This window comes from Podarcis erhardii (assembly GCF_964252035.2).
Source record: "Podarcis erhardii genome assembly, chromosome: 2".
NCBI lineage: Eukaryota > Metazoa > Chordata > Lepidosauria > Squamata > Lacertidae > Podarcis > Podarcis erhardii.
In genome coordinates this window covers 6,312,684-6,599,068 of record NC_138498.1, presented here as the reverse complement: position 1 = coordinate 6,599,068, position 286,385 = coordinate 6,312,684, and the positions used below count along the sequence as shown (strand labels likewise).

Here is a 286,385-nt window from a genome sequence, read left to right as displayed (position 1 = left end):
CATATTCCTGTTTAGTTTTTGTAGAAATTAACACGTCATCTACATAGAGACATATTTTTGTTACAGAGTTTGCCCTTTCCTTTATAAACACACAATTGTCTGCCTTTCCTTGTGAAAAACCAATATCCAGCAATTCTTTTGCTAAAGTTTGGTGCCAATTCTACTATACTGGTCTATCAGGGTAGGCCAGTACAGAGGTGCCTCGCAAGACGAAATTAATCCGTTCCGCGATTCTCTTCGTCTAGCGGTTTTTTCGTCTTGCGAAGCAAGCCCATTGACAGCTTAGCGGATTAGCGCTATTAGCGGTCTAGCGGCTTTTAGCGATCAGCTGAGAAGCGGCTTATCAGCGGATCAGCTGTTAAGCGGCTTAGCAGCTTAGGAACAGGGCGAAAAAAGCGGGGGGAAACCCGCGGGAACTCGCAAGATTTTTTCGTCTTGCGAAGCAACCCCATAGAGAAATTCGTTTAGCGAAGCGCCTCCAAAACGGAAAACCCTTTCGTCTAGCGGGTTTTCCGTCTTGCGAGGCGTTCGTCTTGCGGGGCACCACTGTACTTAGAATCTCCTAATGATGGTGGGAGTGGCCCAACTAAATCACAATGTACACACTCAAATGGCTCAGTTACTTTCCTATCTGAGCACCTACCCTTGCATGCAACCTTAATCTTGCAGCAGGATAGACATTGCATAAAGAATTTACATGGTTTTAAGTTGAGGCCATTAACAATATTCTTTGTCTTAATTACATCAGCAAGATTCAGATGTCCTAGAACTCTGTGCGCCTCATGGACACATACAGAATGTGGCCTAACATTCCTCAACCCCTGGCTTGACTGTACTGCTCTGCAATTTATAGGCGATTGGGAGTAGGTGCGAAAATACAGTCTATATAAACCATCAGAGTCCCAGGCATACAATAGACGCTTGTTCCCATCGAAAAACTCACACATTGACTTTAAGAAACGCACAGTTATGCCTTGATGAGCAAAACACCTTACTGACAATAAATTGTCCACTGACGGGCAGTAAATGCAGTTCACTATTGTGATGTTTAAAGAGTCAAGTTTAACAGTACCCCTGCCAAGCGACTGCAAGACTTGTGTATTGGCTAAATGTACATTACCAATTTCCTCTTCGAAAGAAATAAACTTCGATGGTTGCAAATATGGTGAGATGCTCCTGAGTCCACAATAAAAGACTTCCACTTGGCACCTTTAATTCTTTTAGGATCTGTAGTCCGAGCATGAAAAGCTCGCAGCTCGTTTCTGTCTTTATGATACGATGTCGGCTGCTGGGCTGACGACCGTGACTGACGAACAGAAACAGGCTTGGGAGTACTTTGCTTTCTTTTGGATCTGCAGTCCTTTGCAAAATGTCCTTGCTTATTGCAGAACCAACAACACTTTGCAGCTTTAAATGCAGTTGTATCACCACAAGTTTGCATATGGTGTTCCTCATTCTTTCTGGAAATAGGAGTGCTTATGGCACAAGCCTCCCTTCTATCCAACTCGCCCATTAATCTTGCCATCACCCCTTCCACAGTTAATTGTGCTGGTGGAACAGCAGATATCTGGCTAGCTACACCATCAAAGTCCTCATTAAGGGAACATAGAATGATAAAAACATACTGAATATCAGGTATCTCCATGTCCCTTTGAATTAATTCGCAGCGTATCACCTCCAGACCTCTCAAGTGTGCTGCCAAATCACCACCAGGCTGCAACTTGGTCTGGTACAGCTGCTTAAAAAACGTCAATGCAGACGCTGACTCTTTTCTAACATACACTGCTGCAAGACTGTCCCACATTACTTTGGCAGTTTTCTTATTTCTTATATAGACTACTTGCTGGTCGCTGACTGCCAAATTAATTATTGCCCTGGCTTTTGCATCTCCTTTTTACCAAGCATTAGTTACAGGGTCAGGAGGGTCATCAGTTACATAGGTCCATACTTCTCTAGAGGTCAAAAGTGTCTCCACCCGAAAAGACCATAAACTATAGTTCTCATCTGTCAGCTGTGGGAAGACCAGAGCCTTCTCGGCTTCTGGAACCCGGTCAATCATTCTGGAACTCTTCAAGACCCATTGCACTATGCCAACAGGAGAAGGAGTTTTCAAACCTTTCTCAGAGTCCAAAAATATGCAGTCATCCACTCAGCAGCTGGGCCCATAACCAGAGATGTTGGCTATTTGCAGTATGGTAGTGCTGCAGAGAGCTTGCTGGGGAGACCATGCATTAAAAAGGGACTCAAAAATAACTTAAACAAGGTTTTAATAACAAAACCCAAAACTCCTTATACACTAACTACATCAACAAACCAGACCCAACCACCAACCCATCCCCCAGGGTAATGGGAGAGCTAGGTGATGCTCCTTATATACTCTACCCAATTGCTGACACAGCTTAATCAACACAACTCAGCAGCACCTGCTATGCTCCACAGCTGCAAAGCTGGGTCTCGTTATTTTGCTCTGGCCCCTTAAAGAGATACACATCGGGTGGAACAATGATGAACCTTTACATTTAAAGAAACCATTCAACAGTGATTTGAAAAGTTTGGTTCAAGGCCAGATGTGGACATGGCCTATGCCTAGATACATTCATCTCAAGTTGTGCAAGTCTTGGGCAAAGCCCTGGGCAGCTGCCATATTTCCCAGCTCTTTCTTCCCTGCAGCCCACTTTCCCCAGACTTGGCAACTAAACCAGGAGGACTCGCATCAGCCACTTCCAGCCTGGCAAGTGGTTAGGGAGTGTGGCAGATGTTGCACTAAAGCAAGCAGAAGAGAAACATTAAAGAGCTGCTCTGTTTACCTCAGGCTGTCAGAGAAGGCTTCCGCACCAAACTTGGCTGGGCAGTAACCACCTCCAAAACAGGCCAGTCGTCCCATCGTACTGCACACATTGACCACCCTCCCTCTGGCTCTCCTCACCAGAGGCACCATCTGTAGTGTCACATCAATCATCCCAAGAAGGTTGACATTGATCACCTTTGCAAAGTCATCTTTGGTCAGCCATTCATTGGGACCTGATGGTAGAGCTGTGCCTGCGTTGTTCACCAAGCCCCAAAGCCCTGTGAGAAAGAACAGATGTTTTCCTATTAGCAACCCTAACAAATAAGGCCGTCACATGAATAGATTGTTTGTGCTTAGGAGGGCTGGCCCTTGCATGAGGCCTGGTAAGGTGGTTGCTTCACAGCAGCAAGCTGCAGGGCATAGGAGCCAACTCCCACAAATTTTGGTGTCAGGACCATGTATGTTGCATGGTATCAACCCTTGGCTCCCATGGTTGTCACTGCTGGTGGTGCGATGCAAGCAGTGTTGAGGCCACAGGCTAGCACAGCACAACTGAAGTGACATTTTTAAACAGCTGAAGCTATCCCCACACACTAGGGTTGCCACCATTGGTCGAACAGAATAAGGGACAGGTCAGGCAAAATATGGGACATTGGGGAGAATTGGGAGGCTAAAAATTACCTGGTGCAGAAATGACTTCAAAGCTATCCTTTACAATGGGTTGTTTCCAGTGCTGGCCATACCCATAGAGTAGACCCAATGAAATTTATGGATCTCAGTTAGCAATGCACATTAATTTCTATGACTCACATCCTCCCCACGTGCTGAATTTCTGCTTATCAGAAGAATTGTAAATATAGAAACCGAGCCCCAAAATGAAAGAGGGGTGAAGATAGCAACAAATTCTGTTTCTCTTCCTCACAGAACTTTGCCTCCAACGTCCCTTTCCATGTAGCTGTATCACACACATGCATCAGAGACCGACAACTTCATCCAACCACTAGGGTGACATGTGTGCTTCATTTTTCAACCTGTTCTTAACAGTACATAGCATTGGGCATCAATTTATTGAAATAACTAAAACAACAACCATTTTAAGGCTTCAATTAGCTGCGTACCTATTTGAAAGTAAATTAAACAGAACTAATTGGGACTTATTTCTATTTTCAAAGGATCAGGCTGAAAGTGAATTTAGGATTGTGACAGTTTCTTGAATTTTCGTGGGTTTTCTGGGGGAGGGGTTTTCTTTGGTACCTAAAGAATAGGTTTGAAATATCCATCCCACTCCTCTGTAAAGGAACAGGGTCAGGGAAGCATGTAAAAAGAATGAGGATCCACATTCCATTCCATCCCCAAACACTCGCCATCCTCTGCTGCCTTCCATTGGGCCACAGCTGTGTCTCTGACTGGATTTAGTGTAACAGGAGAGGGTAAGTGAAATATACTCAGAGTTGCAAAGTGATTTCATGCTCTTTATTCAGCTCATAGTGGTGAGGAGGAATGAATGAAAGTCCCCTCAAAGTATCTGCTTTATATACATTCTTTACACAATGGGCTGCACATGATTGGCTAATTCCGGAATTCTACTGTAAGCCAATCAGGTTGTGGATTCACTTCTATGTGGAGCATGATTGGGTGGTTCCTGGCAACCAATCATACTGCTGCATTCTTCTAGGACCAATCAGACTGCTGCATTCTGATTCCTATTGTTCTAGGACCAATCAGACTGCTGCAGTTTGGATCCTATTCAACTCGGTACATAACAGTAAGGTAGGGAAAAGGGGAGACGAAGAGAGAGAAATGGAAAGTGGACAGGCAGGAGAGAGGTAACAGCTCTGGTAGAGATGGGAGGGAGCAGCTGAGCTCAGCAGAGGAGGTGAGGGTACAGGGAGAAAGCAAGGCAGACATAAGGGACAAACTACATCCCTTAACAGGCTAAAAAACACTTTCTATCTGTGGACTGTTAGGCTGCTGAACGGAAAATAATATAGTGCAATTGATTTTGGGGGTTGGTGTGTTCTGCGAGAAGCACACAGAGTGCAATGAGATTGAGTGTTTGGGGGGAGGGGAGGCTCGGTTAATTTGATTGTACACAGGTTGTACATTGACAATAAATTTATTATTATTATTATTATTATTATTATTATTATTATTATTATTCAGCATTTTCCCTTGAAATAAGGGGCAATCCCCTATTACAAGGGACAAGTGGAAACCCCACCAAGACACACACGTCACCTGGCCAAGCTGCTGCTGCAAACCCTCCTTGTGGGTGGGCAGAGGTGAGGGCAGAAAAGAAGTGAGAGGCAATTTCTCCAGCCAAGCCAGCAATGCCTTCCTTGTAACAGCGGAGCAGACATTTGTGTATGCTTGGCAGCGGTGAAAGCAAGACTTGCAAAGGATGAGATCCGGGAAAGGACTTTGCTAATTTACCCAGCAGCTACAGTGGTGGCAGGCTGCTGATTTGCATGCAAGTCCCCCCCAAAAAAAAAAATCATTGTCAATCACAATGAAAAAGCTTGCTTGCTTTTCTCTCCCTTTCTTTCCTGCCCAGCAGTAGCATGGGGGGGGCATAGGGCAGCATGGGGGTCTATAGTGTGGCACAGTGGCTGCTGTGTGTTGTGGGTTGGGATTTTGGGGTTGCCACGCTGCTGCTGGCCAGAGTTTTGCTGCATTCAGATACTCCTCACGCAGCAAAATCCCCAAAGTAACCAAAAGAACAAAAAAATGCCCGTGCCCTTCTCTGTTAAATTTGCCTTCTATTTTCACATCATTCTTCTTCTTTCCCCTTTGCAGTTAAAACAATCAATTCTCTTTCCCCACCCCAAGAGTTTGACTGAGCTTAGGAACCCCAAAGACTAGAGAAAATATCTGTCAAACTGGAATGTTGTTTCAACTTTTCAACTCAGCATCCTTGAGAAACGACAATTCCCGGGATTCCCAGAGGGGGTGTCCCATGCTCTCAGGTGCCAAATGTCTGGAGCTGGCTCTGATATCTATTATTGAATGCTCATAATGATTATTTCTAAGGTATTTTCTGAATTCTTATCCCTATTCTTCATTTCACATGTTTTGAGTCACTTTGGGCACAATTATGTGGGGAAAGTGGCCTACAAATGAATACAGAGGCAATTCTAATCCCCCGTCCCACCAATAGCACAGAGGCACCACAAGGAAGGTAGAGATTCACCTTTGCTTCCAATGCACCCTTTCACCCACTCCGTTGCTGCCGCCACACTCTCTGTGCTGCTCACATCCAGAATGGTGGTTTTCAAGCGCTCTGAGGTGGCCTTGCCCAGCTGCTCTGCCCCCTTCTGCGTGAGACAGGCTGCCAGCACCCGCAGGCCCCGGGCATCCAGCTGCCTGGCAAGTAGGTTTCCAAAGCCAAAGTCACACCCTGTGATGAAGACATATTTCTCCGTCAGGTTTTCCACCGTCTGTCTCTCCTGGTACCATCGGTGAAGGAAGTAAAGCCCCAGCAGGGCAGCCAGGTAGACCCACATGGCTGAAACCTGCAGGGAAAAAGAATTCAAGCATTAGGAAGCATACACACCCCTGGCAGGACTTGGAGGAAGATATTTCTAATTCCTGCTCCACCAAGAAGTTCACTGGAAGACCCTTACTTCCCTGACTGAGGTGATGCCGCAATCTGTTCCGACTGTATATTTTATCTTTATGAACGCTGTTTTTATTGTGTTACGTGAGCTGGTCTTTGACCGTAATTGCCTCCGCTCAGTTTTGCCTTCCTCGCAGTGTTGTGGAGGGGAAGGAGAATTTTTGCATGAAGCAAAGAGCTGCTTGGAGCAGAGGCAAGCTAAAAGAAGAATAAATAATAGCTCCAGCTAGCTGCTTATTAACTAAACAACTAAATAGGATCCTATCTACATCTATAGACATAAGCAGAACTGAGCTCAAATATTGTGCAAGCTCAGCATTAGCAGCCAACAGTTCATATGCCTTCTTTTTCCATTATTGCACCACATGTTGCACTTGCTCAAGGTCCGATGCCTGATGGACTCCAATCTTTTTGATGCTGGATTTTTATTAAGTTTTCAAAGGAGATCAGAGATTTATGGTTAGGATGGGAACGAGGACCCAGAGATGAAATAGACTAGAGTATCAAGTGCACATGTTGCCAACACGTCCTAGGAAGCTGATCGGAGCTTACATCCCTAATGATTTGCATGTAGGGATGTAAGAAGGCATAACTTTATTTCCTGTTCTGTACTTTTCGCATTCAGTACTGTTTCTGTTCAGGTGCAAGGTCATATTCCATCAAATATTATGTTATTTGTCTAACTTTCTGCTGTTGTAAAATGACGTAGTTACTTAACTATTATTGTTGGCATCCATCTGTGTGGAATGTGTCTCCAGGGATAAAGTCAAACTGCTGTGTTAGCAGCACTGTGACCTCTCCATGGCACTAGCCTAGGCAGTGTGACTTCGAAACACAAGTCCTGAAACCATTTTGTCTCTCCCAAATTGACCTCAAATGTTTCTCTGCAAGGAGAGAGGAAATGGGAAAAACCTCCCCATTGTCTCTTTGCTCACAAATCCTGCCTTAAGGGCACATTTAAGATATGAATAGGGTGAGCCTGTGACCTGCACTCCGGAATTAAGTATTTATCATCACAAAAGGATGGCCTGGCTCTTCAGGTAAACAGCCAGTTAAACCCATCAACAGGTTTCCTGCCAGACAGGATTCTGTTGTAGACCGCCCCTTCTGTGATGTATGTATGATGTATTGAGGGGTGGTATTGGGCTGCAGGGTGGCAATTTTAAAAAGTCTATATAAGGCCTTGTTCAAGGGACGCGGGTGGTGCTGTGCGTTAAACCACAGAGCCTAGGACTTGCCGATCAGAAGGTCAGTGGTTCGAAGCCCCGCGACGGGGTGAGCTCCTGTTGCTCGGTCCCTGCTCCTGCCAACCTAGCAGTTCGAAAGCACATCAAAGTGCAAGTAGATTAATAGGTACCGCTCCAGCGGGAAGGTAAACGGCGTTTCTGTGCACTGCTCTGGTTCATCAGAAGTGGCTTAGTCATGCTGGCCACATGACCCGGAAGCTGTACGCCAGCTCCCTCAGTCAATAAAGCAAGATGAGTGCCGCAGCCCCAGAAATATGGAGCAGAATGAATCTCTCATTGTTAGGAAAAATATCAGCGATCAAAATGAATGTGTTGCCAAAAATTCTATTTCTTTTTCAATCAATACCAGTCATCCTGAAAGATGAATGTTTTTTAAAAATGAGAGAGAGATTTCAAAATTTATCTGGGCAGGGAGGAGGCCAAGGATAAAACATAAAATACTTACAGATATTAAAGATAGAGGCGGGTTTGCCCTCCCAGACCTTAAATTGTATTATGAATCTGCTTGTTTGGTATGGATCAGGGACTGGATGAGATTGGATACGCAAGAGGCATTAGAATTAGAAGGACATGACAACAGATTTGGCTGGCATGCATATCTATGGTACGGGAAAGGAAAGGTTCATAGATGTTTTTATAACCATATAATTAGAAAATCATTAATGAGAGTATGGGAGAGATACAAAGATTTATTGGGACAAAAGACCCCATGGTGGCTTTCACCACATGAAGCATTACTGCTCAAACCACTAGGAAAGGAAGGAAAATGGCTCACATGTGTTGATTTATTAAAGGACCATGTTGGAAAATGGAAATTAAGAGATTACGATGAGATCAGAGATCACTTTCAGAGTTGGTTGCACTATCAACAATTATATGAAACATATAAAGACAGTAAGAAAGGATTTAGCTACACAAGATCTAGGTTTCAAATGGAAGTGATTGAAGGGAAAGTGAAATCACTGAAGGCTGCATACAGCATACTATTAGAATGGGAGACGAAAGATGAAGAGGTAAAAATCAGTCATGATCAAATGGGCACAAGATGTAGGTCACAACATTATGATGGAAGATTGGGAAAACTTATGGAAAACTGATTTAAAATTTACAGACTGTTCCCTGTTGAAGGAGAACTGTATGAAGATAATGTACAGATAGTATGTGACACCAGTGCAGTTAGGGAAAATGTACAAAACTAGTTCAAATATATGTTGGAAGTGTAAGGAAAAGGAGGAGACATTTTATCATATGTGGTGGGATTGTAATGTAATTTAAAAAATTTGGGAAATGATCTGTAACGAATTGAAGAAAATGTTCCATCTAACATTTGTCAAAAAACCTGAAGCATTTTTGTTAGGGATTGTAGGGAAAGACCTGCCAAAAAAGCTGAAAAACAACTTCATGTATGTGACAATGCCCGCGAGAGTCCTAATAGCACAAGGATGGAAGACTGAAGAAATTCCAACTAAAGAATCATGGCAAGAAAAACTGATGGACTGGCAAAATTAACACATAAGCTACGGGACAAGGATAACTGTGACTTTAAAGATGAATGGGAACCCTTTACAAAGTATTTGAAGAGGCAACAAAGTGAATTGGACTCCTTGACAGGTTTTGAATAAACAAACTTTTTATTGGCAATAATCAGTTAAACAATTTAAGGATCTACACAACTTTGTAACATGCAGAGAACAGCATTTACAGAGAAACCAAAGACTGGAACAGAGGGAAGTCGGGGGTGGGTGGGGGTTGTGTGGGAGGGTGGGGGAAGGGAGGAAAAATGGGGGGGAAATTAAGGATGATATGTTTTTTGGATAATACGTTTTGTTTAATATATATATATATATATATATATATATATATATATATATATATATGAATGAAGGGTGAGGCTGGACCTGCCAACTTGCATGAATTTTAGTGCGTAAATAGAGACAGACTCCACACATGACTTGTTGGAATGATTTGCAACCTGTGTGAGAGAAACACACAAATGAAAATGTGGATCTGCAGCAACACGGGAGGCAAATTTAATCTTCTGGGCATTTCTCTCTATGATAGCTAAATCAAAGGAGGGACATCTGGAACTATTTTGGATGCCAAAGAAAATAACTTTCTGGTGCTTCCAGACTGCATTGCGAAATTTTGGCGAGTGCAAATTCAGAGGGATAGCTGTGTGTCAGTTCGCTTATGGTTTACATAGTGTGGGTGTCAATAAATTGGAGTGCTGAAACGATTCAGAACTGAAAGGAGTGGTGAGGATCGCTGTTCTTTTTGCTTAGCACAGATCTAGGTATGTTTCAAGGAAGGGGGAAGGATAACCAGAAGATTCATGTTGAAGGGAAAAGTGAGGAGGGATGATGTATAGGCCCCACGAAAAGACTACCAGGTTGATAAACTGATGACACCAGTGCTCATGCAACACCCATGCGCTGCTCCTTCAAGTTTTATAAACTCACATTTTGCTGCTTAGCCCTGTGGCTTTAGCTCTAAAGTTGCCGGAGTTTGTGTACTGCAGACATGTCCCGGCAATTGCTGAAACAGAGGAATGTTGGGACTGCCTGTTGGCCTCCAGATGACCTACTTTACCTGCACAGAGCTTACACATAGCTTAGATTATAACGAGCTTTACTTGAGCAATCATTCCAGTTGGTTTGTGGGGAGCACCTCTTTCCCCCACTCCAAGGAACTATAGGTTATTCCTAGAACGCGGGTGGCGCTGTGGGTTAAACCACAGAGCCTAGGACTTGCTGAACAGAAGATCGGCAGTTCGAATCCCCGCGACGGGGTGAGCTCAGTCCCTGCTCCTGCCAACCTTGCAGTTCAAAAGCACATCAATGTGCAAGTAGATAAGTAGGTACCACTCCGGTGGGAAGGTAAACGGCGTTTCCGTGCGCTGCTCTGGTTTGCCAGAAGTGGCTTAGTCATGCTGGCCACATGACCCAGAAGCTGTACGCCGGCTCCCTCGGCCAATAAAGCGAGATGAGCGCTGCAACCCCAGAGTCGGTCACGACTGGACCTAGTGGTCAGGGGTCCCCTTTACCTTTACCTAGAATCCTTATACTCCAATTCCCAGGATTTTTGTGGGGAGAGGGGACTAAATTGATTTCCTGTTTGGTTCTTTACAGCTGGTTCTAAGTCAATTCCAAACTTTGCAAGAATGATTCCAAATAAACCTCCTTAGAAACAGATAAGTGGGGAATGAAAGAAGATGTTTTATCTTTTTACACCACTTATAACTCCTTCAAGACCCCTTGGCTGGAGAATAAGGTAAAGGTGTGGCAGAAAGTGTCTGGCCACTCAGTCTTACAGTAGGTGGCATTGAGTTCAATGGGGCTTATTCCTAGATAAATGAGTAGCAAAGTACTGAGCCTAAGCTGCATCAGCCAATCATCAGTAAAAAAATAAAACTATTTCTTTTTACAGCTCCTGATTACTAAGCCTGCATCTCAATAAGATCCTAAAAGATTCAATGTTCCATCCATAGATTGTTTGGCCACCTGTCATGTTGTTCTTCACAATCATCTACACAGCTTGTGCTGGTTTGGGCCCAGAGCGGGTCAACACATTGTCTGCAATGGTGGTTGGCAAGTAAGAGACAGGAAGGTAGAAGAGCTTTGCATCCCAGCCTGGAGAGTAGCGAGTGCGAGGGGAGCAGGATGTCAGGGCATGTTCTATGCAGTCGGTGACCAGGTGAAACTTGTCACTGCAACCATCAATGAGTTCTTGGAACGATTTGCAAGCTGTGTGAGAAAAACAAACAAATGAACAGTTGGATCTGCAGCAACACAGGAGGCAAATTTAATCTTCTTCGGAAAGATTGCTGTCTGGGCATTTCTCCCTATGATAGCTAAATCAAAGGAGGAACTATTTTGGATGCCAAAGAAAAGAACCTTCAGGTGCTTGCAGACTGCATCGCCAAATTTGGTGAGTGCAAATTCAGAGGGAAAGCTGTATGTCAGTTTTCTTATCTTTCTTTCTTCTTCTTCTTTTTATTGTTTTTTTTTTCTATATTACATCACAATGCAAATATACCAAATCCATCACCACATCTTCCCCATCTCCACATATATTTATCATTTAAATCATCAATCAAGCATAATATTCTCTTGTCCCTCCCCCTGCTTCCCTCTTCCCTGACTCGATTTCCTCTACATTCTGAGATTACATTTATCTTTGCGTTCTAAAATCTGCTCAAAACTTCTCTGTATTCTTATTATCCTTCTTTACTAATTTGCCTTCCCTCAGATACTTTACATTTTAATCAAGGAATTTTAGCATATCTTTTTTTGAGCAATATTTTCCCATATATTCATCAAAACATTTCCACTCCTTTTTAAATTTTTGATTTGATTGATTTCTTATAATAGCCGTTAGTTTTGCCAAAGGTAAGTATTCATTTAGTTTTCAAATCCATTCCTCCCTTAAGGGTAGAGTTTGTGACTTCTATTTAGCAGCAATCACTACTCTAGCTGTACTTGCACATAAGAAGATTCTCTCCCCCCCCCCCAATGGTATCTCTTCCCCTATCAATTCCAGGAGATACATCTCTGGTTGTGTTTTTATTGATATTTTCAACATCTTCTTTAATTCTTCATGTATTACTGTCCAGAATTTCTTAATTTCCTCTCACCTCCACCATATATGTATTGTTGTTCCTATTTTTTCCCCACAACTCCAACAAATGTTGGATTTCAATTTATATATCTTTGCCAACTTAGCTGGTATTAAATACCACCTGTAGAACATCTTAACAAAATTTTCTTTGATTGTGTATGAGGCGGTAAATCGTATATCTTCTCGCCAGAGTTTCTCTCATTGCTCTAGATAAATAGTATGTCCAACATCCTGGGCCCATTTAATCATCGTTTCTTTCACTTCTTCATCCATCAATTCCCAGTCCAATAAAAGATTATATGTTTTAGATAACAATTTCTTATTGTTCTGAATTATTGTAGTATTAAATTTTGAATCCTCTTTTGCAAAGCCTTTCTTTGGATCAGAATTAAATATACTTCTTGTTGTATATAATGCCATCTCTCAATTTCATATTGCCGTATTTCTTCAAAGGGTTTTAATCTGAATTTCCCTTGTTCCTCTTCCAATAGTTGTCTATATGTTGGCCAATTTGTTCTCATATTCAGTTTTTTTACAGCATATGCCTCCAGCAGCAGTATCCACCAAGGTGTCTTTGGTTCCAACTGTAGTCTATATTTGTTCCAAACCTTATATAGTGCACTTCTAAGTATATGATTTTACCTTCTCATAATTGTCCATATCTATTCTTGAAGCTTTCAAGGTCTAATGTATAATTTTTTTCTGATCTAATCCAATCTCTTACTCATATTTAACATTCTGCTTCATAATATAATTTTAAATTTGGCAATGCCAATCCTCCCCTTTCTTTTCTTTCCGTCAATAATTTATATTTTATCCGCGGTTTTTTCCCTTGCCATACGAATCTCATTATATTTTTCCTCCATTCTTCGAAGCAATTTTCTTTGTTTATAATTGCTATCATTTGGAACAAATATAACATTTTTGGAAAACCATTCATCTTTATTATGGAGATTCTTCCCCATAGTGATAACTTTAGTCTGCTCTAGGTTTCAAAATCTTTCCTTATTCCTTTCCAAACTTTTTCATAGTTATTTTTAAACAGATTAATATTCTTCATAGTTAGATCTATATCCAAATATTTTGCTTTCTTGACAATCTGTAGTCTGCATTTAAATGCAAATCAAACTGATTTTCTCCCCCATCTCTACTCACATTGCTCAAAGTACTGCTGCCCATAACAGTGTCTGATGTCAGAAGGTACCCTGCTCCATACAGTCTGAAAATTTTCTAGTGCATTTGAGGCAATAGGTGTTTTGAAACCACCAGGTTCAATTATGCTGACTTGGACTCCAAAAGGATGGAGCTCTCTCCTGAATTGGAGAAGAAAAGTAAAAATTTGTTACTGAGCCACAGTAATATTACAGGTCATGTGTAATGGTTGTGAGGGGTTACTTGTGCGTAAATTGCCTTCAGTTTAGTTAGATTGTTTGCTCAACCATGTTTAGGGTTAGAGCTCGCCCTCCGTGACCTGTTAGTCACTTGCAGAATCCGTCAATGGGCGTTTCTTGAATCTCTTCCAGCATAAAAGCTGTTTGACCCCAAGTCTCCTCCTATGTTCCCTGCGCGGAACGCATCTGCGCAAGTAAGGGGAAGGCAGGGACGTGCCAGAGCTCTCTCCGCTAGTTTCGGTTGAAGGGTCTTGGAGCTCTGACACCTCTTCCTCCATCTCCCTCTCCTCTCTATTGGTGTCACGCTGAATTCCTTCCCCCCTGCTGGTTCCCTCTCCGGCATCGCTCTGAAGCCCTGCCTTCGCTTCTCGCCCTGATGTCAGTTCCCTGACATCATGCATGGAAAGGAACATCTTTCTTTTTGAAAAGAAGAAAGAAAGAGAGAGAAAAGGGAAATACAACCCCCTATCTTTTGCCATCTTGCATGAGCCTGGCCCTGCAATGGGTTCTATATAACACAACATCAGTTTTATTAAGAGGCAGCCATCAGAATGCTGGTGCTTCAAACTCCTGCTGGTACTCTAAAGTTGACACTTTGATAATTAAGTGGTATATAAATAGCTGAAAATTTTAAACACCATAATCAACTTTTCTACACATCACGTTGAGCTATTCTATTCTCAAAGGCCTTTGCTATTCTCCTAAGTGACACCAGCAATACAGCCAGGCAGGTTGGCCTAAGAGCTAGACAAAACCATCTAGAGCATGGGCAGCAAAAGTGGACTAAGAGCCACACATCCCATCTCAGGCTTGCAAATTCAAAAAACGTGTATTTTTCATAATTTTGTTTGATATGTATTTTGTTGTAATGTTCATGAGATGAAGTACTAACAAGAATTATTTCAATGCATTAATTCTGTCATGCAATAGCAATCTATCACTCAGCTTTGTAACATAGTTTTAAAAGAAAAGCCTGATTAGCTTTTCAGACACCTTTTAATTGAATGACTTTCTAAAGAAATGCCTGAAGTAAGTGATAATATAGTTTGGAATTTTGTTTATTCTGTTATATTTTTCAGAATATAACAGAAGACCCATTTATCCTAATTAGAACCCAATAAGGCAGACATGTATGTACAAATATTATTTTTAAATGTGATCCCATTGAGATCCCAAGAAAAGAAATTGGAAAAATTTTAAAATCATTTTTTTAAAAAATAAATTTTATAACTTAATTTTTAATTCTAAACTAAGTACATCATATGACATATAATATTAAATCCCATGCAGTTCTGAAGAGATTAGTGTTTTCGCTTTTGACGTTTCTTAGTTCCGGTCTGAGTATTTTAATATTTTGTTGGAAGCCGCCCAGAGTGGCTGGGAAAACCCAGCCAGATGGGCGGGGTATAAATAATAAATTATTATTATTATTATAATGATGATGATGATGATGTCTGGCAAGGCCAAAATTAACAATTTTTGAAATGTCAAACCCTCATAACTCAAAAATGGGATGAGATAAAAAATTCAGATATAAACTTAGTTTTGTTCAATCAACAAGTGTACAAAATATGAAGAAAATTGGGTGACATGGGACAAAGAAGTTGGATCACTTTATATGGAATGACCCATCTGGAGGTTGCATGTTGCAAAAGAAGAAACTACAGAGCTGCTCTGTTTACCTCAGGCTGTCAGAGAAGGCTTCCGCACCAAACTTGGATGGGCAGTAACCACCTCCAAAACAGGCCAGTCGTCCCATCGTACTGCACACATTGACCACCCTCCCTCTGGCTCTTCTCACCAGGGGCAGCATGTGTAGCGTCACATCAATCATCCCAAGAAGGTTGACATTGATCACCTTTGCAAAGTCATCTTTGGTCAGCCATTCGTTGGGACCTGTTGGGATCCCTGTGCCTGCATTGTTCACCAAGCCCCAGAGCCCTGTGTGAAGAACGAAGGCATGTTCATCCTCTTAGGCAACCTTAGCAGAGCTCAATAAAGTTGGAAATAAGCTAATCACATGCATAGATTGTTTGTGTTTACTTATACTAATACTCTTCTGAATTGTTATCCCTATTCTTCATTTCACATGTTTTGAGCCACTCTGGGCACAATTATGTGGGGGAAGTGGCCTACAAATGAATACAGAGAGGCAATTCTAATCCCCCGTCCCACCAATAGCACAGAGGCAGTACAAGGAAGGTAGAGAGTCACCTTTGCTTCCAATGCACCCTTTCACCCACTCCGTCGCTGCCGCCACACTCTCTGTGCTGCTCACATCCAGAATGGTGGTTTTCAACCGCTCTGAGGTGACCTTGCCCAGCTGCTCTGCCCCCTTCTGCGTGAGACAGGCTGCCAGCACCCGCAGGCCCCGGGCATCCAGCTGCCTGGCAAGTAGGTTTCCAAAGCCAGAGTCACACCCCGTGATGAAGACATATTTCTCCATCAGGTTCTCCACCGTCTGTCTCTCCTTGTACCATCGGCGAAGGAAGTAAAGCCCCAGCAGGGCAGCCAGGTAGAGCCACATGGCTGAAACCTGCAGGGAAAGAGAATTCAAGCGTTAGGAAGCATACACACCCTGGCAGGACTTGGAGGAGGATATTTCTAATTCCTGCTCCACCAAGAAGTTCACTGGAAGAGCTTTTATGTTGCCACCGCTCAATTTAGCCTCCCTCACAGTGCTGTGGAGGGTGAGGAGAATTTTTGCATGAAGCAAAGAGCTGCTTGGAGCAGAGGCAGTCTAAAAGAAGTATAAATAATAGCTCTAGCTAGCTGCTTATTAACTAAACAACTAAATAAAGTGGAACAGTATGATCCTATTTACATTTATAGACATTAGAAGCAGCTCAAATATTGTGCAATCTCAGCATTAGCCACCAACAGGTCATTATTGCACTTGCTCAAAGTCCGATCCCCGATTTGTTTTGTGTGCTCTAACTCTCCCCAGGGGTGGAGGAAGGGGAGTGGGGTGGTTCACTCCAGGTGTCACCACCGAGGGGGGGGGTGAGAAAATGTAATGTGCTTCGTGCTGACCGTTAAAGTGTTGGTGCTGACCTTTAAAGCCCTAAAAGGTCTCCACCCCCATCTTTCAGCCCAAACACCGAGGTCCAGCTCCAAGGGCTTTCTGGTAGTTCCCTCCCTGTGAGAAGTGAGGTTACAGGGAACCAGGCAGACGGCCTTCTTGGTAGTGGCACCTGCCCTGTGGAACGCCCTCCCATCAGATGTCAAAGAAATAAACAACTATCAGACATTTAGAAGACATCTGAAGGCAGCTCTGTTTAGGGAAGTTTTTAATGACTGATGTTCTAATGTATTTTTAATCTTTTATTGGAAGCCACCCACAGTGGCTGGGGAAATCCAGCCCGATGGGTGGGGTATAAATAATAAATTGTTGTTGTTGTTGTTGTTGTTGTTGTTGTTGTTGTTGTCTTCTGTCTTCCACTGCCTCCCGCAGTTTGGTCAGACTCATGTTTGTAGCTTCGAAGACACTATCCAACCATCTCGTCCTCTGTCGTCCCCTTCTCCTTGTGCCCTCCATCTTTCCCAACATCAGGGTCTTTTCCAGGGAGTCTTCTCTTCTCATGAGGTGGCCAAAGTATTGGAGCCTCAGCTTCATGATCTGTCCTTCCAGTGTCCTGGAATAATAATAATAATTATTATTATTATTATTATTATTATTATTATTATTATTATTAGAGACTGGGGTAGATCTTGTACCTTTTAAAGTTCTGAACTTTTTCTGGAAATGTTTCTTGGCCTTTAAAGGGTGCCCAGGAAGAAGAAATTCAGGAAGTGAAGTTTCCTCTCTCCCCCACCCTGAAGCTTGAGAAAAGTGTCACCTACTGAATATTAGCTTAAAATAAAGTTGTTATAAGCACATGTTAGTGGGGACAGGAAGTTACTGACTATCATGTATGATTGAAAAGGGATGATTTCAGCTTGAAATAAAATTGTTATAAGCACATGTTAGTGGAGACAGGAAGTTACTATCATGTATAATTGAAAAGGGAAGATTGTGGGACTGACGCAGTCAAAAATAAATAAATTAGTAGCTCCTTATAGACCAGCTAAGACTGTTCTTGTGTAAACTTCCGTGTGTATGCACACTTCTTCAGATACACATGCACACGAAAGCTTATACCAAAACAAACTTAGTTGGTCTATAAGGTGCTACTGGACAATTTTGATTTGATTTGATTTGATTTGATTTGATTTGATTTGATTTGATTTGATTTGATTTGATTTGATTTGATTTGATTTTGAAAAGGGAAGAGACAGACCTGCAACTGGTTAGAGGAAAGGCTCTCAGCTTCAGTTGTGCGGCAGGTAAAGCAATGCTTCCTTCTCCGGTTTACAGTTGCTCCTTATCTGCCTGCTGCTGTTTTTCATACTCCACTGGCTGCAAAGGGAGCTCCTCCCTTCTGGCAAACATTGGTTCAACCCAGTTAGGTGCTGAGATTTACTGCCTTCTTTAAACTAACTGTGGAATCTGTTGGTGAGGGAAACACATGGAATCCCTCCCACTGCAGAGCTCCGTGCCACACATTCAGCCACTTTCCCCTGTGTTCTGTTCATGTATACATAGAGCAAATAACTCAAATCATTTGTCTACAGCAGGAAGAAAGCCTGGGGTTGAGCATATCTTTCTTACGGAAGCACATCCCTCCTGCTGATAGAAAGATGGGCAGAATGCTTGCAAAATTACATTTCACCTAGAGTAGGAAGAGTGAGGCTCAACCCAGCCAGCTTGCTTTGGTGCATGAATTCTAGTACAGTGGTACCCCGGTTCGCGAACAAAATCTGTTCTACTAATAAAGAAGGCTGATCGCCGAAGAATTGATGCTTTTGAATTCTGGTGCTGGAGGAGACTCTTGAGAGTCCCATGGACTGCAAGAAGATCAAACGCATCCATTCTTAAGGAAATTAGCCCTGAGTGCTCACTGGAAGGACAGATCGTGAAGCTGAGGCTCCAATACTTTGGCCACCTCATGAGAAGAGAAGACTCCCTGGAAAAGACCCTGATGTTGGGAAAGATGGAGGGCACAAGGAGAAGGGGACGACAGGGGACGAGATGGTTGGACAGCGTTCTCGAAGCTACCAGCATGAGTTTGACCAAACTGCGGGAGGCAGTGGAAGACAGAAGTGCCTGGTGTGCTCTGGTCCATGTGGTCACAAAGAGTCGGACACGACTAAACGACTAAACAACAACAACAATAAATTTGTGGATGTTTATTCAAAACCTGCCACAGAGTCCAAATCCTTTTGTTGTCTTTTTAAATAGTTTGCAAATAATTCCCATTCTTCCTCAAAGTCGCGCTTGTCCTCACACAATTTATGTGTTAACTTTGCCAACTCGCATAGCTCATCAGTTTTTCTTGCCATTGTTCTTTCGTTGGGATTTCCTCATTCTTCCATCCTTGTACTAAGAAGACTCTTGCCGCTGTTGTAGCATACATGAATAAGTTCTTTGTTTTTCTTGGCAGGTCTTGTCCTAAAATCCCTAACAAAAATGCTTCCGTTTCTTTTACAAGTGTCATTTTGAACTTTTTTTTTCAATTCGTTGTGTATCATCTCCCAAAATTTTTAAATTTCTCTACATTCCCACCACATATGATACAAAGTACCTTCTTTTTATTTACATTTCCAACATGTATTTAACCGAGTTTTATACATTTTTGCCATTTTTACTGGTGTAATATACAATCTATACATCATTTTCATATAATTTTCTTTCAAAAGAGAACAGTCTGTAAATTTCAAATCTACCTTCCACAGCTTTTCCCAATCCTCAAATTGTATATTATGTCCTATATCTTGTGCCCATTTAATCATGACTGATTTGACCTCCTCAGCTTTTGTTTCCCATTCTAGCAGAATACTATATGCTTTCTTCAACAACTTCACTTCTTCTATAACCTCATTTGGGAATCTAGAGATTGTACAGTGGTACCTCGAGTTAAGTACTTAATTTGTTCCAGAGGTCCGTACTTAACCTGAAACTGTTCTTAACCTGAAGCACCACTTTAGCTAATGGAGCCTCCCGCTACTGCTGTGCCTGAAGCATCCTGAAGCAAAGTTCTTAACCTGAAGCACTATTTCTGGGTTAGCGGAGTCTGTAGCCTGAAGTGTATGTAACCTGAAGCGTATTTAACCTGAGGTACCACTGTATAGCTAAACCCTTTTTTGTTATCTTCCTTATACATTTCGTATAATTGTCTATAATGCAACCAACTCTGGACATAATCTTTGATTTCCTTATAATCTTTTAATTTCCGTTTTACTTCTTGATCTCTCAGTAAGTCTCTATATGTAGGCCACTTTCCCTTTTTGCCAAGCAGTTTGAGTAATGAAGCTTCAATTGGTGATAACCACCAAGGTGTTTTTTGTTCTATTAAATCTTTGTACCTCTCCCATACTCTCATTAATGATCTTCTGATTATATGATTGTAATATCCTTTACGTACTTTCCCTTTCCCATACCATATGTATGCACGCCATCCGTATCTGTTATCATAACCTTCCAAATCTAACGCTTCTTCCTTTTCCAGTTTTATCCAGTCCCTAATCCAAACCAAACATGCAGCCTCATAATACAGTTTAAGATCTGAGAGGGCGAAGCCCCATCTTTCTTTTGTATCTGTCTCTTATGTTTTATCCTTGGCCTTTTGCCCCACCCCCACCCTGATAAACTTAGAAATATCTTTTTGCCATATTTTGAGGCAATCATCCTCATTACTGGGGATTGTCCCATTACTGGGACTGTCTGGAAGAGAAAGAGCACTTTCGGCAACACATTCATTTTTACCGCTGCAATTCTTCCTAGTAGGGAAAGGTTCATTCTACTCCATATTTCTAAATTCCTTTTTATCTCAGACCATACTTTTTCCTAATTGTCTTTATACACATTTATATTTCTTGTTGTTAACCACATCCCTAAATATTTTACTTTTTTTATGGATTTCTATCTCAATTCTTTGGGCCAAATCTTTTTTCTCTTCCTCTTTTAAATTTTTAACTAATAATTTAGTTTTATTTCTATTTAATTTAAATCCTGCCACTTCCCCAAACTATTGAATTTTCTCTATTACTCTAAGGAAAGATTTTTTTGAATCTTCTACTGTAATTACTAGATCATCAGCTATGGCTTTCAGCTTAAATTCATTTTTTCCAGTTTTTATCCCTTTAATGTCTTTATCCGCTCTTATATTTCTTGAAAGTACTTCCAGGACCAGAATGAACAATATCGGTGCTAACGGACATCCTTACCTAGTTCCTTTTTGTATTTTACATTCATTCATTATCACCTGATTTACAATTAATTTCGCAATTTGTTCCCAGTATATTGCTTGTATTCCTTTTTAAAATTTATATACACAATTAATTTCTTCAAGTAATTTTTTCATGAAATCCCAGGAAACATTACCAAAAGCTTTTTCGGCTTTTTCTACCTGGAAGAAACCCTGCCTGATCTTGATGTATATATTCATCTTGATGTATATATTCACCTAAGATTTTTTCATCCTGTGGGAAGGGAAGAAACCTAGGATTAAACACCTGATCTTAATAGACATAAAAGAGAGAGGAGGCTTTTCCCTACCCGAGCTAAAACTTTACTACGAGGCAGCCTGTTTCACCTGGCTAAAAGATTGGTGCACGTTGCAGGATCCGGACCTCCTGGACGGTTTTGACAACGGTTGGGGATGGCACGCCTACCTAATATATGGAAAAGCGAAAATTCATATCAGAGGAGGATAAAGAGTTTTTTGAAAGACCACGAGGAACATTTACGAAAAGAGTCAGAGGAAGGAGAACTGAAGATACCAAAGAGAGTGAAACCACCAACAGACCAAGAGCAGTTGCTGGGAGCAGTTGGAGGAATAGAATAACTACACAATGTCTCTGCAGGTATTAAGCTGGAACATTAGAGGGCTGAACTCCCCTGATAAGAGGAAGAGGATTTTTCATTTGCTAAAAAATGATAAATTGGACTTGATTTGCTTGCAAGAAACTCATGTGACCAGATTGCATAGAAAAATATTAATTAACAAAAGATTAGGTCAAGAATTTATTTCATCAGACAAAGTTAAAAAGAGAGGAGTTGTGATTTATGTGAAAGAAACTTTACAACCTAAATTTGTTTTCAAAGATGACCAAGGAAGAATCATTGCAATTGAGATACAATTTCAAGGAGAGAACTTTTTGATCGTAGGGATATATGCCCCAAATGAGGGGAAATCAGAATTTTTCAAGAAACTGCATGAGACACTATTGGACTTTATGGACCGTAACATCATTATGCTCGGAGATATGAATGGAGTGGTTTCGACAAACATGGATAAATCAGAAAGACAAGTGGTAACTAAAGATGGAAGACTACCGAAAACTTTTTTCAAATTGACAGACAATATGGATTTGATTGACACATGGAGAACTAAGAACCCCCTAGGCAGAGAGGGAACTTTCTTTTCTGAAGCCCAAAAAACTTGGACAAGAATTGACCAAATCTGTATTACTAGAAGTTTGGCTCCTAAGATTCGAAGGGTGGAAATCTGCCCAAAAACTTGCTCCGACCATAACCCTGTGAAAATGGAAATGAAAGTAACATCAGTTGGCTCCTTTAGATGGAGAATGAATGACACTTTGATTAGAGATCAGGAAATTACAAAGAAGGCCCAAAAAATTGTGAAAGACTATTTCGAGATAAATCTGAAGACTTCAGTGGAAAAAAGAGTAATCTGGGACGCTAGCAAAGCCGTAGTGAGAGGTTTTCTGATTCAGCAAAATGCAATCAAAAAGAGAACCCAAGAGGAGAAAAAAGAAAAGATTCTGGGGAAAATAAGAGAAGGAGAGAAGAAACTTAGATCCAAACCGAAGTCACAAGAGATTCTAAGAGAAATTAAGTTGTACCAAGTACAATATATGAAAATGATAAACCAAGAGATAGAATGGAAAATTAAACAGACGAGACAAAAGACTTTTGAATCAGCGAATAAATGTGGAAAGTTGCTAGCGTGGCAACTGAAGAAGAGGCAAAAATTAAACACTGTCACTAACCTTGAAGTTGATGGAAAGAGTATCCAGAATCCACAGGAGATCAGAAATTGTTTTCAAAGATACTTTAAACAACTTTACACACAGGGGCCACAGAATGAAATTGAAATTGACCAATTTTTGAAAGTTAATGGACTGGGAAAAATCTCAAGAAAACAAACTGCTTTTGAACTACAAAATAACAGAACAAGAAATTGAAGGTGCCATTCAGAGTTTGAAACCAGGCAAGTCCCCAGGACCTGATGGGCTAACCTCCAAATATTACAGAACTTTGAAAGACTATTTAATTCAACCATTAAAGGAGGTTTGCAATGAAATTATGGAGGGAAAAAAGGCGCCAGAGTCGTGGCAAGAAGCATTCATCACACTTATACCAAAAGATGGGACTGAGAAGACGCAACTTAAGAACTATCGTCCCATATCCCTTTTAAACGTGGATTACAAAATTTTTGCAGATATTTTGGCTAAAAGATTGAAAAAAGTTTCAGCTGAAACGATACACAAGGACCAGGCTGGCTTTCTCCCTGGTAGACACCTATCTGATAATATGAGGAATATAATTAATATCTTAGAAAAGTTACAGGTGGAAATTAATACAGAAGCGGTTTTGATATTCGTGGTAGCCCTCCACTCATATTCCTCCTTATCTCTGCAGCTGGTTCAGAGCAAGGACACTCCCTTCTTTCCCATGCCGGCAGCTGCATCCCTTATCTCATCCACCATATATAGAAATACAGTATAAGCTAAACTGAAAACAAGAACACCATCTACTGGCTTCCCCCCTGGAAATATAACTGTAAAGCTTTTTCTTCAAAGCAATTCATACTACTTGCAAAAGTTTGTTTGTTTGTTTGTTGCCTTTTCTATTTTGCATAAACAAGCAAAATGAAAACGTAAACATCAAGATGCACTTAGACTTGTGTTCCATCCACAGATTGTTGGCTCATTTGGACAACTGTAAAGGGTTTCTTCAAAGCAATCTATATAGCTTGAGCAGGTTTGGGCTGAATGCAGCTCGCCACGAAGTCAACGATGGACGTTGGAAAGTAAGAGGCAGGAATGTACAAGAACTTTGCATCCCAGCCTGCAGAGTAGCGAGTGCGAGGGGAGCAGGATGTCAGGGCATGTTCCATACAGTCAGTGACCAGGTGAAGCTTTCTGCTGGCAATGTTAACAGTATATTGGGCAATTTTGCAATCTGTGTGTGAGAAATATGAAGCAAAACATAAGTTAGTGCTGTAAATGTAGGGGGTAACCTAAATCTTTTGGGAGCTGAATGGACTGGTTGGCGTCTAGATACCTCTCCCTAGAAGAACTACATATTTTTCGCTCTAAAAGACGCACCAGACCACAAGACGCACCTAGTTTTTGGCGGAGGAAAACAGGGGGGGGGGATTCTGAATCCCAGAAGCCAGAACAGCAAGAGGGGTCGCTGTGCAGTGAAAGCAGCAATGCCTCTTGCTGTTCTGGCTTCTGGGATAGCTGCGCAGCCTGCATTCGCTCCAAAAGGCGAACACACATTTCCCTTTACTTTTTAGGAGGGGAAAAGTGAGTCTTGTAGAGCAAAAAATACGGTAAATCATAGCAGATGCATCTGGAACTATTTTGGAGGCTTCAAAAATTTAAATCTACAATGGACGAACTTGTCCACTTTGGTTTCTCTCAGTTTCAATATCTCCAAAATCATTGAGTTTGGTTCGCCTCATTTCAGTTTATGGTTTTTGAAAGTCATCAGCATTTTAGTTTTCACAATACAGTGGTACCTCGGTTTAAAAACTTAATCCGTTCTGGAAGTCTGTTCTTAAACCCAAACCGTTCTTAAACCGAGGTGTGCTTTCCCTAATGAGGCTTCCCACCGCCGGTGCCCTTCCACCGTTCGGATTCCGTTCTTAGACCGAGGTAAAGTTCTCAAACCAAGACACTATTTTTGGTTTTGTGGAACTTGTAAACCAAATCATTCTTAAACCGGTCTGTACTTAAACTGAGGTACCGCTGTATACACATTTTGACAAACATTATTTCCTTACATAGTGAATTTTTTTTATCGTGATCAATTTGCTTAGTGCATTTTGGTATATTATGTTCAGTACATAGCAGAGCTATGTATTGGTTAATGTATTGCTTCTTGAAGTGTGAATTGGGTAAGTTTGCAGGAAAATGCAAACCATGCTGAAATCCCCTCCACGTCTACTCACAGTTCTCCAAGTACTGTTCCCCATAGACTTCTTTGATGTCAGATGGCACTTGGTTCCATACTGTCTTTAAATTCTCTACTGCTCTTGCGCCAATGGCTGTTCGGAAAGTACCAGGTTCAATAATGCTGACTTGGACTCCAAAAGGATGGAGCTCTCGCCTGAAATGCAGAGGAATAAAAGAAGAAACATCATTGCCTACTGAGTCATAGGAATGCAGGAATGCAGGTCAGGAACTTGGGTCCATGGATAGGAACATCTTTCTTTAAAAAAAAAGAAATCCAAAAATTGAGGAGAAAGAAAAGATGGGAAATGCAGCTCCCCTGCCTTCTGCCCTCTTGCAGGAGCCAGGATACGCCCTACCCAGGAGAGGATTGTGTATGACACAGCACCAGTTGTATTACAAGACAGTCATGAGGACATGATTCATAGTCTCACTGATACATCAAATGCCTTTCTGAAGGGAGACCTTAACCTAGTAGGGGAAAGTTGCTGCAGAGAGCAAGGAGCCTTTTCTGCCAGGGCTGCTTCCCACCCTCCTCCCTGCAGCCTCTGCCATCTCTGCCCAGTCTTCTTGTTAAGAGCGAAAAGGTCACTTGCATCAAAGGAACAAGACCCTGTTTTTTGGATACTGGGACCCCTTGTTTTTTTAAAAAAAGCAATTAAGGGTTTTACCAAACCTCCTTTGTGCAGAAGAAGATTACAGTGCAAACAACCCTGAGAAGATGCCACACAGAATTTCTCTCCAAATGCTACACATTCATGGCTTAGTTGTCAGCTTCCATGTATCCCTCCCTTCCCCTCTCTCTCTCTCTCTCTCTCTCTCTCTTTCTCTCTCGTTTATTAATTTTATGATGACAAAAAAACAACAACACTCATCACAATCAAAAATTTAAACCATAAAACTTGATTGACTTCCCTCCACTCCCCCTCCTGGTTCCATTATTTTATACAGATTCATGCATATCCATGCATATCCGTGGGCCACCCTTACTTTCCCTTGCATTTTCCTCGAACCTCCCACCTCAGCCCTTCCCACCTCGGTGGTTTGTACATTCACCACTTTAAATTGTCTCACGGCCTCTGAGAGTAAATTAGTATTTTTCCAAATTTGTCAAGCTGCCTTATCAACACTTTCCACTGTCCGTCTGCCATATCACAGAAACCTGGACATTGGCATCCATGTATCTCAAAAGAGAGTGGAGTGTGTTGGCTATTTGCAGTTTAGTAGCGCTGCAGAGAGCTTGCTGGGGAGACCATGCATAACAAGGAACTCAAAAATAACAAAACAAAAACTCCTTTTACACTAAAGATAACAACAACAAACATGACCCAACCACCAACCCATCCCCCAGGGTAATGGGAGAGCTAGGTGCTGCTCCTTATATACTATACCCAATTGCTGACACAGCTTAATTAACACGACTTAGCAGCACCTGCTATGTTTCACAGCTGTAAAGCTGGGTCTCATTATTTTGCTGTGGCCCTTGCTCTGGCCCCTTAAAGACATACACATCGGGGGGAACAATGATGAACCTGCACGTTTAAAGAAACCATTCAACAGAGTGTGCCTCTGCGGGTGAAGTCAAACCGCAGTGTTAGCAGTGACCTCCCAGCTACGTGAGCCTGGGCAGTGCATATGTGCAGATAACTGCTCAGTCCCACATCTTGATAATTAAGTGGTACGTAAATAGTTGAAAAAAGCACACACTTTTCAACATGGTGATCAACATTTCTATAAAGCATGTTGGGCCCAAACTATTCTGAGGAAAACGGGGGGACATCCATAGCATGTTCACCATTAATGAGAAGGTCCTGGACTGAGAGCCACACATCCAATTGCGGGCTTGTGATTTGAAAAGTTTGGTTCAAGGCCAGATGTGGGCATGACCTGTGCCTGGATACCTTCTTTTTTCTTTTTCTTTTGTTTTAAAAAAGTTTTTATTATTAAAATAATTCAGCATTAATATACACATATTGCGAATATACAAGCATACAAACATACATTTCATACAATTTTTAAAAATGTTCAAACATACCTACACTCAATCCCACAGATAATTCCTTTTCCCATCACCATCCACCACCCCTCACCCCACCTTAGTGTTAGACTTCCAATCTACTCAATTGCAATTTCTATCCACTTCTATTACTTTCTTTCACACACCTTTAACCTAATTTCATGCTTCTTTTTCTATTACACATTGTTATCCATCTTATTTAGTATTTCAGTATTTAAAACGGAACTTGTTTATTCTAACAGGAGTTCTGATTTTTCAATATGGTTTTGCAAGTATCCTTTAGACACCTTCCAGTCCCTGTCCATCTTCTCTTTTGAGATCCTTCCTGGATACATTCATCTCAAGTTGTGTGAGTCTTGGGCAAAGCCCTGGGCAGCTGCCATATTTCCCAGCTCTTTCTTCCCTGCAGCCCACTTTCCCCAGACTTGGCAACTAAACCAGGAGGACTCGCATCAGCCACTTCCAGCCTGGCAAGTGGTTAGGGAGTGTGGCAGATGTTGCACTAAAGTAAGCAAAAGAAGACATTAAAGAGCTGCTGTTTTTACCTCAGGCTGTCAGAGAAGGCTTCCACACCAAACTTGGCTGGGCAGTAACCACCTCCAAAGACTGCCAGTCGTCCATTCGTACTGGAGATGTTGACCACCCTCCCTCTGGCTCTCCTCACCAGGGGCACCATGTGTAGCGTCACATCAATCATCCCAAGAAGGTTGACATTGATCACCTTTGCAAAGTCATCTTTGGTCAGCCATTCGTTGGGACCTGATGGTAGAGCTGTGCCTGCGTTGTTCACCAAGCCCCAAAGCCCTGTGAGAAAAAACGTATGTTTGTGATTCGAGGACCCGATGCCTGCACAGAGGCAGCACAAGGAAGGTAGAGATTCACCTTTACTTCCAATGCACCCTTTCACCCACTCCGTCGCTGCCGCCACACTCTCTGTGCTGCTCACATCCAGAATGGTGGTTTTCAAGCGCTCTGAAGTGGCCTTGCCCTGCTGCTCTGCCCCCTTCTGCGTGAGACAGGCTGCCAGCACCCGCAGGCCCCGGGCATCCAGCTGCCTGGCAAGTAGGTTGCTGCTGCGAACCCTCCTTGTGGGTGGGCAGAGGTGAGGGCAGAAAAGAAGTGAGAGGCAATTTCTCCAGCCAAGCCAGCAATACCTTCCTTGTAACAGCGGAGCAGACATTTGTGTATGCTTGGCAGCGGTGAAAGCAAGACTTGCAAAGGATGAGATCCGGGAAAGGACTTTGCTAATTTGCCCAGCAGCTACAGTGGTGGCAGGCTGCTGATTTGCATGCAAGTCCCCCCCCCCCAATTCATTGTCAATCACAATGAAAAAGCTTGCTTGCTTTTCTCTCCCTTTCTTTCCTGCCCAGCAGTAGCATGGGGGGGGCATAGGGCAGCATGGGGGGGGCATAGGGCAGCATGGGGGGGCATAGGGCAGCACGGGGGTCTATAGTGTGGCACAGTGGCTGCTGTGTGTTGTGGGTTGGGATTCTGGGGTTGCCACGCTGCTGCTGCCCAGAGTTTTGCTGCATTCAGAAACTCCTCACGCAGCAAAACCCCCAAAATGATACAGTACAGTGGTACCTCGGGTTCAGGTTACAACTCCGCTAACCCAGAAATAGTACCTTGGGTTAAAAACTTTGCTTCAGGATGAGAACAAAAATCGTGCAGTGGCGCAGCAGCAGTGGGAGGCCCCAATAGCTAAAGTGGTGCTTCAGGTTAAGAACAGACGTCTGGAACAAATTAAGCACGTAACTAGAGGTATCTCTGTATTTAAAAAGTAACCAAAAGAACAAAAAAATGCCTATGTTAAATTTACCTTCTATTTTCATATCATTATTCTTCTTTTCCCTTTGCAGTTAAAACAATCAATTCTCTTTCCCCACACCAAGAGTTTGACTTAGCGTGGGAACCCCAAAGACTAGAGAAAATATCTGTCAAGCATGTTGTTTCAACTTTTCAACTCAGCATCCTTGACAAACGACAATTCCCGGGATTCCCAGAGGGGGTGTCCCATGCTCTCAGGCGCCAAATGTCTGGAGCTGGCTCTGATATCTATTATTGAATGCTCATAATGATTATTTCTAAGATATTTCCTGAATTGTTATGCTTATTCCTTTCACACATTGTCAGCCACTTTGGGCACAATTATGTGGGGAGAGAAGAAGAGTTTGGATTTGATATCCCGCTTTATCACTACCCGAAGGAGTCTCCAAGTGGCTAACAATCTCCTTTCCCTTCCTCCCCCACAACAAACACTCTGTGATGTGAGTGGGGCTGAGAGACTTCAGAGAAGTGTGACTGGCCCAAGGTCACCCAGCAGCTGCATGTGGAGGAGCGGAGATGCGAACCCGGTTCCCCAGATTACGAGTCCACCGCTCTTAACCACTACACCACACTGGCCAGCCTACAAGTGAATAAAGAGAGGCAATTCTAATCCCCCGTCCCACCAACAGCACAGAGGCAGCACAAGGAAGGTAGAGAGTCACCTTTGCTTCCAATGCACCCTTTCACCCACTCCGTCGCTGCCGCCACACTCTCTGTGCTGCTCACATCCAGAATGGTGGTTTTCAACCGCCCTGAGGTGGCCTTGCCCAGCTGCTCTGCCCCCTTCTGCGTGAGACAGGCTGCCAGCACCCGCAGGCCCTGGGCATCCAGCTGTTTGGCAAGTAGGTTTCCAAAGCCAGAGTCACACCCCGTGATGAAGACATATTTCTCCGTCAGGTTCTCCACCGTCTGTCTCTCCTGGTACCATCGGCGAAGGAAGTAAAGCCCCAGCAGGGCAGCCAGGTAGAGCCACATGGCTGAAACCTGCAGGGAAAGAGAATTCAAGCATTAGGAAGCACACACACCCCTGGCAGGACTTGGAGGGGCCAAAGTCGAATCCCTACTCCACCACAGAGCTCACCACTGCTGAATTTCGCCTCCCTTGCAGTGTTGTTGAGGGAAAGGAGAATTTTTGCATGGTGCAATGAGCTGCTTGGAGCAGAGGCAGGTTAAAGAAAAACAGGTCAGATAACCTAATGACTTGCATGGACCTTTTAAAGTGCTGAACTTTTTCTGGAAATGTTTCTCGGCCTTTAAACGGTGCCCAGGAAGAAGAACTTCAGGAAGTGAAGTTTCCTCTCTCCCCCAGCCTGAAGCTTGAGAAAAGTGTCGCCTACTGAATATTAGCTTGAAAGAAAGTTGTTATAAGGACATGTTAGTGGGGACAGGAAGTTACTATCATGTATAACTGAAAAGGGAAGATTCAGGTAGGTAGCCGTGTGGGTCTCACACAGTCAAAATAAAAAATAAAAAATTGTTCAGTAGCTCCTTATAGACCAACTAGGTTTGTTCTGGTATAAACTTCCATGTGTCTGCACACTTCTTCAGATACACATCCACACAAAAGCTTATACCAAAACAAACTTAGTTTGTCTATAAGGTGCTGCTGGCCAATTTTTATTTTACTTTATTTTGAAAAGGGAAGAGACAGACCTGCAGCTGGTTAGAGGAAAGGCTCTCAGCTTCAGTTGTGTGGCAGGAAAAGCAATGCTTCCTTCTCCAGTTTGCAGTTGCTCCTTATCTGCATGCTGCTGTTTTTCATACTCCACTGGCTGCAAAGGGAGCTCCTCCCTTCTGGCAAGGATTGGCGAAACTTAACTGCCTTCTTTAAACTAATTGTGAAATCTGTTGGAGAGGGAATGTATGGATAGAGCAGATAAATCATTTGTCTAGAGCAGGAAGAAAGACTGGGGTTGAGCGTATTTTTCTTGCAGAAGCACATCCCTCCTGCTGATAGAAAGATGGGCAGAGTGCTTGCAAAATTACATTTCACCTACAGTAGGAAGGGTGAGGTTTGACCCAGCCAGCTTGCTTTGGTACATGAATTCTAGTACATATATAGAGAAAGACTCCACAAATGACTTTTAAAGATTTCTTTATATATATATATATATACTCTCCACCCTCCCCGGCCAAGACCGGGCTCAAGGCGGCTAACATCAGGTATAAAAACAATTGATTAAAATACAACTTAAAAATAGGATTCAAGTACAACTTAAAATGCAGCCTCATTTCAGTGGAAGCCCAGATCAAAAACTGTTTGGGGGGAGAAAACATCAAATCTTCACCTCGGCCAACTATCCAGATTGCTCCTACGTGGGCCAGAAAAAAGTCAAGGAAGTCCCCAAATAGGAGTTCCATCACAGAAGGAAAAGGAAAGAAGGGGAGGGGTCAGGCTGATTCCAAGCCAAAGGCCAGGCAGAACAACTCTGTCTTACAGGCCCTGCAGAAAGAAATCAGATCCCGCAGAGCCCTGGTCTCATGAGACACAGAGTGCCACCAGGCCGGAGCCAGAGTTGAAAAGGCCCTGGCCCTGGCTGAGGCCAATCTGACTTCCTTAGGGCCCGGGACCTCTAGAGTGTTGCTATTTATGGACCTTAAGGTCCTCCGCGGGGCATACCAGGAGAGGTGGTCCCGTAGGTTTCCTTTCTGCTGCTGGTGTGCAGAAAGAGGGGTTGGAATGATTTGCAACCTCTATATTAGAAATAAGAGAATGAAATATTATTTTGTCAGTTCGCTTATTGTTTACATAGTGTGGATGTCAATAACTTGGAGTGCTGAAACCATTCAGAACTGAAAGGAGTGAAAAAGATCACTGTTCTTTCTTGCTTAGTACAGATCTAGGTACATTTCAAGGATGGGGGAAGGATAACCAGAAGATTCATGTTGAAGGGAGCAGCGGGAGTGTGGGTGTGAAAAGGAAAGACCACCAGGTTGATACTGCTGGTTCTCTAAATGCCTCACTGAAGAGAGGGACAAAAGGCTGGAAGGAGCCCCACTTCATTTTCATCTGTAACCTCTGGTACCTCTGCCCATTCCACTTGTTAGCGGGGACAAGGCAGGTCATTTTTAGGAAAGGAAAAGAACCATTTTGCTGGGCTCCGAGAATCTGTAGCCTTATTAGACTTTACCGACTGGTGGGATCTGCGTTGCTCCTGGGAGGGAGAAAGGAAGTCAAATGACACCGAGGTTGATTCAGAGAAAGAGTTTCTTCTGCTCTCCGGATAGGAGAAGGTACTGCATGAATCGGTTCACCGCAAGCACAAAAGCAAGAGAATTTGCATACAGTATATATATCCTCCAGGCACCCTCTCTCCCCTTCCCCAGGAATCCAGCCATGTCAGCTTATACACTTAAGTTGACATCCATGACCATAAACAGATGTTCCTGTTCCTGTTCCTATACTCTTATCTTGGGGCAAGAAGGTCACCAACTCTAAGAACACTCCTGGCGCTCTTCCCTGGTCTTTTGTCAGACCTGACAAGGTCTGTGCGTCAGTGTGGTCAGGATGTAACATAAGACCCAGATGTGCCATCCCCACTCCACTTTGGAACTGACAAGGCCATTCATTAGGCGTCAAAGAGAGCTTTGTTTGTACAGCTGGGTGTTGGTTTGCAAGCCCCCTCCATAGGGGCTGGCCCCTCTCACTGTCCTCGGAGCTTGCTTACCGGTAACCTCCTCTGGCTGATATCTTGGACAGACCAGGGAGATTTTGATAGGCGACATTTTCCCAAGAGTGGGTAAAATGCACACCCCCTCCCTCCTGCTTCTGCAGGGGAAAGAAAACAAGTCAGAAATCTATTTACATGATGTTTATTTCTGACATTACAGCACTAGAGAAAAACACGTCCTTTCAGTTCAGTTCTTCCAGCATGTCTGACAAACTTCCTGAACATGCGCAAATGGAAGGTTTCAAATTACACTCTTCACAAAGACTTATCCAGCCTGTGAAGGTCCTGGGAAATTCTTCTTTCCCATAGATAAGCGCATCATGTGGTGTCAACAATCTGGCTGTCTGCAGCGGTGATGTTTCCATATACTGACACTGGGTTCCTGTTATACATTTGCTCAAGGGCTCAAGTTAATGGTTTTTACCCTTGGAGAAGGAAAAATGGGGATTTTGCGGCCCGTTTCAGATTGACTGCACAGTCATATTTTATATTTGGGAAACACATTCCTTCAAATTGGAAGCCAAAGACACAAAGTGAGATAGTTGCAACTGCGTTCCTCCTACCAAAGAGAAAGGAAGAAGCCTGCCTACAAGTGACTGGTTGGGTTACATACGGGTACATGTGTAAGGGGTGCAAACAGAAGAGACACAGGTGCAAACGATGTGACACTTGACAGTCAAGGTAGGTGTAAAGGAGTCCTGGGCAAAAAAAAAAACCCAGGAGACCACAGCCAAAGCATCGGGGGCAAAGGAGGGAAATTTTGCACCCCTTAGGAGCACTGCTTTTTTTACCCCCCCCCCCCACACACACACACTGCCTCAATATGGCACCCTCCTGGGACTCTTTTTTTTTAACGTGGTGTTCCTTCTGCTCTTTGACAAAGGAGGAGCCAGGAGTTGGAAGACAACCATCACCCCACCACCAGCAGCACTTTTGGAGTGTAGGAATACCGAGGACGACGGGAGGTTGAATGCAGGTGAGCTGGGCAGGAGCAAGCTGGCAAGCAAGCTCCAAAACAGCTGCTGGCTAGTTCCGCAGAGGCTCCTTTTATTAGCAGAAGTCAACAACTGGAAACAGTAGTGAAACCACTTTGAACATGACGTATTTCCATCTAAGCACATTTCCAGCGTTATCAAATACACGTGTTAGCAGGTGTTTCCCTGAAATGTTTTCCCTGATACTTGATTACATCTGTGGCCGCGGTCATGCTCCAGCCAAGCGTTATGTCTAGTAACCAAATCTGTGAGAGGACAAACGGTCAGGGGGGAACCCTGTTTTCTAGCCAAGAGGCAAGAGTTCAGGGAGCGTGAGCGCAAGGCTCCTTGGCACACTGTTGCATGCCGGGTGCAAGGTGTGCCTCAGCATAAGCCGAGTGTTAGACCCCACGGAGCAAGTGCCCGCTTTGCAGGAGGAACCCACTGATCTGTTTAGTTCGCCTTCCTAGTGCAACAAGCCTCGTTCCGCTTCTCTCTCCCTTTTGATCCAGCTCCTCTCACCCCGCCCTCCCACTGCCATCGCTCCTGAGATCCCAGGATACACAAGGCTCACTTTGGCACCGCCACGCGTTGGGTCGGAGAGGAGCACTTCTCCTCCTGGAAAGAAGTTTCCCTGCTGCGGTTCCTCCCAGGGAGCTCGGAGCCGCAGCAGGAGGGGAACTTCGGGCGCCTCGGCCACTTTCCTTGCAAACTTTATTCCCTGGGGGAAGACACCCCGAGCCCCCCCCCCCCGCCCCCAGCAGCTTGACTCCATCAGGTCAAAGGGAGCACCAGCAACAGCCTCTGGAGACCCGGCCCAGGAACGTAGCTAGGGGGGTGCAGCGCACCTGGGCTTTGGCATCACTTGGGGCTCAGGCATGCTGCCGGTAAAAGCAAGCGCCACCTGGGCTGGGCACACCTGTAGACCACACCTGGAGTATGGTATTGACAAGCTGGAACTGTAAACATTCTGTGATGATTCATATTTTTGAGATGGAGGCTTTTGAGATGTCTTCCCCACTTTACTTGGGAAGTGTATGTAGCTCAGGTTTGTGTGATTTTAGCACCCACCCCCAAGTTCACAGTGGAAGAGTCTCCCTTGGGAGGTTGTGGACTCTCCTTCCTTGGAGATTGTTAAGCAGAGGTTGGATGGACATCTGTCATGGATGCTTTAGCTGAGATTCCTGCATTGCAGAGGGTTGGACTCCATGGCCCCTGGGGTACCAGCAGTGGAAGACAGGAGTGCCTGGCATGCTCTGGTCTATGGGGTCACGAAGAGTCGGACATGACTAAATGACTAAACAACAACAATTTAGTCTGAAGTCCCATGTATTTTTTTCCTGGGTAAATGAGTGGTAAAGCATTGCAGTTTCAGCTGCATCAGAGAATAGTTCAGAATAATAATAATAAATCACTTCTCCGTAAGGTACTGATGACCAAATCTGCCTCTCATTAGGATCCTAAAAGATGCAATTAGACTTGTTTTCCATCCACAGCTTGTTGGCTCATTTGGCAACTGTGTAATGCCCAATGGTTATGCCTCCCCAACAATCACCAAGCCCTGGTAATCCTGAGGCAGCAGCGAGTTCTTTGGATCTCAAACTTTTAGGCGGTAGAAGCAAGCTTTATTAACTACTATCATAATAAGCAAAGAAACAGCAACAGGTGCTAATATGCAATTTAAGTACAGTCGTACCTTGGTTGCCAAACGCTTTGGAACTTGTACATTTCAGCTCCTGAACAATCAAAAACTGGAATGATTTTCAAACGTCCGGTGCGGCTTCCGATTGGTTTCTGAACGTTTTGGAAGTCGAACGGACTTCCTGAACGGATTCCGTTCGACTTCCAATGTACAACTGTATATGAAAGAATACTCAAAGATAAAGTTGTGAAGCTGGCTCAGCTATCCATCATTTTTGACGGAGACATTCCAGAAACCGGTGACGGCACCCCTCTTTCTCAGGCCAAAATATGCTTGGCACTTTACCCGGTCAGTCCAAACTGGAATCTCGTTGGATTGCTGCAATTGGGGCCTTTTATAGCGTCCTGGAGCAGCTTTCCACCGTTTCTGTAGCAAGTGCTTTATGCTGTCGTCCTTTTTCCCATCCACTTCTAAGGGCACCTCCTTCGATTTCACACTTTGAAGTCAGAGCATGAGTTCAAGGTAGCCCTCCACTCATATTCCTCCTTATCTCGGCAGCTGGTTCAGAGCAAGGACCCTCCCTTCTTTCCCATGCCGGCAGCTGCATTCCTTATCTCATCCACCATATATTGAAATACAGTATAAGCTAAACTGAAAACAGGAACACCATCTACTGGCTTCCCCCCTGGAAATATAACTGTAAAGCTTTTTCTTCAAAGCAATTCATACTGCTTGCAAAAGTTTGTTTGTTGCATTTTCTATTTTGCATAAACAAGCATCCACAGATTGTTGGCTCATTTGGACAACTGTAAAGGGTTTCTTCAAAGCAATCTATACAGCTTGAGCAGGTTTGGGCTGAATACAGCTCGCCACGAAGTCAACGATGGACGTTGGAAAGTAAGAGGCAGGAATGTACAAGAACTTTGCATCCCAGCCTGCAGAGTAGCGAGTGCGAGGGGAGCAGGATGTCAGGGCATGTTCCATACAGTCAGTGACCAGGTGAAGCTTTCTGCTGGCAATGTTAACGGCACATTGGGCAATTTTGCAATCTGTGTGTGATAAATATGAAACAAAACAGAAGTTAGTGCTGTAAATGTAGGAGGTAACCTAAATCTTTTGGGAGCTGAATGGACTGGTTGGCGTCTAGATACCTCTCCCTAGAAGAACTAAATCAAAGCAGATGCATCTGGAACTATTTTGGAGGCTTCAAAACAGAACACATTCTCAAAAGATTTAAATCTACAATGGATGAACCTGTCCATTTCTCTCAGTTTCAATATCTCCAAAATCTTTCAGTTTGGTTCTCCTCATTTCAGTTTATGACTTTTGAAAGCCATCAGCATTTCAGTTTTTGCAATACAGTGGTACCTCGGTTTAAAAACTTAATCCGTTCCGGAAGCCTGTTCTTAAACCCAAACTGTTCTTAAACTGAGGCGTGCTTTCCCTAATGAGGCTTCCCACCGCCGGTGCCCTTCCACTGTTCGGATTCTGTTCTTAGACCAAGGTAAAGTTCTCAAACCAAGACACTATTTCCGGTTTTGTGAAATTTGTAAACCAAATGATTCTTAAACCAGTCTGTGCTTAAACTGAGGTACCACTGTATACAAATTTTGGCAAACATTATTTCCTTGCATAGTGAATTTTTTTTATTGTGATCAATTTGCTTAGTGCATTTTGGTATATTATGTACACATAGTTGTTCTGTACACATAGTTGTTCATAGTTGTCTTTGTACACATAGTTGGTCTGGAGAACTTGTTGCTAAATTTAGAGGAGTTTGAATTCCTAAGCAGAGCTATGTATTGGTTAATATATTGCTTCTTGAAGTGTGAATTGGGTATGTTTGCAGGAAAATGCAAACCATGCTGAAATCCCCTCCGCGTCTACTCACAGTTCTCCAAGTACTGTTCCCCATAGACTTCTTTGATGTCAGATGGCACTCGGTTCCATACATTCTTTAAATTATCTACTGCTTGTTTGAACATGTTTGTTTGGAAACCACCAGGTTCAATAATGCTGACTTGGACTCCAAAAGGATGGAGCTCTCGCCTGAAATGCAGAGGAATAAAAGAAGAAACATCATTGCCTACTGAGTCATAGGTCAGGAATGCAGGTCAGGAACTTGGGTCCATGGATAGGAACATCTTTCTTTTAAAAAAAAGAAAATTGAGGAGAAAGAAAAGATGGGAAATGCAGCTCCCCTGCCTTCTGCCCTCTTGCAGGAGCCAGGATACGCCCTACCCAGGAGAGGATTGTGTATGACACAGCACCAGTTGTATTAAGAGACAGCCATGAGGACATGCTTCAAAGTCTAGCTCAGGGGTTATCAACCTGGTCCCTACCGCCCACTAGTGGGTGTTTCAGGATTCTAGGTGGGCGGCAGGGGATTCTACGGCACAAGCTGAATCCTCCTTCCATCCAGCACTGGTGGGCGGTAAGGAAATTTTACCATCAAGAAAGATGCATTGGTGGGCGGGAGGTATGAAAAGGTTGACTACCCCAGTCTAGCTGATACATCAAATGCCTTTCTGAAGGGAGACCTTAACCTAGTGGGGGAAAGTTGCTGCAGAGAGCAAGGAGCCTTTTCTGCCAGGGCTGCTTCCACCCTCCTCCCTGCAGCCTCTGCCATCTCTGCCCAGTCTTCTTGTTAAGAGGGAAAAGGTCACTTGCATCAAAGGAACAAGACCCTGTTCTTTGGGTTCTGGGACCCCTTGTTTTAAAAAAGGAGCAATTAAGGGTTTTACCAAACCTCCTTTGTGCAGAAGAAGATTACAGTGCAAACAACCCTGAGAAGATGCCACACAGAATTTCTCTCCAAATGCTACACATTCATGGCTTAGTTGTCGGCAACCATGTATTAATTTTACGATAACAAAAAAACAACAACAATCATCACAAACAAAAATTTAAACCATAAAACTTGATTGACTTCCCTCCACTCCCCCTCCTGGTTCCATTATTTTATACAGATTCATGCATATCCATAAAATCTTATATTCTTAATCCCATTTTAAAACCTTATTCATCTTATTACAAGTGACTTTTAGAAGTTCAACTAATGTAGAAACCTATACACAAAGCTTACAAAGTATGCAATAAACATTACCCCCTTTCTTTCTTGGGTTTCAAATTATCTAATATGTCCTGCATAGTTCATTAATTTTGCCAATATTCTTTATTTTCTATGGCAGTGGCTTCTTCCTCCTTCAGTGGTACCTCGAGTTACAAATGCCTCAGGTTACAAACGCTTCAGGTTACAAAGTCCGCTAACCTGGAAGAGTTACCTCGAGTTGAGAACTTTGCCCCAGGATGAGAATGGAAATCGTGTGCTGGCGGCGCAGAGGCCCCATTAGCGAAAGCACGCCTCTAGTTAAGAACAGTTTCAGGTTAAGAACAGACCTCTGGAACAAATTAAGTTTGTAACTAGAGGAACTGGCGTCCACTCTCCAGTGCAGGAACAGAGTCCTCTGCTCAATAAATCCATTAAGTCCTGTGCCTTCCAAAATCATAGCGTCTGTGGAACAGGAGGGTGACAAACTGAAATTGCAGAGTTTTGAGAAATTAAAGGATAAAGTGCGAGATTGGCTTCACTACTTTCAAATAAGGGAGGCCTATAACTTGGACAAAAAAAATGGTTTCCAGGTGGAAAAATCAAAATTAGAAACAGAATTGTTAGAACCCAAAGCTAAGACACTATCAAGAATGTATAACCTGCTGTTGAAATGGAATACTGAGGACGAATTGGTAAAATCTGCTATGATAAAATGGGCACAAGATATCGGACATGACATTATGTTTGCTGATTGGGAACAGTTGTGGACCACAGGTATGAAATTTACAACATGTAGTGCCTTAAGGGAGAATATTATGAAAATGATATACAGGTGGTACATGACCCCAGTCAAGCTTGCAAAAATCTATCATTTGCCCGATAATAAATGTTGGAAATGTAAAGAGACCGAAGGTACATTTTTTCACCTTTGGTGGACGTGCCCAAGGATTAAGGCTTTCTGGGAGATGATATATAATGAAATGAAAAAGGTATTTAAATATACCTTCTTGAAGAAACCAGAGGCCTTCTCCTGGGCATGGTCGGCCAATTGGTACCAAAGAAGGATAGAACTTTCTTTATGTACGCTACAGCAGCAGCAAGAATACTCATTGCAAAGCATTGGAAGACACAAGACCTACCCACCTTGGAAGAATGGCAGATGCAAGTAATGGACTACATGGAATTGGCTGAAATGACCGGCAGAATCCGAGACCAGGGAGAAGAGTTGGTGGAAGAAGATTCGAAGAAATTTAAAATCTATCTACAGAAATACTGTAAAATTATTGAATGTTAATGACGTTGGAATGAAACGAAGTGGTTCTAGCAATAAGGAAATATAAGAATATGCATGAAGGGATCGATATAAGATGAAAATCTGAAGTTAGAATATGTGAAGATAAATAATTAAGGTTAAATTAAGAGGGTATGAATTTGCTGAACAAATTTTAAATGGAATACAAAAAAGGGAGGTGTGAGGAAGTCAGGAAAATAAGTAAATGATTGTAAGATACCAGAAAGAGGGATTTTTTTTTCCCCTTTTATGTTAAATCTTGGTTTTTGTATTGTATTTGGATTTTCTTTATGTGTTTTTTGTTAATTGTTTATTCTTTTTCTTCTTTTTGTTAAAAACTTAATAAATATTATTTTTTAAAAAATCATAGCGTCTGTTTTTTTAACGAAAAACATTTTCCACATTCTCTTCAAATCTTTCTATGTCACTTCCCAGGCCTTCTTAATAACTTTACATTGCCAGCACATATAGTAGCCTCCCATATTTTTGCCCTCCCTTCCTGTTTTGTCTCCATCACAGTCAAATCCTCCCAAATCCATTCACACAAGGTGCCATTTTTGTTGTGGACCACCCTTACTTTCCCTTGCATTTTCCTCCAACCTCCCACCTCAGCCCTTCCCACCTCGGTGGTTTGTACATTCACCACTTTAAATTGTCTCACAGCCTCTGAGAGTAAATTAGTATTTTCCACGGTCTGTCCGCCATATCACAGAAACCTGGATGTTGGCATCCATGCATCTCAAGAGAGAATGGAGTGTTAGCAGTGACCTCCCTGCTACGTGAGCCTGGGCAGTGCATATGTGCAGATAACTGCCCAGTCCCACACCTTGATAATTAAGTGGTATGTAAATAGTTGGAAAAAGCACACACTTTTCAACATGGTAATCAACATTTCTATAAAGCATGTTGGGCCCGAACTCAAGATTTATTGCTTTTCCGTCCAGCTTATGCTTCCATTGCACCTGCTTTTCAAGCGCAGCCCTGGGAGAAAGCAATTAGCAGATGCACAGCTTTGGTCCATGTGAGAAAGACATTAAATCAAGTCCAGACAGCTTCTCTATTCTAGAAGGATTTGAAGCCTCCCTGCTGAGCAGATTGACAGCAAATGCTATATCTGGTCTGTTCCACTGGGACAAATACAGCAAACTTCCTAGAGCTGACTGAAAGACTTCAGCATTTTCGAACGTAGCGCATTCTACTTGATGACTGTCCTTTACAAAACTAGTCTCCATAGGACTTCTTACTCCTGCGCAATCATTCATCCTGAATTTCTGATGCAGTTGCTCAATTTTGCCTTTCTGGCTGAGCAAGAAACTTCCATCTTGTGCCCTGACAATATCTACACCTAGATACGTCTTGACAGCTCCAAGCTGCTTGAGCTTGAACCGTTTACTAAGCTCCCTAGCAAACTTTTCTGCCTGTTTACCTGTCTCTGAGAAGTACAGCAAATCATCTACAAAAATCTGCACAAATTCCTGTGTTGCACCTGATCCTTTCAGATAAAGGCAACTGTCAGCAACACTTCTTCTGAAACAGCGCAATGAGACTTTGCTTCCGGGACTTCCACCCAACTAGTGATTTCCCAAACTTTACCACCAACCCAGACACAGACTTGCGGTCCTGCGAATTCACCCAGTCACTGTCCGCATAGCATGTGAGCTTTGCCTCACCTTCAGCTGGCAGCTTAAGACAGAAGTCTTTGGTATGCTGCAGGTAGCGCAGTACCCGCTTGATACCGTGCCAAGCACTCACACTGGGCTTTGACGCTTCCCTACTTAGCAGATTGGTAGCAAAGGCAATGTCTGGTCTGCTCCATTGGGACAGATACAACAGACTACCTAGAGCTGACTGAAAGAGCTCAGCATTCTCAAACTCGGCACTTTCTGCTTGCTGGCTATCTTTCACAAAGTTCGTCTCCATGGGTGTCCGAACTCCTGCACAATTGGACATTCTGAACTTCTCAAGCAACTGTTCAATCTTGCCTTTCTGACTGAGCAAGAAGCTACCATCCTCAGTTCTCGCTATCTGCACGCCCAGGTAGATCTTTACTGCACCCAGGTTCTTGAGCTGAAACCGTTTCCCAAGCTCTTTGGCAAACTTCTGCACCTGTTTGTCTGCCTTTCCAATATGGATGATGTCATCAACATAAAATAACACCAGTACCTGTGAGTCTCCTGATCCTCTGAGGAACAGGCAACTTTCAGCAAGACTCTTCTTGAAACCTAGCTTCTCCAAAGCTTCATTCAGGCACAAGTTCCAATTCCTGGCCGACTGCTTCAGGCCGTAAATTGACTTGTGAAGTTTCCACACAGTACCTTGCTCATTGCCCTCAAACCCTGGAGGAGGAAGCATGTACAAATCTCCTGGAGGTCTGAGTTCAAGTAAGCAACGTCCACATCAAAATGATGCACCAGCAACCCTCTTTGTGCGGCAATGGCCAAGAGCAAACGTAGAGATTCACTCCTACAGGTGGGAGCATAAACTTCCATATAATGCAACCCCCTGCGCTGCGTGAATCCTCTCGCCACTAATCTGGCCTTATACTGTGGTTCTCCTGTCGCTGTGGGCTTAAGACGGTAAACCCAGCGGCTACCCACGGCCTGTCTTCCCACCGGCAACTTCGTGAGGGAGAACACACCTAGAGACTCCACTGAGTTCATCTCCTTCTGCATCGCCTCATGCCATTTCCTGGCTTCTTCCTGAGGCAGTTTCTGAACATCTTCAAAACTCTCAGGTTCACACTGTGCCATTCCGACCCACATGCTAGTGACAGCAAACCTTTCAGGAGGTTTCCCCTTGGTCGTCCGAGCTGAACGGTGCAGCACTACTTCAGGAACCCCCTCTGACCCACTGGGGCCAGCCAGAACGTCCTTGGCATCAGAGAGCTCCCACTCTGACTTACTGCACCTTCTGGACTTCTCAGCCGAACCTGTGAGGGAAGATGGAGCACTGCGTTGCTCAGTCTTCACAGCCTTGGGAGAAGTTCTCCCCTCTGCCTGCACTGGGTCTGAACTCTGAGCCTCAGTAGCAGGTTCAACCTCTTCCTCTCCTTCATCGGCAGAGTCAAACAGACTCTCTGACAGGATGTCAGGGTTCCCATGTATCCTAGCCCAACCATTCTGCTCACAGAATTCAGCACTGTTGCTGAGCAGAATCCTGGACTGATCCCCTGACGGATAAGCAAACCTCCACCGCTTGGTCCCTGGCTCATACACACAGAAAATCATCTTTTGGGACTTGGGTTCACCTTTCTCGCATTTGGCCTTTGGTATGAGGACCCAAGCCTCACAGCCAAAAACGCGGAAGTAGTGCACTTTCGGCTTCTTTCCGTGCAGCAAGAAGTACGGTGTGTCACCTACCACTGAATTGAACGACCTGTTCAGAATAAAGTTGGCCGTTCGCCAAGCCTCCCCCAAAAAACGCTGTGGGAGTCCGGCATCAAACAAAAGAGCTGCGGACATCTCCCCTAGAGTCCTGTTCCGTCTTTCCGCAATCCCATTCTGTTGGGGACTGTGTGGCGAGGACAATCGGTGTTGAATCCCCTTTTTGTGGAAGAAACTTTGTAGTGCAGACCCGGTGAACTCCCCACCACAATCGCTCTGAAAGTTTTGCACCCATGTGGAAAACTGCAGTTCCACAGCCGCAATCCAGTCTTTGATTAGCGGTGCAGCCTCATTTTTGTGTTTCAGCGAGAAAACCCAGCCGTTCCTCGAAAAATCATCTGTCAGCGTGAGCGCATACCTGGCCCCGCCCAGACTGGTCACAGACATCGGACCACACAAATCTGCATGAATTAACTGAAAAGCCCTAGTGGTCACCCTCTCAGACCTTGGGTATGTGCACGTTTTTACCTTTGCAGACTTGCACGCTCTGCAATCTAGAAACTTAGCACATGATTTCATTTTGCACCCTTGCATACACTCTGGGATCTTCTTCACTGACCCCCAGGACACGTGAGCCATGCGTCGGTGCCATAAGTGAGCACACGCATCATGAACTGGAACGTTGGCACACTGTGCTTGAGCCAACTCCGTGTCACCTGTACCTGCAAAAGAAGCATCTATCACAAACAACCTGTCTTTACATTCAACACTGACTAGTTGCTGTCCATTCTTAGAAATAGAACACTTATTGTTCTCAAAACACACTTTGTAGTTCTCAGCAAGAAGGGCACTGACAGACAGCAACGCGCGGGACAGTCCTGGAACAACAAAAGCCTGGATTGAATCCTGTAAGAAAGAACAAAACAGTGAGCCAGTCTGCGTGAGAGCATGTTTAGTCCCATCAGCTAAACACACAGTCTTCCCAGAAGTTACAGAGGTGCAGTTCTCCAGAAATCCTGCAGATGGCACTAAGTGATGGGAAGCACCTGAGTCGATGACAAAAGCCAGCACAGTATCCTGTTGACAACTCTTGACTGCAGCCATAGACTGCAGCCATAGAGGCTGCCAAATGTTTATGTCCAGCTGCCTTCGGCTTGCCTTTCCCACGCTTTGAAGAAGAGCCCTTTATCTGGTTGCTACGGGAGACGGCCTTCGGCTGTTCCTGTGCCTCCACTGGACATTCTCTCACCAGATGGGAGGGGGAGCCACAGCGATAACAGCGGCGACGTGTAGCAACAGCTCTCACAGCTCCCTCTTCAGCCATTTCTTTGTTCCCAGCACCCCCACCTTTGGGTGCACAGCCTGGGCCTGCATGCTCCCCAGCACTCTGGTTGTGGGCCTCAACATCACACGGCCCCTCGGAGACAAAGCAGCTACTCACAGCTGTAACTTCAGGAACATGGCCAGCAGCCCCCTCTGGGCTCTCGGCTTCCTCCCTGCTCTCGGCTTTCTCCCGGCCCTGGGCTCCTGCTGAGCTTTCACACAGACTCCTCAGCACCTGCCAGGCGGCCTGAGCCGACTCAACGCACTCCAGGTGGGGCAACAGCAAAGCGTCCACGCTTGCTCTCAACATACAGAGCTCTCTTTGCATTCTCTGCTCTCTATCTTCCAGCAAAGCAGCCTCTAAGCCTGCTGCGCCATCTTCAGAAGCAACTGGCATGGGTGGGGCCGGCTCCTTCTGGACTATACTCCAGAGCCCTGTGGCCAAAAACCACCCCCTTACTGGTAGGCAGGGCGTACACACTGAGCTGTTTAACCCTGTAAGCTCAGGTTCTCTTCACATAAAGGGTCCCGGCCTGTGTGAGCCTTCTTTGACTCCCATCAGCAAGCGTCACAAATCTGTCAGTTTTTACTGTCCTGCAATTTCGCAAAAGATCAGGAGAGGGCACTAGAGTGTTTGTCGCTCCTGAGTCTATGACGACAGTAAGGGTTTCTGGTTGTTGACATTCCTGAGAATTGCCATGGCAACGCTTTCCCTCTCATTGCCCCCCTGACTGGGGCCTCTGCAGACGTCCTCTGCGGCTGTCAAGGCAACAGTCTCCCCCCGGCTGGGGGACTTGCCCACGGCCTTCACAGCTTCCGTAGATGCAGCTCTCTCTGTTGCCATAGAGATTGGACTTCTCCTGACGTTCTCACGCTGCACCGACTCTGTTATCAGCAGCTCTTCCAGATGGGCAACCTTGGAAACTCTAGTAGCACAAAGCTTCCCACAGCTAGGCTCCGGCTCAGGACGAAAACAACACTTGGAAGCTTTTGGAGAAAGAGGCTTCTCAGAGCTTTCACTGCTGACTGCCCCCCCCCCCACTGCTGGCAGGGCTTTTCCCTGCACCCCCTCTGCTGGGCGCAGGGCTCCCGGCGCTTAGCCTCTCTCCTGGCTCCTCACACAGATGTGTTGCAGCATCCAAACAGCTCTCAGGCACAGCAACAGCACCAGCAGCAGCAACAGGAAAAGCAACAGTCCCTTCACTCCCCCTTGGGGGCTTAAGGCTCCTCTCAGCTTTCAAAGAGCTCTCAAGGCTCTGGCCAGCGCCATCTTGGCTTTCTGCCGCCTCTGGTGCAACTCCAGCCACTTCCTGGCCCTTGCCTCCCACTCCAGCTCCACAAGCTTTTAGGAGGGATTCCCAAGCGACCCTTGGCTCATTGGCACCCTGTAGGACTGGCAAAAGACAAGCCTCGACGCTTTCGGCCAGAATTCTGAGCACACGCTGTTTCAGCTCAGTTTGAACTGCAACTTCCTCAGCCATTGTATTCCCAACTCCAGGCTGTGGGGGTTGCACCAAGTGCCACAGCTGCTCCCCCACTAGCAGGTACTCCATTGCAAAAGACCATTCCAGCCAATTTTGGCCACTCAGTCTCTGACACGGCATATTATATTTTTTTATATAATATTTTTATTAAGTTTATGAAATACAGAAAAAAGAAATAAAGACAGATATAGAAAATAAAGTAGAGAAATTACAAATTTCCATAATCCTTTTTTCCAACACATCTATTGGACTTCCCCACATCCTCCAAACCCTGCATTCTCTGTGATACAAAACATCAGCAATTTGTTAACTTGTTTCAAAACTTATTGTATCTTTCATTTTATCATGTTACCTAATTTCCAAAGTGTTGTAACCCACATCTTATACGTTTTAGCTTAAACGTAATAAAGTTATTTCATTATTCCACCTCTGACTTCTTGTACCTTAATTTCCATTTCATTAATTTACAATTGCTGAAGCTAGAATTTCCTAAAAAGTGCATTTTTTAACATTCATACAACTTATAGTGTTTTTTCAAATAGTCTTTAAATTTTTCCCAGTCCTCCTCGATTGTTTCTTCTCCCAAGTCTCGGATTCTGCCAGTCATTTCAGCCAGTTCCATGTAATCCATCAACTGCGTCTGCCATTCCTCCAGCGTGGGTAAATCTTGTGTCTTCCAATGCTTAGCAATCAGGACCCTTGCTGCTGTGGTAGCATACATAAAAAAAATTCTATCTTTCTTAAGTACTCTCTGGTCCACAATGCCCAGAAGAAAGGCCTCCGGTTTCTTAGGTAAGGTAAATCTAAGTACCTTTTTTAGTTCATTATGAATCATCTCCCAAAAGGCCTTCACTTTCGGGCAAGTCCACCAGAGATGAAAGAATGTCCCTTCCGCCTCTTTACATTTCCAACATTTATTGTCAGACAGGTGATATATCTTAGCAAGTTTGACTGGGGTCATGTACCACCGGTATATCATTTTCATAATATTTTCCTTCAAGGCACTACATGCCGTAAATTTCATTCCGGTGTTCCATAACCTTTCCCAGTCTTCAAACATAATGTTGTGTCCCAAGTCCTGTGCCCATTTTATCATGGCGGATTTGACTGTCTCGTCCTGTGTATTCCATTTAAGCAGCAAGTTATACATTCTCGAAAGTAGTTTATTTTTTGGCTCTAACAGTTCTGTCTCTAATTTCGATTTTTCCACCTGGAATCCAACCTTTTTATCCACTTTAAAAACCTCCTGGATTTGAGCATAGTGCAACCAATCTCGCACCTTGTTTTTCAATTTTTCCAAGCTCAGCAACCTCCAATTGTCTCCAATTTTTTCAATTATTTCCCAATATTTAGGCCAGTAGGCTTCCATGTTAAGTCTCTTACGTGCCTTGGCCTCCACCGGTGAGAGCCACCTCGGAGTCTTACTCTCCAATAAGTCCTTATATTTTGTCCAGACCATCAAAATTGCTCTTCTGACAATATGGTTTTTAAACAATTTGTGAACTTTAACCTTGTCATACCACAAATATGCATGCCACCCAAAAGCATTATCAAACCCCTCCAGATCTAGGACATCAGTGTTTTCCAATAAAATCCAATCTTTCAACCAGCAGAAGGCTGCAGATTCATAATATAACCTCAAGTCTGGCAGGGCAAATCCCCCTCTTTCTTTCGCATCAGTTAGTATTTTAAACTTTATTCGGGGCTTTTTGCCCTGCCAAACAAACTTGGAAATATCCTTCTGCCGCTTTCCAAAACATTCCACTTTGTCCACGATCTGTAGGGCCTGGAACAGAAATAACATTTTCGGCAATACATTCATCTTTATAGCTGCTATTCGGCCCAACAAGGAAAGTTTCAATCTTGACCATATTTCCAAGTCTCTTTTAATTTCTGACCAACATTTCTCATAATTATCTTTAAACGAATTCAAATTTTTGGAGGTCAGATACACCCCTAGGTATTTTACTTTTTTAACCACATTTAATTCCGTTTCTTTCAGGAACTCATCTGTTTCTGTAGTTGTCAAATTTTTTGCTAGAACCTTAGTTTTTTGCTTGTTCAGCTTAAATCCCGCCACCCGACCAAAGTCAGAAATTAATTCTAACACTCTTTTAGTACTAGAGACTGGCTCCTGTAATGTTAATACCAAATCGTCTGCAAAAGCTTTCAGTTTATATTGTTTCACTCCGACCTCAATTCCTTGTACAGACCGGTCCTTTCTAATCATGTTCAATAGCACCTCCAGGACTGAAATAAACAATAGGGGGGATAGGGGGCACCCCTGTCGTGTCCCTTTTTCTATTTTGAACTCCTCTGTCACCACATTGTTAACAATCAATTTAGCTTTTTGCTCTGAATAAATTGCTTCTATTCCATTTTCAAACCCCCGCCCCACTCCCATCCCTTCCAAATTTTTCTTCATGAACATCCAAGAAATGTTGTCGAAGGCTTTCTCCGCATCAATGAAGATTAAAACCGCTCTAGTATTGAGATTTGTTTGTAGGAGTTCCAAAATGTCAATAATATTTCTTGTATTATCAAACAAATGCCTACCGGGGAGAAAGCCGGCCTGGTCCTTATGGATCACTTCATTAAGTACTTTTTTAAACCTACTTGCCAAAATATCCGCAAAAAAATTGTAATCCACGTTTAGGAGTGAGATGGGGCGGTAGTTCTTAAGCTGGGTCTTTTCAGTTTCTTGTTTAGGTATCAATGTGATGAAAGCTTCTTTCCACGTCTCCGGTGCCTTCCTCCCCTCCATAATCTGATTGCAGACCTCCAACAGAGGTTGTATCAAATAATCCTTCAAAACCTTATAGTATTTGGAGGTAAGTCCATCAGGACCTGGAGATTTGCCTAATTGAAGGTTCTGAATGGCACTTTCAATTTCTTGCTGGGTGATATTACTATTCAGGGTAGTTCTCATTTCCTGAGTTATTTTTTGTAATCCATTGGTTTTAAGAAATTGATCCATCTCAAAGTCTTTCTGTGGCCCTTGTGAATAGAGTTCTTTAAAATATCTCTGGAAACACTTTCTAATTTCCTCGGGTTTCTGAACCGTTCTCCCTTCAATCTCTAGATTTGTGACTGTGTTAAGTTTTTGTCTCTTTTTCAACTGCCATGCTAGCAGTTTCCCACACTTGTTTGCTGATTCGAAGGATCTTTGTTTCATCTGTTTAATTTTCCATTCCACCTCCTGATTTATCAATTTCAAATATTGTGCCCGGAAAAATTTCACTTCTCTCAGCACTTCCACCGACTTAGGCCTAGATCTTAATTTTTTCTCTCCTTCTCTTATTTTCTCCAATATCTTCTCCTTCTTTTCATTCCAGAGCTTTTTCTTAATCGTATTTTGTTGTATTAGAAACCCTCTCATAACTGCTTTACTTGCGTCCCAGATTGTTCTTTTTTCCACAGTGGTGTTTAAGTTTATTTCAAAATAGTCCTTTAAAGTTTTTTGGGCCTTCTTAACAATCTCCTGATCCCTTAATAAGGTGTCATTCATTTTCCATCTAAAGGATCCGGTTATGCTTAGTCTCAATTCCACTTTCAATGCATTATGGTCGGAGCAGGTTTTTGGGCAGATTTCCACTTTTCTAGTCTTAGGTGCCAGTCCTCTAGTTATCCATATTTGGTCGATTCGTGTCCATGTCAGATGAGCTTCAGAAAAGAAAGTTCCTTCTTTTCCTAAGGGGTTCTTAACCCTCCATATGTCAATTAAATCCATATTGTCAGTCATTTCAAAAAAAGTTTTAGGTAGTCTGCCATCTTTCGTTATGTTAGCACTTTGCGACTTATCCATGTTTACAGATACGACCCCATTCATATCGCCCAACATAATGATGTTGTTATAATCTAAGTAGTCCAGCATAATCTCATGCAGCTTCCTAAAAAATTCCGATTTTCCTTCATTTGGAGCATATATTCCTAATATCAAAAATTTTTCCCCTTGTGTCTGAATTTCAATCGCCAAAATTCTGCCATGTTCATCTTTAAATAAAAATTTCGGTGACAGGCTCTCCTTTGCATAAATCACCACTCCTCTTTTCTTAACTTTATCCGAAGAAATAAATTCTTGGCCTAATCTTTTATTAATTAACACTTTTCTGTGGAGCCTTGTCACATGTGTTTCTTGCAAGCAAATAATGTCCAATTGTTCTTTTTTCAAAATATGAAATACTTTTCTTCTTTTTTCCGGAGAGTTTCCGCCATTTATATTCCAGCTAAGAAGCTGCAGAGACATCCTGGTTTAATTGATGGGTCTTACAATGGGGTGTCTAGGTTTTCCTCCGATCCCGGAGGTGGTGGTGCTGGTCCAGATCCAGACGGTGTAGGTTTTGGTGGTGGTCCCGGTGGTAGTGGTGGCCAAGAAGCTGCAGCTCCTTTTTGGAGGTCCTCCTCGTGGTCGTGTAGGAACTTCTGCTGATCCTCAGGTGTTTTGATTCTTACTTTCCTTTCTTTATAGGTAAATGATAGTCCTTGTGGAAACTCCCACCTATAAGGAATTGCGTTATGTCTTAACAATTCGGTCAGGTCTGTGTAGGTGGTCCTAAGATCCAATAGATGTTTGGGTATATCTCTGTAGATTTCAGCCTTTTTACCTTCTATCTCCAAAGATTTTTTAAAATGTAGGCCTAATATCTTATCTCTTTCCTCTCTTGATCTCAAAATAACCAAACAGTCTCTAGCCTTATCTTTCTTTACCGATCTTCCCAGTCTAAAGGCCGTCACGATTTTGAAATCTTTATCTTCCTCAATTCCCCAGAATTTGGAAAATAGAAGTGTCAGAAATCCCTCTAAATTACCTGCCTCCAATTCTGGGATGGCCCTTAACCTGAGATTATTTTCCTTGCTTTTCAATTCAACCAGTGACAGGTAGGCTTGTTGTTCCCCTACCTGTCTTTTCAGAGGCCTTACTTCCCCCTTAATCTCATCAACTTTTCGGTTTGCCTGCTCTGCTTTTTGATTGGCTTCCACAGCTAATTTATAATTTTCAGCCGTAGCTCCTTGCAAATTCTCAATTGCCTGAGTATGCTGGGAAACCTGCTCAGTTAGTTTACTAATAGAGGATGTGGCTTGGTCAATTTTTGATGATTGATTGTCCACCTTTTGGTTTAAAATTGCCAGTTGCTCCAAAATTTGTTTCAAGACTGATTCAGATCCTCCAGTTGCCATATCTTCTGTGGCAGGCTGCTCAATTTCCACCTCCTGTGCTGTTAGCACAGTTGGGACAGATGATCTACGTTGATGAGTTAAAGTTGTTTGAACAAGTTGCACAGATTTCTTTTCTTTTTCTTTTTCTTTAGCTTTGGCTGCTCTTGTTTTCCCTGGGCCGCTCATTCCACACCTGCCTCAGTTCAAGGTCAAATTGTCTTTTATTCCATGAGAGAGACAAGTTCAAAATATAAACAATTAAACCACAAGAAGTCTCAATAAAGTACAGTTCCCAGGCCTCTATGTCTCCACAATCCTCTAGGGGGAGTATTTCAAAGTTTCAAGAAAGGAAAGAACTCTTTTCCGCCATTGAAGTTCCTATGTTCCCCGTATTAAGTCTTTGTAATTCCTGACTACAAAAGGAAGATTCCCAAGGCTTTCTATTTCTTAAATAAAAGCCACAAGGTGTCAAGAGTGGTCCCAGCAACAATGTTTAAACGTTAGTATCTCAGTCTATGTAACAGTTTAAACTTCAGCAACAGTATCGGCAGTTTGACAGTTCTCTATTACACTCTGGCAGCCCGACGACTAGGTTGTCCCTTTTAACTCCGTATAGCTCAAAAATAGGAAGAAAGTTCCAAAAATAGAGTCCACTGGTTTCACAAAAATTTCCCTTTTAACTTCTAAAAACAAAGTCTATCAATGCACCTTTGTTCTGCTTTTACGATCCTTTTTGGGCGCTCCAGCGACTTCAGAGCCCTTGCTTTGATCTAGTTAGCAGGATCGGAAGACGGACTTCCTGTTACTCGCCTCCCGTTTTCAGTCAAAATCCATAAATTTAGTCCAGAATTTAGTACCCCTTACTCACGGGTATGTAGCTGTCAAATTCGATGTTTTCAAGAAGAAAGGTCAGCGCTCATCGGCAGCAGCAGCGCGGCTTTGCATCCACGAAAAGAGCGATGAACTCACAGCGCCGCTCCCCCTTTCACGTTCCGGAGCCCCTTACGAGGTTCCTTCTTCGTTTCTGGGGGGGCTTTTGGCGCCCGCCGAGTCCCACGTCCACAGGCTCACTCTGCCTGTGGTTTTTCTTGATGGGTCTCCGCTTTGCTGCAGCGGACGACCCTTTTTCGCAGAGCCCCTCTTCACAGAGTAAAGAGGACCGCCATTGCTGTTCTGCGCCGCCTCCGGAAGCCTCTGACACGGCATATTAAACCCAAAGACCTGTCCCTAGGGATGGGCCATTCTTTCCCCTTCCCTTCTGTCGGCTAGAGTAGCTTAAATACTCACTCTTCTGCTAAACCGGGCATTCCGGAAAGCCTTGGCTCCATTGTTCCCCTCCGTCAGCAAACTCAGATCTGCCTTTGAAGCCTCTGGCAGTAGATCAAGCTGACCTGCAGGCTTTTAAGTTATGTTCTTTCTCACACTCTTGGCATGGTTCCATAACCTGAAGTTTTATTGCTTTTCCGTCCAGCTTACGCTTCCGTTGCGCCAGCTTTTCAAGCGCAGCCCCGGGAGAAAGCAATTAGCAGATGCACAGCTTTGGTCCATGTAAGAAAGACATTAAATCAAGTCCAGACAGCTTCTCTATTCTAGAAGCATTTTATTAAGCAAAAACAGCATATTTACAGGCCATCAGTATCCAGCTCCATTTTCTCTGACTCCTTTCTTCCTCGGAGCAGCGACCGAATGAAAAACGAAAGCACTTCTCACAGCACAACAAAGAGCTGTGACCTAACATCCTGGCTGATTTCCCGTGGAAGCCCTTCCCTCAGACGTGAGACACAGAAAGGTTAACCCTTTACCACCACACTCTACACGAACTATTCTAAGGAAAACAGGGGGACATCCATAGCATGTTCACCATTAATGAGAAGGTCCTGGACTGAGAGCCACACATCCAATTGCGGGCTTGTGATTTGAAAAGTTTGGTTCAAGGCCAGATGTGGGCATGACCTGTGCCTGGATACCTTCTTTTTTCTTTTTCTTTTGTTTTAAAAAAAGTTTTTATTATTAAAATAATTCAGCATTAATTCACACATATTGCGAATATACAAGCATACAAACATACATTTCATACAATCTTTAAAAATGTTCAAACATACCTACACTCAATCCCACAGATAATTCCTTTTCCCATCACCATCCACCACCCCTCACCCCACCTTAGTGTTAGACTTCCAATCTACTCAATTGCAATTTCTATCCACTTCTATTACTTTCTTTCACACACCTTTAACCTAATTTCATGCTTCTTTTTCTATTACACATTGTTATCCATCTTATTTAGTATTTCAGTATTTAAAACGGAACTTGTTTATTCTAACAGGAGTTCTGATTTTTCAATATGGTTTTGCAAGTATCCTTTAGACACCTTCCAGTCCCTGTCCATCTTCTCTTTTGAGATCCTTCCTGGATACATTCATCTCAAGTTGTGTGAGTCTTGGGCAAAGCCCTGGGCAGCTGCCATAATTCCCAGCTCTTTCTTCCCTGCAGCCCACTTTCCCCAGACTTGGCAACTAAACCAGGAGGACTCGCATCAGCCACTTCCAGCCTGGCAAGTGGTTAGGGAGTGTGGCACTAAAGTAAGCAAAAGAAGACATTAAAGAGCTGCTGTTTTTACCTCAGGCTGTCAGAGAAGGCTTCCACACCAAACTTGGATGGGCAGTAACCACCTCCATAGATTACCAGGCGTCCATTCACACTGGAGATGTTGACCACCCTCCCTCTGGCTCTCCTCACCAGGGGCACCATGTGTAGTGTCACATCAATCATCCCAAGAAGGTTGACATTGATCACCTTTGCAAAGTCATCTTTGGTCAGCCATTCGTTGGGACCTGATGGTAGAGCTGTGCCTGCGTTGTTCACCAAGCCCCAAAGCCCTGTGAGAAAGAACATATGTTTTTCCTATTAGCAACCGTAACCTACATGAATTTAGCTGCGTCTCTCACTGGATTTAGTGTAACTGGAGGGAGGGAGTTAGGGAAAGGGGGAGAGAAAGAGAGAGAAATGGAAAGTGGACAGGCAGGAGAGAGGCAGCAGCTCTGGTAGAGATGGGAGGGAGGAGCTGAGCTCAGCAGAAGAGGAGGGGGAAAGAAAGCAAGGCAGACATAAGGGACAACTGACTTTCGGGGTTGGTGTGTTCTGCGACAAGCACACAGAGTACAATGAAATTCAGTGTTTGTGGGGAGGGTTAATTTGATTGTACACAGGTTGTACATTGACAATAAAGGTATTATTATTATTATTATTATTATGCAGCATTTTCCCTTGAAATAAGGGGCAATCCCCTATTACAAGGGACAAGTGGAAACCCCACCAAGACACACACGTCACCTGGCCAAGCTGCTGCTGTGAACCCTCCTTGTGGGTGGGCAGAGGTGAGGGCAGAAAAGAAGTGAGAGGCAATTTCTCCAGCCAAGCCAGCAATGCCTTCCTTGTAACAGCGGAGCAGACATTTGTGTATGCTTGGCAGCGGTGAAAGCAAGACTTGCAAAGGATGAGATCCGGGAAAGGACTTTGCTAATTTACCCAGCAGCTACAGTGGTGGCAGGCTGCTGATTTGCATGCAAGTCCCCCCCCCCACCAATTCATTGTCAATCACAATGAAAAAGCTTGCTTGCTTTTCTCTCCCTTTCTTTCCTGCCCAGCAGTAGCATGGGGGGGGCATAGGGCAGCATGGGGGGGCATAGGGCAGCATGGGGGTCTATAGTGTGGCACAGTGGCTGCTGTGTGTTGTGGGTTGGGATTCTCGGGTTGCCACGCTGCTGTTGCCCAGAGTTTTGCTGCATTCAGAAACTCCTCACGCAGCAAAACCCCCAAAATGATACAGTACAGTGGTACCTCGGGTTCAGGTTACAACTCCGCTAACCCAGAAATAGTACCTTGGGTTAAAAACTTTGCTTCAGGATGAGAACAAAAATCGTGCAGCGGCGCGGCAGCAGTGGGAGGCCCCAATAGCTAAAGTGGTGCTTCAGGTTAAGAACAGACATCTGGAACAAATTAAGCACGTAACTAGAGGTATCTCTGTATTAAAAAAGTAACCAAAAGAACAAAAAAAAGCCTATGCCCATCTCTGTTAAATTTACCTTCTATTTTCATATAATTATTCTTCTTTTCCCTTTGCAGTTAAAACAATCAATTCTCTTTCCCCACACCAAGAGTTTGACTTAGCGTGGGAACCCCAAAGACTAGAGAAAATATCTGTCAAACTGGAATGTTGTTTCAACTTTTCAACTCAGCATCCTTGACAAACGACAATTCCCAGGATTCCCAGAGGGGGTGTCCCATGTTCTCAGGCACCAAATATCTGGAGCTGGCTCTGATATTCATTATTAAATTCTAAGGTATTTCCTGAATTGTTATGCTTATTCCTTTCACACATTGTCAGCCTCTTTGGGCACAATTATGTGGGGAAAGTTGCTGTCAGGGGTTCAGGGAGAGAGGCGCAGATGAGGGAGGAGACAGAGAGCGAGGGGGAAGGATTCCAGGGTGACGAGGAAGAGGACGACAATGACCCAAGATTGTCCATGAGTCCGTCCAGTGAATCGGAGGACTCCCAAAAGGGAGCCCCTCTGGTCAAGCCAAGGGGAGCTAGAAGGGGAAGCAGTCAGGAGCAGGGAAACGAAGGGGGAACCCCCAGTGGGAGTTGGAGATCGGGACCGGCTGCTCCGCCGGAACGGAGTGAAGGGGGTGGAGTGACCGGTGTGTCAGAAGGAGCAGAACAGGAAGCAGAGAGGGGAAGGAGATCAGGGCAAGACGTCCTGCCGGAAGGGGAGGAAAGTAGTATCGAGAGCAGTGTAACTGTCGAAGGGAAGGTCAGGAGCAACGTACGCGCGCCAAGTTCAAAATGGGAGGCGCGCGGAAGTGAAGAGAGTCCTGGGGAGGAGCCTGGTCCCAAAGCCCGAAGGAGGGGGGGAGGAGGCGCCAGAGGATTCAGCCTCTGGGGAGTCCCGAAGGGAGAGAACACAGGGGGGCAGAAAGACCCTGCGGAAAAGGAAAGAGAGGAAGAGGTGGACCAGTACAAGCCTCTTAAACTGGTGTAGAGGCGGGACTGACTCAGAGGGGACTTCAGCGGTCTAAGCGTAACAGACGTAGAGTCACGGAGCTCGGATGTGAAGCTAAGAATGTTCTTCAATAAAAGCTTTTGTACATAAGCCGGACTGGACTTTGGTCTCTTGTGAGCTGGGACCACGGGTGACTCTGACAGTAAGTCCCCTCTCTAAGAACGCAAAAAAATTTTTTTGCAAAGCTCACGAACGGTAGCGGCCATGAGTGCGGAGGAGCAGCTGACGACGCTGTGAAACGCAGTTACAGACCTCACCGCTGCAGTCATTGCATCTCAGAAGAAGAGTGATGAAGCGGAGAAGCGCTGCCAGGACCTGCAAACAAGGTGGGAGCGTGCAGCCAGGGAAGGGTTCCCAGGGTCCAGATCGGAGGGAATTGGACTTGGAAGGCGGGGGGGGGCAGTCTAGTCACCCACTTCGATGGGAACCTGAAGCACTACCCAAGTTTCAGAGCAGACGTCTTGTATGCACTGCATTTGCTTCGTAATGACTTTAAAGATGAAGAGGAGAAAGTGGGGTTTATTGTGTCTCATTTGCATGGGGAGGCAAGAGCTTGGTTGCGCCATTTGTGGCGCGAAGACGGCCCTGCCCGCCGCGATTCTGATGAATTTATTAAAGCGATGGATGCTTGTTTCCAGTCAACCGTGGATCTTGATCTTGCGCGCAGGGAAATGCACGGGCTGCGGCAAGGCAGAGCCACTGTGCGTCAGTATCATTCACGATTTTTCGCGTTACTGACTGTATTAGGCTGGGAGAAGGACTGCAAACCAGTGAGAGATTTGTTCTGGGAGGGTCTCAGCAGCCCCATAAAAGATGAACTTGCCAGGGGAGACAGACCTCAGACCCTGGAGGACGTCGTGCAAAGGGCTCTTGCGATAGGGGTACGGGACGAAGAATGTCCTTGGCACAATGAGGAGGGACGCCAGGCGCGTGCACCGGCAAGGACGCCTCCTTTTCTCCCCAGAGACTTCAGCCAGGCACATCCCTCGCCTCTGGCGCGGCAGGGGGAGGAACCGATGGAAATTGGTGGTGCTAAGGCTCAAGCAACAGCCAGAGTCCCATCTTCCGGTGCAGTAAAGGCGAAGCCTCCTAGAGGGAACAGGAAATGCTACATCTGTGACAGTGCACAGCACATGGCGAAAGAGTGCCCCCAGAGGCCCCAGAAGCACACTGCAGCCTTAGCAACAGTGGCAGCAGAAGTGCTGCAAGAAGAGCAACCTCAGGGAAACGACAGTGCCTGGCTGGAAGCAGAGCTGCTGGGGCTCAGCCAGGCGAATCTGTAGAGCAGTCCCCAGTGCCTTTGCAACGTACAGACCCTTTACCACCTAAGCCAACGGTGCAGCTCACTGCAACACTCCAGTTGCCGAACGGAACCACCCTGGAAGTCCCCATCACGATCGATTCTGGGAGCAACGCGGACTTTGTGGGGGTGCATTTCGTCAAGCAGCATCACATAGCGCTTCTGCCCGCGACAACGCCTCTAAACGTAGTCACGGTTGATGGCAGGAAATTGCTGGGAGGACAAGTTGTGCAACAGACGCCTCCCATGGAGATGCGGATTGGACATCATAGAGAAGTCATTAGCTTCAATGTCACCCGCCTGTCGGACACGCCTATAGTACTAGGCATGAGTTGGCTGGAGAGGCACAGTCCTGCGATAGCGTGGTACCAACGGCAGATCACCTTTTGCTCATCATACTGTGCTCAACATTGCATCCAGTCCAGCCAGGAGGAGGGGGCGGAGCAGCAGCTGCAACTTGGCATGGTGCAGGCAGTTCCTCGCAAGTACGAGAGTTTCCTGGAGGTTTTCTGCGAGAAGGAAGCTGACCAGTTGCCGCCCCACAGACCTTACGATTGCGCGATCGACCTGTTGCCGGGGGCGCAGCTGCCGACTGCGAAGCTGTATTCCATGTCTGAGGACGAGATGCAAGAACTCAGGGAGTTCATAGAGCATAATTTGAAGCGTGGATTCATCCGGGAGTCCAAAGCAGTGGGGGGCAGTCCTGTGTTTTTTGTAAAGAAGAAGGACACGCCCCAGAAGAGACTCATTGTGGATTACAGGGCCGTCAATTCCATGACCAAGCCCAAGGCCTTCCCCATGCCCAAGATTGATGACCTCCTAGCGACCGTGCGGAAGGGGAAGATCTTCACCAAGTTGGATCTGCGTGGAGCGTATAATCTCATCCGTATCCGGGAGGGCGATGAGTGGAAGACGGCCATGTTCACGCCTCTGGGCACGTATGAATACAGAGTTATGCCGTTTGGTCTCCAAAATGGATCTCACGTCTTCCAAGCCTTTATGCATCACGTGCTGGCGGGGCTCCTCTACAAGAAATGTGTGTGTTTCCTCGACGACATCCTGATCTTTTCGGAATCGCAGGAAGCTCATGAAAGAGACGTGAAGGAGGTCTTGCAGAGACTACGCGAACACAGGCTCTACGCCAAGTTGGAGAAATGCCAGTTTGATGTGACGGAGGTGGATTTCCTCGGCTACAAGCTGTCTGACAAGGGGCTGGCCATGGACAGCGTCAAGGTCCGCGCGGTGTTGGACTGGAAGAGCCCACGCAATCGGAAGGAGGTCCAGAGATTTGTCGGGTTCGCCAATTTCTACCGCAAATTCATCAGGGGTTTTGCAAAGGAGACGGCAGCAATCACGGACACTCTCAGTTCCAAGAAGAAGAAGTTCGCTTGGACGGAACAGGCGGAGCGCTCTTTTAGGAAGCTTAAAAGCCTCTTCGCTTCCGAGGAGCAGCTGCTGCACGTGAATCCGGGCAGACCCATGTGAGTAGAGACCAACGCCTCAGACAGAGCGGTGGGAGCCGTGCTCCTGCAAGAAGATTCGCAAGGAAATTGGAGACCCGGTGCCTTTTACTCCCGAAAGCTCAGCAAGGCAGAGCAAAACTACACCATATGGGACAGGGAGCTGTTGGCCATTCACGCTGCCTTCAAAGCGTGGCGACACTTCCTCATAGGAGCCAAGCACACGGTGCAGGTCCGTACGGATCACAAGAACTTAGAGTATTGGCGCACGGCGAAGCTCCAGAGCCAAAGACACATGCGCTGGGCTGAATTCTTCGCGGATTTCGACTTCAGGATAGAATACATCCCGGGAGATTCCAACGTTATAGCCGACGCGCTCTCCAGGAAGCCGCAATATCTCGAGGAAGCAGCGCCAGTGGCAGCCAAGCACATTTTCGCACCGCAGGTGTGGACGTGCGCTACCATCGCAGTCGACCTGGACGCGGTGCGACGTGCGCTGCAAGTGGATCGATTTGCACAATCCAAGATGGAGGCGCTGCGCAGGGGTTCGCAGAGAGACGATGAGTTCCAATTACGCGACGGGCTGTTAACTCACAAAGGTGCCCTCTACGTACCGGGCGAAGAGCTCCGCGCAAGGGTTCTGCAGCAGTTGCACGACGCCCCCAGTGCGGGCCACTTCAGCAAGGAGAAGACAATAGAACTGGTGGCCAGGGACTTTTGGTGGCCCCAGATGCGGGGGGAGATAGCGGATTACGTCGCCAGGTGTGACACTTGTCAGAGGTCCAAGCCAGTGCACCAGAAGCCAGCGGGGTTACTGGAACCGCTGGAGACGCCACAGCAACCGTGGGAGAGGGTGGCGCTGGACTTCGTCACTGACCTGCCCAGCTCCAGAGGCAAGACGGCGGTGCTGGTGGTGGTGGACCTGTTCACCAAGATGGCGCACTTCATTCCTTGCGCGAAGGTGGCAACGGCGGAACAGACCGCCAAACTCTTCGTCGATCACGTGTTCAAGGTGCATGGGCTGCCACAATCCATCCTGTCCGACAGGGGGCGCCAATTTGTTTCTACTTTTTGGCGGAAGCTTCTAGGTATCCTGCACGTCAAGATCAACCTAACGTCGGCAAGGCATCCGCAGACCAACGGCCAAGCAGAGAGAGTCAACGCGATCATGCAGCAGTACCTGAGGTGTTACGCCAATCAGCGCCCGGCGGCGTGGGTGGACTACCTGCCGATGGCGGAGTTTGCCTACAACAACACGAAGCACGCGTCGACGGGGGTGACGCCGTTCTTCGCGAACAATGGTCGTCATCCCAGAACCTTCCCGGGGTTCATAACACCAGGAGAGGGGGTGACGCAAGAGGCCGACCAGTTCGCAGCAGAATTGCAAGAGGTGCACGAGGAGCTGCGGAGACATTTGGAGCTAGCCAAACAAGCATATAAGGTGCAGGCAGACAAAAACAGGAGAGTGGGAGAGGACATCCAGGTGGGGGACTGGGTATGGTTAGCAGCCCAAGCGATGCCAGCCAGGTCGTTGGCTAAGAAGAAGCTGGGACACAGGCAGCTAGGGCCATACCAGGTGGAGGCTAGGATCAACCCTGTAGCTTTTCGACTGGCCCTCCCCGAAGGTTCCAGAGTGCACCCGGTCTTTCATAGGTCGGTGCTCACTCCCTACAAGACCCCGCACAGGTTTCAGGAGTCTGAAACAGTACCGCACCCACGCACAAAGTCACCCGAGAGGGAGGGGGCGCCCAGGGCCGAACCACTCAACGAGGTCACTGAGATCCTGGGCTCGAGATGGGGGGTAGAGGGAGTAGAATACTTTCTAGCCAGAGAGGGTACCCCGGCCAGTGCCAATATTTGGGTGCCGGACTACGCTTTAGACGAACCTCTTCTGAAAGACGAGTTCCATGCACTTTTCCCGCATAGACCCATGCCAGCCGAGTACTTTGATGACTGGCTCTTTACGCCCACACTTTCAGACAGTACTTTCAGGGGCTTTTCTTCCGCCGAGGAGAGAACGCCAGACTCTAGCCCGCCCAGGGGATCGTGTTCGGGGGTAGACACAGAACCTTCTTATTGGTGGGACGGGCAACCAGAGGAAGACTGGCGCAAGAAATGGCTGACGGGGCCTTGGCAGGCAGCACCAGACGAAGTAGCAATGGAAGAGGGAGCCGAGAACACCTTGGGTGAAGAACCCGAATTCGAACACACATACACCGAGCTGCTAGCAGAGAACATTGAAGCAAACGAACTGTATCCTGCATCTACCTCCGAGGAGCTGCGGCTCCCACGACCTGCCTCCGATGGCCGGGAGGGGGGAAGGGGGGGCTTCGAGGGGGGGATGGATGTCAGGGGTTCAGGGAGAGAGGCGCAGATGAGGGAGGAGACAGAGAGCGAGGGGGAAGGATTCCAGGGTGACGAGGAAGAGGACGACAATGACCCAAGATTGTCCATGAGTCCGTCCAGTGAATCGGAGGACTCCCAAAAGGGAGCCCCTCTGGTCAAGCCAAGGGGAGCTAGAGGGGGAAGCAGTCAGGAGCAGGGAAACGAAGGGGGAACCCCCAGTGGGAGTTGGAGATCGGGACCGGCTGCTCCGCCGGAACGGAGTGAAGGGGGTGGAGTGACCGGTGTGTCAGAAGGAGCAGAACAGGAAGCAGAGAGGGGAAGGAGATCAGGGCAAGACGTCCTGCCGGAAGGGGAGGAAAGTAGTATCGAGAGCAGTGTAACTGTCGAAGGGAAGGTCAGGAGCAACGTACGCGCGCCAAGTTCAAAATGGGAGGCGCGCGGAAGTGAAGAGAGTCCTGGGGAGGAGCCTGGTCCCAAAGCCCGAAGGAGGGGGGAGGAGGCGCCAGAGGATTCAGCCTCTGGGGAGTCCCGAAGGGAGAGAACACAGGGGGGCAGAAAGACCCTGCGGAAAAGGAAAGAGAGGAAGAGGTGGACCAGTACAAGCCTCTTAAACTGGTGTAGAGGCGGGACTGACTCAGAGGGGACTTCAGCGGTCTAAGCGTAACAGACGTAGAGTCACGGAGCTCAGATGTGAAGCTAAGAATGTTCTTCAATAAAAGCTTTTGTACATAAGCCGGACTGGACTTTGGTCTCTTGTGAGCTGGGACCACGGGTGACTCTGACAGTTGCCTACAAATGAATACAGAGAGGCAATTCTAATCCCCCGTCCCACCAATAGCACAGAGGCAGCACAAGGATGGTAGAGATTCACCTTTGTTTCCAATGCACCCTTTCACCCACTCCGTCGCTGCCGCCACACTCTCTGTGCTGCTCACATCCAGAATGGTAGTTTTCAAGCGCTCTGAGGTGGCCTTGCCCAGCTGCTCTGCCCCCTTCTGCGTGAGACAGGCTGCCAGCACCCGCATGCCCCGGGCATCCAGATGCCTGGCAAGTAGGTTTCCAAAGCCAGAGTCACACCCTGTGATGAAGACATATTTCTCCGTCAGGTTCTCCACCGTCTGTCTCTCCTGGTACCATCGGTGAAGGAAGTAAAGCCCCAGCAGGGCAGCCAGGTAGACCCACATGGCTGAAACCTGCAGGGAAAGAGAATTCAAGCATTAGGAAGCATACACACCCCTGGCAGGACTTGGAGGGGCAAAAGTTGAATCCCTCCTCCATCACAGAGCTCAGCGGGAGACCTTTTATGTTGCCACTGCTGAATTTCGCCTCCCTTGCAGTGTTGTTGAGGGAAAGGAGAATTTTTGCATGGTGCAATGAGCTGCTTGGAGCAGAGGCAGGTTAAAGAAAAACAGGTCTAGCAAGCTGATCAGAAGATAACCTAATGACTTGCATGTACCTTTTAAAGTTCTGAACTTTTTCTGGAAATGTTTCTCAGCCTTTAAAGGGTGCCCAGGAAGAAGAAATTCAGGAAGTGAAGTTTCCTCTCTCCCCCAGCCTGAAGCTTGAGAAAAGTGTCACCTACTGAATATTAGCTTGAAAGAAAGTTGTTATAAGGACATGTTAGTGGAGACAGGAAGTTACTATCATGTATAATTGAAAAGGGAAGATTCAGGTAGGTAGCCGTGTGGGTCTCACACAGTCAAAATAAAAAATAAAACATTGTTCAGTAGCTCCTTATACACCAACTAGGTTTGTTCTGGTATAAACTTCCATGTGTCTGCGCACTTCTTCAGATACACATCCACACGAAAGCTTATACCAAAACAAACTTAGTTGGTCTATAAGGTGCTGCTGGACAATTTTTATTTTACTTTATTTTGAAAAGGGAAGAAACAGACCTGCAGCTGGTTAGAGGAAAGGCTCTCAGCTTCAGTTGTGTGGCAGAAAAAGCAATGCTTCCTTCTCCGGTTTGCAGTTGCTCCTTATCTGCCTGCTGCTGTTTTTCATACTCCACTGGCTGCAACAGGAGCTCCTCCCTTCTGGCAAGGATTGGCGAAACTTAACTGCCTTCTTTAAACTAATTGTGAAATCTGTTGGTGAGGGAATGTATGGATAGAGCAGATAAATTATTTGTCTAGAGACTTCCAGGTTAGCACCATCGGCAATAGCGTAATTCCTCTGATCCAGAGGAACCCGCTCCACGAAAATTGGGTCTTGCCGCCGCGGCGAAGGCAGAGACCCTTTAAAAATCCCAGGCGGAGGAAGCCTGGGAACGTGGGATTCGGCTGACACCAGGAGCGCCCCCCTACACGCAAGGAAACCCCTTTTCCGGGGATCCGAAGCGACGTGGGGTGAGTGGCGCGGTGTTTTGAATCGACCGCTATTTTTTCGGAGTGAAGCCGCACAGCCGTTGCCGGAGAGCGCTGACTTTTTCCTGTGGACAATTGGACTCTAAAACAAGTACCCGTGAGTAGAACGGAAAATTGGGCTAAGAAACATTTTAATTTGGCACTCAAGCGGGAAGGTCCTAAACAGGAAGCCCGCCTTCCGCTTTTGGAAATAGCCTGAAGCAAAAATTGTGCAAGCTAAAGTCTGGAAAGCTGTTCATAAAGGTCTAAAATTCCTCCTGTTTTAACCATCTAAACCCCTCTTGGAAGCAGGAGTAAAAAGGGGGAATTTTGACTGTTTAAGCCTGCAGGAGAGAGAGTAAAGAAAGATAAATTTCCACCATCTCAAACCTGGGAACGGGGTGTCAGAGACAGAGATTTTTGGTGAAGTTCATTGACTGTGAAAGGAACATCTTTTGACAGATAGCTAAAGAAGAGAAACAAATTATCTCCAATGTTGCCTTTTGCATTTAAAAGAAACCAAAAACTCGAAAAATGAAAGTAACTTTCTTTTGTTGGATCTGCTTTCAAAAGATGGATACAAATAGAAATTGTCTCCTCTAGAGGGAGTTTGTTAAATTGTTGCTGGAGTCGATCTGGGGACTTTCCAGCTGTGGTGATTAGGATCCTGGGAACAGACTGTGACCTTGAACAAAAATGTGTTTGGAAGAAGTTTTGGTGCTTGCTTTTTGCAAGACAAGGGCTTTGTTGGAGCAGATGCATGAGAAGATGGATTTGATGACTGTTGCAGTCAAAAATTTTGGACAAACAGTGAATTCTTATACAGAAATCATCCATGAGCCAACTCAAGAACCTGATTGGATAGAGCAAGTGCAAATGCAGAAGATAAGGGAAGAGGTTGCTGTTGAACCTCAAGTAAAGCCCGAGGCCCTACAGGAGCATAAGCCGTTGTTGTTGAAGGTTGAATCTGGAGTGGGCCAGGGGGGGTCTGGAGTTGTGGGGGTCCTTAAGTTTGGAGGGACTTTGAAACATGCTTTTAAATATTTTCTGGACTACACTGTTGACTGTGGGGAATGGGACTGTGGTAGAATGGGCCGATCTGCTGAGGAGAGACGGAGATATTTTCAAGTTGGAACATCCCCGAGACCTACTCCTCAATGAGAAAGGAAAGAAATTAAGAAAGAGGTCAACAAAAGATAAGGTAAAGTGCAAGTACAAACAAGAAGAAGATCTGCAGAAGGGACATGGAAGAGACTTAAGAGCCTCGGACACAAGATTACCAGGTTGATGGACTAGAAGAAATGGACAATAAGGACTGACATAACCCGAGACCAGGAAAAAGAGACACTGGATGAAGATTTGAAGAAAGTTTTTAAAGATTCATTTTGGGAATTAGTGTAAAATTAATGAGTATTAGGAAAAACGTTGGAATGAAACTATTTGGCTTTAGTAGAAATGATATAAGGAGTTATGTATAAATAAGTATTAAATTTTAAGCTTTAAGGTATTTTATGGTAAGATAAGGTTAAAATAAATTAAGGCAAACTGAATGACAGAATATAGTGAAAGATGGAAAGGATTTGTTGAGTTAATTAATAGGTTAGACTGTTAAGATAAATTACCTAATAAAAATTGAGAAAGATGGAAAGAATTTGCTGAAACAAATAATTAAACAAGAATACAAAAAGGGAGGTGTGAGGAGGTCGATGAAACAAGTAATTGGAAGATTAAGATATGGAATATTGGATTTGTTTTGTTTTTTTGTTTTTGTTTTTTATAGATATTGCTGTATGTTTTTTGTCTTTTTTATGTATTGTAATGTATGTTTTGTTAAATTTTCTGCTGTCTTTTTTTCTTCTTTTTTGTATTTTTAAACTTCTAATAAATATCATTAAAAAATATATATATTTGTCTAGAGCAGGAAGAAAGCCTGAGGTTGAGAGTATCTTTCTTGTGGAAGCACATCCCTCCTGCTGATAGAAAGATGGGCAGAGTGCTTGCAAAATTACATTTCACCTAGAGTAGGAAGGGTGAGGCTGGACCCGGCCAGCTTGCTTTGGTGCTTGAATTCTAGTACATATATAGAGAAAGACTCCACAAATTACTTTTAAAGATTTATATATATATTTATACTCCACCCTCCCCGGCCAAGAACAGGCTCAAGGCAGCTAACATCAGGTATAAAAACAATTGATTGAAATACAACTTGAACAGGATTCAAGTACAACTTAAAATGCAGCCTCATTTCAGTGGAAGCCCAGATCAAAAACTGTTTGGGGGGAGAAAACATCAAATCTTCACCAAGGCCAACTATCCAGATTGATCCTACGTGGGCCAGAAAAAAGTCAGGGAAGTCCCCAAATAGGAGTTCCATCACAGAAGGAAAAGGAAAGAGGGGGAGGGGTCAGGCTGATTCCAAGCCAAAGGCCAGGCAGAACAACTCTGTCTTACAGGCCCTGCGGAAAGAAATCAGATCCCGCAGGGCCCTGGTCTCATGAGACACAGCGTTCCACCAGGCCGGAGCCAGTGTTGAAAAGGCCCTGGCCCTGGTTGAGGCCAATCTGACTTCCTTAGGGCCCGGGACCTCTAGAGTGTTGCTATTTATGGACCTTAAGGTCCTCCGCGGGGCATACCAGGAGAGGTGGTCCCGTAGGTTTCCTTTCTGCTGCTGGTGTGCAGAAAGAGCGGTTAGAATGATTTGCAACCTGCATATTAGAAATAAACTAATGAAATATTAGACCTGTAACAACACAGGAGGCAAATTTAATCTTCTGGGGAAAGATTGCCTTCTGGGCATCTCTTCCTATCAGTTGCAGAGCTTCATGCTCCGGCACCGGGGGGCAAAGAGTAGACGGGTCCTGGGGGCCTGGTGCCCATCTGGGGCAGGGGGGCAGCCGCGATGGCACCGCACCGGGATTGCGCTGCCAGGGGCGACACACTCCCCCCACACTCCTCTTCCTCCGCCAGTGCTCCCTATGATAGCTAAATCAAATGAGGAACATCTGGAACTATTTTGGATGCCAAAGAAAAGAACTTTCCACATGGCTAAATTTTTGTCTGTTCGCTTATTGTTTACATAGTGTGGATGTCAATAACTTGGAGTGCTGAAACCATTCAGAACTGAAAGGAGTGATAAAGGGGAAAAGCTTGCCTGACATGGCATGATAGATATAGATGATAGATAGATAGATAGATAGATAGATAGATAGATAGATAGATAGATGATAGATAGATGATAGATTGATATAGATAGATAGATGATATAGATGATAGATAGATGATAGATAGATAGATATAGATAGATAGATAGATAGATAGATAGATAGATAGATAGATGATAGATAGATAGATGATAGATAGATAGATAGATAGATAGATAGATAGATAGATAGATAGATAGATAGATGATAGGTAGAGATAGATAGATAGATAGATAGATAGAGATAGAGAGATAGAGAGATAGATTAGATAGATGATAGATAGATAGATAGATAGATAGATAGATAGATAGATAGATAGATATGATAGATATAGATGATTGATTGATTGATTGATTGATGATAGATAGATGATAGATAGATAGATATAGATACATAGATAGATGATAGATAGATAGATAGATAGATAGATAGATAGATGATAGACAGATACAGATGATGATGATAGATAGATAGGTAGATAGATAGATAGATAGATAGATAGATTAGATATAGATGATAGATAGATAGATGATAGATAGATAGATAGATAGATAGATAGATAGATAGATAGATAGATATAGATGATAGAGATAGATAGATAGATAGATAGATAGATGATAGATAGATAGATATAGATGATAGATAGATGATAGATAGATAGATAGATAGATAGATAGATAGATAGATGATAGATAGATAGATGATAGATAGATAGATAGATGATAGAGAGAGAGAGAGAGAGAGAGAGAGAGATGATAGATAGATAGATAGATAGATAGATGATAGATGATGATGATAGATAGATAGATGATAGATAGATAGAGATGATAGATTTTTATTTTTGTCCCACCCTCCCTGGCTGGAGCTGGGCTGAGGGCAGCTAACATCATGAAACTAAGATGGTATACAAAGAACATAAGAACATAAAAACAGGCAATCAATTAGTTAAAATACATCTTAAAATTAGTTCAGAAGCAAATTAAAATCTGGACAGATAGCATCCACGGGTAAAATTGAGAATGTCCATTTGGTCCGAAGTCCCACGGACTTCCGGGTTGGCGCCATCGTTTAATGGCGGATTCCCTCCGAGCTCCGGAGGGAATCGGCTCTGTAGAGTCTGGGTCTTGCCACTGCGGCGACGCGGGGACCCTTAAAATCACAGGCGCGGAAGCCTGTGAACATAGAGACTCAGCGGGCACCATTTGCGCCCCCCCAATCCGTAAAGGAGCCTCTTTAGAGGCTTCGGAAACGGGGACGGGGTGCGGCACGGTGCTGAGAGTACTTCTTTTACTACGGAGTGAAGCCGCAAGCCATTATCGGAGAGCGCTGACTTTTTCCTTGGATCATTCGGACTTTAAAACATCAACCCGTGAGTAATACAGAAATTGGAACTTTAAAAAAAAAAAATTGGATCAGAAACGAGCGGGGAAGGGTTAAAAAGGAAGTCCACCCCCCCCTTTGTAAACAAGTTAAAGCAAAGGACCTGTTAGCTAAGGTCGAGAGAATTTTTCTTTTTTTTTTAGTACAGGACTTTAATTTCACGGTTTTGACATTATAAGAAGCTTTACTGGAGGATAAAAGATTAATTTTGGGAGCTGGTCTCACACACACACACCCCTGCAGACCCGGGAGTGTCCCGCGAGAAAGCCTGTTGATGTAATACTGAAGAGTTTGACAGCTGTCAAGTTAGCTGTCAGACGGAAAAAGAGAACTTTGTTTTTGTTGCTTCTGCTGGTTTATTTGTTATAATTGGTTGAAAATAAGGAAGGGCTGATACAAAATAACTTGACTTTTGGACTTGAGCTGAAAGGAATATTAAGGCAGTGTTTCCCAACCTTTTTTGGGCAAAGGCACACTTGTTTCATGAAAAAAATCTCGAGGCACACCACCATTAGAAAATGTTTAAAAAATTAACTCTGTGCCTATATTGACTATATATACAGTAGTGCCCCACAAGACGAATGCCTCGCAAGACTGAAAACCCGCAAGACGAAAGGGTTTTCCGTTTTTTGAGGCACTTCGCAAGATGAATTTCCCTATGGGCTTGCTTCGCAAGAAGAAAGCCTATAGGGAAATCTCCAGGGACCTCTTTTAAATGCTGGCGGTGGGGAGCAAAGCCTTCCCCCCCCTCCGGCCTTCAGAAGAGGTCCAGGAAGGCCGGCGGGGGCCGAAAGGCTTTGCTCCCCACCGCCAGCATTTTAAAAGCAGTCCGGGATAGCAGGGAAGCGCTTCCCGCTATCCTGGACGGCTTTTGAAGGCAGGCGGGGGGAGCAAAGACTTTTGTTCCCCCGCCCGCCTTCAGAAGAGGTCCAGGACCTCTTCTGAAGGCGGGCGGGGGGTGAAAGTCTTTGCTCCCCCCTGCCTGCCTTCCCGGGAGAGCGGAGAAAAGCAGCGTGTTTCTCCGCTGTCCCGGACAGCTTTTGAAGGCAGGCAGAGGGGAGCAAAGACTTTCGCCCCCCGCCCGCATTCAGAAGAGGTCCAGGACCTCTTCTGAAGGCGGGCGGGGGGTAAAAGTCCTTGCTCCCCCCCTGCCTGCCTTCCCGGGAGAGCGGAGAAAAGCAGCGTGTTTCTCCGCTGTCCTGGACGGCTTTTGAAGGCAGGCGGGGGGAGCAAAGACTTTCGCCCCCCCGCCCGCCTTCAGAAGAGGTCCAGGACCTCTTCTGAAGGCTGGCGGGGGGCAAAAGTCTTTGCTCCCCCTGCCTGCCTTCCCGGGAGAGCGTAGAAACGCAGCACGTTTCTCCTCTGTCCCGGACGGCTTTTGAAGGGGGGGAGCAAAGACTTTCCGCTCTCCCGGGAAGGCAGGCACGGGGGAGCAAAGACCTTTGCCCCCCGCCCGCCTTCAGAAGAGGCCCTGGACCTCTTCTGAAGGCGGGCGGGGGGCGAAAGTCTTTGCTCCCCTCTGCCTGCCTTCAAAAGCTGTCCGGGACAGCGGAGAAACACGCTGCGTTTCTCCGCTCTCCCGGGAAGGCAGGCAGGGGGGAGCAAAGAGGTCCTGGACCTCTTCTGAAGGCGGGCGGGGGGCAAAAGTCTAATTCTAATTTCAATGAGTGTGCCCTCCCACGGCACACCAGGCAACGTCTCGCGGCACACTAGTGTGCCGCGGAACACCGGTTGGGAAACACTGTATTAAGGAACTAAAATCCCCCTAGAGGGGTTTAGTGACACTACAGAAATGGCTGGAGGAGGGAAAATCCAAGCTGAATTGGACAGAGCTTTTGTTCTCTTGGGAAAGTTACAAGGCCAAACCAATGTTTTGGCTACAAATGTAACAGCACTAAACTTGGCAGTAAATAACATTGTTAAATCTGATAAGGATTTGAAACAGGAAGCCTATTCAACTGAACAAATAGATGAAAGTTTTGACAAGATGGAGCAGGGGACATATGTTGCTTCCGAAGAAAAGGAAGGAGGAGCTGAAATTTTGCAGATGTTAAAGGAGAGCTGCAATTTGAGGTCTGACATGTGGACAAAAAGGGAAAATAAAAATCGGATGTGGAAAGCCTGGCCTGAATTGGAGACTGAAAAATGGAGACATCTCCTTAGGTGGAGATCTGAAGACCTGAGGATTACAAATTTGCTGAAGGTGAAAGTTGGAGCTTTGGGGACATTTGGATTTGAAAGAAGTATGAAACAAGAGTTGGAGTACCCCACAGGCTTTGCTTTTAAATATGGAGGTCTGGCTGGAAGAAATATGGATCCTGTTGGGCCGGAGCCTCTCCGAGATTTGGGATTTAATATTAAGGACTATCAAAAAGACCGGCAGAGAGGAACTGAGAGAGACTTAAGAGCCTCGGACATGAGATCTCCAGGCTAAATAACATATAAAAGACTGATGGACATTGGTTGGGGACTGAAACCGGGAAAAGGGTGGGTGGAGTTTGGGAATCCAAAGGGTATATAAATACAATTTGTTCTGTTCTTATTTTGTTTTGCTAGATGTATGGAAATTGGGAAAATCGTGGAAGAAAAATTTTGGTCGACTTTAGGAAAAAGGTTCAAGAATAATTAATGAAGTATAAGTATTGATGGGTAAATTTGGATAAGTTAAAATTGGTTTTTAAATTAAAAGAAAAATAAGGTTTGTAAAAATTAAATTGAGGAAATGGAAGAAAGAAGGAAAGTAAAATAACAGCATGTTAGAATAAATTATTAAGTTAAAGTGGAGAAATAAGTTAAGGACTTGCTGAGCTGATAATTTAAATTGGAATACAAGAAGGGGAGGTGTGAGGAGGTCTGAGAAATAAGTTAAAAGAAAATGAGTAATTGAAACTTTATGTGTTTTTAATTGTTTTTAAGTTTTGGCTTTTTGTAATTTTTGTTATTTTTTTGTTTAATTTTGTTTTTGTTTTTATATGTGTTTGTGTTTTGAAAATGCTAATAAATATTTATTTTAAAAAAATGAAGTCCCACAGTTTAATGTATTTTTTTCCTAAGTAAATGAGTGGTAAAGCATTACAGTTTCAGTTGCATAAGACAATAGTTCAGAATAATAATAATAAATCACTTCTCCTTAAGGTACTGATGACCAAATCTGCCTCTCATTAGGATCCTAAAAGATGCAATTAGACTTGTTTTCCATCCACAGCTTGTTGGCTCATTTGGCAACTGTGTAATGCCCAATGGTTATGCCTCCCCAACAATCACCCAGCCCTGGTAATCCTGAGGCAGCAGCGAGTTCTTTGGATCTCAAACTTTTAGGCGGTAGAAGCAAGCTTTATTAACAACTATCACAATAAGCAAAGAAACAGCAACAGGTGCTAATATACAATTAAAGTACAGTCGTACCTTGGTTGCCAAACGCTTTGGAACTTGTACATTTCGGCTCCTGAACAATCGAAAACTGGAATGATTTTCAAACATCTGGTGCGGCTTCCGATTGGCTTCTGATTGGCTTCAGGAGCTTCCTGCAGCCAATCAGAAGCCACGCTTTGTTTTCCGAACATTTTGGAAGTTGAACAGACTTCCGGAACGGAAGGCACAAACACCCCTGGCAAGACTTGGAGGAGGATATTTCTAATTCCTGCTCCACCAATAAGTTCACTAGAAGACTTTTTATGTTGCCACTGCTCTATTTAGCCTCCCTCACAGTGTTATTGTGGGAAAGGAGAAATTTTGCATTATGCAATGAGCTGCTTGGAGCAGAGGCAAGCTAAAAGAAGTGTAAACAATAGCTCTAGCTAGCTGCTTATTAACTGAACAGCTTAATAAAGAGGAACAGTATGATCCTATCTACATCTATAGACATAAGCAACACTGAGCTCAAATATTGTGCAAGCTCAGCATTAGCATCCAACAGCTTATACCTTATTTCACCATCACTGCACCACATATTGCACTTGCTCAAGGTCCAATCCCCAATTTGTCCAGACTGAAGCTTGACAAAAAGTCCATGGAGGATTACATGAGTGTAAGCGGCTCCCCTCCCACTTTGCTGCTTCAAAGCGAGCCACAGAGGAGGGAGGGACGGACGGAATCCCCTTCCCTCTCTCCTCCCCGGCTCAGCTCAGCAGCAGCGGTTCTTGCTTACTTCGCTCTATAAGACGTACAGACATTTCCCCTTTGGGGGGAGTGCGTCCTATGGAGTGAAAAATACGGTAAGACACAAGGCTTTGACTGGCAAGGCTCTCGGAGGAAGTACGTTAACCACACCCCCATCCAGGCCATTTTATTAACAAAAGAACCCTTCACACAGTGTTCGAAAGAACCAGTCAGATTTCCTCTGAGCATTTCAACAAACCCCACATGGGGACAAAGTTAAACTACAAACACTAATTAAGCATGCATACTTTTGGGTTAAATAAATTGAGAACAACAAAGGAGTGCATCTAGCAACCCTGGAGGTGATAGACAAGAAATATACACGATAAAAAGGATGGCCAGGAAGACAGGATCATGATCACCTTCATTATGCAATGAGCTGCTTGGAGCAGAGACAGGCTAAAAGAAGTGTAAACAATAGCTCTAGCTAGCTGCTTATTAACTGAACAGCTTAATAAAGAGGAACAGTATGATCCTATCTACATCTATAGAAATAAGCAACACTGAGCTCAAATATTGTGCAAGCCCAGCATCAGCACCCAACAGGTCATATGCCTTGTTTTGCCATCACTGCACCACATATTGCACTTGCTCAAGGTCCGATCCCCAGTTTCTTTTGTTTGTTAATTTTATTTTTTGAGTTTTCAGTTTTACAAAAGATATGAAATGTAGTACATCTTCAGAAATAAAAACATAATTTGACTTCCCTCCTCCTCTTCTGTTTCATCTTCTGGTTTCACTTTTATTTCTGCATTTCCCCTATAAAGGTTAATGGTCCCCTGACTGTTAGGTCCAGTCGTGACCGACTCTGGGGTTGCGGCGCTCATCTTGCTTTATTGGCCGAGGGAGCCAGCGTACAGCTTCCAGGTCGTGTGGCCAGCATGACTAAGCCGCTTCTGATGAACCAGAGCAGCGCACGGAAATGCCGTTTACCTTCCCGCCAGAGCGGTACCTATTTATTTACTTGCACTTTTTGGTGTACTTTTGAATTGCTAGGTTGGCAGGAGCTGGGACCGAGCAACGGGAGCTCACCCCGTCGCGGGGATTCAAACCGCCAACCTTCTGATCGGCAAGTCCTAGGCTCTGTGGTTTAACCCACAGCGCCACCCACGTTTCACCTATAGTTCCTTATAATTGTTATTCTCTAGTTTCCAAATAAGTTATTATTTAACTTCTTGTGTTGTGTTCTTCCTGCTAATGTAGTTAAATGTTTGCAAAGATTTTTTAAATAATCCACGTATTTCCCCCATTCTTTAGTGATTCTTTAATGACCTGATTTTTAAACACATATGACATATTTTGTCATATGATGAACTGGAGAATACAATGAGAAGTACAAGATCAAGAGTTGTTTTTCCGATTTAAGCAAACCAGTTGTGCGCATCAGGAAATATAGCTCCACTTTTTGTTTTCTTTCTTGCGCTCTCTCTTTCTCCATTTACAAGAATCCCATAAAAGTGTCTTTTTATATTCAGAACATAAGAAAAATGTGTGTGTGTTTGTGTGTAGATGTGTGTACACACCACACACACACACACAGAAGGGCAAACGTACTTGTATTTCTCCTCTTTTTTCTGAATTTAATGAGCAAATATTCCATGCCCAGCCTAACTGGAAGCATCTGTTCCCTCCTAGTACCACCTAGAGGGCATCAGAGGCAGAAGCATGGAAGAAATCTGAAATCTGAAACTGGTACATGCCCCCAGCCAATGGGAAAAGGCCTCCAAGACTTCTGGACTGAAGGTTTAAAAGTCCAAGCATTGGTTGTGTAACACAAAGGACACCAAGTTCAGGAACAACACCCCATCAACTGCCAGCAGTTGAAAGTTCTATAGAGGAGGTAAGAAACTCATAAAAATAATTGTTCAGTCTTTGATTTTCCATTGCTATGTTTAAAGGCATCTTCTGACATCTGTGCAAGGACCAAGGTTTGTGCTTGTCCTCCAGCACACCCTTTCCGGGCAGTGATGATGAACCTATGGCTCAATGGCTGTGTTGCCTAATCTTGTACAGTCATACCTCGGGTTGAATGCGCTTCGTGTTGAGCACCCAGAAGTAACGGAGCTCATTACTTCCGGGTTTCGCCGCTTGCGCATGCGCAGACGCTCAAAATGACGTCACACGCATGCACAGAAGCGGCGAGAAGCGGCATGTGCATGCACAGATGTGCCATCACTAGTTACGTTTGCTTCTAGTTGCAAATGGGGCTCCGGAACGGATCCCGTTCGTATCCAGAGGTACCACTGTATTGGCTTAATTTAATGTGTGCACGCGTGCAGACACAAGTGAATGCGCAAAGCCTGAGGGAGAGGAAAGCAGACAGGGGAAATCCAGGGGGAGGGAGCTGAAGTGAAAGAGTGAAGAGTGGAGAGAAAAGGGTGGCCAGCCCACAGCCAGAGGGTTATGCTTTCCCTGGCAGTAATCTGGACCTACAAACCATGATCCAGGGAAGAACGAAGATGCTCCTTGAGAGCTTAGAGTGAAGAGGAGGTCCCATTGGCGTATGTGAGCCACCCAGCATTAAAGAATGTGTGGATTAAGTATTCTGCTCCAGTGTTAACCTGCAGAGAAGGGAAGGTTCTTTTTGAATGAGTGAGTTTCATAGCACTTTTATGAAACATTTATTTAAGTGACATTAAGCACTTTCCTTCCATACTTGTGCATTTTTATTATGGATACTCCACAACAGAGACCTTGTTTGAAAGCAACTCAGGCCTGTGGATCCTGATGCTACTTCTAAATAAAAAAGGTATTGGGAAATCTAATTGGGGATTCCTCACATATGTGTTTTTGACTATAACATTCTGCATGATTCATATTCTCCATGGAGATTTTAGCTGTCCTGCTGTTGATGCCCAGGAGTGCCTTTGGCCCTTATACTCTGTCTGTTATCTTCCCTGCAGGTTTCAGCCATGTGGCTCTACCTGGCTGCCCTGCTGGGGCTTTACTTCCTTCACCGATGGTACCAGGAGAGACAGACGGTGGAGAACCTGACGGAGAAATATGTCTTCATCACGGGGTGTGACTCTGGCTTTGGAAACCTACTTGCCAGGCATCTGGATGCCCGGGGCCTGCGGGTGCTGGCAGCCTGTCTCACGCAGAAGGGGGCAGAGCAGCTGGGCAAGGTCACCTCACAGCGCTTGAAAACCACCGTTCTGGATGTCACCAGTAAGGAGAGTGTGGCGGCAGCGACAGAGTGGGTGAAAGAACAAGTGGGGAAGAAAGGTAGCTTTTTGTTCTGTTGTTTCCATGCTCTGGATCAGGCCAGGCATTATCTGTATCATCATCTGCTTATCTTTATTCCACTTTCCCACAAAATGTGGCCAAAGTGGCTCCCCATATATCAAATGAACAAGTACTATTCAAAAAAGTTATTAGAAACAATTAATCCAGGCTTCTGGTTTCCAGCCGTGGGATATGGCTGGCTCCCAAGAGATCGAACCCCCAGTCTTGCCAGTAATTCAGGGTTAATATGAAGGTAATTAGCCCTACTGACACCCCCCCCCCCGCCGGGTCTGGGAGGCTGTGCCACCCACAGATCATCCATTATCTGCCCTCCGCAACAAGATGTGGGGGCAGGGGTGCATGGTGATGACCACGGCAAAAACTGGGAACCTTCCAGAAACAGTCTCATGAGCTGGGGATCCCTGTGTTCACAAAATTATTAAAATTTGGACTAAGAAACAGGCATGTTCTGGAAAGGAGATGAAAAAGATCTGCTAAACGAACCAATATCTGGATGTCAAGGTTTTGAAAAGGACTCTATTGTTGTGTTTTCATTAATGTGAGGTGAGCGGTTATTTTTCCTTCTATATATCTACATCTACACTTCTATGCCAAACCTCACCAAGAAAGAACAAACATTAAACGGAATACAGGCAGATTTCCATTGCAATTAGTTATCTGGATGTGCAGCCCTCGTTTGAAGTTCTAATTTGACTTAGCAAAAGATAAAGGAGTTGAGAAAATGGCGTCCATTAGCTGTGGTGCAGAAGGAAAAACCTCCTTCTGAGGGATTGGGGGGGGGGAATTTGGACTACAATATGGGAAATATTTCATGAAAAGCAGTGCATTTGTTTGCACGGATTATTATCATAAAACAGACTCCATTCTCTGACAGCATGCAGGGAAATCAGGTGGCTACTGTGCAAATTGATGCCCAGGGCTCCATACTATCCTCCACTTTAGTGCTGTGCTCATTTGACAGAGGGCAATGACTGAAGTTGCAAGAGCGTCTGTGCAGGGATCCTAAGCACTAAGTGAGCAAAAGATGTGTGGGATGGAAACTAAGACGGGTGCCTTGACTTAACAGCGTCATCCTTGGCAGTGCATATAGTATTATTGGGAAATGTATCATTGTGTGTATCTGCGTGCACACACACACAGACAGAGAGAGAGAGAGCGCTCACAAGAATGCAGATATACCCACATTTCCAAAGAATTGTGTATATCCAATTATTAAGGCAGGTGGGAACCTGGAACAATAAGAATATTTTTTTCTTCTCACACAGGGCTCTGGGGTTTGGTGAACAATGCAGCCACTGGTGCCCCATCAGCTCCCAGTGAGTGGCTGACCAAAGATGGCGTTGCAAAGATGATCGGTGTCAACTTTCTTGGGATGTTTGACATGACGCTACACATGCTGCCCCTGGTGAGAAGAGCCAGAGGGAGGGTGGTCAACATGTCCAGTGTAATGGGACGATTGGCATGCTTTGCAGTATCCTATGCTGCATCCAAGTACAGCGTGGAAGCCTTCTCTGACATCCTGAGGTAAACATGATTGTTATGTAGTGAAGTTTCACTCTGGGCCAGCAGGGAGATACTGTATATAGTTTTCACTCAGGTCTGTAGATAGTTTTCACTCAGGTCCACGTCAGTTATTTTAGGCGGGAACTCTGGGCTGTTGTTGCTACAATGTTGACAGCCGGCTGCCTGTAAAAGCAGGCTGGCTGAGCTGTTTGCAGTCAGTTCTATTCCAGCTTACGAAATAAAGAGCTACTTGGAGAAATCGCTGTGTCGTCTGCTATGTCAACCCACAACTTAACACTGGCGACGAAGGTGGGATAGATGGACATCAGAGCACAGCCAGATGTGGCCAGCCTCTGAACTGAGCTGAATCACTGAGCTGAATCACAGAGCGAAATCACTGAGCAAAATCACTGGACAGAACCAATTCAGAGCTGAGTGTTCTGGCTAGAGCACGGTGTTCCATCCATCGCCCTTCACGCCGGCATCGGAATCATGGCTTCACTTGTGCCTCTACCGCCGTTTGCGTCAGCCTCTGAATCATGGGACTCCTACCTCGCTCGGTTCGACTGCTACCTCCAAGCCAACGAGCTGACAGCAGTATCAAAGGATCGGAAGCGGGGCCTATTCCTCAGCCTCTGTGGGCCTGAGGTGTTTGAGATGGCCCGAGCATTGGTTGCGCCTGAAGCAGTCCAGGCAACACCATGGGACACGATCCAAGAGAAGCTCCGCAACCACTACGCACCAAAGCCGTCCAAGATTGCTGCCCGCCATGCGTTCTACCATCGGAACCAGGCAGAGGGGGAGTCAATCAACAACTACACCACCGCCCTGTGACAGGCTGCAATGCACTGTGAGTTCCGAGACTTAGATGATGCCCTGATGGATCGAATCGTCTGCGGGGTCCGGGACATCCATCTGCAACGGCGTCTCCTTGCCAAGCCAGACCTCACACTGCAGAAAGCCATTGAGGAGGCTGTGGCCTCAGAAGCTGCTGAACGCTCCGCCCAGGAGATCCGCAAGTCCAGCAGCCCGCGTCTTGCTAGGGAGCCAGTTCCCGTGCATCATGAAGAGGCCAGCAGTGATGAGGCATCCTCCAGTGAAGACGATGACGTGCACCAGACAAAGCGGAAGCGCAGGAAGTTCCAACAGAAGTCCAAGGGCCAACCGGAATGTGCCGGCTGCAGAGGCAACCATTCCCGTGCCAAGTGTCGATTCAGAGACGCCATCTGTAGGAAGTGTTCCAGAAGGGGCCACATTGCTAAGGTCTGCCGATCGGCTCCATCTGACACCCCCCCTTCATCGACTCGCAAGTCCAAGTCTTCACTCCAGTCTGCCAAGGAAAGTTGTTTTGCTCTCACCAACTGCCGCTGCCCGTCTGGAACCACGATTGGCCAAACTGACTCGCCTACGCGACGCAAGCTGAACGTCACGGTGCTCATTGAAGGAGCTCCATGTGACATGGAGATCGACACCGGGTCTGCCCTGTCCATCGTGTCATGGAGCACCCTCAAAAGACTGGTACCCAGAGTGTCCAAAAGGCAACTCGACTCTCACCGCGTACACCTGAGAGACTACCAGGGAAACGACATTCCCGTGGTAGGCGTTGGCCGGTTCCGGATCGCCTTCAAGGATTTTTCGGGCCTGCTCCGGTTGGTGGTGGTCGAAGGTCAGCGGCCAAGCCTCCTAGGCCTAGACTGGTTTGATGCCCTCGGCCTGGAAGTCACCGGCATCAACTGCATCTCTAACGCAGAGACTGAGGGTCTGGTCAAAGACTTTGCCGAGGTTTTTGACGGCACCTTGGGGCAATATACAGGTACGCCCATCTCCTTTAGCCTTGATCCACAAGTCGCCCCCATCAAGCTAAAGCCACGCCGGGTTCCCTTTGCTCTCAAGGCTAAGGTGGACGAACAACTGGACAAACTGATCGCCCAAGGAGTTTTGGAGCCGGTTGACCACGCCAAGTGGGAAACCCCCATCGTTAACCCTGTCAAGCCAGATGGGTCGGTGAGAATCTGTGCTGACTACAAGTGCACGATCAACAAGGCACTTCAGCACCTACACCTCCCTCGCAAACTGCCAGCGTGGAGCCGAACCGAGCCGCTTCAGAGGGTCTGCCAGACTTCACAGACTCAGACCACTCCACTTGCGGAGGCTCCACCCACAGCAGCGGATCCAGGGGAGTTGGTTCCAACGCCATCTAGGGTCGCACCACAGCCTCAGCAAGAACTGTGTGGCCCTCCGGACTTGGCTACCAGTCCCCTGCGGTCTGGCAGAGTTCCCAAGCACCCAACTTATTTAAAGGACTATGTTGTTGGACAGGTATCACTGTTGGTCTAAGTATGGGAAATGTAACCGATATGCTTTTGTGCCTAATTGAACCATTACGCATAGTGCTGTATATAAGGAAACCATTACGATTGTAACTAACGCCTTATCTCGGTGGGGAGGGGTGTTATGTAGTGAAGTTTCACTCTGGGCCAGCAGGGGGATACTGTATATAGTTTTCACTCAGGTCTGTAGATAATTTTTACTCAGGTCCACGTCAGTTATTTTAGGCGGGAACTCTGGGCTGTTGTTGCTACAATGTTGACAGCCGGCTGCCTATAAAAGCAGGCCGGCTGAGCTGTTTGCAGTCAGTTCTATTCCAGCTTACGAAATAAAGAGCTACTTGGAGAAATCGCTGTGTCATCTGCTATGTCAACCCACAACTTAACAATGATAGTTCTGTATCTTCCTCTTTCTCCTTGCTTTAGTGGGATGTCTGCTTCTCCAGCTAAGTTTCAAGCAGAGGACAGCAATGAATAAAGAGCAGGTGCTGGGACATGTGGACTGCACCAGAGACTTACCAAGTAATCAGCAGGGGTTTGCACACCTGAGTCAGCTCTTTTTCTTGAGGAAACAATTTAATGTACCAGCAAGAGTTGTAAGCACCAACCTCCTGGTGGCTGCCTCTGAATATGCCTGATGCCGGGTCATGGACAATGCCCTGGTGCCTCAAGACAGAAGAAGACATGAGGCTGCATTTCACCACATCTCCCTCTCTCCCTTCTTCTTCTTCTTCTTCTTCTTCTTCTTCTTCTTCTTTAAGGAAAGATGTTCTATTCCATGGACCGCAAATCATGATCTTCATTATTATTCATGATCTTCCTTATTATTCATGATCTTCCTTATTATTCTGGTTCAGTTTCTTGATTTCTGGACGTGTTTCTTTATTTTTTCCTCCTCAATTCAGGCGAGAGATGCATCCTTTTGGGGTCCAAGTCAGCATTATTGAACCCGGTTGTTTCAAAACACCCATTCAGTCAAACACGGTAGAGAGCTACAAGAATGCATGGAGCCAAGCCCCTTCTGACATCAAGGAAGCCTATGGGCAGCACTACTTTGAGCGCAGTGAGTTGAAATGGGTGGGGGGAACAATTCAGTTTGGTTTGCAATGTGCAAAAACACACAGCTATTATAACTGCAAAGCCTGCAATTAAAGTATGTGCTAATAAGTCACACTGTTGCAGTGGAACACACAGAGAGAGAGGGGGGGGGCTGACCCTGAGACCCACCAGGCTAAATTGCTGGTTTCCAAATCCCACCCCTCTCCACCGATCAGTAAAATGTTGTTATGATTCCCAAGCTTCTGGAACACATTCCCCCTCCAATGGTCACACTGACACACGTGTGTGTGTGTGAATGAAACTCCCCCCCCCTTTAAAAACATAAAAGGCTAAGTTATGTACACTGTACTGGCCAATATCCCAGATATTTTTAACCATTTGCCTTTTCAGTGACTGAGGTAGATGGAGATGGGGGGGTATGAAGTCTATTTACAATGCTGATTATATTTAGGAGTGGGGGCAGAACCTAGCTAATGTGACACGTTCAGGTCTGTATCTGGAGAGAAATGAAATTGCACCCCTTCCTACCCTGTTGTTTAATCTTTGATTCAATTTGGCATGTATGATACATAAGGAGACACATAGAAGGGAGGGAGAGAGAGAGATGGCCCTGGTGGGAGACCAACCCAGCCAACACTGCGGTTGTGGAGCAAAGGACCTTGGGCAGGTGGAGCAGGCGGGGTGATGCCCTGGGCTCCTCGTTTACTGCATGGAAAAGGAAGCACAAGCAGTTGTGGGAGATGGAGAGGAGACGCAAAGAGACAGTTATACACACATAAGCACACACACGGTCGAGTCCAGTGGAGAAAAAGGAAGAGAGTACCGAGGAAGGTGGGAGAGAGACGCACAGACACCCAGAGGAGGCGGAGGAAGGGGGTGCAGTGGGTGTGGACGCCCCGTGTGTCACCACTGAGGGGGGGGGACAAAATGCTGGGAGGCATTCACCATAGGGCCAGCATCGCACCCAAGCCACGCATCTCTCCTGGGAGTGACACGGTGGCTTGGGCACCACTCTGCCCCAAACAGTAGGACAGCTGAGTGGGAGGAAGCAGGCAGACTCCGGAGGCCCCACGGTGTGCCACACTCCTGTGGGCGGCTTGGGGCCCCACAAAAAAAATAACAGAAAAAACCCTGCTCCTATGGGCAGCTTGCCCTGGCCCTTGGAGTGCTACCCCAGGCACCCGAGCAGGTTGCCCTGCCAGAGCCCGAGACCAGTGCCGGATTTACGTATAAGCTGTTGCTATCAAAGGGTTAAAAGGTAGCAGAAACGCTCTAATCACTGAGCAGCTGGAGGTCATTAGGCTTCCAGGAACATGAGTTTGTATAAATAGTCTCCCGTGTGTTTGTTCTCCCCTTCTCCCCTTTTGAGCGTGTTTGCTGATATGTGTGGTTCCTCGCCGGGGTTTTTTTTGTTTTTGTAAATAAACCTTATCTTTGAGTTCCAAACCGCTTGCTCCAAGACTCCTCTTTGAAAAGATACTGCCTCTCCTGCCCTTCTAAACCGCTGCGCGAAATGCTCTGCTGTAGTGGGACTTGTGACGATGGAAGCGCACTGGGCATTTACATTAAACTAATTAAAGTTTAATGGGACAGGTTATGGATGTTTGTACGTCAAGAAGGAGCTAAGGAGTGCAGTTCAGAGTGATTTATGCAAGGACTGGAGCGAAGTCAGAAGCAGTTGCCGACAACGAAAGCCTTCAAAGCAGCTTGAGTCCTGCAACGTGCCTAGAAAAGTTTTAAACAGGCACTGAGCAGTTTGTACTCACTGGAAGACGTCTTATTCCTCAAGGAGCCACCTCAGCAGCTGGGAGACGGTCTACAGGTGTGTGAGTATCGTTCCTAAGCCCCAGGGAGGATGGCAGAGTCCCAGGAAAGTTTTTCTGTCCCGTTTACGCGACTCAATGGGAAAAATTGGCAAGATTGGAAGGCTAGAGTAAGGGTTTGGTTGCAAGCAAAAGAGTTGTGGAGTTGCACTGAAGCACCGCCTTTACAGGCAGCTGCAGACGCGTCTGCAGAAGACAAAGCAGCAGCAGCAGCTTCACAGAAACGCGACAGGAAAGCCCAAGGTCTACTAGTTTTGGCAGTAGGACCAGAGCAAATGCCTTATGTTTCTGAGTTAAAGAACACGCATGAGGTCTGGACGGTTCTGCAGCGGTTAAATTCCAGAAACACTGCGGGGGCCAATATCCATGCTACAAGATGTTTGTTTGATTTACATCTCCAACCGGGAGCGTGTGTGAAAGAACATATTGCCAAAATGGTGTCTGCCTTTAATCAACTAAGACAGCTGGGCATTCCTTTCTCTATGGAGCAGCAGTCATACATATTGTTGTCTTCTCTTGATAAAAGCTATGAGACTCTAGCTCTAACTTTGGAAGCTATGCCTTCAGCTGAATTAACCCTTGAATACATTTCATCTCGGCTTGCAGATGAACAGGATAAAAGGCAAAGAAAAAGAGGTTTGTCTTTAAAGGGGAGTTATGCTGTGCCTAAGAGTGTTGATGCTGAGTTTGAGAACACAGTAAATGCTTTTGCAGCTAGACACTGTTTTCGCTGTGGTTCCCCTTCCCATCTAATCAGGAATTGCACACGTGAACCTGGTAAAGACAGCACCAAGGCCGTTACCCCTAGTTACCAGACAAGGAGTTCCAGGGGACGTCGAAGAAGAGGAGGAGGTCGTGGCTACTCCCACAGCACACAGCACATGGCTTCAGCAATGGCGTTGATGCAAGGGCGTGGCCAAGGCAGCAATCTACGCTGGTTGATCGACAGTGGTGCATCTCACCACCTGGTGGCGCCATCTAGTGTCCGTTTGCAGAATTGCAGACATTTGCAAACCCCTAAAGTTGTGACAATGGCAGATTCAACTAAACGTTCCTTAGAGACCGTAGGCACAGTGTTCTTGAATTGTTTGCAAACAGAAATTGATGCCTACGTGCTAAAAGGATTGAAGGGGTGTATTTTGTCTGTGTCAGAACTTGATAGAGTTGGTTTTAAAACTGTGTTTGAAAATGGGGTTTGCACTATTTCAAAGAATAACGTATCTCTTTTGCAGGTGGAATGCAGAAATGGGTTATATTATTTTGAGACAAGTCCAGATGAAGTTGAACAGGTTCATGCTGGTTGTGTGAACTCGCCTACCCATAATTCTTGTGTTCATTTATGGCACCGCCGTCTGGGACATATTAATTTTCAGTATGTTAAAAGGCAACCTGAATTATCAGAAGGGTGCAAAATGAACAAATGTGCTAAGTATTTGGATTGTACTGCATGCAAAAGGGCGAAGGTTCATAGATGCAGCTATCCCAGTTCAGATAGGAAATCTGACAAAGTATTCCAACTTGTGCATATGGACCTATGTGGCCCAATGCCTGTTGCTAGCATGGGAGGTTCGAGGTATGCACTGTGTCTCTCGGATGACAAAACGAAGGTTACATGGTTTTTTCCTCTCAAAACAAAAGCAGATACTGCAGAAACAGTTAAAAATTGGGTTCATGCAGTAGAACTTGAATTCGGTACTAAAGTACTTGCTTTTCAGACAGACAGAGGGTCAGAATTTACCGGGTCTGTGTTGCAGAATTTCTTTAAGAAAAAGGGAATTAAGCATCGTCTGTCTACACCTTATTCCCCCCAAGAAGGAGGCGTGGCCGAACGTAAAAACAGGGTTCTGCAAGAGTTGGCAAACTCTATGTTGTTTGATGCTAAACTCCCTCAAAGTTACTGGGCGGAAGCCTGGCAGGCGGCTACTCATATTCTGAACCAAGTATATAATTCGGTAATTGCCACTACCCCATATTTTGCTTTATATGGGAAGAAGCCCAAAAATAATTACTTCCGGGTGTTTGGATGTCAAGCCTATGTACTTATCCCAAAGGTGTTAAGGAAAAAGGGAAGTCCAAGGGCTAGGAAACTCATCTTTTGTGGGTACGAACCACACGCCAAATCTTGGAGATTCGTGAACCCAAATGGGGATACTACAAGAGTGGTCCTCAGTAGGAGCGCTGAATTTTGTGAGCAATCCGGATGGACTCACTTACATGCTAACCCTGACATTTTGAGAGATGATTTAGGCATTCATGCTGAGAATGAAAGGCCAGAGGGTGGTGAGCCAGAAGGGGATGGTGCACATGGTTCAGATGCAGATTCTGACCAGGCACAAGGTTCTTCTCCTAAGGTAGAAAAGCCAGAATCTAGGAGTGTTCCAACATCGCCACCCAGTAGGCCTAGCAGACAGCAAAAGCGAAGCAGGTCACCTGCAACACCAAGCCCAAGGGAGGTATCTAAACGGAGGTCTTTATCCCTAGAGGCACATCCAGATATTAAGTCTGAGACAGATTCTGACAGCCAACGGTCAGAGGGGGCACAAGAGGAACAATTGCGCAGGTCAAACCGTGCCACAAAGGGCAAGCTGCCAGAGCGGTTTAAGGTGACAAGTGTATACGTAAATATGGCACAGTGTGAGCCAGATAGCTATATGGAGGTACAAAAGCTTCCAAGCTCAGAAGCCGTAAAGTGGCAGGATGCAATGGAAAAGGAGATGGCTTCAATGAAGTCTCTCGGTGTGTTTACAAGTACAGAGCTTCCGAAAGGGCAACAAGCTGTAGGTTGTCGATGGGTATATCGTTTAAAGCCCACAACTACTGAAGAGTTGCAATATAAAGCCCGACTAGTTGCAAAAGGGTTTTCGCAGCGCAAAGGTGTTCACTATTCTCAAATCTATGCCCCTACTTCAAGATCGGAGTCACTAAGAATGCTTTTAGCCTCTTCAGCTAAGAAGGGAAATAAGCTGTTTCATTTTGATGTCAATGTGGCTTATTTAAATGCAGACTTACAGGAGGAAGTCTATATGACACCACCACCGGGTTTTGAAGGAGACAAGCCAAACCAGGTCTGGCGCCTACACAAATCCATTTATGGGTTGAAACAGTCCGCCCGTAATTGGAATTCCTGCTTAAACGATGCTCTAGAGAGCATGGGGTTCAGAAAGAGCGCAGCAGATGCGTGTCTTTATCTAAAAGGCTCGGGATGTGAACAAGAAGCAGTCTTGATATTTGTTGACGATTTATTATACAGTGGAAAGGATGATAAACTTGCACAACAATTTGCCACAAAGCTTGGAGAAAGGTTTCAGATAAAATCACTAGGCAATGTATCTGTTTATCTAGGAGTTAAAATTCAGCAAGATGAAAATGGGAACTATTGGCTCAGCCAAGAAGCTAAGATCCAGCAGTTGCTGGAAAGGTTTAAAATGGACAACTGTGCTGGTGTTAAAACCCCAATGGAGTTAAGTTACACAAAGGATGCTCAAGTCGAGCAACAGGCAGAGTTCTGTAATCCCGGGGTTTACCAGTCAGCGATAGGCAGTCTACTCCACATTGCACAGTGGACTCGGCCCGATATAACATATGCTGTCAACATGCTGTGTAGACAAGCTGAAAAACCATCAATGCATGCTTGGCAAGGAGTAAAAAGAGTTTTAAGGTATCTCCAAACTACCAAAAGGTTTCGCTTAAAACTATCAGCAGAGGGCAGTACACAACTTGAATGTTGGGCCGACAGTAGTTGGGCAGATGCTGGACCAGATAGAAAATCAGTGTCAGGAATGGCGATAAAATTTGGAAATGCACTAATTGGTTGGAGATCAAGAAAGCAGTCACTTATAGCTTTAAGTTCAACTGAATCTGAGTTTAATGCATTATCAGATGTATGTAGAGAACTGGAATTTTATAAGCAACTGGTACAAGAATTGTTTGGAGAATGTTCCCTACCTATCAGAGTGTGGGAAGACAATCAACCTTGTATTAAACTAGCTAAATCAGGTCAATTCAAGGCACACACAAAACACTTGGATATCCGTTATCAAAATGTATGCCAAAGTGTAAACCAAGGTTTAATTGAACTAAAGTATTGTCCAAGCCAAGAAAATATCGCAGACGGTTTTACGAAAGCTTTGGGTCCGCAATTTCATAAATGTTTCTGTTCAGGTTTAAATTTGAATTAAGGTTGGTACAGCTCAGTGTTACGAGCGAGAGGGGGTGTTGCTATCAAAGGGTTAAAAGGTAGCAGAAACGCTCTAATCACTGAGCAGCTGGAGGTCATTAGGCTTCCAGGAACATGAGTTTGTATAAATAGTCTCCCGTGTGTTTGTTCTCCCCTTCTCCCCTTTTGAGCGTGTTTGCTGATATGTGTGGTTCGTCGCCGGGGGGGGGGGGGTTGTTTTTGTAAATAAACCTTTCTTTGAGTTCCAAACCGCTTGCTCCAAGACTCCTCTTTGAAAAGATACTGCCTCTCCTGCTCTTCTAAACCGCTGCGCGAAATGCTCTGCTGTAGTGGGACTTGTGACTATGGAAGCGCACTGGGCATTTACATTAAACTAATTAAAGTTTAATGGGACATAAGCTAAACACGCTATGGCTTAGGGTCCCACTCTCTTGGGGCCCCCCAAAAAATTTAAAGGAAAAAAACCTAGATGGACATTTCCAAAATATAAGATAAAAAACAAATAAAATAAAATACTACAATAAAATACTTACTTTCTTATGTGCAAATGTCTTTAGATACCTGTTAGATCCATAAATTACCATATAGAATATATTCAACACAAAAAACAGTGACAATTTGTTGTTGGCAAAGGACAGCTGGACATATAAAGGGCCCCAATATCTTGAGTAGCCTAGGGCCTCATCAAGCCTAAATCCGGCCCTGCCCGAGACAGAGACAGAGCCTGGGTTGCCTGGCCCTGAACCCGGCGTATGGCATCCCTCACCTAGATACAACTCTCAAGCCCCACCTACAGCCTGAAACACAGATTGACCATGTCTAATCCTCTGTTGAAAAAGGTTCCGTCTTAAAGCAACAGAAAATGCTCCCAATGCTCCTCCTTAGATTTAGACCTCCTAGGCAGAGAAATCCAGAAGCTAACCTATCCCTTCAGAACCCAAAATATTTAGGCTATCTCCTACGGAGGTATAGGGCAGCATAGAAATCAAATCAATAAATGCAAAATCAATACATACATGTTTTTGCATCACTAACTTTTCCTTTCTTTCCTATATCCTCCCCACAGGTCTCAAATTATTAAAATTCTGCCACTTCACCGGCAGCAGCAATTTTCAACCGGTCACGGACTCTATAGAACATGCCCTGACCTCCTGCTCCCCTCGCATCCGCTACTGTCCAGGGTGGGATGCCAAACTCTTATACGTTCCTCTCTCTTACTTGCCAGCCTCCATTCTTGACTTCCTGTGGAGATGCATCTGGCCCAAACCAGCACAAGCCGTGTAGAAGATGCTGAAGAAACATGTCAGTTCTCCAAATGAACCAAGGAAGTCTTTCCACTATTAACGATGTTCCCTTGTTTCTCTTTTCTGAAGTTCTAAACCAGTGGTTCTGATACTTTTCTTCCCACCGACCACTTGAGAATTGCTGAAGGTCTTGCTTGACCATGGTAGGGTGCTCAGGGATTTTTAATTGTAGTTTATTTCTACTTTTATATCTTTATATATACAATGTATTTTATTGCATTACAATTGGAATTCTAGAGTAGAAGTCTATTAAAATGTTTATCTGTTGCAATGTAATGTCCTACTCAGTAAGGATTTCTCTCACACCACACAGATGCACCACTGAAAAACTGGCTTGATGTGGCATTTGGCCTATAGTTCCTGGAAACAAATTAATACCTTTGGTCGATCCCCAAAGTACACAGAGTTAAAGGCAGGATCATGATATTATCTCAGGGTTAACCTCAGTGTCCCAATGACTTTCTCATGAATGAGTTTGGCTGCAAGGCAGTGGAGGTTGAGAACCAGAGTTTTCCTTCTCCAGAACTGGCTACCTTCCCTTTTGGAAATGCGTGGGGCCATGTCTCAGTTCTGGCAGCAACAACCAGGGTCGCCCAGAGTCACTGGGGAAATAATATGTCTTTGTTTAGCTCCATGAGTAAGGAAAAGAGGGTGGGGGATTCTGAGCACCATGTGGGTGGGGTGGGCCCAGGGATTCTGAAGGAAGGGCCCCCAGATCTAGCCTGGTGGCAAGATTCCCTGGGGCAGGAGATGTCCAGGGAAGAGATTCCCCATGTGCCAGAGAGGAAGCAGCTGGAGAAATTGTCTAGGGGTGTGAGACTGGAGGCCCTGACCCACAACCTAGAAGGAAGGGGAGCAGAATACTAGACCCAACATGGACTGAAAACTGTGTTCGATGTACTCAAGGATAAGAATTCTGGGAAAACCTAGGCAGGCTACCTCAAAGCAGGAGGAGAGAGGTGAAAGCTAAGAGAATACGGAAGGTGTGGGTTGGTTGGTTGGTTGGTTGGTTGGTTGGTTGGTTGGTTGGTTGGTTAGTTGCTTGGCTGGCTACACTCATCCTTCTGAATTTTTGCAAGTTACTTTGCTATGAACACCTTTATGATATATGAGCAGACCACAGTTAAGAAACTTGGGGTGCAGCAAGATTAGCATCTGTCATCTTCACAGAAAAGATCTGGGGCATTCTAGGTACATGGGATGTGGTGGAGGCTGGTCCACTAGGTCTACTGGAAGCCTGACCTACCAAGTCCTTCCCCATCCACCATACAAATGATTGGACATCTTTGTTCTATCCCTACATATGTCAGAATAGAGGGAAAGGGTTAAACAAATTCAAGCCACTTTTCTTTGCAAGATCCTTGGTGCCCCTAAATGCATAAGTTATCTAACCTTAGGTGCCGAAACCGGTCAACATCTGATGGAAACCAACACATGGCTCTTTATAACCAAGGCCTGGCTGAAAGTACATTACAGAACAACATCAAATTCCTTTTCAACCTCTATGCTTGAAGACCGTAATCCATCTAGATGGTATAGAGCAGACATGGGCAAACACGGCCCTCCAGATGTTCTGAGACTACAACTCCCATCATCCCTAGCTAACAGGACCAGTGGTCAGGGATGATGGGAATTGTAGTCCCAAAATATCTTGAGGGCCGAGTTTGCCCAAGCCTGGTATAGAGCAATTCAGGACAAAATACGTACTTTGGGTATTTCTCTGGAGAGCCTCAAAGCATGTGATGAAAGCTACATACTCCAAACAATCAGGCAGTGGCTTTATGACCATGAAAACCAGCATTTGTCTCCTCACACTCTGAGACCCTGTTCCTCAGAGGCTTTAGATATAACTACTTCTTAGGGATTTTGTGCCAATTACCTAAATGACCTACTACTTCCTTCCCAATGAAGAGCTTTTATCTTTATTTTTTAAATAATATTTATTTAAAAATTCCAATCAAAGCAAATTATATATTCCAAATTATACAAATTACCCAATAATCAAACAAATCTCAATGTTATGCCTAATTATAAAATATTATTATTTTTTAGCTGACTTCCCAAGCTTTGAGATCGGAGGGAATCCTAATTATCTCATAGTTCTACTGCATTTCAAAATATTACAATAATTCCCTTAAAACATTCTGCTGTTAATCCTTCATTATTTTCAACAGCCTCTGCATTCATTCTGCAAGTGAGTTTAAGTTCAAATAAAATGTTTCTGTGTGGATTTTATGTCTTTACTCTTCTTCTTTATAGTCCAGATCTGTAGTCCAAGATTCCCCTCTGTAAATTCACATCCTCTCTTCGCAAACTGGTGCTTCTGCCGAATCAGTCCAGGTGATTTCCACTGCAGGTAGCTGCCATATTGACATAAAGTCTAGATAAAATCAAATCATGGCACCTGCCCAATGTTGTTCCTTAACCAGCTGCTTAAGAAATGGAGACTTATCGCTCCCGGAGACTGCTTTGGAGAGTGCCAGAATCGTGCAGGGTCTTTCCATCTAGCGTCCCCCAGCCCCTTATTCCCTCCAGATTTGGGGCCAGGTGCGCGCTTCTTAGACTGAATAAAGAAGAGGCATCCCCAAGTCTGCAAATGCCATGTAATCAATAACTTTTTTGGATCTGATGATTCCTTTACACTGACATGAATGTACATCATGTAAGCTAAGTAACTTGTACTAAACAGCAGACAGCGAGGCAGTTCATGTGTCTGGTGGAAACCAAACTGCAGTAGAATGGAAGCAGCTTTCTTCCCCCCACTTAAAGAAATAAAAGACAGAGAGAAACCAAAACTGACAGGTCTGTTCACGCCTAGCTTTTAGCGCGCCACTTTGTTTTCCTTACTAACTGGATATTGGGTAGAAATTCAAGAGGCACAACTCTGTCCCAGTCTGGAGGTGCATGGAGAAAAGGGCTGCCCCCAGTAATGTTCCGTCTGTTGCGTAAAAAACACATGGCTTCTCAAGCTGCAATTCATGCAAGAGGTGGTGTGAGAACCTCAGGTGTAACCCTCAACTTCTCGTTTGTTTGTTGGTTGGTTGGTTGGTTGGTTGGTTGGTTTGTTGGTTTGTTTTAATCTGTGGCAACCAGTCCTGACCTCCCTGTAGAGACTGTGGTGAGGGGGGAAATTGGAAGTTTCTGCTTCTTCCATTCATCCCATTCCTCACACATAAAATTTGATCTTAATCTAATTAGTTCTTTGTTTTTAAAAAGCTTTCAGAATTTTCTAACATACATTCAGGATACATTCATAATAGATCATATAATGTACCACATTTGAAACAAATTCCTTTTCCAATAATTAATAAAAGCTTATTGCTGTACAGTGGTACCTCGGGTTAAGAACTTAATGTTCTTAACCTGAAACTGTTCTTAACCTGAAGCACGACTTTAGCTAATGGGGCCTCCTGCTGCCGCTGCACCGCCGCCACGTGATTTCTGTTCTCATCCTGAAGCAAAGTTCTTAACCCGAGGTACTATTTCTGGGTTAACAGAGTCTGTAACCTGAAGCGTATGTAACCTGAGGTACCACTGTATTGTTGTCTGACTCCTTTGGACCCTATGTCATGAGGTAGTTTGGCAAAAGAAAAGAAAAGAAAAGAAAAGAAAAGAAAAGAAAAGAAAAGAAAAGAAAAGAAAAGAAAAGAAAAGAAAAGAAAAGAAAAGAAAAGAAAAGAAAAGAAAAGAAAAGAAAAGAAAAGAATAGCATAGGCCATTTTATTTTCCTATTCTGTGATAGTAGTCACATTTTCTAATAAGGGACCACAATGGCCATCTAATCCAACCCCCTGCAAAATAAGTCATGCCAGAGCAATCTGATGTCTTTTTTGGATGGAATTACAAACTTGGTGGATCAGGGGAATTCTGTGGACATAGTGCACCTTGATTTCAGTAAGGCTTTTGACAAAGTCCCCCATGACAGTCTCATGAGGAAGCTGGTAAAATGTGGGTTAAAGGAGGTAACTGTTAGGTGGATTGACTGACCGCACCCAAAGATACTCATTAATGCAGGCATAGGCAAACTTGGCTCGCCGGATGTTTTGGGACTACAACGCCCATCATCCCTAGCTAACAGGACAAGTGGTCAGGGGTGATGGGAGTTGTAGTCCCAAAACATCTGGAGGGCTGAGTTTGCCTATGCCTGCATTAATGGTTCCTCATCACCGTGGGAAAAAGTGACCAGTGGGGTGCCACAGGGTTCTGTCCTGGGCCCGTTGTTGTTCAACGTCTTTATAAATGACTTGGATGAAGGAATTGAGGGGATGCTCATCACATTGGCAGAAGACACCAAACTGGGAGGGGTCGCTAATGCCGCGGGAGACAGAATCCGAATTCAAAATGACCTTACGATGGAGCATGAACACCCCAATAGATCTTATCTGAATAATTTTTATTAACAGACCAATTAAATCAAATCACATAAATTCCAAATTACAAAGCCGAATTTTAAATTTTTTGTTGGGGGTACCCATATTTTAAGTTCCGAAAGGGATCAAATCCTCTTGTTGCTGCTACTTTAATGTCCACAAATAATGTTCACAATTCTATCCAATCCTTTCTTGTTGTTTTCCACATCTCTTCTTGTTATTTTCATATATTTTTCCTTTCTTTTTGTCTTTGTGACCTCTGATAGTCTCCACAAGCGGGTTGAAACAAATTTGTAATCCTGTGTGCGTTTTTCCATTCGTCCAAGGGTCATATTAAGACGGCTACCGTATTTCATCGCTTCCATAAAGAAAAACACTCTTACCGTCTACTCATTAAATTTTTCACAGGTCGGTCACTCCGTTTCTCATTCCTGAGGAGGTTCTGCCAGGAATCCAATATGAAAATAAAGCTTCCTCCTCCTGATCATAAATCTTTCGACAGAACCTGCCAAGATGGCGACTCCCTTTTTATTACTGCGCCATTCCAAGAGCCCTTGCTCTTTTCTCGATCTCCATAAGTCAAACTTTTGGTTAGTATTTCATCTCCACACAGTTTTTAATCATACTGCTTAGGTCAGTTATGCGACGGTTCTTTCTTGGTTGGGGAGGGGTTATTGGTTAATCACATAGAAGAAAAGGAAAAAAAGTCCCCCCCCCCATCCAGTCCCGCTCCAGCATACTAAACCTTTGATGTATCTTCTTCATGTTATATTCCGTCAAATCCAACCCGTCGCTCCTTTTGCAGAGGTCACTTCAGTTACAGATAGGTAGCCGTGTTGGTCTGCCATAGTCAAAACAAAACAAAAAAAAAAATCCGTCCAGTAGCACCTTAAAGACCAACTAAGTTAGTTCTTGGTATGAGCTTTCGTGTGCATGCACACTTCTTCAGATACACTGAAACAGAAGTCACCAGACCCTTCTATATAGTGAGAAGGTGGGGAGGGGTATTACTCAGAAGGGTGGTGGGAATGGGTGATTGGCAGATAGCTGTGATGAGCCTGTTGACGACTCTTAACGACTGCAATAGGTCTTACAGGAAAAAGCAAGGGGTGAGAAGGTGAAAAATGGCTTTGTCATGTATAATGAGATAAGAATCCAATGTCTTTGTTCAGACCAGGTCTCTCCATGGTTTTAATTTTGGTAATAAGTTGCAATTCAGCAGCTTCTCTTTCCAGTCTATTTCTGAAATTCCTTTGTAATAGAACAGCTACTTTGAGATCTTGTATAGAATGTCCTGGGAGATTGAAGTGTTCTCCTACTGGTTTCTCTGTCTTGTGATTCCTGATGTCAGATTTATGTCCGTTTATTCTTTGGCGTAAGGTTTGGCCTGTTTGTCCAATATAGAGAGCTGAAGGACACTGTTGGCATTTGATGGCATACACAATGTTAGACGATGAGCAATTAAATAGTCCCGAGATTGTATGTGTGATGTTGTTGGGGCCAGTAATGGTGTTGTCCGGGCGTATGTGGCAGCAAAGTTGGCATCTGGGTTTATTGCAGGCTCTGGTGCCAGTGTCCGTGTTAAGTCTGGTTGTAGTATTATTGTGGGTTAGGAGTTGTTTAAGATTGGGAGGCTGTCTGTAGGCAATGAAAGGTCTTCCTCCCAGAGCTTGAGAAAGAGAACTGTCATTGTCCAGGAGAGGTTGTAGATCTCTGATGATGCGTTGTACTGTTTTAACTTGGGAGCTGTATGTGATGACACTTCAATTAGCAGTCTTCACTCCCGTTCTTCACTTGAAATATGTGCATTTGCTTCTTTTCTAATTGTTTATTTCAAGTTGCTGCAGCCAGTGCACGATCAGAGACAGCGTCCAGAAGAGCCAGACCCACACAAGTGTTTTGTGCCTAGTGCCCTCACCCCCTTCTTTCGGAACCAGGGGTGATTTATGGCCACAGCAGGCAAGGCAGTGTTCCCCGTGTCCTAGGGGCAACAACAGAGGCTGCATATTCCCATATCAGCCTCTTAATTACCTCGTGTGAGCCGGAGAGATGGTATTGTCGGCCATCTTCCAATGCGCCCCTGGTGGCCCCACCCCACCCCAATAGATCTTGCTCCCCGATTAGGTTTCTAGGGGAGCTCCAAAGCCCAGCACAGATCAGACATGGATCTGTCTTTCTAGCTTCTCCTGCTTTCTAGCTCAGCTACACCCCTGTTCTCTATCTACTGGCCAGGTGAGGAGGGGGGGAGGACACCATCACTTAGTTGTAGCTTTTGCAGGACGGCTCATTCTTTTGGGATAATGATCATGGTGCTTAAGTATCCAGCCATGGCCATTGTCTTCCAATTGCCTAGACAAAGGGAATGGTTTGGAAAACTTGTTCTCATGCTTTCTACTCCCACTGATACAGAAGCCCAAGAACCGGAAGGGGCCCAGGGCATCATGCAGTCTGACCCCCTCAAACCTACATCAATATTCACTGGATTGATTTCTGTTCGGGTTAAGAATTTTGCTTCAGGATGAGAACTGAAATCACGCAGTGGCGGCGACGTGGCAGCAGGAGGCCCCATCAGCTAAAGTGGTGCTTCAGGTTAAGAACACTTTCAGGTTAAGAACGGACCTCCGGAATGAATTAAGTTCTTAACCAGAGATACCACTGTATGTCACTATATAGTGGATGTTTTTGATGTCTATAAAAAACACTGGAGCGATCCTACCACAATTTATTTTCTTTAATAAATGTGAATACTCATTCACTATAAATGTGAATACTCATTACTGTACTATTAGCCCTCTTTGCTTCCATGAAAATAAAATTCCAATTTTCTTGATCAATCTTGGATTGAACCTTCCTATGTTTCAAAGTACTATCTAATTATGAATGGTGGATCTATAATAGTAAGTTGCCTCTTGGTTCTTTACTTTGTTGTATTGTATGTTTTGATTATTCTATAGTCGCTATTTTAAAACAACAACAACCCTATATTGCTTGGGCTGGTTTAGGCCAAATGTGGCTCATCACGAAGTCAACGATGGACGTTGGAAAGTAAGAGGCAGGAATGTACAAGAACTTTGCATCCCAGCCTGGAGAGTAACGAGTGCGAGGGGAGCAGGATGTCAGGGCATGTTCTATGCAGTCGGTGACCAGGTGAAGGTTGTCGCTGCCAGCCTTTTGGAAATATTTGCTTATTTGGCAACCTGTTTGTGAGAAATACAAAGCAAAAGAAACATTATCCTTGCAACAGCCTAGGTGGCACCTAGAATCTTTTGGAAGCTGAAGGTGTAGATTAGGTACATAAAAATGATGTACCAATGGTATCTAACTCCAGTGAAATTATTTAGACTGTATAAAGGTGTTTGAAATGTTTGTTGGATGTGTGAAAAATATGCAGACCCATTTTGTCATGCTTGGTGGACTTGTAAAAATGCCAAGAAATATTGGATTCAAATACATACAATGATGCAAACATTTTAAAGTTTCACATTCAATTGCCATCGCTGAACTTTTCCAGCTAGGAATAATGGATAGACAATTAGAAAAAGACTGCAGAACATTATTTCAATACATGATCACAGTGGCAATACTCTTCTATGCGCAAAGATTGAAAGATTCACCATTATCTACCATGAGGGAATGGATGTAAAAAATATTGGATTTAGCTGAGATGGTAAAGTTGACGTGTGTAATAAGAGAATAAGAGAATAAGAGAATAATAATTGTCACTATTTATTAAAGATTGGAAATGCCTTATACACTTTTTTGCATGAAAAAGAAAATGAATTTATGATATCTGGGTTTGAGGATTAATGGAAATATTGGTTTATAGAAAGTGGAATCATTGGGTGTCATCTTGGAGTGGGTGTTTTGAATAATTTTCTATACATAGCTACCACTATATATAGTTTCATAAAAGAAATTTGAAAAAAGAAATTTCAGTCAGGGAAGGCTCAGCCTGTCAATTTTAGATTCTGTTTCTCATTTCTTCAACCTTTAAATTCAGTTCTCCACATTTCAGTTTGTGGTTTGAAAATTCTCACAAAATTTTACCAGCATTTTAGTGCCAATTTCTCTTATTATTTTTATATGCAATTTTCCACAAGAGACACATTTTTGCAAGCAGTTTTTTCTAATACAGAGTATTCTTGTATGCTAGCTTCACTTTTGATACATACTTCCTACTTATGTATTGTTATAGATATAGCTAAGCCCCAGAAATTAATAAATACCAGGGTTTTGCTTAATTGGGATATGGATTAGACTTGGCATGACTTTTGGGGGGAGTGCAGAGTACGACTTCCGGGTTGGCGCCATCGCCGAATGGCGGACTCCCTCCGAGCTCCGGAGGGAGTCTGCTCGGCAGGGGCTGGGTCCTACCGCACCGGCGATGCGGGGACCCTTAAAAACCACGGCCAGAGGAGGCCGTGGACATGGAGACTCGGCTGGCACCGTTAGCGCCCTCCCGACTCGTGAAGGAGCCTTTTTAAAGGCTCCGGATCGGGTGCCGGGGAGAAGCGTGGTGCTTGAGTTCTCTGCTATCCCTGCCGAGCGCAGCCGCATGCCATCCGGCGGAGAGCGCTGACTTCTTCTATTGAAAATTTGGATCTAAAAGAAGAACCCGTGAGTAATTGGAATATGGACTAAAAAAAGGGGACAAATTTTTAAAATTTGGAGCGAACGGGGGAGGTGGAAAAAAGGAAGTCAGCCCCCCCCCCTAAATTGTAGAAGAGCCAAAACAAAGGAATGGATAACTAAGATCGAGAGTAACCTTATTTCACCGAATTAGCAACTTCGCGAGGGAAATTTATAAGAATGAGCCGGAGGAGAAAAGTGGAATTTGTATTAAAAAGCAACACACACACACACACCCCGGAATCCCTGGAGCGATTCGTGAAAATGCCTGGAGAAGAGTAACGGAGGTTTTGACAGGTTTTGACAGCTGTCAAGGAGCTGTCAAAACGGAAGAATGTAACAGAGACTTGGTTATGGACTTTGCCGGTTACATTTGATATAAGTTGAGTATAAATTGTTTCAAATTGTTCAAATAAGGATAAACAAGCTATTTGGACTGGTGGATGGGCTTTGGAAGGGAACTTTGTTATGGGAATCCATCTAGAGGAGCTGAGGGATATTGCATGTGTTTTTGACAGGAAACTTGTGCAGTTGAATAGAACTTTTAATCTCCTGGGAAACTGCAGAAATGGAACATTATTTTGTCTACAGAGGTCTACACACTATAGGAAACAATGGAACTATCTGTTGGAAAATGAAAGGATCATGATGTAATGTTTTGTTCCTGAACAACAAGCCTCTGCAGGGATATTAGAAACTTTTGGAGAAAGAACATTTCTGTGGGAGAACAGAGAAACAAAAAGGAGGAGAATGGCCGACAAGAATAAGGAAACAACAAGAACTGGACAGAAATGGGAAAGGGGATATTTGGGATATCCAGATTTGACAAGCTTATGGAATTAAAATTGGAGTTTCTACTCCTGGATATAAAAATCTGGATAGAAGAAATGGACCCTCTTCTCGATAGACTTTTTTTAGGATTGGACATTCGTAATTAAATGATTGGACATTCGCAATTAATAAGACTGGCAAAGAATCAGAGGGATATGGGTTTAATGTAATGTGGGAACTCCAGGAAGATATTAGAGATGGAGGGCTAGGAGGAACGTAACAGGGAAAAAGGGGAGGGAAAGTTGGAATCCAAAGGTTGTAAAATTATTATTTAATTTTATGTTGTTGTTTTTTATTTGTATTAAAGGGGGAAACTCGTGGAAGGGAATAGATCGATCTTAGGGGGATGGGAATTACGCAAAACTGGGTAATGGAGGATGATTGCAATTTGGGGATAAGAATTTGTTGAACTTAATTGTTTATTTGGAAGATTTGGAATACATGAGGGGGTGGGGAGGGGAAGTCCTAGTTATTGGAAAAAGTTTATAAATTGGATTTAATTTGTTTTAATTTGGAAAACCTTAATAAAAATTATTTTTTAAAAAAATAGACTTGGCATGACTTTTGGGGGGAGTGCAGAGTTGTTGAGGGGGCAGACACCAGGCTTGTGTAACAGTATGTATTTTTGTACACATTATTGTTTGGGGAAAGTGCATTACTAAATTTACATGAGTCTGAATTTTGGTTCATGTGTTGTTTCATTGATTCATGTGTTGTTTTGTTAAGTGTGAACTAGGTAGCTTTCATACCAAACTGAGTTTCTCCCCCAGGTCTACTCACATTGCTCAAAGTACTTCCGCCCATAGCATTCCTTCAGGTCAGAAGGTAATCGGCTCCATATAGATATGTAGGACTCAGCTGATTTTGACTGTATGGGTGTCTTGAAACTACCTGGTTCAACAATGCTGACTTTGATTCCAAAAGAATGGAGCTCTCTTCTGAATGAGGGAGGAAAAGTCAAGAAACATCATTTCCTACTGAAGACTAAAATATAGTGGGTTGTTTGACTTCTAGGAAAGGTCCCGGGCATGCAAAACAAATTAGGCGCCTGGGGATTCTGGGGGAGCAGGGCTGCCAGGCCTGGCAGAGGGCAGAGTCAGCCAAGCTGGTGGCCTTGCGAGAGGGAGGGGTCCTCAGCAGGAGCAGGTGGGGTCTGTGCCAGGGTCACCCAGCCACCCAGGCCTGCCCTCTGCCTACCTTCTTAGCTGGTTGCTCTACTCTCTCATCCTTTTTCCTGACATGTGCCTGAGTGCTGCACACCTTGGCCAATTAGGGGGTGTTCTTTTCTGGACGGAAGCTTAATTTTTGCAAATTTCTTCTGTGAGGGGTCTTAAAAGTATGCGTTTGGGTTTGGGAAATTCAAATCTGCTGTTACATCGGCTGGGTGAGGACTGCAGGGCCTGCTCCCTTCCAGGGCCTTTTCCAACTGGCCCAGGGGACGTGGCCCAGGCCCTTATTTGGAACAAACTTTTGGGGAAGTATGGGAAGTGTTCTGCCATTGCTTCCCTGTTCCAGGTGGTTAATGTGCTTTAAAATGTCCTCAAGCAGTCAGTGGGAATTTAAATTTTTATTTCTTTATTTCCTTTTTTCCTTTGTTGGGGGTGGGTGGGATGGATATTTGGTTGGGGATTAATTTTAGTATAATTGTTTTGTTCCTTTTTTGTTGTTGTTTTATTGGTTCTGTATAGTTTGTGTTTTGTTTTTAAGGGGGCGGGATCAGGGCTGCCTGGGAGTGGGGCCCCAGCCAACACGATGGCTGGGACAAGTTCCACAGGGGGGGAAGCACTGGGATATCTGATCTCGGTGATCATGGGCAGGAGGCGGCGTTACGCTAAGACCAGACCATGTCATTACCGAGGAGGCAGGTTTAGTCGTTGTTTGAAAACTATCCCTGCCTCCGGGTCTGGCCTTGACCGGATGGATACTGGAATCAACAGGGGAAACACACATGACCTGAAGGTGTTGCTGTGTAATGCCAGGTCAATGATGAATAAAACCACTGCCATCCACGACTTGACTGTGGATGGAGGATTTGACCTGGCATGTGTGACAGAGACCTGGATGGAGGAAGCAGATGGGCCTGTCCTTGCCACTGCTTGCCCACCAGGTTTCTCTTACGCACAGCAACCCAGGTCATGTGGGCGGGGAGGGGGGGTTGCAGTGATTTTTATGAAGTCACTAGCTTGCACCAGGCGTCCTACTGGGAAGATCCAGTTTTCTGAGTGCATGTTCTGGAAGTTGGGCAATAGGGGCAGTACAGGATTCCTTTTGGTGTACCGACCTCCCTGCTGCACCAAGGATTCCCTGTCCGAGCTGCTTCAGGTCATGGCGGATTTTCTCCTGGAGACACCTAGTTTGGTTGTCCTAGGGGATTTTAACATCCATGCCGACACGACCTTACAAGGGGCTGCTTGGGACTTCATGGAAAGCATGGCCTCCATGGGGCTGTCCCTGAATAAGTTTGGCCCAACTCATAGTCATGGACATGCCTTAGACCTGGTGTTCACCTCTAGTGGCGTGGGTGATCTGACACTAAGAAAAAGTGAAACAAAAGAAGTGCCATGGTCAGATCACTTCCTGGTGCAACTGGACTTCTCCGCGACCCTTCCCCTCTGCAGGGAGGTGGGACCAATTCGGATGGTCCTCCCCCACCACTTAATGCATCCAAATGGTTTCCAGAGAGTGGTAGGGGATGCTTTATCCTATGTTAATGGCCTTTCAGCTGATTCCCTGGTGGCCTGCTGGAATGTAGAGATAACCAGGGCTATTGACTGTTTGGCTCCGAAGCGCCCTCTCCGATTGCATGGAGCCCGGACAGCCCCGTGGTTTTCCACGGATCTGAGGGCAATGAAACAATCGTTGAGACGGCTAGAGCGCTGGTGGCGGATAACTCATTCCAAATCTGACCGGACACAGGTTAGAGCTCAACGTCGAGCCTACCAAGTGGCGATAGCGACGGCGAAGAAGAATTTCTTCACCGCCTCTATTGCATCTGCAGAAAGCAGCAGCAGGAGACTCTTTCAGGTGGTTCGCAATTTAACGGAACCACCTTTACCACCGGGGCCTTGTAAAGACCCCAAGATCTCCTGCAACGATTTTGCAAAGTTTTTTGCAGATAAAATCACTCATATTCGGAAGGAGCTAGATACCACCATGGGAGCAGGGCTGGGGCAGGAGAGTGCTAGAGCTCTGTCTGGTCAAGTTGCATGGAATCAATTTCAATCCGTTACTCCCGAGGATGTGGACAGGCTGCTTGGACGCGTGAAACCAACCACCTGTCTCCTTGATCCTTGCCCATCCTGGCTAATAAAAGCAAGCCAAGAAGGGCTGGGCGATGGGCTCTGCGGGGTGGTGAATGCTTCCCTCTGTGAGGGAACATTCCCAGATCCACTGAAAGAGGCGGTCATTAAACCGCTTCTTAAAAAAACATCTTTAGACCCGGCCAGTATGGCCAACTATCGCCCAGTCTCAAATCTTGCATTCTTGGGCAAGGTGATTGAGCAAGTGGTTGCTGAACAACTCCAGGCATGCCTGGAGGATGAGGACCATTTGGATCCCTTCCAGTCGGGATTCAGACCTCATCATGGGACTGAAACTGCCTTGGTTGTGCTGGTTGATGATCTCCGGCGAGCTAGGGACAAAGGTGAGAGTTGTTTCCTGGTTCTGCTGGATCTCTCAGCGGCCTTTGATACAATCGACCATAACATCCTTCTGGACCGTCTAGAGGGGCTGGGAGCTAGGGACACTGTTATACAGTGATTCCACTCTTTCCTCCTGGGCCATGTTCAGAAAGTGGGGGGGGGATGAGTGTTCAGACACCTGGGCCTTCACTTGTGGGGTGCCTCAGGGTTCCGTCCTCTCCCCCATGCTTTTTAACATCTATATGAAGCCGCTGGGAGAGATCATCAGGAGGTTTGGACTGGGTGTCCATCAATATGCAGATGATACCCAGCTCTACCTCTCTTTCAAATCAGAACCAATGAAGGCGGTAAAGGTCCTGTGTGAGTGCCTGGAGGCGGTTGGAGGATGGATGGCGGCTAATGGATTGAAGTTGAATCCTGACAAGACAGAAGTACTCTTTTTGGGGGACAGGAGGCGGGCTGGTGTGGAGGACTCCCTGGTCCTGAATAGGGTAACTGTGCCCCTGAAGGACCAGGTGCACAGCCTGGGAGTCATTTTGGACTCACAGCTGTCCATGGAGGCGCAGGTCAATTCTGTATCAGGGCAGCTGTCTACCAACTCCACCTGGTAAGCAGGCTGAGACCCTACCTGCCCGCGGACTGTCTCGCCAGAGTGGTGCATGCTCTAGTTATCTTCCGCTTGGACTACTGCAATGCGCTCTATGTGGGGCTACCTTTGAAGGTGACTCGGAAACTACAACTAATCCAGAATGCGGCAGCTAGACTGGTGACTGGGGGCGGTGGCCAAGACCACATAACACCGGTCTTGAAAGACCTACATTGGCTCCCAGTACGTTTCCGAGCACAATTCAAAGTGCTGGTGTTGACCTTTAAAGCCCTAAATGGCCTCGGCCCATTTATACCTGAAAGAGCGTCTCCACCCCCATCGTTCTGCCCAGATGCTGAGGTCCAGCGCCGAGGGCCTTCTGGCGGTTCCCCCATTGCGAGAAGCAAAGCTACAGGGAACCAGGCAGAGGGCCTTCTCGGTAGTGGCGCCCGCCCTGTGGAACGCCCTCCCATCAGATGTCAAAGCGATAAATAACTACCTGACATTCAGAAGACATCTTAAGGCAGCCCTGTTCAGGGAAGCTTTTAATCTGTGATATTTTAGTGTATTTTTGGTTTCTATGGAAGCCGCCCAGAGTGGCTGGGGAAAAACACAACCAACCATCTTTGAGAACCAGCCACAACTTCTCCGTTCACCCTCACCAAGTGGCGGGGAGGTAGTTAGCACGATGGTTTGGCCCTTGTGCTGCCAGGGCTGCATCCTCATCTGGGGGTCTGGAGGGGGGCTGGCAGAGGTGATGGGTTCTCATCGGTGGTGGAGCAAATTCAATCAGATCTGTGGAGTCCACACACCCACCCTCCCCTCCCCTCCCATCTCATCTCAGGCTTGCATTTTGAAAAAACATATTTCCCCGCAGACCTAGAGATGAGCAAATGTATTTCAGGTCCAGTGTGGGCATAGCATGAGCTGGATCCTTATCTCTCAAACAGCGCAAATGTCTGCTTTTTGATCTGTGATTGAAGGTTCAGCCCTTGACAGCAGCCTGATTTCCCACCACCTGTTTTTTATTCCCTACACCTGGAGAAACACCACGTCACCAAACCAAACCAAACCAAACCAAAAGTAAGCTACAGAGCTTGTTTTTACCTCAGGGTGTCAGAGAAGGCTTCCACACCAAACTTTGATGGGCAGTAACCGCCTCCAAAGCAGGCCAGGCGTCCATTCACACTGCACACATTGACCATCCTCCCTCTGGCTCTCCTCACCAGCGGCAGCATGTGGAGCGTCACGTCAATCAACCCTAGCAGGTTGACATTGATCACCTTTGCAAAGTCATCTTTGGTCAGCCATTCGTTGGGACCTGATGGGACACCTATTCCCGCATTGTTCACCAAGCCCCAGAGCCCTGTGCAGGAAGAGACAGTTATTCTTTCCCAAAGGAAATGATATATAATGAACTGAAATGATATATAATGAATTTTTAAATTGTTTAAAATAACTTTGATAAAGAAACCAGAAACCTTTTTATTAGGAAGTGTAGGTACCAAGATCCCAAAGGAACAGAAAAGACTTTTTATGTATGCAACGATAGCCGCATGGATGTTACTTGCCCAGAGATGGAATGAAGACAAAGTCCTTACCAGAGAAGAATGGCAAACTAAGCTATTGCCACTATGCCGAAAGGGCAAAACTGACCTGAAAGCTCAGGAACCAAGAAGACCAAAACTTTAATAAAGAATGGGAAAAATTTACAATTGACTTGAGACACCTCTGTAAGCAGATGAAAACATTAGCAGGACTGCAATAACACTTGTAATGTAGAAATTATTATGGACAAAAGGGGGTGACATAAAATTTGGATGAGGAAATAATATGCAGTTGAAAAGGTTGATAATAAGACCCATAAAGCAGAAGGGGGAAATCTGAAGATTCAGAGAAATTTCTAAATGTGGGTATGGATTTGGTATTGTTATAATCTTGTAAAAATCAAATAAAAATTATTTCAAAAGAAGAAGAAGAAGAGATAATTATTGTTCCAGGTTCCCACCTAGCATAACATTTGCATGTATGCTAGATTTTGGAAGTGTGGATGTAGTATTATTCTTGTGGTCTATATTTTGGTTGATATGTATTCTAGGATTTGTTAAAGTTCAGGTTACAGACTCCACTAACCTTGGGCTAAGAACTTTGCTTCAGGATGAGAACAGAAATCGCGCTCCGGTGGTGCAGCAGCAGCAGGAGGCCCCATTAGCTAAAGTGGTGCTTCAGGTTAGGAACGGACCTCCAGAACGAATTAAGTACTTAACACAAGGTACCACTGTATTGGGAGTCACTCAGGTCACATTTTGTGGGAAAGTGGAATAAAGATAAGCAGATGATGGTACAGATAATCCCTGGCCTGATCCAGAGCATGGAAGCAAAACAACAAAAAACTACCTTTCTTCCCCACTTGATCTTTCACCCACTCCGTCGCTGCCGCCACACTCTCTGTACTGGTGACATCCAGAATGGTGGTTTTCAAGCGCTCTGAGGTGACCTTGTCCAGCTGCTCTGCCCCCTTCTGGGTGGTACAGGTTGCCAACACCCGCAGACCCCGGGCATCCAGCTGCCTGGCAAGGTGGTTCCCAAAGCCAGAGGAACAGCCGGTGATGAAGACATATTTCTCCGTCAGGTTCTCCACCGTCTGTCTCTCCTGGTACCATCGGTGAAGGAAGTAAAGCCCCAGCAGGGCAGCCAGGTAAAGCCACATGGCTGAAACCTGCAGGGAATAAGCTTGCAAGAGTGAGGGCACACAGGCACCTAGCAAGCCTTGGAGAAACCAAATCCTAACCCCTGCTCCACCATGAAGCTCACTGCTCTATTTAGCCTCCCTCGCAGTGTTATTGAGGGGAAGGAGAAACGAAGCAATGAACTGCTTGCATCAGAGGCAAGCTAAAACAAGTATAAATAATAGCTCTAGCTAGCTGCTTATTCACTGAACAACCAAATGAAGAGGAACAGAATGATCCTATAAATATCTAGACATAAGCAACACTAAGCTCAGATATTGTGCAAGCCCAGCATTAGCATCCAACAGGTCATATGCCTTATTTTGCCATCACTGCATAACATATTGCACTTGCTCAAGGTCCAATCCCCAATTTGTTTTGTTTGTTAATTTTATTTTTCAAGTTTTCAGTTTTACAAAAGATCTGAAATGCAGTACATCTTCAGAAATAAAAACATAATTTGACTTCCCTCCTCCCCTTCTGTTTCATCTTCTGGTTTCACTTTTATCACTGCATTTCCCCTATAGTTCCTTATAATTGTTACTGTCTAGTTTCCAAATAAGTTATTATTTAACTTTTTGTGTTGTTTTCTTCCTGCTAATGTAGTTAAATGTTTGCAGAGAAGGGAAAGTTCTTTTTGAATGATGAGTCTCATAGCACCTTTATGAAACATTTATTTACGTGACATTAAGCACTTTCCTTCCATACTTGTGCATTTTTATTATGGATACTCCACAACAGAGACCTTGTTTGAAAGCAACTCAGGCCTGTGGATCCTGATGCTACTTCTAAATAAAAAAGGTATTGGGAAATCTAATTGGGGATTCCTCACATATGTGTCCTTGACTATAACATTCTGCATGATTCATATTCTCCATGGAGATTTTAGCTGTCCTGCTGTTGATGCCCAGGAGTGCCTTTGGCCCTTATACTCTGTCTGTTATCTTCCCTGCAGGTTTCAGCCATGTGGCTCTACCTGGCTGCCCTGCTGGGGCTTTACTTCCTTCACCGATGGTACCAGGAGAGACAGACGGTGGAGAACCTGACGGAGAAATATGTCTTCATCACGGGGTGTGACTCTGGCTTTGGAAACCTACTTGCCAGGCAGCTGGATGCCCGGGGCCTGCGGGTGCTGGCAGCCTGTCTCACGCAGAAGGGGGCAGAGCAGCTGGGCAAGGCCACCTCAGAGCGCTTGAAAACCACCATTCTGGATGTCACCAGTACAGAGAGCGTGGCGGCAGCAATGGAGTGGGTGAAGGAGCAAGCAGGAAGCAAAGGTTTGACCAAACACAGTTCATTGAGTATTCTATTCTTATGGATATCATAGGCTGTATGTTGCATCCAATGTTTGGCTGCTTCTGAAACCAAGAAACCCACACCTTCTCTTCCTCACCAGTCTGGTAACATTTCCTTCTTTCCTTCCTTTCTTGTCTACATTTCATAAAATCTAGCACTGATGGGTTGTAAAAGAAAACAAACAAAAAAAAACTCAAAGTGGTTTCCAAAGAGTGTAAAACAATAAAATGATCTGTGGAAACAGTTAAAAACAACTACCTGAAACATTCAATAAAATAAAATCAGCAGTAAGGTAAAAACGGATTAAGAGTTTCAACATTCAACATGTATGGGTAGGCTTGTCTAAACACACACAGCCTCCCCCAGTAGGGTGGGTCCTGATACATGCATGCATGTATATTATCATATTAGCATCAGGGGCACCGACTTATAAAAAATATTGGGGGGGCGGGGGCCCATACGACTTATAAAAAATATTGGGGGGGCCCAAGACCTCCAAACTGCTGCTGCTGGGAGAACGAAAGGGGCGAGCCCCGGGCTGCCCCAACCTTAAGTGAACCTGTGAGGGCCCGCCCTTTGCGGCAGCCGATTGGCTGTCGCCGTGGGCGGTGAATATTAATGAGCTAGGGGGAATCCCCGCTTCTCGCCAGCCCCGCAAGATTGTTGATGGGTCGAGATCGGGAGTGGCTTTGTTTTAACTCATTACTGAATGTATTTTAAAAGGTAACTATCGTCAAACAAGGAAAATAAAAAATACCAACATAATTTTGTGATTTTACAAAGCATAATATAACTAATAATTTTCTTAAATTATTGGGGGGGCTGAGCCCCCCCAAATGAATTTTTGAGGGGGCTCGGGCCCCCTCAGGCCCCATGGAATCGGCGCCTATGATTAGCATATCATTTCATATCTTATCATAAATACATCATATTATATATATTTTGATGCTGATGAAAAGATGGTAGACTTTGGCACGGTCAAACACTGTGGTGCTGTGTGGTGAATTTTCTGAAACTGTCTGGAACCTGCCCCCCTACCATGAGACATTGCCCATCCCGTTCTTTCTCTCTTCCGAATGGTCACTGAAACCAGAGGGGAAGTTGCCATTGACATTTCAGGTCATTTCCTAGAACATTCTGCATTGTCTGCACTGGACTGCATTGGGCACATACCTGGGTTAGGTGAGCTACATGAACTAAGAAGCTCTTACATTCTGAAAAGCAGATGGGTCATTCTGCAGTTCTTCCCCTGTACCTTCTACATTTATCTAAAAACATCTGCTGTGTCATGCAGATGTCATGATCCAAAGAAGCCGAGTGCGCAAGAGGCAGGTGGCATGGCTAACACTCAGGAACAGATGAGTTAATCAGTAACTGGCAGGGCAGGCAGAACTGAATCTGTGATCCCTGAACTCAAATTGTGAGGTCGACGTGGGCTACTGTGAAGCAAGAAGGCAGAAATATAGCCTACAAGGAAGGGTATGGCAGTGAGTAGCTGCTGCGAAGATGCACCTAAACTCTCCAGAAAGGAGTTTAGTTAATGCCTGGCAGCTGTACTACTCAGCCAAAAGCTTGCCTGCCACGTCTTCCCGCTACTTATACCTGGAGCACAAACAGTAAATCAAGCAATAAAGCAAAGGTACCAATAAGCAAGAAGGAAGAATTGTACAAACCAATCCACCTATCTCCTCGGGATACACAATTCTTCCACAGTAGGTCCAGGGGGACTTGACACAGGCTGCCATTTTCAGCCTCATAAGTACTCCCCCACCCTTACAACTCAAAAGCTTTGCAAAGTTGGAACTGAGGTCCAGCTGCTTCAGAAATCTGGCAGCAATATCTTCTCATTCATATACATATACATATATATATATATATCACATACCGTATTTTTCACCCCATAAGACACACCGGCCCATAGGACGCACCTAGTTTGGGGGGGATAAAGAAAAAAAATTATTCCCCCCCCAGGTGCAGGGCTAGGGCGGGGGAAGCTAGGGCCCCCAGAACAGGCAGCTCTCCGCAAGCCTTGGGAGACCGGCGCGACTTCCCGCCGGGCTCCCACGCCTTGCGGATATCTGCCTGAAGCGCTGCACCTCCCCGCTGTCCCCCAGCTTGTGGGGCTGGCGATGGGGAGAAGCGCACTTCTCCCCATCGCCAGCCTCCAGATCAGGTCAGGAGACAGCGGGAAGGCGCACTGCGTGCTTCTCCCTGCTGCCAGCCCCACAAGCTGGGGGACAGCGGGGAGGTGCAGGGTTTGGAGGCTCCCAAGGCTTCCTGAAGCTTGGAGAGCGAGAGGGCTCAGTGCGCACTGACCCCTCTCGCTCTCCAGGCTTCAGCGAAAGCCTGCATTCGCCCCATAGGACGCACACACATTTCCCCTTCATTTTTGGAGGGGGAAAAGTGCGTCCTATCCTATAGGATGAAAAATACGGTATACAGTATATGATCTTTCAGTTCTGTTGTGGAAGATGCCAGGGCTCTGTGCCCAGTCAGTTACAAGGCAGGGATGATTTCTTTTTGTTCTTTTTTTTATAATAATTTTTATTAAATTTTTAAACAATAAACAACAACATACATAAAAACATGTTCTTTATCATTAACCACATTTCATTCTCATCTTTGGACTTCCTCACATCTCTTGTTCCTGCACTCTAAACACATAAATTTTTCTAGCAAATTATTTACTTAGTTCAATTTATATTATATAATTGTCCAATATTGAATCTCAAATTTTAGAATTTAAATAACTCTTATTCTTTAAAAGTTAATTCTAGGATATTTTTTATCCAAAATTTGTCTTATCTTTCAATTACATTTAAATTTATATTCCTTGTTACTAATTTATTGGAGCCATATTGTTACGAATCTTACATCTTTCTTAACATTCGTACAATTTACAATATTTTTGTAAATAGTCCTTAAATTTCTTCCACTCCTCCTCCACCAGTTCCTCTCCGAGGTCTCGGATTCTGCCCGTCATTTCTGCCAGTTCCATATAGTCCATCAGTTGCAACTGCCATTCTGTGTGGATTTTATGTCTTTACTCTTCTTCTTTATAGTCCAAATCTGTAGTCCAAGATTCCCCTCTGTAAATTCACATCCTCTCTTCGCAAACTGGTGCTTCTGCCGAATCAGTCCAGGTGATTTCCACTGCAGGTAGCTGCCATATTGACATAAAGTCTAGATAAAATCAAATCATGGCACCTGCCCAATGTTGTTCCTTAACCAGCTGCTTAAGAAATGGAGACTTATCGCTCCCGGAGACTGCTTTGGAGAGTGCCAGAATCGTGCAGGGTCTTTCCATCTAGCGTCCCCCAGCCCCTTATTCCCTCCAGATTTGGGGCCAGGTGCGAGCTTCTTAGACTGAATAAAGAAGAGGCATCCCCAAGTCTGCAAATGCCATGTAATCAATAACTTTTTTGGATCTGATGATTCCTTTACACTGACATGAATGTACATCATGTAAGCTAAGTAACTTGTACTAAACAGCAGACAGCGAGGCAGTTCATGTGTCTGGTGGAAACCAAACTGCAGTAGAATGGAAGCAGCTTTCTTCCTCCCACTTAAAGAAATAAAAGACAGAGAGAAACCAAAACTGACAGGTCTGTTCACGCCTAGCTTTTAGCGCGCCACTTTGTTTTCCTTCTGAAAAGCTTTTTGCCTTACTAACTGGATATTGGGTAGAAATTCAAGAGGCACAACTCTGTCCCAGTCTGGAGGTGCATGGAGAAAAGGGCTGCCCCCAGTAATGTTCTGTCTGTTGCGTAAAAAACACATGGCTTCTCAAGCTGCAATTCATGCAAGAGGTGGTGTGGGAACCTCAGGTGTAACCCTCAACTTCTCGTTTGTTGGTTGGTTGGTTGGTTGGTTGGTTGGTTGGTTGGTTTTAATCTGTGGCAACCAGTCCTGACCTCCCTGTAGAGACTGTGGTGAGGGGGGAAATTGGAAGTTTCTGCTTCTTCCATTCATCCCATTCCTCACACATAAAATTTGATCTTAATCTAATTAGTTCTTTGTTTTTAAAAAGCTTTCAGAATTTTCTAACATACATTCAGGATACATTCATAATAGATCATATAATGTACCACATTTGAAACAAATTCCTTTTCCAATAATTAATAAAAGCTTATTGCTGTACAGTGGTACCTCGGGTTAAGAACTTAATGTTCTTAACCTGAAACTGTTCTTAACCTGAAGCACGACTTTAGCTAATGGGGCCTCCTGCTGCCGCTGCACCGCCGCCACGTGATTTCTGTTCTCATCCTGAAGCAAAGTTCTTAACCCGAGGTACTATTTCTGGGTTAACAGAGTCTGTAACCTGAAGCGTATGTAACCTGAGGTACCACTGTATTGTTGTCTGACTCCTTTGGACCCTATGTCATGAGGTAGTTTGGCAAAAGAAAAGAAAAGAAAAGAAAAGAAAAGAAAAGAAAAGAAAAGAAAAGAAAAGAAAAGAAAAGAAAAGAAAAGAAAAGAAAAGAAAAGAAAAGAAGAGAAGAGAAGAATAGCATAGGCCATTTTATTTTCCTATTCTGTGATAGTAGTCACATTTTCTAATAAGGGACCACAATGGCCATCTAATCCAACCCCCTGCAAAATAAGTCATGCCAGAGCAATCTGATGTCTTTTTTGGATGGAATTACAAACTTGGTGGATCAGGGGAATTCTGTGGACATAGTGCACCTTGATTTCAGTAAGGCTTTTGACAAAGTCCCCCATGACAGTCTCATGAGGAAGCTGGTAAAATGTGGGTTAAAGGAGGTAACTGTTAGGTGGATTGACTGACCGCACCCAAAGATACTCATTAATGCAGGCATAGGCAAACTTGGCTCGCCGGATGTTTTGGGACTACAACGCCCATCATCCCTAGCTAACAGGACAAGTGGTCAGGGGTGATGGGAGTTGTAGTCCCAAAACATCTGGAGGGCTGAGTTTGCCTATGCCTGCATTAATGGTTCCTCATCACCGTGGGAAAAAGTGACCAGTGGGGTGCCACAGGGTTCTGTCCTGGGCCCGTTGTTGTTCAACGTCTTTATAAATGACTTGGATGAAGGAATTGAGGGGATGCTCATCACATTGGCAGAAGACACCAAACTGGGAGGGGTCGCTAATGCTGCGGGAGACAGAATCCGAATTCAAAATGACCTTACGATGGAGCATGAACACCCCAATAGATCTTATCTGAATAATTTTTATTAACAGACCAATTAAATCAAATCACATAAATTCCAAATTACAAAGCCGAATTTTAAATTTTTTGTTGGGGGTACCCATATTTTAAGTTCCGAAAGGGATCAAATCCTCTTGTTGCTGCTACTTTAATGTCCACAAATAATGTTCACAATTCTATCCAATCCTTTCTTGTTGTTTTCCACATCTCTTCTTGTTATTTTCATATATTTTTCCTTTCTTTTTGTCTTTGTGACCTCTGATAGTCTCCACAAGCGGGTTGAAACAAATTTGTAATCCTGTGTGCGTTTTTCCATTCGTCCAAGGGTCATATTAAGACGGCTACCGTATTTCATCGCTTCCATAAAGAAAAACACTCTTACCGTCTACTCATTAAATTTTTCACAGGTCGGTCACTCCGTTTCTCATTCCTGAGGAGGTTCTGCCAGGAATCCAATATGAAAATAAAGCTTCCTCCTCCTGATCATAAATCTTTCGACAGGACTTCCGGTCGGCGCCAGCGTTTGATGGCGGTCCTAGCCTCGAGCTCCGAGGCAGGACTGCTCCGTAAGTTCGGGTCTTACCCGCTACGGCAAGCGGGGGACCCCTAAAATCACAGGCGCTGAAGCCTGTGAGCAAGGAGATTCGGTGGGCACCTTTGCGCCCCCCCGGCATCGTGAAAGAGCCTTTTTAAAGGCTCCGGAGCGGCATCGGGGTGAGCGCGGTGCTGAGGATCGCTACCCAGCTTACGGAGTGAAGCCGCGTCGCCATTAACGGAGAGCGCCGATTCCTTTCTGAAACTAAAGATTGGCAACAACAATACCCGTGAGTAAGAACGCAAAATTAAAACGGGACTTAAAAATTTAGAAGATTTGGCTGAAAACGGGAAGGCAAAAATTAAGGAAGTCAGCCTCCCGGATCTGCATGATTAACGGAGCAATGAAAAGACTGAGCTGTGTTTAAATGGACTTTCTTTTTAACTCTTATTAAACCAGACATCGAAAGGATCTCCCCCCTGTTGTGCAGGAGAAGGGGGGGAGGAAACAGAATTAATTTAACCTGCAAAAGAAAGGGATAAGGAATAAAAAACCTCTGCTGCTGACACTTCTGGTCAGGCTGCCGGAGCAGCGATCGCCTGAAAAAGGAACTGTCAAGTGAGCTGTCAAAAGACAGTGGCTACAAAATAAGACTTATTTGAAACATATTAACGGGACTTTGGTGGATTACAATTTTAACAGTAAAGTGCTACAAATTAAAGACTCTTAGTGGGACTTTTGCCTTTGGACTTTCTGTTTCTTTGTTGTGGGTGCCTTTGGATGGTTACAATTTCCTCCTCTAGAGGGCTTTAGTTGTATTACGGTGTATCCAGCGGGATTTTCCACTTGCAACTTTCCTGTGTGAATGACCTTGAGTTATGAGCAACCCGCCAGAAGAGATTTCAACAAGAAGTAAAACAAAGCAGGCTCAAAAACAAGCTCAAAAAAGAGGCTCTTTATCAGGAGCAGCAGCTGCACAAGAAAAAATAACAGCAGCATCAATGGAGTCAATGACACAGGCTCTGCTCAAAATAAATCAGTCATTAGAAGTACTCACCAAGCAATCCGCAGAACTTACTAAACAGTCTACAGAGAACTCTAAGAAACTGACGGAGTTGACAACAAGACTAGACCTGAACACAACAACAATCTCATCTAATACAGATTCTATAAACCGTTTGGTTCAAGAGTCTACGGAAACAAGGAGAATAGCTGAGAGTGCTAGGTCTACTGCCGAAGAAACCAAAGGAAAATTTGCGCCTATTGCAAAAAAAGTACATGAACATGATACAGCATTAGCCCTACTAGAACTGGAAAGGAAAAGCAAGAACCTGAAATTAAGACTGGTTCCAGAAGAGGAAGAGGACAAGCTTGGGGAATTCCTCACAGATAAATTTCAAGACTTTTGGAACGATGAGTTAGATGGAGAAGAAGATGAATTTGTGATAACCTCAGCCTTTCGGATTGGCAGAAAGCAAGGGAAGAAGCCAAGAGACTGTTTAATTACCCTGGGATCAAAGGAACAAAGAGACAAAATACTAAACCTACATTTCCAGAAGGCCTTGGTCATTAAAAATTCTCAGATCCAGATTTTCAAGGATATTCCTAAATATTTTTTGGAGGTCAGATCTCAATTTAAAGAATTAGTTGATCTACTTAAACAGAATAATATCCCATTCAGGTGGGAATTTCCACAAGGGCTGTCCTTTAACTTTAAAGGGAAGAAAATTAAAATAAAAACAAACCAGGATAAAGAACTCTTTTTGGAAAGAAATCAAGAGGATCTTCAGAAAGGAACTGTTAGTGAGGGGGAAGTACCGGACATTTCAAATCTATCATTTGGACTGAACCGAGCACCGACCGAGGAGGAACAACAACTTGGTGCAGTCGGTGGAAGAGCTACCCAGTAACAAAAATGTCTCTGCAACTCTTCAGTTGGAACTGTAATGGTTTGAACCACCCTCGAAAGAGGGGCCAAGTATTTCATCTATTAAAGAAGGAACATCTAGATGTAATCTGTCTACAAGAAACTCACATTGCCAGGATACATAGAAAACTTTTAACAAATAAGAGATTAGGACAAGAATTTATTTCATCAGATAGAGTTAAGAAAAGAGGAGTTGTGATCTATGTCAAGGAAAAATTTGAACCAAAACTGATCTTTAAGGATGACCAAGGAAGATACCTGGCAGTGGAAATTCAAATTTATGGAGAAAAGATTTTGATTGTTGGAGTTTATGCACCAAATGAGGGGAAGGCTGAATTCTTCAAGAAGTTGCACGAGACTTTAATGGACTTTTTGGATTTTAAAATTATAATGATGGGTGATATGAATGGAGTCGTCTCCACAAACATGGACAAGGCCCAAAGACAAACAATATCTAATGATGGAAGACTACCAAAGACATTCTTTGAACTGACTGACACTATGGACCTGATTGACATTTGGAGAACTAGGAACCCTCTGGAAAGGGAGGGGACCTTCTTCTCTGAAGCAAAAATGACATGGACTAGAATTGATCAAATATGGACTTCTAGTAATCTGGCATCAAAAGTTAAAAAAATAGAAATCTGCCCAAAGACCTGTTCTGACCACAATGCTGTCAAGATGGAAATGAAACTGACAACAGCTGGAACCTTTAGATGGAGAATGAATGACACCCTCTTTGGAGATGAGGAAATTTGCAAAAAGGCCCAAAAAACACTTAAAGATTACTTCGAGATTAACATGAGATCAGACACCGAAAAAAGAGTTATTTGGGACGCAAGTAAAGCCGTGATGCGTGGCTTCCTAATACAACAGAATTCAATAAAGAGGAAAAAACAGAATGAGAAGAAAGAGAAAATTTGGAATCTAATAAAAGAAGGGGAGAAGAAATTGAGATCTAAGCCAAAATCTCAAGAGATATTAAGAGAAATAAAATTCTATCAAACACAATATATGGAATTGATGAATCAGGAAATAGAATGGAAAATTAAACAAATGAGACAAAAGACTTTTGAGTCCGCAGATAAATGTGGGAAGCTACTGTCTTGGCAATTGAAAAAGAGGCAAAAATTGAATACAGTGACATCACTCGAAGTAGATGGGAAGTCTATTAATAAACCAAATGAGATAAGTAATTGTTTTCAAAGTTTCTTCAAGAAATTATACAAACAAGGGCCAAAAAACGAACAGGAGATAGAAGAATTTATTGGAAAATACGGCTTACCAAAAATCTCTGAAAATAATAGAAGGAGTTTGAATGAGAAAATTACAGATCAAGAAATAGAGAGCGCCATTCAGGATATGCAGCTGGGAAAATCACCAGGACCAGATGGACTAACCGCGAGATACTATAAAGTACTGAAGGATTGGTTAATACAACCATTGAAAGAAGTTTGCACTCAAATTTTGGAAGGGAAAAAGGCTCCCGAATCGTGGAAGGAAGCATTCATCTCACTTATACCGAAGACAGAAACTGAGAAACATCAAGTTAAGAATTACCGCCCTATATCACTCTTGAATGTGGATTATAAAATCTTTGCAGACATTTTAGCAAAAAGATTCAAAAAAGTTTTGTTAGAGGAGATTCACAGGGACCAAACTGGCTTTCTACCAGGCAGGCAATTGTCAGACAATGTGAGGAATATTATAGACATTTTAGAACTTCTGGAAACTGACATAAATAGAAAAGCTGTTTTGATTTTTGTGGATGCAGAGAAAGCCTTTGACAACATTTGTTGGAGCTTTATGAAGAGGAATCTCCAAGGGATGGGGGTAGGCAAGAACTTTGAAAATGGTATAAGTGCAATTTACTCTGAGCAAAAGGCCAAACTAATTGTAAATGGTATGGTTATGGACGAAATTCCAATAGAGAAAGGGACACGACAGGGATGCCCAATTTCCCCTCTATTGTTTATATCGGTACTGGAGGTTTTCCTAAATATGATTAGAAGAGACCAGCTGGTTAAAGGTATACAGGTCGGAACTAAACATTATAAGCTAAGAGCATTTGCAGATGATCTAGTCTTGACATTACAACAGCCAGAAACCAGTACAAAAAGAGTTCTGGAACTTATTGAAATATTTGGTCAGGTAGCAGGATTTAAATTAAATAAACATAAGACAAAGGTGTTGGAAAAAAATCTTACGGTGGGGGAAAAAGATAGTTTTCAAAGAGAAACTGGTTTGGAAATTACTAAAAAGGTAAAATATCTGGGGGTGAATCTAACATCTAAGAATGTGAACCTATTTAAAGACAATTATGAGAAATGCTGGGCCGAAGTGAAGAAAGATTTCGATATATGGTCAAGATTGAGACTTTCCTTGTTAGGCCGAATTGCTGTTATCAAGATGAATGTATTGCCGAGATTGTTGTTTCTGTTCCAGACATTGCAAATTCTAGATAAGATGGACTGTTTCAAGAAGTGGCAGAAAGACATATCTAAATTTGTCTGGCAGGGCAAAAAACCCAGAATAAAATTTAAGATTTTGACTGATGCAAAGGATAGAGGGGGCTTTGCCCTGCCGGACTTAAAACTTTATTATGAAGCAGCAGCTTTTTGCTGGCTGAAACCATGGCTACTTCTTGAGAATACAGACATTCTGGACCTGGAAGGTTATGATAATAGTTTTGGTTGGCACGCATATTTATGGTATGACAAGGTAAAGGTACATAGAAATTTTAAAAACCATATTGTTAGGAAAGCATTGTATAATGTATGGAATCGATATAAAGATTTGCTTGAAAGTAAAACCCCCAGGTGGTTGTCACCAATGGAAGCCAAGGCGGTAAAAAGACTGAACATGGATACAGATTGGCCAAAATATTGTGAAATTATAGAATATGATGGTGAAAAGTTGAAACTACAGAGTTTTGAGAAATTGAAACCTAAAGTCCGAGATTGGTTACATTATTTCCAGATCAATGAAACTTTTAAGCAGGACAGAAAACTAGGATTTCAGAAGGAGAGGTCAAAGTTAGAAACAGAATTGCTAGAACCCAATACTAAGAATTTGTCTAGAATGTATAATCTGCTGCTAAAATGGAATACACAGGATGAAACGGTTAAATCAGGCATGATTAAGTGGGCACAGGATATTGGTCATGATATTATGTTTGCTGACTGGGAGCAGTTATGGACCACAGGTATTAAATTTACGGCATGCAGTGCCCTGAAAGAGAACATAATGAAAATGATCTATAGGTGGTACATGACCCCAGTCAAGCTTGCAAAGATATATCATTTGCCCAATAACAATTGTTGGAAGTGTAATGAATGTGAAGGAACTTTTTATCACCTTTGGTGGACCTGCCCAAAGATTAAGGCCTACTGGGAAATGATCTATAATGAAATTAAGAAAATCCTTAAGTGGACATTTGTAAAGAAACCGGAGGCTTTTCTCCTGGGCATGGTCGGCCAATTGGTACCAAAGAAAGATAGGACCTTTTTTATGTATGCAACAACAGCAGCAAGAATCCTTTTGGCGAAGTATTGGAAGACTAAAGAATTACCTACTCTGGAAGAATGGCAGACCAAGGTGACTGAATTTATGGGACTGGCAGAGATGACCGGCAGAATCCGTGACCAGAGGAAAGAGACAGTGGAGGAGGACTGGAAAAAATTTAAAATCTATCTTAAAAATTGTTGTAAAATTTCGGAATGTTAAGATGTCAAGGGATTGGATACAAAGAATTACAGCTATAAATTGAAATTTATAAAATAGAATTTTTTTTTTTTAAAGAGAATTAAATATAAAAATGGGATGAAGAATTGCTAAAAATTTTAAAATATGGATGCAGTGAAGGGGAGGTTTGGGGAAGTCGTGTTATGTTTATTTGTTTTTTGTTTATGTTGTAAAATCAATAAAAATTATTTAAAAAAAATAAAATAAAAAAAAAACATAAATCTTTCGACAGAACCTGCCAAGATGGCGACTCCCTTTTTATTACTGCGCCATTCCAAGAGCCCTTGCTCTTTTCTCGATCTCCATAAGTCAAACTTTTGGTTAGTATTTCATCTCCACACAGTTTTTAATCATACTGCTTAGGTCAGTTATGCGACGGTTCTTTCTTGGTTGGGGAGGGGTTATTGGTTAATCACATAGAAGAAAAGGAAAAAAAGTCCCCCCCCCATCCAGTCCCGCTCCAGCATACTAAACCTTTGATGTATCTTCTTCATGTTATATTCCGTCAAATCCAACCCGTCGCTCCTTTTGCAGAGGTCACTTCAGTTACAGATAGGTAGCCGTGTTGGTCTGCCATAGTCAAAACAAAACAAAAAAAAAATTCCTTCCAGTAGCACCTTAAAGACCAACTAAGTTAGTTCTTGGTATGAGCTTTCGTGTGCATGCACACTTCTTCAGATACACTGAAACAGAAGTCACCAGACCCTTCTATATAGTGAGAAGGTGGGGAGGGGTATTACTCAGAAGGGTGGTGGGAATGGGTGATTGGCAGATAGCTGTGATGAGCCTGTTGACGACTCTTAACGACTGCAATAGGTCTTACAGGAAAAAGCAAGGGGTGAGAAGGTGAAAAATGGCTTTGTCATGTATAATGAGATAAGAATCCAGTGTCTTTGTTCAGACCAGGTCTCTCCATGGTTTTAATTTTGGTAATAAGTTGCAATTCAGCAGCTTCTCTTTCCAGTCTATTTCTGAAATTCCTTTGTAATAGAACAGCTACTTTGAGATCTCGTATAGAATGTCCTGGGAGATTGAAGTGTTCTCCTACTGGTTTCTGTGTCTTGTGATTCCTGATGTCAGATTTATGTCCGTTTATTCTTTGGCGTAAGGTTTGGCCTGTTTGTCCAATATAGAGAGCTGAAGGACACTGTTGGCATTTGATGGCATACACAATGTTAGACGATGAGCAATTAAATAGTCCCGAGATTGTATGTGTGATGTTGTTGGGGCCAGTAATGGTGTTGTCCGGGCGTATGTGGCAGCAAAGTTGGCATCTGGGTTTATTGCAGGCTCTGGTGCCAGTGTCCGTGTTAAGTCTGGTTGTAGTATTATTGTGGGTTAGGAGTTGTTTAAGATTGGGAGGCTGTCTGTAGGCAATGAAAGGTCTTCCTCCCGGAGCTTGAGAAAGAGAACTGTCATTGTCCAGGAGAGGTTGTAGATCTCTGATGATGCATTGTACTGTTTTAACTTGGGAGCTGTATGTGATGACACTTCAATTAGCAGTCTTCACTCCCGTTCTTCACTTGAAATATGTGCATTTGCTTCTTTTCTAATTGTTTATTTCAAGTTGCTGCAGCCAGTGCACGATCAGAGACAGCGTCCAGAAGAGCCAGACCCACACAAGTGTTTTGTGCCTAGTGCCCTCACCCCCTTCTTTCGGAACCGGGGGTGATTTATGGCCACAGCAGGCAAGGCAGTGTTCCCCGTGTCCTAGGGGCAACAACAGAGGCTGCATATTCCCATATCAGCCTCTTAATTACCTCGTGTGAGCCGGAGAGATGGTATTGTCGGCCATCTTCCAATGCGCCCCTGGTGGCCCCACCCCACCCCAATAGATCTTGCTCCCCGATTAGGTTTCTAGGGGAGCTCCAAAGCCCAGCACAGATCAGACATGGATCTGTCTTTCTAGCTTCTCCTGCTTTCTAGCTCAGCTACACCCCTGTTCTCTATCTACTGGCCAGGTGAGGAGGGGGGGAGGACACCATCACTTAGTTGTAGCTTTTGCAGGACGGCTCATTCTTTTGGGATAATGATCATGGTGCTTAAGTATCCAGCCATGGCCATTGTCTTACAATTGCCTAGACAAAGGGAATGGTTTGGAAAACTTGTTCTCATGCTTTCTACTCCCACTGATACAGAAGCCCAAGAACCGGAAGGGGCCCAGGGCATCATGCAGTCTGACCCCCTCAAACCTACATCAATATTCACTGGATTGATTTCTGTTCGGGTTAAGAATTTTGCTTCAGGATGAGAACTGAAATCACGCAGTGGCGGCGACGTGGCAGCAGGAGGCCCCATCAGCTAAAGTGGTGCTTCAGGTTAAGAACACTTTCAGGTTAAGAACGGACCTCCGGAATGAATTAAGTTCTTAACCAGAGATACCACTGTATGTCACTATATAGTGGATGTTTTTGATGTCTATAAAAAACACTGGAGCGATCCTACCACAATTTATTTTCTTTAATAAATGTGAATACTCATTCACTATAAATGTGAATACTCATTACTGTACTATTAGCCCTCTTTGCTTCCATGAAAATAAAATTCCAATTTTCTTGATCAATCTTGGATTGAACCTTCCTATGTTTCAAAGTACTATCTAATTATGAATGGTGGATCTATAATAGTAAGTTGCCTCTTGGTTCTTTACTTTGTTGTATTGTATGTTTTGATTATTCTATAGTCGCTATTTTAAAACAACAACAACCCTATATTGCTTGGGCTGGTTTAGGCCAAATGTGGCTCATCACGAAGTCAACGATGGACGTTGGAAAGTAAGAGGCAGGAATGTACAAGAACTTTGCATCCCAGCCTGGAGAGTAACGAGTGCGAGGGGAGCAGGATGTCAGGGCATGTTCTATGCAGTCGGTGACCAGGTGAAGGTTGTCGCTGCCAGCCTTTTGGAAATATTTGCTTATTTGGCAACCTGTTTGTGAGAAATACAAAGCAAAAGAAACATTATCCTTGCAACAGCCTAGGTGGCACCTAGAATCTTTTGGAAGCTGAAGGTGTAGATTAGGTACATAAAAATGATGTACCAATGGTATCTAACTCCAGTGAAATTATTTAGACTGTATAAAGGTGTTTGAAATGTTTGTTGGATGTGTGAAAAATATGCAGACCCATTTTGTCATGCTTGGTGGACTTGTAAAAATGCCAAGAAATATTGGATTCAAATACATACAATGATGCAAACATTTTAAAGTTTCACATTCAATTGCCATCGCTGAACTTTTCCAGCTAGGAATAATGGATAGACAATTAGAAAAAGACTGCAGAACATTATTTCAATACATGATCACAGTGGCAATACTCTTCTATGCGCAAAGATTGAAAGATTCACCATTATCTACCATGAGGGAATGGATGTAAAAAATATTGGATTTAGCTGAGATGGTAAAGTTGACGTGTGTAATAAGAGAATAAGAGAATAAGAGAATAATAATTGTCACTATTTATTAAAGATTGGAAATGCCTTATACACTTTTTTGCATGAAAAAGAAAATGAATTTATGATATCTGGGTTTGAGGATTAATGGAAATATTGGTTTATAGAAAGTGGAATCATTGGGTGTCATCTTGGAGTGGGTGTTTTGAATAATTTTCTATACATAGCTACCACTATATATAGTTTCATAAAAGAAATTTGAAAAAAGAAATTTCAGTCAGGGAAGGCTCAGCCTGTCAATTTTAGATTCTGTTTCTCATTTCTTCAACCTTTAAATTCAGTTCTCCACATTTCAGTTTGTGGTTTGAAAATTCTCACAAAATTTTACCAGCATTTTAGTGCCAATTTCTCTTATTATTTTTATATGCAATTTTCCACAAGAGACACATTTTTGCAAGCAGTTTTTTCTAATACAGAGTATTCTTGTATGCTAGCTTCACTTTTGATACATACTTCCTACTTATGTATTGTTATAGATATAGCTAAGCCCCAGAAATTAATAAATACCAGGGTTTTGCTTAATTGGGATATGGATTAGACTTGGCATGACTTTTGGGGGGAGTGCAGAGTACGACTTCCGGGTTGGCGCCATCGCCGAATGGCGGACTCCCTCCGAGCTCCGGAGGGAGTCTGCTCGGCAGGGGCTGGGTCCTACCGCACCGGCGATGCGGGGACCCTTAAAAACCACGGCCAGAGGAGGCCGTGGACATGGAGACTCGGCTGGCACCGTTAGCGCCCTCCCGACTCGTGAAGGAGCCTTTTTAAAGGCTCCGGATCGGGTGCCGGGGAGAAGCGTGGTGCTTGAGTTCTCTGCTATCCCTGCCGAGCGCAGCCGCATGCCATCCGGCGGAGAGCGCTGACTTCTTCTATTGAAAATTTGGATCTAAAAGAAGAACCCGTGAGTAATTGGAATATGGACTAAAAAAAGGGGACAAATTTTTAAAATTTGGAGCGAACGGGGGAGGTGGAAAAAAGGAAGTCAGCCCCCCCCTAAATTGTAGAAGAGCCAAAACAAAGGAATGGATAACTAAGATCGAGAGTAACCTTATTTCACCGAATTAGCAACTTCGCGAGGGAAATTTATAAGAATGAGCCGGAGGAGAAAAGTGGAATTTGTATTAAAAAGCAACACACACACACCCCCCCCGGAATCCCTGGAGCGATTCGTGAAAATGCCTGGAGAAGAGTAACGGAGGTTTTGACAGGTTTTGACAGCTGTCAAGGAGCTGTCAAAACGGAAGAATGTAACAGAGACTTGGTTATGGACTTTGCCGGTTACATTTGATATAAGTTGAGTATAAATTGTTTCAAATTGTTCAAATAAGGATAAACAAGCTATTTGGACTGGTGGATGGGCTTTGGAAGGGAACTTTGTTATGGGAATCCATCTAGAGGAGCTGAGGGATATTGCATGTGTTTTTGACAGGAAACTTGTGCAGTTGAATAGAACTTTTAATCTCCTGGGAAACTGCAGAAATGGAACATTATTTTGTCTACAGAGGTCTACACACTATAGGAAACAATGGAACTATCTGTTGGAAAATGAAAGGATCATGATGTAATGTTTTGTTCCTGAACAACAAGCCTCTGCAGGGATATTAGAAACTTTTGGAGAAAGAACATTTCTGTGGGAGAACAGAGAAACAAAAAGGAGGAGAATGGCCGACAAGAATAAGGAAACAACAAGAACTGGACAGAAATGGGAAAGGGGATATTTGGGATATCCAGATTTGACAAGCTTATGGAATTAAAATTGGAGTTTCTACTCCTGGATATAAAAATCTGGATAGAAGAAATGGACCCTCTTCTCGATAGACTTTTTTTAGGATTGGACATTCGTAATTAAATGATTGGACATTCGCAATTAATAAGACTGGCAAAGAATCAGAGGGATATGGGTTTAATGTAATGTGGGAACTCCAGGAAGATATTAGAGATGGAGGGCTAGGAGGAACGTAACAGGGAAAAAGGGGAGGGAAAGTTGGAATCCAAAGGTTATAAAATTATTATTTAATTTTATGTTGTTGTTTTTTATTTGTATTAAAGGGGGAAACTCGTGGAAGGGAATAGATCGATCTTAGGGGGATGGGAATTACGCTAAACTGGGTAATGGAGGATGATTGCAATTTGGGGATAAGAATTTGTTGAACTTAATTGTTTATTTGGAAGATTTGGAATACATGAGGGGGTGGGGAGGGGAAGTCCTAGTTATTGGAAAAAGTTTATAAATTGGATTTAATTTGTTTTAATTTGGAAAACCTTAATAAAAATTATTTTTTAAAAAAATAGACTTGGCATGACTTTTGGGGGGAGTGCAGAGTTGTTGAGGGGGCAGACACCAGGCTTGTGTAACAGTATGTATTTTTGTACACATTATTGTTTGGGGAAAGTGCATTACTAAATTTACATGAGTCTGAATTTTGGTTCATGTGTTGTTTCATTGATTCATGTGTTGTTTTGTTAAGTGTGAACTAGGTAGCTTTCATACCAAACTGAGTTTCTCCCCCAGGTCTACTCACATTGCTCAAAGTACTTCCGCCCATAGCATTCCTTCAGGTCAGAAGGTAATCGGCTCCATATAGATATGTAGGACTCAGCTGATTTTGACTGTATGGGTGTCTTGAAACTACCTGGTTCAACAATGCTGACTTTGATTCCAAAAGAATGGAGCTCTCTTCTGAATGAGGGAGGAAAAGTCAAGAAACATCATTTCCTACTGAAGACTAAAATATAGTGGGTTGTTTGACTTCTAGGAAAGGTCCCGGGCATGCAAAACAAATTAGGCGCCTGGGGATTCTGGGGGAGCAGGGCTGCCAGGCCTGGCAGAGGGCAGAGTCAGCCAAGCTGGTGGCCTTGCGAGAGGGAGGGGTCCTCAGCAGGAGCAGGTGGGGTCTGTGCCAGGGTCACCCAGCCACCCAGGCCTGCCCTCTGCCTACCTTCTTAGCTGGTTGCTCTACTCTCTCATCCTTTTTCCTGACATGTGCCTGAGTGCTGCACACCTTGGCCAATTAGGGGGTGTTCTTTTCTGGACGGAAGCTTAATTTTTGCAAATTTCTTCTGTGAGGGGTCTTAAAAGTATGCGTTTGGGTTTGGGAAATTCAAATCTGCTGTTACATCGGCTGGGTGAGGACTGCAGGGCCTGCTCCCTTCCAGGGCCTTTTCCAACTGGCCCAGGGGACGTGGCCCAGGCCCTTATTTGGAACAAACTTTTGGGGAAGTATGGGAAGTGTTCTGCCATTGCTTCCCTGTTCCAGGTGGTTAATGTGCTTTAAAATGTCCTCAAGCAGTCAGTGGGAATTTAAATTTTTATTTCTTTATTTCCTTTTTTCCTTTGTTGGGGGTGGGTGGGATGGATATTTGGTTGGGGATTAATTTTAGTATAATTGTTTTGTTCCTTTTTTGTTGTTGTTTTATTGGTTCTGTATAGTTTGTGTTTTGTTTTTAAGGGGGCGGGATCAGGGCTGCCTGGGAGTGGGGCCCCAGCCAACACGATGGCTGGGACAAGTTCCACAGGGGGGGAAGCACTGGGATATCTGATCTCGGTGATCATGGGCAGGAGGCGGCGTTACGCTAAGACCAGACCATGTCATTACCGAGGAGGCAGGTTTAGTCGTTGTTTGAAGACTATCCCTGCCTCCGGGTCTGGCCTTGACCGGATGGATACTGGAATCAACAGGGGAAACACACATGACCTGAAGGTGTTGCTGTGTAATGCCAGGTCAATGATGAATAAAACCACTGCCATCCACGACTTGACTGTGGATGGAGGATTTGACCTGGCATGTGTGACAGAGACCTGGATGGAGGAAGCAGATGGGCCTGTCCTTGCCACTGCTTGCCCACCAGGTTTCTCTTACGCACAGCAACCCAGGTCATGTGGGCGGGGAGGGGGGGTTGCAGTGATTTTTATGAAGTCACTAGCTTGCACCAGGCGTCCTACTGGGAAGATCCAGTTTTCTGAGTGCATGTTCTGGAAGTTGGGCAATAGGGGCAGTACAGGATTCCTTTTGGTGTACCGACCTCCCTGCTGCACCAAGGATTCCCTGTCCGAGCTGCTTCAGGTCATGGCGGATTTTCTCCTGGAGACACCTAGTTTGGTTGTCCTAGGGGATTTTAACATCCATGCCGACACGACCTTACAAGGGGCTGCTTGGGACTTCATGGAAAGCATGGCCTCCATGGGGCTGTCCCTGAATAAGTTTGGCCCAACTCATAGTCATGGACATGCCTTAGACCTGGTGTTCACCTCTAGTGGCGTGGGTGATCTGACACTAAGAAAAAGTGAAACAAAAGAAGTGCCATGGTCAGATCACTTCCTGGTGCAACTGGACTTCTCCGCGACCCTTCCCCTCTGCAGGGAGGTGGGACCAATTCGGATGGTCCGCCCCCACCACTTAATGCATCCAAATGGTTTCCAGAGAGTGGTAGGGGATGCTTTATCCTATGTTAATGGCCTTTCAGCTGATTCCCTGGTGGCCTGCTGGAATGTAGAGATAACCAGGGCTATTGACTGTTTGGCTCCGAAGCGCCCTCTCCGATTGCATGGAGCCCGGACAGCCCCGTGGTTTTCCACGGATCTGAGGGCAATGAAACAATCGTTGAGACGGCTAGAGCGCTGGTGGCGGATAACTCATTCCAAATCTGACCGGACACAGGTTAGAGCTCAACGTCGAGCCTACCAAGTGGCGATAGCGACGGCGAAGAAGAATTTCTTCACCGCCTCTATTGCATCTGCAGAAAGCAGCAGCAGGAGACTCTTTCAGGTGGTTCGCAATTTAACGGAACCACCTTTACCACCGGGGCCTTGTAAAGACCCCAAGATCTCCTGCAACGATTTTGCAAAGTTTTTTGCAGATAAAATCACTCATATTCGGAAGGAGCTAGATACCACCATGGGAGCAGGGCTGGGGCAGGAGAGTGCTAGAGCTCTGTCTGGTCAAGTTGCATGGAATCAATTTCAATCCGTTACTCCCGAGGATGTGGACAGGCTGCTTGGACGCGTGAAACCAACCACCTGTCTCCTTGATCCTTGCCCATCCTGGCTAATAAAAGCAAGCCAAGAAGGGCTGGGCGATGGGCTCTGCGGGGTGGTGAATGCTTCCCTCTGTGAGGGAACATTCCCAGATCCACTGAAAGAGGCGGTCATTAAACCGCTTCTTAAAAAAACATCTTTAGACCCGGCCAGTATGGCCAACTATCGCCCAGTCTCAAATCTTGCATTCTTGGGCAAGGTGATTGAGCAAGTGGTTGCTGAACAACTCCAGGCACGCCTGGAGGATGAGGACCATTTGGATCCCTTCCAGTCGGGATTCAGACCTCATCATGGGACTGAAACTGCCTTGGTTGTGCTGGTTGATGATCTCCGGCGAGCTAGGGACAAAGGTGAGAGTTGTTTCCTGGTTCTGCTGGATCTCTCAGCGGCCTTTGATACAATCGACCATAACATCCTTCTGGACCGTCTAGAGGGGCTGGGAGCTGGGGACACTGTTATACAGTGATTCCACTCTTTCCTCCTGGGCCATGTTCAGAAAGTGGGGGGGGGATGAGTGTTCAGACACCTGGGCCTTCACTTGTGGGGTGCCTCAGGGTTCCGTCCTCTCCCCCATGCTTTTTAACATCTATATGAAGCCGCTGGGAGAGATCATCAGGAGGTTTGGACTGGGTGTCCATCAATATGCAGATGATACCCAGCTCTACCTCTCTTTCAAATCAGAACCAATGAAGGCGGTAAAGGTCCTGTGTGAGTGCCTGGAGGCGGTTGGAGGATGGATGGCGGCTAATGGATTGAAGTTGAATCCTGACAAGACAGAAGTACTCTTTTTGGGGGACAGGAGGCGGGCTGGTGTGGAGGACTCCCTGGTCCTGAATAGGGTAACTGTGCCCCTGAAGGACCAGGTGCACAGCCTGGGAGTCATTTTGGACTCACAGCTGTCCATGGAGGCGCAGGTCAATTCTGTATCAGGGCAGCTGTCTACCAACTCCACCTGGTAAGCAGGCTGAGACCCTACCTGCCCGCGGACTGTCTCGCCAGAGTGGTGCATGCTCTAGTTATCTTCCGCTTGGACTACTGCAATGCGCTCTATGTGGGGCTACCTTTGAAGGTGACTCGGAAACTACAACTAATCCAGAATGCGGCAGCTAGACTGGTGACTGGGGGCGGTGGCCAAGACCACATAACACCGGTCTTGAAAGACCTACATTGGCTCCCAGTACGTTTCCGAGCACAATTCAAAGTGCTGGTGTTGACCTTTAAAGCCCTAAATGGCCTCGGCCCATTTATACCTGAAAGAGCGTCTCCACCCCCATCGTTCTGCCCAGATGCTGAGGTCCAGCACCGAGGGCCTTCTGGCGGTTCCCCCATTGCGAGAAGCAAAGCTACAGGGAACCAGGCAGAGGGCCTTCTCGGTAGTGGCGCCCGCCCTGTGGAACGCCCTCCCATCAGATGTCAAAGCGATAAATAACTACCTGACATTCAGAAGACATCTTAAGGCAGCCCTGTTCAGGGAAGCTTTTAATCTGTGATATTTTAGTGTATTTTTGGTTTCTATGGAAGCCGCCCAGAGTGGCTGGGGAAAAACACAACCAACCATCTTTGAGAACCAGCCACAACTTCTCCGTTCACCCTCACCAAGTGGCGGGGAGGTAGTTAGCACGATGGTTTGGCCCTTGTGCTGCCAGGGCTGCATCCTCATCTGGGGGTCTGGAGGGGGGCTGGCAGAGGTGATGGGTTCTCATCGGTGGTGGAGCAAATTCAATCAGATCTGTGGAGTCCACACACCCACCCTCCCCTCCCCTCCCATCTCATCTCAGGCTTGCATTTTGAAAAAACATATTTCCCCGCAGACCTGGAGATGAGCAAATGTATTTCAGGTCCAGTGTGGGCATAGCATGAGCTGGATCCTTATCTCTCAAACAGCGCAAATGTCTGCTTTTTGATCTGTGATTGAAGGTTCAGCCCTTGACAGCAGCCTGATTTCCCACCACCTGTTTTTTATTCCCTACACCTGGAGAAACACCACGTCACCAAACCAAACCAAACCAAACCAAACCAAAAGTAAGCTACAGAGCTTGTTTTTACCTCAGGGTGTCAGAGAAGGCTTCCACACCAAACTTTGATGGGCAGTAACCGCCTCCAAAGCAGGCCAGGCGTCCATTCACACTGCACACATTGACCATCCTCCCTCTGGCTCTCCTCACCAGCGGCAGCATGTGGAGCGTCACGTCAATCAACCCTAGCAGGTTGACATTGATCACCTTTGCAAAGTCATCTTTGGTCAGCCATTCGTTGGGACCTGATGGGACACCTATTCCCGCATTGTTCACCAAGCCCCAGAGCCCTGTGCAGGAAGAGACAGTTATTCTTTCCCAAAGGAAATGATATATAATGAACTGAAATGATATATAATGAATTTTTAAATTGTTTAAAATAACTTTGATAAAGAAACCAGAAACCTTTTTATTAGGAAGTGTAGGTACCAAGATCCCAAAGGAACAGAAAAGACTTTTTATGTATGCAACGATAGCCGCATGGATGTTACTTGCCCAGAGATGGAATGAAGACAAAGTCCTTACCAGAGAAGAATGGCAAACTAAGCTATTGCCACTATGCCGAAAGGGCAAAACTGACCTGAAAGCTCAGGAACCAAGAAGACCAAAACTTTAATAAAGAATGGGAAAAATTTACAATTGACTTGAGACACCTCTGTAAGCAGATGAAAACATTAGCAGGACTGCAATAACACTTGTAATGTAGAAATTATTATGGACAAAAGGGGGTGACATAAAATTTGGATGAGGAAATAATATGCAGTTGAAAAGGTTGATAATAAGACCCATAAAGCAGAAGGGGGAAATCTGAAGATTCAGAGAAATTTCTAAATGTGGGTATGGATTTGGTATTGTTATAATCTTGTAAAAATCAAATAAAAATTATTTCAAAAGAAGAAGAAGAAGAGATAATTATTGTTCCAGGTTCCCACCTAGCATAACATTTGCATGTATGCTAGATTTTGGAAGTGTGGATGTAGTATTATTCTTGTGGTCTATATTTTGGTTGATATGTATTCTAGGATTTGTTAAAGTTCAGGTTACAGACTCCACTAACCTTGGGCTAAGAACTTTGCTTCAGGATGAGAACAGAAATCGCGCTCCGGTGGTGCAGCAGCAGCAGGAGGCCCCATTAGCTAAAGTGGTGCTTCAGGTTAGGAACGGACCTCCAGAACGAATTAAGTACTTAACACAAGGTACCACTGTATTGGGAGTCACTCAGGTCACATTTTGTGGGAAAGTGGAATAAAGATAAGCAGATGATGGTACAGATAATCCCTGGCCTGATCCAGAGCATGGAAGCAAAACAACAAAAAACTACCTTTCTTCCCCACTTGATCTTTCACCCACTCCGTCGCTGCCGCCACACTCTCTGTACTGGTGACATCCAGAATGGTGGTTTTCAAGCGCTCTGAGGTGACCTTGTCCAGCTGCTCTGCCCCCTTCTGGGTGGTACAGGTTGCCAACACCCGCAGACCCCGGGCATCCAGCTGCCTGGCAAGGTGGTTCCCAAAGCCAGAGGAACAGCCGGTGATGAAGACATATTTCTCCGTCAGGTTCTCCACCGTCTGTCTCTCCTGGTACCATCGGTGAAGGAAGTAAAGCCCCAGCAGGGCAGCCAGGTAAAGCCACATGGCTGAAACCTGCAGGGAATAAGCTTGCAAGAGTGAGGGCACACAAGCACCTAGCAAGCCTTGGAGAAACCAAATCCTAACCCCTGCTCCACCATGAAGCTCACTGCTCTATTTAGCCTCCCTCGCAGTGTTATTGAGGGGAAGGAGAAACGAAGCAATGAACTGCTTGCATCAGAGGCAAGCTAAAACAAGTATAAATAATAGCTCTAGCTAGCTGCTTATTCACTGAACAACCAAATGAAGAGGAACAGAATGATCCTATAAATATCTAGACATAAGCAACACTAAGCTCAGATATTGTGCAAGCCCAGCATTAGCATCCAACAGGTCATATGCCTTATTTTGCCATCACTGCATAACATATTGCACTTGCTCAAGGTCCAATCCCCAATTTGTTTTGTTTGTTAATTTTATTTTTCAAGTTTTCAGTTTTACAAAAGATCTGAAATGCAGTACATCTTCAGAAATAAAAACATAATTTGACTTCCCTCCTCCCCTTCTGTTTCATCTTCTGGTTTCACTTTTATCACTGCATTTCCCCTATAGTTCCTTATAATTGTTACTGTCTAGTTTCCAAATAAGTTATTATTTAACTTTTTGTGTTGTTTTCTTCCTGCTAATGTAGTTAAATGTTTGCAGAGAAGGGAAAGTTCTTTTTGAATGATGAGTCTCATAGCACCTTTATGAAACATTTATTTACGTGACATTAAGCACTTTCCTTCCATACTTGTGCATTTTTATTATGGATACTCCACAACAGAGACCTTGTTTGAAAGCAACTCAGGCCTGTGGATCCTGATGCTACTTCTAAATAAAAAAGGTATTGGGAAATCTAATTGGGGATTCCTCACATATGTGTCCTTGACTATAACATTCTGCATGATTCATATTCTCCATGGAGATTTTAGCTGTCCTGCTGTTGATGCCCAGGAGTGCCTTTGGCCCTTATACTCTGTCTGTTATCTTCCCTGCAGGTTTCAGCCATGTGGCTCTACCTGGCTGCCCTGCTGGGGCTTTACTTCCTTCACCGATGGTACCAGGAGAGACAGACGGTGGAGAACCTGACGGAGAAATATGTCTTCATCACGGGGTGTGACTCTGGCTTTGGAAACCTACTTGCCAGGCAGCTGGATGCCCGGGGCCTGCGGGTGCTGGCAGCCTGTCTCACGCAGAAGGGGGCAGAGCAGCTGGGCAAGGCCACCTCAGAGCGCTTGAAAACCACCATTCTGGATGTCACCAGTACAGAGAGCGTGGCGGCAGCAATGGAGTGGGTGAAGGAGCAAGCAGGAAGCAAAGGTTTGACCAAACACAGTTCATTGAGTATTCTATTCTTATGGATATCATAGGCTGTATGTTGCATCCAATGTTTGGCTGCTTCTGAAACCATCCAATGTTTGGCTGCTTCTGAAACCAAGAAACCCACACCTTCTCTTCCTCACCAGTCTGGTAACATTTCCTTCTTTCCTTCCTTTCTTGTCTACATTTCATAAAATCTAGCACTGATGGGTTGTAAAAGAAAACAAACAAAAAAAAACTCAAAGTGGTTTCCAAAGAGTGTAAAACAATAAAATGATCTGTGGAAACAGTTAAAAACAACTACCTGAAACATTCAATAAAATAAAATCAGCAGTAAGGTAAAAACGGATTAAGAGTTTCAACATTCAACATGTATGGGTAGGCTTGTCTAAACACACACAGCCTCCCCCAGTAGGGTGGGTCCTGATACATGCATGCATGTATATTATCATATTAGCATCAGGGGCACCGACTTATAAAAAATATTGGGGGGGCGGGGACCCATACGACTTATAAAAAATATTGGGGGGGCCCAAGACCTCCAAACTGCTGCTGCTGGGAGAACGAAAGGGGCGAGCCCCGGGCTGCCCCAACCTTAAGTGAACCTGTGAGGGCCCGCCCTTTGCGGCAGCCGATTGGCTGTCGCCGTGGGCGGTGAATATTAATGAGCTAGGGGGAATCCCCGCTTCTCGCCAGCCCCGCAAGATTGTTGATGGGTCGAGATCGGGAGTGGCTTTGTTTTAACTCATTACTGAATGTATTTTAAAAGGTAACTATCGTCAAACAAGGAAAATAAAAAATACCAACATAATTTTGTGATTTTACAAAGCATAATATAACTAATAATTTTCTTAAATTATTGGGGGGGCTGAGCCCCCCCAAATGAATTTTTGAGGGGGCTCGGGCCCCCTCAGGCCCCATGGAATCGGCGCCTATGATTAGCATATCATTTCATATCTTATCATAAATACATCATATTATATATATTTTGATGCTGATGAAAAGATGGTAGACTTTGGCACGGTCAAACACTGTGGTGCTGTGTGGTGAATTTTCTGAAACTGTCTGGAACCTGCCCCCCTACCATGAGACATTGCCCATCCCGTTCTTTCTCTCTTCCGAATGGTCACTGAAACCAGAGGGGAAGTTGCCATTGACATTTCAGGTCATTTCCTAGAACATTCTGCATTGTCTGCACTGGACTGCATTGGGCACATACCTGGGTTAGGTGAGCTACATGAACTAAGAAGCTCTTACATTCTGAAAAGCAGATGGGTCATTCTGCAGTTCTTCCCCTGTACCTTCTACATTTATCTAAAAACATCTGCTGTGTCATGCAGATGTCATGATCCAAAGAAGCCGAGTGCGCAAGAGGCAGGTGGCATGGCTAACACTCAGGAACAGATGAGTTAATCAGTAACTGGCAGGGCAGGCAGAACTGAATCTGTGATCCCTGAACTCAAATTGTGAGGTCGACGTGGGCTACTGTGAAGCAAGAAGGCAGAAATATAGCCTACAAGGAAGGGTATGGCAGTGAGTACCTGCTGCGAAGATGCACCTAAACTCTCCAGAAAGGAGTTTAGTTAATGCCTGGCAGCTGTACTACTCAGCCAAAAGCTTGCCTGCCACGTCTTCCCGCTACTTATACCTGGAGCACAAACAGTAAATCAAGCAATAAAGCAAAGGTACCAATAAGCAAGAAGGAAGAATTGTACAAACCAATCCACCTATCTCCTCGGGATACACAATTCTTCCACAGTAGGTCCAGGGGGACTTGACACAGGCTGCCATTTTCAGCCTCATAAGTACTCCCCCACCCTTACAACTCAAAAGCTTTGCAAAGTTGGAACTGAGGTCCAGCTGCTTCAGAAATCTGGCAGCAATATCTTCTCATTCATATACATATACATATATATATATATATCACATACCGTATTTTTCACCCCATAAGACACACCGGCCCATAGGACGCACCTAGTTTGGGGGGGATAAAGAAAAAAAATTATTCCCCCCCCAGGTGCAGGGCTAGGGCGGGGGAAGCTAGGGCCCCCAGAACAGGCAGCTCTCCGCAAGCCTTGGGAGACCGGCGCGACTTCCCGCCGGGCTCCCACGCCTTGCGGATATCTGCCTGAAGCGCTGCACCTCCCCGCTGTCCCCCAGCTTGTGGGGCTGGCGATGGGGAGAAGCGCACTTCTCCCCATCGCCAGCCTCCAGATCAGGTCAGGAGACAGCGGGAAGGCGCACTGCGTGCTTCTCCCTGCTGCCAGCCCCACAAGCTGGGGGACAGCGGGGAGGTGCAGGGTTTGGAGGCTCCCAAGGCTTCCTGAAGCTTGGAGAGCGAGAGGGCTCAGTGCGCACTGACCCCTCTCGCTCTCCAGGCTTCAGCGAAAGCCTGCATTCGCCCCATAGGACGCACACACATTTCCCCTTCATTTTTGGAGGGGGAAAAGTGCGTCCTATCCTATAGGATGAAAAATACGGTATACAGTGGTGCCCCGCAAGACGAACGCCTCGCAAGACGGAAAACCCGCTAGACGAAAGGGTTTTCCGTTTTGGAGGCGCTTCGCAAGACGAATTTCCCTATGGGCTTGCTTCGCAAGACGACAGCCCATAGGGAAATCTCCGGGACAGTGGGGAAGCGCAGCTCGTCCTCCCCGCTGTCCTCGGTCCTCCTCCAAAGCCTGGCGGCGGGGCGGGGACACCTCCTCCCGCCGCCGGGCTTCGGAAGGATGCCCCGATGCCGGGCGGCGAGGCGGGAACGCCTCCCCCCGCCGCCCGGCATCGGAACGATGTCCCGAAGCCGGGCGGCGGGGCGGGAAAGTCTCCCCCCGCCGCCCGGCATCGGAACAATGTCCCGAAGCCGAGCGGCGGGGCGGGAAAGTCTCCCCCCGCCGCCCGGCATCGGAACGATGTCCCGAAGCCGAGCGGCGGGGCGGGAAAGTCTCCCCCCGCCGCCCGGCATCGGAACGATGTCCCGAAGCCGGGCGGCGGGGCGGGAAGCCGGGCGGCGGGGCGGGAAAGTCTCGATGTCCCGAAGCCGGGCGGCGGGGCGGGAAAGTCTCCCCCCGCCGCCCGGCATCGGAACGATGTCCCGAAGCCGAGCGGCGGGGCGGGAAAGTTTCCCCCCGCCGCCCGGCATCGGAACGATGTCCCGAAGCCGGGCGGCGGGGCGGGAAGCCGGGCGGCGGGGCGGGAAAGTCTCAATGTCCCGAAGCCGGGCGGCGGGGCGGGAAAGTCTCGATGTCCCGAAGCCGGGCGGCGGGGCGGGAAAGTCTCCCCCCGCCGCCCGGCATCGGAACGATGTCCCGAAGCCGGGCGGCGGGGCGGGAAGCCGGGCGGCGGGGCGGGAAAGTCTCGATGTCCCGAAGCCGGGCGGCGGGGCGGGAAAGTCTCCCCCCGCCGCCCGGCATCGGAACGATGTCCCGAAGCCGAGCGGCGGGGCGGGAAAGTCTCCCCCAGCCGCCCGGCATCGGGGCGGGAAAGCCTCCCCCCGCCGCCCGGCTTCGGGGCGGGAAAGCCTCCCCCCGCCGCCCGGCTTCAGGGCGGGAAAGCCTCCCCCCGCCGCCTGGCTTCGGGGCATCGTCCCGATGCCGGGCGGCGGGGCAGGAACGCCTCCCCCCGCCGCCCGGCTTCGGGGCATCGTCCCGATGCCGGGCGGCAGGGCGAGAAAGCCTCCCCCCGCCGCCTGGCATCGGAACGATGTCCCGAAGCCGGGCGGCGGGGCCGCGAAGCCTGGGCGCGCTGGCAACTCTCCGCAAGGAGCGCTCCCGCTGCTTGCGGAGAGGTCCGCGAAGCCTGTCCTGGACCTCTTCTGAAGGCAGGCGGGGGGCAAAAGTCTTTGTCCCCCCTGCTTGCCTTCCCAGGGGCTTTTAAATCGCCCGGACAGCGGAGAAGTCCTCCGCTGTCCCGGGCGATTTTAAAATGCCGCCCGCCAGAAGAGGTCGGGGGAAGGCGGTTTCCATAGGAACGCATTAATTGATTTTCAATGCATTCCTATGGAAAACCGTGCATCGCAAGACGAAAAACTCGCAAGACGAAGAGACTTGCGGAACGAATTAATTTCGTCTTGCGAGGCACCACTGTATATGATCTTTCAGTTCTGTTGTGGAAGATGCCAGGGCTCTGTGCCCAGTCAGTTACAAGGCAGGGATGATTTCTTTTTGTTCTTTTTTTTTATAATAATTTTTATTAAATTTTTAAACAATAAACAACAACATACATAAAAACATGTTCTTTATCATTAACCACATTTCATTCTCATCTTTGGACTTCCTCACATCTCTTGTTCCTGCACTCTAAACACATAAATTTTTCTAGCAAATTATTTACTTAGTTCAATTTATATTATATAATTGTCCAATATTGAATCTCAAATTTTAGAATTTAAATAACTCTTATTCTTTAAAAGTTAATTCTAGGATATTTTTTATCCAAAATTTGTCTTATCTTTCAATTACATTTAAATTTATATTCCTTGTTACTAATTTATTGGAGCCATATTGTTACGAATCTTACATCTTTCTTAACATTCGTACAATTTACAATATTTTTGTAAATAGTCCTTAAATTTCTTCCACTCCTCCTCCACCAGTTCCTCTCCGAGGTCTCGGATTCTGCCCGTCATTTCTGCCAGTTCCATATAGTCCATCAGTTGCAACTGCCATTCTGTGTGGATTTTATGTCTTTACTCTTCTTCTTTATAGTCCAAATCTGTAGTCCAAGATTCCCCTCTGTAAATTCACATCCTCTCTTCGCAAACTGGTGCTTCTGCCGAATCAGTCCAGGTGATTTCCACTGCAGGTAGCTGCCATATTGACATAAAGTCTAGATAAAATCAAATCATGGCACCTGCCCAATGTTGTTCCTTAACCAGCTGCTTAAGAAATGGAGACTTATCGCTCCCGGAGACTGCTTTGGAGAGTGCCAGAATCGTGCAGGGTCTTTCCATCTAGCGTCCCCCAGCCCCTTATTCCCTCCAGATTTGGGGCCAGGTGCGAGCTTCTTAGACTGAATAAAGAAGAGGCATCCCCAAGTCTGCAAATGCCATGTAATCAATAACTTTTTTGGATCTGATGATTCCTTTACACTGACATGAATGTACATCATGTAAGCTAAGTAACTTGTACTAAACAGCAGACAGCGAGGCAGTTCATGTGTCTGGTGGAAACCAAACTGCAGTAGAATGGAAGCAGCTTTCTGCCTCCCACTTAAAGAAATAAAAGACAGAGAGAAACCAAAACTGACAGGTCTGTTCACGCCTAGCTTTTAGCGCGCCACTTTGTTTTCCTTCTGAAAAGCTTTTTGCCTTACTAACTGGATATTGGGTAGAAATTCAAGAGGCACAACTCTGTCCCAGTCTGGAGGTGCATGAAGAAAAGGGCTGCCCCCAGTAATGTTCCGTCTGTTGCGTAAAAAACACATGGCTTCTCAAGCTGCAATTCATGCAAGAGGTGGTGTGGGAACCTCAGGTGTAACCCTCAACTTCTCGTTTGTTTGTTTGTTGGTTGGTTGGTTGGTTGGTTGGTTGGTTGGTTGGTTGGTTGGTTTGTTTTAATCTGTGGCAACCAGTCCTGACCTCCCTGTAGAGACTGTGGTGAGGGGGGAAATTGGAAGTTTCTGCTTCTTCCATTCATCCCATTCCTCACACATAAAATTTGATCTTAATCTAATTAGTTCTTTGTTTTTAAAAAGCTTTCAGAATTTTCTAACATACATTCAGGATACATTCATAATAGATCATATACTGTACTACATTTGCAAACAAATTCCTTTTCCAATAATTAATAAAAGCTTATTGCTGTACAGTGGTACCTCGGGTTAAGAACTTAATGTTCTTAACCTGAAACTGTTCTTAACCTGAAGCACGACTTTAGCTAATGGGGCCTCCTGCTGCCGCTGCACCGCCGCCACGTGATTTCTGTTCTCATCCTGAAGCAAAGTTCTTAACCCAAGGTACTATTTCTGGGTTAACAGAGTCTGTAACCTGAAGCGTATGTAACCTGAGGTACCACTGTATTGTTGTCTGACTCCTTTGGACCCTATGTCATGAGGTAGTTTGGCAAAAGAAAAGAAAAGAAAAGAAAAGAAAAGAAAAGAAAAGAAAAGAAAAGAAAAGAAGAATAGCATAGGCCATTTTATTTTCCTATTCTGTGATAGTAGTCACATTTTCTAATAAGAGACCACAATGGCCATCTAATCCAACCCCCTGCAAAATAAGTCATGCCAGAGCAATCTGATGTCTTTTTTGGATGGAATTACAAACTTGGTGGATCAGGGGAATTCTGTGGACATAGTGCACCTTGATTTCAGTAAGGCTTTTGACAAAGTCCCCCATGACAGTCTCATGAGGAAGCTGGTAAAATGTGGGTTAAAGGAGGTAACTGTTAGGTGGATTGACTGACCGAACCCAAAGATACTCATTAATGCAGGCATAGGCAAACTTGGCTCGCTGGATGTTTTGGGACTACAACGCCCATCATCCCTAGCTAACAGGACAAGTGGTCAGGGGTGATGGGAGTTGTAGTCCCAAAACATCTGGAGGGCTGAGTTTGCCTATGCCTGCATTAATGGTTCCTCATCACCGTGGGAAAAAGTGACCAGTGGGGTGCCACAGGGTTCTGTCCTGGGCCCGTTGTTGTTCAACGTCTTTATAAATGACTTGGATGAAGGAATTGAGGGGATGCTCATCACATTGGCAGAAGACACCAAACTGGGAGGGGTCGCTAATGCCGCGGGAGACAGAATCCGAATTCAAAATGACCTTACGATGGAGCATGAACACCCCAATAGATCTTATCTGAATAATTTTTATTAACAGACCAATTAAATCAAATCACATAAATTCCAAATTACAAAGCCGAATTTTAAATTTTTTGTTGGGGGTACCCATATTTCAAGTTCCGAAAGGGATCAAATCCTCTTGTTGCTGCTGCTTTAATGTCCACAAATAATGTTCACAATTCTATCCAATCCTTTCTTGTTGTTTTCCACATCTCTTCTTGTTATTTTCATATATTTTTCCTTTCTTTTTGTCTTTGTGACCTCTGATAGTCTCCACAAGCGGGTTGAAACAAATTTGTAATCCTGTGTGGGTTTTTCCGTTCGTCCAAGGGTCATATTAAGACGGCTACCGTATTTCATCGCTTCCATAAAGAAAAACACTCTTACCGTCTACTCATTAAATTTTTCACAGGTCGGTCACTCCGTTTCTCATTCCTGAGGAGGTTCTGCCAGGAATCCAATATGAAAATAAAGCTTCCTCCTCCCGATCATAAATCTTTCGACAGAACCTGCCAAGATGGCGACTCCCTTTTTATTACTGCGCCATTCCAAGAGCCCTTGCTCTTTTCTCGATCTCCATAAGTCAAACTTTTGGTTAGTATTTCATCTCCACACAGTTTTTAATCATACTGCTTAGGTCAGTTATGCGACGGTTCTTTCTTGGTTGGGGAGGGGTTATTGGTTAATCACATAAAAGAAAAGGGAAAAAAGTCTCCCCCCCCCATCCAGTCCCGCTCCAGCATACTAAACCTTTGATGTATCTTCTTCATGTTATATTCCGTCAAATCCAACCCGTCGCTCCTTTTGCAGAGGTCACTTCAGTTACAGATAGGTAGCCGTGTTGGTCTGCCATAGTCAAAACAAAACAAAAAAAAATTCCTTCCAGTAGCACCTTAAAGACCAACTAAGTTAGTTCTTGGTATGAGCTTTCGTGTGCATGCACACTTCTTCAGATACACTGAAACAGAAGTCACCAGACCCTTCTATATAGTGAGAAGGTGGGGAGGGGTATTACTCAGAAGGGTGGTGGGAATGGGTGATTGGCCGATAGCTGTGATGAGCCTGTTGACGACTCTTAACGACTGCAATAGGTCTTACAGGAAAAAGCAAGGGGTGAGAAGGTGAAAAATGGCTTTGTCATGTATAATGAGATAAGAATCCAATGTCTTTGTTCAGACCAGGTCTCTCCATGGTTTTAAGTTTGGTAATAAGTTGCAATTCAGCAGCTTCTCTTTCCAGTCTATTTCTGAAATTCCTTTGTAATAGAACAGCTACTTTGAGATCTTGTATAGAATGTCCTGGGAGATTGAAGTGTTCTCCTACTGGTTTCTCTGTCTTGTGATTCCTGATGTCAGATTTATGTCCGTTTATTCTTTGGCGTAAGGTTTGGCCTGTTTGTCCAATATAGAGAGCTGAAGGACACTGTTGGCATTTGATGGCATACACAATGTTAGACGATGAGCAATTAAATAGTCCCGAGATTGTATGTGTGATGTTGTTGGGCCCAGTAATGGTGTTGTCCGGGTGTATGTGGCAGCAAAGTTGGCATCTGGGTTTATTGCAGGCTCTGGTGCCAGTGTCCGTGTTAAGTCTGGTTGTAGTATTATTGTGGGTTAGGAGTTGTTTAAGATTGGGAGGCTGTCTGTAGGCAATGAAAGGTCTTCCTCCCGGAGCTTGAGAAAGAGAACTGTCATTGTCCAGGAGAGGTTGTAGATCTCTGATGATGCGTTGTACTGTTTTAACTTGGGAGCTGTATGTGATGACACTTCAATTAGCAGTCTTCACTCCCGTTCTTCACTTGAAATATGTGCATTTGCTTCTTTTCTAATTGTTTATTTCAAGTTGCTGCAGCCAGTGCACGATCAGAGACAGCGTCCAGAAGAGCCAGACCCACACAAGTGTTTTGTGCCTAGTGCCCTCACCCCCTTCTTTCGGAACCGGGGGTGATTTATGGCCACAGCAGGCAAGGCAGTGTTCCCCGTGTCCTAGGGGCAACAACAGAGGCTGCATATTCCCATATCAGCCTCTTAATTACCTCGTGTGAGCCGGAGAGATGGTATTGTCGGCCATCTTCCAATGCGCCCCTGGTGGCCCCACCCCACCCCAATAGATCTTGCTCCCCGATTAGGTTTCTAGGGGAGCTCCAAAGCCCAGCACAGATCAGACATGGATCTGTCTTTCTAGCTTCTCCTGCTTTCTAGCTCAGCTACACCCCTGTTCTCTATCTACTGGCCAGGTGAGGAGGGGGGGAGGACACCATCACTTAGTTGTAGCTTTTGCAGGACGGCTCATTCTTTTGGGATAATGATCATGGTGCTTAAGTATCCAGCCATGGCCATTGTCTTACAATTGCCTAGACAAAGGGAATGGTTTGGAAAACTTGTTCTCATGCTTTCTACTCCCACTGATACAGAAGCCCAAGAACCGGAAGGGGCCCAGGGCATCATGCAGTCTGACCCCCTCAAACCTACATCAATATTCACTGGATTGATTTCTGTTCGGGTTAAGAATTTTGCTTCAGGATGAGAACTGAAATCACGCAGTGGCGGTGCAGTGGCAGCAGGAGGCCCCATCAGCTAAAGTGGTGCTTCAGGTTAAGAACAGTTTCAGGTTAAGAACGGACCTCCAGAATGAATTAAGTTCTTAACCAGAGATACCACTGTATGTCACTATATAGTGGATGTTTTTGATGTCTATAAAAAACACTGGAGCGATCCTACCACAATTTATTTTCTTTAATAAATGTTGTCAGGCCTGCCGCTAGGTCCCAGCTCACAGAGGACCAACGCCCAGTGGATGTTATATACTAAAGTCTTTATTGAAGTTTAGTTTCCATTTCCAAGCTCTGGGCGCGCACACCCACGTCTTGACGCTAGACCGGCTAAGTTCCCTCTGACTCGCTGCTGAACCCACACCAGTTTAAGATTCTAGCCTTGCTCCACCTCCTCCGCTGTTCTTTCCTCCTCTGGGTCCTTCTGCCCTCTGAGCTTACCTCCTTCCTGGATTCCTCTGACGCTGACCCCCCTGAGTCTCGCCCTTCCTTTCGGCGGGCTTTAGGACCTGGCTCCCTGTCAGGACTCCCTGCTGTGCCGCTCTCCTGTACATTTGAACTTGGCGCGCGCGCCCAGCCGGTAACTTTCCTTCTGACCGTTTCCCCGCTCCCTGATGTGGGCGTTGCCAAGCCTGACTCCTCTCCTCCCGCTGGAGATGAGAACACTGGTCCCGACTCCTGGGACTCCCCCTCCCCACTGCGCTCTGGTGGAGAAGCTGGTCCTGATTTCCAACTGCTGCTCAGGGACTCCCCGCTGGCCCCTCCCTCCTGGGGCTTCCCCCCTGGAACCCCCTTCGCTCTGGCCATCGGTGCTCCCTTCTGTGAGTCCTCCGATTCGCTAGAGAGGCTTATGGATTGACTCTGCCCACTGTCACTGCCTGCTCCCCCTTCGTACTCCTCCTCCTCACTTTCCATTTGCTCACTCTGCTTTGCCTCTGCTCCTGAACCCCTGACATCCATCCCCCCCTCGAAGCCCCCCCTTCCCCCCTCCCCCTCTTTCGGTGCGGGTTCCGGGTGCTCCAGTGTTGTGGGGGTGAGTCCAGGATACAGTTCGTCCCCCGAGGCATGCAGCCATCGGGATAAGTCTGGGAAGTCCCCCAAGGGCTCGTCGACGGCGATCTCCTCCGCTTCCATCTCCTGAGCGGTGTGTTCGAAATCTGAGTCCGCCCCCAAATCACCCAAGACCCCTTCTCCCCCTGTCGCCTGCGGGGACTCCACTTCCCCGGGTCCCTTCGGCCTGTCTCTGCGCCAGCCCACTTCGGGTTGGTCCTCCCACCAATAAGATCCCCCCGTGCCAAAACCCGAGAGCGATCCCTCTGGGGAACTGCCTCCCGGAACCGAGTCCTCCGCTGAAGAGAAACCCCGGAAGGTGCTGGCTGAAAGGGTGGGTGTGAACAGACAGTCGTCGAAAAAGTCCGCCGGCATGGGTTTGTGCGGGAAAAGCGTATGGAATTCTTCCTTGAGCCACTGCTCCTCCACCGCGTAATCCGGCACCCACCTGTTGGTGCTGGCCGGGGTATCCTCTGTGGCGAGAAGATATTCAATCCCGTCCTCCCCCCACCTTGAGTCTAAAATCTCTGTGGCTTCATTAAGTGGCTCCCCTCTCGGCGACCCCCCCTTTTTGGGCGCTTCCCTGAGCGGGTCTGGCGCCGTCCCTGGTGCCTGAAACCTGTGGGGCTCTCTGTAGGGTGTGAGCACTGATCTATGAAAGACCGGGTGCATTCTGGACCCCTCCGGGAGTGTCAACCGAAAGGCCACTGGGTTGATCTGCGCCTCTACTTGGTAAGGCCCTAGCTGCTTGTGTCCGAGTTTCTTCTTGGCCAACAATCTGGCTGGAACTGCCTGGGCTGCTAACCAGACCCAGTCTCCCACCTGGATGTCTTCCCCAACCCTCCTGTGTCGGTCTGCCTGCACTTTGTAAGCCTGTTTCGCCATCTCTAACTGCCTCCTGAGCTGCTCGTGTATCTCCTGCAACTCCGCTGCCACGGCCTCTGCTCCCTGCGGCTCCCCCTCCCTCACTGTGTCCAACCCCGGGAAGGTTCTGGGATGCCGCCCGTTGTTGGCGAAAAACGGTGTCACCCCCGTGGACGCGTGCTTCGTGTTGTTGTAGGCAAACTCGGCCAACGGTAGATAGTCCACCCAGGTCGAGGGCTGCTGGTTCGCGTAACATCTCAGGTACTGCTGCATGATGGCGTTGACCCTCTCCGCCTGCCCATTAGTCTGCGGGTGTCTCGCCGACGCCAGGCTGACTTTGACGTTCAGGAAACCCATCAGCTTTTGCCAGAAGTTGGAGATGAATTGGCGCCCCCTGTCGGACAAAATAGACCGTGGTAGGCCGTGCACCTTGAACATGTGGTCTATAAACATCTTAGCGGTCTGCTTGGCCGTGGCCACCTTCGCGCAAGGAATGAAGTGGGCCATCTTGGTGAACAGATCTACTACCACGAGTACTGCTGTCTTGCCCCTCGAGCTAGGCAGATCCGTGACAAAGTCCAGTGCCACCCTCTCCCACGGTTCGAACGGTGTCTGTAGCGGTTCCAACAGGCCCGCCGGCGGCTGGTGTACAGGCTTGGCCCTCTGACAGGTGTCGCACCTATTGACGTAGTCCGCTACATCCCCCCACATCTTAGGCCACCAAAAGTCTCTGGCCACTAAGTCCACCGTCTTCTCCTTGCCGAAGTGCCCCGCGCTGGGCGCGTCGTGCAGCTGTTGCAGTACCTTCGCACGGAGGCTGTCTCCTGGTACGTAGAGGACTCCCTTGCGGAGGAGCAGGCCGTCGCGTACTTGGAATTCGTCGTCCCTCGCCGTGCCGCTGCGCAGCTCCTCCATCTTGGCCCGGGCGAAAGAGTCCGTTTGCAGCGCGCGGCGTACCGCGTCCAGGTCCACCGTGGCTGACGCGCATGCCCACGCCTGTGGTGTGAAAATGTGCTTGGCCGCTGCCGGTGCCTCTGCTTCCAGATACTGCGGTTTCCTGGACAGCGCGTCCGCCAAGACGTTGTTGTTTCCTGGGATGTACTCAATTCTGAAGTCGAAGTCTGCAAAAAACTCCGCCCAGCGGATGTGTCGCTGGTTCAGGAACCTCGCCGTGCGCCAATACTCCAAGTTCTTATGTTCTGTGCGGACCTGCACCGTGTGTTTGGCTCCGACAAGAAAGTGCCGCCACGCCTTGAAGGCTGCATGTATGGCCAGCAACTCCCTGTCCCAGATGGTGTAGTTCTGCTCCGCTTTGCTGAGTTTTCTGGAGTAAAAAGCGCACGGCTTCCAGTCCCCCTGGTGGTCTTGCTGCAACAGAACGGCTCCCACGGCCCTGTCCGAGGCGTCCGTCTCCACTCTCATGGGCCTGCTGGGATTTACGTGTAGCAGGTTTTCCTCGGAAGCGAATAGCTGCTTGAGCTTCTGAAAGGACTGCTCCGCCTGCTCCGTCCAGATGAACTTCTTCTTCTTGGAACTGAGGGTGTCGGTGATGGCCGCTGTCTGCATGGCGAAACCTTTGATGAACTTGCGATAAAAGTTGGCAAAGCCGACAAACCTCTGGACTTCCTTCCTATTGCGTGGGCTCTTCCAGTCCAGCACTGCTCGTACCTTGGCACCATCCATGGCCAGTCCCTTGTCGGACAGTTTGTAGCCTAGGAAATCCACCTCCGTCTTGTCAAACTGGCACTTCTCCAGCTTGGCGTACAGCCTGTGCTCCCGCAGCCTCTGCAGAACTTCCCTGACATCTCTCTCGTGAGCCTCTTGCGACTCTGAGAAGATCAGGATGTCATCCAGGAAGCATACGCACTTCTTGTAGAGAAGACCCGCCAAGACATGATGCATGAAGGCTTGAAAACAGTGGGAACCATTTTTTAATCCAAAAGGCATAACTCTATATTCATAAGTTCCCAGCGGCGTAAACATGGTCGTTTTCCACTCGTCGCCTTCCCTCACGCGAATGAGATTGTACGCTCCGCGCAGATCCAATTTGGTAAAGATGAGACCCTTCCTCACCTTCGCCAGCAGGTCATCGATCTTGGGCATAGGGAAGGCTGAGGGCTTGGTTTTCTGGTTCAAGATGCGAAAGTCCACGATCAGCCTCTTCTGGGGCGTGTCCCGCTTCTTTACAAAGAACACGGGACTGCCCCCTGCCGCCTTGGACTCCCTGATGAATCCCCGCTTCAAGTTGTGCTCTATGAACTCTCTGAGTTCTTGCAATTCATCTTCAGACATGGAGTACAGTTTCCCCGTCGGCAGCGTCGCCCCCGGCAGGAGGTCAATCTTGCAGTCGTAGGGTCTGTGGGGCGGCAGCTTGTCTGCCTCCTTCTCGCAGAAGACCTCCAAAAACTCTTTGTACTTGTTGGGTACTGCTTGCAACATGCCGAAGTTTAGCTGTGGTCCATCCTCATGCCCCTCACCTTCCAAGTCAGCCAGGATGCAGTGTTCTGCGCAGTAGGAGGAGCAGAAGGTTAGTTGACGCTGGTACCAAGCTAACGCCGGGCTGTGCCTATCCAGCCAACTCATGCCCAACACTATGGGCGTGTCCGACAGTCTGGTGACGTTGAAGCTGATGACTTCGCGGTGATTACCAATACGCATCACCATAGGCGGCGTCTGCTGCAGCACTTGCCCTCCCAGTAGCTCCCTGCCGTCCACCGTGACGACGTTCAGAGGTACCGTCGCTGGCAGAAGGGCTATGCCATGTTGCTGGACGAACTCCATGCCTATAAAATCTGCATTGCTCCCAGAATCAATGGTAATGGGAATTTCCACAGTGAGCCCATTGGGAAGTTGAAGGGATGCGGTGAGCTGCACCACTGGTTTGGGTGGGAGGGGGTCCGTGGGCTGCAATGTCCCTGGGGATTGCTTCACTGATTTGTCTGGCTGGCCCCCAGAGGCTCCATTTCCAGCCAGACAGTGGAGTTTTCCTGCTGCGATTCTCTTTGCTGCACTGCTTCTGTTACTGTCGCTGCTGCTGCAGTGTGCTTGTGAAACCGCTGGGGACACTCTTTTGCCATGTGCTGAGCACTGTCGCAGATGTAGCACTTCCTGGTCCCTCTAGGAGGCTTCATTTTGGCTGCTCTCGGCGTTAGGGCTCCAGCCGTGGACTGAGCCTTAGCACCACCTATCTCCATCGGCTCTTCTCCCCCTCCCATTGGAGGCAGGGATCTAGCCCGCGCCGCTTCCTTGGGAAAGGGGGGTGGTGCTTTCGTTGGTGTGCGTCCCCAATGCCCTTCCTCTTTTTCCCAAGGGCGTCCTTCCAGCCTCACTCCAATCGTAAGAGCCCTCTGCACAACCTCTTTGGTGGTTTGGGGTCTCTCCCCCCTTGCAATCTCGTCCTTCACAGCTCCATTCAGCCCCTCCCAGAACAGGTCTTTGACGGCAGCTGATTCTTTCTCCCACCCCAGTGAATTAATCAATGCGAAAAAGCGTGAATGATACTGCCGGACAGTGGCTCTTCCTTGCTTTAGCCCATGAATCTGTCTCCTGGCGATGTCAACATCAATCTCAGACAAAAAACACGCATCCATCGCTTTAACGAAGGCAACTGCATCATGGAGGGCTGGATCCTTATCTCTCCAGAGATTCCGCAGCCACAATTTCGCCTCTCCCCGCAAATGCGAAACAATAAATCCCACTCTCTCCTCCTCATTTTTGAAGTCCTGGTCTAGCAGCTGCAGGGCATATATTACATCTGCTCTGAAGTTAGGATACTCCTGCAGGTCCCCATTGAAATGGGACACAAGGCTCCCTCCTCTATTCCCCAGCCCAATCCCTTCTGGTCTGGTGGCCGGTAGCCTCTGTGTAGTGAGCGTTTCAAACCTGGTTTGCAGATCCTGGTAGGCAGCAGCTGCTTCCTGTTCCTTCTTTCTGGACGCTGCAATTTCTGCGGTCAGCTGCGTCACTGCGTTTTGCAGACTCGCTATCTTCTCTTCGGTAGTCATTTCCCTGTTTTTCGTGAGCTCGCGAAGCACCAATCTTCACCCCCCGCTGCTTTCCCACACGCCACGAGGTTGTAAAATTGGTGGAAAAAAGTTGTGAGGGAACTTACTGTCAGGCCTGCCGCTAGGTCCCAGCTCACAGAGGACCAACGCCCAGTGGATGTTATATACTAAAGTCTTTATTGAAGTTTAGTTTCCATTTCCAAGCTCTGGGCGCGCACACCCACGTCTTGACGCTAGACCGGCTAAGTTCCCTCTGACTCGCTGCTGAACCCACACCAGTTTAAGATTCTAGCCTTGCTCCACCTCCTCCGCTGTTCTTTCCTCCTCTGGGTCCTTCTGCCCTCTGAGCTTACCTCCTTCCTGGATTCCTCTGATGCTGACCCCCCTGAGTCTCGCCCTTCCTTTCGGCGGGCTTTAGGACCTGGCTCCCTGTCAGGACTCCCTGCTGTGCCGCTCTCCTGTACATTTGAACTCGGCGCGCGCGCCCAGCCGGTAACTTTCCTTCTGACCGTTTCCCCGCTCCCTGATGTGGGCGTTGCCAAGCCTGACTCCTCTCCTCCCGCTGGAGATGAGAACACTGGTCCCGATTCCTGGGACTCCCCCTCCCCACTGCGCTCTGGTGGAGAAGCTGGTCCTGATTTCCAACTGCTGCTCAGGGACTCCCCGCTGGCCCCTCCCTCCTGGGGCTTCCCCCCTGGAACCCCCTTCGCTCTGGCCATCGGTGCTCCCTTCTGTGAGTCCTCCGATTCGCTAGAGAGGCTTGTGGATTGACTCTGCCCACTGTCACTGCCTGCTCCCCCTTCGTACTCCTCCTCCTCACTTTCCATTTGCTCACTCTGCTTTGCCTCTGCTCCTGAACCCCTGACAAATGTGAATACTCATTCACTATAAATGTGAATACTCATTACTGTACTATTAGCCCTCTTTGCTTCCATGAAAATAAAATTCCAATTTTCTTGATCAATCTTGGATTGAACCTTCCTATGTTTCAAAGTACTATCTAATTATGAATGGTGGATCTATAATAGTAAGTTGCCTCTTGGTTCTTTACTTTGTTGTATTGTATGTTTTGATTATTCTATAGTCGCTATTTTAAAACAACAACCCTATATTGCTTGGGCTGGTTTAGGCCAAATGTGGCTCATCACGAAGTCAACGATGGACATTGGAAAGTAAGAGGCAGGAATGTACAAGAACTTTGCATCCCAGCCTGGAGAGTAGCAAGTGCGAGGGGAGCAGGATGTCAGGGCATGTTCTATGCAGTCGGTGACCAGGTGAAGGTTGTCGCTGCCAGCCTTTTGGAAATATTTGCTTATTTGGCAACCTGTTTGTGAGAAATACAAAGCAAAAGAAACATTATCCTTGCAACAGCCTAGGTGGCACCTAGAATCTTTTGGAAGCTGAAGGTGTAGATTAGGTACATAAAAATGATGTACCAATGGTATCTAACTCCAGTGAAATTATTTAGACTGTATAAAGGTGTTTGAAATGTTTGTTGGAAGTGTGAAAAATATGCAGACCCATTTTGTCATGCTTGGTGGACTTGTAAAAATGCCAAGAAATATTGGATTCAAATACATACAATGATGCAGAACATTTTTAAGTTTCACATTCAATTGACATCGCTTAACTTTTCCAGCTAGGAATAATGGATAGACAATTAGAAAAAGACTGCAGAACATTATTTCAATACATGATCACAGTGGCAATACTCTTCTATGCGCAAAGATTGAAAGATTCACCATTATCTACCATGAGGGAATGGATGTAAAAAATATTGGATTTAGCTGAGATGGTAAAGTTGACGTGTGTAATAAGAGAATAATAATTGTCACTATTTATTAAAGATTGGAAATGCCTTATACATTTTTTTGCATGAAAAAGAAAATGAATTTATGATATCTGGGTTTGAGGATTAATGGAAATATTGGTTTATAGAAAGTGGAATCATTGGGTGTCATCTTGGAGTGGATGTTTTGAATAATTTTCTATACATAGCTGCCACTATATATAGTTTCATAAAAGAAATTTGAAAAAAGAAATTTCAGTCAGGGAAGGCTCAGCCTGTCAATTTTAGATTCTGTTTCTCATTTCTTCAACCTTTAAATTCAGTTCTCCACATTTCAGTTTGTGGTTTGAAAATTCTCACAAAATTTTACCAGCATTTTAGTGCCAATTTCTCTTATTATTTTTATATGCAATTTTCCACAAGAGACACATTTTTGCAAGCAGTTTTCTCTAATACAGAGTATTCTTGTATGCTAGCTTCACTTTTGATACATACTTCCTACTTATGTATTGTTATAGATATAGCTAAGCCCCAGAAATTAATAAATACCAGGGTTTTGCTTAATTGGGATATGGATTAGACTTGGCATGACTTTTGGGGGGAGTGCAGAGTTGTTGAGGGGGCAGACACCAGGCTTGTGTAACAGTATGTATTTTTGTACACATTATTGTTTGGGGAAAGTGCATTACTAAATTTACATGAGTCTGAATTTTGGTTCATGTGTTGTTTCATTGATTCATGTGTTGTTTTGTTAAGTGTGAACTAGGTAGCTTTCATACCAAACTGAGTTTCTCCCCCAGGTCTACTCACATTGCTCAAAGTACTTCCGCCCATAGCATTCCTTCAGGTCAGAAGGTAACCGGCTCCATAAAGGTTCGTAGGACTCAGCTGATTTTGACTGTATGGGTGTCTTGAAACTACCTGGTTCAACAATGCTGACTTTGATTCCAAAAGGATGGAGCTCTCTTCTGAATGAGGGAGGAAAAGTCAAGAAACATCATTTCCTACTGAAGACTAAAATATAGTGGGTTGTTTGACTGCTAGGAAAGGTCCCGGGCATGCAAAACAAATTAGGCGCCTGGGGATTCTGGGGGAGCAGGGCTGCCAGGCCTGGCAGAGGGCAGAGTCAGCCAAGCTGGTGGCCTTGCGAGAGGGAGGGGTCCTCAGCAGGAGCAGGTGGGGTCTGTGCCAGGGTCACCCAGCCACCCAGGCCTGCCCTCTGCCTACCTTCTTAGCTGGTTGCTCTACTCTCTCATCCTTTTTTCTGACATGTGCCTGAGTGCTGCACACCTTGGCCAATTAGGGGGTGTTCTTTTCTGGACGGAAGCTTAATTTTTGCAAATTTCTTCCGTGAGGGGTCTTAAAAGTATGCGTTTGGGTTTGGGAAATTCAAATCTGCTGTTACATCGGCTGGGTGAGGACTGCAGGGCCTGCTCCCTTCCAGGGCCTTTTCCAACTGGCCCAGGGGACGTGGCCCAGGCCCTTATTTGGAACAAACTTTTGGGGAAGTATGAGAAGTGTTCTGCCATTTCTTCCCTGTTCCAGGTGGTTAATGTGCTTTAAAATGTCCTCAAGCAGTCAGTGGGAATTTAAATTTTTATTTCTTTATTTCCTTTTTTCCTTTGTTGGGGGTGGGTGGGATGGATATTTGGTTGGGGATTAATTTTAGTATAATTGTTTTGTTCCTTTTTTGTTGTTGTTGTTTTATTGGTTCTGTATAGTTTGTGTTTTGTTTTTAAGGGGGCGGGATCAGGGCTGCCTGGGAGTGGGGCCCCAGCCAACACGATGGCTGGGACAAGTTCCACAGGGGGGGAAGCACTGGGATATCTGATCTCGGTGATCATGGGCAGGAGGCGGAGTTACGCTAAGACCAGACCATGTCATTACCGAGGAGGCAGGTTTAGTCGTTGTTTGAAGACTATCCCTGCCTCCGGGTCTGGCCTTGACCGGATGGATACTGGAATCAACAGGGGAAACACACATGACCTGAAGGTGTTGCTGTGTAATGCCAGGTCAATGATGAATAAAACCACTGCCATCCACGACTTGATTGTGGATGGAGGATTTGACCTGGCATGTGTGACAGAGACCTGGATGGAGGAAGCAGATGGGCCTGTCCTTGCCACTGCTTGCCCACCAGGTTTCTCTTACGCACAGCAACCCAGGTCATGTGGGCGGGGAGGGGGGGTTGCAGTGATTTTTATGAAGTCACTAGCTTGCACCAGGCGTCCTACTGGGAAGATCCAGTTTTCTGAGTGCATGTTCTGGAAGTTGGGCAATAGGGGCAGTACAGGATTCCTTTTGGTGTACCGACCTCCCTGCTGCACCAAGGATTCCCTGTCCGAGCTGCTTCAGGTCATGGCGGATTTTCTCCTGGAGACACCTAGTTTGGTTGTCCTAGGGGATTTTAACATCCATGCCGACACGACCTTACAAGGGGCTGCTTGGGACTTCATGGAAAGCATGGCCTCCATGGGGCTGTCCCTGAATAAGTTTGGCCCAACTCATAGTCATGGACATGCCTTAGACCTGGTGTTCACCTCTAGTGGCGTGGGTGATCTGACACTAAGAAAAAGTGAAACAAAAGAAGTGCCATGGTCAGAGCACTTCCTGGTGCAACTGGACTTCTCCGCGACCCTTCCCCTCTGCAGGGAGGTGGGACCAATTCGGATGGTCCGCCCCCGCCACCTAATGGATCCAAATGGTTTCCAGAGAGTGGTAGGGGATGCTTTATCCTATGTTAATGGCCTTTCAGCTGATTCCCTGGTGGCCTGCTGGAATGTAGAGATAACCAGGGCTATTGACTGTTTGGCTCCGAAGCGCCCTCTCCGATTGCATGGAGCCCGGACAGCCCCGTGGTTTTCCATGGATCTGAGGGCAATGAAACAATCGTTGAGACGGCTAGAGCGCCGGTGGCAGATAACTCATTCCGAATCTGACCGGACACAGGTTAGAGCTCAACGTCAAGCCTACCAAGTGGCGATAGCGACGGTGAAGAAGAATTTCTTCACCGCCTCTATTGCATCTGCAGAAAGCAGCAGCAGGAGACTCTTTCAGGTGGTTCGCAATTTAACGGAACCACCTTTACCACCGGGGCCTTGTAAAGACCCCAAGATCTCCTGCAACGATTTTGCAAAGTTTTTTGCAGATAAAATCACTCATATTCGGAAGGAGCTAGATACCACCATGGGAGCAGGGCTGGGGCGGGAGAGTGCTAGAGCTCTGTCTGGTCAAGTTGCATGGAATCAATTTCAATCCGTTACCCCTGAGGATGTGGACAGGCTGCTTGGACGCGTGAAACCAACCACCTGTCTCCTTGATCCTTGCCCATCCTGGCTAATAAAAGCAAGCCAAGAAGGGCTGGGCGATGGGATCTGCGGGGTGGTGAATGCTTCCCTCTGTGAGGGAGCATTCCCAGATCCACTGAAAGAGGCGGTCATTAAACCGCTTCTTAAAAAAACATCTTTAGACCCGGCCAGTATGGCCAACTATCGCCCAGTCTCAAATCTTCCATTCTTGGGCAAGGTGATTGAGCAAGTGGTTGCTGAACAACTCCAGGCATGCCTGGAGGATGAGGACCATTTGGATCCCTTCCAATCGGGATTCAGACCTCATCATGGGACTGAAACTGCCTTGGTCGCGCTGGTTGATGATCTCCGGCGAGCTAGGGACAAAGGTGAGAGTTGTTTCCTGGTTCTGCTGGATCTCTCAGCGGCCTTTGATACAATCGACCATAACATCCTTCTGGACCGTCTAGAGGGGCTGGGAGCTGGGGGCACTGTTATACAGTGATTCCACTCTTTCCTCCTGGGCCATGTTCAGAAAGTGGGGGGGGATGAGTGTTCAGACACCTGGGCCTTCACTTGTGGGGTGCCTCAGGGTTCCGTCCTCTCCCCCATGCTTTTTAACATCTATATGAAGCCGCTGGGAGAGATCATCAGGAGGTTTGGACTGGGTGTCCATCAATATGCAGATGATACCCAGCTCTACCTCTCTTTCAAATCAGAACCAATGAAGGCGGTAAAGGTCCTGTGTGAGTGCCTGGAGGCGGTTGGAGGATGGATGGCGGCTAATGGATTGAAGTTGAATCCTGACAAGACAGAAGTACTCTTTTTGGGGGACAGGAGGCGGGCTGGTGTGGAGGACTCCCTGGTCCTGAATAGGGTAACGGTGCCCCTGAAGGACCAGGTGCGCAGCCTGGGAGTCATTTTGGACTCACAGCTGTCCATGGAGGCACAGGTCAATTCTGTATCCCGGGCAGCTGTCTACCAACTCCACCTGGTAAGCAGGCTGAGACCCTACCTGCCCGCGGACTCTCTCGCCAGAGTGGTGCATGCTCTAGTTATCTTCCGCTTGGACTACTGCAATGCGCTCTATGTGGGGCTACCTTTGAAGGTGACTCGGAAACTACAACTAATCCAGAATGCGGCAGCTAGACTGGTGACTGGGGGCGGTGGCCGAGAGCACATAACACCGGTCTTGAAAGACCTACATTGGCTCCCAGTACGTTTCCGAGCACAATTCAAAGTGCTGGTGTTGACCTTTAAAGCCCTAAATGGCCTCGGCCCATTTATACCTGAAAGAGCGTCTCCACCCCCATCGTTCTGCCCAGATGCTGAGGTCCAGCGCCGAGGGCCTTCTGGCGGTTCCCTCATTGCGAGAAGCAAAGCTACAGGGAACCAGGCAGAGGGCCTTCTCGGTAGTGGCGCCCGCCCTGTGGAACGCCCTCCCATCATATGTCAAAGCGATAAATAACTACCTGACATTCAGAAGACATCTTAAGGCAGCCCTGTTCAGGGAAGCTTTTAATCTGTGATATTTTAGTGTATTTTTGGTTTCTATGGAAGCCGCCCAGAGTGGCTGGGGAAACCCAGCCAGATGGGCGCGGTACAAATAATAAATTGTTGTTGTTGTTGTTGTTGTTGTTGTTGTTGTTGTTGTTTTGATTTGGCAACATTTAGCTTGGTAAACCTACATTTGATTAAAAAGCACATCAGCTGCTCTCAGCAAATCATAGAATTTTTATTTTGCCTTTTGTAAAGGTCAGGTAATGAATGCTTAACAACAACAACAACAACAACAACAACAACAACATAGCTGCAAGTCCTTGGCAATCATTTTTAATGATTTCTATGCAATTTCACACGTTTTACTTACCAATCAAAACTAAATGGTATCAATTGAAGCCAAATATCTTTTGAATTCCTAAGTCATGTTACAACTTTTTAGCACCCCCATTTTTGGAATTTGAAAGGTGAAAAACTGAACATGTCCTAATTGTACCAAGCTCTCTGGCAGGGACCCTGCAGCCCCTTGATGGCCCTGTGTGGATTCCGGCAGAGACAACAAGGTGGTGCAGGCAGCAGTAGTGATGGAGGAGGAGGCAGCAAGCCCTTCTGTACCCCAGCCTGCCCCTTCTGGTGCCCCCCCCCCGGATGATCTACTGTTCTGAAGATGCTGTCATCTCTCAAAACACAACCAACCATCTTTGAGAACCAGCCACAACTTCTCCGTTCACCCTCACCAAATGGCGGGGAGGTAGTTAGCACGATGGTTTGGCCCCTGTGCTGCCAGGGCTGCATCCTCATCTGGGGGTCTGGAGGGGGGCTGGCAGAGGTGATGGGTTCTCATCGGTGGTGGAGCAAATTCAATCAGATCTGTGGAGTCCACACACCCACCCTCCCCTCCCCTCCCCTCTCATCTCAGGCTTGCATTTTGAAAAAAACATATTTCCCCGCAGACCTGGAGATGAGCAAATGTATTTCAGGTCCAGTGTGGGCATAGCATGAGCTGGATCCTTATCTCTCAAACAGCGCAAATGTCTGCTTTTTGATCTGTGATTGAAGGTTCAGCCCTTGACAGCAGCCTGATTTCCCACCACCTGTTTTTTATTCCCTACACCTGGAGAAACACCACGTCACCAAACCAAACCAAACCAAAAGTAAGCTACAGAGCTTGTTTTTACCTCAGGGTGTCAGAGAAGGCTTCCACACCAAACTTTGATGGACAGTAACCGCCTCCAAAGCAGGCCAGGCGTCCATTCACACTGCACACATTGACCACCCTCCCTCTGGCTCTCCTCACCAGCGGCAGCATGTGGAGCGTCACGTCAATCAACCCTAGCAGGTTGACATTGATCACCTTTGCAAAGTCATCTTTGGTCAGCCATTCGTTGGGACCTGATGGGACACCTATTCCCGCATTGTTCACCAAGCCCCAAAGCCCTGTGCAGGAAGAGACAGTTATTCTTTCCCAAAGGAAATGATATGTAATGAACTGAAATGATATATAATGAATTTTTAAATTGTTTAAAATAACTTTGATAAAGAAACCAGAAACCTTTTTATTAGGAAGTGTAGGTACCAAGATCCCAAAGGAACAGAAAAGACTTTTTATGTATGCAACGACAGCCGCATGGATGTTACTTGCCCAGAGATGGAATGAAGACAAAGTCCTTACCAGAGAAGAATGGCAAACTAAGCTATTGCCACTATGCCGAAAGGGCAAAACTGACCTGAAAGCTCAGGAACCAAGAAGACCAAAACTTTAATAAAGAATGGGAAAAATTTACAATTGACTTGAGACACCTCTGTAAGCAGATGAAAACATTAGCAGGACTGCAATAACACTTGTAATGTAGAAATTATTATGGACAAAAGGGGGTGACATAAAATTTGGATGAGGAAATAATATGCAGTTGAAAAGGTTGATAATAAGACCCATAAAGCAGAAGGGGGAAATCTGAAGATTCAGAGAAATTTCTAAATGTGGGTATGGATTTGGTATTGTTATAATCTTGTAAAAATCAAATAAAAATTATTTCAAAAGAAGAAGAAGAAGAAGAAGAAGAAGAGATAATTATTGTTCCAGGTTCCCACCTAGCATAACATTTGCATGTATGCTAGATTTTGGAAGTGTGGATGTAGTATTATTCTTGTGGTCTATATTTTGGTTGATATGTATTCTAGGATTTGTTAAAGTTGCAAAACAACGAAGCACGGGATGGAGCAAGGGAGAAATTTCTGGAACAACATTGGGATATCAGCTCCGCCCAAGGCATGAAGAATAACAGCAACAACTGGGTGGGTGGGGAGACATAACATCTTACAAGGACCGGAAGAAACACCACAGGCAGAAGAATTGCCACACACAGGAAGAAAAAGGATGTAGTTTCGTAAATCATTTAACATGTCAACACAAATAGAAGTTATTAATATTGCAGTTGTTGTATAAGGGATTATTATTATGGCAGGAATGTAATGGAAATTAATAAGATTTTGGAAGGCAGAAATTAGGAAAATAATAGAATCATCAAATTTAGCACACAGGGGGCCACTTTATCTAAATTATATAATTCAGCATTGGAACAATTGGTATTAATAATTGTATTATAAATTGGTATTGTTATAATGAGGCTATTATTGGATTGTAATTGAAAACCAAAAAAATGGTTTATTTATTTTTTTAAGTTGAACGACAGCTGCATGGATGTTACTTGCCCAGAGATGGAATGAAGACAAAGTCCTTACCAGAGAAGAATGGCAAACTTGAGACACCACTGTCAGCAGATGAAAACATTAGCAGGACTGCAATAACACTTGTAATGCAGAAATTATTATGGATAAAATGGAGTGACATAAAATTTGGATGAGGAAATAATATGCAGTTGAAAAGGTTGATAAGAAGACCCATGAAGCAGAAGGGGGAAGTCTGAAGATTCAGAGAAATCTCTAAATGTGGGTATGGATTTGGTATTGTTATAATCTTGTAAAAATCAAATAAAAATTATTTCAAAAGAAGAAGAAGAAGAAGAAGAGATAATTATTGTTCCAGGTTCCCACCTAGCATAACATTTGCATGTATGCTAGATTTTGGAAGTGTGGATGTAGTATTATTCTTGTGGTCTATATTTTGGTTGATATGTATTCTAGGATTTGTTAAAGTTCAGGTTACAGACTCCACTAACCTTGGGCTAAGAACTTTGCTTCAGGATGAGAACAGAAATCGCGCTCCGGTGGTGCAGCAGCAGCAGGAGGCCCCATTAGCTAAAGTGGTGCTTCAGGTTAGGAACGGACCTCCAGAACGAATTAAGTACTTAACACAAGGTACCACTGTATTGGGAGTCACTCAGGTCACATTTTGTGGGAAAGTGGAATAAAGATAAGCAGATGATGGTACAGATAATCCCTGGCCTGATCCAGAGCATGGAAGCAAAACAACAAAAAACTACCTTTCTTCCCCACTTGATCTTTCACCCACTCCGTCGCTGCCGCCACACTCTCTGTACTGGTGACATCCAGAATGGTGGTTTTCAAGCGCTCTGAGGTGACCTTGTCCAGCTGCTCTGCCCCCTTCTGGGTGGTACAGGTTGCCAACACCCGCAGACCCCGGGCATCCAGCTGCCTGGCAAGGTGGTTCCCAAAGCCAGAGGAACAGCCGGTGATGAAGACATATTTCTCCGTCAGGTTCTCCACCGTCTGTCTCTCCTGGTACCATCGGTGAAGGAAGTAAAGCCCCAGCAGGGCAGCCAGGTAAAGCCACATGGCTGAAACCTGCAGGGAATAAGCTTGCAAGAGTGAGGGCACACAGGCACCTAGCAAGCCTTGGAGAAACCAAATCCTAACCCCTGCTCCACCATGAAGCTCACTGCTCTATTTAGCCTCCCTCGCAGTGTTATTGAGGGGAAGGAGAAACGAAGCAATGAACTGCTTGCATCAGAGGCAAGCTAAAACAAGTATAAATAATAGCTCTAGCTAGCTGCTTATTCACTGAACAACCAAATGAAGAGGAACAGAATGATCCTATAAATATCTAGACATAAGCAACACTAAGCTCAGATATTGTGCAAGCCCAGCATTAGCATCCAACAGGTCATATGCCTTATTTTGCCATCACTGCATAACATATTGCACTTGCTCAAGGTCCAATCCCCAATTTGTTTTGTTTGTTAATTTTATTTTTCAAGTTTTCAGTTTTACAAAAGATCTGAAATGCAGTACATCTTCAGAAATAAAAACATAATTTGACTTCCCTCCTCCCCTTCTGTTTCATCTTCTGGTTTCACTTTTATCACTGCATTTCCCCTATAGTTCCTTATAATTGTTACTGTCTAGTTTCCAAATAAGTTATTATTTAACTTTTTGTGTTGTTTTCTGGTAAAGCAGTCATTAAAATGGGTAAGAAATCTGTCTGTAACTGGCAGGTTGGGCACAGGGAGAGATACGAACTCTGGGTTCAGGAGTCATCATGTTGTCTCTTTAAATTTTTTGTTTTCATCATAGGCGTGAATTACATCCTTTTGGGGTCAAAGTTAGCATCATAGAGCCAGGCAGCTTTGCAACAGAATTTGATGAAACTTACAAAACGAACCTCACCAACTTATGGAACAAGTTGCCTGCTGAGATCAAAGACCTCTATGGGCTGCAGTACTGGAATAACTGTGAGTTGAGACATAGAAATTGCTTTTCCTTGCCCCACTCAGGGATAGAGAGAGAGAGAGAGAGAGAGAGAGAGAGAAGGAAAACTCTGGTCCTAAACCCCCGCTACCTTGCAGCTATTCTCATTTGTGAAAGAGGTTTCAGGAGTAAACCCCGTCGAAAAATCCATACCCGCTGCTTTTGTTTTAAACTTTTTTAAATTTTAAATTGCTGTGACCCGTCTAGAAAAGTCTGAAGAGTAAACTCTACACAAATCTGGAGTGGAGTCCCTAAGACGGTCTCCTGCAGCCAAGCTGGTGCCAAACATCTTGCTCTGCTTTCTTTTGGACCACATCAGTGAGGCCAAGAGGGGGGTCTTGTTGTCTGGGCAGCGCAGGACCTCCATACACACTGCTCAGGCTTGTGCCCCAGAGAGGCCACTTCAGGCCCTGTGATTCTCCAGTGGTTTGCACTCCATTGTCTCCCGAAGCAGACAATGGCAACAATAACACACACACACACACACACACACACACACACACACACACTTGCTTTATTGCTCACCTTTCCCCATTAGTTCCCAAGGCAGGTCACAGCAATTTAAAATGTGATATTAAAAACAAATTACAGCCTCCCCCAGTAGGGTGGGTCCTGATACATGCACGCATGTATATTATCATATTAGCATATCATTTCATATCTTATCATAAATACATCATATTATATATTTTTTGATGCTGATGAAAAGATGGTAGACTTTGGCACGGTCAAACACTGTGGTGCTGTGTGGTGAATTTTCTGAAACTGTCTGGAACCTGCCCCCCTACCATGAGACATTGCCCATCCCGTTCTTTCTCTCTTCCGAATGGTCACTGAAACCAGAGGGGAAGTTGCCATTGACATTTCAGGTCATTTCCTAGAACATTCTACATTGTCTGCACTGGACTGCATTGGGCACATACCTGGGTTAGGTGAGCTACATGAACTAAGAAGCTCTTACATTCTGAAAAGCAGATGGGTCATTCTGCAGTTCTTCCCCTGTACCTTCTACATTTATCTAAAAACATCTGCTGTGTCATGCAGATGTCATGATCCAAAGAAGCCGAGTGCGCAAGAGGCAGGTGGCATGGCTAACACTCAGGAACAGATGAGTTAATCAGTAACTGGCAGGGCAGGCAGAACTGAATCTGTGATCCCTGAACTCAAATTGTGAGGTCGACGTGGGCTACTGTGAAGCAAGAAGGCAGAAATATAGCCTACAAGGAAGGGTATGGCAGTGAGTACCTGCTGCGAAGATGCACCTGAACTCTCCAGAAAGGAGTTTAGTTAATGCCTGGCAGCTGTACTACTCAGCCAAAAGCTTGCCTGCCACGTCTTCCCGCTACTTATACCTGGAGCACAAACAGTAAATCAAGCAATAAAGCAAAGGTACCAATAAGCAAGAAGGAAGAATTGTACAAACCAATCCACCTATCTCCTCGGGATACAAAATTCTTCCACAGTAGGTCCAGGGGGACTTGACACAGGCTGCCATTTTCAGCCTCATAAGTACTCCCCCACCCTTATAACTCAAAAGCTTTGCAAAGTTGGAACTGAGGTCCAGCTGCTTCAGAAATCTGGCAGCAATATCTTCTCATTCATATATATATATATCACATACCGTGTTTTTCACCCCATAAGACGCACCGGCCCATAGGACGCACCTAGTTTGGGGGGGATAAAGAAAAAAAATTATTCCCCCCCCCCCAGGTGCAGGGCTAGGGCGGGGGAAGCTAGGGCCCCCAGAACAGGCAGCTCTCCGCAAGCCTTGGGAGACCGGCGCGACTTCCCGCCGGGCTCCCATGCCTTGCGGATATCTGCCTGAAGCGCTGCACCTCCCCGCTGTCCCCCAGCTTGTGGGGCTGGCGATGGGGAGAAGCGCACTTCTCCCCATCGCCAGCCTCCAGATCAGGTCAGGAGACAGTGGGAAGGCGCACTGCGTGCTTCTCCCTGCTGCCAGCCCCACAAGCTGGGGGACAGCGGGGAGGTGCAGGGTTTGGAGGCTCCCAAGGCTTCCTGAAGCTTGGAGAGCGAGAGGGCTCAGTGCGCACTGACCCCTCTCGCTCTCCAGGCTTCAGCGAAAGCCTGCATTCGCCCCATAGGACGCACACACATTTCCCCTTCATTTTTGGAGGGGGAAAAGTGCGTCCTATCCTAGAGGGTGAAAAATACGGTATATATGATCTTTCAGTTCTGTTGTGGAAGATGCCAGGGCTCTGTGCCCAGTCAGTTACAAGGCAGGGATGATTTCTTTTTGTTCTTTTCCCCCCTCCACCTCTAGTTTCCCAGACGTTCTTCAACGGTAAATGGAGGAATACAGACCTCTGCCTGGTCACGAACTGTATGCAGCATGCGCTGACCTCCCGCTACCCCCGCAGCCGCTACACTGCAGGTCTGGATGCCAAATTCATCTTCATCCCCCTCTCGTACCTGCCAGCCTCACTTGCAGACTATATTGTGGCTTATGGGAGGCCTAGACCAGGCAAAGCTCTTTGCTAATCATAGACACACTTCAGACATGAATCTCTAGGAGAACCAAGGAATGTTGACTACAGCTGCATGATGCCGTCATTCCTACTTTCACCATCTCCAGGCTGGTAGTGTCAGCATCGCCCTTGATCCAGTGTACCAACTGGACTCATGCACTACAGCCCCGACTGGGCTAGGCGAGCTGGGTAGCACTGCCAGAGACCTCCTTTCCCACAGGAACAGGTCACAGTGCTGTGGACTCACAGCTTGGAGCTGAGAGCACCGGATTCACTGTCTCAATAATACAGCCGTTGCGCAGCAGCGTTTTGCAGAGTCTTGCAGAGTATAAACCACTCGGAGAGCAGCTCTGTAAAATATCTTCCTTTTATTCTATAGCTACAACTATGATACAAAACTATATACAGAGCTACAAATTCTGAGCATAAATCAATGCTATACTCTGAGTGCCTGCAGCTGCTCCTAGCAGCAATCTTATCTCTGAACACGATCTCTTGCACTCACTCTCCGATACACTGACTGACTCTCTCTCTCACACACAGATTCACTCACTTGACTAATTAAGTAGAGAGCAGTGCATTGCTCCTCCTCTCTGTAGAGTCAGCAGAGACCTCAGGAGATCATCAGGAGATTCTTGGATATGGGAGGGGTGAAATCTCCTCAGGTAGCAGCTGGAGCTCTCATCTCTTTCCCACTCATTCTGCTTTGCACCAAGATCAATCTACTGAGCTTTCTGTTTATTCACAACAGCGGCATAGCGTGGGTTGTCAGCACCCAGGGCAAGGCAAGCAATTTGCGCCCCCTAACCCGGGGCAAGGCAGGTAATTTGCGCCCCTAACCCCTAACCTGCCGCCGCTGCCAGCTTCTTCTTGCTGCTGCCTGGGCTGGGGTATTTACGGTAAGGTAGCCACGGCGGCGGCGGCAGGTCCGTGTCAGGTGATCTGAGGCGAGTTGCTGCTGGCGCTGCCGCCCAAACGACGACGCCTGCCCGGAGGAGGAGGAGGGCAGAGAGGCGAGGAAAATGCAACATGGCCCAGCAGCTGCAGCGGCGGCGGCGGTGGGGCTGTGAGGAGGGGCTGCCTGGCACGCCCTCCGCGGCCCTGACGCACGGGGACCGTGGCGAGCGCTGAGAGCCGCTGCCTGCCGGACGCCTTCAGCCCGGATGCGAGCACAGCTCGTCGGTTCCGCAAGACATGGGGCTCTGCTACAGCCTGCGCCCGAGGCTCTTCGGCGACTCCGGAGGCGGCGAGCGCCCCCCCCCGATGTTGCGCCTGGTGCGGCCGGGGCCCCCTGCACCCCCCACGCTACGCCACTGATTCACAGGGATATTCATCAATGAAGGGGGAATTTTAAAACATAAAACCCCGCTCCCTGCACAGACACACCATGAAATCACCCCTCAGACTGTCTGGGTTGATCTGCTGAATGTTCCACACCTACACACTACAGCCTCCTAACCAGAAGATGCAGGGCTTCCCATAAAGAGCCATAATTTGTTAAGGGTGCTAGGAATTGCAACTCCATGAGGGCTCCGCTACCCTTCCCAGGATTCAGCCATGAACTATGAACATGCTTGGAAATCCTCCCTCTGAATGTTGTAACTCTCCTCCTTGGTACGGCTGGGCTAGCATTAACCCTGAAGAGGATTTCTGCCGTACAAAATTTAAACAGGTTTATCTAGGAAGCCTGAAAAGACATCCCCTTTTCATAATGACTCTTACATTTTGAAGGTATGTTGTCTTCAGTAAAGAGGTTTGGATCGAAACAGGCCACAACTTTATGGAATACAGTGGTACCTCAGGTTAAGTACTTAATTCATTCTGGAGGTCTGTTCTTAACCTGAAACTGTTCTTAACCTGAAGCACCACTTTAGCTAATGGGGCCTCTGCTGCTGCCACACCACCAGAGCACGATTTCTGTTCTCATCCTGAAGCAAAGTTCTTAACCTGAGGTAATATTTCTGGGTTAGCGGAGTCTGTAACCTGAAGCGTATGTAACCCAAGGTACCACTGTACAGATGAAAGAGGTTTGGCTTGGGCATGGGGCAATCAAAATATACTTCCAGCCCACCCACCGGAAGTAACACGTAGATCAGTCCAGGCGGGGGTTCCTAAGACTTACATCAAATAGGATGACCCCAGCAGGGACTGCCGTCTGGGGGAGTGCCATCAGCCCTGGCCACGCCTGGCCACGCAGACATGGCCACTGCCCCCAGATCCCTTTAACAGGATACCCATGGGATTGGAGGGGCAGGCGGAGACTACAACCTCCCCTCACAACGCTGGTGTCACTGAAAGGGTGAGAGGACTTGCCCTTCAGATTTCTGCATAGACCTGCTTCGGGCATTGCTCTTATCAGCATTAAAGCACACACTTGCATATTGTGGGGAAATGTTGTGTTTGTTGGTTTCCTCAGCTAAAATGACTCCATCAGTCTCACCCTCCCCACCAGACATGTATATTTTTCTTCCTTCATCTTTCAGTTGCTGTAATTGAAATTGCTGCTTCATTTTTGCATCAAACCTGTCACAATGCCTTTAGTGGAAGTCATCAGATATTAGCATAGATTCAATTCTTTACAGTGGTACCTTGGGTTACATACTGTCAGGGAACTGCCATCAGAGCTAGAGACAGAGGGAAGGCTCCAGAGGGATGCCGGAGAGGGTCCCAGTAGGGAGAGAGGCAGCCCATCTGCTAGGGAAGGAAATCAGCGTAACACCAGTGGAGAAGGGGGGCAGATGGGGGATTCGGAGAAGAGGCTGCAAGACTCTTCACCAGAAACCAGCGGGGAGAGCACAGGTACTCCGCTGCCCACTCCCTCTCTGCGCAGAAGACTTCCGCGCAGGGAGAGTAGGAGGAGACTTGGCGTCAAAGAACTTCTTTGCCGGAAGAGATTCAAAAAACGCCCACTGACGGATTCTGCCAGCAACTGAGACAGCCACGAAGTGAAGGGCTGTCCAGACAGAAAGGGTTCAAACAGGCAACCAAGCCAAGAGTGGCGGCAACTTACGCACAAGCAACCCCTAGAACCATTACAGCAATTCGTCAGTCACCGAAGTTGCTTGTGCGCAGCTCCAGAGAGGCAGCACAATGAGCCAACCCAGGGAAACCAGAGAGACAGAGCAAGCAGCTGGAGTGCAAAATCTGGTAGAGAGGAACCGAGATCTGGAACAGCATGTGGCTCTCCTGACGGCACGGCTGGATGAAAGACGAACTCAGGATGCACAGGTCAGACCCACCCCCATCGCAAGGAAGGTACCGGGGCTGGTACACAAGTTTGGGGGAAAGCCCCAGGACTACAATGCGTTCTGAACGGAAATAGAGTACGCTTTGGAACTGCAGCATAATGACTTTGCTGATGATGGGGAGAGGGTAGCCTACATCGTGGGGCATCTGGAGGATGGGGCACGTGAATGGACCAGGCCCCTAATGGCCACGCAAAATGCTGCCTTGAAAGACCTTAGGAAATTTTTTCAAGCAATGAATGCGATGTATTCCAGTGAAGTGGAGCAAAGTGTGACTCGGCGGGAACTGATGGGGTGCAAGCAGGGGAACCAGTCAGTTAGAGACTACTGGTCGCGCTTTGCAATGTTGATCCACCGACTTGGGTGGGATCTGGACTCTGAACCTATTCAAATGTTGTTTGAGGAGGGGTTGTCCCCAACGGTGAAGGACGAGCTGTCCCACGCGCCCCGTCCACAGTCGATGGATCAGCTGACCAAGGCTGTGCTTGCGATTGGAGTGCGCCAGGAAGCGCGGGCTCAGGAGAAACGCAAAGTGAGAGGGGAACATTGCCATGACTACCGCATTCCTGAAATACCGAGACAGCCTTCCCAGGCGGCTGAGCCAATGGAAATAGATGGCACACGTGAGGTTTCAAACCTCAGTGAAGGTCACAAGAGGGAGGGAAAGGATTGGAAAACCACCAAGAAGTATTTCCTCTGCCAACGGCCAGGACATTTTGCCAGGGTCTGCCCTCAAAGGAAGGCCTGGCAAGGGATGGTGGGAGCTGCTGGCTGTGAGGAGAAGGGGGAGGAAGTGCAGGCGCAGGGAAATGACAACGCCTGGCTGCCAACAAGCAGGGGCAGCAGCCAGGCCAGCAACCAATAGAAGTGCCCCAGCCTGACCCTCCCAAAGCAGCTATAGCCATAGAAGTAGTGCTAGAACTCCCGAATGGGCACCCAGTCAAAGTTAAGGGGCTGCTGGATCCAGGCAGCTCCTGCAATTTTTTCAGCAGGGACTTCGCTCTGGAGCATCAACTCCACCTGCTGCCCCTGGATTATCCCTTGCAAGTGACCACTATTGATGGCAGGGAACTTCTGGGGGGGGAGAAGTGACACACCAGACCCCGCCAATGAGAATGAGGGTTTCCAGGCACACGGAGACCATTGCCTTTCACGTGGCCACACTGGCAGGCCCCCCGATAATACTGGGGATGAGCTGGCTGGCTCTGCATGATCCGGTAGTGGCTGTGGAACCAAAAGGGGAGGTGCCACAACAATATGCTGACCTGAAAGAAGTCTTCAGCAAGAAGGAGGCGGATAGACTACCCCCCATAGGCCCTTTGATTGCCAAATCAACTTACTCCTAGGGGCTCAGCTGCCGGTGGGTAAGCTGTATGCCATGTCTGACTGGGAGATGCAAGAGTTGCGACAATTTATTGACAAGAACCTGAAGAGGGGGTTCATAAGAGAATCAAAGGCGGTGGGGGGCAGTCCGGTGTTCTTTGTGGACAAAAAAGACACTAATCAGCCCAGACTTGTAGTGGATTACTGGGCCGTCAACCTGGTGTCCGAACCCATGACCTTCCCGATGCCCAGGATTGACGACATTTTAACACGGGTGAGGCAGGGGAAATTTTTTACCAAGCTGGACCTCAGGGGAGCGTACAATTTGATTAGGATGAGGGAGGGGGACGAATGGAAAACCACCATGTTCACCCCCCTGGGGGCTTTTGAATACTTGGTGATGCCATTTGGATTTCAATCGGGCTCCGCCTGCTTTCAAGCTTTCATGCACCACGTATTGGGGTCCCTGCTGTACAAGAACTGCGTAGCCTTTTTGGACGACGTCTTAATTTATTCGGACAATGAGAAGCAACATGTCAAAGACGTCAGGGAAGTGCTACAGAGACTGCAGAAGCACCAGTTGTGGGTCAAGCTGGAAAAATGTCAATTTCACGCCAGAGAGGTCGAGTTTCTGGGGTACAAGTTGTCAGACAAGGGCCTAGCTATGGACCCAAGCAAGGTGCAGGCAGTGCTGGAATGGAAGGCCCCCAAAACCCGGAAGGACGTGCAGAGGTTCCTAGGGTTCAGCAACTTCTACAGGAAGTTCATCAAGAACTTCACCCACTTGACAGCGCCCATCACAGATTGTCTCAGTAGCAAAAAGAAGTTCGCCTGGACAGAAAGTGCCCAGCAATCCTTTGAAAGACTGAAGAATAATAATAATAATAATATTTTTTTATTTATACCCCGCCCTCCCCAGCCAAGGCCGGGCTCAGAGCGGCTTACAAACAATAATAAAAACAAGAAGAATGATTACAACTTAAAAACAAAAATAAAATACAACATTAAAATAATGGAACATTAAAATATTAAAATGTAGCCTCATTGCAGGAGGAGAAGGAAAAGAAAAAAAGAAAGAGAGAGAGAGAGAGAGAGAGAGAGAGAGAGAGAGGGAATCAAGTTGGCTCCGAGCCAAAGGCCAGGCAGAACAACTCTGTCTTACAGGCCCTGCAGAAAGAAATCAGATCCTGCAGGGCCCTGGTCTCATGAGGCAGAGCGTTCCACCAGGCCGGAGCCAGAGTTGAAAAGGCCCTGGCTCTGGTTGAAGAAGGCATTCGCTTCAGAAGAGCAGCTCCTGCACATTGATCTGGAGAAGCCCATGAGGCTGGAGACCAACGCGTCAGACCGGGCCATTGGAGCGGTGCTTTTGCAGCCAGGGGCCAAGCAGGGCTGGAAGCCATGTGCCTTTTTCTCGAGGAAGCTGAGCAAGTCGGAGCAAAACTATACGGTGTATGACCGCAAACTGTTTGCGATCTATGCAGCGTTTCGCCGATGGAGGCATCTGTTAATAGGGGCACAGCACAAGATCCAGGTTTGTACAGATCACAAGAACTTGGAATACTGGAGGACCGCACGAGTACTCAAGCAGAGACAGATTCGATGGGCACAGGAGTTCTCCAAGTTTTCCTTCGAGATCCGATACGTACCGGGAGAGGAAAACGTAAGAGCAGATGCGCTCTCCCGGAAGCCAGAGTACATGGAAGGAGAGGGACCACCAGAGATCCGACACATGTTCCCCGAGAACCGATGGGTGTGTAGGGGAGCGTTGGTTGGGAAACGAGAACTGGCCGGCCTGACTAGAAACGACGAGTTCGCTCAAACTAAAATCAGGGAACTCCGGGATAGAAGGGAAAACCACGGAGGGTTTGAGGAAAAGGAAGGGCTACTGTACTATAAGGGGGGCTGTATGTACCGGGGGAGACCTTGAGGGGGAAGGTACTCAAACAACTCCACGACAACCCAACAGCTGGGCACTTTGGACAGCACAAAACCATGCTGCTTGTCACCAGGCAGTTCTGGTGGCCAAGGGTGAGGGAAGATGTACGGGAATATGTACGGGGGTGCGACCGATTCCAGAGGGCAAAGGGGGAGAGGGCAGCCCCCGCAGGGTTGCTGGAACCCTTACCCACACCGGGAAGACCCTGGGAGGTGGTGTCCATTGATTTTATGACAGATTTGCCCAAGTCAAGGGGGAAGACAGCAGTCATGGTAGTAGTCAATCTACTGACGAAGATGTGCCATTTCATAGCGTGCTCGCATGCAGTGACGGCAGAGGAGACAGCCAGGTTGTTTGTGGATCATATCTTCCGGCTGCATGGGGCTCCTTCGAGGGTCATCTCAGATCACAGGAAACAATTTACTTCCCGGTTCTGCAGGAAGCTCATGAGCTTGCTGCAGGTCGAGGTGGGGTTCTCGACGGCGAGACACCCGGAAACCAACGGGCAAGCAGAAAGAGCGAACGGTATACTCCAGCAATACCTGTGCTGCTACGTCGGCGAGAGACAGAACGATTGGGTAGAGAAACTCGTGCTGGCGGAATTTGCGTACAATAATGCTGAACATGTGTCCACGGGAATGAGCCCGTTCATGGCCAATTATGGGTGTCACCCCAGGGCCTTCCCGGGGAGGTGTGGAGTGTACCCGCGGCTGAGCAGTTTGTAGAAGAAATGGAGGCCTTGCACCAGCAACTCAAGATGAACTTGGAAAGGGCCAAGGAAGTTTACAAGAGGCAAGCAGACAAGCGCCGCCAGGAAGGGGAGACTATAAAGGTGGGGGACTGGGTGTGGTTGTCCACCCAAGGGCTACCCTTTAAGGGAGGGTCTAAGAAGCTACGGCCAAAACGGCTGGGACCCTTTGAGGTAACACAGCAGGTGAACTCTGTGGCATTCAAGCTCAAGTTGCCTGAAAGCATGAAGATACATCCGGTGTTCCATAGGTCCCTACTCTCACCGTACGGGGAGGGGCGGGAATTTCTGGGACAGGAGGGAGGAGTCACCACCCACCCGCGGGTAGAGGAGAGGAAACACCACAACTAAGCCACGGAAATACTCGATTCCAGGTGGCGAGGGCGCCAGGTGGAGTACTTGGTAGCTTGGGAGGGAGAACCCAGGTCAGAAAACACGTGGGTTCCCGCTGAGGCTATTGATGACGGGTATTTGGTGGAAGAGTTCCACAGCCTGTTCCCAGATAAACCAAAACCACTAGCAAGATTCTGGGAGGAAGAATTTGGAACCACAGACAACGAAGAGGACTTTGTGGGTTTTCCTGCCTCAGAAGAGGAGGGAGGGGAGGTGTCAGAGGGAGAAGAATCAGACTGGGAGGCCCACCCTGTGGGAAGAGATCGGAGCGGGTGGGAAGCGGGTTTTGAATCCTCCGAGGAGGGCGACAGCTCCTTCCATGGATTCCCCACATCGTTGGCCAAGGAAAGGAACGAGGTTGGATCAGAAGGTCGGGCCGGGGGTGGAGGGGCTCCTGGGGGGGAGGTGGATGTCAGGGAACTGCCATCAGAGCTAAAGGCGGAGGAAACGCTCTAGAGGGATACCTGAGAGGGTCCCAGTAGGGAGAGAGGCAGCCCATCTGCTAGGGAAGGAAATCAGCGTAACACCAGTGGAGAAGGGGGGCAGATGGAGGATTCTGAGAAGAGGCTCCAAGACTCTTCACCAGAGACCAGCAGGGAGAGCACGGGTCCTCCGCTGCCCACTCCCTCTCTCTCTGTGCAGAAGACTTCCGCACAGGGAGAGTAGGAGGAGACTTGGCGTCAAAGAACTTCTTTGCCGGAAGAGATTCAAAAAACGCCCACTGACGGATTCTGCCAGCAACTGAGACAGCCACGAAGTGAAGGGCTGTCCAGACAGAAAGGGTTCAAACAGGCAACCAAGCCAAGAATGGCGGCAACTTACGCACAAGCAACCCCTTGAACCATTACATATACGCTTCAGGTTACATACGCTTCAGGTTACAGACTCCGCTAACCCAGAAATATTACCTCAGGCTAAGAACTTTACTTCAGGATGGGAACAGAAATCATGCTCTAGTGGCACGGCGGCAGCAGGAGGCCCCATTAGCTAAAGTGGTGCTTCAGGTTAAGAACAGTTTCAGGTTAAGAACGGACCTCCGGAATGAATTAAGTACTTAACCCGGGGTACCACCGTGCACAAATACTTTCTTCCATTTTCTAAAAATAAAGTCTATCCCTGAACTGTCCAGGAGAATCATGGATTCAAGCATAACTGGCAGTATCAACCCTATATCAGGGTTTCCTTAATGACAAAGGAATTACAAATACTACGAAATGGTAGGATCCTTTCCCTTCACTAATGTTGTTCAGAAAGGAATGTGGATTAAATGAACTCATCTCCCCTGTCCCCTCTATATATAAAATGCATGAGATTAATTGTGCATCTACATGTAAAAAAGGAGTTGTTGTTTAGTCGTGTCTGACTCTTCGTGACCCCATGGACCAGAGCACGCCAGGCACTCCTGTCTTCCACTGCCTCCCGCAGTTTGGTCAAACTCATGCTGGTAGCTTCGAGAACACTGTCCAACCATCTCGTCCTCTGTCGTCCCCTTCTCCTTGGGCCCTCCATCTTTCCCAACATCAGGGTCTTTTCCAGGGAGTCTTCTCTTCTCATGAGGTGGCCAAAGTATTGGAGCCTCAGCTTCAGGATCTGTCCTTCCAGTGAGCACTCAGGGCTGATTTCCTTCAGAATGGATAGGTTTGATCTTCTTGCAGTCCATGGGACTCTCAAGAGTCTCCTCCAGGGAGACCAAAGATGAAGAAGTAAAATCAGCAATGATCAAATGGGTGCAAGATGTAGGACATAATATACAATTTCAGGACTGGATAAAATTGTGGAAAGTAAATTTGAAATTTACAGATTGCATATTATTGAGAAAGAATTATATGAAAATGATGTATAGATGGTATTTATCACAGGTTAAATTGGCAAAAATGTATAAAAATGAAAAGAAAGAGTGTTAGAGATGTGAAACAAAAGGTACGTTTTATCATATGTGGTGGGGTTGCAAAAAGGTAAAATCCTACTGGGAAATGATATATAATGAAGTGAAAAAAATGTTGAAAATAACTTTTGTAAAAAAACCAGAAGCCTTTTTGTTAGGTATTTTAGGTCAAGACATACCAAAGGAAGTGAGGACTTTATTTATGTATGCCACTACAGCAGCAAGAATGTTGATTGCACAAAATTGGAAGACTGGAGAAATACCAACTAAAGAACAATGGCAAGAGAAGTTTAAGAACTATGTAGAACTGGCAAAAATGACCCAGAATCTCTCATCCCAGAATCTTTTCCACACAGATTTTTTTTTAATTAATTTTCATTTTAAAATATCCAATATAAGCCTTATTATATCAATACCAAATTACAATACCAACTCAAATACAAATCAATCACATAGGCAATTATGTAATTTAGGTGGCTTGCAATGGGTGGGGCCAAGTGGAAAAAAAATTGAACCCCAAGTCTGGTATATCAGAAAACTGGTTCCCCCCCAAAAAAAAAATGGCCTTGCACACAAGTAAATCAATGCTTACATGCATGCCCACTGTGGTCTTCAGGTTTCCTGAACTCAGGCAGGGAAGGGGAAGTTAGTTGAGACATCACTTGAGAGCATGGAGGACCCCCCCTCCCTTCAGACTTGGAGGTCCAAATGATGAATACATTTGTATACCACTTTATATTTTTAAGAAAAATCTCAAAGCGGTTTATTAAAACATCAATAAAATAATCCAGAATCAAACATTTCTGAAGAAAGTCAAATATAGAGTATACAGTCAAAGCAGAAAGCTAAAATATTATCTTAAAATTTTCAAATAAAACATTGCAAAAGAGGTCAACTACAGAATACATATTTAACACAAAGAAAAATAACAAAAAATATTAAATATTTTTTTAAAAAAACCTACAAAAAACATTGCTAAGTCAAGTCAAATATAAAATGCACATTTAAACCAGAATAATTAACAAGGGAATAAAATATTAACATAAGCATGACACGACTGTTTAGCAGGCACAAAAAGATGGGGCAAAAGAATCCAATAGTTAAGGTTGTTGTCAGGCATAGCAACGTCCCTCCAGTCTCAGCAGTGGGGCTAGTGAGTGTGGGCCTCACCCCCTAGGCCAGGTGGAAAGGGCCTTGCGGGGAGCGGCCTTCACGACTAGGCAACTGCCTCCTTGCGAAGAGCTCTGTATTTGTGCTTGCAACATGATGCTGTAATAAAAGGCTTATAAATCTTACCAACTGCTCATTAATTCTTATCTGTGAAGTTACACCTGACAGGTAGAGCAGCCTCCTTTCACATGCATTGGAGGGGGTGTGTTTAAGAGACGGGTTTAGACAGAAAATATGACAAGGGCAATTTGAGGAGCCAAGCTCCAACTAGTTGCCCACACTCCCAAGGATGCAGCCTTCGATTTGGACTACAGGCCTGAAAGGTATTTATTTTGCCTTGGTGCAAACGTGCAAACAAAAAAATTCCATTTCTGCTTATTCGTCTGTGGTCCTTCGCAGATATAGCTGTATTCCACCCATCACACCCTGGGGCAAATAAGAGGCAATTCCTGATTCAGTTCTTATAGCAAAAGGGACCTTTTAGTTTAGAGTTGTGAATGGGTTAGAATATTACTCTTATCACACACATCAGTAATCGAAGAAAGTTTTACAATAGCCTGGTTTGGTTCTCCATTGCTAGGTTAGCACACACTATTAACATTCAAGAACTCTGGATTTGTGTCATCAGTAGATCCATGGAAATATGAAACAAAAACAATCACACTCCATTAAACAGCGAAAACCAGGTGAGCTTCAAATTAAGACAACTTCTTCTGGAAGAAGAATGCAGAGCAGAAGAGGCAGGTGCCACCTAATTCCGGTGGGATGCCAGAAGACTCTTTGTTATGTACCCACATCTTCTCTTGAAAATAAATAGTAGACTCTTAAGCAGTACAGTTGTACAAATCCTCAGCACCTAGAAGTGTCTAACCTTGGTTCAGAAGGGGTTTCTGTTGTCACGCTCACTTCTGGGCAATCACATTTCTGGAACCCCAGTGAAAAAGAAAGCATTTGAGGAAATCTAAGCGCTATCTCTCCTCTCACTGGTTTCCCCTTGAAAATCAACCCCTTCTTTCACAACTTTATGTCAGGTACTACAAAATGTGAAGTTCCAGCCTCAAATCTTCAGTCTTACAGCACTTTGCAAGCAAACCTGCTACAAAGTCTATATATTGTATTGTTAAGCATCTCCCCAATCTTTGAAAAGAAAGAATCATACAGCTGGAAAGGACCCAAGGGTCATCTTGTTTAACCCCCTGCAATGCAGGGATCTCAGCTAAAGCATCCAAGACAGCCTGGCCCTTCCACCTTGTCTACTGTTTTTGAGGCTCATGGTCCTTCTGACACGAGTGAAGGGAGCGAGGCTTTTGATTCCTCTGGTGTCTTGATCTCCCAATTCCAGCCTTCTAGGATCCCAGTCCCAGCCAGTCCCAGGGGTCGGCCTAGGAGTATGGGTGCATGATACAGCAGGCATTCCAGTCCGGTTTGCCCCGGTCGCAGTCTGCACCCCCTGGGCATGGGAGTTGAGGGTCTCAGCTTGCTCAGCATGTGGGGGGGATCTTCTTCCCAGCCACTGGTGAGCCTGGCCCTCGTCCAGTTAAGGATGCCAAGAAATATTTGTCGCTTCGCCCGCCTGGGGATGGTCCCTTCCTGGTTCATCTGATGGAAACCAACACATGGCTCATTATAACCAAGGCCTGGCTGAAAGTACATTACAGAACAACATCAAATTCATTTTCAACCTCTATGCTTGAAGACCGTAATCCATCTAGATGGTATAGAGCAGACATGGGCAAACTCAGCCCTCCAGATGTTTTGGGACTACAACTCCCATCATCCCTAGCTAACAGGACTAGTGGTCAGGGATGATGGGAATTGTAGTCTCAAAACATCTGGAGGGCCAAGTTTACCTATGCCTGCTTTAGAATATCAGTGCCTACAATTCCTAATAGAAAAGCTTCTGGTTTTATTTGTTTTTACAAAAGTTATTTTAAACATTTTTTTCAATTTATTATACAGTGGTACCTCTGATTATGTACTTAATTCATTCCAGAGGTCCGTTCTTAACCTGAAACTGTTCTTAACCTGAAGCACCACTTTAGCTAATGGGGCCTCCTGCTGCTGCCGCATCGCCGCCACACGATTTCTGTTCTCATCCTGAAGCAAAGTTCTTAACCCAAGGTACTATTTCTGGGTTAGCGGAGTCTGTAACCTGAAGCGTATGTAACCTGAAGCATATGTAACCCAAGGTACCACTGTATATCATTTCCCAGAAAGCTTTTACTACCTTACATGACCACCACATAAAAGGTACCTTCTTTTTCTTTACTTTTCCAGCAGGTATTTGTACTTGCTTTATACATTTTTACTCACTTGCTAGGAGTCAAATACCACCGGTACATGATTTTCATATAATTTTTTTTCAGTGTACAACATGCTGTAAATTTCAAATCTGTTTTCCATAGCCTTTCCCAATCTGAAACCTGAATATTATGCCCCAAATCCAATGCCCAGTGTATCATTACAAATTTGACCTTTTGTATACCATTCCAAGAGCAATTTATACATTTTTCGACAATAATTTCAAATTGTTTTCTAACAGGTCTTTTTGTTTTTGACTGTCTTAAAGATATCATTTAATTGGTGAAACTGTAACCAATCTGTTAATAAATCCCTTATCTCTTCAGAATCTTTCAGTTTCACCTGATGTTCCACCTCGGTTAACAGCTCTCTATATGTCACCCTATTACTTCTCACATTTAATTTTTTCAAAGATATCACTTCTAATGGGGAAAGCCACCAAGGTGTTTTCTGTTCAAGTAAATTTTTATATTTTCCCCATACAGCAGATATGTCCAACCCATCGATCACAGGCCCGATTCCTGTCGCTCCCGGGCCCGAGGCAGCCCAAGAGAGCATAACATGCTCTTCACCAGAAAGGCAACGGACACACACCCACAAGAAAGGCAGAAGGAGAAGCCAGTGTGAGGTGGGAGGCGGGAGGCGGGAGCAGGGAGGAGGAAGATGGATTGAGGGTTGGCAATGGGAAGGCAGCAGTGGTGGATGGTGGAGCAATGTCGAGATGTGGTCCGATGTCAGTATTCCCTTTGGAGGCTTGCCGAGTTTGGAGGGTCTCTTCGCCGAGGGAGAGCCTGGAGGGTTCAGTGCCCCCAGCTCCCTCCCCCAAAAGAGGCGATTGATGGAGCAAAACAGTTTAATGTTGGAGCTCTCCTTCTCCTGCCAGCAAGCAACAAATTAGTGAGATGGAAAGGACTCCTAATTACCCTTTGGAGTTAATTCCAAAGTAACATCACAGGAGGCAAACATGCCTTCCTAAGCGGGGGGCGGGGGCATTCCTAGGACATTGGCATGGCCCCTTCTCTTTGGTTCGGATCCGTCTGGTGCAATATGTGATGCAATAATGTGGTGCAATAATGTTCCTCTTTATTAAGCTGTTCAGTTAATAAAAAGCTAGCTAGACCTATTATTTACACTTGTTTTGGCTTCCCTCTGCTCCAAGCAGCTCATTGCTTCATGCAAAATTTCTCCTTCCCCTCAGTAACACTGCGAGGGAGGCTAAAAAGAGCAGTGAGCTTCATGGTGGAGCAGGGGTTGGGATTTGGTTTCTCCAAGGCTTGCTAGGTGCCTGTGTGCCCTCACTCTTGCAAGCTTATTCCCTGCAGGTTTCAGCCATGTGGCTCTACCTGGCTGCCCTGCTGGGGCTTTACTTCCTTCGCCGATGGTACCAGGAGAGACAGACGGTGGAGAACCTGACGGAGAAATACGTCTTCATCACCGGCTGTTCCTCTGGCCTTGGGAACCACCTTGCCAGGCATCTGGATGCCCGGGGTCTGCGGGTGTTGGCAACCTGTACCACCCAGAAGGGGGCAGAGCAGCTGGACAAGGTCACCTCAGAGCGCTTGAAAACCACCGTTCTGGATGTCAGCAGCACAGAGAGTGTGGCGGCAGCGACGGAGTGGGTGAAAGAACAAGTGGGGAACAAAGGTAGCTTTTTGTTGTTTTGTTTCTTTTTTTTTTTTCTTTTTTTTTTTTTTTTTTAAATAATTTTTATTGGGTTTTTACATTTTATAACAACAGACACACACACAAAGACAAAGACAAACAAACACACAAATACAATTACATACCCTAAGTTTCTTTACCCACTTTCATTGACTTCCCCCCACCCCCTCCTCTTACATCCCAATTCCAAAATTAATTCAGCAAGTTCTTACCTAACCTCTTAAAGATATTCACATTGCTTTTAAAAATTAAATTCTTTTGTTTATCTATATTCAACTATCCAATTCTCTTATAATCATTAATTTCTTTTTTTTTAAGGTCGATCTAACTTCCCCTTCACAAATTTTCCCTTTATTATATTAATTATAGGTCACATTGACCAAGTAAAACAAAACATAACATTTTATAATTCTATTCTCTCCCCCCCCTGCCCCGGTTTCTGTCCCTTCCTAGACAAATGTCCAGAAAACAAACAAAAAATATTTCTAGCCCGGATTCCTCACGTCCGAGGCGTCTGATTCTCTGTCAGTCCCTCTCTGCCAGCTATATTGGTAGTCCTCTTTGATGGTCCTAAGACCCCGAAGGAGTTCAGTCAGAGTCAGATCATATTTTCTTTCATTCAGAATGTTGAAAAGTGTTTGCTGCGAAAGGCCATCTAGTTTTCCATACTCAAGAGAAAAGTCCCAATCATATTGCTTTGTTCTTTCTAGTTTTAATATTCCAAGTACTCCAGGGGCTTCTCTCTTCTTCTTTCTCATCTTTCGCAGGTCTGTAATCCAAAGGTCTTCTTGCTCATACTCTAACGCTGCAGATTCCTGGTTGATATTTTCCACTTGTAGTGTCTGAACTCCTTCTTTTTTCTCTGTCAATTCCAAAGGCATCTCTTCCTGCTCAGCTGCAGAATTTTTATCATACATCTCCTTTGTGCATTCAGCAGAGTTGTTTGTTTCAGGATTCAAGGTCATAAAAACTTTACTCAGAGCCATACTCTGCTCCTGCAGGATTCCCACGAGAAAGAACATTTTTTCTATCTCCGCCAGTAATTTTCCCTCTGCAGCCATTGTAATGTCACTAATTCCCCCTAGGGGGCTTTCAGTTATTTAATAGTCCTTTTCCAATAATCTGTTACTTTGTTATTATCAATACTTTGTTTCCAATCGCCTCAGTCCAAATGTATCAGCTTTAATTCCAAGAGTTATTAAATAGCAAAATTCTTTACTTTGTCCGCCCGTTTGACAGCTTCTTTGACAGCTGTCAAACTCCTTTCACTTCTTCCTCCGGGACCCAAATAGGACACTCCCGGGTTTTTTGGGGGGGATACACACAAAGTTCCAAATTCCCTTTCTCTCCAGCACAAAAATCTTGTTCTATCAAATTTGTGAGAAACTTTTAAATCTTCAAAACAGTATTCATTCCGCCTTAATTCTCCGTTCCTTGCTTTGAAACGTCTATAAGTAGAGGGGGTGCGGACTTCCCTTTAACACATCCCCCGATCGTGCCGAATTCACAGGATAAAATTTTTAAAGTCCAAATTCCACTACTCACGGGTCCTTTGTTATCCAGTCCAAATTTTGGGAAGAAAGTCAGCGCTCTCCGGCCATGGCTTGCGGCTTCGCTCTACTGAGGTAGCGGTCTACTCTCAGCACCACGCCACTCTCCGTACCCTCTCCGCAGCCTTTAAAAAGGCTCTTCGTGGGTCGGGGAGGGCGCTTAAGGTGCCCACCGAGTCACCAAGTCCGCAGGCTTCCGCGCCTGCGGTTTCTGAGGGTCCCCGTGTCGCCGGCACGGCAAGACCCGTCCTCAGCAGAGCCGATTCCCTCCGGAGCTCGGAGGGAATCCGCCATTAGCCGTTCGCGCTAACCCGGAAGTCCTCTTTTTTGTTGTTTTGTTTCCATGCTCTGGATCAGGCCAGGGATTATCTGTATCATCATCTGCTTATCTTTACTCCACTTTCCCACAAAATGTAGCCAGAGCGACTCCCAATATATCAAAAATAAAATGTATGACCATTTTAAAAAGTATTAGAAACAACTAAAATCAATAAGGCAGTGAATGGGGAAGGAATTCCATGGGGTCACCTTAATTCAGCCTCTGTCAAGAGCTACTAGGATTGCCAAATAACCTGAAAGATTATTGCTTTATGCCTTTGACAGCAGCTTGTTCTGTGAAGTCACACAGTGAAACTTCATTTTGTATGAAGATACATGTTCCTGTCTGATAATGTCTACAGATACAAGAGAGCATAATCAATGCTGCAAGATTTTAATCTTAATTAAAAAAAATTAATTAAATTATTTAAATTTAAATTTAAATTTAAATTGGCAAGCAGTTGAAGAAACTCAAACTGATTAGCCAGTGGCTCTGGATGGATCAGGCCAGGGATTTTCTGTATCATCTGTATTCCACTTTCCCACACAATGTCGCCAAAGGGACTCCAAATATATCAAATGAATGAGTAATATTCAAAAAACTTATTAGAAACAATTAATTCAAATCTCCAAATATCAGTGAGTAAAAAAAAATTAAAAACTATGCAATCAGCTTAATTCAACCTCTATAAGAAGCTTCTAGGGTTGCCAACTGATCTGAAAGACATTTGCTTTGTGCCTTTGACAGCAGCTTATTCTGTGACATCAGCAGGTGAAGCTCCTTGTGGTGTGAAGAGAAACATTGACACCTGATAATGTCCACAGATCAAGCTGCTCTTTAAAGCACATATATGAAAAGCCACAAAATGGTAACTTTAACTGACAAGCAGGTGATGCTGGACTCTGAATTTTTCCTCCTAAGAGCAGCTGGGAGGAGCTGCAATCCACACCAGGAAATTGACTCAGCAGGAGGAGATATGTGCTCCCTTTCTTCAGAAATGCTGCCTGATCCAATCTAACATTAATATAACTTCTCCATAGTGGCTGCTGAGACTGAGACAACAAGGGAGATTATTGTACTATTGTTAATAAATGATATAAATAATTTATTAATGATACAAACCCCTCTTTCTTAGTTATTCCTCTCATCACCCACTCATAAACACCCTCTCAGTGTTCCATGCATGCTATATTCTACACGTATTATGTCTTATTAATTTTATAGCAAAATCCCTATAAAATCTCCTAACCAACCTGTGCAAAACGCAGGCCCAAACTACAGACTCCATTCTCTGACAGCATGCAGGGAAATCAGGTGGCTGCTGTGCAAATTGATGCCCAGGGCTCCATACTATCCTCCACTTTAGTGCTGTGCTCATTTGACAGAGGGCAATGACTGAAGTTGCAAGTGTGTCTGTGCAGGGATCCTAAGCACTAAGTGAGCAAAAGATGTGTGGGATGGAAGCTAAGACGGGTGCCTTGACTTAACAGCGTCATCCTTGGCAGTGCATATAGTATTATTGGGAAATGTATCATTGTGTGTATCTGCGTGCACACACACACAGACAGAGACAGAGAACCTCCTTCTGAGGGATTGGGGGGGGAATTTGGACTACAATATGGGAAATATTTCATGAAAAGCAGTGCATTTGTTTGCACGGATTATTATCATAAAACAGACTCCATTCTCTGACAGCATGCAGGGAAATCAGGTGGCTGCTGTGCAAATTGATGCCCAGGGCTCCATACTATCCTCCACTTTAGTGCTGTGCTCATTTGACAGAGGGCAATGACTGAAGTTGCAAGAGCGTCTGTGCAGGGATCCTAAGCACTAAGTGAGCAAAAGATGTGTGGGATGGAAGTTAAGATGGGTGCCTTGACTTAACTGTCAGTATATGGAAGCATCACCGCTGCAGGCAGCCAGATTGTTGATACAACATGATGCCCTTAATCGTGGGAAAGAATTTCCCAGGACGTTCACAGGCTGGATAAGTCTTTGTGAAGAGTGTAACTTAAAACCCTCCGAGTGCGCATGTACAGGAAGTTTGTCAGACTTGCTGGAGGAACTGAACTGAAAGGACGTGTTTTTCTCTAGTGCTGTAATGTCAGAAATAAACATCATGTAAATAGATTTCTGACTTATTTTATTTCCCCTGCGGAAGCAGGAGGGGTTGTGTATTTTGCCCATGCTTGGGAAAATGTCGCCTACCAAAATCTCCCTGGTCTGTCTGGATATCAGCCAGAGGAGGTTACCGGTAAGCAAGCTCCGAGGACAGTGAGAGGGGCCAGCCTCTATGGAGGGGGCTTGCAAAACCAACAAGTGGTAGCAGCGGATGGTTGCAACAACAAGACGCTGAGCTCCAGGTGGGAGACGTTTTTTGCTGATGAGCAGCGATCCACGGACCTCTGCAATGCTGATTTATGGCTGGATGGTGAACGCGAATTGAGAAGTCTTCGGTTCCCTGAAAAAGAAAGGGTCTTGTTTTGGATTAAACAGAGCGCAGAGGCCACATACTTCGCATTCCAGAGCTGATATGAAGTTCAGTTACTAAGCGACAAGTCGTGAGTACCTTTTAAGCTAAATTTATGAGCTGGTTAGCTTAAAAAGCATAGAGAGAAAAGAAGCTTCAAAAACGAAAGCATGCTGAGTGTTTTTCAGCGACGCTTGTTGTAAACAAACTGTTGGAAAAGGGGGCTTTCCAAGCAGAGCGCAGCTTGCTGATTGCTGTTGGATTACAGTGAAGGCTTATTGTTTACAGATTCTGTGGAAGGGAAAATTCCAGGCAGCTGGGCTGACTGTCAAGTGCAAGCAGCTCGTAAACAGCCCAATAGACTTTTGGGTTTCCCAGTTTGTAGCTGCAGCTGCAGCTTGGGACTTAAAGATGGCTCTGTTCTCTCAGAAACTGAATGGCCAAAACTGGCTAGAATGGTCATTTGCAATGGAATTTTTGCTAGTGGGAGAGCAATTGTGGGACTTAGTAAAAACTCCACAGCCTGTTGCTGTACAAGCACAGGGGAAGAAGGCTGCAGTTCAAAGTGAATTGAAGCAGCGTGTCCTGAGAATTTTGGCGGAAAATGTGGACGCTTATCTTGAGCCAGTCCTAAAGGGTGCAGAAGAACCAAGGGTCGCTTGGGAGTCACTCCGCAAAGCTTGTGAAGCTGGGGTGGGAAGCAAGGACCAAGAATTGGTTGCACCAAAGGGGGAGAGCCAAGATGAAGCTAGCCAAATTCTTGAGAGCTCATCGAAAGCTGGAAGGAGCTTTGAGCCACAACAAGGAAGTGAAGAGACTGTTGTTGCTGTTTCTGATGATGATCCTAGCACTGCTGCAATGGCTGTTGCTGATGGGGGGAGTGAAGTTCGGAAGTCAAGCACCCCCACTACCATTGCTACAGAGGAGAAAGCTGTAGCTCAGGATGCTGTTCGTCAAGAGACACCACATCAGGAGAAAGGAGCTAGAGGGAGCTTTGTAAAGCCTCAAGCTTCAAGCAAAGGTCGTACCCAGTCCCAGGCTAAACCAGATATGGCTTTGATGTCGCTAAAAGCCACATCATCCGTGGAGAACTCATTTGTTATAGACACTGGATGCACGCAACACATGGCATCACGTCGGGAACTGTTTTCTATGTTTGAGAAGCAACGCTTCACTGTGAAACTGGCCAATGGTCAGGAAATGGAAGCAACCGGGGTCGGAACTGTGTATCTAGAAAGCCTGAACTTGACTATTAACAATGTTTATTTTGTTCCAGGTTTAAAGTACAATTTGCTGAGTGTATCTCAAATCACCAAGAAGAAACTGGTGTTATCGTATGATGAGAAAAGCTGCAAAATCTACAAAGGTGGAGAGCTGTATCTTTCTGCCAGAGAGAAAGATGGACTGTATCTGTTAACTTTTGATGAAAGTGATTATAAAATGTGTAGAGCATGTGAATCTAAAATGCTGTCTCTTGCAGGTATCTCGAAAGAAGACACGAGAGGAAAGGCAACAAAGATCAACAAAGTTTTTCAGCGAGTGTATGCTGATGTGATTGGTCCTTTAGCACCTTCTAGAGGCAATGCTAAATACTATCTTGTATTTGTTGATCATTTTTCTCAATATGTATGGATTTACACATTGAGATCTCCCGGAGAAACCTTAGAAAGGTTTAAGGAGTTTTGTGATAAAATTAAGAATATTCATGATGCTAAAATTGATTTTCTTTTCACAGATGAGAAGCCAATTTTTCTTTTACAGGATTTTCAGGATTTCCTGGAGAAACAAGGGATAGAGCACAAGGTAGCTGCTTCAGAGGCTGCATGGAACAAAACTGTTTGTGTAAAAGTGAACAAGGTGTTGCAAAATGGCATGAAGGCACAATTGCTGAGTTCACACTTGCCACATAAGTATTGGGCTGAATCTTTATCATGTCTTTGTTACACATGGGTGAGAAAGGTTTCAAAGGGCATGGAATGTTCTCCTTTTGAGAGGCTGTTCCACAGAAAACCTTCTGTCTCGCATTTTAAGGTTTTTGGATCTCAGGTCAGGACTGAAACTCTAGATGGGGTGAAGAATGCCAGAGGCATTTTTGTGGGTTATGAAAAGGGTCTCTACAGAGTAATGTTGTCTGAATCTGGTCAGGTGATCCTCACAGAATTTCTAGAGAGTGCTCCTGAACAGGAGAGAGTAATTGTTCACACATATCCCACTGCTGATGATTCAGATGATGAATTTGATTATTCTGATTATAGTGATACTGAAAGTGACACAGAAAGCTCAGAGAGTTCAGTTGACACAGTCATTGAGAGGAAATCTCACACAATAGCTAGACCTTCACAGGTGGAGGATGAACCACTGTTTACTATTGGAACTGGTTCTCCTAAAGGTCCTGAGACTGAACCAGTGAGTAGAGAGGATCAGCACCTCATACGCAGGTCTGAGAGAATCACAAAGGGCGTACCACCCAAGAGGTATTCTCAAGAGTTTGCTAGTTCAGCTGTTGCATGTGTTACTATTGTTGACAACTCAAGCCAGGTTAAGGGTGTGTCTAAGTCGGAGACAAAGACACAACAGGGAGTTGCTAAGCGTAACACAACATTCCCTAGCCAAGGTAATGCAGATGCACTCATTCCTTGGAAATCAGACAACCAGAGAGTTACATTGGTGAAACCAGTGGTGGGTAGTTCCAAGGGTGGAACTGAAACAACAGGGGATTGTTATATGTATAACAACTGTTTGCTTTCTTCTCTGGATCAAGCTTTGTCCGCAGCTAACGATGATTCATATGGGGGAGGATGTCAGTATATGGAAGCATCACCGCTGCAGACAGCCAGATTGTTGATACAACATGATGCCCTTAATCGTGGGAAAGAATTTCCCAGGACGTTCACAGGCTGGATAAGTCTTTGTGAAGAGTGTAACTTAAAACCCTCCGAGTGCGCATGTACAGGAAGTTTGTCAGACTTGCTGGAGGAACTGAACTGAAAGGATGTGTTTTTCTCTAGTGCTGTAATGTCAGAAATAAACATCATGTAAATAGATTTCTGACTTATTTTATTTCCCCTGCGGAAGCAGGAGGGGTTGTGCATTTTGCCCATGCTTGGGAAAATGTCGCCTACCAAAATCTCCCTGGTCTGTCTGGATATCAGCCAGAGGAGGTTACCGGTAAGCAAGCTCCGAGGACAGTGAGAGGGGCCAGCCTCTATGGAGGGGGCTTGCAAAACCAACATTAACAGCGTCATCCTTGGCATATAGTGCATAGCACACACACACACAGCACTCACAAGAATGCAGATATACCCACATAATAATAATAATAATAATAAATTTTATTTATATCCCGCCCTCCCCAGCCGAAGCCGGGCTCAGGGCGGCTAACAACACTAAAACAATACAACATTATAAAACATTATAAAAATGAGTTAAAAACAAAATTAATGGCAACCATAAGCTAAAGTCTTGAAAAGATTGCCAAAGGAGGGAGTCAGGCTGCGCCCTAACAAAAGGCCAGGTGGAACAGCTCTGTCTTGCAGGCCCTGCGGAAAGATGTCAAGTCCTGCAGGGCCCTTGTCTCTTGTGACAGAGCGTTCCACCAGGTTGGAGCCGCAGCCGAAAAAGCCCTGGCTCTGGTTGAGGCCAGCCTAACCTCTCTGTGGCTTGGGACCTTCAAGGTGTTTTTATTTGAAGACCGTAAGTTCCTCTGTGGGGCATACCAGGAGAGGCGGTCCCGTAGGTACGAGGGCCCTAGGCCGTATAGGGCTTTGAAGGTTAAAACCAGCACCTTAAACCTGATCCTGTACTCCACCGGGAGCCAGTGCAGCTTGTATAGCACCGGATGAATGTGATCTCTAAGCGAAGACCCCGTAAGGAGTCTCGCTGCGGCATTCTGCACCCGTTGGAGTTTCTGGGTCAGTCTCAAGGGCAGCCCCACGTAGAGCGAGTTACAATAATCCAGTCTGGAGGTGACCGTCGCGTGGATCACAGTGGCTAGGTCAGGGCGAGAGAGGTAAGGAGCCAACTGCTTAGCTTGGCGGAGATGAAAAAATGCCGCCTTTGTTATAGCTGCAATCTGCGCCTCCATAGAGAGGGAGGTATCGAAGATTACACCCAAACTCTTAACGGACGATGCTGGCACTAATTGCACCCCCGCAAGAGATGGGAGTTGCCCCCTCAGTCCCAAGTCGTCCCGTCCCAGCCAGAGGACCTCTGTCTTCGAAGGATTTAACTTCAACCGGCTCCCACGAAACCATCCAGCCACAGCCTCCAAGCATCTGATCAGTGTGTCTGGGGCCGAGTCCGGGTGGCCGTCCATCAACAGATAGAGTTGGGTGTCATCAGCATACTGATGGCAGCCCAGCCCAAAACTCCGGACAAGCTGGGCGAGGGGGCGCATAAAGATGTTAAAAAGCATCGGGGAGAGTATTGCACCCTGGGGCACACCACACACCAAGGAGTGGCGGGATGACAATTCCCCCCCAAGCGCCACCCTCTGTCCCCGACCAGAGAGAAACGAGCGCAGCCATTGAAGGACTGTGCCCTGGATCCCCACGTCGGCAAGGCGGTGGTCTAGGAGTTCGTGATCGACCATGTCGAAGGCTGCTGACAGGTCTAGAAGAATCAGCAGCCCCGACCCGCCTCGATCCAGCTGCCTGCGGAGATCATCTGTTAGGGCGACCAGAGCCGTCTCGGTCCCATGACCAGCGCGGAAGCCGGACTGGAATGGATCCAGAGCTGATGTTTCATCCAGAAACCTACCAAGCTGTTCAGCAACCGCTCTCTCAATCACCTTACCCAGGAATGGAAGATTCGAAACCGGGCGGTAATTGGATAGATCTAAAGGATCTAATGATGTTTTCTTTAAGAGCGGGCGCACCACTGCCTCCTTCAGTTCCCCTGGGAATGTCCCAGCGCCAAGAGACAGATTGATGATATCCCCCAGGGGGCCCCGCACCTCGTCTGGACACGCTCTAATCAGCCAGGACGGGCACGGGTCGAGAGGACAGGTGGTGGGCTTTCCAGCTCGGAGGAGTCTGTCCACATCAGCTGGGGATATCCAGTCAAAGTGGTCTAATACTGAACCCGAGGACAGTCGAGGGGCCTCCAGTTCCTTTATTGTATCCAAATTGGCAGGGAGGTCATGGCGGAGCAACAAGACCTTCTCCGCAAAAAAGCTCGCGAATGCCTCACAGCTGTGTGTCGAATTGTTATTTAAATTTGGCTGTCCTTCAAGGGACGTTAAAGACCGAATTATACTAAATAATTGCGCCGGGCGAGAGCTAGCGGATGCAATGGAGGCCGAGAAATAGGACTTCTTAGCGGCCTTCACTGCCATCTCATAGGTTTTCATAAAAACCCTATAAGATGTTCTTGAAGCTCCGTCACGGGCACCCCGCCATACTCGCTCTAGCCGTCTGAGGTCCCGCTTCATTTTCCGGAGCTCCTCGGTAAACCAGGGAGCCCGGTTTCTGCGGGGTCGCAGAGGGCGCTTAGGTGCGATCTCATCGATGGCTGCCAGGAGCTGGGTATTCCAGGCCTCAACAAGCTCAGTCAATGAGTCGCCAGGGGGAGAAAGGTCCCGCAAGGCTTGACGGAATCTATCAGGGTCCATCAGCCTCTGCGGGCGAGCCCAAATTGGCTCGCCACCCAAGCAGGGTGGGGGTGGAACGTCAATCCTGGCTTTCAGAGCATAGTGATCAGACCATGGCACCTTCATTGAAGGAAACATGATCACATCTATACCGATGCCAAAGATCAAATCCAGCGTGTGGCCTGCTTGATGTGTGGGGCCCGAAACAAACTGGGAGAGCCCTAGTGTCGCCATGGAAGACACCAGGTCCAGAGCCTGTGAGGAGGGAGTGGCATCAGCATGGATGTTGAAGTCCCCCAATACCAATAGGTTAGGGAACTCCAAGGCCCAGCCAGCCACCGCCTCCAGCAGGCCTGACAGGGTGGCTGCTGGTGCGCTGGGTGGCCGGTACACCAGCCAGACAGCCAAGCTCACCTCGGAGCCCCACACTAGGCCAACACATTCAATGCCGGGGATCGATGGCGATGGTAGAGCCCTGAAAGAACAATCTTCCCGGATTAATAACGCCACCCCTCCCCCCCGGCCCACAGTCCGCGACTGGTGAAGGACGGAGAAACCCGGGGGCGCCATCTCTCGTAAGGGAACAGTATCCCCTTCACGCACCCAGGTCTCAGTCACACATGCCAGGTCAACCCCCTGCGAGGTGAAGAAATCTCGCAGGGTGGCGGTTTTGTTGCCTATAGACCTGGCATTGCACAACACCAGTGACGGAGGTGAGTAATCCTTGCTCACCCTACCCTCGTCTCTCGGGATGGGGCGCAGATTGGAAGGGGTACGAGCATATCCGTATCTCGATCCCCTTCGCCTATGACATCTGCCCCCACCGCCATACCTCCCTCGCCCCTCCACAGTAGGAATCCCAAGCCTAATATTCGCCTCCATTTACAGAATATAAAAACAAACAAATAAAAAACAATTACATGAAAACAAAACCAATCCCCACCCCACTCCACAACCACCCAACCCTGACCCAAAATAAACCAAAACAAAAAAACCCTGACCCAAAATAAACCAAAACAAAATAAAAATACATAGATAAAAACCACCGCTTATGGTGGTACAACTAAGCAAAAAATAAAAACCGTTTAAAACATATAAAAACACTTCAAACAACCACTGCAGCAGCACTAGTGTCCCCCAAAGCTGCGGCAGTGGTAAGCGTGGGCCCCGCCCCCTGGCCTGATGGAAAGTGGGCCTGCAGGGGGAAGAGCCCTCCCCACAGATGCACGGCAAAGCGGCAGCAGCAATGATTCCAAGGGCTCCAGTGCTGAGATGGAGTCTGGGGCCCGCCCCCAGGCCCAAGGTGGAGAATGGGCCTGCAGGGGGAGCGGTCCTCCCCAAGACTCACCGGCAAAGCGGCAGCAGCAGTGTTCCGGGCCTCCTTGGAGTCTTTTATGCTGGGGTGGAGTCTGGGGCCCGTCCCCAGGCCCAAGATGGAAAATGGGCCTGCAGGGGAAAGAGCCCTCCCCACAAACGCACGGCAAAGCGGCAGCAGCGATGTTCCAAGGCCTCCTTGGGGCCTTATATGCTGAGGTGGAGTCTGGGGCCCGCCCCCAGGCCCAAGGTGGAGAATGGGCCTGCAGGGGGAGCGGTCCTCCCCAAGACTCACCGGCAAAGCGGCAGCAGCAGTGTTCCGGGCCTCCTTGGAGTCTTTTATGCTGGGGTGGAGTCTGGGGCCCGTCCCCAGGCCCAAGATGGAAAATGGGCCTGCAGGGGAAAGAGCCCTCCCCACAAACGCACGGCAAAGCGGCATCAGCGATGTTCCAAGGCCTCCTTGGGGCCTTATATGCTGAGATGGAGTCTGGGGCCCGCCCCCAGGCCCAAGGTGGAGAATGGGCCTGCAGGGGGAGCGGTCCTCCCCAAGACTCACCGGCAAAGCGGCAGCAGCAGTGTTCCGGGCCTCCTTGGAGTCTTTTATGCTGGGGTGGAGTCTGGGGCCCGTCCCCAGGCCCAAGATGGAAAATGGGCCTGCAGGGGAAAGAGCCCTCCCCACAAACGCACGGCAAAGCGGCAGCAGCGATGTTCCAAGGCCTCCTTGGGGCCTTATATGCTGAGATGGAGTCTGGGGCCCGCCCCCAGGCCCAAGGTGGAGAATGGGCTTGCAGGGGGAGCGGTCCTCCCCAAGACTCACCGGCAAAGCGGCAGCAGCAGTGTTCCGGGCCTCCTTGGAGTCTTTTATGCTGGGGTGGAGTCTGGGGCCCGTCCCCAGGCCCAAGATGGAAAATGGGCCTGCAGGGGAAAGAGCCCTCCCCACAAACGCACGGCAAAGCGGCAGCAGCGATGTTCCAAGGCCTCCTTGGGGCCTTATATGCTGAGATGGAGTCTGGGGCCCGCCCCCAGGCCCAAGGTGGAGAATGGGCCTGCAGGGGGAGCGGTCCTCCCCAAGACTCACCGGCAAAGCGGCAGCAGCAGTGTTCCGGGCCTCCTTGGAGTCTTTTATGCTGGGGTGGAGTCTGGGGCCCGTCCCCAGGCCCAAGATGGAAAATGGGCCTGCAGGGGAAAGAGCCCTCCCCACAAACGCACGGCAAAGCGGCAGCAGCCAAAGAATTGTGTATATCCAATTATTAGGGCAGGTGGGAACCTGGAACAATAAGAATAATTTTTTCTTCTCACACAGGGCTCTGGGGTTTGGTGAACAATGCAGCCACTGGTGCCCCATCAGCTCCCAGTGAGTGGCTGACCAAAGATGGCGTTGCAAAGATGATCGGTGTCAACTTTCTTGGGATGATTGACATGACGCTACACATGCTGCCCCTGGTGAGAAGAGCCAGAGGGAGGGTGGTCAACATGTCTAGTGTAATGGGACGATTGGCATGCTTTGCAGTATCCTATGCTGCATCCAAGTACAGCGTGGAAGCCTTCTCTGACATCCTGAGGTAAACATGATAGTTCTGTATCTTCCTCTTTCTCCTTGCTTTAGTGGGATGTCTGCTTCTCCAGCTAAGTTTCAAGCAGAGGACAGCAATGAATAAAGAGCAGGTGCTGGGACATGTGGACTGCACCAGAGACTTACCAAGTAATCAGCAGGGGTTTGCACACCTAAGTCAGCTCTTTTTCTTGAGGAAACAATTTAATGTACCAGCAAGAGTTGTAAGCACCAAACTCCTGGTGGCTGCCTCTGAATATGCCTGATGCTGGGTCATGGACAATGTCCTGGTGCCTCAAGACAGAAGAAGACGTGAGGCTGCATTTCACCACATCTCCCTCTCTCCCTTCTTCTTCTTCCTCTTCCTCTTCTTGTTCTTCTTCTTCTTTAAGGAAAGATGTTCTATTCCATGGAAGCCAAATCATGATCTTCCTTATTATTCTGGTTCAGTAACAAGATGTGTTTCTTGATTTTTCCTCCTCAATTCAGGCGAGAGATTCATCCTTTCGGGGTCCGAGTCAGCATTATTGAACCCGGTTGTTTCAAAACACCCATGCAGTCAAACATGATAGAGAGCTACAAGAATGCATGGAGCCAAGCCCCTTCTGACATCAAGGAAGCCTATGGGCAGCGCTACTTTGAGCGCAGTGAGTAGAAATGGGCGGGGGGAAGAATTCAGTTTGGTTTGCAATGTGCAAAAGCCTGCAATTAAAGCATGTGCTAATAAGTCCCACTGTTGCAGTGGAACAGAGAGGGGGGGGGGGAGACCCTGAGACCCACCAGGCTAAATTGCTGGTTTCCAAATCCCACCCATCAGTAAGATGTTGTTATGATTCCCAAGCTTTTCGACTACATCCCCCCTCCAATGGACACACTGACACATGTGTGTGTGTGTGTGTGTGTGTGTGTGTGTGTGTGTGTGTGTAATCTCCCCCCTCCCCCCCCCTTTAAAAACATACAAGGCTAAATTTTGTACACTGTACTGGCCAATATCCTAAATATTTTTTTTTACCATTTGCCCTTTCAGTGACTGAGGTAGATGGAGATGGGGGGGGCATGAAGTCTATTTACAATGCTGATTATATTTAGGAGTGGGGGCAGAACCTAGCTAATGTGACACGTTCAGGTCTGTATCTGGAGAGATATGAAATCGCACCCATTCCTATCCTGTCGTTTGATCTTTGATTCAATTTGGCATATATGATACATAAGGAGACACATAGAAGGGAGGGAGAGAGAGAGATGGCCCTGGTGGGAGACCAACCCAGCCAACACTGCGGTTGTGGAGCAAAGGACCTTGGGCAGGTGGAGCAGGCGGGGTGATGCCCTGGGCTCCTCGTTTACTGCATGGAAAGGGAAGCACAAGCAGTTGTGGGAGATGGAGACGCAAAGAGACAGTTATACACGCATAAGCACACACACGGTCGAGTCCAGTGGAAAAAAGGGAAGAGATTGCTGGGGGGGAGGGAGAAAGATGCACAGACACCCACACCAAAACAGTGTCCGCTACCCACTTGATCCTGGGAGGCAGCTCTAAGAAAGGAGACCAGTTTATGCTTTTTTTAAAAGCCGCCGAGAGGGAGAACAGCCAGGTTGCCCCAGTGGCAGAGCTTCATGCTCCGGCACACAGGGGGGAGGCGGAGAGCAGGTGGGGGCAGGCTGGGGCAGGGCGCGTGTCCTGGGGGTGTGGCAGGGGGAGCAGCCGCGATGGCACCCCACCGGGATTGCACTACCTCTTCCTCTGCCAGTGGGTTGCCTGGGCCTGAACCCGGCGTATGGCAACCCTCACCTAGATACAACCATCGAGCCCCATTTACTGACTGAAATGCATATTGACACTGTCTAATCACCTGTTGCTAAAGATTTTTAATTATGGTGCTGGAGGAGACTCTTGAGAGTCCATACCCACTCTCAAGAGTCTCCTGGGTATGGTCAGCCATGTGGTGTTAAAGAAGGACAGAACTTTGTTTTTATATGCCACAACAGCAGCAAGGATCCTTATCGCAAAGTATTGGAAGACATCAGATCTACCCACTCTGGAAGAATGGCAGATGAAGATGACAGACTATATGGGACTTGCAGAGATGACGGGCAGAATCCGAGACCAGGAGAAAGAGACAGTGGAAGAAGATTGGAAGAAATTTAAGGACTATTGTCAGGGGTTCAGGGAGAGAGGCGCAGATGAGGGAGGAGACAGAGAGCGAGGGGGAAGGATTCCAGGGTGACAAGGAAGAGGACGACAATGACCCAAGATTGTCCATGAGTCCGTCCAGTGAATCGGAGGACTCCCAAAAGGGAGCCCCTCTGGTCAAGCCAAGGGGAGCTAGAGGGGGAAGCAGTCAGGAGCAGGGGAACGAAGGGGGAACCCCCAGTGGGAGTTGGAGATCGAGACCGGCTGCTCCGCCGGAACGGAGTGAAGGGGGTGGAGTGACCAGTGTGTCAGAAGGAGCAGAACAGGAAGCAGAGAGGGGAAGGAGATCAGGGCAAGACGTCCTGCCGGAAGGGGAGGAAAGTAGTATCGAGAGCAGTGTAACTGTCGAAGGGAAGGTCAGGAGCAACGTACGCGCGCCAAGTTCAAAATGGGAGGCGCGCGGAAGTGAAGAGAGTCCTGGGGAGGAGCCTGGTCCCAAAGCCCGAAGGAGGGGGGAGGAGGCGCCAGAGGATTCAGCCTCTGGGGAGTCCCGAAGGGAGAGAACACAGGGGGGCAGAAAGACCCTGCGGAAAAGGAAAGAGAGGAAGAGGTGGACCAGTACAAGCCTCTTAAACTGGTGTAGAGGCGGGACTGACTCAGAGGGGACTTCAGCGGTCTAAGCGTAACAGACGTAGAGCCACAGAGCTCGGATGCGAAGCTAAGAATGTTCTTCAATAAAAGCTTTTGTACATAAGCCGGACTGGACTTTGGTCTCTTGTGAGCTGGGACCACGGGTGGCTCTGACAACTATCTTAATAAATATTACAAGATTAAAGAATGTTAGATTGACATGGACTTAAAAATATTGGTTTTCAGAGACATTAGAGTAAGAAAAGGAAGGGAATTAGTAAAAAACTTTTGGGAAATAAGGGAATGGAGTTGCTGATGGGATAATGAAACTAGAATACAAAACGGTGAGGTATGAGGAAGTCGGGGAAATAAGGTTGAGAAAATAAGTTTTGAAATTATACTTGTTTTTTGTTTGTGTTTGTTTTCATTGTAGTTGTTTTGTATTTGTATGTTCTTATTGGAAAATTTAATAAATATTATTATTTTTTTAAAAAAGAGAGAGACTCTTGAGAGTCCCATGGACTGCAAGAAGATCAAACCTATCCATTCTTAAGGAAGTCAGCCCTGAGTGCTCACTGGAAGGACAGATCCTGAAGATGAGACTCCAATACTTTGGCCACCTCATGAGAAGAGAAGACTCCCTGGAAAAGACCCTGATGTTGGGAAAGATGGAGGGCACAAAGAGAAGGGGACGACAGAGGACAAGATGGTTGGACAGTGATCTCAAAGCTACGAACATGAGTTTGACCAAACTGTGTGAGGCAGTGGAAGACAGGAGTGCCTGGCATGCTCTGGTCCATGGGGTCATGAAGAGTCGGACACGACTAAATGACTAAACAACAACAACAACAATCAGCTGCTGCTAAAGGTTCCTTCTTAAAGCAACAGAAAATGTTCCCAATGCTCCTCCTTAGATTTAGACCTCCTAGGCAGAGAAATCCAGAAGCTAACATATCCTTTCAGAACCCAAAATATTTAGGTTATCTCCTGTGCAGGTACAGGGCAACATACAAATTAATCAAATAAATAAATGCAGAAATAAATGCATATATATTTTTGTACCACTAACTTTTCTCTTGTTTCCTATATCACAGGTCTCAAATTATTAAAATTCTTCTCCTTCAACGGCAGCAGCAACTTTCAACCGGTCACGGACTCTATAGAACATGCCCTGACCTCCTGCTCCCCTCGCATCCGCTACTGTCCAGGCTGGGATGCCAAACTCTTATACGTTCCTCTCTCTTACTTGCCAGCCTCCATTCTTGACTTCCTGTGGAGATGCATCTGGCCCAAACCAGCACAAGCCGTGTAGAAGATGCTGAAGAAACATGTCAGTTCTCCAAATGAACCAAGGAAGTCTTTCCACTATTAACGATGTTCCCTTGTTTCTCTTTTCTGAAGTTCTAAACCAGTGGTTCTGATACTTTTCTTCCCACGGACCACTTGAGAATTGCTGAAGGTCTTGCTTGACCATGGTAGGGTGCTCAGGGATTTTTAATTGTAGTTTATTTCTACTTTTATATCTTTATATATACAATGTATTTTATTGCATTACAATTGGAATTCTAGAGAAGAAGTCTATTAAAATGTTGATCTGTTGCAATGTAATGTCCTACTCAGTAAGGATTTCTCTCACATCACACAGATGCACCACTGAAAAACTGGTTTGATGTGGCATTTGGCCTATAGTTCCTGGAAACAAATTAATACCTTTGGTCGATCCCCAAAGTACAACAGAGTTAAAGGCAGGATCATGATATTATCTCAGGGTTAACCTCAGTGTCCCAATGACTTTCTCATGAATGAGTTTGGCTGCAAGGCAGTGGAGGTTGAGAACCAGAGTTTTCCTTCTCCAGAACTGGCTACCTTCCCTTTTGGAAATGTGTGGGGCCCTGTCTCAGTTCTGGCAGCAACAACCAGGGTCGCCCAGAGTCACTGGGGAAATAATATGTCTTTGTTTAGCTCCATGAGTAAGGAAAAAGGGGGTGGGGGATTCTGAGCACCATGTGGGTGGGATGGCCCAGGTATTCTGAAGGAAGTGTGGGATATAAAGCTGTCAGTCTAGTCCAACATTCCAAGACGACTAACTGCCTCTATGTGGTAGGTAGTTTTGTCAGTTGGTCGGATGGTTGGTTGCTGCTAGGAGTTTTAACTGGTAACTGCTCGGTTGCAGTCTTCTCATGATTCACTACTATCTAATATATAGTTTATCTGTTATGTAACCTAAACCTGCCTTCAGGAACCACTCTGTCAACCTGAAAAGTAGTTTATGTTAATATGATTCAGATTCATATGTGTTTTCTTTAAGAGGGACAGAAAGGGATTCTCAACTAGGAAGGTATAATTATTGACAGGACTCAAATGAGTTAGCAACCCGCTTGTCGTTGCTATACTCAAACAGGGGATCATTTAAATGTTCCCACAGGAAGTGCCCCCAGATGAAGCCTGGTGGCAAGATTTTAAGTTGGAATATGGGGCAGGAAATCTCCAGGGAGAAGATTCCCCATGTGCCAGAGAGGAAGCAGCTGGGATCCTATGTTTCAAGCAGCTGGGGAGAAATTGTCTGGGGGTGTCAGACTGGAGGCCCTGACCCACAATCCAGAAGGAAGGGGGGCAGAGGACTGGACCCAACATGGACTGAGAACTGTGTTCAATATTGTCAGGTCTGCCTCTAGATCCCAGCTCACAGAGGACCAACGCCCGGTGGATATAATATACAAAGTCTTTATTGAAGTTTAGTTTCCATTTCAAGGCTCTGGGCGCGCAGACCCACGTCTCGACGCTAGACCGGCTAAGTCCCCTCTGACTCACTGCTCCTCCCACACCAGTTTAAGATCCTCACCCGGCTCCACCTCCTACGCTGTTCTTTCCTTCGCCGGGTCTTTCTGCCCTCTGGGGTCTCCTCCTTCCTGGACTCTTCTGACGCTGACCCCCCTTGGTCTTCCCCTTCCTTCCGGCGGGCTTTAGGACCTGGCTCCCTACCCGGGCTCCCTGCTGTGCCGCTCGCCTGTACATTTGAACTTGGCGCGCGCGCCCAGCCGGTAACCTTCCTCCTGACCGTTTCCCCGCTTCCTGATGTGGGCGTGACCAAACCTGACTCCTCTCCTCCCGCTGGTGGTGAGAGCACTGGTCCCGATTCCTGGGACTCCCCCTCCCCACTGCGCTCTGGTGGGGAAGCTGGTCCTGATTTCCAACTGCTGCTCAGGGACTCCCCGCTGGCCCCTTCCTCCTGGGGCTTCCCCCCTGGAACCCCCCTCGCCCTGGCCATCGGCGCTCCCTTCTGTGAGTCCTCTGATTCGCTGGAGAGGCTTGTGGAATAACTCTTTCCACTGTCACTGCCTGCTCCCCCCTCGTACTCCTCCTCCTCACTCTCCATTTGCTCCCCCTCCTGTGTCTCTCCTTCTGAACCCCTGACAAATATACTCAAAGGGAAGAAGAAGAGGAGGAGGAGGAGGAGGAGTAGTTTGGATTCAATATCCCACTTTATCACTACCCGAAGGAGTCTCAAAGCGGCTAACAATCTCCTTTTCCCTCCCTCCCCCACAACAAACACTGTGAAGTGAGGCTGAGAGACTTCAGAGAAGTGTGACTAGCCCAAGGTCACCCAGCAGCTGCATATGGAGGAGCGGAGACGCGAACCCGGTTCACCAGATTACGAGTCCACCGCTCTTAACCACTACACCACAATGGCTCTCCCAGAATTCTGGGGAAACCTAGGCAGGCTACCACAAAGCAGGGGGAGGGAGTGTTACCATAAAGAAGCAATGCAGAAGCAAGAAGAAGCAGCTAAGCCAGCTGCTGCTGGCTGGAAAGCCAGACAGGATGTTTGTGACTGTTGCCATGGCAAGAAAGGGGCAGTCCATTCTCAGTATTGAGCACCGGATGTGAGCTCAATGTGTGACATATGATCTGTACAGGATGTACATGGGTGGAGTCAGTTGGAGTTTCTCTGTTGTTCGAAGAGTGCAGACATCTTTAACTGTATGGCTGCTAAAGACAGTGTGATGGCCTGGGATTCCGAGTCTGAGAGTGATCCGGAGGAATCCCAGCCGGCGCAGGAGTCCCCGCCTCCAGGGCCGGCTGAACTGGGGCAAGGCCTAGTTGCTGAGGAAACTCAAGAGCAGGCACCAGGTGAAATCATTCAGGCCCCAGAGGTGCTGGAAGACTCAGTGGCTACAGGTGAGCCTCCCCCGGGGCCCAGTAACCCTTCGGCCTCTCCTGATCTGCAGAGGCTTAGGGCAGAGAGGCGAAGGGAACTGGTGTCTCCCAGGAGGAGTGCTCGCCTTAAGGCCAAGAGAGGCGGGGCTTCTGGGGGCCGGGACCGCCCCCGGCCTTAGAAGAAGATAAAGGTCAGGCAGCCCGGTCCCAGGTTGCGGGAGCAACATCGTTGTGAAGTATCTGCTTTACCCAGTCCTTGTTCGGCACTCCCAGTGTGCCTGTTCCTCGCCCGGCTTCCTGCTTCTGCCTTACCAGTGTTCCTGTTCCCCGCCTGGACTCCTGCTTCTGCCTTACCAGTGTTCCTGTTCCCCACCTGGACTCCTGCTTCTGCCTTACCAGTGTTCCTGTTCCCCGCCTGGACTCCTGCTTCTACCCTACCAGTGTTCCGGTTCCTCGCCTGGCTTCCTGCTTCTGCCCTACCATCGTTCCTGCTACCCCGCCCGGCTCCCTGTTGATCTTGGCCTACGGTAATAGTACCTCATCCCCCTGGGACCAGCACAGTTTGCTCCCGCCATACCCGCACTCCCCCTTCGTAGGGGTGCGTTCGGGAAGAGCCAGAGGCCATGGCTGACCAGGCGGCTGCACTGGTGGATTTGGCCCAGAGGAACCAGACCTTGACTCACACCGTGCAGCAGCTCAGTGACGCGGTTGTGGCACTTCAGCAACGCTTGGAAGCCCTACCGGCTCCTGGGGCCGACGCCCTGGCTCCTGGCAAGTACCCAGTGGCTTTGCCTGAGAAATTTGATGGAGCCCCGGCCAGCTTTCCCATGTTCCTGGCCCAGGCCAAGCTGTATATTCAGGGGCGAGCCCGGAACTTTCCTGACGACCGCACCAAGGTGCACTTTTTGATTAGTTTGTTAAAGGACCAGGCGGCCAAGTGGGCGTTGCCGCTACTCAGGCAAGACTCCCCCTTGCTGGCAGACTATACGGGGTTTTGCAATCATTTGGAGGCCGCGTTCGGCAATCCCCAGAAAGGGAGTCAAGCCAACCGGGCGATTCGGCGTTTGAAACAGGGCAAGTCCACGGTGGCCGCATATACCACGGAGTTTCGGCTGCTGGCACAGGACTTGACCTGGAATGATTCGGCACTGCGGGACCAGTATCTCGAGGGGCTTTCAGACGAGGTACTGGACCAGTTGGCCACAATGGAACGCCCCACCACGCTAGACACTCTCATTCAACGGTGTCTACAAATAGACGATCGGTTGGAGGATCGTCGTCAGGCCCGGGGTCGCCGACACTTCCAGTTCACGGCACCAGCTTTTTCCAGCAGCCCCACGGTCACAACTGATTTAACGGAGGAGCCTATGCAGCTCGGGGCAGTGCGGCCACGCCTTTCCCCTGCAGAGAAGGCGCGGCGTCGGGAGGGAAATCTCTGTCTTTACTGTGGCGGAAGTGGACACTTCGCTCGGTCTTGTCCAGAGAAACGCCAGCCGCAGGGAAACCGCCAACCCCAGTAGCTGATGGCCCTAGCTACCGGGGGTCCCAAACAGCACAGAATGGGGCCGCACCAATTGAATTACAACACCTTATGGTTCCGGTACATCTATACCCTCCAGGAGGGCCATGGATTCTTACCCATGCTCTGGTGGATTCAGGGGCAACCCGCTCTTATATGGACGCTGCTTTTGCTGCCCAGCATCGGGTGCCACTTCGGAACAAGCCAGAACCGGTACAGGTGGAGGCAATCGACGGACGGCCACTGCGTTCGGGCGCCGTCACTCAAGAGACCCAGCCCCTGGTCCTGTGCCTCCAGCAGCACCGTGAGATACGAACTCTGGATATTGCTTCCATGCCCCGGTTCCCCCTGGTGCTTGGGATGGACTGGCTAGAGGCTCACAATGTGCAGATTGACTGGGTCAAACGGACTGTACACTTCCCAGACCCCAATTCTCCTGCTGAGACTGAGATGCTAGCAGCTGCGCCCACTGAGGAGGCGGCTGCGACGCTCCCCGCTGAGTACCGGGACTATCACGACGTGTTCGAGGAACGGGGGGCAGACCAGCTGCCGCCGCATCGGTCCTTTGACTGCGGCATAGACCTCCAGCCCGGAGCGCCTCTACCGGTGAGTCGCTTATACTCGTTAACAGAGCCAGAGCGCGAGGCTTTGCAGGACTTCTTGCGCAAGAACCTGGAGCGTGGGTTCATTAGACCCTCTACCTCGCCCACTGCTGCACCAGTGCTCTTTGTTAAAAAGAAATGTGGGGAGCTCCGCCTTTGCCATGATTACCGGGCCCTGAACAAAATTACCATCCCGGACCGGTACCCCTTGCCCCTTATTTCGGAGTTACTGGAGCGGGTGCAAGGGGCGCAGGTGTTCACCAAGCTAGACCTCCGGGGAGCCTACAATTTGATTCGGATCCGCGCCGGGGATGAGTGGAAGACAGCATTCGGGACCCGGTACGGACAGTTTGAATACCTGGTTATGCCCTTTGGTTTGTGCAACGCGCCTGCTGTGTTCCAACGGTACATCAACCACGTGTTCCAGGACTTGCTAGACAAGTACGTGGTGGTGTACTTGGATGACATTCTGGTTTACTCCCGTGACCCGGCGTGCCACGAGGGCCATGTCCGGACCGTGCTGCAGCGCTTGCGCGAGCATCGTCTGTATGCAAAGCTCAGCAAGTGCGAGTTCCATCAGCAGTCAGTGGACTTCCTGGGTCATCGACTCTCACCAGGTGGGGTGCAAATGGATCCTGGGAAGGTGGCAGCGGTTCGAGAATGGGCGGCACCTCGGAACCGCAAGGACCTACAGCGTTTCCTGGGGTTCGCCAACTATTACCGGACCTTCATTGCGGATTATGCTCACCGCACCACCCCGTTGACCCGGCTTCTGCGCCCCAAGACGCCGTTTTCCTGGGACAAGGAGGCGGAGGAGGCATTTCAAGGGTTGAAGGCCTGTTTCCAGAGAGCGCCAATCTTGCAACATCCGGATCCTTCTCGACCCTTTGTGGTAGAGACTGACGCCTCCAGTACGGCTCTCGGTGCCGTCTTGTCTCAGCAGCACGGACCGGAAGCGCCACTCTTACCCTGCGCCTTCTATTCCCGCCAGCTCCTTCCAGCGGAGCGTAACTATACCGTGTGGGAGCGGGAACTGCTGGCCATCAAGGTGGCCTTTGAGGTTTGGCGCCACCATCTTGAAGGAGCAAGACACCCGGTGGAGGTGAGAACCGACCACCGGAACCTGGAATACCTCCAGACCACCCGCAAGCTGAACCAAAGGCAGATCCGGTGGGCGTTGTTCTTTTCCCGGTTCCAGTTCCGGATCCGCTACATCCCTAGCTCCCAAAACCAGAAGGCGGATGCCCTGTCCCGGAAACCTGAAGACAACGCAGACACGGTTCAGCAAGCAGCACCCACCACGATCCTACCACCAGCTGCGTTCCTGGCCACCCAGGAGGTCGAGCCACTGCAGGCTCGGGTGCGGGAACAGCAGCGGGTCGACGCTTGGGCCCAGGAACGACTCCGGGAACTGGCCGAAGGATCATGCCCTCAGTATCCAGGGCTGGTCTCGCATCAGGGTCTTCTGCTGCACTACGGGCGCCTGTACATCCCACCAGGGCCGCTGCGGGCTGAGGTTCTCCGGATGACCCATGACGCTCCAGCGGCGGGGCACTTTGGGCGGTATCGGACCACCCATCTGGTAAGCCGTGAGTTTTGGTGGCCCCGTTTAAAGGCTGACGTGGCTCGCTACGTCGCTGGTTGTGACGTCTGCAGGCGGGCCAAGGGGCCTACCGGGCGACCCCCCGGCCTCCTTCAGCCGTTGCCGGTTCCACCACGTCCTTGGCACACAGTTTCTCTAGACTTTGTAGTGGAGTTACCCCCGTCTCGTGGCTGCACCTGCCTTCTAGTTTTCTCCGACCACTTCACGAAGATGGTGCACTGTGCCCCCTGCCCATCCATACCCTCAGCTAAGGAAACCGCGCAGCTGTACCTTCAGCATGTCTTCCGCCTGCATGGCCTACCTGAGCGTGTAGTATCCGACCGCGGCGTTCAGTTCACGTCCCGGTTTTGGCGTGCTTTGCACCAGGCCCTCGGAACAGAGGTCTGTCTCTCATCTGCTTACCACCCACAGACTGATGGCCAGACGGAACGGGCGAACGCGGTACTGGAACAGTACCTCCGGTGTTACTGCAGCTACCAGCAGGACGACTGGGTCGACCACCTAGCATTGGCGGAGTTCGCTTATAACAACGCGGTGAATGCGTCCACCCAGCAGACCCCGTTCCAAGCCAGTTATGGCCTTCATCCACGGTTGTTTCCGGATGTGCTGCCGGCATCTACGGTCCCTGCGGTGACAGAGTGGCTTCAGGAGCTCCAGTCCCAGCAACAGCTGTTGATGGAGCAGCTGCACCAGGCCAAGGAGGCGTACAAGGTCCAGGCCGACCGCCACCGCCAGGTGGGGCCGGAACTTCACGTCGGTGACTTGGTATGGCTTTCCACTCGCCACCTCCACCCTTCTCGACCTTCGCGGAAGCTGGACGCCCGGTTCACCGGCCCGTTCCCTATCGTGGACCAGGTCTCGCCTGTGGCATTCCGTCTCCGGTTGCCAGCAAACCTGAAGGTTCACCCGGTATTCCACAGGTCCCTTCTGAGTCCGGTGGCCCCACCCGACGAGTTCCACCCGGACCGTCCCCGACCGCAGCCAGTCTTGGTGCAGGGAGAGCCTGAGTACGAGGTGGAACGCATTCTGGACTCCCGATACCACAGGGGAAGGCTGCAGTATCTCATTGACTGGAAGGGGTATGGGCCAGAGGACCGTTCCTGGGAACCAGCGGTCAACGTCCACGCACCTGCCTGCATCCGGGAGTTTCATGCAGCGTATCCCAGCAAGCCGGGTCCGGGCCCTCAAGTGAGGGGGGGGGCTGGGAGGGGGGATGGTGTGATGGCCTGGGATTCCGAGTCTGAGAGTGATCCGGAGGAATCCCAGCCGGCGCAGGAGTCCCCGCCTCCAGGGCCGGCTGAACTGGGGCAAGGCCTAGTTGCTGAGGAAACTCAAGAGCAGGCACCAGGTGAAATCATTCAGGCCCCAGAGGTGCTGGAAGACTCAGTGGCTACAGGTGAGCCTCCCCCGGGGCCCAGTAACCCTTCGGCCTCTCCTGATCTGCAGAGGCTTAGGGCAGAGAGGCGAAGGGAACTGGTGTCTCCCAGGAGGAGTGCTCGCCTTAAGGCCAAGAGAGGCGGGGCTTCTGGGGGCCGGGACCGCCCCCGGCCTTAGAAGAAGATAAAGGTCAGGCAGCCCGGTCCCAGGTTGCGGGAGCAACATCGTTGTGAAGTATCTGCTTTACCCAGTCCTTGTTCGGCACTCCCAGTGTGCCTGTTCCTCGCCCGGCTTCCTGCTTCTGCCTTACCAGTGTTCCTGTTCCCCGCCTGGACTCCTGCTTCTGCCTTACCAGTGTTCCTGTTCCCCACCTGGACTCCTGCTTCTGCCTTACCAGTGTTCCTGTTCCCCGCCTGGACTCCTGCTTCTACCCTACCAGTGTTCCGGTTCCTCGCCTGGCTTCCTGCTTCTGCCCTACCATCGTTCCTGCTACCCCGCCCGGCTCCCTGTTGATCTTGGCCTACGGTAATAGTACCTCATCCCCCCTGGGACCAGCACAGACAGAAATAAAAGCATGTAGATACATTTCTGTCTGAGTCTGATTCCCCTCCCTGGGGATATGCAGGGAGGAGGAGAAGCAGTGGTGTGTTTTTCTCACAGTCTGAGAAAAATCGCCGATACGGACCTCAACTGTTTTTCCTGCCACGAGTCGCGGGAGGGAGGTCAAAAGGAATTCAGCCGGTGCCTGGACAGATAGGCACATACCTCTGACCGAGGCAGAATTCCAACAATTGGTAGCAGAGGATGGTTTCTTCGATCCATGGAAGTCTGCAGAAATAGTAGCAGAGCTGCTGTTTTCATCTCTCTCCATGGAAGCCTGAAGTGAGGGGCAAATTCCTCTGCAGCCAGAAGCTGACCAGAAGAAGCTGACAGCCAAGCCACGGAGCCCAAGGTATGAGATTTTCGGGCTTAAAAGAGTGAATGCAGATTGATTCATTCTCTGCTTCAAAGGAGCAGCGTTTGGGAAAACAGCTCCAAGTGAGAGAGGCCTGCATTCCAGACATTCTTGTGGTTTCCTGTCCAAGGAAAGGAATGCACTGTTGCTAAGCAACACCGGCCAGTTACTCGAGAGAGCTGGGCTATCAGGCTATGCCTCAGAGAGGCAAAAACAACGTCTTGTTTTGACTAAGCTCTCATGAACTGTTGGAAGGGACATTCCAACGCAGCCAGTGTAAGAGCTGCCAGGTGCCAAGAGCGTAAACAAACCAGCTTTTGGATTTTAGAGGCTTGTGTTTGAGAATTAAAGGCAAAGGACTCAAAATGGATGCCAAGAAGGGGGGAGCCCTGCCTTCTCCACCCCTCCTGACCAATGAGAATTATGCATCATGGTCTATTAAGATGAAGGCCCTGCTGCAGAATCAGAGACTGTTTGGGGTGATTGAGAACCCCATCCCTGCAGCACCAACGCGTGCTTGGGAGTCACAGAATGTGAAGGCCAGAACGGCTATAATTCTGTGTGTGTCAGACTCGCAGCTTGTGCATATACAGGATTTACAGCACGCGAAAGACGTTTGGGACACGCTGAGAAGGACACATCAGAGAGATGCAGGTTCTTCAGCGTTGCTGTATTTTGAAAAGCTGACCAACCTGAGGCTTGCGCCTGATGGAGATGTTCAAGCGCACCTGACGGAAATGAAATTTCTGCGCCAACAGATGGTGGAACGCAATTTCCATCTGCAGGAGGAAGTGTTTTGCTTCATGGTGATAAACAGCCTTAATCGGACTTACAAAACCGTTGCCAGTCAGCTGGGGTCCCTCCCAGCGCAGGATTTGACTTCGGAGAGGGTCTTTGCCGTCGTCCTTAATGAACATGACAGACTTGCTGCCCTGGAGGTCAAGGACAGGGGGAGACAAGAACGGAGTTCTGACACCCCCAATGCTGTTGCTACTGGAGAAAATGCTGTAGCTTTGAACGTTGTCCGATGTTTCAATTGTGGACAGACTGGGCATCTTCAGCGGAACTGCAAGAAGCCACGTCAGAACAAAGGTGCCAAGGGAAGCTCCACGAAGTCTGAGGCGTCAGGCAAAAGTCATACCAAGTCACAGGCGAAGCCTGCAAAGGCTTTGATGTCGCTAAAGGCCACACCAGAAGTGGAGAACACTTTCGTTCTAGACACGGGCGCCACGGTTCATATGTCCCCAAACAGACAGCTATGTTCGTCGTTTAAGAAGCAAAGCTTCGCTGTACAACAAGCCAACGGTCAAGAGCTAGAAGCCACCGGAATTGGAACTGTGTATCTTAAAAGTCTGAACTTGACTATAAACAATGTTTATTTGGTTCCAGGGTTGAAGTACAATCTGCTCAGCGTTTTGCAGATTGCCAAGAAGGGACTAAAACTGTCCTATGATGATGAGTGCTGCGAGATCTACAAAGATGGAGAGCTGTATCTTTCTGCCAAAGAGAAAGATGGACTGTATTTGTTGACTTTTGATCAAAGTGATTACATGAAATGTAATTCTAACATGATCTCTTTTGCAGGTGTAGCCAAGAAGAACGCCAAGCAGGTCACCTCGAGGGTCAACAGGGCATTTCAGCGGGTGTATGCTGATGTGATTGGTCCTCTAGCACCATCTAGAGGCAATGCAAAATATTACCTAATGTGTGTTGATTCTTTCACAGGTTTTGTCTGGATTTATCTTTTGGAGAGACCAAAAGACGCCTTAGAAAGGTTTAAAGAGTTTTGTGACAAGGTTAAAAATATGCATGATGCTGACATAAATTGTCTTTGCACAGATGAGAAGCCAATTTTTCTCTTACAGGATTTCCAGAGGTTCCTGAAGAAGAAAGGGATAAGACACAAAACTGCAGCTTCCGAAGAAGCTTGGAAGAGATGTGTCTGTGTTAGGGTGAACAAAGAATTGCAAAAGGGAATGGAAGCGCAATTGCTAAGTTCACATCTGCCACATGAGTACTGGGCTGAATCGCTAATGTTGTTTTGTTATACGTGGTTGAGAAAGTTTTCAAAAGAGTTGGGAAGTTCTCCTTTTGAGAAACTGTTCCATAGAAAACCTTCTGTTGCCCATTTCAAGGTTTTTGGGTCTCATGTGAGGACAGAAGCTCCGGGGGGAGTAAAGAATGCCAGAGGCATTTTTGTGGGTTATGAAAAGGGTCTCTACAGAGTAATTTTGTCTGAATCTGGTCAGGTGATTCTCACAAAATTCCTAGAGAGTGCTCCTGAACAGGAGAGAGTGATTGTTCACACATTTCCCACAGGAGATGATGATTCTGATGATGATGATGATGATGATGTTGATTTTATTGAATTCAGTAGTACAGATGATGACAGCGATAGCTCAGACAGCTCAGTTGTCACAGTCATTGAGAGGAAATCTCACATAATGACTAAACCCTCAGAAGAGGAGGATGAACCACTGATTAAGCTTAGTACTGGTTCTCCAGAGTGTTCAGAGGCTGAACCAGAAAGCAAAGAAGAGCAACATCTCTTACGTAGGTCTGAGAGAGCAACGAAGGGTGTACCACCCAAGAGGTATTCAAAAGAGTTTGCCAACCTAGCTATTGCATGTGTTGCTGTTGTAAACGACCAAGGTCAAATTGAAACTGTGTCTGAGTCAGAGACAAAGACACAACAGAGAGTTGCTAACCAAGGTAATGCAGATGCACTCATTCCTTGGAAGTCACACAACCAGAGAGGTACATTGGTAAAACCAGTGGCGGGTAGTTCCAAGGGTGGAACTGAAACAACAGGGGAATGTTATACATATAACAACTGTTTGTTTTCTTCTCTGGATCAAGCATTGCTCGCTGCACGCATTGATTCTTTAGGGGGAGCATGTTACCATAAAGAAGCAATGCAGAAGCAAGAAGAAGCAGCTAAGCCAGCTGCTGCTGGCTGGAAAGCCAGACAGGATGTTTGTGACTGTTGCCATGGCAAGAAAGGGGCAGTCCATTCTCAGTATTGAGCACCGGATGTGAGCTCAATGTGTGACATATGATCTGTACAGGATGTACATGGGTGGAGTCAGTTGGAGTTTCTCTGTTGTTCGAAGAGTGCAGACATCTTTAACTGTATGGCTGCTAAAGACAGAAATAAAAGCATGTAGATACATTTCTGTCTGAGTCTGATTCCCCTCCCTGGGGATATGCAGGGAGGAGGAGAAGCAGTGGTGTGTTTTTCTCACAGTCTGAGAAAAATCGCCGATACGGACCTCAACTGTTTTTCCTGCCACGAGTCGCGGGAGGGAGGTCAAAAGGAATTCAGCCGGTGCCTGGACAGATAGGCACATACCTCTGACCGAGGCAGAATTCCAACAGAGAGGTGAAAGCTAAGAGAATACGGATGGTGTGGGTTGGTTGGTTGGTTGGTTGGTTGGTTGGTTGGTTGGTCATCATAACCTCCAATCCCCTACACTCATCCTTCTGAATTTTTGCAAGTTACCTTCCTATGAACACCTTTATGATGTATGAGCAGACCCCAGTTAAGAAACTTGGGTGCAACAAGATTAGGATCTGTCGTCTTCACAGAAAAGATCCGGGGCATTCTAGGTACATGGGATGTGGTGGAGGCTGGTCCACTAGGTCTACTGGAACCCTGACCTACCAAGTCTTTCCCCATCCACCATACAAATGATTGGACATCTTTGTTCTATCCCTACATATGTCAGAATAGAGGGAAAGGGTCAAACAAATTCTTTTTTTAAAAAATATACAATTTTATTAGTTTTTACATATATTTTCCAAACAGAACATATCATTTCATCTCATTTTATACAACATTTTGGCTATTTTAGCCTGAGACTTCCATCAACCACGCCTAATGATTTTCAAACTTCATCTCTTAATCTTACATTTGTTATCCTATCTTTTACTTTTAATCATCCATAACTTAAAGTCCATTCTCATAAATCTTTTCTGCAATATTTCATATAGTTCTCCTTACAAAACTTCGTGTAGTCCTACAAGCGTAGTCAGTTGGTTACAATTGTCTTTCAGGTAACTCGTATATTTACTCCAATTTTTCAAGAATTTCTGGTCCTGCTGGTTTCAAATTCTCCCTGTCATCTTATCCAATTCTGCATAGTCCATCAATTTCATCTGCCATTCCTCTTTCGCCAGTAGTTTTTCCTGCTTCCATTTCTGTGCCAATAATATTCTTGCAGTAGTTGTCGCATATAACAACAGTTTTTTATCTTGTCTTTTAATGTCAGAGCCTACAATACCAAGTAAAAATGCTTCTGTTTTTTTTTATAAATGTAAACATCTTTTTCATCTCATTATAAACCATTTCTCAGAAACCTTTCACTTTCTTACATTCCCACCACAGATGATAAAAAGTGCCTTCCTTTTCCTTACATTTCCAACATTTATTGCTTATTTTATACAAGTCTTTGGCCCAATGTATCATAACCGACTTAACCTCTTCATCTTTCAAATGCCATTCCAACAGCAATTTATACATTTTTGTCAATGTTTTAAATTTGTTATTTAATATTTCCATTTCAAATTTTGACTTAATATAACCAAATCCATTTTTCTTTAAATCTTCTTTAAACATTTCATTAATTTGGCGATAGGGCAACCAATCATTTACATATTCTTTTACCTCTTCATAAGGTTTAATTTTCCAACTATTTCCATCTTCTCTTACTAACTTTTCATATGTGGCCCAATTTTTACTCATATTTATCTATTTTACACCCATTGCTTCCAAAAGTGACAACTACCATGGTGTTTTACGTTCTAGGTTTTCATACCTATCCCATATTTCATATAGAGATCTTCAGAATATGTGGTTTCCAAATCCTTTAGGCACTTTTATTTTGTCATACCATAAATATGCGTGCCAACCAAACCTATGATCAAATCCTTCTAAATATTTTCTAACAACATTCCTTCAACCAATAGAGGCAGGATGCTTGATAGTATAACTTCAAGTCTGGCAAGGCAAAGCCCCCTCTTTTACTAATATCAGTTAACAATTTAAATTTAATTCTTGGTTTCTTCCCCTGTCAGATGTATCTTGAAATTATTTCCTGCCACTCCTTAAATATAGCTGCCCCTTTGATTATCGGAATTGATTGGAACAAAAATAATATTTTTGGTAGCACATTCATTTCTTCAGTTTTCCTTATACTCTTTAGGAGGACCTATAGTACCGATATGAATAATAATGGTAACAATGGACACCCTTGTCTTGTACATTTCATAATTTCAATATATTCTGTTATAACATTATTTACTATCAAATTCGCTTTTTGGTTTGAATATATTGCTTTTATTCCTCTTATAAACAATTGTCCCATGTCCATTAATTCTAAAAATTTTATCATAAATTACCAAGATATATTATCAAAAGCCTTCTCTGCATCCACAAATATTAATATTTTGGTTAACTTTGACATCATTTGGTTTTTTTAATTAGCTTTTTCTCATTTTTCATCATCTGATTTAAAATTTCCATTTTTTTCTTCTCTGTTCTCTTTTTCTTAATACTATTTTGTTGTATGAAGAATCCTTGCATCAACACTTTGCTTGCATCCCACACAACACTCATTTTTGTTTCTCCATTACTATTATTCACAAAATACTCTGTTAAGACCTTCTGTGCTGCCTCATTTATTACTTGATCATCTAACAAACTTTCATTTAAAAAGGTAAAGGTAAAGGTACCCCTGCCCGTACGGGCCAGTCGTGTCCGACTCTAGGGTTGCGTGCTCATCTCGCTCTATAGGCCGTGAGCCAGCGCCGTCCGAAGACACTTCCGGGTCATGTGGCCAGCATGACGAAGCTGCAGCTGGCGAGCCAGCACCCACGCAGCACACAGAAACGCTGTTTACCTCCTGCTATAAAGCGGTACCTATTTATCTACTTGCACTTAAGAGTGCTTTCAAACTGCTAGGTGGGCAGGAGCTGGGACCGAACGACGGGAGCTCACCCCGCCGCGGGGATTCGAACCGCTGACCTTACGATCAGCAAGTCCTAGGCACTGAGGTTTTACCCACAGCGCCACCCGCGTCCCTAAAGTTGTATGATACTGCTTTAAATGTTTCGTGAAAACGGGGCTAAAGAGTCTTGAGGCATTGTAATCCAAAAGTGTCTTTGGTTGAATCTCAATTTTTATAACTCTAGGTATTAGTTCGCTGGATGTCCAAACATAGTTCTGTTTGTGAGTTTCATGAAGAAAAACTTACAAGGGATGGGGGTTGGTCAAGGGTTTGGAAATGGTATAGGTGCAACTCAGAACAAAAGGCTAAATTAATTGTGAATAATGTAGTGACGAAAGAATTTAAGATAGAGAAAGGAACACGACAAGGTTGCCCAATCTCTCCATTGCTTTTTATATCGGTCCTGGAGGTTCTTTTAAACATGATTAGAAGGGACCAATTGGTTAAAGGTATACAAGTCGGAGCTAAACAGTACAAATTGAAAGCATTTGCTGATGATTTGGTATTGACATTACAGGAGCCAGAGTCTAGTACTAAAAGAGTACTGGAACTAATTCAAGAATTTGGTCAGGTAGCGGGTTTTAAGTTGAACAAAATGAAAACTAAGGTTTTAGAGAAAAACCTAACAGTGATTGAGAGAGAGAGGTTTCAGAAGGAGACAGGATTAACACTGGTTAAGAAAGTGAAATACCTAGGGGTCAATATGACTGGCAAGAATGTGAACTTATTTAAGGATAACTATGAAAAATGTTGGATGGAAGTGAAAAAGGACTTAGAAATATGGTCAAATCTGAAGCTACCATTGCTAGGCCGAATTGCTGCGATAAAAATGAATGTACTGCCTAGGATGCTGTTTTTGTTTCAAACATTGCAAATTCTGGATAAAATGGATTGTTTCAAGAAGTGGCAGAGAGATATTTCTAGATTTGTCTGGCAGGGCAAGAAACCTCAAATAAAATTTAAGATACTAACTGATGCTAAAGAAAGAGGTGGATTTGCCCTGCCAGACCTTAAACTTTATTATGAATCAGCCGCTTTTTGCTGGCTGAGAGAATGGTTGCTTCTTGAAAATACTGACATGCTGGATCTAGAAGGTTTTAACAACGTATTTGGGTGGCATGCATATTTGTGGTATGATAAGGTCAAAGCACATAAAGCATTTAAAAATCATATTGTCATAAAAGCACTGTTTAACGTCTGGATAAGATATAAGGACTTGCTCGAAAATAAAACCCAAAGGTGGTTGTCACCAATGGAAGCGAAGGCTCAGAAAAAGCACAATATGGAGGCCAATTGGCCGAAATATTGGGAAATTCTGGAACAAGAGGGAGATAGATTAAAACTACAGAGTTTTGAAAAACTAAAAAATAGAGTGCGAGATTGGCTCCATTATTATCAAATAATGGAGGCATATAATCTGGATTTAAAAAATGGCTTCCAGGTGGAAAAATCAAAATTGGAAATAGAAGTGTTAGATCCCAAAAGTAAGAACTTGTCAAGAATGTATAACTTGCTGTTGAAATGGAACACTCAGGATGAAACGGTGAAATCAGCTATGATTAAATGGGCACAAGATGTTGGACATAATATTATGATGGCTGACTGGGAACAGTTATGGACCACAGGTATGAAGTTCACAGCATGTAACGCCTTAAGAGAGAATATAATGAAAATGATATACAGGTGGTACATGACACCAGTCAAGCTTGCAAAAATTTATCATTTGCCCAATAATAAATGTTGGAAATGTAAAGAGACTGAAGGCACATTCTTTCCCCTTTGGTGGACATGCCCAAGGATTAAGACTTTCTGGGAAATGATCTACAATGAAATGAAAAAGGTATTTAAATATACTTTTCTGAAGAAACCAGAGGCCTTTCTCCTGGGCATGGTCGGCCAATTGGTGCCAAAGAAGGATAGAACTTTCTTTATGTATGCTACAACAGCAGCAAGAATACTTATTGCAAAGTACTGGAAGACACAAGATCTACCCACCCTGAAAGAATGGCAGATGAAGGTGATGGACTACATGGAACTGGCGGAAATGACTGGCAGAATCCGAGACCAGGGAGAAGAGTCGGTGGAAGAAGATTGGAAGAAATTTAAAGTTTATCTACAGAAACATTGTAAAATTAAGGAATGTTAGAAGGAGGCTGGAATGAAGTTATGTGGCTTTAGCAGAAATATTATAAAGGATTAAGTAAAAATAGATTGTTAATGGATGAAAGGAGGAAAGGTAAAGTTACATTATATTAAGATAAATTATAGGATAAGAATTGGGAAAGATGGAAAGGATTTGCTGAAATAGCTAACCGAACTAGAATATAAAAAAGGGAGGTGCGAGGAGGTCAAGGAAACAAGCAAATGAAAGATAAGTTATGGGAAGGTTCGTTGTGTTTTTTAATTGTTTCTATTTTTCTGTTTTTCTGTTTTTTATTAAAAAAAAATCCCTATTATGTGTTGTCAAGTTTTTGTTTAATTTGGAGTTATCTCTTTTTGTTACATTTAAAATTATTTTTTAAATGTTACAAAAAGAGATAACTCCAAATTAAACAAAATTCATATTTTTTTAAATTATAATAAATATTATTTAAAAAAAAAATAATTCCACACATTTCCACGCAGTCGCTATTCACTATAGAAGAAGAATCCCAGGAGTCCAAAAAACAACTTAAAGACAAGGGAACGGGGGGGGGGAGTTCTAACACTCTCCTCTCCACACAGCTTCTCCCCAAGGTGTTCGGAGGTACGACTATTTTATAAAGTTTTAAATAGGTCTATCTATGCTGGACATTTGCAGGTCCTGCTAAAAGAAAGCTGCTATTTGGTTTCTTTTCCCCTTAACAGTTTTTAATTTCAATCTACGCAGTTCCACAAAATTGAAAGTAAAAGTTCCCAGGAAGCTCTCCCCTCTCCCTGCCCCATGGTATCCAAAAAGTCTCAAAAGAATGTATAATATATCCAGATTAAGAGGTTTTTTCACGCCTTTCTCAGTAAATGTTCAGTCTTTTCAAATAAAGAACAACTGTAATTGTGAATCTTATATCTCCGCTGTAGGAAAGTTAAATAGAGTCAAGTTCTCTAGGAAATTCATGCAACCACCTTCAGATCACAAACAGAGCTGACCTCCTTTTTTTGCACCCCACTGTCTTCTGAATTATTATAACACCAAATTAATTTTTTTATGTGTATGCAATTATACATTTTCTTTCTTTGTATCTCTGTGACTTTGAGGCATCTAATCATAAGCCTGCATTTTTATCAAAGCTTCTATATGTTTAATCAGGGCTTGCATTTTAAAATAAGCTTAAAGATTTTCAAATGTTTCATGCCAGGCAAAAGACCAGCTGCCTAAAAGGCCTTGGCAATGTTTTTCCTCCTAGGAAAGGGGCCCCCTGATTTATAGCAGAAAACAATTCTCAAAGTCATAAAAAAAGGGAGTTACAGACCTGACCTTGCATGTTGCAAAGTACTAAATTAAGGGTGGATAAATGGGTAAAATAACACCATTTGCCTCCCAGTAAAATGAGCCATATCTTCTTCCGAAGGTTGAAAGGCCAGGAGCAATGGAGAAGCATCTAGCTGGCTGTGAAAGGAGGGGTGTAAACTGAAGAGGCTTCTTTTAAGGCTGTTTTTTACTGAGTTCCTTTTTTTTACTTTACAAAGGCCTTATTCCTTTTAAAAGGCTACCTATGATAATGTATGAAATATATTAGCTTAAATATATTGGCTTAAATGTAATTATGCAAAGGATTTAAGAAATGCTAGATTCTTATTTCATAGAGTCATATTGCAATAGGAGACCAGAGGGGCAAATGAGCCCAGCCTCCTGCCAGACAGGAGACGCCATCGAGCACTCCTGATATATAGTTGTCAGGCCTTTTTGTTTAGAAACCATCAAATGAAGGAGATCTTTCAATGTTGATGTGAACTCAAGATCCTTGACATCTGTTGAAGATAAAAATTTAAGATTAACCATCTGTTTTAGAAGGCAATAGGGCAAGGAGGGCAAGAGGTGAGCTGGTAATTAAGATTCCTTGTTGAGACATATGTAAGATATATTACTACTTATTTGTCATTTATAGATGTAACAATATATAGCTCTTTGTGTTCCATAAAAGGGCGAGGAAATGGGTGTATCTCTTGTGATTGGTTCTAGCAAACAGCCAATAGGAATTTCAACCAGGCTGATTGGACAGAGGCAGCCACAGGAGGAGCAAGGGGGTTGGATTAAGGAAATATAAGTGCTGGCCAGAATGGCAGGAGGCAGGCCAGAGCTTGGTAACCATGTACCACTGAGCCTCTCATTTATTTGTCTGACAAATAAATTACTATTTTAATTTCTCTATTGCTGCGTTGAATATTTCATTCCAGCTAAGCGTTAACCACAAGCAGGGTTCTACAACTTCCCTCCACCTGTGCTTAGCATCATTTAATTATTTTTATATCATTTAATATTGTGTTAAAGAGATACATTATACATATTAACCCATAAAATCTTTGTTTTATTTTTTAACCTTAACTTTGCGAATTTCAATCTATGCATATCACTAAATTTATTTTGGAACAATGTTTTGTCATGTATTCTTCTACATACTCCCATTCCTTCCTTAATTTCTGATTTGGTTGTAATCTGATCGCTGCCGTCATTTTGGCCAGATTGACAAACTCACAAAATTTATTTTGCCATTCCGCTACTGAATGAACAAAGTCTGCTTTCCAATTTTTCGCAACTGGAATTCTAGTGGCAGCTGTTGTGTATAAGAATATTTTTTTCTTGTCATTGGGGATGTCTTTTGTCACTATACCTAAAAGGAACACTTCTTGCCTTTTCTCGAATGTTGTTTTAAACATCTTTTTTGGTTCTTCATGGATACTACACTAGAACTTTTTTATTTTCTCACATCCCCACCATACATGATACATTGTTCCTTCTGCCTTCTTACATCTCCAACATACATTTGATTTTAATTTATATATTTTACCTAATCTGGCAGGGGTCATACACCACCTGTACATCATTTTCATCCGATTTTCCTTTATTGTGTAACCAGGGCCGTCTTTAGCAGATGTGGCGCTGGGGTGCAGATATCCTCCCAGCACCCCCAAATTACCACGGATAGTGGGGGAGTGAAGCTGCACACTGCCAGCCATGGGGGGAGGCACAACTCTGGGGCACCCCTGAGAGGCCACCACCCTGGCGCGACGCACCACAAAACCCTATGGGAAAGATGGCTCTGTATGTAACAGGCAGTCAATTTGATGTCTTGTTTCCACAACCTTTCCCACTGTTCCATCTCGATTGCATAACCGAAATCCTGGCCCCACCTAATCATGACCTCCTTTGCTTCAATTCCCATTCCAGTAATAAATTGTACATACATGGCCAGAAAACATAGAAGAGTATTGATTAATAAGAAATTATGAACGGAATTTATTTCTTCAGGTGGGTGAAAAGCTTTTGCTACAGAGAGGAGGGAATGCCTCTTACCCTCCTTCCTGCATCCTCTGTTGCCTCTGTGCATTCTGCTTGTTAAGAGGGACGAGACGGGCCATTTGTAGGAAAGGAACAGGACCATACAGGTTTTCTTGGGTTCTAGGCCCTCTTTTTATAAAAAATTATGGAACAGTCAAAGGTTTTGCCAAAACTCCCTTGTGGGGAAGAAGATTGCAATGCAAGCAACAATGAGAATATCACATTGGTGCATTGTATGTGTGTGTGTGTGTGTGTGTGTGTGTGTGTGTGTGTGTATCCCTGGATGCCAAGATCCAAGTTTGGGGTTGGAGAGATTGTGGAAGGTAGATATTAAATTCACAGCATGCTGTAACCTTAGGGAGAACATCATGAAGGTGTTATATAGATGGCATCATACCCCCCCCCCCCTTGAAACTAGCGGAAATGTATAAAGGAAGGTCACCGACTTGCTGGAGATGTAAAATAGATGTGGGGTCATACTACCACATGTGGTGGACTTGTGCAATCATTAGGGGATTCTGGGATAATATCTATAATGAATTCAAGAAATTATTCAGACACACTTTTAAAAAAACAACAACAGAGATCTTTCTTTTAGGCATTTTACCATTAGAAATTAAGAAAGACATAAGACCACTGTTCATGTATGCCACCACAGCAGCAAGAATTCTTGTGGCGAGGAAGTGGAAAAATGAAACAATGCCGACAATCACAGATTGGCAGATACTCATGTTAGAATATTTACAACTAGCAAAACTGACGGAAAGAGTTAGAGGAGTATTGAACCAGAAAACATTTGGAGAATGGAGAATATTTCAGGATTATATGGGATCATATTGTACCAACCACACCATGTTATCAGAACTTGAGTGATCCTTTAAACACAACAAATACCATTTGTAGAGTAGATCCTTCCAGTTAGGCTGGGCATGGAATATTTGCTCATTAAATTCAGAAAAAAGAGGAAAAATACAAGTACGTTTGCCCTTCTGTGTGTGTGTGTGGTGTGTACACACATCTACACACAAACACACACACATTTTTCTTATGTTCTGAATATAAAAAGACACTTTTATGGGCTTCTTATAAATGGAGAAAGAGAGAGGGCAAGAAAGAAAACAAAAAGTGGAGCTATATTTCCTGATGCGCACAATTGATTTGCTTAAATAGGAAAAACAACTCTTGATCTTGTACTTCTCATTGTATTCTCCAGTTCATCACATGACAAAATATGTCATATGTGTTTAAAAATCAGGTCAATAAAGAATCACTAAAGAATGGGAGAAATACGTGGATTATTTAAAAAATATTTGCAAACATTTAACTACATTAGCAGGAAGGAAACAACACAAGAAGTTAAATAATAACTTATTTGGTAACTGTTGTTGTTGTTGTTGTTGTTTAGTCATTTAGTCGTGTCCGACTCTTCATGACCCCACGGACCAGAGCACGCCAGGCACTCCTGTCTCCCGCAGTTTGGTCAGACTCATGTTTGTAGCTTCGAGAACACTGTCCAACCAATTTGGAAACTAGACAGTAACAATTATAAGGAACTATAGGGGAAATGCAGTGATAAAAGTGAAACCAGAAGGTGAAATAGAAGGGGAAGAGGGAAGTCAAATTATGTTTTTATTTCTGAAGATGCACTACATTTCATATCTTTTGTTAAGCTGAAAACTCGAAAAATAAAATTAACAAACAAAACAAATTGGGTATCGGACCTTCAGCAAGTGGTGCAGTGATGGCAAAATAAGGCATATGACCTGTTGGATGCTGATGCTGAGCTTGCACAATATTTGAGCTCAGTGTCGTTTATGTCTATAGATGTAAATAAGATCACACTGTTCCTCTTTATTAAGCTGTTCAGTTAATAAGCAGCTAGCTAGAGCTATTGTTTATACTTCTTTTAGCATGCCTCTGCTCCAAGCAGCTCATTGCTTCATGCAAAATTCCTCCTTCCCCTCAATAACACTGCGAGGGAGGCTAAATAGAGCAGCAAGCTTCATGGTGGAGCAGGCGTTGGGATTTGGTTTCTCCAAGGCTTGCTAGGTGCCTGTGTGCCCACACTCTTGCAAGCTTATTCCCTGCAGGTTTCAGCCATGTGGCTCTACCTGGCTGCCCTGCTGGGGCTTTACTTCCTTCACCGATGGTACCAGGAGAGACAGACGGTGGAGAACCTGACGGAGAAATATGTCTTCGTCACCGGCTGTTCCTCTGGCTTTGGGAACCACCTTGCCAGGCATCTGGATGCCCGGGGTCTGCGGGTGTTGGCAACCTGTACCACCCAGATGGGGGCAGAGCAGCTGGACAAGGTCACCTCAGAGCGCTTGAAAACCACCGTTCTGGATGTCACCAGTAAGGAGAGTGTGGCGGCAGCGACAGAGTGGGTGAAAGAACAAGTGGGGAACAAAGGTAGCTTTTTGTTGTTCTGTTTCCATGCTCTGAATCAGGCCAGGGATTATCTGTATCATCATCTGCTTATCTTTATTCCACTTTCCCACAAAATGTAGCCAGAGCGACTCCCAATACAGTGGTACCTCGGGTTAAGTACCTAATTCGTTCCGGAGGTCTGTTCTTAACCTGAAACTGTTCTTAACCTGAAGCACCACTTTAGCTAATGGGGCCTCCTGCTGCCGCTGCACCGCCAGAGCACAATTTCTGTTCTCATCCTGAAGCAAAGTTCTTAACCCGAGGTACTATTTCTGGGTAAGTGGAGTCTGTTACCTGAAGCATATATAAGCTGAAGCATATGTAACCCGAGGTACCACTGTATATCAAAAATAAAAAGTATGACCATTTAAAAAAGTATTAGAAACAACTAAAATCAATAAGACAATGAATGGGGGAGGAATTCCATGGGGTCACCTTAATTCAGCCTCTGTCAAGAGCTACTAGGATTGCCAAATAACCTGAAAGATTATTGCTTTGTGCCTTTGACAGCAGCTTGTTCTGTGAAGTCACACAGTGAAACTTCATTTTGTATGAAGATAAATGTTCCTGTCTGATAATGTCCACAGATACAAGAGACCATAATCAATGCTGCCAGATTTTAATTTTAATTAAAAAATAATAATTAAAAATGATCAACCTAATTCTAAAAACACAGATGCAAGATATCATAATCAGTGTTGCAAGATTTTAATTTTAACTGACAAGCAGCTGCAGGACCTCAAACTGATTAGCCAGCATTTGCAGTGTAGGAGAAGCCTCTGGAGTCATTTTGCTGATCTACATTGAATTTTTCCTCCTAACAGCAGCTGGGAAATGAGGCATTTAAGATGGGGGGAAATACTTGGGAGAAGAAGGGACCAGAGCAGCTATATTGCAATATCTTTTAAGATGCTTCCCATTTAAATGTGTTTGGGGAGCCCAGAGCAGAGAATATGGAAGGTATAACCTTCTGGATCAGGCGAATGTCTCTTCTCATCCAGCATTCAGTTACCAGCAGATGACTTCTCGAAAGCAGCAATCAAGCGCACTCTCCCTTCCTGTGCTTTCCAGCAATCGGTATTTGGAAGATTTTTGCTTCCAGTATAGAGGCAGAGCATAGACATCTTGGCTGTCCAATCCACTTTTAAAACCATCCAAGTGGGTGGGCATCCCTATCTCCTGTGGCTGTTAGATCTATATTTTAATTAAGAGAAGTACTTTCTCTTAGCTGTCCTGGACCTTCCAACATTCATTAGATGTCCATGAGTTCTAGTGTTGGAGAATGAGAAGCAGTGTGGTGCAGTGGTTAGAGTTTCAGACTAGGACCTAGGAGACCTGGGTTCAAATCTCCACTTGGCATACTGCTCATTGGGTGAGGTCCCAACACTGATCTTTGGAGAGCTCCAGTTTCTACATCTCCCCATCTAGATATTCCATTTATTCCTATACAGTACTCTGTGTCCTGCTTCTTAACCAGTTTCATGACTGCTCAGCTTATTCAGGAGTCGGCAGTCTAAGTACACTAGGTCAACTGGATCAGTTTTATCCAACAGATCTACTTTGGATAAGCCTTCATGCTCTTTGCTAAATTTCATGTAAAGGCCTCCCAAAATGGCCCCCAGAGGTCATTGGTTGGCCTTACTTTTAAAACTGTGTGAATCCCTGGGGAAATATTGGCTCTCCAGCAATACTAAGATCAAATGCAAGAGCAGGGACGCATACTGAACTCTCTCTTTCTCTCTCTCTCTCGATATATCTCCAGAGATAAACATTTGTTGGTCAAAATTGTCTGTTTCAGTCCAGTGTTTTCTGTGTTGTCTTTCTCGATTTGCAGATACCCGTTTTTGGTTTTTTGAAAGAGTGATGTGAATAGAAGCTTTAGGACTCCCATGCTTTTAATTACAGCTTTCCTCTTAACAAATATTGCCCATTTTATTGCTTCCTGTTGATAGTAGTTGGGGAAAATTATGATGAACCGCCCATTCAACTTAAAAAAATAAATAAACCATTTTTTTTGTTTTCAATTACAATCCAATAATAGCCTCATTATAACAATACCAATTTATAATACAATTATTAATACCAATTGTTCCAATGCTGAATTATATAATTTAGATAAAGTGGCCCCCTGTGTGCTAAATTTGATGATTCTATTATTTTCCTAATTTCTGCCTTCCAAAATCTTATTAATTTCCATTACATTCCTGCCATAATAATAATCCCTTATACAACAACTGCAATATTAATAACTTCTATTTGTGTTGACATGTTAAATGATTTACGAAACTACATCCTTTTTCTTCCTGTGTGTGGCAATTCTTCTGCCTGTGGTGTTTCTTCCGGTCCTTGTAAGATGTTATGTCTCCCCACCCACCCAGTTGTTGCTGTTATTCTTCATGCCTTGGGCGGAGCTGATATCCCAATGTTGTTCCAGAAATTTCTCCCTTGCTCCATCCCGTGCTTCGTTGTTTTGCAACTTTAACAAATCCTAGAATACATATCAACCAAAATATAGACCACAAGAATAATACTACATCCACACTTCCAAAATCTAGCATACATGCAAATGTTATGCTAGGTGGGAACCTGGAACAATAATTATCTCTTCTTCTTCTTCTTCTTCTTTTGAAATAATTTTTATTTGATTTTTACAAGATTATAACAATACCAAATCCATACCCACATTTAGAAATTTCTCTGAATCTTCAGATTTCCCCCTTCTGCTTTATGGGTCTTATTATCAACCTTTTCAACTGCATATTATTTCCTCATCCAAATTTTATGTCACCCCCTTTTGTCCATAATAATTTCTACATTACAAGTGTTATTGCAGTCCTGCTAATGTTTTCATCTGCTTACAGAGGTGTCTCAAGTCAATTGTAAATTTTTCCCATTCTTTATTAAAGTTTTGGTCTTCTTGGTTCCTGAGCTTTCAGGTCAGTTTTGCCCTTTCGGCATAGTGGCAATAGCTTAGTTTGCCATTCTTCTCTGGTAAGGACTTTGTCTTCATTCCATCTCTGGGCAAGTAACATCCATGCGGCTGTCGTTGCATACATAAAAAGTCTTTTCTGTTCCTTTGGGATCTTGGTACCTACACTTCCTAATAAAAAGGTTTCTGGTTTCTTTATCAAAGTTATTTTAAACAATTTAAAAATTCATTATATATCATTTCAGTTCATTATATATCATTTCCTTTGGGAAAGAATAACTGTCTCTTCCTGCACAGGGCTCTGGGGCTTGGTGAACAATGCGGGAATAGGTGTCCCATCAGGTCCCAACGAATGGCTGACCAAAGATGACTTTGCAAAGGTGATCAATGTCAACCTGCTAGGGTTGATTGACGTGACGCTCCACATGCTGCCGCTGGTGAGGAGAGCCAGAGGGAGGGTGGTCAATGTGTGCAGTGTGAATGGACGCCTGGCCTGCTTTGGAGGCGGTTACTGCCCATCAAAGTTTGGTGTGGAAGCCTTCTCTGACACCCTGAGGTAAAAACAAGCTCTGTAGCTTACTTTTGGTTTGGTTTGGTTTGGTGACGTGGTGTTTCTCCAGGTGTAGGGAATAAAAAACAGGTGGTGGGAAATCAGGCTGCTGTCAAGGGCTGAACCTTCAATCACAGATCAAAAAGCAGACATTTGCGCTGTTTGAGAGATAAGGATCCAGCTCATGCTTTGCCCACACTGGACCTGAAACACATTTGCTCATCTCCAGGTCTGCAGGGAAATATGTTTTTTCAAAATGCAAGCCTGAGATGAGATGAGATGAGATGGGAGGAGAGGGTGGGTGCGTGGAATCCACAGATCTGATTGAATTTGCTCCACCACCGATGAGAACCCATCACCTCTGCCAGCCCCCCTCCAGCCCCCCAGATGAGGATGCAGCCCTGGCAGCACAGGGGCCAAACCATCGTGCTAACTACCTCCCCGCCATTTGGTGAGGGTGAACGGAGAAGTTGTGGCTGGTTCTCAAAGATGGTTGGTTGTGTTTTGAGAGATGACAGCATCTTCAGAACAGTAGATCATCTGGGGGGGGCACCAGAAGGGGCAGGCTGGGGTACAGAAGGGCTTGCTGCCTCCTCCTCCATCACTACTGCTGCCTGCACCACCTTGTTGTCTCTGCCGGAATCCACACAGGGCCATCAAGGGGCTGCAGGGTCCCTGCCAGAGAGCTTGGCACAATTAGGACATGTTCAGTTTTTCACCTTTCAAATTCCAAAAATGGGGGTGCTAAAAAGTTGTAACATGACTTGGGAATTCAAAAGATATTTGGCTTCAATTGATACCATTTAGTTTTGATTGGTAAGTAAAACGTGTGAAATTGCATAGAAATCTTTAAAAATGATTGCCAAGGACTTGCAGCTATGTTGTTGTTGTTGTTGTTGTTGTTGTTGTTGTTGTTGTTGTTGTTAAGCATTCATTACCTCACCTTTTCAGAAGGCAAAATAAAAATTCTATGATTTGCTGAGAGCAGCTGGTGTGCTTTTTAATCAAATGTAGGTTTACCAAGCTAAATGTTGCCAAATCAAAACAATTATTATTATTATTATTATTATTATTATTATTATTATTATTATTTATTATTATTTGTACCCCGCCCATCTGGCTGGGTTTCCCCAGCCACTCTGGGCGGCTTCCATAGAAACCAAAAATACACTAAAAAGCAAAACAGTAACAGAAGATTTGAATTTCCCAAACCCAAACGCATACTTTTAAGACCCCTCACGGAATAAATTTGCAAAAATTAAGCTTCCGTCCAGAAAAGAACACCCCCTAATTGGCCAAGGTGTGCAGCACTCAGGCACATGTCAGGAAAAAGGATGAGAGAGTAGAGCAACCAGCTAAGAAGGTAGGCAGAGGGCAGGCCTGGGTGGCTGGGTGACCCTGGCACAGACCCCACCTGCTCCTGCTGAGGACCCCTCCCTCTCGCAAGGCCACCAGCTTGGCTGACTCTGCCCTCTGCCAGGCCTGGCAGCCCTGCTCCGCCAGAATCCCCAGGCGCCTAATTTGTTTTGCATGCCCGGGACCTTTCCTAGCAGTCAAACAACCCACTATATTTTAGTCTTCAGTAGGAAATGATGTTTCTTGACTTTTCCTCCCTCATTCAGAAGAGAGCTCCATCCTTTTGGAATCAAAGTCAGCATTGTTGAACCAGGTACTTTCAAGACACCCATACAGTCAAAATTAGCTGAGTCCTACGAACCTTTATGGAGCCGGTTACCTTCTGACCTCAAGGAATGCTATGGGCGGAAGTACTTTGAGCAATGTGAGTAGACATGGGGGAGAAACTCAGTTTGGTATGAAAGCTATCTAGTTCACACTTAACAAAACAACACATGAATCAACGAAACAACACATGAACCAAAATTCAGACTCATGTAAATTTAGTAATGCACTTTCCCCAAGCAATAATGTGTACAAAAATACATACTGTTACAAAAGCCTGGTGTCTGCCCCTCTCAGCAACTTTGCACTCCCCCAAAAAGTCTTGCCAAGTCCAATCCATATCCCAATTAAGCAAAACCCTGGTATTTATTAATTTCTAGGGCTTAGCTATATCTATAATAATACATTAGTAGGAAGTATGTATCAAAAGTGAAGCTAGCATACAAGAATACTCTGTGTTAGAGAAAACTGTTTGCAAAAATGTGTCCCTTGTGGAAAATTGCATATAAAAATATTAAGAGAAATTGGCACTAAAATGCTGGTAAAATTTTGTGAGAATTTTCAAACCACAAACTGAAATGTGGAGAACTGAACTTAAAGGTTGAAGAAATGAGAAACAGAATCTAAAATTGACAAGCTGAGCCATCCCTGACTGAAATTTCTTTTTTCAAAATTTTGTATGAAACTTTGAAAGAAAATATACAAAGGTTAATGTGATGGGATAATGAGCTGCTTGTGCGTAAAAGCTTGATCCCTCTGGGGTTTGGCTGGTCATCCAAACCGATGCACTAACGGAGCCCCCAAAGCATGACTCCGTCAGTCGCTGGTAGAATCTGACAGTGGGCGTCTACGGAATCTACGCCAACATAAAAGCTGTTTGACAGACATGCGCTTTCGTGACTCTCTGCGTGACAGTTTCCGGCGAAGGGTGGGCGTTCCCAACGGGGGTCCTGTTACCTCTCCACTACTCTCACTGGAAGCATCCCAGAGCCTCCCCTCCGCTGTGACTCCTGCACTCCCCCTGCTGGTTCCCTCTTCTGCTGCAGATTCTCTCCTATTCTCCTGGAGCCTGTCCACCACCTGTCTCTCCGATGGCAGTTCCCTGACATCCACCTCCCCCCCAGGGCCCCCTTCACCCCCTCCCGCCTCCTCTCCCACTGGCGGTGAGGGCGGAAAGCCCCTGAAGGAACTCTCCTCGTCGTCCGAGGATTCTAACACTTCCAGCCACGGCGTACCGTCTCTCTCCCCGTCTTCCTCTTCTTCGTCGGAGTCGGCTTCTTCACCCACCCCTGACTCTGGGAACCCTTCAAACTCCCCTTCCTCATCGGTGGTCCCAAAGTGTTCCCTTCTAAATCGAGCCACGGGTTGCGGTTTTCTAGGGAAACGCTGATGAAATGTTTCTATTAAAACCTCGTCATTGACTACCTCTGCTGGTACCCAAGTGTTTTCCGACTCTGCTTCCCCCTCCCATTCTACCAGATATTCCACCTGATTCCCCTTCCACCTGGAATCAATGATTCCTGCCACGTTCATGTCGCGCTCTCTCTCTTCTATCACGGGCGTTTGGGTGGCCTCTCTCTCACGCTCCCCCCACTCACGTCCCTCTCAGTACGGCGACAGTAATGACCTGTGAAATACTGGGTGTAATTTCATGTGACTGGGCAGCCTGAGTTTGAATGCCACTGGGTTGACCTGCTGTGTGACCTCAAAGGGTCCCAATCTTTTGGGCCTCAATTTCTTACTCCCGCCCTTGAACGGTAGCCCTTGGGTGGACAACCACACCCGGTCCCCCACCCTTATAGTTTCACCCTCCCTCCTATTTCTGTCTGCTTGCTTCTTATATTCTTCCTTGGCTTTCTCTAAGTTAAGTTGAAGCTGACGGTGGATCGCCTCCATCTCTTCAAAAAAATATTCCGCCGCCGGCACGCTCCACCTCTCCCCTCCCTCTCCTGGGAATGCCCGGGGGTGACACCCATAATTTGCCAGGAAGGGACTCATCCCTGTGGACACGTTCTCCGCGTTGTTGTAGGCAAATTCTGCTAGAGGTAACTTATCCACCCAATCATTTTCTCTGTCTTTTACATAACACCTCAGGTATTGTTGTAAAACCCCATTTGCCCTTTCCGCTTGCCCATTGGTTTCTGGGTGCCGGGCAGTTGAGAAATTGAGTTCTACGTGCAGTAAGCTCATAAGTTTCCTCCAGAACCTGGAAGTAAATTGTTTCCCTCTGTCGCTCAAAACCCTCAAGGGGGCGCCATGCAACTTAAAAATATGTTCTACAAACAACTTGGCGGTTTCCTCCGCTGTGACTGCATGTGAACAGGCTATAAAATGACACATCTTGGTTAATTGATCTACCACCACCATGACAGCTGTTTTGCCTTTGGATTTTGGAAGGTCCGTCATAAAATCTATGGATACTGCCTCCCATGGCCTTTCGGGCGTGGGTAAGGGTTGTAATAGCCCCGCTGGCGCCACCCTCTCTCCTTTCGCTCGCTGGCACCTGTCGCAACCCCTGACATATTCCCGTACGTCCTCCCTCACCTTGGGCCACCAAAACTCCCTGGTAACCAACCACATGGTTTTGTGCTGTCCAAAATGTCCCGCTGTGGGGCTGTCATGCAACTGCTTGAGTACTCTGCCCCTCAGTTCCCCGTCGGGTATGTACAGTGCCCCTTTGTAATACAACGCCCCGTTCTTTTCTTCGAACCCCCCTGTGTTCTCCTCTGTCCTCCGGAGCTCTCTGAGTTTCTCTTGGGCGTATTCATCGTTCTCCGTACCCTCTATCAGTTCCCTCTGCCCCACCAATGCCGCCCCACACACCCAGCGGTCTTCAGGGATTACATGCCTTGCCTCAGGCGCTCCCTCCCCCTCTAAGTACTCAGGTTTCCTGGAAAGAGCGTCCGCCCTCACGTTCTCGGAGCCGGGTACGTAACGAATCTCAAAGTGGAATTTGGAGAACTCCTGGGCCCATCTCACTTGTCTCTGGTTCAGCACTCGGGCTGTTCTCCAGTATTCCAGATTTTTGTGGTCAGTTCGGACTTGAACCTTGTGCTGCGCCCCAATCAGTAAGTGCCGCCATTTCCGGAATGCTTCATGAATGGCGAGCAGTTCTCGGTCGTACACTGTGTAGTTCCTCTCGGATTTGTTCAACTTCCGCGAGAAGAATGCACACGGTCTCCATTCAGACGTATCTTTTCCCGGCTGGAGAAGAACGGCCCCCACCGCTCGGTCTGACGCGTCAGTCTCCACTCTCATTGGTTGTTGTAGATCCACGTGCAAAAGTTGCTCTTCCGACGCAAACGCCTGCTTTAAGCGTTCGAACGCCCTCTGCGCTTCTCCCGTCCAAACAAATTTCTTTTTGCTACTAAGACAATCCGTGATGGGCGCTGTTAAATGGGCAAAGTTTTTGATGAACTTCCTATAGAAGTTTCCGAAGCCCAGGAACCTTTGCACGTCCTTCTTGGTCTTTGGTGTTTTCCATTCCAGTACCGCTTGAACCTTGCTGGGATCCATGGCCAATCCCTTGTCAGACAACCGGTACCCCAGGAATTCCACCTCCTTGGTATGAAACTGACACTTCTCCAGTTTCACCCACAGCCGGTTTTCTCGCAGCTTGCTCAGTACCTCTCTTACATCTCGCACATGCTGCTCCTCGTTGTCTGAGTACACCAGGACGTCATCTAAGAACGCTACGCAGTTCTTGTAGAGCAGTGGCCCCAGGACGTGATTCATGAATGATTGAAAACAGGCGGAGCCCGCTTGTAATCCAAAAGGCATAACCAAGTACTCAAAGGCCCCCAAGGGGGTGAACATAGTGGTCTTCCACTCATCCCCCTTTCTCACACGTATCAAGTTATATGCCCCCCTAAGGTCCAGCTTGGTAAAAATTTTCCCTTTTCTCACCCGTGTTAGAATGTCATCAATTCTGGGCATAGGGAAAGTCACTGGTTCTGACACTGCATTTAGGGCCCTGAAATCACATACAAGCCTGGGCTTGCCCGTGTTTTTTTTGTCCACAAAGAACACTGGGCTGCCCCCCACCGCTCGTGACTCTCTGATGAAACCTCGCTTGAGATTCTTGTCAATGAACTCCCTTAACTCCTGCATCTCACTGTCTGACATGTCTACAGCTTGCCCACTGGCAATTGTGCTCCTGGGAGTAAGGTAATTTGACAATCAAAGGGTCTGTGCGGGGGCAGCTTATCTGCTTCTTTTTCGCTGAATACGTCAATCAAGTCAGCGTATTGTGGTGGCACCCTCCCCTTGTCCATCATTTCCATCCCTGCTAGAGTGGCCCTGGCGCCTGCCTGAGCCTCTCCCTCCTTGCAGTGTTCTAGGCAATGTGCTGATCCAAAGGAAACCACTCTCTGATGCCAGCCTACTAGCGGATCGTGTAGCGCCAGCCAGCTCATACCCAAGATAATAGGAGCTCCTCCCAAGGTGGCTACGTTAAACGCTATCAGTTCGGTGTGTCGTGCCACCCTCATTATCATTGGTACAGTCTGTTGGCTCACTTCTCCTCCCAACAGCTCCCTCCCATCAATCGTGGTAACCTGCAAAGGCTTACTCAATGGGATAGTCTGTATCTGGTGTGCAGCTGCAAACTCTTTGCTCATGAAATTACATGAGCTACCTGAATCCAATAGCGCCTTTATCTTCAGTGGGTGTCCGTTTGCCAGTTCCAGCAACACCTCTATCACAAGCGCTGGTCTTGGAGGTTCCGGCGTGGGCACATTCATTACTCCCTGGCCTGGCTGCTGTGCCCTGATGTTGGCAACCAGGCGTTGGCTTTTACTTGCTCCGTGATTTCTTCTTCCTCCTTCCCCCCAACAGTTCCCGCCATCCCTTGCCATTCCTTCCTTTGCGGACAGACTCTGGCAAAGTGACCTGGCTGTTGGCAGAGATAGCATCTCTTGCCGCTCTTTCCCTCCTTCTTCCGCCCTTCACTGGTGTTTGAAACTGCGCGCGCGCGCGCTGTTCCAAGTTCCATCGGCTCTGCTGGCGGGAAAGGCTGCTCCGGAATCTCTGGAATGCGGAAGTCCTTCCAACGTTCCCCCTTTCCTTCCCGCTTTTCCATAGCTCTAGCTTCCTGGCGTGCCCCAATGGACAGCGCTGATTTAGTCAGCTGATCCATAGACTCCGCCCTAGGCGCCCGGGAAAGTTCATCTTTCACTGCCGGAGAGAGACCTTCTTCAAACAGCATTTGAATAGGTTCACTAGCAAGGTCCCACCCAAGTCTATGAATCAGCATGGTGAACTCAGTCCAGTACTCACGTACAGATCGGCTCCCCTGTTTACACGCCATTAACTGCCTGCGCACCACTCCCTGCTCGATCTCGCTGGAAAACATCAAGTCCATGGCGCGGAAAAACTTCATTGTGTCCTTTAAGATTTCATTATTGGCTGCCATCAGGGGCCGAACCCAGTCCCTCGCCCCTCCCTCTAGATGGCCAATCACGTACGCCACTCTAGAGTTCTCGTCGGGGAAGTCATCAAACAGCAGATTGAGAGCATATTGCATCTCTGTCCTAAAGGCTTGATAGTTCCGGGGATCCCCCCCAAATTTCTGCACCAGTCCAGGCACCCGTCTGGCAAGTGGGGTGGTCTTCCCCTTATCTGCATCTTGAGCCCTCCTCTCCTCGAGCCTCGCCGTTTGCAGTGCCAGCTGGACCTCCAACGCCCTGTACCTTTGTTCCAGGCTTGGATCTGCCCCGGCTCCTGCTCCCCCGGTTCCGGCTGGTTCGCTCATGATGCCTTCTGCTTGCACAAGCTGCTTTCAAAGACTGTCAGATTGCTGTGATGGGATAATGAGCTGCTTGTGCGTAAAAGCTTGATCCCTCTGGGGTTTGGCTGGTCATCCAAACCGATGCACTAACGGAGCCCCCAAAGCATGACTCCGTCAGTCGCTGGTAGAATCTGACAGTGGGCGTCTACGGAATCTACGCCAACATAAAAGCTGTTTGACAGACATGCGCTTTCGTGACTCTCTGCGTGACAGTTTCCGGCGAAGGGTGGGCGTTCCCAACGGGGGTCCCGTTACCTCTCCACTACTCTCACTGGAAGCATCCCAGAGCCTCCCCTCCGCTGTGACTCCTGCACTCCCCCTGCTGGTTCCCTCTTCTGCTGCAGATTCTCTCCTATTCTCCTGGAGCCTGTCCACCACCTGTCTCTCCGATGGCAGTTCCCTGACAGTTAATATCAAATATCTTGTTATCAATGGCAAAAATTAATCTAAATTAGAAACACAAATCAAAAGGAAGAAAAAGAAAAAGAAAAAAGGAAGAAAAAGAAAAAAGAGAACTTCTGAATTCTTTGTCTGTCAGCTATATATAGAAGATTATTCAAAACATCCACTCCAAGATGACACCCAATGATTCCACTTTCTATAAACCAATATTTCCATTAGTCCTCAAACCCAGATATCATAAGTTCATTTTCTTTTTCATGCAAAAAAGTGTATAAGGAGTTTCCAATCTTTAATAAATAGTGACAATGATTATTCTCTTATTAAACACATCAACTTTACCATCTCAGCTAAATCCAATATTTTTTACACCCATTCCCTCATGGTAGATAATGATGAATCTTTCGATCTTTGAGCATAGAAGAGTATTGCCACTGTGATCATGTATTGAAATAATGTTCTGCAGTCTTTTTCTTTTTTCTTTTTAATAATATTTATTAAGTTTTTACAAGAAAAAGTTTAAAAAATAAAAACACACAAACAGACAAAAAGACAAAAACCAAAATTTAAAAAAAAAATCACTCTTTCAGATATCGTGCCATTCATTAACTTATTTTCATGACTTCCTCACACCTCCCTTTTTTGTATTCCATTTACAAATTTGTTCAGCAAATTCATACCCTCTTATTTTACCCTTAGTCATTTTTCCTCACATATTGTAACTTCTAATCATATTGCTAGAACCACTTCGTTTCATTCCAACATCATTCACATTCAAAAATTTTGCAATGTTTCTGTAAATAAATTTTAAATTTCTTCCAGTCTTCTTCCACCGACTCTTCTCCCTGGTCTCGGATTCTGCCAGTCATTTCCGCCATCTCCATATACTCCATTACTTGCATCTGCCATTCTTCCAGAGTGGGTACATCTTGTGTCTTCCAATGCTTTGCTATGAGGATTCTTGCTGCTGCTGCTGTTGCATACATAAAGAAAGTTCTATCCTTCTTTAACACCAATTGGCCGACTATGCCCAGGAGAAAGGCCTCTGGTTTCTTAGGGAAGGTGTACTTAAGTACCTTTTTTAGTTCATTATATATCATCTCCCAGAAGGCCTTAATCCTTGGGCACGTCCACCAGAGGTGAAAGAATGTACCTTCAGTTTCTTTACATTTCCAACATTTATTGTCGGGCAGATGATAGATTTTTGCAAGCTTGACTGGGGTCATGTACCACCTATACATCATTTTCATAATGTTATATCCTATATCTTGTGCCCATTTTATCATTGCAGATTTTACCGTTTCTTCCTCAGTATTCCATTTCAACAGCAAATTATACATTCTTGACAATATCTTAGCATTGGGTTCTAACAATTCTGTCTCTAACTTTGATTTTTCCACCTGGAAGCCCACTTTCTTATCTTGGTTATAAACCTCTCTTATTTGAAAATAATGTAGCCAGTCTCGCACCTTATCTTTGAGCTTCTCATAACTCTGCAATTTCAATTTATCACCTTCCTCTTCCAAAATTTCTCAATACTTTGGCCATTTAGTTTCCATGTTAAGTTTTTTCAAAGCTTTCGCTTCCATAGGTGAGAGCCACCTTGGGGTTTTACTTTCCAAAAAATCTTTATATCTCGACCATACATTGAACAATGCTTTCCTGACAATATGGTTTTTAAAAGCCTTATGTACTTTAACCTTGCCATACCACAAATATGCATGCCATCCAAATGCATTATCATAACCTTCAAGATCTAAGATGTCTGTGTTTTCGAGAAGTAGCCATTCCATCAACCAGCAAAAGGCTGCTGATTCATAATAAAGTTTCAAGTCTGGCAGGGCAAATCCCCCTCTATCTTTAGTATCCGTAAGTATCTTAAATTTTATTCTGGGCTTTTTGCCCTGCCAGACAAATCTGGAGATATCTCTTTGCCACCTCTTAAAACAATCCATCTTATCAATAATTTGCAACGATTGAAACAAAAACAGGATTCTCGGCAGTACATTCATCTTAATAACAGCAATTCGGCCTAGCAAGGAAAGCTTCAAGTTTGTCCAAATTTTCAAATCTTTTTTCACTTCTGACCAGCATTTTTCATAATTGTCTTTAAATAAATTAACATTCTTAGAAGTCATATTCACCCCCAGGTATTTTACCTTCTTTACCAATGTTAAATCTGTCTCCTTCTGTAACCTTTCTCTTTCGACCGGGGTCAGATTTTTTTCCAAAGCCTTAGTTTTTGTCTTGTTTAACTTAAATCCTGCCACTTGACCAAAGTCCTGGATTAGTTCTAATGCTCTCTTAGTACTAGCTATTGGCTCCTGTAATGTCAAAACGAGGTCATCTGCAAAGGCTTTAAGTTTGTAATGTTTAACTCCGACCTGAATGCCCTTTATCAAGCGGTCCCTTCTTATCATATTAAGCAAAACTTCCAGGACTGAAATAAAAAGTAATGGGGAAATTGGGCAGCCTTGTCGTGTCCCTTTCTCAATCCTAAACTCTTCTCTCACCACGTTATTAATTATCAGTTTAGCCTTTTGCTCAGAATAAATCGCACCTATACCATTTTCAAAGTTTTGCCCTACCCCCATCCCCTGAAGATTTTTCTTCATAAAACTCCAAGAGATGTTGTCAAAGGCTTTCTCCACATCTACAAATATCAAAACTGCTTCTGTATTGATATTCGCTTGTAACTTTTCTAGAATATTGATTATATTCCTCATATTATCAGATAAATGTCTACCAGGGAGAAAGCCAGCCTGATCTTTATGTATCATTTCAGCTATTACTTTTTTCAATCTCTTGGCCAAAATATCTGCAAAAATTTTGTAATCCACATTTAAAAGGGATATGGGACGGTAGTTCTTAAGTTGTTTTCTTCTCAGTCTCATTTTTTGGTATAAGCATGATATATGCTTCTTGCCACGACTCTGGCGCTTTTTTCCCCTCCATAATTTCATTGCAAACCTCCCTTAGTGGTTGAATTAAATAGTCTTTCAAAGTTCTATAATATTTGGAGGTTAGTCCATCAGGTCCTGGTGACTTGCCCAATTGCATGTTCTGAATGGCACCTTCAACCTCTTGTTCTGTTATTTTGTAATTCAAAAACAATTTATTTTCTTGAGAGATTTTTTGCAGTCCATTGACTTTCAAAAATTGGTCAATTTCAGTCTCATTCTGAGGCCTTTGTGTATAAAGTTGTTTAAAGTATCTCTGAAAACAATCTCTTATCTCCTGTGGATTCTGTATGCTCTTTCCATCAACTTCAAGATTAGTAACAGTGTTTAATTTTTGTCTCTTCTTCAACTGCCACGCTAGCAACTTCCCGCATTTATTCGCTGAATCAAAGGTCTTTTGTCTCATCTGTTTAATTTTCCATTCTATCTCTTGGTTTATCATTTTCATATATTGTACTTGATGTAACTTGATTTCTCTTAAGATCTCTTGTGACTTTGGTTTGGATCTAAGTTTCCTCTCTCCTTCTCTTATTTTCCCCAGGATCTTTTCTTTTTTCTCCTCTTGAGTTCTCTTTTTTATTGCATTTTGCTGAATCAAAAATCCTCTCATTACGGCTTTGCTAGCATCCCAAATTACTCTTTTTTCCACAGAAGTCTTCAAATTTATCTCAAAATAGTCTCTCATAATTTTTTGGGCCTTCTTAATAATTTCCTGATCTCTAAACAAGGTGTCATTCATCCTCCATCTAAAGGAACCAGTCAATGTTACTTTCATTTCCATTTTCACAGGGTTGTGGTCGGAGCAAGTTTTTGGGCAGATTTCCACCCTTCGAATCTTGGGTGCCAATCCTCTGGTAATCCAGATTTGGTCAATTCTTGTCCAGGTCTTTTGGGCTTCAGAAAAGAAAGTTCCCTCTCTGCCTAGAGGGTTCTTGGTTCTCCAAATGTCAATCAAGTCCATATTGTCTGTCAATTCAAAAAAAGGTTTCGGTAGTCTTCCATCTTTCGTTACCACTTGTCTTTCTGATTTGTCCATATTTGTCGAAACCACTCCATTCATATCTCCGAGCATAATGATGTTGTAATCCATAAAGTCCAACAGTGTCTCATGCAGTTTCTTAAAAAATTCTGACTTCCCCTCATTTGGTGCATATATCCCTACAATCAAAAACTTCTCTCCTTGAAATTGTATCTCAATTGCCACAAATCTTCCTTGGTCATCTTTAAAAACCAATTTAGGTAACAGGCTTTCTTTTGCATAAATCACGACTCCTCTCTTTTTAACTTTGTCAGATGAAATAAATTCTTGACCTAATCTTTTATTAATTAAAACTTTTCTATGTGTTCTGATCACATGGGTTTCTTGCAAACAAATCAAGTCCAATTTCTCCTTTTTTAACAAATGAAAAATTTTCTTCCTCTTATCAGGAGAGTTCAGCCCTCTAATGTTCCAACTTAGTACCTGCAGAGACATTGTATAATTATTCTGTTCCTCCAACTGCTCCCAGTAACTGTTCTTGGTCTGTTGGTGGTCTCACCTTCTCTAGGCTATCCAAACCCAGTGGTAACTTTACTGTGTCCAAAGCCCCAGGCTTTGGTATCTTCGGTTCTCCTTCCTCTGACTCTTTTCGTAGATGTTCCTCGTGGTCTTTCAGAAATCTCTCTTTATCCTCCTCTGATCGGATTCTCACCTTTCGCCCTTTGTAAGTAAAAGACAAACCCTGGGGGAACTCCCACCTGAAAATGATGCTATTTCTTCTTAGCAAGTACACCAAATCTGCGTATTTGGCCCTAAGGTCCAAAAGATGTTTTGGGATATCTCTATAAATCTCAATCCTGGAGTCCTCTATCTCCAGTGATTTCTTGTAGTGCAAACTCAGAATTTTATCTCTCTCTTCCTTAGATCTAAGTGTAATCAAACAATCTCTTACTTTGTTCTTTTTTCCTTTACCGCCATTGCCAAATCTAAAGGCCGTCACTATCTTAAAATCTTTATCTTGGTCTAGGCCCCAGAAGTCTTCAAATTCCTGTGTCAAAAATTCACTCAAGTTATCTTCTTCCAATTCTGGGACCGCTCTAATTCTTAGGTTGGCCTGTTTATCTCTAAGTTCAAATAAAGACAATTGCGTCTTGTGGTCTTCTAGTTGTCTATTAATTGGCTGAATCTTTCTCTCTACTTCCAGTGCCTTTTCTTTAGCTTCCTCTGCAATCCTTCTTGTCAATTTAGATTCCTGCAGCAACCTGTCAATGGCCTGTGTATTTGAGCTGATAGTTGTGGCGTTTAAATCAATCTTAGCTGACAATTTTTCCAAAGCTCCAAAAATTTTGTCTAATGATGCATTAAGTGTCTCATCAGAGCCCCCACCTTTTGCCCCAGATTGCCCAGTTTCTTCCTTTTCTGTAACTGAAGGGGCTACAATTGATTGTCTTCGCTGCTGCTGTCTAGTTTTTACTCTTGGAGGTTTTTCCTGAGGTTGAAGTTGATCCATTACTTTATCTCCCTCAAGGTCACTCTCACAGTCAGATTTTTGTTATGAGAAAAGTTTCTTAGCCAGCTGCAGTGGAAAAACCCCAGTTATAACACAGTCCTCCTCTAGGGGAGCTTGGCAACAATGTTCACTTTAAAATGGATTGCCTCTATATGCAATAGTATCTTTCAGTCAAAGGCAACAGTTACAGAGGGAGTCTCTCCAAATTCTCAGTCAAAAGCAACAGTTACAAAAAGAGTCTCTCCAAGTTTTCAATTCAAGAGCAGAGTAACCATGTAATGTAGCAATAAACGGTGCAGGGCTTTCCTTACTGTCTCTGGCAGTCCGCTAGCAGGGATTGAGCAGTGGTCTTAAATTCCTCCCTTTTTTCCTTTAAATGACAAATTCCTTCTTCCCCCCACCTTTAAGGGGGGTTCTTTCAGCAGACGTTGAAATTAAGCCCTTGTATCTCTGCTTTTCAAGATCTTAGCTTCCAAAGTCTTTGCTTTGATCTTATCTACAAAATCGGAAGACGGACTTCCCTTTTGCGTCTTCCCGCTTCAGAGCCAAATTCAAGTTCTTGTGTTGAGCAAAGGAAACAAATCCTTTGGCCTCCCCGTTTTTATCAAGTTCTTACTCACGGGTTGTAGTTTAAATCTGAATTTTCAAAGGAAGAAAGGTCAGTGCTCTCCGGCATCAGCTGTGCAGCTTCACTCCGCAGAAGTAGCGATTGCCTCTCAGCACTGCGTCACACGCCCCATCCTGTTCCGGGGCTTTTTTCCGAGCCATTTCACAAAACGGGTGGAGCGCAAAGGTGCCCGCCGAGTCCCACGGTCGCAGGCTTCACCCGCCTGTGGTTTTTGGAAGGGTCCCCGCTTCGCTGTAGCGAGCAGACCTGATTTCTGCGGAGCTTCCCCTTCTTACTCAGAAGGAGTCCGCCATTGCCGATGGCGCCGCCTCCGGAAGTCTGTTCTGCAGTCTTTTTCTAATTGTCTATCCATTATTCCTAGCTGGAAAAGTTCCGACATCAATTGAATGTGAAACTTAAAAATGTTCTGCATCAATGTATGTATTTGAATCCAATATTTCTTGGCATTTTTACAAGTCCACCAAGCATGACAAAATGGGTCTTCATATTTTTCACACTTCCAACAAACATTTCTCCTAAATAGAGCCCTTGAGTGCAAAGTGGAGGAGAGGGTTGATAGTGATCACTTACCGCTCTGCCTCCTATTGGATGCAAGAAAAGATTTATTTTGTAACGATAAACTTGAAGCTCCTAGGTCCCCCAACATGGAGTTGAGATACTCACGTATTAGATGGTCCGAAAAGTTGAATGCCGAAACATCTGAAAGGCTATACTCGGACATATTCCTCTTGAGATGAGATAATCTCTTAAACTCATCATGTTCTGAATTTAGAATAATCTTGTTCCAGGATCTGATCTCATTTTTGCAACCCCACCTGACTCAAAAAAAGAAATCGCGCCAATCTTTATTCCTCAACAAATCTAAATCTTGGTTTGATCAGGAATGTATTGCTACGAAGCGTTCCTTGTTGGATAAGTACAGGAATTACAAATCAGCGAACTTACCCTTGCTGCCTGCGGAATGGTTCGAAGCCAAACGTAAATATAAAGATCTGATTAAAAAGAAAAAGCTTCAGGCCCAAAGGGGGGAGTGGCAACGTTTATTAGAGGCCACTCGAAGGAAAGACTCAGCCACTTTTTGGAAAATAGTTGCGAAAAGTTGGCAAGATTCCCCGATTGAAATTGATTATACCATACCAGTTGGGATTTGGGAGGCTTACTTTTCAACTTTATATACATCAAATCAACATCTGCAGGCCATGCCCCCAGTTTCGAGTGATATTGGCGCCGAATGGCCCCCAGTAGCAACTGAAGAGATCTATAGGCTCATCCAATCCCTTAAACCTGGAAAAGCACCCGGTGTAGACAACATTATACCGGAACTCCTTAAGGCGAATGTTGAATGGTGGGCCCCTGTGCTAGCTGCCCTATTTACCAGCATAGACCAATTGGCCACTATCCCTGAGGACTGGGGATTAGCAATCATCATCCCTTTATTTAAGAAAGGGAGCCGATCAGATCCGGCTAATTACAGGCCAATTAGCCTAAGTATCATTAGCAAATTGTACGCTGCCCACCTATGCGATAAATTAGTGGACTGGTTGGAACAAAACCACATTCTCTCAGAAGCACAGGCGGGTTTTAGGGCAAATCGGTCAACATTAGACCAGGGCCTTGTTCTCCAACATCTTGCGGAGAAATATAATTCAAGAAAAGGAGGCTCCTTATATGTGGCCTTTATAGATTTCAAATCTGCTTTTGATTTAATACCGAGGGACAGGCTTTGGGGAAAGCTAAGCGCTGCAAATATAAACAAACGCCTACTGTATCTTAACCACGGTCTATATGAAAATACACGGATCCGGGTAAGGTGTGACAGACAGGGCCACCTATCCAAGGAAATCCAAATCCATCAGGGGGTTAGGCAAGGGTGTGTTCTTGCACCTACTTTATTTAACTTCTATATCAATTCGCTAGTAGGAAATCTGGAGAAAGAAAATGCCCATCCCCCCAAACTGGCTGGTACGCCCCTCCCGGCCCTTTTATATGCGGATGACACAGTTTTAATTTCTTTTTCTTGTGTTGGATTAAGAAAACTTTTGAGATCTTTTACCAAATACTGTAGCATCGAACAACTAATAATTAACTACAACAAAACCAAAGTCATGGTATTCTCCAAAAAAAGGAGGAGGCACAAATGGAGAATAGACAATCGCTCAATAGAACAGGTAGCAACCTTTAAATACCTGGGTGTAACCTTCCAGGAAAGGGGCTCCTGGCGCTTTTCTGCAAATGCAGAAAGATCTACCAAAGCGTTAATAAGATTCTTTTATGGGAAAGGGGGCCAACACATTCCGGCAGCCTCCCAGGTCTCTGCTGCCAAAATACTATCACAACTGTTATATGGATCCCAGATCTGCAGCTTTAAAAACCTTACTCTATTAGAGGCATTCCAAACTAAGTTTTTCCGCTGCCTGCTGGGGATCCCCTCTTGCGTATCCAACATAGTGGTTCGTTTGGAGGTTGGGCAAATTCCTATCAGTACCCGGATATGGATATTGAAGATCCATTACTGGCTAAAGCTTCTTTTCTTCCCGGTTGGGCTGGCACCTTTAACCCTATTAGATACTTACCAATCCAGATGGAAAGCTACACTGCTGGAAAAGCTTAAAGGCTTGGGGATCCCACTGCAGACCCTGATAGCGACAGGCTTCGAGAAAGCTAGGACTACAATTCGCCAGCGTATCTGGGACGTAGAATTACAATGCCATATGAGTGAAATGATCAAACACCCAGCAATAAGGGACCAGGGGAGAGGTTTCTCTCCAGCTAATTATCTGTCAGGTCTTCAGGTACCCAAATACAGACGGTCTTTTACCCTCGCTAGATTTAATGTTCTCCCTTCTGCCTTACTTCAGGGCAGATTTGAGGGTAAACCATATACAGCACGGGTCTGCCCTTGTGGCTCGTTGGAAGTTGAAACTGCTTCACATGTACTATTACGTTGTCGTCTTTATGAGGATATACGTCTGACTTTTATTACACCTGTTGTGCAAAAGTCCAGGAAAGAATCGGAATATCATAGTTTAAAACTACTGCTAGAGGACAAGAATCCCAAGATTACATTAAATGTAGCTAAATTTTGTGCGTCTGCAATCAATCGCAGGAAGCAAGTGGCATCCCATAATGACCAAACCCCTAAATGTTAATTACAGGGGGCGCGCTAATAATTAATTTTAATTTTTTATTTTAAAGCTTTGTTATATTCATATTATCCCTTGTATTCTGATTTTTCTGATTTATTTTTTTTCATGATCTACGATATTGTGTGTGTTGATGCTGGTCTGTGACCGTATTAATAAATTCATTCATTCAACATTTCAAACACCTTTCTGCAGTCTAAATATCGTATTTTTCGCTCTATAGGACGCACTTTTTCCCCTCCAAAAATTAAGGGGAAATATGTCTGTGTGTCCTGGAGCGAATGTAGGCTCCTTGGCTTCAGCGATAGCAACGCGAAGCCTCTGAAGCGCAGAGAGAGCGCTCCCTCCGCGCTCCGGAGGCTTTGCATTGCTTTCGCTGAAGCCTGGAGAGCGAGAGGGGTCAGTGCGCACCGACCCCACTCGCTCTCCAGGCTTCAGGGATAGCCACCTGAAGCCTTCGGAGTGCAGCGCGAGTTCCCGCTGTGCTCCACAGGCTTCAGGTTCCTTTTGCTGAAGCCGGGAGAGCAAGACTCTCCTGGCTTCAGCAGAGAGGGAGAGCTACGCAGCGCCCCTTCAGCGAAGCGGGATGTGCTGGTCCCGGGGGGGTTACCATGCGCCGTGGTCCGTGTCCGGTCCGAGGCTGAAGCAGGGTCCAAGGCAGGGAGTCGGGCATGGTCAGGAACTTTGGCAGAAAGCAGGACAGGGTGCCGGGTGGAATAGGTAACCAATGATGTTGCTCCCGCAACCTGGGACTGGGCGGGCTGGTCTTTATCTCTTCTGAGGCATAGGGTGGCCCCAGTCCACAGGTGACTCGCCTCTCCTGGCCTGGAGGCGAGCACTGCTCCTGCGAGAACCTAGTTCCCTCCGCCTCTCTGCCCTGAGCCTCTCCAGCTCAGGAAAGGCTGGAGGGTTACTGGACCCAGAGGCAACCTCACCTTCCCCTGACAGGGCTGGGAGAGGAGCACCTGCAGGCAATGGGTCCTCAATCACCCCCAGAGCCAGAGCGGATTCAGCTGGTGTCTGCTCCTGAGGATCCAGCATAGGTGAAGGCCCTTCAGGTTCAAGCCCCTGCCCTGGCTCAGCCGGCCCTGGAGGCGGGGATTCCTGTGCAGGCTGGGATTCCTCAGGTTCAGCCTCTGAATCAGATTCCCAGGCCATCACACGGGAGGAGAAATGAAAGGGGCTCCATATCTCCTGCCGCTTCGCTGAAGGGGTGCTGAGCAGAGGGGGGGGGATTTCTTGTTCTCCCCCTCTAAAACAAGGTGAGTCCTATGGTCGGGTGCGTCCTATAAAGCGAAAAATACGGTACCATTGGTACATCATTTTATGTAGCTAATCTACACCTTCAGCTTCCAAAAGATTCTAGGTGCCACCTAGGCTATTGCAAGGATAATGTTTCTTTTGCTTCACAAACAGGTTGCAAAATAAGTGAATATTTCCAAAAGGCTGGCAGCGACAACCTTCACCTGGTCACCGACTGCATAGAACATGCCCTGACATCCTGCTCCCCTCGCACTCGCTACTCTCCAGGCTGGGATGCAAAGTTCTTGTACATTCCTGTCTCTTACTTTCCAACGTCCATCGCTGACTTCGTGATGAGCCACATTTGGCCTAAACCAGCTCAAGCAATATAGGGTTGTTGTTGTTTTAAAATAGCGACTATAGAATAATCAAAACATACAATACAACAAAGTAAAGAACCAAGAGGCAACTTACTATTATAGATCCACCATTCATAATTAGATAGTACTTTGAAACATAGGAAGGTTCAACCCAAGATTGATCAAGAAAATTGGAATTTTATTTTCGTGGAAGCAAAGAGGGCTAATAGTAATGAGTATTCACATTTATAGTGAATGAGTATTCACATTTATTAAAGAAAATAAATTGTGGTAGGATCGCTCCAGTGTTTTTTATAGACATCAAAAACATCCACTATATAGTGACATACAGTGGTATCTCTGGTTAAGAACTTAATTCGTTCCGGAGGTCCGTTCTTAACCTGAAACTGTTCTTAACCCGAAGCACCACTTTAGCTAATGGGGCCTCCTGCTGCCACTGCGCTGCCACTGCACGATTTCAGTTCTCATCCTGAAGCGAAGTTCTTAACCGGACGTACTATTTCCGGGTTAGCAGAGTCTGTAACCCGAAGCGTCTGTAACCTGAAGCGTCTGTAACCCGAGGTACCACTGTAATCCATTGGTTTAGCATGTATCATGAAACAATCATGTGACAAAGGTATTTGAGAGCAGAAGCAGTAAAGGAAGCAGTAAAGGAGTCTAGAAATGTTGTGAAATGTTGTAAAGCTGCAGAATCATTTAGCAAGCTGAATCACTGTGACTCATCTTGAGGATGATTCATTCTCTGTATAAGTATTGTATCTGCTTGCAGGCAGGACTCAGTGACATAGTGTCTGTGTCTCTGTGTGTGTGTGTGTGTGGTGGAGCCTGTGCTCTGTAAAGCCTGTGCTCAATGGAAACTCTGTGTATGCTCTGAAGCTAGTTGAATCTTCTGTTCACTATGGTGTTATTGGCAAACAAGTTTATTTTAACTCAGTAAAGCTTTTATTCCTTTACTGAAGAAGACTCTGCATTATTAATTTACGCTGTGCGACAGAAACATGTATCAAATGAGTTGTTTCCCCCCTGAAACTGCAATATGCAGGGATTTATTAAACCAGATGTTAAGGGGAAAGCCTCATATTTCTCCATTCCTACCAGATGGTCAGTCTGGCTGCAACCAGCAAATATAACAGTTTTGTTCACTAATGATGTATTGCCATCTTCAAATATTGATAACCAACATAGTTAGGCATCTGATGTTAACTCATCTTCCTACAGTCTCAGATTTTGTGTGTGTAAAACTCATCTCCAGAACTTAGGTACAAATTTGTGGTCAAGCAAGTTTATCTATTTGAAGGAGTTGGTAAAGGGACAGCTGAGGAATGAGGAATTTGCTAAAAAAGAAGATGTTAATTGGAGATAAATTTGTAAAATAAGCAATATGTAAAAGGGGAAGAATTGGACTATATCTGAGAGACTGGGGAACCAGTTTTGAAAAAAATGTTTTAAATTAATTTCAATTTGGTTTTGATGTGCTATAAATTTGAAAATAAATAAAAATTAATTGGCAAATATGCAGTTCCAACACATGTAGAAATAAGTTCCCCTGTCAAGACACCCCCTCCAGCACAGGGGGGAGCATCTAATTATTTGGGCCAATCGCACCAGGGTTAAATATTGTAGCTGCACTAACTTCAGGATATTCTCCCAGATGGTGGCAGACACAGACTGTCTTCTAGACAGTCTCCCAGACTGTTTTCAGTGAGGAGAGGGGAGACAATTGGAGGTTTAATAAGAGGGAATATATAGTGGAAATCACACCATTACCTAAGCGCCCTCTTATTATGGAATCAAACGGTTTAAAAGATTTAGTAGCCCCCTCCTGCACCTCTGGTTAGTTAACAAACGTACCTGATTTTCTTAACATTTAGCCCATTCAATCCCTGGTCTCATCAGCTGATATTGTTGCCTTCCACCCCAAACTCTGAGCAGTGTGAGACTCCAGGGGCTCACCCAGGATTTGGTTTCCTTGAAATGAGGCACAGTAGAGACCGTGGTGTCTCTATGATATATGGCTTACACATATATGCAACCTGAGTCTACTATGGAGGGGCTCACAGCATTAACACCCAAGAAGGCCTTGCTTTGACCATAGCCACAGTGTTGGATTCAAAGAGAAGTCTCTTGCTCTCTGGCTTCTGCCTGCTTCTGGCCCAGCTCTCTCACACACCTCTGGTCCTTGCTCTTCTCCCTAACCCCCCACTGAGGGAGGGGGGTCCATCCATTTGTCCTCTGGCACAAAGCCACTATCCTTTGTTACCATAGTGACCCGTACTTAGGGGCCATTAACTAACTAACTTATTGGCTCACATAGCGTAGCTATTCCAACAATTGAATCCTTGCTGGATCCAGGAATTAGAAAGGACTCAGGAGTACAGCCTCACCAGCAGCAGCAGAAGCACAAACTCACAACAATATTCAGAGAGTTGAAGCTTACTATGATAAAAATCAAAAAGATAAATTCTATTTCCTCCCAACATCTGGTGATAAATGGAGTGTCTAGTGGCAAATATAGAAGAGGGATTAAAGGTAAAGGTATGGAGATTACCTTGTATCCCCATCAGTTCCCAGACTCTAATATTCAGTGCACATAATAATTATATCCCTCCACCTGGAGCCACTCAGTCAGGAATGGGAGAACTGCTGGACAGCAGGAAAAGGACTTCAAGCTCTAATGCTTTATTCAAGCTTTTTCATAATACAATAAAAGAAAAGAAACTATCTAAACAAAAACAAAGAGAGAAAGAGGAAGGAAACTTATGGATGGATGGAACAGAGGGGAAATGGCTGGATTTGGCACATGAAGATCTACAGAAGGAGGGTGTTCCCTTTACCAACAGATTTCCCAGTTAGCCTAGAAAGGTTCTTACATTCCACCAGTGGTGTAGCGTGGGGGTGCAGGGGGGGCCGGCCGCACCGGGCGCAACATTTGGGGGTTAGGGTTAGGGATAGGGCTAGGGGGCGCAAATCCAGGGTTAGGGGGCGCAAATTACTTGCCTTGCCCCGGGTGCGGACAACCCACGCTACGCCACTGCATTCCACCTCCTCCATTGGCCAGGCCAGATGTGAGAAACTAACTGTAGCCAATGGTGTGAAAGGTGGGCATCTGCAGGCACTCTATGGACAAGTTGGAGCAGGCAGATGCATTATTTTACAAGCAAAAGCCACCTGCGTTCTGTCTGCCACTCAGCTGAAGCTAGGAGCCCTTCCTCTAATCAACTGCAGGTCAGTCACTTTCATTGCACCAGTTAGTAATCTCCAGTAACCTCTATACTGTGCTTAAAAGAACTTTATGTCAAGCTAGTAATTCATTAGTTGAATTTCTTCTTCATGTGCACCTCTTATAGGCTCAGAAACATTTTTGCCTTGGGCCGGGGGGGGGGGAATAAAAGCCTTCAAAAGTAGATGCTGATGCTGAGTTTGCACTACATTTGATCGCAGGGTTCCTTATCTCTGAGCAGATGTTATAGGGTTATACTGCTCTTCTTTATCTACTTGCTGTTATAATAAATCAGTGAGTCAGAAAGCAGAGCAGGAAGGCTCTCTCATTTGTTGCCAGCATCTGGTGCTCTGAAATATATTCTCTCTTGCATTGTGAAGTTCAGAAATGTGAGATGTCCTGCGATGTAAAGGGTAAAAAGAAATGTTGCCAAGGCTGGAGTCAGAAAGCAGCTGCTGAGATTTGCTACTCTAAGTTCCTCATGCTACAGTCGACTAGGAGAGCCTGTTGCAAGTAAGGATGTTGGAGAAGTCCGACAAAAATGGTAATGGGAGTGGCAATTGCTGCTGTTCACTTATTCATCTCCATGTCTAGAACAGAAATCAATCCAGTGAACATTGATGTAGGTTTGAGGGGGTCAGACTGCATGATGCCCTGGGCCCCTTCCGGTTCTTGGGCTTCTGTATCAGTGGGAGTAGAAAGCATGAGGACAAGTTTTCCAAACCATTCCCTTTTTCTAGGCAATTGCAAGACAATGACCATGGCTGGACACTTAAGCACCATGATTAGCATCCCAAAAGAATGAGCGGTCCTGCAAAAGCTACAACTACCGTATTTTTCACTGTATAGGACGCACTTTTCCCCCTCCAAAAATTAAGGGGAACTGTGTGTGCGTCCAATGGAGCGAATGCAGGCTCCTTGGCTTCAGCGATAGCAACGCGAAGCCTCCAAAGCGCAGAGGGAGCACTCCCTTCGTGCTTCGGAGGCTTCGCGTTGCTTTCGCTGAAGCCAGGAGAGTCTTGCTCTCCCGGCTTCAGCAAAAGGAACCTGAAGCCTGTGGAGCACAGCGGGAACTCGCGCTGCACTCCGAAGGCTTCAAGGATAGCCGCCTGAAGCCTCCGGAGCGTAGAGAGGGAGAGCTGCGCAGTGCCCCTTAAGCCAAGCAGTAGGAAAATGGAAGGGGCATCCTATGGTTGGGTGCGTCCTATAGAGTGAAAAATACAGAAAGTCATGTGCCCGCCCACCCCCCTCCATACCTGGCCAGTAGATAGAGAACAGGGAAGAAAGACAGATCCATGTCTGATCTGCGCTGGGCTCTGGAGCTCCCCTAGAAACCCAATCGGGGAGTAAGATCTATTGGGGTGTTCATGTGTGCAGTTTAGGACTTCTGAGTTGCCTATGACAAATATCTTAATAACACTTGATATTTTCTAATTATCTTATATTATTACTGCAGGTGCCTCTTTACTAGATATCAAATATTAGAAAATGTGACTACTATCACAGAATAGGAAAATAAATTGGCCTATGCTTTTCTTTTCTTTTCTTTTCTTTTCTTCTTTTCTCTTCTCTTTCTTTTCTCTTTCTTTTCTTTTCTTTTCTTTTCTTTTCTTTTCTTTTACCAAAGTACCTCATGACATAGGGTCCAAAGGAGTCAGGCAACAAAACAGTGGTACCTCGGGTTACAGACGCTTCAGGTTACAGAAATCATGTGCCGGCGGCACAGCGGCAGCGGGAGGCCCCATTAGCTAAAGTGGTGCTTCAGGTTAAGAACAGTTTCAGGTTAAGAATGGACCTCCAGAACGAATTAAGTTCTTAACCCGAGGTACCACTGTGCAGCAATGAACTTTTATTAATTATTGGAGAAGCAATTTGTTTGCAAATGTAGTACAGTATATGATCTATTATGAATATATCCTGAATGTATTTTAGAAAATTTTGAAAGCTTTTTAAAAACAAAGAACTAATTACAGTTAGATCAAATTTTATGTGTGAGTGTAATGGTTCTAGGGGTTGCTCATGTGTAAATCGGCGCCAGGCTTGGCTGAGTTACCTGGGTGAACCCTTTCTGTCCGGACAGCCACTCACCCGTGGCTGTCTCAATCGCTGGCAGAATCCGTCAGTGGGCGTTTCTTGAACTTCTTCCAGCAAAGAAGCTCTTTGACGCCTAGTCTCCACCTACTCTCCCTGCGCGGAAGCCTTCTGTGCAGGGAGGGTGTCGGCAGCGGAGTACCCGTGCTCTCCCCGCTGGTCTCCGGCGAGGTGTCATGGAGCCACCTCGCCGATTCCCCCATCTGCCCCCCTTCTCCACTAGTGTTACGCTGATTTCCTTCCCCAGAAGATGGGCTGCTTCTCTCCCTCCCGGTACGCTCTCCGGAATCCCTCTGGAGCCCTCCCTCTCCCTCTGGCTCCGATGGCAGTTTCCTGACAGTGAGGAATGGGATGAATGGAAGAAGCAGAAACTTCCAATTTCCCCCCTCACCACAGTCTCTACAGTGAGGTCAGGACTGGCTGCCACAGAATAAAACAAACAAACAAACGAGAAGTTGAGGGTTACACCTGAGGTTCCCACACCACCTCTTGCATGAATTGCAGCTTGAGAAGCCATGTGTTTTTTACGCAACAGACGGAACATTACTGGGGGCAGCCCTTTTCTCCATGCACCTCCAGACTGGGACAGAGTTGTGCCTCTTGAATTTCTACCCAATATCCAGTTAGTAAGGCAAAAAGCTTTTCAGAAGGAAAACAAAGTGGCGCGCTAAAAGCTAGGCGTGAACAGACCTGTCAGTTTTGGTTTCTCTCTGTCTTTTATTTCTTTAAGTGGGAGGCAGAAAGCTGCTTCCATTCTACTGCAGTTTGGTTTCCACCAGACACATGAACTGCCTCGCTGTCTGCTGTTTAGTACAAGTTACCTAGCTTACATGATGTACATTCATGACAGTGTAAAGGAATCATCAGATCCAAAAAAGTTATTGATTACATGGCATTTGCAGACTTGAGGATGCCTCTTCTTTATTCAGTCTAAGAAGCTTCCCTGGGGGATGTGGACTCGCTTTCATTGGAGGGTTTTAAGTGGAGTTTGGATGGCCATCTGTCATGGACACTTTAGTTGAGATTCTGCATTGCAGGGGGTCGGACTAGATGAGCCTCAGGATCCCTTCCAAGTCTACAGTTCTATTATTCGGTGACTTGATAACAACAATGATATGAACAAATAATGATCATCCTCATTTGACTGGTTTCTGTTCCTGACCCTTATAGACACGTTATTGGTTTGGAGAACTCCATCAGAAAATTCAGAAAGGTGAGTATCTCAGGCAGGTGTGAGATGTAGCAACCTGTGCGCCCTGTGGCCAGCAGCAGAAGCAGAGAAGGCTCCTGAACCTTGAATAGTTACAGTGGTGCCTCGCAAGACGAAATTAATTCGTTCCGCGAGTCTCTTCGTCTTGCGGTTTTTTCGTCTTGCGAAGCACCCCTATTAGCGGATTAGCGCTATTAGCGGCTTAGCGACTATTAGCGGCTTAGCGGCTATTAGTGGCTTAGCGGCTTAGAAAAAGGGGAGGAGGGAAAAAACTCGCAAGACTCGCAAGACGTTTTCATCTTGCGAAGCAAGCCCATAGGGAAATTCGTCTTGCGAAGCGCCTCGAAAAACGGAAAACCCTTGCGTCTAGCGGGTTTTTCGTCTTGCGAGGCATTCGTCTTGTGGGGCACCACTGTACATAGAAGAGGGACATGCAACATGTATAGCTTACCAACACAAACCACACATGCTGAAATTCCCTTTTGTACACAACGATTGAAAGCGTAGGAGCCTCGTCTCTCTTCTCTTGCATCTGGCTACCCAATCCCCCTTTTTCTTTCCCTAGCCACTATTTTCACGTCACTGTCTTCACACGGCCTGAGCAGGTTTGGGCCAAGACCAGGTCAGCACAAGGTCTGCCAACGCTGTGGGCATGTAAGAGAGAGGAACGAAGAAGAACTGGGAGTCCCAGCCTCCAGAGTAGCGTGTGCGAGGGTGCCGGGACGTCAAGGCATGCTCCATGCAGTCAGTGACCAGGTAGAGGTTAGTGCTGCATCGAGTTGTGAGGGCTTCTTTGAGCAACTGGCGCCCTGGGAAGAAAAAGAGAGGGAGTTAGAGGAGAAGATTTGTGGTCCAAAACACTGCAAATAGACACCAGGATATGAAGCCGTTCTCTGTGCGACAGTCAGGGTGGCATATGAACAGTTTTCAAATCAACAACAAGAACTGGTGCTAATCACTCAACCATCTCCCCCCCCCCCAAAGAGCACTTTCTGAATTTGGAAAGGTACATTCCCTGTTCCATTAAAGAAATCAACAAACGTTTGAGCAGTTGGGAGTTTGCTAAGTCTGAGGGAGCAAGTAGGGCAGGTGGTCTTTTTTCCCAATGAGTTTGTTTTCAAATTGGAAGATAGAACCCTTAGGGGGCTAACCATAAATCATAGAGACAAGCTGCAGAAATCAGCAGATGAGGCTGTTGCAGAATCAGGTCTCTTCCCCCCCCCCCCTTCCTATGTTAGGAGACAATTCTGACTCATCAAAAGGAATCAGGGCCACCAAAGGGGGTAAGTACAAGGGGCACCTCTGTACTACGGGCCCAGAACCAACACAGGGTAGACTCTGAGATTTCATTTTAAAAAGACGTATTAAGTCTATAGCTCCTTTGGAACAAATGACACAGAGCAAAATTCCTTTGTGAGATATTGGGCTTGCTTCCACCTTCTACTGTTTTAACCAATGAGTGCCTGAGTTGTGACTGATGACTACAGTGGTACCTCAGGTTACAGACGCTTCAGGTTACTGACTCTGCTAATCCAGAAATAGTACCTCGGGCTAAGAACTTTGCTTCAGGATGAGAACAGAAATTGCGCAGTGGCGGTACAGCAGCAGCAGGAGGCCCTATTAGCTAAAGTGGTACCTCAGGTTAAGGACAGTTTCAGGTTAAGAACAGACCTCCAGAACGAATTAAGTTCTTAACGTGAGGTACCACTGTACTGTGAAAAGGGCAGAAGGCCCCCAAATGGCTTCAAAATGATTCTCCAGCACCAAGGACACCATACCTGTAAATCACATTTACAGTGGTACCTCGGATTAAGTACTTAATTCCTTCCGGAGGTCCGTACTTCACCTGAAACTGTTCTTAACCTGAAGCACCACTTTAGCTAATGGGGCCTCCTGCTGCTGCCGCGCCACTGGAGCACAATTTCTGTTCTCATCCTGAAGCAAAGTTCTTAACCTGAAACAATATTTCTGGGTTAACAGAGTCTGTAACCTGAAGCGTATGTAACCTGAGGTACCACTGTATACCACTTTAACAATCATGGCTCCCCTCCCCAAATCATGGGAACTGTAGTTTGTTAAGGGTGCTGGGAGTTATAGTTCTGTGAGGGGTAAACTACAATTCCCAGGATTCTTTGGGAGAAGCCATGACTGTAAAGTGGTATAAACATACTTTGAATGTATGGTGTGGATGCAACCCAATATTAAGGGCAAACCTCCCATCCTTCAAATGGACAGGGAGGCTCTGCTGGCAGAGGTTCGCAAATGCAAGGGTCTTGTGGCCCTCCAAAATGTTGCAGGACTCCAACTCCCACTATCCCCAGCTATTGGTTATGATGACTTGGGCTGATGGGAGTTGCAGTCCAACAACATCTGAAGGGTGCTAGGTTCTCCATCCACCTTTATCTCAATGGCAGCCCCAGTTCTCTCCCCACAGACCACATGGAGGACTCACATCTCTCATAGTAGGTCTGTCCATAGCTATCTTTGACTTCCTGTGGGATGCGGACCCATAGCTGCTCGAGGACGCTGATGCTGTGCTGGATGTTAGTCATGTTTGTTCGGAAATAACCTGGCTCCACCATGGCTACTTTCACCCCAAATGGGCGGAGATCACGCCTGGAAAGAAACAATGGGTTTGACGTGGTTCACACACCTACCCCTGCAACTGTGGCTAACAGACGACAGTTATATGGGAAGAAATTGAATACAGTGGTGCCCCGCAAGACGAATGCCTCGCAAGACGAAAAACTCACTAGACGAAAGAGTTTTCCGTCTTTTGAGGTGCTTCGCAAGACGAATTTCCCTATGGGCTTGCTTCGCAAGACAAAACGTTCTGGCGAGTTTTTTCCCTTCCCCCCCCCCTTTTTCTAAGCCGCTAATAGCCGCTAAGCCGCTAAGCCGCTAATAGTGCTAAGCCGCTAATAGCCGTGCTTCGCAAGACGAAAAAACCGCAAGACGAAGAGACTCGCGGAACGGATTAATTTCATCTTGCAAGGCACCACTGTATTTAATTTAGTTTGAATCTGGCAATTAAAGGAAATGATGAATGAGGGTGAATTTTGGGAGCGAGGGTAGGTGATTGTAAACAGCTGAACTCAAAAGCTTACTTGGCTAGTCAAGGACCCTTTGCAAGGTCCGTAGAAAATTATCTCACATTCCAGGGATGAGGCTAACCCAGTGAACAGAGGTAGGCATCATTTCAGCCCAAATTTTTGCAAAAGGTGCTTCTTAAAACCTCACTCCTTAGCAGGGAAGCTAATAATAATAAAAAAATGGCATTGGATACATACCGTATTTTTTGCTCTATAAGACTCACTTTTTCCCTCCTAAAAAGTAAGGGGAAATGTGTGTGCGTCTTATGGAGTGAATGCAGGCTGCGCAGCTATCCCAGAAGCCAGAACAGCAAGAGAGATTGCTGCTTTCACTGCGTAGCGATCCCTCTTGCTGTTCTGGCTTCTGAGATTCAGAATATTTTTTTCTTGTTTTCCTCCTCCAAAAACTAGGTGCGTCTTGTGGTCTGGTGTGTCCTATAGAGTGAAAAATACAGTAATTGTTCAGCTTCACTGCCCCCAGCTGTGAAGTGGGGGGGAATGAAACAGCCAGCAAAGCCCAAAATTGATTGCCTTCTTCCTCCTCTTGAACTGGGCCTGAGATATTTAGCCCCTCTCTGCACTGCATTTTGACAATTGTGATGTCAGAAGTGATAGCTTACCTGAGAGAGTCGGAGAAAGCCTCCACCCCATACTTAGATGGACAGTAGCCTCCTCCGTAGAAAGCCAGTCGCCCCAGAATGCTGGACACGTTAACAACCCTTCCCCTGGCCTTCTTCACCAGCGGCAACATGTGTAGCGTCACGTCAATCAGTCCAACCAGATTGACATTTAGCACTCTTACAAAGGCATCTTTGTCCAGCCACTCATTGGGTACCATCGCTTCCGCAATCCCTGCATTGTTTACCAAGCCCCAGAGCCCTGTGGAGTAGGGGCAGCAAGTTAGCATTTGAGTAAGAACACCATCATCATCATCATCATCATAATTAATAATTAAATAATAATTAAATAATAATTTATTATTTATACCCCAGCCACTCTGGGCAGAAACCAAAGGACTATTAAAAACACGATAAAATGATGCTGAACATCTGGCCCAGGCTAAGCAAAGCTTGGGAACACCAATAAATTTAATTTTCTCATAACAAAACGTGTTGCTCGGGGGGGGGGGTTCTAAAAATTCTGCACTCACAAGGTTTTGTAAGCTAGGGATGGGGAAGCCGATGGTGTTGGACTCCACCTCCCATCAATACCACCCACCATGTCTGATGGACAAGGATTGTGGGAGTTGCGTTTTTAAAATCTGCCTTTCTGTATCAAAGTGTTGTTCTTCAGCATGCTTCTTCTGTGCTTTAGTGAGTAAGAGGAGAAATTGTTGAAATAGCTGTGGTTTGTAGTAAAACAGTTTGCTCGCCAAATGCAGAATCAAATGTGTGCAACGTATCACAGCATGCAGGGATTGTGTGCCTAGAGTAATAGGTGGTAATGCTAGCTAGAGGGAGGACATGGAGCATTGCCAAAAATAGATAGGTAGGAAGCTTTAAAAGTTATGGAAGATGTTCCTATGTAGGCAAGCTAAGGGAAACACCTGGCTATGCAGTCCCTATAGAGGACTGCTGAAGCTGAGCCACATATGGATTTATGTTGCCATGGGATACCACAAATGGCTCTTTTGAATCTTCCCTTGTTTGTGTAAAACTATTACTGTACTTGAACTGCTATTTGTGAACACAATTAAAATATAGTTAGCTATATAGCTGTATCTCTCCTGCCCTTTGCAACACGCCCTATTGTTGTAAACAAAAATTTGCCCTTTTCCCTTATGGGGTATCCAAGAGCCCATATAGAGTCCTTACATAGGTTCCCTATTGGTAGGAGAAGATAACAGAGGCCAAGCAGAGAATATTGAGAAGCAAAGCAGCCAGTAAGCTTGATCTTTATTGATCTGTTGCAACAGGGTGCTCCCCTCACACGCAGGAAAGGAGGAGGAACCTAGAACAATGGCGCGCAAGGCCTTATAAAGACCTTTGAAATTGCCACCCTGTAGATCAAGACCACCCCCAGAAACATCATACATACATCACAGAAAAGGTGGTCTTAAAACAGAAATTTGTATGTTGTTTTTCTCCTGTCCTTGTTTATCTGGCAGGTTACTTGATTGGATTGCCTGGGGAGCCTGGCTAGTCTTTTGTAACGATAAATACTTAGTTCCTGGGCCAGATCACAGGCTCACACCCTATTCATAGAATCATAGAATCATAGAAGAGTTGGAAGAGACCACAAGGGCCATCGAGTCCAACCCCCTGCCAAGCAGGAAACACCATCAGAGCACTCCTGACATATGGTTGTCAAGCCTCTGCTTAAAGACCTCCAAAGAAGGAGACTCCACCACACTCCTTGGCAGCAAATTCCACTGTTGAACAGCTCTTACTGTCAGGAAGTTCTTCCTAATGTTTAGGTGGAATCTTTTTTCTTGTAGTTTGGAACCATTGCTCCGTGTCCGCTTCTCTGGAGCAGCAGAAAACAACCTTTCTCCCTCCTCTATGTGACATCCTTTTATATATTTGAACATGGCTATCATATCACCCCTTAACCTCCTCTTCTCCAGGCTAAACATGCCCAGCTCCCTTAGCCGTTCCTCATAAGGCATTATTCATATCTTAAATGTGCCCTTAAGACACGATTTGTGAGGAAAGAGACAATGGGAGGTTTCCCACTTTGACCTTGCAGAGAAAACATTTGCTCGGTTTAGAAATCAAAATGGTTCCAGGTCGGTCTTCCTGTGCTGATCTATGTACGTGCTTGGTTGGTACACTTATGAACATTACCATATATCTAAGACCATAAAACGCCTATCACACTATCTTCAAGCTCATATCTGGAAGCCAGCCACTGTACCTTTGTCTCTGACGCACCCTTTCGCCCACTCAGTCGCTGCCGCAATGCTCTCTGTGCTGGTGACATCCAGGAGGGTAGTTTTCAACCGATCTGATGTGAGCCTTTCCAGCTCTTCGGCCCCTTTCTGTGTAAAACAGGCTGCCAACACCCTTAGCCCCTCAGCATCCAGCTGCCTGGCAAGCTGGTTCCCAAAGCCGGAGTCGCAGCCAGTGATGAAGACATACTTCTCTCGGAGGTTTTCCACCTTCTGCCTTTCCAGGTACCATCGGATGACAAAGAACAGCAAGACTGCCAAAAGGAGCCACATGCTCATCGTGTATTTTCTTAAAAAGAGGAAGCAAAACATGGCAGGTTTTTTTTTTTAATTATTGTTGTTTTTATGCATTCCAGGTTTATTTTTATTTTATTTTATTGAATTTATATACCACTCTATACCCAGAGGTCTCAGGGCTGTTTGCAGAATCAAAGCAAAATATTAAACCACAAAATACACAATCAGAACAAAAACAACCACCACCCAATAACTAACCCCCCCCCAAAAAAAAACATTTTGAAAGGGCATAGGATGTAAATCAATTCAACCAAAGACCTGGTTAAAAATGAATGTTTTTTGCCTGGTGCCTGAAGGCACCTAATGAAGGCGCCAGGCTTCATTATTCCCATTCTGGAGTTAGGTAAAGGTAAAGGGGTAAAGGGACCCCTGACCATTAGGTCCAGTCGCGAACGACTCTGGGGTTGCGGCACTCATCTCGCTTTACTGGCCGAGGGAGCCGGCGTACAGCTTCCGGGACTAAGCTGCTTCTGGCGAACCAGAACAGTGCACGGAAACGCCGTTTACCTTCCCACCAGAGTGGTACCTATTTATCTACTTGCACTTTGATGTGCTTTCGAACTGCTAGGTTGGCAGGAGCAGGGACCGAGCAACGGGAGCTCACCTCGTTGCAGGGATCCGAACTGCCAACCTTCTGATCAGAAAGTCCTAGGCTCTGTGGTTTAACCCCACAGCGCCACCTGTGTCCCTATTCTGGAGTTATCGGGCAGCAAAGTTCTCTTAGGAAAGCAGTTTGCAACACTCAAAGGGTTAAGGAACACCATAAGGGTAATGATTAACAAAGCCATGCCTGCCCTGGAGTTCATTACACCGATTTCTGATTCTGTGTCCTTGCCTGTGACAATGACTGAACTAAACTGGCACTGCTCTGTTGAAACGGAGACACTATGCTTAGTATTGAGGGATCCTAAAAGAAAAAAAACGCTCCAGGGAGACTCTTTCTGGAAAGGACATGCAATAGAAGAGAGATGGGGGAGCCATCCACCGCTTGAAGTCCGCATTTGCAGCATGTAAAAGGGCTGCATACCAGGGGTGGGTCAGGCAGGAACCTATAAGTGGTTATAGCCGCCCCACATTCTCACACAGCACCCCAGCCAGCCATTTTCACTTAAAGTTAAGCATAATCCATTCTTCTAATAGCCATTCATTCTCTCAAGGGGGCATTAATCACCTCCCTGTTATGCTGGATGAGTTTCAGTTAGTAGGAATAAAGGATGTGGAAAAGGTCAAGGGATCTGATCCTGACAACGGACTGATGTCAATATTTCACATTTTCAGATCACCCTCTTCCTGCTCAGCTGAGAAAGCAATGTCCAGAGTGTAACCTGCCACATGCATTGGGCCAGTGACATGTTGGGACAGCGCCATGGTCATCAAGGAAGCCATGAAGTCCAGAGCCACCCCAGAGTCAGTTTCCTTGGCATGGATGTTGACGTTCCCCAGAAACAGCAGTCTGGGAGTCCTCAACACCCCTTCTAAGACCAATTCAGGCAGGGAAACTGCTGGGCAGCAAGATGCACAGTAAGCCAACAGAATTCCTAATCTGTCCCAATTGCCCAGTGCTAGGAACATACACTCAAGATCCCACCCAAATGGACAGAGAGCCTGAAGAGAAAGACAAAAACACTACGGACTATAGCAACTCCTCCTCCCTGACCCTCAAGTCTGCCTAGATGCTGCCCAGAGTATCTAGGTGGGAACAGATGGGTAAGACCAACTCCACCCTGCTCACCCACCCAACTCTCAGTGATACAGACCAGATTGGCCTTATCCATCATCAGATCATGGCTGAAGGAGGTCTTACTCAGTGTCGACCTGGCATTCAGCAACAGCAGCTGCAGACCCGAGGCTGGTCCTCCTTTGCATCCGGGCAACTTAGTTCCAGATTGTAACTTGTATTCCATTTTAGAGACCTCATTTCTCTGCCTCTAGGGAGCCATGGGCTTTCCCCCCCCCCCCAGCAGCCATTGATGTCATTCTTGTAAAACTTAATAGACGTATAGGTTCGTTATTCTAAGGAAGAACAGTGCTTGTCTTCTTACAATGCTACTGACAATTCTATTAAGCTGTAACCCACCCAACTTCCTTCCAAAAAGGATAGCTAAGATTCAAGCCACTCTCTTCTTTTAAACACACCCTGGATGCTTCCAGATGGGTTTGTGTTGTGGATTGGTGTGTCTCATGCACACAAGCTTTTTGCAGCATTCACACGGTGTTAGTGGCATCAAAATGCCAGCCTGTATCTCCCTCCCAATTTAATCCAGCTTGACCCTCTCCAGGCATTAATTCTGTATTAAAAACACCTGTTGGCAATGTGATTATCTTAGTGACCCATGTACAATATTAAGTCACTGTCTGGAAGCACTCCCAACGCCAAACGAAAAGTTAATAGGCTCTGCTTACCTCAAAACTCAACCAACACCTTGACTGTCCAATCTGTCTGAAACAGGAACCCTCTGCAAACAGAAGAGTAGATCTGTTAATCCATTCTGTTAGTGAACCTTTCCACTACATCCCACCCCAGAATTTGTACGGAGGTTCTGGGTAGGCTGGAAAACAGCCACCAAGTTGTTGGGGTTTTTTTGACAAAACAAGAAAAGTCCAAAGTACTTTGTGTATCTATGAATTGGTAACCATTCTGGGGCTTAGTTCAATGACTTCCCTGCTTCAGTTGTCTGAAATCATTAGCCAGGGAAGTACTTATTCCTGCAGCTGGCTGGCTGCTTGCCATCTTCTCCAAGGCACCAGTCACAGTGCATGGCAGGGAGCTGATCAAAATGTCCCTGTGAATCCTATCTGCAAGCCTTTCAAGAACAGATTTGGCCTGCTTTCTTCTTTCAGGTTTTCCCGTTAATTTTTCAAGATGTAACTCTCCTTTATTCGTGCAAAGATTTACATTCATTTAGGGCATGGTGTATATATACTGTGTCAACAGGGAGGAGGTATTAATCACACAGGAGCTATTAACATTTTTTAAAAAAATCAATCATGGCACTTCAGGTGTAGCATTTAGCATCATGTTTTGTTTGGCCCTTAGAAACACACAAACAGGTAGACCAGCATTTAACATAAGAACAGTGTTGCCTGCCACCCCAATCACCAAGCGGTGCGAGATTCCAGGGGGTCCCAGGCGCTTTTCCAGGGTTCGTGTTTCCTTTTGGAATTACGCAGAGCAGAGACCGTGGTGTCTTCATGCTATGTGGTTTATTTACACAACTATATAAGCTGAGCCTGCAATGGAGGGGTTCACAGCATTAGCACCCCAAAAGGGTTTTATTTCTCCCATAACTACAGCCTTGGATTCAAGGGTGTCTATCCAGCTAGCTGCTTTACTTCTAGGTTTCCTCACTGCTCTCCTCTCAAAATCTCTGGTTGTTTTGTTTTGGTTTTTTTTCCTTTTCACTATCTGTGAATTGAGGGAGGGTCCTCACCCATTCAGGGACACAGGTGGCGCTGTGGGTTAAACCACAGAGCCTAGGACTTGCCGATCAGAAGGTCGGCGGTTCGAATCCCCGTGACGGGGTGAGCTCCCGTCGCTCGGTCCCTGCTCCTGCCCACCTAGCAGTTCGAAAGCACGTCAAAGTGCAAGTAGATAAATAGGTACCGCTCCAGCGGGAAGGTAAACGGCGTTTCCATACGCTGCTCTAGTTCACCAGAAGCAGCTTAGTCATGCTGGCACATAACCTGGAATCTGTATGCTGGGCTCCCTCGGACAATAAAGCGAGATGAGCACCGCAACCCCAGAGTCGGCCACGACTGGACCTAATGGTCAGGGGTCCCTTTACCTTTACCTCACCCATTCACTGTCTCCCATATGAGCCCCTTCCTTTGTTCTCCTTGCACATCACCAGGAGGCTAGCATGGCTATTCCAAAAATTAAAAGTCTTGCCAGATCCACACAGTTGAATACCTCAAACTCATAACCCTGAAGAAAAGTTCAAAGTACTGGCTTGTATCTGTGAACTGATAACTGCCCTGGCAGGGTGCTGATAAGGCTGAGGGTCAAGCTACGTCCTGAGCAACCTTTCAGGGCTGTGAGAATTATGTAAGCAGAATTCCCTGATCTGGACCTTGTGCAGAGCCTGAATTAAAAAGCTCTTCACACCAAGAAAGAGTTCCAAAGTTTTACCTTAAACCAGTCACAAAAACACTGTAAATAGAAATCAGCACATTGCTCTTAAACAACAAGCAATGCAGTCCAATTTTCTTTAAGCTGTAACTTGTTAATATAGCCCAGAGAGAGATTCCAATAAACAGGTTGCTTCTGAGAGACGCCCAGACTCCCAGGGATGAGTTATCTGTTAATATGAGCAATGAAGCAAAGATTCCACCCTCTGTTGCAACCCTAGCTGCAAAAGCACCTGTTACGTTGTTGTTGTTGTTGTTGTTGCTGTTGTTGTTTAGTCGTGTCCGACTCTTTGTGACCCCCTGGACCAGAGCACGCCAGGTACTCCTGTCTTCCACTGCCTCCCACAGTTTGATCAAACTCATGCTGGTAGCTTCGAGATCACTATTCAACCATCTCGTCCTCTGTCGTCCCCTTCTCCTTGTGCCCTCCATCTTTCCCAACATCAGGGTCTTTTCCAGGGAGTCTTCTCTTCTCATGAGGTGGCCAAAGTACTGGAGTCTCAGCTTCACGATCTGTCCTTCCAGTGAGCACTCAGGGCTCATTTCCTTCAGAATGGAGAGGTTTGATCTTCTTGCAGTCCATGGGACTCTCAAGAGTCTCCTCCAGCAGCATAATTCAAAAGCATCAATTCTTCGGCGATCAGCCTTCCTTATGGTCCAGCTCTCACTTCCATACATCACTACTGGGAAAACCATAGCTTTAACTATATGGACCTTACAGCTCTCTGCAAAACAGAAATCCTGCAAATGCAAACCTCCACTAAGTTTCACACACAATGCATACAAGCATAGCATTTGATGCACATTCAGCTTAGAACTTTTACACTGGGCAGAGGTAAAAGTGGGTGCATCAACAAACGTGAGTTTTGCAGAGGGGGCAGCACTTCTCCCTCGAGCCACTATCCGTTCCTCCCCCAATGCGCTTCAGAGCCAATACCACAGATGGCAGGTGCCTTGACCATTTCAGCGGTGTGAACACAATTGCCAGGCTAGCCAAGACCTGCACCTTGCGCCTTATGGTAGACAAACCCGACTTCATCCTCAGTGGCAAAGTGGCAACTAGAGAGGCTACCCTGCAGTGTGAACTCAGTCAGGGAAATGTCTTTGATGAGTTCCTGATGGAGGGAACAGCTGCAGACAAAATAATAATTTATTTAGAGCTAACACCTGGAAGGGACGCGGGTAGCGCTGTGGGTTAAACCACTGAGCCTAGGACTTGCTGATCAGAAGGTCGGCGGTTTGAATCCCCATGACGGGGTGAGCTCCCGTTGCTCGGTCCCTGCTCCTGCCAACCTAGCAGTTCAAAAGCACCTCAAAGTGCAAGTAGATAAATAGGTACCGCTCCGGCGGGAAGGTAAACGGCCTTTCCGTGTGCTGCTCTGGTTCGCCAGAAGCGGCTTAGTCATGCTGGCCACATGACCTGGCCAATAAAGCGAGATGAGTGCCACAACCCCAGAGTTGGCCACGACTGGACCTAATGGTCAGGGGTCCCCTTACCTTTACCTTTAACACCTGGAAACTTCTCCAGAGCTATGAAAACTGTTATGTACTGAAGTTCTAACCCTGGGCCAGCAGGGGGATACTGTAGATAGTTTTCACTCAGGTCCACGTCAGTTATTTTAGGCGGGAAACCCTGGGTTGTTGTTGCTACAATGTTGACAGCCGGCTGCCTATAAAAGCAGGCCGGCTGAGCTGTTTGCAGTCAGTTCTATTCCAGCTTACAAAATAAAGAGCTGCTTTGGAGAAATCGCTGTGTCGTCTGCTATGTCAACCCACAACTTAACAAAAACAGAATGCCAAGGAAGTGAAGTTGACTAATAAGCATTGCCCTTGCCTCACAGTAGCAACGGAATGGCCAGCTCTAGCCCTGTTGTGGCTCATGACATTCCTGTGGGAATTATCCCAAGAAAGCTGCAGAATGACTTCAGGGAGTAGCAGGCTGGGCCAGAGTTTGATGGCAGCATTTACCGTATTTTTCGTCCCATAGGACGCACCTAGTTTTTTTGGGGGGGGAATAAAGGAAAAAATGTTTTCCTTTATTTCCCCCCCAAAACCAGGTCGGGGAACAGCGGGATGGCGGCGCTGCACCTCCCCGCTGTCCCCCGAGCTTGTGGGGCTGGCCGATGTCTGCCCGAAGCGCGGGGCGTTCTGCTTCAGTGCGCCCCGCGCTCCATGCAGCAGGATGCTATCCGCAGCGTGGGGAGCCCTGCGGGAACTCCCACGGGCTCCCCAGGCTTGCTGATAGCTTCCTGAAGCCTGGAGAGTGAGAGGGGTCGGTGCGCACCCCCCCCTCGCTCTCCAAGCTTCAGCGAAAGCCTGTATTCGCCCCATAGGACGCACACAGATTTCCCCTTCATTTTTGGAGGGGAAAAAGTGCGTCCTATAGGGCGAAAAATACGGTATTTGCCAGTGCTCAAGACCATAAGGAAGACGACGGTGAACAAGCTCTACAATTCTATAGTAATAGAATCAAATTTAATGGAGAAATGAACTTGAAAACAGAAACTGATCTGGTGTGTGTTACAACTCACTTTAAAGAACTTGGGAATTCTCCCAGGATAGGCAGGCTCCCAAAGATCTACTCCCAAGAAAGAGACCCCGAGACCATAAAATACCATAAAATACAGACAGTAAAAACAGCACAACACTATTATATGCCCTTTCGCTTAAAAAAAAGTCCACTCCCAAAAGCCTCTTGGAATAAGAGCCTTCATCTGCCCTCAGAAAGGAGAGAACTTTTTTTAAAAAAATTAATTTTATTAATTTTATTTCATTTTATTTTATTTTTTTTTATTTTGCCAACAAAGGTCCATATACTAAAAGCTATGGTTTTCCCAGTAGTGATGTATGGAAGTGAAAGCTGGACCATAAAGAAGGCTGATCGCCAAAGAATGGATGCTTTGGAATTATGGTGCTGGAGGAGACTCTTGAGAGTCCCATGGACTGCAAGAAGATCAAACCTCTCCATTCTGAAGGAAATCAGTCCTGAATGCTCACTGGAAGGACAGATCCTGAAGCTGAGGCTCCAGTACTTTGGCCACCTCCTGAGAAGAGAAGAGAAGACTCCCTGGAAAAGACCCCGATGTTGGGGAAGATGGAGGGCACAAGGAGAAGGGGACGACAGAGGACGAGATGGTGGGACAGTGTTCTCGAAGCTACAAACATGAGTTTGACCAGACTGCGGGAGGCAGTGGAGGACAGAAGAGCCTGGCGTGCTCTGGTCCAGGGGGTCACGAAGAGTCGGACGCGACTAAACGACTAAACAACAACATTTTCGTAAAGGGCCGCTAGAGCCTCTCAGAGGCCGCTTTTTCTCGCCGGAACTACAACTCCCACAATCCCCGGCGCGGTGCATATATGGCGGGCGCTGCTCTGATTGGTTCTTCGAGAAGCGGGAGGCGGAGCCTGGCTTCTCCCGCGCGCGCGCTCCGCTTTCTCTTTGGACATGGCAGATTTCGAACCCGGCTCCCTGCCCGACCTTTTGCCGCTCTACTACCGCCGCGTCTTCCCCTTCGGCCTTTACGGGCGGTGGCTGCGCTACGGCGACGGTGAGCCAGGAGCGGGCGGGCGGGGGGCGGGGGGGAAGAGGCGCGCTCCTGGGACCCCGGAGCTGCGGAGGGAGCGGAAGGGAAGCCCCCCAACTGGGGGGAAGGTGGTCGAGGCGCCTTGCAACGCGGGTGCCTCTGAGCATATGCAGAAGGCGAAGAAACGCGCCTGGTCTCGCCCTTCATGGTGGGCGCTGGAACGGGAGGAGGCGCCCAGGTCAAAGAAAATGGGGTAGCTAAGGGAAATGAGTCGCTGCCTGCGGATTCAGGGCAGGCTTTCTTCCCGCAGTTTCAGTTACAGTTTCAGGTTACAGTTACAGTTACAGATAGGTAGCCGTGTTGGTCTGCCATAGTCAAAACAAAAAATTCCTTTAATTCAATTAATTCCTCAGTTAATTACAAACTGCGGGAAATTCCTTCCAGTAGCACCTTAAAGACCAACTAAGTTAGTTCTAGGTATGAGCTTTCGTGTGCATGCACACCAGACTTAACACGGACACTGGCACCAGAGCCTGCAATAAACCCAGATGCCAACTTTGCTGCCACATACACCCAGACAACACCATTACTGGCCCCAACAACATCACACATATCATCTCGGGACTATTTAATTGCTCATCGTCTAACATTGTATATGCCATCAAATGCCAACAGTGTCCTTCAGCTCTCTATATTGAACAAACAGGCCAAACCTTACGCCAAAGAATAAACGGACATAAATCTGACATCAGGAATCACAAGACAGAGAAACCAGTAGGAGAACACTTCAATCTCCCAGGACATTCTATACAAGATCTCAAAGTAGCTGTTCTATTACAAAGGAATTTCAGAAATAGACTGGAAAGAGAAGCTGCTGAATTGCAACTTATTACCAAACTTAAAACCATGGAGAGACCTGGTCTGAACAAAGACATTGGATTCTTATCTCATTATACATGACAAAGCCATTTTTCACCTTCTCACCCCTTGCTTTTTCCTGTAAGACCTATTGCAGTCGTTAAGTCGTCAACAGGCTCATCACAGCTATCTGCCAATCACCCATTCCCACCACCCTTCTGAGTAATACCCCTCCCCACCTTCTCACTATATAGAAGGGTCTGGTGACTTCTGTTTCAGTGTATCTGAAGAAGTGTGCATGCACACGAAAGCTCATACCTAGAACTAACTTAGTTGGTCTTTAAGGTGCTACTGGAAGGAATTTCCCGCAGTTTGTAATTAACTGAGGAATTAATTGAGGAACGCACAACTGCAAGATGCAGGAGCAATAGGTTTCCAAAAGAAAAAGTTCTGTGGGTTTGTGGAAGAGGGACTATCAACTACGATGAACTGAAATAATAATACAGTGGTACCTCAGGCTAAGAACTTAATTCGTTCCCGAGGTCCGTTCTTAACCTGAAAATGTTCTTAACCTGAAGCCCCACTTTAGCTATTGGGGCCTCCCGCTGCTGTTGCGCCACCGGAGCACGATTTCTGTTCTCATCCTGAAGCAAAGTTCTTAACCCGAGGTACTATTTCTGGGTTAGCCGAGTCTGTAACCTGAAGCGTATGTAACCCGAGGTACCACTGTAATAAAAACTTTATTGTCAATGTACAACCTGTGTACACTAAAATTAATCGAGCCTCCCTCCCCCCCCCAAACACTCAATCTCATTGCACAACTCACCAACCCCGAAAGTCAGTTGCACTATATTATTTTCTGTTCAGCAGCTTAACAGCCCCCGGATAGAAGCTGTTTTTAAGCCTGTTGGTACAACTGATTATACTTCTATATCTCCTGCCCGAAGATTAAAGAGTTGCTGGCCAGGGTGTGAATCATCCCTGAGAATTTTTCTCGCTCTCCTAAGGCAACGATCCCTTGCGATGTTATCTAGCAGACTCAAGGGACAGCCCATGACATCATGTGCTGTGTTCACCGCCCTCTGTAGAGACTTCCTGTCCGTGGCTGTCAAGCCAACGTACCACACTGTGAGACAATATGAGATGACACTTTCTATTGTGGACCAGTAGAAGGAGGTCATCAATTGTTGTTTAACATTGTTCTTTCGCAAGGCCCTGAGAAAATGGAGTCTCTGTTGGGCCTTCCTAACCACCTGAGTTATATTGCTTTTCCAAGTGAGGTCTTCACTAAGGTAAGCTCCCAGGAATTTAAAGGAAGAGACACTCTCCACACAGCCCCCCCCCCCCAATATACAGCGGGGCTAGTTCCCCTCTCTTCTAAACAGAAGCTCCCCGACTCAGTCAGCTCAGCTGGTTAAAGGTGGTGCTGATAGCACCAAGGTCGCAGGTTCAATCCGCATACAGGCCACCTGCATCTTCCTGCATTGGGGGTTGGCTAGATGACACCCAGGATCCCTTCCAACTGTACAGTTCCATGATTCTGTGTTTGGAAGCACTATACAAGGGAACAATGCCCCATCTGGCATTGGCTAGCGTGGCCACCTGTGTGGTGAAAAAGAGAGCACAGACATGCATAAAATTTACACGTGCTCATGTATTTGGCATAAATGCAAATATAATTAGTGCAGTACAACACTTGTCGCCATAGTGGGGAAGACTGTGACTGAATGATCTGTGACCGAATGATGGACAACTTCAAGGCCTCTGCTTTCTCTTCTTATTGTTATTTAGCTTTAAAGTGGAATTGTACTGTAAGGCTCTGCAAATAGCAGACACTTTTGGACAGAGGACCAGCCCAGCTAACAGAGGACAGTTAAGGAGGACCCAACATTTTGCTGCTCACAGAATTTTTAGGGTTGTATGGACTTCTTGTATGGACTTTCCTGAATTATTGCCAACCTGGCTGACTAAAATATAATCACTCTCAGCGTTTATATATCACATTTAGAGTGTTCAGTGTGCTGTCTTATTCCACCATATTGCAAAAGGAGAATTGGGGCGTGGAGAACAGCATCTTGCCTAAGACCGTCTTGCCAGCTTCGTGGAAGAGCTGAGATTCAAAGCAGAAACTGCTGCACGATGTAACTAGCATGTGATCTTCCTTTTGCAGTGTCAAAGAATTACTTTCAGCGAAGGGAGTTTTCGTTCACGCTCCGCGATGACATCTACGTGCGGTATCAGTCTTTCAACACACCCTTGGAATTGGAAAAAGAGATCCAGAAAATGTGCCCTTACAAAATTGACATTGGGGCTGTGTATTCGCACAAGGTATGCACTTCAGTGCTATAAAGCCAGGCCGGGGAATCTCCAGGTGTTGATTCACTACAACTCCCATCATCACCCTGGCCAGTAGCATTGCTGGCTGTGGCTGATGGGAGCTGGAGTCCAGCAACAGTTGGAGGGTCACAGGTTCCTCAGTCCTGTTATAAAAATGATTTAGAAAAGGTTTTCAAAACTGCCTGCCCTAGAGTCCACCATTTAACTGGCTTAAAAAAGACTTGGCCTGTTGACTGTACAAATATCAAACATAATTCTATTGGAACCGTTGGGGGGAAAAACCCAATTAGTTAACTGTCACAAGGCAGGGAAATAAAATTCTAAATTACTGTAAGCAGCTATCATTTCTAAGTTATTTCTGTTTCCTTTCGCTTCCCTGCAGCCCATCCAGCACAACATGGTACACCTAGGTGCCTTCCAGGCCCAGGAAAAAGAGCTCGTATTTGATATAGACATGACAGATTACGATGATGTTAGAAGATGCTGCAGGTATTTTTATTACCCTTCTGGGATTGTGATTTGGGGACGGGAAGCCAGTTTGATGGTGAGGGTGATAATTATATATGTTTGGGAAGGTGGGTAGAGTATTCGCTCTCCATTGACTGATCACTCTTGAGTTCTGCTCTGAACTTCAAAAGATGCTGCCCACTTCTATGCTTCCAGCGTTGTTGTAACAGTTATGGACTAGAAACTTGTTTCGTTTTTACTTTAAGCTTATTGTCTGTTTTTGTACTTTATTTCCATGTGTGGTCCTTTCCTGAACCTTGACAGCACATCAAATGGGAGTTTAGACTGTCAGTATGTTGTGGGAAGGATTCCCACACAAGTGGATACCAGGACTTTAGGTCTGTACAGTAAATGAGGATTAAAGGGCTCTGTCGCCCTGGAACAACAAATCCACTTTAAAAAAGAACCAGACGTTTTGCAGTTTGGAAAGTGACAGGGAAATTCATTCAGAAGTGGGGGGTTGTACAAATGACTAGCTAGGTCATCTGGAGGAGCCTTGACAGTGCAATCCTGTGCATGTTTTCCTGGAAGTAAGTCCCACTGTGTTCAACGGGACTTACTGCCAGGTAAGTCTGGATAGGCCTGCAGCCTGAAGAACTCTGAATAGCACTCTTCTGGGAGCATGGAAGAATATAGAGTTTGCAATGCTGAGCCTGACTCAACCAAGTGCTCTGTCTTCTGACACAGCATGCAAGGAAGATTGCAGGGGGGCAGGATAATGGAAGCCACCCTTTGTTTTGTCCCACACGCCTAATAATAGTAAGGATGCTAGATCTAAGTGTTGAATGCAACACGAAATCGTATAAATTATTTCATTAAAAGAAAATCCTTTTTCCATGCTGAACCTTCAGAATGTGCGCAAGAACATGGGGTGTCCATTGTGTGGATGCAGTGTCAAATGACTTCCCATGTCCAGTGAAATTGCCACTCATTACATATGAGCCTCTTCCCACTGAATCCTGAAGCTGTAGAATAGCCTCTGGGATTTGCTTGTTCAGTGCCTTTGGGGTGTGTGTGTGTGTGTTAAAAAATACACTGCCCACTTTGGGCTGAAGAGCATTTAGCAGATCACACCCAGACTGACTTCCTTGTTTGTTAAGGGACGTTAACTTAGAGCTTCCTAGTTTGGACATAACATAAATCTCTGGATTAATGCAGTCCAGGGTCTTAGAACTTAAGCCAACGGAGGAGAGGATGAGTTCTCAGCCCCAACATTTTCCCACTCTTCCATAAACCACAGAGTCTAGAACAATTGTCTGAACTGAGTTGTTGTGGTTTTTATATGATTTTGTAAGCTTCCTTGAAGGGTGGGAGTCGTGGGTTATATTTTTAAACTAATCAGGGCTTCATTTTTTAACGACTCTTCTTTCAGCTCTGCAGAGATCTGCCCCAAGTGCTGGACTCTAATGACCATTGCCATCCGCATCATAGACCGGGCACTCGTGGGTAAGTGGCCAATGGCCATGTAGCAGCTGTTGCCAGACTGACCATTTTGTCCACCTTTCGGAGACTCGCCCAAGTCATAGTTTAAGCGCCTTCCAGCAGTGTGTACCATATTTTCATAATATATGATTTATCCAGTACCATTTGTGGAACCTTTTTGGGAAGTGTAAGCAAAAGAAGGTGGGTGCTTGTCCCAAGGAACTTCCAGCCTAAACTGATGGGGGGCAAATTAAGCTTATGCATCAAAAATTTTAAAACTGGGTCTCATCCTGCAGATGGTGATTAAAGGTGAATTCTGGGTCTGAAAAGACAGGAGGTTGCACATTGCTGTGCTGATGCAGCTTTTTCTATCCAAGCAGACAGACAGGACGGACATGGAAGCTACGGTTCCTTTTCCATGTTTAAGTCCTAGGGCTGGAATGGTGTCTTTAAGAGGGTACCTAATGTATCATTCTGCAGTCAGGAAAGGTCAATTTTCCTTAAATTTCTAGTGGATATGATTACAACCAACTTCTGTAAGCCTCCCAATTATGGGGACTCCCTGACTTTCCTTTTCATGCTTTTGCCTCTGTTACTACTGTCAGTCCATGCAGCCTAACTTTCGCCAGCAATATCTGCAGATTGGTAAACTGCTGAATTGGCTCTTCCCTTTTACCCTCCTTGTATGCTTTGTACCGATGGAATGCTTCTGTTATTTTATATTGCTGTATTTGTGTATGTGTGTGGGTGTTAGTATCTACTGGTATAAATACTAACACGTGTGGTATTGCAGTTCAGGATATGCTTGCTCAAATCTCACTTTAGCCCTGATCAAGGCCTGTTTCCTTCTGACTCTCGGTCTTTCCTTGCTGCCACACACACACCCAGCCAATCACACACACACCCAGCCAATCTGCAAGATAAGAATAATAATGGCAGCCTACCTTACGGGACTGTTGTAAGAATTGCTGGGGTGATGCATGCAGAACGCCATGAGCACTCGCAGCACTAAGGTTTTATTCATGCATTCTTGTCAAAGCTATTGCCTTTTGTGCTTTCTGCTCTGCTCTTCTGCACCTCCAGAGGACTTTGGCATCAAGCACCGCCTCTGGGTGTACTCGGGACGGAGAGGCGTTCATTGCTGGGTGTGTGATGAATCGGTCAGGAAGTGGTCTTCAAGTCTCCGCTCTGCAGCAGTGGAATATCTCTCCCTTGCGAAGGTGTGGTATCTTTAGGACAGAAGGAGGTGGAACTTAATTTCTGCATTGCAGGGGGTTGGACTAGATGACCCTGGGGGCCTTCCAGCTCTACAATTCTATGATTATGTGACACTGGAGGGCAGAGAATCAGTGGCCCTGTTAAGCTACAATACTGGCCTGTCACGTTGGGACATGCCCCTAGGACAAGGAAAGGCAGAGCACAGTGTCATGACCAGAAGCAATCTTTAAGTGTATTAACAGAGAATCCTGCTGGATCAGGCCACAGGCTCATCTACTTGAGCACTGTTCTCACATTGGCCAGCCAGTTGCCTCTGGGAAGCCCATAAAGCATGACATTTCTTGCTGTCAGTGGAGGGGTGAGTGGCATTAACCAGAGCTCATTTTGCATATTTTGAATTTTCTGGTGCATTTTCGATTCATTTTTAATCTTGCTGGCTGTTTTGAGCTTCTAGTTTTCTTTCTTTATTTTGTATTTAAATGTTTTCTTGTTTGTAAACTGACTTGGAAATAATAATACAGTGGTGCCCTGCAAGACGAACGCCTCGCAAGACGGAAAACCCGCTAGACAAGAGGGTTTTCCGTTTTGGAGGCGCTTCGCAAAACAAATTTCCCTATGGGCTTGCTTCGCAAGACAAAATGTCTTGCGAGTTCCTGCGGGTTTTTCCCCTCCCCCCCCCTTTTCCTAAGCCGCTTATCAGCTGATCCGCTGATAAGCCGCTTAACAGCTGATCGCTAAAAGCCGCTAAACAGCCTGCCGCTAGGTCCCAGCTCACAGAGGACCAGCGCCCAGTGGATGTCATATACAAAAGTCTTTATTGAAGTTTAGTTTCCATTTCCAAGCTCTGGGCGCGCAGACCCACGTCTTGACGCTAGCCCGGCTAAGTTCCCTCTGACTCGCTGCTGAACCCACACCAGTTTAAGATTCTAGCCTTGCTCCACCTCCTACGCTGTTCTTTCCTCCTCTGGGTCCTTCTGCCCTCTGATCTTACCTCCTTCCTGGATTCCTCTGACGCTGACCCCCCTGAGTCTCGCCCTTCCTTTCGGCGGGCTTTAGGACCTGGCTCCCTGTCAGGACTCCCTGCTGTGCCGCTCTCCTGTACATTTGAACTTGGCGCGCGCGCCCAGCCGGTAACTTTCCTTCTGACCGTTTCCCCGCTCCCTGATGTGGGCGTTGCCAAGCCTGACTCCTCTCCTCCCGCTGGAGATGAGAACACTGGTCCCGACTCCTGGGACTCCCCCTCCCCACTGCGCTCTGGTGGAGAAGCTGGTCCTGATTTCCAACTGCTGCTCAGAGACCCCCCGCTGGCCCCTCCCTCCTGGGGCTTCCCCCCTGGAACCCCCCTCGCTCTGGCCATCGGTGCTCACTTCTGTGAGTCCTCCGATTCGCTAGAGAGGCTTGTGGATTGACTCTGCCCTCTGTCACTGCCTGCTCCCCCTTCGTACTCCTCCTCCTCACTTTCGATTTGCTCACTCTGCTTTGCCTCTGCTCCTGAACCCCTGACAAGCGCTAATCCGCTAAGCTGTCAATGGGCTTGCTTCGCAAGACGAAGAAACCGCTATACGAAGAGCCTCACGGAACGGATTAATTTCGTCTTGCGAGGCACCACTGTAATAATATATATTTTTATTTATTTTTACCGCGCCCTTCCCAGTTCAGGAAACCGGCCTCAGGGTGGCTAACAACAAATTTAAAACACTTAATTGATGCTACAAAAAAACCAGCATAGAATACAGTATAAATAACAATAAAATCAAAAATCAATTTAGGGGGGAAATCCATCTAATAAACGTTAGATAGACTGAAAGATGCTTAAAGAAACCAGCCTAAAGTAAACCTCCATATTTCACAGGGTGGCGAAGAGACCATCAAGAAGGTGACTCTTCCGGACAACATCCACCCTTTCATCAGGTCAGTTCAGGCAACAGCCAGGGAATTTATGGCATTTCTAGCTTAAAGAGGTTGCACATCCTGAATTGGTTGTTCAGCAAATGTTAAGCTTTAAGTGCTGTTTTAAGCTGTGCTGAGAATCACTATGGAATAAGGAGGTATGGACTGCATTGTGGCTTTCTGATGGAGAAGGGTGAGTAGAAGCTATAGGTGCAACTATTGATGAGGCTCGTGGGCAGCTTTCTACAGTGGCATTCTGTTTCACTTAACCATGAACCAGGGGGCTTAGAAGAGCCTTCTATATACAGTGGTACCTCTGGATGCAAACGGGATCCGTTCCGGAGCCCTGTTTGCCTCCTGAGCAGAACGCAACCCGCGTCTACGCGGGTTGCACTTCTGCGCATATGCGTGACGTCATTTTGAGCGTCTCAGCGAGCGGCGAAAACCGGAAGTAACCCGTTCCATTACTTCCAGGTCGATGCGGGACGCAACCTGAAAAGATTTAATCCGAAGCGACTTTTAACCCGAGGTATGACTGTAATAAGAGCCTTGAGCGATGGGAGAGCTTTTGGGCTGCTCCTAAAACCCTAAAACTAGAGTAAAAGGTAAAGGGACCCCTGACCATTAAGTCCAGTTGCGGATGACTCTGGGGTTGCGATGCTCATCTCGCTTTACTGGCCGAGGGAGCCGGCGTTTGTCCGCAGACAGCTTCTGGGTCATGTGGCCAGCATGACTAAGCCGCTTTTGGCGAACCAGAGCAGCACACGGAAACGCCATTTACCTTCCCGCTGGAGCGGTACCTATTTATCTACTTGCACTTTGAGGTGCTTTCGAACTGCGAGGTTGGCAGGAGCAGGGACGAAGCAACGGGAGCTCACCCCGTCGCAGGGATTCAAACCGCGAATCTTCTGATTGGCAAGCCCTAGTCTCTGTGGTTTAGACCCAAAACTAGGGTAGGCTGTGGTGCAGAACAGGCACCTCCGGTTGCGAATTCCTTGGGATCCGACCGAAGCGCCGGAATGGATCCTGTGCACAGCCAGAGATACCACTGTACATATTTCCCCAGACCTAGGCAAGAGCAAATGAAATGCCATTGAGGCTTTTATCACCTCTGTGTGGCAGGCTGTTCCTGCTGAAATTCCCTCTTTCCCAAAAGTCTATGTGTGGTGTGCGAGTGTCTAAACATACTGCACCTTTCAGTGCAAAGGCCACCCACCTACTCCAAAGCACCTTATAAAGGATAACTTTGTATACGTAGGAGGATAATTGAGCTTTATATACATAGCAGGAATGTTGTGCTTCCAGATGATTGACGACATAGTTCACTTGTGGTGCTTTCAGCCCATGCCCTCGGTAACCTTCCTTGTGCCCATTCACCTGCCTCACCACCAAAGTTACCCCTCTGACTCTCTGATGTTTTCCCCTCTTCTGTTGCAGCGAATCTCTAAATGTGGTGAAGCGCTACTTCAGAGAGTATGCACTTGTCGAGCAGGACATTCTTGGAAGTAAAGAGAGCTATGAAAAAGTGTTGGCTTTGGTCCCAGAGAATATCCTTTCAAGAGCCTATGGGGCGTGCCGGAGAGTGCTGCACATCTTGCTAGTGACATGCCCATAAAATCAGGGATGAGGAACGTGTGGCCCTCCAGATGTTGGGCTGCAACTCCCATGCAACATGTTATACGGCCAAGGATGATAGGGGTTATATTCCATTAACTTTAGGGCCACAGCTTCCCCTTTCCTGCAATAAATAGTCAAGGCCGTGGGGGCAAAAATCCAGATACCCCTGGGTCTGTTTACTGGCACTTGTGTTGATGCAGGGGTCAGGAAGCAGATTTATCCCGTATCGGAGGCAGCTGTTGTTGTTGGCATCCGTTTGCCTTTGGGGGTGAATTCAAACTTGGAAGGTTACAGTGCCTGCTATGGCATTGGAGACCGATATGGGAGGGACATGCTTTGTTGCAACCGGGGCAGATGAAGGCATCTGGTTGTGCTGGTGCAGATGCACAGAGAAGCGTTGCTTCTCTCTGCGCTCCTCCCAGCAGGCATTCCTCCTGTGGTCACTGCTAGGGATGCACAACCTGTCTGTCTGTCTCCAAGCATTGCAATAATCTGCAAGGGAGTGCCATATGGCAGGGGTAATGTTGCCAGCATTCAATTTTTGTAGCACAGAGTTGGTCTGCCATCAGGCCTGGTGCCTGAAGCCAGCTCCCCGTAGTGCACATCCTTGGGGTTCCTGCTATCTCCCACGACCAAGCCAGTGTAAATCTCACTGAGACAGGAGTACAGTCATACCTCGGGTTGCGAACAAGATCCATGCGGGAGGCACGTTCGCAACCCACAGTGTTCGCAGCCTGAAGCGCTGCGTCAGCATACACGCGTGACACGATTCGGCACCTCTGTGCATGTGCGTGATGTCATTCTGTGCGAGTGCCGAAACCAGGAAGTAACCCGTTCTGGTACTTCCGGGTTCGGCGCAACCCGCAGCGTTCATAACCCGAGGTATGACTGTACAAGCTGTTGAAATTCTGCCTTGGTCAGAGGAATGTGCCTACCTCTCCAGGCACCGGCTGAATTCCTTTTGACCTCCCCCTGCGACTCCCGGCAGGTAAACACGGACGAGGTCTTTATCGGCGATTTTTCCCAGACTGTGAGAAAAACACACCATTGCTTCTCCCTCCTCCTGCTTCCCCAGGGAGGGGAAATAGACTCAGACAGAAATGTATCTACATGCTTTTATTCCTGTCTTTAGCAGCCATACAGATAAAGATGTCTGCACTCTTCACAAACAACAGCAGAGAGAAAATAAACTCCACCCTTGTACATCCTGTACAGGTCATATGACACACACTGAGCTCACGTCCGGTGCTCAATACGGAGAATGGACTGCCCCTTTCTTGCCATGGTAACAGTCACAAACATCCAGTCTGGCTTTCTAACCACCTGCAGCTGGCTTAGCTGCTGCTGCTTGCTTCTGCATTGCTTCTTTATGGTAACATACTCCCCCTAAAGAATCAATGCGTGCAGCAAGCAATGCATGATCCAGAGAAGAAAACAAACAGTTGTTATGTGTATAACATTCCCCTGTTGTTTCAGTTCCACCCTTGGAACTACCCGCCACTGGTTTCACCAATGTACCTCTCTGGTTGTGTGACTTCCAAGGAATGAGTGCATCTGCATTACCTTGGTTAGCAACTCTCTGTTGTGCCTTTGTCTCTGACTCAGACACAGCTTCAATCTGACCTTGGTCGTTTACAACAGCAACACATGCAATAGCTAGGTTGGCAAACTCTTTTGAATACCTCTTGGGTGGTACACCCTTCGTTGCTCTCTCAGACCTACGTAAGAGGTGCTGCTCTTCTCTGCTTTCTGGTTCAGCCTTTGGACTCTTTGGAGAACCAGTACCAATTGTAAACAGTGGTTCGTCGTCCTCCTCTGAGGGTCTAGTCATTATGTGAGATTTTCTCTCAATGACTGTGACAACTGAGCTGTCTGAGCTATTGCTGTCATCATCAGTACTACTGAATTCAATAAAATCAACATCATCATCATCAGAATCATCATCTCCTGTGGGAAATGTGTGAGCAATCACTCTCTCCTGTTCAGGAGCACTCTCTAGAAATTTTGTGAGAATCACCTCACCAGATTCAGACAAAATTACTCTGTAGAGACCCTTTTCATAACCCACAAAAATGCCTCTGGCATTCTTTACTCCACCCGGAGCTTCTGTCCTCACATGAGACCCAAAAACCTTGAAATGGGCAACAGAAGGTTTTCTGTGGAACAGTTTCTCAAAAGGAGAACTTCCCAACTCTTTTGAAAACTTTCTCAACCACGTATAACAAAACGACATTAGCGATTCAGCCCAGTACTCATGTGGCAGATGTGAACTTAGCAATTGCGCCTCCATTCCCTTTTGCAATTCTTTGTTCACCCTAACACAGACACATCTCTTCCATGCTTCTTCGGAAGCAGCGATTTTGTGTCTTATCCTTTTCTTCTGCAGGAACCTCTGGAAATCCTGTAAAAGAAAAATTGGCTTCTCATCTGTGCAAAGACAATTTATGTCAGCATCATGCATATTTTTAACCTTGTCACAAAACTCTTTAAACCTTTCTAAGGCGTCTTTTGGTCTCTCCAAAAGATAAATCCAGACAAAACCTGTGAAAGAATCAACACATATTAGTTAATATTTTGCATTGCCTCTAGAAGGTGCTAGAGGACCAATCACATCAGCATACACGCGCTGAAATGCCCTGTCGACCCTCGAGGTGACCTGCTTGGTGTTCTTCTTGGCTACACCTGCAAAAGAAATCATGTTAGAATTACAATTCATGTAATCACTTTGATCAAAAGTCAACAAATACAGTCCATCTTTCTCTTTGGCAGAAAGATACAACTCTCCATCTTTGTAGATCTCGCAGCTCTGATCATCATAGGACAGTTTTAGTCCCTTCTTAGCAATCTGCGAAACGCTGAGCAGATTGTACTTCAACCCTGGAACCAAATACACATTGTTTATAGTCAAGTTCAGACTTTCAAGATACACAGTCCCAATTCCGGTCGCTTCCAGCTCTTGACCATTGGCCTGTTGTACAGCGAAGCTTTGCTTCTTAAACGTCGAAAATAGCTCTCTGTGATGGGTCATGTGAACCGTGGCCCCAGTGTCCAAACCGAAAGAATTCCCCACTTCTGGTGTGGCTTTTAGGGACATCAAAGCCTTTGCAGGCTTCGCCTGTGACTTGGCATGACTTTTGCCTGATGCCTCAGACTTCGTGGAGCTTCCCTTGGTTCCTTTGTGCTGACGTGGCTTCTTACAGTTCCGCTGAAGATGCCCAGTCTGTCCACAATTGTAACATCGGGCAACGTTCAAAGCTACAGCATTTTCTCCAGTAGCAACAGCAGTGGGGGTGTCAGAACTCCGTTCTTGTCTCCCCCTTTCCTTGACCTCCAGTGCAGCAAGTCTGTCCTGTTCGTTAAGGACAACCGCAAACACCCTCTCCGAGGTCAAATCCTGCGCCGGAAGGGACCCCAGCTGACTGGCAACGGTTTTGTATGTCCGATTCTCAGCGTGTCCCAAACCTCTTTCGCGTGCTGTAAATCCTGTATATGCACAAGCTGAGAGTCTGACACACACAGAATTATAGCCGTTCTCACCTTCACATTCTGTGACTCCCAAGCACGCGTTGGTGCTGCAGGGATGGGGTTCTCAATCACCCCAAACAGTCTCTGATTCTGCAGCAGGGCCTTCATCTTAATAGACCAAGATGAATAATTGTCATTAGTCAGGAGGGGTGGAGAAGGCAGGGCTCCCCCCTTCTTGGCATCCATTTTGAGTCCTTTGCCTTAACTCTCAAACACAAGCCTCTAAAATCCAATAGCTGGTTTGTTTACGCTATTGGCACCTGGCAGCTGTAACACTGGCTGCTTGGAAAGTTACTTTCAAGAGTTCGTGAGAGCCTAGTCAAAACAAGCTTTGTTTTTTCCTCTCTGAGGCACAGCCTGATAGCCCAGCCCTTTTGAGTAGGTTTCCACTCCACTGACGGGCGTTGCTTAGCAACAGTGCATTCCTTTCTAGTACAGGAAACCACAAGAATCTCTGGAATGCAGGCCTCTTCTCACTCGGAGCTGTTTTTCCAAAACGCTGCTCCGGTGAAGCAGAGAATGAATCACTCTGCATTCACACTTTTAAGCCCGAAATTCTCATACCTTGGGCTCCGTGGCTTGGCTGTCAGCTTCTTCTGATCAGCTTCTGGCTTCAGCCCCTCACTTCAGGCTTCCATGGAGCGATGAAAACAGCAGCTCTGCTACTATTGTTGCAGAGGTCGATGGATCAAAACCATCCTCTGCTACCACTGTTGAAATTCTGCCTCGGTCAGAGGAATGTGCCTACCTCTCCAGGCACCGGCTGAATTCCTTTTGACCTCCCCCTGCGACTCCCGGCAGGTAAACACGGATGAGGTCTTTATCGGCGATTTTTCCCAGACTGTGAGAAAAACACACCATTGCTTCTCCCTCCTCCTGCTTCCCTAGGGAGGGGAAATAGACTCAGACAGAAATGTATCTACATGCTTTTATTCCTGTCTTTAGCAGCCATACAGATAAAGATGTCTGCACTCTTCACAAACAACAGCAGAGAGAAAATAAACTCCACCCTTGTACATCCTGTACAGGTCATATGACACACACTGAGCTCACGTCCGGTGCTCAATACGGAGAATGGACTGCCCCTTTCTTGCCATGGTAACAGTCACAAACATCCAGTCTGGCTTTCCAGCCACCTGCAGCTGGCTTAGCTGCTGCTGCTTGCTTCTGCATTGCTTCTTTATGGTAACACAAGCATGCTAGGAATGTGAGTTTGGGAGAACATATCTTTGCTTGAGACTCTGTCCTCTGTCCACTGATGCAGAAACAGCATCCCTCTAAATACCAGCTGCTGGGGAAATTGAGTGGGAGAATCCTGTTGTGTTCGTATCCTGCTTGTCGGCTTTCCATAGGTGTCCAGTTGGCCATTATGCAAACAGGATGCTGGACTTGATGGGCCTTTGGTCTGACCCGGCAAGGCTCCTCTGCCCCAGGCACCAGCAGGCCTTGGACCAGATTTGAAACTCCTTAACAATTTGGCCCACCAGTTCGAAAAGAACTGCTTCAGGAATTCACTAAAAAGCACGATTCGGTCAAGCGCTGGGAGCTTTTGACAAAAGCATTGGAAAGACACAGTGTAAGTATTTGAGGTAGCGGGGGGGGGGCATGTGCATCATAAGAATCTTTTGGGTAAGTCCCTAGGCTGCCAGCACTGGGTGATGGGGAGCAAAGCAGCGTGAGAAGCCGGCGAGGTTTTATTTCTTGACCAAGAAGTGGGATTGACAGCTGAATTCTAAAGCAATGGGAGTGTTGGGATGGGCAGTGTTTGAACCCATCTTGATAAAAAGCACTTCTCACTAACCCCTTCTGCTGATTCCACCCCTGCCCCCAATATAAAACTGTTCAGTGTTGCAGTCATAGAGTGCTCTCTTAGGTGCTGTGGTGGCACAACCCACAGTAAAGGGACCCCTGACCATTAGGTCCAGTCATGGCTGACTCTGGGGTTGCGGCGCTCATCTCGCTTTACTGGCTGAGGGAGCCGGCGTACAGCTTCCAGGTCATGTGGCCAGCATGACTAAGCCACTTTTGGAGAACCAGAGCAGCGCATGGAAACGCCATTTACCTTCCCGTCAGAGCGGTACCTATTTATCTACTTGCACATGCTTTCAAACTGCTAGGTGGACAGGAGCTGAGACCGAGCAACAGGAGCTGACCCCTTTACGGGGATCCGACCCGCCGACCTTCTGATCGGCAAGTCCTAGGCTCTCTGGTTTAACCCACAGCGTAGCCTCCTTCTAATAGAGGGGTGAAATACAGATGCCTACAAAAGATCCTCCCAAGTTTGAACCCTTCCCAATCTTCCTCTTCCTTCCCAGAACACACTCAAGAAAATGGCGCACACTGAGTCTGAGATCATGCTTCAGTACTGTTTTCCACGGCTAGATATGAATGTCAGCAAAGGAATCAACCACTTGTTGAAGAGCCCCTTCAGCGTTCACCCCAAAACAGGTTGGTTGCATGATGCTTCAACATACCTTCCATTTAGTCAAGATGGCGATCTAATAGGGTGTTGGATAGTGCCTTTGGATCTTGGATCTGGGAGTTCACATATCCCCTTAGGTGTGCCAGCTTCACTCTTGCCAGTGTCCTTGGGCCACTCGCTTGTCTCTCTGCCTAAACTACCTTGCAAGGTTGTTGAGAGGGTGAAATCAAAGAGGGCCACCTAGAGCGCTCTGAGCGGTGGAGGAAGGGTGAGATAAAACCATCTTGGTCAGTGGTAGTAGCAGTATTGTTGTTTCCCCACCAAAGCATGTAGAGTTATATCTATGCTGGCACCCAGAAAGGCCCCTTCTAACTTGCTCATTGCCCTCCTTTAGGACGTATTTCAGTTCCAATCGACCTGAAGAAACTGGATGAATTTGATCCATTTGCTGTTCCCACTATAAGGTATGAATGATCCAGCTTTGGGCACATGGAAAGTTGAAGCGCAACACATGCTGCCATTTGTCTCTTGGAGCACAGAGCAGCTGCAGCAGTCTGTGTTACCTTCACTGCGTAGTCTAGGGATAGCCACTGTGGTGGCTTCCACATGCTGTTGGACTACAACCCCCATCAGCCCCAGCCATCTTGGCCAACAGTTAGGAATGATGGCCATTGCAGTCTAACAGCATCTGGAAGACACCATATCAGCTGCTCTTCATGTGGTTAGACCCTTAGGTCACTGGACTAGGAGGATTACAGCATCTTGGGTTAACAGAGGCATCACTGTTCCCGTAGCTTTTTTTAACCGAGGGGAGGAAACTCCTGTTTCTTACTCTTAATTATTCGTGTGAATATAAATCCTGCGTCCAGCCAGGCTTCCCTGCGCAGCCTCTGTGTCTCCGAAGCTGGCCTAGCAGGATAGCAGAGTAGCAGCGGTCCTGCGTCCGTGTGAGAAAAGGGATAAATCAAGTCCAGAGACAGTTGGGTTCTTATCTCTAGTAGTGTTTATTTACAAGCCATAAATCAGTCTCATTCCATCAGAGCTTTCCGGCATTTCTCTGTGCTTCCAAAAGCACACATTCACAGCCTCTCAGGTGAGCTGTGTATCTCAGGCAGAAGCGAAAGCAAGTCTGCTCACAGACTGTGACGCACTTCTCTGCATCGAGCTCCTCCCAGATACAGGACACCACGGAGTTTTAACCCTGTCAGTTCCAAACTCCACATTAATTTCCTTTAACCCTCATATCTCTGCAGCCACAACACAACATTCTCCATTATTTATTTACTATCGACGAGCAGCCTCGTGCCCTTCATTGGTTGGGAATTCTAAGAAACAAAAAATAAATAAATGGTGGCAGTTTTGAAATCGGTAGTTGCAATCACTGAAGTTTTGAAAGGTTCAGTCCGCCACCTTGCTTCAAAATGGTAACCAATTATGTCCAAACATAAAGGAAAACCTCCTGCTGCTTGATCTCTAGAACCGTTATGCAGGATTTGTTTATGATATTGTATGGAGTGTCAAAATGCATAGTGAACAAACAACTTTCCAAAAAATGTAATAGATGAGATTTATTAATAAGGTCCCAGGGCAGGTTCTTCTGCCTCAGTTTTGGCATAGCCCAGAGCTGGGGAACTTGTGGTCTTCCAGATGTTGTTGGACCCCAACTCCCATCAACCCCAGCCAGCTGATAGTCAGGGATGATGGGAGATGTAGTCCAACAACATACAGAGGACTACCCGATGTTGCCTGATCATATGCATCAGTGGGTATAGGAGTGCTAAACTACATAGGACCAAGCTGTTGAAAGAGTTCCACCCTGTAATACAGAAGGTGGATTTGAGGAGAGAATATTCCTAGAAGGAGTGGGGTTGTAGGTTAAACCATAGAGCCTAGAGCTTGCCGATCAGAAGGCCGGCGGTTCAAATCACCACGACGGGGTGAGCTCCCATTGTTCAGTACCAGCTCCTGCCAACCTAGCAGTTCAGTGCAAGTAGATAAATAGGTACCACTCTGGCGGGAAGGTAAACGGCGTTTCCGTGCGCTGCTCTGGTTCGCCAGAAGCGGCTTAGTCATGCTGGCCACATGACCCAGAAGCTGTACGCCGGCTCCCTCGGCCAATAAAGCGAGATGAGCGCCGCAACCCCAGAGTCGGCCACGACTGGACCTAATGATCAGGAGTCCCTTTACCTTTACGGGAATTGCAGCAATATTTTGAAAATCCTAAAATGAAAGAGTAAAGCTTAGCATGAGCTTCTGAATCATGGCATTCTTCATTGCAAAAATGCAACTTCCAAATCCAAAGCTTTTATTTTTTTAAAACACACACACAAACACAAACATTATATCAGCACACATCACCCCACATCAACCTGGTTGGGAGCTGAGACAGGTGGGGTCCTTGGGAAGAGGCTTTCCCTAGGGAGGCTTGCCTGGTGCCTGCTCTGTTTTGTTTTCAACACCTGTGTTCTGCTGCCCCAGAAACTACTACTACCACTATTAGTAGTAGTAGTTATTATTGTTACTGTTATTATTGTAACTGGTGTATCCAGTATATGAAGCTAATGTTGTCAGCCAGTAATAATTTAGTGGGGAAGGTAAACGTCATTTCCGTGCGCTGCTCTGGTTTCGCCAGAAGCGGCTTAGTCATCCTGGCCACGTGACCCGGGAAAACTGTCTGCGGACAAACGTCGGCTCCCTTGGCCAGTAAAGTGAGATGAGCGCCGCAACCCCAGAGTCGTTCGCGACTGGACTTAACTGTCAGGGGTCCTTTACCTTTTTACCAGGTTTTGTGGGGTTCCTGATGTTTCTGTTTTGTTTTAGCCGCCTCTGTCATGAGCTGGACACAGTTAGCAACGACGAGGGGGATGCAAAAGAAAATGAAGGGGAGCCCGAAAACTCTCGGCGAAGCAGAGGTTCGTAGAAGGCAGCATAAGACCTTGTGAAATCTTCACCCACTTTCAAACATGAGATTGATTGTAATAAGGCAATAGTAAAACGTATACAGTGGAACCTTGGTTGCCGAACATAATCCGTTCTGGAAGACTTCTGAAATGTTTGACAACCGAGGCGCGAAGAGCTGTCGGTATTTCAATGTTGAAAATGGAAAAACATGCCGCAGAAGCCGTTTGACTTTCGGAGTATGTTTGAAAATGGAAGCAACTCCTTCTGGGTTTTCAGCGTTCGGGTTCTGAAACATTCGGCTTCCGAGACGATCGAAAACCGAGGTTCCACTGTTCAATCACAACAACATGGCGATATTTAGAAGTTTTAAGATGGTTTTTAATTTTTTAAAAAAATGTTTTAAGTACAGTCGTACCTTGGTTGATGAATGCTTTGCGAGTCTAATGTTTTGGCTCCGGAACACCGCAAACCTGGAAGTGAGTGTTCCAGTTTGCGAACGTTCTTTGGAACCTGAACGTCTGGCTTGGCTTTCGCAGCTTCCAGTTGGCTACAGGAGCTTCCTGCAGCCAATCGGAAGCCATGCCTTGGTTTCCAAACGTTTAGGAAGTCAAATGGACTTCCAGAACGGATTCTGTTCTACTTCCGAGGTACGACTGTACTGTATGTTTTTTTTTTTTTATACCGTATTGACTTAACATTTTTCTGTTTGCTGCCTTGGACTTGGGAGAAAAGGCAGGATCCAATATTGTGCTATGTTTCTTCAGTGCAAGCATTTTCACTTGCCAGAAAGGACAATTTCTCTCTCTCCCCCCATCCAATGTTCCAGAGTTCTGCCAAACCACCAACCACTGAGCCACCGAGGAGGAGATGGGGGGGGGGACCCATCACACAAACTGATGGGACCCATTGGTTGAATCTCACCTCTAAAGAAATAATAATAATAAAAATAAATGAGTGAAATCCGTGCCATGGCAATCATTCCGTAAGCGCAAAGATTTCTGCTTGCATGTGGAATGTTCTCCCCCTTCCCCCCCCCGCACAACCCCTAAATCTGTTGTAGGGGTTCCCCCAGTGCTTCAGAGTAAATTTGGGGGGGGGAGTCCTGCTGCACAAATGTAATGTATGTTATCCGAAAGGAACAAAAGATACACAGCAGTCATTGAGTTCTTACATAGGCCTGTAACGGGCTTGGCCTCAGAATTACATGTACACGCATTCAGGGCCAAACCCTGACACGTGCGTATTTATAGCCTGTTTGGCTAGAACAGGGGTCAGCAAACTTTTCCGGCAGGGGGCCGGTCCACTGTCCCTCAGACCTTGGGGGGGGCGGGCTTTATTAGGGGGGGAATGATGCAAGAGCACCACGAGCTCCAGTGGCTGCTTACCTGTGTCTTGCGAGTGGCAGGGGCTGGCAGCGGCGGAGGGCTGCTTAAAATGGCGGCCACTCAAGCGCTGCTGCTGCTGGCACCAACAAAGCCCAACCCCCTTCCTCCTCTAGGCAGGGTGGGGAGAAGCCAGGAGGAGGGAGGGAGAAGGCGCCGCCGAAGCCGCTGTGTGAGGGCGAGGCAAAGAATACACGTGCTTGCGATCCATGCAGTGATTCCCAGATCGTCCGCAGGCCGGATCCAGAAGGCAGGTGGGCCTGATCCAGCCCACGGCCCTTGGTTTGCTGACCCCTGGGCTAGAACAGAGGTCAGCAACCTAAGGCCCATGGGCCGGATCCAGCCCATGAGCCTCCTGGAACCGGCCCATGGCCAGTTCCATGGATCGGCGGTTGGATTCCGTGGTGGTTTTTTTGCGGCACAGGCACCATTTTTTTTTGCCAACATTTACCCCTCACCATGGCAGAACCTCCTCCCTCCTCTATCCCTCCTCCTTGTGCAGCAAATTGCCAGCCAATCGCCTGCTAAGTTTTGAGGCCCTGGCCAATTGGCGAGCGGCAGCTGCACATGGCCAAGAGGAGGAAGGGGGCTGGGCTGGCTGAGTGCATTTTCAGCAGCCCCTTGTTGGAGCAAGCTCTTTGCCACTTCAGCAAGCTGTTATGCCACCGCCCGTGCCACTGCTGGCAGTGGTGGAGGAGAAACGAGCAGCCCAAAAGCAACCCTTTCAGGCTGCTCATTCCTCCTCCATTGCCACCATTAGCCTCTGCCTCTTGGCAGCACCCTAGGTAGGCAGGGGGACGGGACGGGACTTGGCTGGGGGAGAGAGAAGCCCTCTCTGCCATATGCGTGTGCACACATGCACTCCAGCCCACCAGGAGGTTTGTGATGCGGTGAACTGGCCCACCCTCCAAAGACCTTGACGACCCCTGGGCTAGAATGTGAGATTAGGAGACTGACTCTCTTAACACTGATCAGAGCACATGGAGGGTGGCAGGGGAAAATGGGAACAAATCTCACCCTGCCTTGTTGTAAGTTCCAGAGCTCTGCTGCTTTTTCTCCCAGCTGGCTCAGAGCAGGCTGGGGGAAGTGTATTGAAACATCTCCATCTAGTGGAGAAAGCTGATATGTGTCCCTTACCTTCGGGGGCAGATGAGATACAGGCTGTGTATACACCACACATTTAAAACACACGCATGCACCTCAGCAACCGATTCTGGGGACTGTACTTTGTTAAGGGTGCTAGGAATTCTAGCTCCCTGCAGGGTAAACAACAGTTTGCAGGATTATTCAGTGTGTGTGCTTTAGAAGGATGGTGTGTATGCAGCACATACTCCTACTGTTTTTCTGTTGTAAAAGGGCATAGGGAACCTGAGACCCTCCTGTGGTTGTTGGACTCCATCTCCTATAATCCCTGAGCATTGGCAGTGCCAATCTAGGGCTCAGGGGAGTCGGAATCCAGTAATATCTGGAGGGCCACAGCTTCCCCAGCTGCGTGTTCAGATTATTTAGTTTAGCATGGAAAGTGAACAGCCTGACAACATACTTTGTTGTATGTCTTCTGTTTATAGATTACAAGAAAACCAGCCTGGCTCCATATGTGAAAGTCTTTGAGCAGTTCCTGGAGGAAATGGAAAAATCTCACAAAAAGGAACGTCTCAAGGCTAGCGGTAAGGGCTTGAGTCAGAATGAGAGGGTTGGCTTGTGCTCCCTGTGCTTTCCCCAAACGTTTGTGTGGCGTTTGTACGGAGCCCCCAGTCGTCTCACGGACTATTGACCCGTACACCACTAATCCGCTGCCACCAACCAGGTCCTCCCCGGTAAATCACTTAGTCTCATTCAGGTTCTCAAGTTAACAAAGAAGAGTGTAGTTTATTGCAGACACAAACAAATTTTAACTGCATTCCAAACATTGTTACTCTTTACCTTCTTAGTCTTATTTTATCCTGTCTCTATCTCTTCTACCTCACACAAGAACCCACTGCAGTAACTGTCTCTCTGTTTCCAACTGCCTGCCAACTGCTTTTCCAACTGCCTTTCCCAACCAACCAACCAACCAACCCACTAAAACCAACCAACAACCCACTCCCAAACCTTGGGCTAAGCCCTTTTATAAACAGGTAGGCTCCGCCTCCGGCTTTCCTATTGGTCTACATTTTAACCCTTTCTCTCTCCCCTGTACAGACATTTTCAAACCAACGGGCAAACGCCAGTTTGTTACCCCTGTATGCAGTCAGTTTTACTGGGGACCTATAAACACGCTTTAGAAGGTTGTTTTTTTACAGAACACCCTTGCTTTACAGAAGATATGTACCGCAGCTCTATTGCATCCTCCACTTTGAAATTTGCTTTGGTTATTCTTGTACAGTGGTACCTCACAAGACGAATGCCTCGAAAGACGAAAAACTCGCAAAACGAAAGAGTTTTTCGCTTTTTGAGTTGCTTCGCAAGACGGATTTCCCTATGGGCTTGCTTCGCAAGACGAAAACGTCTTGCAAGTTTGTTTCCTTTGTCTTGCAAGTTTGTTTCCTTTTTCTTAAAACAGTGCATTCACTTCGAGGAGCAACTCATAGCACGCGGTGTGGTAGCCTTTTTTGAGGTTTTTGAAGACTTTGGTGATTTTTGAAGCTTTTCCAAAGCCCGTGCTTCGCAAGACGAAAAAATCGCAAGACGAAAAAACTCGCGGAACGAATTAATTTCGTCTTGCGAGGCACCACTGTATGTCTTGATTTTGGAGTTTTGCTTATTTTGCTCTGTGACAGAGGCTATGTACACACCATACATTTAAAGCGCGCACACACACACACACACACACACACCAGGAATCCTGGGACCTGTAGATTGCCCCTCACAGAGCTACAATTCCCAGCACCCTTAACAAACTACAGACCCCAGGATTCTTTGGGAGGTTGCTTTAAACATATGGCATTACACAGCCTTAGGCTGAAGGCAGAACCACAGATAAGAAAGGTGGGTCTGCCACCCAAAACAGCTGCCCTAGCTTTCTCATTAAAAAGGTAAAGGGACCCCTGACCATTAGGTCCAGTTGTGACCGACTCTGGGGTTGCGGCGCTCATCTCGCTTTACTGGCCGAGGGAGCCGGCGTTTGTCCGCAGACAGCTTCCGGGTCATGTGGCCAGCATGACTAAGCCGCTTCTGGCGAACCAGAGCAGCGCACGGAAACGCCGTTTACCTTCCCGCCAGAGCGGTACCTATTTTTCTACTTGCACTTTGATGTGCTTTCAAACTGCTAGGTTGGCAGGAGCAGGGACCGAGCAACGAGAGCTCACCCCGTTGCGGGGATTCGAACCGCCGACCTTCTGATCGGCAAGTCCTAGGCTCTGTGGTTTAACCCACAGCACCACCCGCATCCCAGCTTTCTCATTACCACCCCCCTAACATGGTACAACTTCCACTGGTGTTGTTACACTGGGCTTCTCTGTTTTACGTAACTGGCTTCTTCTAGTGGAGGTCAGGGAAACAAAGCATAATGATGTCCAGATGGCAGGGAACATTGTATTACATGCTACAGAGCAGGGAACTCGACACCGGGCTATTTTGGGTAACAATGCTGTTTTGTTTGCTTTGTTTAAGGGCCCCTCCAGACATGCCTTCTATAGCGTTGCCCGTACTATTTATACTGATCCTCAAAAAAGCCCCAGAAACAATGCCGTCATTGTGTCAGTTTTCCAGTTTATGTCCATCATCCCTGTTCTTTTTTAAACTTGCTGCAAAAAATCCAGCAATATTCAAAACTCTGGAACCGTTGTGCAAAGGCACCCTGGTGTGGATGTTCATTCTGCAGATACTCCACTTTCGGGGGTGGGGGTGGGTGATCAATGATATGTTCCTCAACTTGGTGCCTTTTTCCTGCAGCCACCTAAGAGTTCTGTAACTTTAAAAATAAATAAATTGGACATGCCTTTTGTAAGTTGTTTTAAACTATTTTTAATATTGTATTCTAATTTTTCAACCTGCCCTGGAGCCTCAGGGTGAAGGGCAGAATAATAGCTATTGTTATTAATTTGTTACAGAACATGTTAGATAATACCTTCAAACTATGCCTTACCGGTATATTTTCTCTTTTTAGATATGCAACTGGATTTCTGAAGTTTTTTGGACATTCGATGTGCAGTAACGAGGAACCTTTCATGCAGCCAGACAGCTGTGTTCATCTGCAGTGGAACGTATTTTTAGCTGCCTTGTTAGATTCTTGCAGCAGCAAACCACTTTCATTTACAGAAGCAGACCAAAGTAATGATAATCCCCCCTATCCAAGGGCTGGTGATTAGAATATAATTAGGAGCTCACAGTCTTGTAGGTGCCAGCAGCAGAATACAGAGCCCATGTGGCTAAAGGACCTGATGTAAACCACCCACATGATTAAAATGTAAACATTCAGCAGTAGTGTTGAAATTCCGCGTAAGGTGGGAGCCTACTCAACATGATGTGTCTTTCACTGGTAGCAGATAAAAGAAGAGTTTAAATCACATACTAGCACAGAAAAATGGTGTGGTGTTGTTTCTCCTTGAGATAAACTTCAAAGAACAGGAAATTCTGGATGGTACTTTGAAGGAGAGGGAGCCTGGTTTGATTTGATTACCAAGAATCAGATGTTCAGGACTCGGCAGAAAACATTGTGGCACGTTTATGGCAAAAGAGGCAACAGGCAATGTGCTAAGCAGCCCTGATTACCTCATCATCCTCTATTTTCCAGTATAGCTCTTGTTGGTTTTATCCCCTGCCCCCATTTTTTTAATGCAGAAAGTTCAGTATGCATTTGCTTTTGAATAGGATGCCTCTTAGATTAACGGTCCTGAGTTAATGAATGTAAGCTAGGTATTTTCTGTAAATATCTGGGCAGCTTTTCATTCTCAAGAGTTTGCATTTTGCCCCCAAGAGAGGCACTAGAACAAACCTGCTCTGCTTGTGAGCCACCAAGCTTAAATGCCACTTGCAGGTCATGTATTATGGCAGCAGTGCCTAATTCTCAGCCCAACAGCCTAATCTGCCTCCAAGCCTTTTCTTCTGCCCCCCTCCTGCTACCAAAGTCTCTGCTGATTTCTATTAGCAGCAAAAGCTAAGTCGATGCAACACAGAGATTCTGCCAGAGCTATACAAACTTTTGGCCACACCCACTGAAACACATCATAATCCTAGCCATGGCTACTTGGAAGTATGCCCTATTGAATTCAGTGGTTTTTGCTCCCAGGTAAGTGTCATTAGGTTTGCAGCCTAAATCAGTCTCTGAGTTGCAGGTATTATAATAAAGCAGCATAAGGCCTTAACCGTGCTCCAAAATGAATTTTTGTGACAAAGTATAGGGGGGAAGTCCGGAGAGGGTTACAGGAAGTGTGCATAATAGCCATGTGTGCATTGCCCACCTCTGTAGTGCCCAAAAAGCAGGCTGAGCAGCTTGGCTCCATGTATTTTATAGGCTGTGTACATTAATGTATGCAACATCTATGCTGGAACCAGCAGTGCCTTCCCCACTTTCCTGTTGTTGTTATCTTTCTTTTAATTCTGTACAGGCTAAATGTTAAGACTGTTTTATTTTATCACCTTAGAAGGAATTTGTTCATGTTGTCCTTTTTTGTTTTCTTTATATTTAAAGCTCCGTTGTCCTAAAATCTTTACATTTTCATAAATAAATGTTTCAAAAGAGCCACAAAAGTTGTGAGCTTGCATACGGTCTGAAAGGAGGAGAGAACCTACTCTCTTCCAGTTTACATGTGTTTCCTCAAATGGTTGCATAGACACAAGGGTTTGCATCCAGGTGTCCTGCCCATTGAGCAATCACCCTGATTTGTTTGAAGAAAGTTTGTGCAGAGGTTAGAGGACATTGGCTTCTTATTGAGCATCAGTTCTGATTTGTCTGCATGGAGAGCCACACTGTACATTAAAAGCATATTTAACACATGACTAGTTCCCCCCGCATGGAGTCACAATTCTCAGCCCCCTTAACACAGTGCCCTAGATTTTTTGGAGGCTGTCATGTGCTTCAAATGTGTGCTGTGGAATCTTTGTCAAGCAATTCCTATCCCGTAAAGGTAAAGGGACCCCTGACAGTTAAGTCCAGTCACGAAGGACTCTGGGGTTGCGGCACTCATCTCACTTTACAGGCTGAGGGAGCCAGCGTTTGTCCGCTCCGCAGACAGTTTTTCCGGGTCATGTGGCCAGCATGACTAAGCCGCTTCTGGCACAACAGAACACTTGACACCAAAGCAGCGCATGGAAACGCCGTTTACCTTACCTATTAATCTACTTGCACTTTTTGGGGTGCTTTCAAACTGCTAGGTAGACAGGAGCTGGGACCGAGCAACAGGAGCTCATCCCGTCATGGGGATTCGAACCACCAACCTTTTGATTGGCAAGCCCAAGGCTCAGTGGTTTAGACCACAGCACCACCTGCATCCCTCTTATCCCCATACTTCCTAGCATATTTTCCTACCATGTTCCTTACCACAAAAAAAAATTTACTTGGAGTGGGGTGGGTGGGCGGCACAAGAGTATCAGATCCACTCTAATTATGTTGCCTGAATTTTCTGGTATGAGACTGAATTCTACCCACAAAACAGCAACAGCCTGGAAGTGCTCAGGGGGCTTCCACACCAGGCAGTTAGTGTGGAATTGCCTCACTTGGGATTCAGTCCCAACCCTGGCTGCTGCCCAACAGTACTTAATGGAGTGGCAAGGCCACTGTTAAGTTGACACAGCGATTCTTCAAACAGCTCTTGTTTATTCAGAGGCCAGAACAGAACAGAACTGAAGGGCTCAGTCAGCCTGCTTATATAGAGCTCCGGTACAACGTTACTGTAGCAACTTTCTAAAACTCTCCAATCACTGAACGTCACTTTCGATCCTTCATTTGCATAACTACAGTATCCCCCTGCTGGCCCAGGGTGAGAACTTCAGTACATAACAGCCACCACCTCATGTGCTGCCCTGCCAAGTCAGCACAGAAGGGGGGAACAAGCAGCCTGAAGTTGAGGCAGCAACTAGGCCCAAAGAATGCCCCACATCAGGGCTTTTTGCCAGCAGCACTTCTACCTGCACGTTTGTGTGGAAATGCTGATGGGAGGGACACTAGCATCCCTCCACAAGCAGAGGCCAGCAGGGCTGGGTGGAAGGATAGCTCCAACCAACACACACACACACACACACACACACACACACACACACACCCAGCCTGGGGCAAAGAGTTTGGATTGCTCTTTCCTTTTTATAGGGTATATATACACAGCAGCAGCATCCATCAGAGTTGTCCTCCATTCCCCATGGCTGTTTCTTTTCTCAGGCTGCAGCAAATCTGACTTTTTTTTTTGGTAGAAGTGGAACAGCAGCACGGTCTGCAGGTGTGGTGAGCTTTGTTATTCTTTTGTCTTTTGTCTCATGACGGAGCCTCAAGAACATCTTATAGGATGCTTATGAAAACCTATGAGATGGCTATGAAAGCTGCGAAGAAATCTTACTTTGCAGCTTCCATTGCATCCGCTAGCTCTCGCCCGGCACAACTTTTTAGAATAATTAGGTCAATAACGTCCTTAGGAGGACAACCAAATTTAAGCACAAATTCGACCCACAGCTGTGAGGCATTCGCAAGGTTTTTTGCGGAGAAAGTCCTGTTGCTCCACCGTGACCTCCCTGCCAATTTAGATACAGTGACTGAACTGGAGGCCCCTTGACTGACTTCAGGTCCAGTGTTGGACCATTTTGATCGGATACTCCCTACTGATGTGGATAGATTCCTCCAAGTTGGTAGGCCCACCACCTGCCTCCTTGATCCGTGCCCGTCTTGGCTGATTAGGAAGTGTCCAGATGTTGCGCGGACCCCCCTGGTTGAAATTATCAATTTGTCCCTTGACACGGGGACATTCCCAGGGGAATTGAAGAAAGCAGTGGTGTGTCCACTCTTAAAAAAAACTTCATTAGATCCCTTAAAAGGTAAAGGTACCCCTGCCCGTACGGGCCAGTCTTGCCAGACTCTGGGGTTGGTGCGCCCATCTCACTCAAGAGGCCGGGGGCCAGCGCTGTCCGGAGACACTTCCGGGTCATGTGGCCAGCGTGACATCGCTGCTCTGGCGAGCCAGAGCCGCACACGGAAACGCCGTTTACCTTCCCGCTAGTAAGCGGTCCCTATTTATCTACTTGCACCCAGGGGTGCTTTCGAACTGCTAGGTTGGCAGGCGCTGGGACCGAACGACGGGAGCGCACCCCGCCGCAGGGATTCGAACCACCGACCTTTCGATCGGCAAGCCCTAGGCACTGAGGCTTTTACCCACAGCGCCACCTGCGTCCCCATTAGATCCCTTAGACCTATCCAATTACCGCCCAGTTTCAAATCTTCCATACCTGGGTAAGGTAATTGAGAGAGCAGTTGCTGAACAGCTTGGTAGGTTTCTGGAGAAAACATCGGCATTAGATCCATTTCAGTCCTGTTTCCATCCTGGTTTTGGGATGGAGACGGCTCTGGTTGCCCTAACAGATGATCTCCGTAGACAACTGGATCGAGGCGGGTCAGGACTGCTGATCCTTTTAGATTTGTCAGCAGCCTTTGACATGGTCGATCATGATCTTCTGGACCACCGCCTCGCAGACGTGGGGATACAGGGCATAGCCCGTAACTGGTTGTGCTCTTTTATCTCTGGTCGGGGACAGAGGGTGGCACTAGGGAGGGAAATGTCGTCGCGCCACTCCTTGGTGTGTGGAGTGCCACAGGTCGCAATTCTCTCCCCGATGCTTTTTAACATCTTTATGCGCCCCCTTGCTCAGATTATACGGAGCTTTGGGCTGGGCTGTCACCAATATGCTGATGACACTCAGCTCTATCTGCTGATGGATGGCCACATCGACTCGACCCCGAACACACTGACCAGATGCTTGGAAGCTGTGGCTGGATGGTTTCGTGGGAGCCGATTGAAACTAAATCCTTCGAAGACAGAGGTCCTATGGCTAGGTCGGGATGGTATTGGGATGAGGGACCAACTGCCTTCTCTTGCGGGAGCCCAATTAGTGCCATTGCCTTCCGTTAAGAGTTTGGGTGTAATCCTTGACGCCTCCCTTTCCATGGAGGCGCAGGTTACAGCAACAGCTAAGGCGACATTTTTCCACCTTCGCCGCATCAAGCAGTTGGTCCCTTACCTTTCCCGCCCCGACTTGGCCACAGTGATCCATGCAACGGTCATCTCCAGGCTTGACTACTGTAATTCGCTCTACGCGGGGCTGCCCTTGAAGCTGTCCCAGAAACTCCAGCGGGTACAGAATGCTGCAGCGAGGCTCCTCACGGGGTCTCTGCCATGGGAGCATATTCACCCAGTGCTTTTCAAGCTGCACTGGCTCCCGGTGAAGTACAAGGTCAGATTTAAGGTGCTGCTTTTGACCTTTAAAGTCCTTCACGGCCTAGGACCCTCGTACCTACGGGACCGCTTCTCCTGGTATGCCCCACGGAGGTCCCTCAAGGTCCATAAATATGCCCTCAAGGTCCATAAATAACAACACCCTAGTGGTCCCAGGCCCTAAGGAAGTTAGATTGGCTTCAACCAGAGCCAGGGCCTTTTCAACTCTGGCTCCAGCCTGGTGGAACGCTCTGCCTCATGAGACCAGGGCCCTGCAGGATCTGATTTCCTTCCGCAGGGCCTGTAAGACAGAGTTGTTCCGCCTGGCCTTTGGCTTGGAGCCAATTTGATTCCCTCCCTCCCTCCCTCTCTCTCTCTCTCTTTTTTTCCCCTTTTCCTTCTCCTCCTGCGATGAGGCTACATTTTAATATTTTAATGTTCCATTATTTTAATGTTGTATTTTATTTTTGTTTTTAAGTTGTAATCATTCATCTTGTTTTTATTATTGCTTGTAAGCCGCTCTGAGCCCGGCCTTGGCTGGGGAGGGCGGGGTATAAATAAAAATTATTATTATTATTATTATTATTATTATTATTATTATTATTATTATTTCTAAGGTAAAGATAAAGGGACCATTAGGTCCAGTCGTGGCCGACTCGAGATGCGGCGCTCATCTCTTTATTGGCCAAGGGAGCCGGCGTACAGCTTCCAGGTCATGTGGACAGCATGACTAAGCCGCTTCTGGCGAACCAGAGCAGCAC

The 286,385-nt window shown here is 46.0% G+C and overlaps 8 protein-coding genes and 1 long non-coding RNA gene across 22 annotated transcripts in view; 4 read left to right on the top strand and 5 right to left on the bottom strand.

Annotated features, from left to right (window-relative positions):
- LOC309332172 (retinol dehydrogenase 7-like) overlaps positions 1 to 62,646 on the bottom strand; it is a 66,223-nt gene extending 3,577 nt beyond the window's left edge. The window contains exons 1-5 of one of the 8 annotated variants that reach the window (XM_081845099.1): positions 24,906 to 25,063; positions 15,874 to 16,195; positions 15,342 to 15,600; positions 13,424 to 13,581; positions 10,847 to 11,394 (exon numbers count right to left, since the gene is read on the bottom strand). In XM_081845099.1, the coding sequence (XP_081701225.1) occupies positions 11,177 to 11,394; positions 13,424 to 13,581; positions 15,342 to 15,600; positions 15,874 to 16,195; positions 24,906 to 24,929 (981 nt within the window). In that variant the 5' untranslated portion in view covers positions 24,930 to 25,063 and the 3' untranslated portion in view covers positions 10,847 to 11,176. Of the gene's footprint in view, positions 1 to 2,807; positions 3,067 to 5,978; positions 6,407 to 10,846; positions 11,395 to 13,423; positions 13,582 to 15,341; positions 15,601 to 15,873; positions 16,198 to 16,300; positions 16,710 to 17,939; positions 19,710 to 23,555; positions 23,909 to 24,905; positions 25,064 to 27,468; positions 27,728 to 29,412; positions 29,735 to 30,403; positions 30,753 to 62,134 lie in introns of those variants that run through there. The other 7 variants (XM_081845100.1, XM_081845101.1, XM_081845106.1 and 4 more) reach the window with 7 other exon arrangements.
- LOC309332138 (retinol dehydrogenase 7-like) lies at positions 34,999 to 65,910 on the bottom strand. 2 transcript variants are annotated; one of them, XM_081845004.1, is made up of 5 exons: positions 65,818 to 65,910; positions 61,708 to 62,029; positions 53,288 to 53,546; positions 36,929 to 37,086; positions 34,999 to 36,086 (listed from the first exon to the last, which is right to left on the bottom strand). In XM_081845004.1, the coding sequence occupies exons 1-5, from the start codon at positions 65,893 to 65,895 to the stop codon at positions 35,869 to 35,871; spliced, it is 1,035 nt and encodes a 344-aa protein (XP_081701130.1). In that variant the 5' UTR covers positions 65,896 to 65,910; the 3' UTR covers positions 34,999 to 35,868. The 2 variants fall into 2 exon arrangements, with proteins under 2 accessions (XP_081701130.1, XP_081701131.1); XM_081845005.1 differs by lacking the exon at positions 65,818 to 65,910 and adding an exon at positions 62,735 to 62,948.
- Positions 65,911 to 73,611: 7,701 nt separating this feature from the next.
- On the top strand, positions 73,612 to 90,156 carry LOC309332203 (17-beta-hydroxysteroid dehydrogenase type 6-like). Its single transcript, XM_081845194.1, has 5 exons — positions 73,612 to 73,762; positions 74,826 to 75,147; positions 76,434 to 76,692; positions 79,904 to 80,061; positions 87,124 to 90,156. The coding sequence occupies exons 2-5, from the start codon at positions 74,835 to 74,837 to the stop codon at positions 87,339 to 87,341; spliced, it is 948 nt and encodes a 315-aa protein (XP_081701320.1). The 5' UTR covers positions 73,612 to 73,762; positions 74,826 to 74,834; the 3' UTR covers positions 87,342 to 90,156.
- Positions 90,157 to 94,517: 4,361 nt separating this feature from the next.
- Positions 94,518 to 104,627, bottom strand: LOC309332219 (retinol dehydrogenase 16-like). The gene is made up of 4 exons (XM_081845237.1): positions 103,816 to 104,627; positions 102,526 to 102,784; positions 97,972 to 98,129; positions 94,518 to 94,928 (listed from the first exon to the last, which is right to left on the bottom strand). The coding sequence occupies exons 1-4, from the start codon at positions 104,126 to 104,128 to the stop codon at positions 94,711 to 94,713; spliced, it is 948 nt and encodes a 315-aa protein (XP_081701363.1). The 5' UTR covers positions 104,129 to 104,627; the 3' UTR covers positions 94,518 to 94,710.
- A 14,710-nt stretch (positions 104,628 to 119,337) lies between these two features.
- On the bottom strand, positions 119,338 to 248,575 carry HSD17B6 (hydroxysteroid 17-beta dehydrogenase 6; the record flags this gene model as incomplete). Of its 2 annotated transcripts, none has more annotated exons than XM_081845063.1 (4): positions 128,639 to 129,454; positions 127,349 to 127,607; positions 122,790 to 122,947; positions 119,338 to 119,748 (listed from the first exon to the last, which is right to left on the bottom strand). In XM_081845063.1, the coding sequence occupies exons 1-4, from the start codon at positions 128,949 to 128,951 to the stop codon at positions 119,531 to 119,533; spliced, it is 948 nt and encodes a 315-aa protein (XP_081701189.1). In that variant the 5' UTR covers positions 128,952 to 129,454. The 2 variants fall into 2 exon arrangements, with proteins under 2 accessions (XP_081701189.1, XP_081701188.1); XM_081845062.1 differs by lacking the exons at positions 119,338 to 119,748; positions 122,790 to 122,947; positions 127,349 to 127,607; positions 128,639 to 129,454 and adding exons at positions 242,871 to 243,091; positions 244,735 to 244,898; positions 245,995 to 246,253; positions 248,231 to 248,575.
- LOC309332214 (retinol dehydrogenase 16-like) lies at positions 129,675 to 236,689 on the top strand. The gene is made up of 4 exons (XM_081845219.1): positions 129,675 to 130,247; positions 216,800 to 217,058; positions 218,675 to 218,832; positions 235,556 to 236,689. Exons 1-4 carry the CDS (start codon positions 129,935 to 129,937, stop codon positions 235,771 to 235,773), a joined length of 948 nt encoding a protein of 315 aa, XP_081701345.1. The 5' UTR covers positions 129,675 to 129,934; the 3' UTR covers positions 235,774 to 236,689.
- On the bottom strand, positions 146,419 to 156,333 carry LOC309332224 (retinol dehydrogenase 16-like). Its single transcript, XM_081845246.1, has 4 exons — positions 155,516 to 156,333; positions 153,251 to 153,509; positions 148,096 to 148,253; positions 146,419 to 146,820 (listed from the first exon to the last, which is right to left on the bottom strand). Exons 1-4 carry the CDS (start codon positions 155,826 to 155,828, stop codon positions 146,603 to 146,605), a joined length of 948 nt encoding a protein of 315 aa, XP_081701372.1. The 5' UTR covers positions 155,829 to 156,333; the 3' UTR covers positions 146,419 to 146,602.
- PRIM1 (DNA primase subunit 1) lies at positions 170,121 to 281,577 on the top strand. 5 transcript variants are annotated; one of them, XM_081844767.1, is made up of 14 exons: positions 170,121 to 170,249; positions 173,550 to 173,871; positions 259,242 to 259,399; positions 259,791 to 259,897; positions 261,288 to 261,361; positions 262,421 to 262,557; positions 264,408 to 264,466; positions 265,883 to 265,992; positions 271,072 to 271,163; positions 271,903 to 272,035; positions 272,404 to 272,473; positions 274,830 to 274,921; positions 277,861 to 277,959; positions 280,380 to 281,577. In XM_081844767.1, the coding sequence occupies exons 2-14, from the start codon at positions 173,559 to 173,561 to the stop codon at positions 280,397 to 280,399; spliced, it is 1,464 nt and encodes a 487-aa protein (XP_081700893.1). In that variant the 5' UTR covers positions 170,121 to 170,249; positions 173,550 to 173,558; the 3' UTR covers positions 280,400 to 281,577. The 5 variants fall into 5 exon arrangements, with proteins under 5 accessions (XP_081700893.1, XP_081700896.1, XP_081700894.1 ...); XM_081844770.1 differs by lacking the exon at positions 170,121 to 170,249 and adding an exon at positions 170,263 to 170,383 and having other exon boundaries at positions 173,402 to 173,871; XM_081844768.1 differs by lacking the exons at positions 170,121 to 170,249; positions 173,550 to 173,871 and adding exons at positions 212,960 to 213,009; positions 213,126 to 213,555.
- Positions 241,418 to 242,894, top strand: LOC309332411. The gene is made up of 2 exons (XR_014152071.1): positions 241,418 to 242,382; positions 242,705 to 242,894. It is a non-coding gene; the product is annotated as an uncharacterized lncRNA (long non-coding RNA).
- Positions 281,578 to 286,385: the final 4,808 nt, after the last annotated feature.

Excerpts from the sequence above, each read along its gene's own strand:
- PRIM1 (XM_081844767.1), top strand. The coding sequence starts at position 173,559 with ATGTGGCTCTACCTGGCTGCCCTGCTGGGGCTTTACTTCCTTCGCCGA. Across the intron at positions 173,872-259,241 it reads AGAACAAGTGGGGAACAAAG|TGTCAAAGAATTACTTTCAG; the intron begins GTAGCTTTTTGT and ends TTCCTTTTGCAG. Across the intron at positions 271,164-271,902 it reads AAGCATTGGAAAGACACAGT|AACACACTCAAGAAAATGGC; the intron begins GTAAGTATTTGA and ends CTTCCTTCCCAG.
- LOC309332219 (XM_081845237.1), bottom strand. The coding sequence starts at position 104,128 with ATGTGGCTTTACCTGGCTGCCCTGCTGGGGCTTTACTTCCTTCACCGA. Across the intron at positions 102,785-103,815 it reads AGATCAAGTGGGGAAGAAAG|GGCTCTGGGGCTTGGTGAAC; the intron begins GTAGTTTTTTGT and ends CTTCCTGCACAG. Across the intron at positions 94,929-97,971 it reads GCGGAAGTACTTTGAGCAAT|GTTGCCAAATAAGCAAATAT; the intron begins GTGAGTAGACCT and ends TCTCACAAACAG.
- LOC309332224 (XM_081845246.1), bottom strand. The coding sequence starts at position 155,828 with ATGTGGCTTTACCTGGCTGCCCTGCTGGGGCTTTACTTCCTTCACCGA. Across the intron at positions 153,510-155,515 it reads AGATCAAGTGGGGAAGAAAG|GGCTTTGGGGCTTGGTGAAC; the intron begins GTAGTTTTTTGT and ends CTTCCTGCACAG. Across the intron at positions 146,821-148,095 it reads GCGGAAGTACTTTGAGCAAT|GTTGCCAAATAAGCAAATAT; the intron begins GTGAGTAGACCT and ends TCTCACAAACAG.
- LOC309332214 (XM_081845219.1), top strand. The coding sequence starts at position 129,935 with ATGTGGCTCTACCTGGCTGCCCTGCTGGGGCTTTACTTCCTTCACCGA. Across the intron at positions 130,248-216,799 it reads GGAGCAAGCAGGAAGCAAAG|GGCTCTGGGGCTTGGTGAAC; the intron begins GTTTGACCAAAC and ends CTTCCTGCACAG. Across the intron at positions 217,059-218,674 it reads GCCTTCTCTGACACCCTGAG|AAGAGAGCTCCATCCTTTTG; the intron begins GTAAAAACAAGC and ends TCCCTCATTCAG.
- LOC309332138 (XM_081845004.1), bottom strand. The coding sequence starts at position 65,895 with ATGCAGGTTGCAAATCATTCTAACCGCTCTTTCTGCACACCAGCAGCA. Across the intron at positions 37,087-53,287 it reads GCCTTCTCTGACAGCCTGAG|GCGAGAGCTCCATCCTTTTG; the intron begins GTAAAAACAGCA and ends TCTGCATTTCAG. Across the intron at positions 36,087-36,928 it reads GGAACAGTACTTGGAGAACT|ATTGCAAAATTGCCCAATGT; the intron begins GTGAGTAGACGC and ends TATCACACACAG.
- LOC309332203 (XM_081845194.1), top strand. The coding sequence starts at position 74,835 with ATGTGGCTCTACCTGGCTGCCCTGCTGGGGCTTTACTTCCTTCACCGA. Across the intron at positions 76,693-79,903 it reads GCCTTCTCTGACATCCTGAG|GCGAGAGATGCATCCTTTTG; the intron begins GTAAACATGATT and ends TCCTCAATTCAG. Across the intron at positions 80,062-87,123 it reads GCAGCACTACTTTGAGCGCA|GTCTCAAATTATTAAAATTC; the intron begins GTGAGTTGAAAT and ends TCCTCCCCACAG.